This window comes from Rhinoraja longicauda, chromosome 22 (genome assembly GCF_053455715.1).
Source record: "Rhinoraja longicauda isolate Sanriku21f chromosome 22, sRhiLon1.1, whole genome shotgun sequence".
Taxonomy (NCBI): domain Eukaryota; kingdom Metazoa; phylum Chordata; class Chondrichthyes; order Rajiformes; family Arhynchobatidae; genus Rhinoraja; species Rhinoraja longicauda.
The window spans coordinates 22314390-22597723 of NC_135974.1; the positions used below are offsets into that span (position 1 = coordinate 22314390).

The 283334-nt window shown below is 42.0% G+C and overlaps 2 protein-coding genes across 3 annotated transcripts; both read left to right on the forward strand.

Moving 5' to 3' along the window:
• Positions 1-32236: 32236 nt before the first annotated feature.
• ctnnbl1 (catenin, beta like 1) lies at positions 32237-149039 on the forward strand. Its single transcript, XM_078418966.1, has 16 exons — positions 32237-32493; positions 41282-41458; positions 51231-51337; positions 53029-53168; positions 54581-54678; positions 80357-80450; positions 88240-88331; positions 89279-89351; positions 93013-93071; positions 110826-110974; positions 116068-116249; positions 126928-127025; positions 130605-130685; positions 131674-131811; positions 133560-133632; positions 147842-149039. Exons 1-16 carry the CDS (start codon positions 32464-32466, stop codon positions 147928-147930), a joined length of 1680 nt encoding a protein of 559 aa, XP_078275092.1. The 5' UTR covers positions 32237-32463; the 3' UTR covers positions 147931-149039.
• Positions 149040-178850: 29811 nt separating this feature from the next.
• vstm2la (V-set and transmembrane domain containing 2 like a) lies at positions 178851-259038 on the forward strand. Of its 2 annotated transcripts, XM_078418967.1 has the most exons (5): positions 178851-179423; positions 194006-194089; positions 236783-236952; positions 241050-241100; positions 255962-259038. In XM_078418967.1, exons 1-5 carry the CDS (start codon positions 179348-179350, stop codon positions 256316-256318), a joined length of 738 nt encoding a protein of 245 aa, XP_078275093.1. In that variant the 5' UTR covers positions 178851-179347; the 3' UTR covers positions 256319-259038. The 2 variants fall into 2 exon arrangements, with proteins under 2 accessions (XP_078275093.1, XP_078275094.1); XM_078418968.1 differs by lacking the exon at positions 194006-194089 and having other exon boundaries at positions 179041-179423.
• Positions 259039-283334: the final 24296 nt, after the last annotated feature.

Sequence of the window (283334 nt, forward strand, 5' to 3'; positions counted from 1 at the left end):
TAACCTCACATTTATTCACATAATACTGCATCTGCCAAGCATCTGCCCACTCACTCAACCTGTTCAAGTCACCCTGCAACCTCCTAGCATCCTCCTCCCAGTTCACACTGACACCCAGCTTTGTGTCATCCGCAAATTTGCTAGTTACTTTTAATTCCATCATCTAAATCATTAATATATATTGTAAATAGTTGCGGCCCCAGCACCGAGACTTGTGGCACTCCACTCACCACTGCCTGCCATTCTGACAGGGACCCGTTTATTCTTATTCTTTGTTTCCTGTCTGCCAACCAATTCTCTATCCATGTCAATACCCTACCCCCAATACCATGTGCTCTAATTTTGCCCACTAATCTGTATGGGACCTTATCATATGGAACAAGGTGCCAGATGAGATAGTTGAAGCAGGTACGATCACACCATTTAAAAGACATTTGGACAGGTACATGGATAGGAAATGTGTAGAGGGATATCAGCCAAACGCGGGCAATAACAGGCAGATGGGACATTTGGCTGAAAGGCCTGTTTTCGTGCTGTATGACTCCATCATTCTACAGAGGGATCTTGGGGTCTTGCCTTCCTTGTCTTCATTGTTTGGGGCATTGAGTATAAGGGGTGGGAAATCAGGATGCAGCTTTATGGAACTTTGGTTAGACTGCCTTTGAATTATAGTGTGAAGTTCTGGTTGTCCTATTACAGGAAGGATGTGGAAGCTTTGGAATAGGTGCAGAGAAGGTTTACCAGATCAATCCCTGGATTGGGGGTAATAGCTACTTAGGGAGAAGTTGGATAGACTTCTCTGGAATGCCAGAGGTTAAGAAGTATATAAAATTGTGAGAGGCATTGACATAGTACACAGTCGTACCTTTTTTCCCCAGAATGGAAATATCAGAGCGCATGGTGTTAAGGTGAGAGGGGCAAAGTTTAAAGGAGATGTGCGAGGCAAGATATTTACATAGATTTTGGTGAGTGCCTGGAACACGCTGCCAGGTGTGGTGGAGGCAGATACAATAGTGACATTTAAGAGACTCTTGAATAGGCACATACAGTAGATATGAAGGGAATTGCGAGATATGGATTGGGTGTTGGCACAGAAGAGTTGGTCATGGCATCATGTTCGGCACAGACATTGAGAGTCAAAGGACTTGTTCCTCTGCCGTGCTACTCTATGTTCTATGTTCTAAACATCTGCAAAAGCCATCACAAGTTTGAGGAACTAACTTGATAAGGCACAAGTGGGCCGAATTCAGGCCAGGGTGAGATGTGTCCGAGTAAAGGACAGTTCATTGTGAGCAGTTTGAGCCCAAGTATCATTTGGACAGTGAGTTATTATTTTTAGAACTGGGACTTTGCACAATCCCACAGAGCAAGCAATTCAGAGAAATAATTCATAATTTGTTTGGATAGCATGATAGAGCCTCTTGAGTGAAATTTCAGGATGGCAGCTGTGCCACTACAAGAATCCAGAGATACTGTGGAAAGGAAAAGGCTCAGCAGGGGTGATGTAACCAAGTGATTGCAATTGCATCTGGTATAGACACTGCTGTGACAATACAAACTCCCAATCAGCCCCTCCAAATTTCTAAATCCCTGATTTCGATGGGGTTGGTCTTCTGTTCCAAAAGTCGCAAATTTTCACCCACTGTGCTTTCCCAACCTAGCCGTTCATTGTGGTTTAAACTCCCACCAGGCAATGAATGTTAAATACTGCAGAAAAACGTGGAAGTAAAACTCACAGCTAAAACATTAGACAATGCACCACAGATTGTAATTCTTCTTCAAAGGACAAGAAAGGAGATTGTAATTACTTTACTGTATGCTGTAGTATTAATAGTCATTGAATGTTTCCTTATTTTGAGGATTATTAATCACAGTAACAATTGAATGAGATGGATTTAAATGACAAGAAAATGCCTTGAGTTCATTAGAATGGTTGGTTGATCCCACCTACCTTCTCGGAACAGGATTCTATGACTTTATGTGAAACAAATTGAATTAGTTTAATTTAGCATCATGTTCTGCACAGATTTGTGAATGAGAAGGACAGAAAGGTTGCAGATCACAGAAAGGTGGTGAGGATCTTAACTTCCCCAATATTGACATGGGGCTGAGATGTAAGATGTAGGAGAAATATGTAAAATGCATTCGAGAGTGTCTCTGAAGCAGTGCATAGAGATTCCTGTTGGAGAAGGGGCTGTTGTTGGCCTTGGGCAATAAGGATGGCCAGTGTTAGAAGTGTCTGTGCAGGAAACCTTTGGAAATAGTGACCATATTTCAGTAAGTTTCAAGATAGTCCTGCAAAAAGATGAGATTGGTTCTCAAGTTAGGGTGTAGACTTGAGGAACACTGACTTCAATGGTGTATGGCAGGACCTGGCATAAGCAGATTAGCTCGAGAGGAAAGTGACACCGATAAAGGGGGACACAAGAAACCAGACACTGGAATCTGGACCTCAACGTAACTTTTTCACTCAGAGACTAGATTGTGTTTGGAATGATTTACCAGAGGAGAGTATAGAAGCGAAGACAATTGCTGTACAACTTTTAAGAGACATTTTGACAGATATATAGGTTGATCAGTTAAGAGGTCAATTGCACAAATGCAGGCAAATAGGACGAGCCCAGTATGCCAACTCGGTCAAAGAACAAAGTAGGTCAAAGAACCTGTTTCCTTGCTGAGTAGCTCTATGCCTCCAACACTTAAAATAATATCGTGCTGAGGGAAGGTGGATTGCGAAGAACCTAATCACTCTTGTAAATTGAGCTGATATACCAATCTCTCCCTACTGGGCAGCAGTGTCCAGTTGGAGCCAAGAATAAACAAGATAATACATGGCTGATAGTGATACTGCAGCTCATGGTCACAGACTGATAACTGCCATCGAAATATATCGAAAAATGTATCAAGATTAATGAAACATTGGAGTTTGGCCTCAGGGTGAGAATCTCCAGAACCCTGAAACAATCTGATAAGATCAGTAAAATGACAACAATTTTGAGTCTCAATTCAAGTTTGAAATGTTGGTGCACTGTGAGAAATGGACCTGGGGAAAAACATGCACATTGATTTGAATCAATGCAGTGGTGCATTGCCTTGATAAATTTTGTCCAGTGGTGCAGGAAAAAAGGAATTGTTCAGCCAGGATTGTAAAATAGCAATTGGGGAGAAAGCTGAGAGAAGCTGGAGAAAGGTATGGTCCATTTTCAATAGAGAATTGATTGTACATGCCAAGCTTAAAAAAGAATTCAGTTAAACCCGACCAGAAACTTTATAATGCTGGTAATCCCTAGAAATTGTGTCATTTGGTAAACAACCAAGAATAACATTCCAGCTACAAGAATGGATAGGAGGAATTTCGATTCAGCCAATTGTAGAAATTGTTGCCAATGGCAGGAAACTAGACAATTGTATTTACGATAATTGCCAAAAGAACCAGGGGATTACAATAGGATTTATTTTTTGCGCAAACAAATAGTTATACCCAAGAAGACACATTCGTAAACAATACCAGGAGCAGTTTTAATAGTATTTGACCATTTTTACTGGGTTATGTGGATTAATCAATGGAATGACATTAATTGGCGAGTTCTTTCAGAGAAGCACCCACTAGTATGCTGAGGCTGATGACCTCATTCTGTTAGTCTATATTTGGAATGCACCAACTGATCTTGTTGTCACAAACCATCAAACCATACACCCAGTGCTGCACAATATCAGGCAGCTGGATAATCACCATGGCCAGTGGAACGGTTACACCATGAAGAAGCTGTGACAATGGAGCAGAACGACCCAAGGCAACAATGACCTCTGTCAGTCTCATGCTAGGTGGAAGAGGACAATTATAACATTTACTTTTCTCAGCCTCTACCCGGGAGTGTCTAGTCAAGGCAAGCCATCATTTATTGTCATATGGACAAGTACAGTGCGGTATGCCTATGCATAGCAAATTGCAGGGATATAATGAGGCCTTAATTCAGGACTTTGATGTAACTCTATTTTTTGTGAACATGTTGGAAATAAAATCAGGAAATGGAGAAAACCGTGCAATTTGGCAGTTAACACAGACATCTACACAGACATTTTCAACCAGTCCCTGCAAACCTGTACTGTCCCTGCCTGCTTCAAGGTCTCCACTATTGTCCCTGTACCCAAAAAGACAAGGATCACTGGTCTTAATGACCACAGGCCTGTCGCACTTACCTCTGTAGTCATGAAGACCTTTGAAAGATGCTGGCCCAGCTGAAAAACATCACAAACCCCCTGCTGGACCCCCTGCAGTTTGCATACAGGGCCAATAGATCGGTGGACGATGCAGTCAATCTAGGCCTGCACTTCATCCTCCAGCACCTAGACCGCAAGGCAACCTATGCCAGGATTCTGTTTGTGGACTTCAGCTCTGCTTTTAACACCATTGTGCCAGAGCTGCTACACTACAAACTCTCCCAGCTGACTGTGCCTGAACCCCTCTGTCAGTGGATCATCAACGTCCTGACGGACAAGAAGCAACATGTGAGGCTGGGAAAGCACATCTCGGACCCGCAGACCCTCAGCATAGGAGCACATCCGGAGCACGACATCCGGAGGCTGCAACGGATCGTTTGCACAGCTGAGAAGGTTGTTGGCTGCCACCTTCGCTCCAATGGCAAACTGTACACTGCAAGGGCCAGGAAGCGAGCGGGCAAGATCATCTCTGACCCCTCTCACCCTGGCCACAAACTCTTCGAACCACTTCCCTCTGGAAGGCGACTCCGGACTGTCAAAGCAGCCACAGCCAGACATAAAAACAGCTTTTTTTCCACGAGTGATAGTTCTACTCAATAACCTCTTTTTTGCTCTGGTTTATTTTCACCCACATGTTTAGACCGTAATGTTGTATCCTTATTGTTTTGATGGGCGGCACGGTAGCGCAGCGGTAGAGTTGCTGCTTTACAGCGAATGCAGCGCCGGAGACTCAGGTTCGATCCTGACTACGGGTGCTGCACTGTAAGGAGTTTGTATGTTCTCCCCGTGACCTGCGTGGGTTTTCTCCGAGATCTTCGGTTTCCTCCCACACTCCAAAGACGTACAGGTATGTAGGTTAATTGGCTGGGTAAATGTAAAAATTGTCCCTAGTGGGTGTAGGATAGTGTTAATGTACGGGGATCGCTGGGCGGCACGGACTTGGTGGGCCGAAAAGGCCTGTTTCCGGCTGTATATATATGATATGATATGATATGATATGATGTGGTTATGCTTTATTCTTAATTGGTAACTGTATGTTTGTGTTGTCATTTGTGAGTAGAGCACCAAGGCACATTCCTTGTATATGCATACTTGGCCAATAAACTTATTCATTCATTCATTCATTCATTCAACACTGAAAGGACTTAAATATTTAAACATTTATGATGATGCTTCGCAAAATCATTATCCTCAGCATTTTATTGCCAATTCCTTAAACACTGCTCCTTTCATTCTCCTGTTCAATTTTTTTGTTAAAAGAATTCCTGTTGGCATTTTCAAATGTTACGTTGTTTACTTGTCCATCACTGTCTGAAATGGGCAAGAGAAAATATAGTGACACATTTCAGCCTTGTGAATGCACTGCCTCAACCTTCAAAATAAAATAGAACTGTCACCTTGAGTAAATCATCTTGGCTGCCTTTATTGTGCACTAGAAATAGTAGAGCCAGACAGGGAGCTTCAACAAGAACCCAGAGCAACAAGATCAATATTGCATACATCATGCAATTTTTACATTTCTCATCAAATAAATCGAGATGATAGCAATATATTCATGAACTGTCAACATACTGTGAAATTGAATGGAGCAATGCCCCACTTTAGTGGATGGTAGCATGCATTTTTAAGCCTTTTATTGCATCTAAGATGAATGTTCTATGATAATATATATTTGCCGGTGAATTTAATTCACAGTTCAAACGAGTGCAATACAGAAAATTCATTCTTTTTGTTCTGGGATTCACGACAGAAAGAACAAACCCAGCACCCTTCCTAACTTCACATGAAGACAAACAGAAACTAACACCAATTAATACTTTTCATAGACTTAGAGTCATATAACAAAGAAATAGACCCTTTGATTCATAGAAACATAGAAACATAGAAAATAGGTGCAGGAGTAGGCCATTCGGCCCTTCGAGCCTGCACCGCAATTCAATATGATCATGGCTGATCATCCAACTCAGTATCCCGTACCTGCCTTCTCTCCATACCCCCTGATCCCTTTAGCCACAAGGGCCACATCTAACTCCCTCTTAAATATAGCCAATGAACTGGCCTCAACTACCTTCTGTGGCAGAGAATTCCACAGATTCACCACTCTCTGTGTGAAAAAAAACGTTCTCATCTCGGTCCTAAAAGACTTCTCCCTTATCCTTAAACTGTGACCCCTTGTTCTGGACTTCCCCAACATTGGGAACAATCTTCCTGCATCTAGCCTGTCCAACCCCTTAAGAATTTTGTAAGTTTCTATAAGATCCCCCCTCAATCTTCTAAATTCCAGCGAGTTAGTTCACTGCATCTGCACCAACTATCATGCACCCCTACACTACACCAACACCACACTTATCCCATTTTATTTTCCCGCACATTCCCATCAATTCTCCCCATATTCTACATTTACCCACATACTAGGGCCATTTTACGGTGGTCAATTAAGTTACCAACCTGTACGTCTTTGGGGTAAACAGGAGCACTCAGAAGAAATCCACACAGTCACTGGGAGAACGTGCTAACTCCACACAGCCAGCACCCGAGCTCTGGGTGCACTGAAGCCCAGAACCTTATCGAACTCAGTCACTGGCGTGACAAGACAGTGCTTCCACTAGCTGGTCATAGTGTCATCCAAGAAGGAAAAACATTCTTTCCTTTATAATTTCACTATTTAACATATATATTTTATGATGCATCAAAATAGGTTTCTGAGAGCTGGTAAAAGATTCTGCCAAGCTCGTTTGCTACTCATCTCCTGTTGTTACTTGGAACATGTCCCATGTAAAAACTTACATAAGTAAGTTTGCCCCTAACTGTTTAGTTAGACCAGGTGCAGCACGGGGCCTTTCTGATGATTTGAAGCAATCCCTAATCACATGAACCTGCCTGTCATTCATAAACATTAAGGGACTATTAAAAATTAAACACACCCATTAAATCCTCTTAAAATTATTAATGCATTTATAAACTAAATTAAATTACTTAAGAGACTAGATTACAAATAATAATACATTTAAATTAGTTCAATTAATTCAAAAACATATCAAATACAATTAAGATTTAGCTCTCCCCCTTGCAGCTGTACTTCACCATTCAAGTAGTCAACCTCTAGACTTGTGGCATGAATAATACAGAGCAGGGTTAATGGGCAGACTTTGCAGCATAAGTGATGGGAATTCTGAGGATGCTCTACACCAGGGAGTCTCCTATGAGGGAGTGCCACCAATAAATAAACAGTACCGAACTTCCAAGTTTGTGCATGAGTCCTGAACTAACTTATTGTTTTGGGAAATACTGTAAGTGCCATCTAATATGCTGGCACTTCTTTGGCCCAATGGCTTGAACAGTAAAGCATACTAAGCAACATTTCAGTGGCAGCCCATTTCATACGGCACCTTTTTCCCTTCCATTAAAAACAACCAAAATATAAGATGAACAATCAGTTCAGAATTGCTTAAGGTGCACTGCAGTCCACTGAAGTTAAATTTCATAACATTCACTTTCATTTCTAAAATCACCTCCATTATCCAAACAACTTGTTGCATAAAACGGTATGTAATTCAGTAATTCAGTAATTCAGTGTTGATTAGTACTGTATTTCCAGTTGTATGAGAAGAAACATTGGAAACAAAGTTAGATTTGATGCCGTGGGGACATCATTTGCATATGTAACGACATCATCAATGTGTACAACAACCTTCCTGACAGAAACCAGAGCAACAAGATGCAACGCACTATCTTTCTTTTCAACTTGCAGTAAAACAAGGAGTAATTCTGCTGCAAGTTGGCATGGAGATATGAATTAGAGATGTGCAGCCATCTGCAGCTGCCTGCTTCATATATTCACACATATTTTCTAGCTCTCACAACAATACACAACGGAGATTCACACCATAATCTTCATAGTGATAGACCCATGCTTCCCAGGTTTGCAGGTGACACCACTGTGGTGGGCCTGATCATGAACAATGATGAGACAGAGTAGTGGAAGGATGTAGAGAACCTTGTAAAATAGTGTCAGGACAACAACCTCTCCCTCAATGTCAGCCAGGTGAAGGGGCTAGTTATTGACTTCAGGAAGTAAGGTGAGGTACATGCCCCAACAGCCACAATGATGCTAAAATGGAAATAGATGAGAGCTTATGTTCCTTGACGTAAATATTACCAGCGATCTGTCATAAACTAACCACAAAGCCAAGAAGGCACATCAACATCTCTACTTCCTCAGGAGACTAAGGAAATTTGGCATGTCTCCAACGACTCTTACAAACTTCCACTGATGCACCACAGAAAGCATCACAACTTGGTTTGAGAACAGCTCTGCCCAAAACCACAAGAAATTTCAGAGATTTGTGGATATACCCCAATTCATCACACGAACCAGACTCCCCACCATTGACTCCATCTGCACTCCATGCTACCTCGGGAGAGCAGTGAACATAATCAAAGACCTTTTCCACCCCAGTCATTCCTTCTTCTCCCCCTCACTTTGGGCAGATGACACAGAAGCTTGAAACACCAATATGCCAGACTCAGGAGCTGGTTCTTCTGCTCTACTATTAGGCTTCTGAACAGTCCTTCCCCAAGCTAGGGTACCGTCTGATTCTCCTTTGCCTCATTACAGACATTGGACTTTTTCTCTGTTATGTTGCAATATTGAGAACTATATACTGCACTCTGTATCTTTCCCTTTGCTCTACCTATGGTGCTTAAGTTTCTCCTGATTGTATTGATGTATAGTGATATCGGATTTGATTGGATAGCATGCAATCCAAAGCTTTTCACTGTACCTCGGCACATGTGATGATAAGCTTAAACCTTTGAGCCACTCACAGTATGGAACTTAATCTGTGGTAGTGATTATGGAGGTAATAATATGGCGGGGATTGAGACCGCACACATAGACACACATTTCTTCCCTGTAGTTTATCCTAATTTCTGTGGGAGACATATGCAGCTGTACTGTGGTTGCTATTGAAAACATTTTTTTAAGACTGTCTCCATTAGTACCCTACAGAACACCCATTCAGTACACTCAGCGAGGGTGAACTCCAATTTCCAGGCACTTGCGTTTACACGACTGAACTGTGAGAGGAGGTAGGTCAGATTCACTGGAATTTTAACACTGTTGAGCTAATTTATAAATGTATGAGAAAAGTTTAACATAACTCACTTTTACTTGACAAAAATACATCACCTCTTTAGGATCCACTGATTTGGCTTTTCACCACCTAATAACAAATAGGAAAGCATGTTAACTGTTAAGCCAGGAATCATAACCAGAATCCTATAACTGGATTGGAATTCTCAATTTACGCACATAAACATTCTCTTCAACTGTATCAATGGACAGGTTTCTCACCCATGAAAGGTTGAGCCTTTGCCACTATTGGAGCAACAGGGCTCCCTCACAGATTTTGATTTATCGACTGTCTATTTTTAAGTTGAGAAACAGGAAGCTGATATCTCTTCAGTAGGATAAATACTGAAACTTTGATTCTGAAATTAAAATAGGCAAAGTTATGGGGTCAAACACGATCGCCACATTTGGCAAAGCATCGTACAGTGAACTTTACTGTGAGAATGCTGACCATCTATTTTTCTCTGTAGGAAAATAACTGCAGATGCTGGTACAAATCGAAGGTGTTTATTCACAAAATGCTGGAGTAACTCAGCAGGTCAGGCAACATCTCAGGAGAGAAGGAATGGGTGATGTTTCGGGCTGAGACCCTTCTTCAGACTGATGTCAGGGGGGCGGGACAAAGGAAGGATATAGGTGGAGACAGGAAGATAGAGGGAGAACTGGGAAGGGGGAGGGAAAGAGAGGGACAGAGGAACTATCTAAAGTTGGAAAAGTCAATGTTCATACCGCTGGGCTGCAAGCTGCCCAAGCGAAATATGAGGTGCTGTTCCTCCAATTTCCGGTGGGCCTCACTATGGCACTGGAGGAGGCCCATGACAGAAAGGTCAGACTGGGAGTGGGAGGGGGAGTTGAAGTGCTCAGCCACCGGGAAATCAGGTTGGTTAAGGCGGACTGAGCGAAGGTGTTGAGCGAAATGATCGCCGAGCCTGCGTTTGGTTTCGCCGATATAAAGAAGTTGACATCTAGAGCAGCGGATACAATAGATGAGGTTGGAGGAGGTGCAGGTGAATCTCTTTCTCACCTGGAAAGACTGTTTGGGTCCTTGGATGGAGTTGAGGGGGGAGGTAAAGGTACAGGTGTTGCGTCTCCTGCGGTTGCAGGGAAAAGTGCCCGAGGATGGGGTCAAGTCAAGTCAAGTCAATTTTATTTGTATAGCACATTTAAAAACAACCCACGTTGACCAAAGTGCTGCACATCTGATTAGGAAAAAAAAAAGAAACATACAGTGGCAGGCAGCCAAACACAACGGCGCGGCCATCTTGAACAAAATGTTTAACTAAAGCAGAATGGTTTGGGTAGGAAGGGACGAGTGGACAAGTGGACAAGTGGAGGGAACGGTCTCTGTGGAACGCAGAAAGGGGAGGGGATGGGAAGATGTGGCCAGTAGTGGGGTCCCATTGGAGGTGACGGAAATGTTGGAGGATGATTTGTTGGATACGCTGGCTGACGGAGGTCTACGCCGCATCTGTGCCCGGGATGAGGTGTTTCACACTAGGGCATCAGAGATGTCCTCACTCTTCAGGAAACGGGGCTTCCCATCTTCCAATATAGATGAGGCTCTCACTAGGGCCTCTTCTATATCCCACAGCTCCACTCTTGCTCCCCCTCCCACCATTCGTAACAACGACAGAATCCCCCTCGTTCTCACCTTCCACCCCACCAGCCAGCGCATCCTCCAACATTTCCGTCACCTACAACGGGACCCCACTACTGGCCACATCTTCCCATCCCCTCCCCTTTCTGCGTTCTGCAGAGACCGTTCCCTCTGTAACTCCCTGGTCCACACGTCCCTGGTAACTCCCTGGTCCACTCAAACCACCCCATTCCCGGGCACTTTCCCCTACAACCGCAGGAGATGCAACACCTGTCCCTTTACCTCCCCCCTCAACTCCATCCAAGGACCCAAACAGTCTTTCCACGTGTGACAGTGGTTCACCTGCACCTCCTCCAACCTCATCTATTGTATCCGCTGCTCTTGATGTCAACTTATTTAAATCGGTGAAACCAAACGCAGGCTCGGCGATCGTTTCGCTCAACACCTTCGCTCAGTCTGCCTTAACCAACCTGATCTCCCCGGTGGCTGAGCACTTCAACTCCCCCTCCCACTCCCAGTCTGACCTTTCTGTCATGGGCCTCCTCCAGTGCCATAGTGAGACCCACTGGAAATTGGAGGAAAAGCACCTCATATTTCACTTGGGCAGCTTGCAGCCCAGCAGTATGAACATTGACTTCTCCAATTTTAAATAGTTCCTCTGTCCCTCTCTTCCCCTCCCCCTTCCCAGTTCTCCCTCTATCTTCCTGTCTCCACCTATATCCTTCCTTTGTCCCGCCCCCCTGACATCAGCCTGAAGAAGGGTCTCGACCCGAAACGTCACCCATTCCTTCTCTCCTGAGATGCTGCCTGACCTGCTGAGTTACTCCAGCATTTTGTGAATAAATACCATCTATTTTTCTCTTGTTTTCATACGAGGTATTTAAGATCCATTTGGAAATGTTATACATACCTTGGGAATGTTTGTCATTAAATTTGATGCAAGAGCTGTTTACTGACATTCTTTTTTCTATTATTGCCATTTCATTAACTTGGATTGAAAACATTACATTGCATCGATTTTCAGTGTTTCGGGAAATAGTTTGCTTTTATATAAGACCCACATTTCTAACAATGTCTGCTGCAAATATACATTTCTTGAAAGAATATTCCAATAGTTCATTTTGTTTAGAATAATTTCTATACTAACACACCATATCAAAGTGTGGTGAATGGATTCTATTTACTTAGAAACTAAATGTATTCCTTCAAAGGGAGATTTAATTACCCTAGTGATTAAATGCATGTCACTCTACTGTCTATTAAAACCCACAGGATAAGCATTGCATAAGAGAATTTATATATCAGATTTCTTGTGAATTTTAAATTCATTTAGATCAGCAATTAAAAGACTAATAATTCTCACTTTTTAATAAGGAGAAAATGCAAACATACTAAATTCTTCATATTTCATGTATTTTCAGCTCCAGGAAGCTGTGAGTTATTATGAGCCACTAACAAAAGCTTCTAATGACCTCTCTCCACAGCAATCAATGGCTGCTCTCAGCAACCAATTTGAAACTTGTTTTTCCTGTGTAGATGGAACGATAAAAATTAATCAATGATGCTTCGAGATACTAGCAAAGGCTTTTATACCCAAAATAAATATTTTGCAGTATTTTGAATTTTTTTCACATTTTAACTTCCAGTATGATTTACAACCTGGTATGCCATTCATAACATCACTGAATTACATGCCAAGAATCAGAAATGCATGCTTTCCCTTAAAACAGAGTTGAGGCCAAGCACTTGCAGTTCTCCAGTGATACAATTGAATTGTTTTAAGCAGAGGCACGGTGGCGCAGCGGTAGAGTTGCTGCCTTACAGCGAATGCAGCGCCGGAGACTCAGGTTCGATCCTGACTACGGGCGGCGTCTGTACAGAGTTTGTACGTTCCCCCGTGACCTGCGTGGGTTTTCTCCGAGATCTTTGGTTTCCTCCCACACTCCAAAGACGTACAGGTATGTAGGTTAATTGGCTGGGCAAATGTAAAAATTGTCCCTAGGGTGTAGGATAGCGTTAATGTGCGGGGAACGCTGGGCGGCGCGGACCTAGTGGGCCGAAGGGCCTGTTTCCGCGTTGTATCTCTAATCAGAGGTTGCAGCAGAGGAGGGAATAGCTTAAAAAAATCATACGAGTGATTATATAAATAGTTGGTGCAATCTTCCTATCTCCATGTCATTTTTTCTCATGTCTCTTTTTTAACATCCTACTTATACTTTTGTTTCTTTTATTTCCTCTTTCCCTCATTCTCCCTTTGCATATTGGTGATTTATATGGGTGTGTGTGTTATAAATATATGAAAAAAGCGTTGATTTATGACTTTATACTGTAACAAGGCATTTTAGTCAGTGAAGCGACTGTTGGAAGTGTAAGACTCCATACCAGTTCATTTGTGAATTATAACATCCCTCAAAAATGTTTGAAATGTTTATCCATGAGTATAATGGTAATATCAATTGATAAATGAAGGCATAACAGTGGGACAAAACTCTTGCTGTTCGTAGCATCATTGAATCAAGAAATCTGACAGCACAGAAGATCTATTGCCCATCATGCTTGCATTTTACATTGCTAATTTTTACAATTTCACCTGCTCGGTCATTTCCCTGGTTATCTTTAAAATATACCATTGAAAAAAACTGCATTGCCCTTCCAGCCAATTCATTCCAGACCACAAAGTATCACAGAAAAACAGAAAGAAGTAATTTGGCCCATTGACATCTTACAATTGTATTCTACAGCATTCCAGTCAAAACCATTGGCTACATTTTCCCCTGTAACCCAGTAAATTCTTTATAGTCTAGTTTCTATTAAGTGCATTTTGAAAGTATTTACTAACTCTGCTTCTACCTCTCTCTTAAGCAGTGTGTGCTCCATAGGATATGAACCAGACTGTAACAGGTTTGCTTGTAGGGATGACCATGGAGGATTCATGCCCTCAAGAAATGTTGGGTAGCATAAACAGCTCAATAATACTGCATTAAACATCTTCCCCATTTCCTGTCTGCTCCTTTTGCCATCAAATCAGCGTTTTCCCTTATTTGCCCTTTCAAAGTCTTTGAGATTTTTAAAACTTCCTTTTACCTTTTCCTGTCCAAGAAAAACAATCCCATACCTAGAAGCAGAATGTTACCTGTTTCATTGTTTCATATAGTTGGTGCTCAGTACACCAGATGAGACCGCGTAAAGGGAATCTAACTAGGGTGGCTTTACAGCACCAGACTTTTCACGTAAATCCCCTTTAAGTATTTCGAAGAAAGCCTCACAGTCTGAAATCCTGTTTCTACATGAGACATGTGCGCGTTGATGAAAATCCCACACCCAAGCCAGCTTGCACGATGTTGGAGGTCATTACACAAGTCTGATTTCTTCCATCTGTTGAGCCCAGAAGGAAAATCACGGAATTTCTGAAACTTGCATAAGTTACTGACATTTCCTCACATTATATTTCTCATTTAAATTAAATTGTAGGGCTGTGAGATTGAATTGCTAAGCACCAGTCTTCTTAGTGCCTTGAAGAAACTGAAACCCCTCTACTTGGAACCACGCCAGCAATCTCGCACTTAAAAATCTTCCCAAACATGGTGCTGAAAATTGAAGTGGTATTCCAGCGAACAACTGATTTGAAATCATAATTGCCTCATTTTAAACTTCCTTATTTTTAAACCTTGTGCTGTTATTTATTAAGCTAAAGTTCATATTGGCTTTTTGAACAGCTTTTATCATTTGTTCTACGACCATCAAAATTTACTTTACACAAACCACTGGGACTCCTTTTTCTGCATGCCAGAATTGTCTTATTCAGTTTACCTTCCTTCTTCCAAGCTCCATCACTTTGGACTCCTCTTCGTTGAATTTTATTTGCCATATGTCCCCTCATTTCACCAGTTTGGTAGTTTTTATATATCATCTGCAAACTTTCAGCTTAAGGATCTGCAAATTCATGTTCAATCATTATTTATTTTTAAAGCATAGATGTCCTAAACATAATACGTGGGAGACATCACAATATACTTTTCTCCAGCCTGAAGAACATGATGTCTGAAGAAGGGTCTTGACCCAAAGCATCACCGATTCATTTCCTCCAGAGATGCTGCCTGATCCATTGAGTTACTCCAGCTATTTAAACCAGCATCTGCAGTTCTTCCCTGCACTACTTATATTACTCTTAGTTGTCTCGCTCTTAACCAATTTTATGTGCAAATAATTACTGCCCCTTTAATCCCAAGATTTTATTCTTACAAATCTATTATACGATACTTTACCAAATCTCTTGAAAATTTATTACATCTGCTGTTCACCAATATCCACTGTCAAAAACTATAAGTTACTACAATTCAACTTTAAAATGAATGCGAGGTGTTATTCCTTAACTCGCGCTTTTCCAATTGATAATTCCTTTATCCTTGATAATTATTCTTAAACATTTCTGCATCACCAATAGGTGTAGGTTTATTATTGTCACATATAACGAGGTACAGTGAAAAGCTTTGTTTTGCATGCTATCCAACCAGATCATATATACCATACAAAGATACAATCAGTTCAAACTTAAGTATAATAATAGAGCAAAAGGGAAAATGCAGATTGCAGAGTAAAGTTCTCATCATAATAGTGCATCATTTTCATTGACAACGTCCAATGTCCTCAATAGAGTATGGGTGAATTGAACAGTACGCTAGCTTATAGAAGAACTGCTCAAAGCCTGATAACGGTGGGCAAGAAGCTGTTCCTGGGTCTGTTGTTGCGCACTTTCAAGCATCTGTACCTTCTGCTGGGCGGGAGAAGGGAGAGGAAGGAATGACTAGGGGGAACAAGATTTTGATTATGTTGGCTGCTTTTTCAAGGCAACGCAAATGTTAGATGGAGATGGAGTCAATGGTGGGAAATTTGGTTTCTGTGATGGACTGGGTGTTCAAGCGGGAGGTCTGGGTTGTGTGATGGACTCAGTACTTAATCGATTCTTCTTTTTTTAAACAGAATTGTAACATCTTCAATCTTCCTATTTCATGGCATCATTCTTATTTCTAAGTAAGACGATTATCACTATAGCCCTGCTATTTTCATCACCATCTCTTCCTGTAACTCAAGATGTGTCTCATTCAAACAAGATGCCTTCTACTTTGCAAATTGCCAATCTTTTTCATACCACATCTCCCCTTTTAGATTCTCTATTATCTTCTTCTTTACTATAATAAGAATGGCATCTTATTTAACTCCTCTTTCATGAAGACAGATGAAAAATAATGGTTCAATAGTGTGACAATTGTCTTTTTTTGTCTTTTTTCATTTATTTGGTCCATTCCAAATAAATATTATTTATTTGTCATCAAAACAGTCGCATTCTCTTCCATGCAAACTGATTTGTTTTGTATGACTTCCTTCTGACATTTATTTCCTTTCTTCAGTGTCCCTCAGTGTTTTTGTATTAAGTTTTGTGCTCGATACAGCATAGTTCTCTGCTGTGCTCAGCTTCATTACTGCATTCAGCTTGGTTCTCTTTTTCGAAAACACCATGAATTTTTTATGTCCAACTGAGTGGGCAGCTGGAGTTTTACATTTCCACCTCATCTGAAATGTGCCACCTCTTAAAATGTACCCGAATGTTACCCTGGAATATGTCCCCGAGTTTCTGGGGTTCGGCTTTCTCATTAAAAGGAACGTCTACTGCCCAGCCCAATTTTATCCTTGACTGGTATTTCAAGACTGTACGATAAGGATGACAGCATTATTTAATAATAATAATAATAATAATAATAATGCATTACATTTATATAGCGCTTTTCTAAACACTCAAAGACGCTTTACAGGGTTTACTAAAACATAGAGAAGAAAATAAATAGATAAATAAGTAAACGAACAGAAAAGGAAAAAGAAGGTGAGGTGACGGTCAGTGGTTGAAGGCAGTGCTGAACAGGTGAGACTTCAGTGATGTTTTGAATGTGGTGAGTGAGGAGGAGTCTCTGACGGTTTGGGGTAGTGAGTTCCAGAGGGTGGGAGCAGCGATGTAGAAAGCCCTGTCCCCCCAGGATCTGAGTTTGGTCCGGATGGGGGGGGACAGGAGGTTAGCAGCAGCAGAGCGGAGGGTGCGGGTGGGAGTGTGTCTGTGGAGGAGGTCAGTCAGGTAGGATGGGGCCAGGTTATGGAGGGCTTTGTAGGTCATGAGGAGGATTTTGTACTGGATTCTCTGGGGGATGGGGAGCCAGTGGAGCTTGTAAAGGACGGGGGTGATACGGTCATGGATTGGGGAGTGGGTGAGTAGACGGGCAGCGGAGTTTTGGATGTGTTGGAGTTTATTGATGATTTTTGAGGAGAGAACCATATAGGAGGCTGTTGCAGTATTTGGCAGGCTCAGGCAAACTAAGCTTTCCTTTAGCCAGGAGAATAGGATTTTTGTTTAGATCATAAATGTGCAGTATAACATCTACCAAGTAGGAAAGAAGGTGTTGTATAAAATAAAGCCACTCTTTTAGTACATGCTGTGCCAAATCTAGTGAATTAGGAAAATGACAACCTCATGTGATTACCACAATATGTGAACCTACTGATGCTGCTAGGACTGTTTAGTCCATCAATTATTTCCAATGTACCAAATGCTCTTCAGCATTCTCCGAATGCCTCCCATATAATCTGCTGGGATGCAATCTGAGGCGCCAATTGACTGTGCATTTCAATAGATTTAGTATACTTCAAATTTCGCATTTGATCTAGTCCCCAACACTGACACACCAAAATATATGCTTGCTCAGCAACCTATCTTGGGATCTTCAGCTGGTTATCAAACAACATAATATTACATTCGTCCAAGCAAATCCATGCATTACACTGGATCTTAAAATGCAGTACCTATGCTTCCATTTCTTTCAATTAGTTTTCCAACAGAGCCCAGACAAACTTGCCCTGATAAAATCCTGTTTAATTTGAGACCTACATGGGGATCTTGTGACTTAAGAAATCTTAACTTGAGTGTAAGGAGCAAAGAACCTCTTCACCTACATGTCTGGAATTCTATATCATATATTGCTGTTGATGTTTATTCATTGAGTGTACTCAAGCTTGGCACTGGCAGATTTTACGATATTAAAGAGAAGCAAAAAACTAAACTGATTGGCAAGAAAGTGGGTGTGGGACAGGATCAACCAGAAGAATGCTGGAGCAACAAAGAGGGACTATTCCTGCTTTTATTTACTTTGCCTCTAAACTACATTCTTACATGTGTCTCAGTGTAACAGCATGCTGCGAGACTTCTGTATTATTTTGAAACTTCCATCATTTGACTGGAAAAGGATCTTGTTTTATTGCGTGTCATAATATTACTATAAATGTTAGACACGATTTAAGGTGGGTTAATTTCTTGAACTATGAAAAGCAGGATGTTGATTATGCGGCTCCTATCTGGTAGCACCAGAGTTGCTAAGCTATCGTGAATAGTTTAAATTGGCATATTGCATTTGCTTGGAAATAATGAGGTTAATTTTGGTCGTCTCTTTGATATTGCTTGCCATGAGGCTAATTTAGGTCTTCTCTGATATTGCTTTCCATTGTGAGCGTTTGTCAGTTAGCTTGGCTGAATTAACTGAACAAAGTATGGTGGATCTAACTATATTGTCAAGTAAGGAAGATAGGTGAGCAGCATTTTATCTATTAATTTTGGTCAGCAAATGCAGCTGAGACTTTCTTTATTTCCTTTTATGAGTGTGAGAGCAGGTTAGAGAAAAAGATTGAGGTAAGAACATTATTGACCTCTTACAAAGTTATGATCAGAAAGCCTTTGAAAAGCTTGTATTAAAGAGTGGTTTGTGTAGAGTAGAATATTGTGCACTTTGCTAGTTTCACAACATAAGGAATAGTAGGAAAAGATGCATTTCACTAGAAAACACTGTTCTGTTTGTTCATGGTGTCATGGTGTCTGGTTAACAGCGAATTCAATTATTATGTTTTATAGCAAGTATGAATTGTGAGGATGAAAATTAACAAAACCAATATGACAAATTTCTTGAACTTCAGGTCAGTCAACACAACAAACTAACAAACCTTAATAATTTTTGATTTTAGATCTTCTTGCATGAGTAATTGCTTTTCTCCAACGGATGTGAAAAGTGTTGAAGGCATCTGGCTGTCTTATACGTAGGCCAATTCATCTTACTGAGGCTTCTGATTGAGATCTCACCTTTTTGCAACGTTTGGGTCAGGAACTTGCTTCATAGCTTAGTATCTTACTATTATAACAGTGTGATGATAAAAAAAAGCATGTGTTATGGTAGTTGTGATATTTATGTTCAATATGGATAAGAGTGCTTCCAGATGTATTTAAAGAAATGATTTAATCTAACCACCCTCCATCCTAGCATTTTTCATAGCAAGTTGGAAGGAAAGGTGTTTTATCTGTGATTTGTGGCAAACTAAACATAAGATTGCCTCTGCCCCCCATCCCAACTCCCCATCCTCCCCCTTCTCACAACTGTAAGGGGTTTCTGCGCCGAGCTTTCGCCTGACCTAAGGTCCCCGTGCCTTGCTCTGATCCCTTGACCAGGCCGCGCACACTGGTTCCCCATGAGTGGTTCGACCCACTCACCCCCTATGGTTCTAGACACTGGACTTAGATGCAGGAGCGTTGATAGTGCAGAAAAAAACTCAACCAGACCAGATTTGAAGACCAGGGTTTAAATGGAAAAGGCTTTTATTGAGCGCTTGGGACTATTGTCCATGAATACTTATACACAGTTCTATTAGACATATGCACAACTACACGAATACTTAGACACAGTTCTAAACGACATATGCATCACTACACGAATACTTAGACACAGTTCTACTAGACATTTCTTGGCTGTAAGATGGGGAACGTACGACACATCGCAAACTTGACCAACACATATTCATTTACACACCCACGTTTATTCAAAACACCCTCCCCTCTACACTAAAACTATGTCCAGGATGTGCAGGATCGGGGTACATGCTCACCATGGGGCTATTACTGGGGTTACTGGCTGTTCGTGCTGCTTCTCCGCTGCTTTCCGTGGGGGTCGTGCTTGTCCCCTGAGTTTCTTCCTTCCGTTTCTTGCGTTCCTGGCCAGTCGTTGCGAGCGTTGCTGTCCCTGCTGCGAGCGTGTCTTTCTTGCCTGTCTTTTCGTCTTCCTCCTGGCTTGCGTTCCTTGCAGGTTTTCTTGCAGTATTTCTTCTTGAGTTTAAAACCCAAAAGTCGTGGCCAGTTATACTATTCTGACCCGTCCTATCTCCCGCCAGATCTCGGGATCTCTTTGTTTAAAAGATATGTATTGAGTTTTCCCTTTGTCCTGCGTTATGTCCGGGGGTACCGGGGATGGCCAGACGGTGTTAATTGGTATTTCGTTGCGAGGTGATGGGTTTAACTGGTTTCCCATCACCTACCAGGTAGTTTTCTATGGGCTATTGTGCCCCCTTAACGAGATTAACTGTGTAGGTCGGCTTGGGGCATTGTGAGTATGCTGATGTCAGCGCCCCAGTGTCTGGACTTCGACCTGGTTTCGCAGGTTTCTGCATGGCCAATATCCATCCATTGTTCTGGCCGTGGCTTTGCAGAAACTTAGAGACTGGGCTGTAAGGTTTTTGCTTTTGTGGCTGGTCATGAGATCCTGCGGCCATCTTAGGACCCACGGATTGTGACATCCCTTGGTAAACTGACCGCAGCCTTTCTCCGCTATCAGCCCCAGTCTCCCGTTTAAAATGTCCAAACTGCAGCTCTTTGGTTTGGTGTTGCTTGCAGAATGAGGGAAAATTTCTCAAATCTTACAGTCCCTCCTGTTGATTTGCATAACCCCAGCTTATCGAATCAATTAAATAATGTGGTTGAGCAATGTTTTCCCGATTCTCCACATCCAGACCCCTGAGGTTTTAACTAACTAGTGTTCCATTGCGAAAGTACAGTCCCCATCTTTTAGGCTGACCTTTACTGCCCGTGTCCCGGGCAAAACTATATTACAAGTATGTACATTTTCATGTCAGACATATACACCTACACCTTGTCCCAGGCCGATGCCTCCGCCATCCTCCTACTGGTGTCAGCTTTAATGTAGGACATGAAAACAACTCAACAGCAAAACGATACTTTTTTTTTACATTCCTTCAACACAATCATTCTTTATACAATTTTGAAAAAGGACAATGCAAAACACAGTTCACTCTGTGTGGAGGGGGCCCGTCCTTCTAGCAGCTTGCGGCTGGGTCTTGCTCGCCCACCCGCACGTAACGGTCTCTCCATTCTCCTTGATATACTCGGTTATTTAGGTGCTGCCCTCTTTTACATTTTACACATAATAAATATAATACTATCCCTGCTTGTACCACAACTAATGCGTGTGACGCTATCCTAACCCAAGACGGGACCTCGATATTGGTGAACAGGTCCCACCATGGTGGAATCACAATGTCCAATATTTCGGACCCTATCTCTACTGTCTTTTGCTCCAGGGTGTAAAAGTGCCTTTGTGATACGGCGACTGCCTTTAACAGGGTTGTGAGATGTTCGGGGAGAGGGGGAATGGCATAACCGAAATGTGCTACAAATCGCTGCAGGTCGGTGAAGTTTTCCTGTACAGTGAGGTGAACCGTGGAGGGTTCAGGAATGGGGACAATTCGCTGCTGTGCCACTTGAACCTCTGCCCTGGGTTTAAAACAGAAGCTGCTGTCTCTTACCGGACACGAACCGTGCTGTCCGTGTCGATAGTACTGCGCTGCAGTGGTAACACAATAGGTACCACCCCCTATGTATGCCACCTGTGGGGACACATGGCTCTGTGCCATTGCCTCCATGGTACACTTCATAGGCTTCGCGCCAGCAGTCCTGAACCCGCACTGCTGTTCCGTAAAGGCATTCAAGTGCTGAGGACACAATATGATATGTGCTCCCCGGCTCCGACACCCCGAGAGGTCAGTACCCGTCATCGACTGCTCCCAGCGGATGACGTGCGATGGGACCGCTGCGTAGCGAATATGGGCTCCCCCCTGAATGACTCCAATGTTCTCCACCCTGTACACTGGTGTGGGCCTTGTCGTCTTGCCCAACACTGGCATCCGCACCACTATTCCCATGACTGTGTGGTTTGACTGGCCACAATCTACGGGAACAGGGTATGCCTCCGACGCTAACCTGAGCTGGCACGGGGTGAGCGTGTTCTGAAAGGGTAGCAGCGCCTGTAGGTGTTTGTTACTGATCCAGGACGGGACCAATCCTCCCTTTAGGTCCTCGAGGTTGCTGCGGCCTCGCCCAGCAACCATGCCCCGTACAGTATGCATACCTCATTTTGCGCTGCCTGATCGGACGCGTTCCGATCTTCCCTAATCAGTGCGTTCACCGTGCCGGCATGCCTTTCCAGCTCAGCGATTATCTCGCGCAGGTGTAGTGTCATCGCCTGGTCCTCATGCAGCTCGGACCCGACGAACTTGTTCTCATCCGTGAGGATGCCTTTTAACTGCGACTTTAACCTGTTAATCTGGGTCTGCAGCTCCATGGTATCTAGAGCGTTGACCACAGATGTCCCGGTGTTAAAGCCCGTAAATACATCATTCACTACACCCCTCCTATGCCTCCCCATCTGACCCCAGTCCTCCGGCTCTTGGCTATACAAGCTCTCCTTGTCCACACTGGCAAGGTCGAACTCGTAAAATTGCCGGAACATGTTGGTCAGTAGCACCTGGTACAGTCTTTCAGTTTCCCTGGGGCACCACCCCGGCAACCGCACCTCGGTGAGGTTTAAGATCACCGAGGTTACCGCGTAGTGCACCCCCTGGTACAATACCTGGTCAGTCGGTATCAGTACCAGGCCATTCCCGGGCCCCTTAGTGGTTTTTGGGCACTCACCCTCCTGTGCTACTGCCAGCGGAACTGTGGGAGGTGTTATGCGTGGTCGTGTGATGAGTTCAGTGGCGTTTACCGGGATCGGGGAAAGGGGGACCCCACAAGCCCGCGAGCTAACATCCCACCTCATCCCCTTACCGTCATCCTGCCACTGTCTCTGGAAAAATATGCTGTTGCCCGTGGGGCAGCGATACCTCGAACCCCACGTACACATATAAATCCCCTCATCCGGTTCCCACCATTTGTCCCAACACACACTCAACTGTTCTTTAGTCCCAGAAATAGTTCTGTGAGTGTTGTTGTTAAGTCTCTCCCACTTAACAGTGGAGTTGGCCATTGTCCGGCTTGTTTTCCTTAGCCACCAACGCCTGCTCGCGGGGACCTTCCCCGTGCATACCAGGCAGATCCTTTTGCCAACGGTGGAGCTTACCCTTTGGGCGATGATCTTGACTCTCGGGCACAATAACGAAGTGTCCCGATAAGCAAAGCCTGAGGCGCTGGAATACTCTGAAGAGTTCGATCCCAGCCACCCCGGCCACCGGCCTTCATGGAAGTGAACTGCGGTCTCCTCCGCTTCTCTCCTTCCAGTCCCATCGGTCGCGATGGGAGCCGTGTCCCCGGAGCAGCCGTAAATGATGATGTCCTTGGTGCGGCCCCGATAGGCCCACCCACATCCGATCGCCGTGGCAACGATCCACCATACGAGTGCCTCCTTCCACTCCAGAAAAACAGATAAAGAAATATGGTATAGCCAGCCTCTTGGGGAGCGCTTGGCTTTGTTAACGCCTCTGCGGGCGGGTCTCTTGACCCCCAGCCTGCACCCCACACCCACACATCCTGGACGCATCAACTTTATTTACAACTATCCCCACAAAACTTATCTAAATTACTTATCCTTATCTAATTACCTAATCCTTATCTATATTACCTGATCCTTATCTATCTAAAATATAATACAGCGTCGCCTTCCCAGGGCGGCTCAGCTAATCCCTGTCAGGGCTGCAGCGGGTCGTCTCCTGCGGCTGCACCACACTGTCTCCCACCTTTGATCCTCCGCAGCCTGTCGCTGCCTGGCGGGGGCTAAACCTCCTCTGAAACGTTAGCTCCCTCCTCCTCACTTGGCTCCCGTACCTCGGGGCGTGATTGACCTCTGGCCAAAACTTTCTAGGTTGGGGTTCCCTGCTAGACCTACGGAGAGTCACCTTAGGCACTGCCCCATGGACAGCCTGGCTGAGGACCGGTTCCTGCCGTGCCGCAGCTCGGGTACCCCCCGCAGCTGCCGACCCTGGCCCCTCCTCATCCAGCTCTGTCCCCTCGGTGCTGGGTATACCCGAGGCATCCGGCCTCACCCTGCCTGTACCTACAGGTGGTGAGCCTCCGCCCGCTACCCCCGCCTTCCTGGTGCTTGAGTTGAGGAAGTTACTATCGTCCCCCTCCGACTCCTCCTCCTCCGTAATGGGATCCAGCCCCTGGTCGAGCTGATCAGGCTCTTCCTCATCTGAATCCCACCCAAAACGCGAGACTCTCCATTCCTGGAGAATGTCCTCCCCCCTCACGCAGGCAACCTTGCCTGTCTGCGTGACCTGCCTCATCTTTGGCTGTGAGTCCCCACTCACAGGGCTGGCCCCTGTGGTTGACCCCTGTGCTCCAGGCTTATAACTACCTACCCTACCACAATCGTGTTTGTCGGTCACAAACGCGTTCAGGTTGTTCCCCACACACTCTTGCAGTTCGGCCGGGACCTCCGCCACCATGCGCTCGAGGTCGTAACCCTCGGGCGGCTTCATGGTGCACAGAGTCCCTTTCCCCTCCTTTCCCTAATTACTATTATCTCACCCTTACCGCCCTTGTCCACCCAAAGGCAGTGGTTCCATAAGTCCATGAGGATCCCATGGCTTACCAAAAAATCGGATCCAATGATCCCCTTCCCACCCCCTGCTATCCACTTCATCAGGATACACTCCCATGTGGTGCGGAGCGCTCCCAAATGAATGGACAGCGAGATGGAACGCGCGCCAGCCTGTTCCTTCCCTGTGAACCCCGCCAGTGCGAAAGGGACCCCTGTGGACAGGGGAGAGTCAAAGGGTTCCTCTGTGTGGACCACGGTGCATGAAGCCCCCGTGTCCAACAGGTAACTGCCCCTTTGCCTCTCCACTACCATCTCCACAAGCGGCCTCCTCCACGCATCGTAGCGGAGAGGACACAGATAGACGGGCTGCGCGGGCTGATGTCATTGGGGAATGTCCAGTGCCCCCTCCGCACCCGGGGAGCCGGTAGCGACTGCCACCTTCCCCTGTGCGGCCATGAGGGACCGCATCACCTCGATCATCGTTTCGATAATCTCGGGCTTAACTGGGACATCGGCGCGCAGGGTGGTGCCAACCCTATCTTCCTTGGTGTGGGCCCTGCAATCCTTCCGCCAGTGCCCCACCTTACCGCACCTGAAACACTTGGACTGTGCGGCAGGGTTACCCTCCTGTCGCCACTCCTTTTGGGCCGGTGCAGTAGCCTCCGCCACGTGCACCTTCCCTTTTACGAGTCGGGTTGACGTGCTCCGGGTGTTTCTATACCCTACCGTGAGACGGTCCAAAACCGCCTCCTCTGTACTATTTGTGGGATCAAACCAGGCTTTCGCCTGCTCCCTGACGGCCGCCAGGCTGTTTGATACCAGACATCGGAGCCACTGGGCTCTCCCATTCCCGACCAGGGCATCCCGCACGGGGACGTGCGGGCAGCTGCTCTGGTATACTGACCACAGTCGCGCCGCGAAAACCTTTGGGGGTTCTCCCTCCATCTGGAGGGTCTTCCCCAATCAGGCAAATGGACCCTCATCGCCCATCCCCAAGACTTCCAGGACCTCGTCCCGTAGGAGATCGTAGGTCCTGGTCCCTCTTTTGCTTTCATCTGAGAAGCATTGGAGGATCGAGCTGTCCAGGGAGAACAGCAACAATTTTGCCCGTTCTCCCTCGTCGCAACCGTTGATTGCGGCGGTTTGCTCTATCTCCCTGAAATGCAGCGAAGGGTCCCCTGATTCGGACAATTTTGCTACATGCCCGATCATAGCTCTTAACTGCTGGGAGCTGTGGGGCACCACGATCTCGCTCTGAATGGGTCCGGCGTCCCCATTCAGCGCGGTGGGTCCCCGTCTGGTTTCCAGGACCGGGCACATGGGCGCCGGTGCCGAGCCCTCGACCGGGAGCTCCTCTCTCTCTCTCTCTCCCCTACACTACCCCTTTTCCAGGATGCCTCGTAGCTAGGGGAATTGTGGAGTCTGGGGGCTGAAGCCACCACGATCTTTCTGGGGACCGGAACCGGGACCTTCGCAACCGCCAGCGACTGGCTCGCTGGGGGGGTTCATTAGATAATCCAGCCCGCTTGGTTTATTTAAAGCACTCCGCAGACCCTCTATCTCCTGCAGGCAGACCCCGTGGTCGGCCCCTTCCGACCTGTCCTCCAAAACCATTTTGTAGGCTGCCCTAACCCCCTTGAGGTTCTCTTCCTGGGTCTCCAGCTGGCAGCTCAGGGAAGCGCACTGCTCCCTGAGCTTGCCCTTACTGCTCAGTGATCTGGCACTCCATGAGTTCTACCCTGGCCTCGTGGCGGTTGGTCACGACCCGGCGCTCCTTGTTTAAAGAGTCCAGAGCCTCAATCAATTGGTTCCCACCCGCAGCCTTCCCCTCTACCTCCTCCTGAAGGTCCCTGATCTGGGCTGCCTGTGCCACAACCACGCGGTCCAAAAGCTGGACCTGCTTTTTATAGCAGGTCAGCCAGACCGCCTTTTCTACAGATTTCTTGTGGGCTTTACTGGCCGTCCACCGGATCGCTGCATCCAGTGGCCGCTTGTCCTCTAACAAACCACACATCCATTGTTTGGTGATATTCACCTTGCTAAAAACATAGTCCGCAATGCGCTCGTCCATTACATCCCTAGTTTTAAAATCCTTTTCTGGTACACTATCGTCCTGCTGCCAGTGTACCTTCGTGGTCGCCATTATCTGTAAGGGGTTTCTGCGCCGAGCTTTCGCCCGACCTAAGGTCCCCGTGCCTTGCTCTGATCCCTTGACCAGGCCGCGCACACTGGTTCCCCGTGAGTGGTTCGACCCACTCACCCCCTACGGTTCTAGACACTGGACTTAGATGCAGGAGCGTTGATAGTGCAGAAAAAAACTCAACCAGACCAGATTTGAAGACCAGGGTTTAAATGGAAAAGGCTTTTATTGAGCACTTGGGACTATTGTCCATGAATACTTATACACAGTTCTATTAGACATATGCACAACTACACAAATACTTAGACACAGTTCTAAACGACATATGCATCACTACACGAATACTTAGACACAGTTCTACTAGACATTTCTTGGCTGTAAGATGGGGAACGTACGACACATCGCAAACTTGACCAACACATATTCATTTACACACCCACGTTTATTCAAAACACCCTCCCCTTTACACTAAAACTATGTCCAGGATGTGCAGGATCGGGGTACATGCTCACCATGGGATATTACTGGGGTTACTGGCTGTTCGTGCTGCTTCTCCGCTGCTTTCCGTGGGGGTCGTGCTTGTCCCCTGAGTTTTTTCCTTCCGTTTCTTGCGTTCCTGGCCAGTCGTTGTGAGCGTTGCTGTCCCTGCTGCGAGCGTTCCTGGCCAGTCGTTGCGAGCGTTGCTGTCCCTGCTGCGAGCGTGTCTTTCTTGCCTGTCTTTTCGTCTTCCTCCTGGCTTGCGTTCCTTGCAGGTTTTCTTGCAGTATTTCTTCTTGAGTTTAAAACCCAAAAGTTGTGGCCAGTTATACTAATTCTGGCCCGTCCTATCTCCCGCCAGATCTCGGGATCTCTTTGTTTAAAAGATATGTATTGAGTTTTCCCTTTGTCCTGCATTATGTCCGGGGGTACCGGGGATGGCCAGACGGTGTTAATTGGTATTTCGTTGCGAGGTGATGGGTTTAACTGGTTTCCCATCACCTACCAGGTAGTTTTCTATGGGCTATTGTGCCCCCTTAACGAGATTAACTGTGTAGGTCGGCTTGGGGCATTGTGAGTATGCTGATGTCAGCGCCCCAGTGTCTGGACTTCGACCTGGTTTCGCAGGTTTCTGCATGGCCAATATCCATCCATTGTTCTGGCCGTGGCTTTGCAGAAACTCAGAGACTGGGCTGTAAGGTTTTTGCTTTTGTGGCTGGTCATGAGATCCTGCGGCCATCTTAGGACCCACGGATTGTGACATCCCTTGGTAAACTGACCGGAGCCTTTCTCCGCTATCAGCCCCAGTCTCCCGTTTAAAATGTCCAAACTGCAGCTCTTTGGTTTGGTGTTGCTTGCAGAATGAGGGAAAACTTCTCAAATCTTACACAACATCCTATCAAATTTATTGCACGAGACAAAGTCTATTGTCTTGTGTGACATCCTCTTAATTTTACTCATCTAAAATGTTCTTAGTTTTCTGTGTTATACATCAAAATCTACGCCAATGGTGATTTATAGGGATTACAGGGCATTTGACAACAGTATAAGGGTTGCTATCATTTTGTGTTGTGCACAACACAGAATTGGATTGCTAGCTGGTGTTGGTTTGGTACGATGGAAGGATGGGAAGGACGAGGATTGTCAGTGGTTTGAATGATATTCATGCTGAGTAGTACTATCCAGGTGAATTTGAGGGCAGTGTGTAAGTTAGTGGGGAAGTTAATGAAATCACCGAGTTCTACGCGGGTGAAGGAGGCAGTCATTGACGTAGCGGAGAAAGAGTTGGTGGATGTTGTCAGTGCCTGGACCAAGGACTGTTCGACGTAACCAACAAATAGTCAGACATGGTTAGGTCCATGTGAGTGCCCATGGCTACACCTTTAACATGGAAAAAGTGAGAGGAGTTGAAATACATTGTTCAGGGTGAGGACATGTTCCAGCAGCAGGGGAGAGTGTTAGTAAACAGAAATTGATTGGGTCTCCGTTCAAGGAAAAAACATAGGGACCCTTGAGACCTTCCTGGTGGGGGATGGAGGTGTAGAGGAACTGGATATCCATAGTAAAGATGAGTGATTGGGGGCCTAGAAATTGAAAATTATTAGAGTTGAAGCGGTGAAAGTTGAAGTGTCTTGGGTGTAGATTGGTAAGGACTAGACAAGGGGAATTAGGAAAGTACCTGGGGAGGGGGTGGTTTGGGTGGGAAGGGACAAGTTAACCAGGGAATTGTGGAGGGAATGGTCTCTGTGGAAAGCGGAAAAGGGTGGAGATGGGAAGATGTGGTTAGTGGTGGGATCCCGTTGGAGGTGGTGAAATTGTTGGAGGATTATGTGCTGTATGTGCCGGCTGATGGGGTGAAAGGTGAGGATTAGAGGGACTCTGTCCCTGTTGCGACTGAGGGTAGGGAGAGCAAGAGCGGAGCTGCGGGATATCGAGGAGGCCCTAGTGAGGGCCTCCTCTATGATGGAAGAGGGGAATCCCCGTTCCTTAAAGAATTCGGACATCTTAGATGTCCTAGTAGGGAATACCTCATCTCGGGCAAAGATGCGGCGTAGACGGAGGAATTGGGAGGAGGGGATAGAGTCTTTGGAGGAGGCAGGGTGGGAAGAAGTGCCGTCTAGATAGCTGTGGGAGTTAGTTGGTTTATAATAGGTCAGTCGATAGCCTATTTCCTATGATGGAGGCGGTGAGATCAAGAAAAGGAAGAGAAATGTCAGAGATGGTCCAAGTGAATTTGAGTGCAGGATAGAAATTAGTAGTGAAGTTAATGAAGCCAGTGAGTTCTGCATGGGTGCAGGAGATTACTATTTTGAAAAAGAATATTGCAGCAGCTGTACTTCTGAAATCAAAACAGAATTTCAAGAAATATATTTATGTCACACAGCAGTGGTGTAAAAAGATGATATATTTCATTAGAATTGAAAGAAAGTGGTGATTTTACAGTTCTTAATGAAATACGGAGGCTGGAAATGATTTGTGCGGTCATAGAAAGAACAGCAAAGAAGAATTATGAAGTCAGTCATTCATGGTAATTAAGTGTCGCTTGCAAGGCTGGAATTTAATGTCTATACTATTGGGTGCAAGGCTAGAAGTATAAATGCGAAAAGACAATGTGGTGGTTAACAGCTTTCCTACAATTATGGACTCAACGAAAGGACTCAATCTCATGGACATTTAAATAATATGGGGTGCCCATTCATGCTGTCTCCTCACCACTGAAAAGAAGAATTTTTCATGGTTTGAAGAAGGACTAGACTTGAAAGGTCACCTATTCCTTTTCTCCCGAGATACTGCCTGACCCGCTGAGTTACTCCAGCATTTTGTGTCTGTACCCAGTTCATGCATCCACGCAGCTCTTATTCATTGCCTTATTTTCTGAAATATGGTGAGAGACGTTGCTTGTATCACCCTCTGAGGATTGTGTACACATCTTTTGTGAAAGAAGGTTTCCAGTCTTTTTTACATTACAGACCAAGGAAACTGGCCATTTGGCCCATTGTATGCATGCTGACCAGAGACCACGCAATTGTATTAACCCCAATGTATGAATAATGTATGAATCATGTCCTCATTTAAACACTTCCGAAATGACGAGGGTATCTGATTCCACTTTCTCAGGCAGTGTACTCCAAGTATTAACGACTTGCTGCTTGAAAAAGATTCCCTCGATATGTTTTACATCTAACTTTCAACCTATATCTACATCTGATATGGGAAGTTGTCTGCAGTCTACCTTATCTCTACCACTCATAACTTTATTCAAAGGGACCTGATCTTTTGGACTAGATGCTCCTGTGGGAACTTGTCAAAGACCTTACTGAAGTCCATGTATATCTACTCCATTGTCCTTATCGATGTAGTCCATCAACGCTGCAAAAAATCCAGCCAGGATACATGGATACATAGACAATAGGTGCAGGAGTAGGCTATTCGGCCCTTCGAGCCAGCACCACCATTCAATGAGATCATGGCTGATCATCCACTATCAGTACCCCGTTCCTGCCTTCTCCCTATATCCCTTGATTCCGCTAGCCCTAAGAGCTCTATCTAACTCTCTTTTGAATGTATCCAGTGATTCGGCCTCCACTGCCTTCTGTGGCAGAGAATTCCACAAAGTCACAACTCTCTGTAAAAAGTTTTTCCTCATCTCAGTTCTAAATGACCTACCCCTTATTCTTAAATTGTGGTCCCTGGTTCTAGACACCCCCAACATCGGGATCATGTTTCCTGCATCTAGCGTGTCCAATCCCTTAATAATTTTATATGTTTCTATAAGATCCCCTCTCATCCTTCTAAATTCCAGTGAATACAAGCCCAGTTGCTCCATTCTTTCGTCATATGACAGTCCCGCCATCCCGGGAATTAATCTCGTGAACCTATGCTGCACTCCCTCAATAGCAAGAATGTCCTTCCTCAAATTAGGAGATCAAAACTGCACACAATACTCCAGGTATGGTCTCACCAGGGTCCTGTACAACTGCAGGACCTCTTTGCTCCTATACTCAACTCCTCTCGTTATACTCAACTCCTCTCGTTATGAAGGCAGTGAAGAAAGCAAATGGCATGTTGGCCTTCATAGCGAGAGGGTTTGAGTATAGGAACAAAGAGATCCTAGTGCAGTTGTACAGGCCCCTGGTGAGACCACATCTGGAGTATTGTGTGGACCAAAACTGCACACAATACTCCAGGTGTGGTCTCGCCAGGGCCCTGCAGTCGGACCTCCTTGCTCCTATACTCAAATCTTCTCGCTGTGAAGGCCAACATGCCATTTGCTTTCTTCACTGCCTGCTGTACCTGCATGCTTAGTTTCAGTGACGTACAAGGACACCCAAGTCCTGTTGCACCTCCCCTTTTCCTAATCTGACACCATTCAGATAATAATCTGGCGTCTTGTTCTTGCCACCAAAGTGGATAACCTCACATTTATCCACATTATACTGCATCTGCCCACTCACCCAACCAATCCAAGTCACCCTGCAGCCTCATAACAGCCTCCTCGCAGCTCACGCTGCCACCCAGCTTTGTGTCATTTGCAAACTTGGAGATGTTACATTTAATTCCTTTGTTTTATGCTGAGACAATCCTGGTTAATATAAGGAAATTGAACTCCCTTAGTTCCTATCGCTATCTTGATTATATCCCACTGCGGGTTGCTTACAAATCTGTCCCTCTATCCTCTGCTGACTGTTGCAAGGTCTGTAATATACTTTCACCAAAGTAGATTTAAAATCAGATGAAAGCCCTCCTGTCACTAGCCACTAGCCTCTGCCTCCTTTCACCAAGCCAATTTTGAATCCAATTTGCCAGCTCCCCTTAGATTCCATTTGCCTTAACCTTATGAATAATCATTTCTTGCTTGAAGAGCTCAATCTTAAATTTGCCTTTTTAGGGAGGTATTGACATCTTGCATTAACAAAGCCAAGAAATATAAATGCCAACAGACAATGTGGCGGTGAGCAGCTTTTCTACCACTACGAACTCAACAAAAGGGATTCAATCTCATGGACATTTAAATAATTCCTTGCCTCAGTTCTTCCCCCTTCCTGCATCTTTTCAGACTGAATGCATCAGGCAATCGCGACAGCTGAATTGCGACAGTTGCGGCCGTACGGCAGTGTCCCGTAGCCGATCCTGACTTGCGGCAGTGTGGCAGTGTCACCCCAGCCATTGGCACCGTGGTTCTGCTGCTGTTGCTAACGGCACCGAGATGGATGTCGGCGAGTTGCTCAGTTATCAGGTGAGGTTTCGCCACTTTTCACGGCGGTCGTGTAAAACTCGGCCTTGGACCCGTCACCTTACCCAGGCCAGGGCTGTTTGGTGCGGACGAAACACAAGAGGCCGCAAAGCCTGGCGCTCGATTTGCGGCCGGTGCCGGCGGGGGGTGGTGTTTGTTGGAGATGTTTGTCACCCCTGGGCTCAGAGACAGTCAGACCGATCTTTCCTCAGAAGTCTGAATGACCCGGTCCTGCAGGAATAATATTAAAAGCAGCAGGCACAGGCGGCCAGAACTTTAACGAAACCTCTGCCTAAATGCTCACAACCTTTTTGGAACAGCACACCAGTCGTTAATAAAGTTTAAAAAAAGTTGTGGAAGCGGCTAAAGAGGCTTTGAAGACCCCCTCATAACAGGAACAAGTTGTGGATTAAGATAATTTCATAACATAACGTGGACAATAGTTTAAAAGTCTGGTTTTAATTGGGTGAGGCAGTGCTCTGAGGTCCTGATGCGGAAGATGCAGGGAAACTATAATATTATATCTGTAAATATGGATTTTGTCATTTGGGATTGGTGAGATGCAGTCCAGGCCATTATTGTGGCTTTTAGTGGTGGGGGGAGGTTTGGTGGGTAAATAAGGCATGGGGAAATGCCCCATTTTCATTCAGCAGAAGTTCCTGCAACCACCAACCAGTTCCTGCCAGTCTCCAAAAAGCCCAGCGAAGTACCATGTCTGAATCTGATAAAGACGTTCTGCAATCATTCAGAAGCTGACAAATCCATCCCCTACTGATCTTTGAACAGACAAAAATATTGCCACCACCTCGGTAGCATATACCTCTGAGTCAATTAACAAACTTCAAATTACTTGCTTTACTTCACAGACTTGCCTATGAAATTTTGATATATAGTTGGGGAAACTTAACTTGTTTTAAAAATTGTTTACAAGTTCATTAGGGCTATTGTAATCTGGGGCCACCTTGATACCTCCATCCATGGTGAAAGTAGAATTAAACAAGATAGCTGGAAAAATGGAAGTTGCACCCTTTGGTACTATGAAGATTGTCGTTTATGTATTTTCATTTTGTTTCTTCAAATGGTTTTGGATGTATCTATTTTTTCTGTGCTATTCACAACATATTAAAACTGGAGTAATGTTGCCACTGAATCGGGAAAAACCAACTTCTGTCCTAACTTTTATCAGCTCTGGATTCGGAAAACTGAACCCTATGTCTCCATTTTTATACTCTGCTTATTACAATGGGTTAATGGTCTTCTTGAGCAAGTCTTTGTATCCTTTTTAATCTTGGTTCTCTCTGAATCCCCTGCTTTATGCACATTGTATTTGCTTTGATCTTTTATAGCATTACCAGTTTCCCTCGGATTCTCTTTGCCCTGAAGCCTTTATGCATCTGCCCATTATTAACTTTGTCGCTCACCTGATTTACTGTTGCATGTGTTGCCATGTGAATGTTACAGCACCAAACCTGATTGTCCATTTCCCACCACAGACGCTCCCTGACTTGTTGAGTTACTCCAGCAGTTTGTTTTTTTTGTTCCGGACTCTGGGGTCTGCGATCTCTTGTGTCTCTGAAGTTATTACTAATTTGATGTACAATAAAGTTGGACATGTCTTGTATTATAATTCTATCATATTTTCCAGTAAAATCATTGTATATTGGCTTCCAGGTTTGAATCAGTATTGGTGGAGAAATGAGGCGGATATCAAAGGTTTCCAGTTGTGAGCCTGTGTGGGCAAAATTAAGGAAAAGTTGTAAGTTGATGATTGGAATTTAACTGAAACAAACTTAAAGTGAGGAATTTGAAGACTTTCCTCTTGGGATGTTTTCAAAATGAAATGCGTAAGAGGAATCATTTGTGTCATTTAATGTGAAGATGTAGTGGTAAATGTTTTTGCAACTCATTTGTTTGCTATGTGAGGACATCCGTGTCATTCATTTTAATTATTTATAACCCAAGTGAGTTCAGGGGAGTAGCCGGAAGAGCCTCGCATCTCTGGTGAACCAGATTCATTCCTGATCTTTGTTGCTGTCTGTGTGGGCTTTGCCCCTTCTTCCTGTGACTGGGTCACATCCTACATCCCAAAGACTTGAATGTTGATAGGTTAATTAGCCATTACACATTGCATCTTATGTCTAGATGAGTATCGTATCTGGTGGAAATTGATGGAAATGTGGGAACAAAGAAATAAGCTTAACGTAGTGTAGGAAAATAACTGCAGATGCTGGTACAAATCGAAGGTATCACAAAATGCTGGAGTAACTCAGCAGGTCAGGCAGCATCTAGGAGAGAGGGAATGGGTGATGTTTCAGGTCGAGACCCTTCAGTCTGAAGAAGGGTCTCGACCCGAAACATCACCCATTCCCTCTCTCCTAGATGCTGCCTGACCTGCTGAGTTACTCCAGCATTTTGTAATACCTACATAAATTATACATATTATTTCCGAAATAAGACTTGTGCAAAAACATAATTATAAGAAAACAGCAAGTCCAAGGTATTGCAAGACTGAGACGATAGTGTTCTGTTGTCAAGGTAGGATTAGGATAGGATTAGATTGCAGGTTGGTTCAAGAAACTGATAGCTGTGGGAAAGTAGCTGTTCCTAAACTTGGCAGCATGGCACTTCATGCTTCTGTAAATCCTGCCCAATGTAGAAGTGAGAGGACATGGGCCAACAGTTGTGGGTACTTAATAACAGATGCCGCTGCCTTGAGACAGCGATGGAGGGGAGTGCTATGCCCATGATGAACTGCACTGTGTCCACCACTCTCTGCAGCCTCTTGAGTTCCCGTGCATTGGAATTGCCACCGCAGGCAATCATGCAGTTAGGCAGCATCTGTGGTGTGGGAAACAATTAACATTTCAGAACTGTATTCTTTTATCTAAAATTTGTACAGTATTGTTTTGTACTGTTTAGACGTTGCAGAGAAAATATCATTTTGAGTCAGCATGTTCTATGTAAATACAGGCTGGATTCACTTTCCGACATTGCATCAAATTTCTTTGATTACTGCCACCAATCTGTTATTTCTCTAGATAGCTATAAAAAAAAAGTCTATAATTGTACTTGAGGTGTTTTGGGGTATGATTGTGAAAGAAATCAAAGTCAATTTTGAAATGATTATGTGCATGGATCACAATATATTTGTAAACATTTTTGTTTCCCCATGGCCAGAGACTTTACAGCATTATGAGTACGTCTTGATATTCCTTCAGACATTCCCAATCTTTATGTAGCAATGCATACTATTTCCAGGTTCTCTAAAGTAAGACTAATTGGCAAGCAGCTTAAGTTCACTTTGGCTGAAACTATTTCCATGATTGTGGTGAAAACTTGGGGAGTGGGAGGTATTTGTTTTGACAGTGAATTCAGCAATTGTTGTCATTGTTATTGAGACAAATAGCATAGAAACTGACACTTCATAGAAACTACTAGGTTAATTCCCGGAATGGCGGGACTGTCATATGTTGAAAGACTGGAGCGACTAGGCTTGTATACACTGGAATTTAGAAGGATGAGAGGGGATCTTATCGAAACGTATAAGATTATTAAGGGGTTGGACTCGTTAGAGGCTGGAAACATGTTCCCAATGTTGGGGGAGTCCAGAACCAGGGGCCACAGTTTAAGAATAAGGGGTAGGCCATTTAGAACGGAGATGAGGAAAAAAGTTTTCAGTCAGAGAGTTGTGAATCTGGAATTCTCTGCCTCAGTAGGCAGTGGAGGCCAATTCTCTGAATGCATTCAAGAGAGAGCTAGATAGAGCTCTTAAGGATAGCGGAGTCAGGGGGTATGGGGAGAAGGCAGGAACGGAGTACTGATTGAGAATGATCAGCCATGATCACATTGAATGGCGGTGCTGGTTCGAAGGGCCGAATGGCCTACTCCTGCACCTATTGCCTATTGTCTATTGTCAAGTTTATTCTCAAGTGCATGTACAGTGAGATACAAGTACAAAGAAAAATCCTGCTTGCAGTACCATCACAGGCACATAAACTCAGGCAAACACATAAAAACGAATTTTAGAGGCTTTGGGACTTCAGACTTCTGTACCTCCTACCCAATGGTAGCAGTGTGAAGAGGGCATGGCCCAGATGATGTGGATCCTTGATTATGGATGCTGCATTCTTCAAGCAGTGCATCATGTCCTGCTGAGTCCACAACTCTGTTCCGCCCCTTGCGTTCCTGCGTGTTGGAATTCCGACCAGATGATTATGCATCCAGTCAGGAGACTTTGTACAGTACACCTGTAAAAGTTTGTTCATAGTATTCGAGGACATGCGGATTGTCTTTAAACTTCTAGAAAGTAGAATCGCATACATCCCAACTTCATCATTGCATCTATATTCTGAGCCCAGCGCATGACAATACGCAGGAATTTAAAGCTGCTAACTCCACCATCAACCCACCAATAAAAACTGCCATATTGCCTCTCATATTCCCTTGTCTAAGATCAGTTCTTTAATCTTGTTGATGTTCTGCCCATGTAGTCTGTGCCAATCATCAAACATCCATTTACTCTCATCCTACCCTAATTCCACTTTATTCTCCCCACATTCCCATCAACTCCCCCAGAGTCGAACCACCCACCTACACACCAGGGGGCAGCTTGTAGTGGCCAATTACCCTACCAACTAACATGATTGTGGGATGTGGGAGGAAGCCCATGAAGAACATGCAGACTCCATACACACAGCATTATAGTTCAAAATTGAACCTCGCACACTTAAGCTGTTGTCAGGAGCTCAAGCAGATGTTCCAGTGTGGGCTCCGTGAATGCTGAAATTCTGAACTTGTTCATGCATGGAATCATGGCAATATTATGACATTTTACTTGCATTGATACTGCAATCCATGCTATTTTCACGTGTACTTGGCTTAAGAATTCTAATGATAGTTGTTTAAAACTATTCACATGGACATCTACAAAGCATTTTACTGACATGCCCATCGCAGTATTGAAGCCTTTGGTTTTATTTTTGATTTGTGCTACAATATTTGGATAGAACTGCCAGTTATGCTACTGATAAGAAAAAAAAAGATGCAAGGATTGGTGTAAATTGGTGGATGTTTGACTTTTATTTGGGTAATTCTGTGTCTTGGATATGTGGTGTTTTGATGCCACTGCTTAAATCAAAGGTGTTGACGGAGACAAGAAAGCTCCAAGCCTTAAGAACTGGAAATATGTTTTACTGGTTACTACTTAAACTGTAATTTGATATATACATTCTAATTCTTCCACAATGAGAAGGCATCTATCTATATTTTGTGAATGCGATTATCAATTTGAGAGTAATGTAGATTTGCATCCTTCATTGAACATCGTAGGCTATTGTTTGACTGTGGATGTTGTTAACAGTCACTGGTATCGATTTTAGCCGACTGAACTCCATGTTGTATCTCGGTGGCTTTGCTGAGCACTACATTAGTCGAATCAAAATCGCACTTTCAACTCTGTATTATTGTTTCCTATAACTGTTTAAAAGAGGTCCTTTGAGAATACTGCAATTTTTTTTTCTCTGTAATACTGAAAGTACAATCAGATCACATGGAGATGGCCTCTTTTATCAGTGCAAGAAAACATTACAGTTCTCATATGACTTGAACTGTGAAGTTTTAAGCACAAGAATGGAACAAAAACTTAAAATCTAAATTTATTATGCAGCGCATATTTGATTTATCCGGTTAGTTACGTTACATTTATTTGAGATTGTGGCATATTTGATTTTCAGATATTGGATGTTGAACATTGTACGAACCATTACTACTTGTTATTGAAATTAGCAAAACACATTTTTGATCGTATTCACTAAAACCGAAATTTTTAAGACTTCAAATTTAAAGTAGTTATAAGGATATAAGGATATTGTACATGTATGATTATGGTTAAGGATGAGTCGAATAAAATAAATTAATCCATTTTTTGTTATTATAATGGACTGGGAAAGCTGTTGAATAAAAATCTAGATTGTTTTTAAATAAATTTTAATGATTACCTAAAAAAACTCTGGGACACCTAGCTGAGCTAACTAGTGTTATTAGCATGAAGCACATTTTGAAGGTGCAATTAGAGAAACTGAAATGATATTCTTGAAGCTTTATTATTTTCTACTGCCAATTTTCTATTTCTGCTCAGTGTAATGGGCCAAGCTAATGAAGGGTGTGATACAAATTAATTTCAAATAATATTAAGCTAGAACGTGTAATGCAGGAAAAAATCTACATAGGATAAGTTCACAATCTATATTATCACTATAAATGGTTGATCTGTGGTCGATTTTTTTTACATCTGATATTTTAAGTGTAATTGATTTTTTTTAAATGCTCTTAGTTCTAATATTTTACAGTATAATCTGAGCTTCAATGTATTCAATGGTATAGCTACAGCTTACATTGGCAGGCAAATACAAGTGAATAGGTGACTAGATATCCTAGAACTAGTGTACAATACTCTGATAATAACCACTATAAATCAAGTCTTAAGTTTAAGCTTTAGTGAGTATAATCAAAAATATTCCTTGCTAATTTCAGTCTTTTGCTCACTGCACAGGATCTAAATCATTGCTAAATAATAATCAAAAGATCTAGGTTATTATGCAGAAGGCATAGGTTTAAATCACAACACACCATCTGAACTCAGTTCAAACATTTGGTAGCTATAAAATGAAGCTGCATCCTTGTAAAATCTAACTGGTTTGTCAATGTCCTTTTTGGAAATGAAACAAGTCACCCTTTATCCAAATGTATTTTTATCTATCTAATAAATTATCTAATAATTTATCTATCTAATGTGACCGATCAAGCCACTTATTTGATTTAAACTGTTATGGAAAAATGAGAGTAAAACAAATGCCTGTTACAAAGGTTGCAAAAAGTATTCACTGCCAGTGATGCTTTCAACCAGAAGGAATTGCGTAAAAAAAGCTATATCATAATGAGAAAGGATACGGAGGCTTGCAAATAGTGGAATTGTACCTAATGAATCCAAGACCATGGTATTTGGCATTAAAAGTTCAGAGATAGCTTAAGCCTCAGTAAACTGCAATTTTAATTTATTATGCTCCTCAATCATTCTTCACACTGCAATGATTTTCCAAATTATTATGTTGGCCAATTGTCAATGAACAATGACCTGATCTTTTGAGTGATATATTCTTTATTTAGGGATGTCTGTGGTGTTGTCAAGATAACGTCAGTTAAACGCAAATGAAGTTTTAGTACTCTGAAGCTCTGAAGTCATTTGTGTTGTCTGCCTGTCTTTTTTTGATTTCATAGCTACAATATCAGTTTAAACAAATAAGTAACCTACTTTATTTTCAGGAAATAGTGACAGTCACCTATGTAGCTGTCATTTGCCTACTTAACACAATAACTTCTCAAATTTGGTTTGGGCATGTAATCCCAAAGACGTACTTGTTTCAGTTTTGTATTTCTCTGTTAGTCAAGTAACTGAATGGTAAATTCCAGTAGTTGCAGCATGTGAAGTACAGATATGCATTTAATTTACTCCAATTTTATGAACAAATGAGTAACTTACAACCACAATTCCATATATTTGAAATAGATTTTGTTTTGGTTGTGGTGTGTTTTAAAAATATATTAAGTAATTACATCAGGTAAAGATGGTGCACGCATAAGACAAAGTGATCACAAATTTGCATTAACGTGAGAGGATATTCTTCCCTGTGGTGGAGATGTTAAAGATTGGGTTTTGCCAAGTGCTTCAGTTTTCTCCCACATGCATAGGTTCAAGAGAAACTGTAATTGTTCCGTATTAGAACTGCTAAACACTGAATTTTTCTGGTCTTATATCTTTTTCAAGATGGGATCTTCATTTTCATGATAAAAGTAACAGCAGTATTTGTTATTATTATTTACAATATCCTACAGAATAGTCCATCAAAGTTAATGAGATGATAAATATTTGCTGGCTCTGGCTTTTCTGATACCTTGGTCAGGTGGCCACATTTAGGAGTTTATTGACTATCTTACTCCCCGGCCTGATCCTTCTGTCTTGTGTATTTTTTTAGTAACTAAGACACTGGATGACCTTCTTCCCCTTAATAAGTCCACTTACAGTACTCCTGTTGTTAGCCCGGCTGGGATAATTAACCTCTGGACAGATCATGTGTTAAACTTCGAACCTTGCTGATCTCTGCTTTCAAGGCAAGCAGCTTTAGATGATGTAAATGAAATATCTGGAAGGGCACACAAATGTACCTCATTTTTTTGAAAACAATACATCTTTTTCACTAAGCAAAATTGGAATGTAATGTGTCTTGTGTCAAATAGGCAATAATGTTGCATCCTAACTGCAGTATACTTGGTATATTTTTTTTTAACCATTTTACTTTGAAATTACCAAATGACTCCGTTTTAATCTTGCACATTAACTAAACCCTTTACGTAACTAATTTACTCTCAATAAGAGTATAACCAGCAAATATTCATTAAGGTTTAACATTCTGCATCGAGTAAACAGCTTAGAGAGTATGTGTACTTGCCATTACTTTGCTCTATGGCTATAATGTCTCAACATGTGTACATTGGACAGTTGTAAGCTATTGTTTAATTGAATGGATGGGAATTTAATGTATGGGCTATTGTTTGTGTTTTTCCATGTAATTGCAGTATTGTTTGTTGTCAGCCAATAATTCTTTGGTAGACTATAACTATTCTGTGTGACATTTTAAAAGGTCATGCCTTCAAAAGCATTAATAATAGCAAAGGTGTAGCCTATCTAGGCCATGGTGTTAAAAGGTCTGTTGATAATTAGGTACATGTTTTATAGCCTGACAGGGGTGCAAAACGTCCCCGTGGTGTTGATGAAGATGATGAAGATTTAAAAGCATCGCACAAGTATGGCTCGGTTAAAAGAAGTTACCATGAAGAGACTGGAGTTATGGTTAATGATGAAGAGGAAGATGCAGGCAAGAAGAAAATCCTTGATTTAATGGAAACTGATGAGGTAATAATATTTCTGATCAGTCTTTTCTCTTTTTCTTGGCGTGATTTCCAAAATGCTATCTTGGCTTTTTGTTTTAAAAAAACCTCAGTAAGCTTAGGATGGTGAACATTTTGACAAATTTACATTTATTATTATTATTACTACAGAGAATGGTTTAATTGGCTAGCTTTTAGTTTTTGTCATATGACTTGCAAATATGGGAATGCAACTAATATTTTGGTGTTTTTGTTAAACTGGAATTATGATGGCCAGATATTATTGTCGGTTTGTCCTATATTTGTATGGGCATTTTGTATTTTAAAGTGAAGGTCTTACTTATCTATTTAGCCCATTTAACCTGCTTCCTTTGTGGTTATTTCATCATATTTTATAGAATGTGAGGGAATATACATTTTCTGGTAATGCTCGATTACAAACATTCTTAGATTTTCCAGATCTGGTGTAGGTTTCTCAGTTGGAGTGTTTTCTTGATCTTTCCAGTTGCAACTCGTCCATTTTAAGCTGTCGTTTTTTCTGGCTGGTTTGTCTTTAATTTTCTTACCATTGCTTCAGTGTAGAAAGATCACAAAAACTTACATTTATCTTTATAACCGAGGGATGTTACACAGCTTTTTGGCCAGTGAAGAGCTATTTAGAAGACTTGGTAGTCACTTTCTGTGCAACAATCTCCACAAATTGGAACATGGTAATCCGAAAATGATTAATGGTGTTGATGGAGGAATAAATATTGTATTGGCCAAGATAACTGGCGAAAACTCACTTCCTGTTTTTGGATGTAATGCTGTTCATTTTTTTAAAGTTGGTGTGAGACGACCTATAAGACACCAACAACTCAGATGGTGCAGCAATTCCTCTGTTTTGCCCCAGATTGTCAGCCTGGTTTTTTTGTAATTGGGTCTTTTGGATTGATGCTTAAATCCAGACATTGGAATCACATAGAAATTGCATGCATATGCACACATATTCTGAAAGCTTACTATCAATCAGATAACTGGAACATCTTAAGTATTTCCATAGACATCTTTTTTTTGGATGAAAGTTTGTTAGTATATAAACCAGTCAAATCAACTAAATTAAAAACAAATGTAACAAATATTTTTCCTTGTACACCTTGAATCTGATATTACTAATAACATTTATGGTAGTTTTAATTAGCACTGTACTTCTGTGACATTTATTAAATTGTAGTTCCTGAAAAAAATATATGCCATATCTGCTTTGTTGTTCAATTTTTAATTTTGATCACAGAAAAGAACCCTTGACATCATACAAAAATATTCTCCAGGAACACATTGTGATATCTGCAACTTTATTATATGCATTTCCAACCAAGTGATTTTCTTCCCCATTCTGAACAGCAAATGGTTTCTGAATGCAGCCCTATGATTTAGTACATCAAAGTCATGCTTTATGTTTTACATTGTCTTTATAAAATGCAATATATGATTAGGCAAATTGCACTGTGGGAAATTTAATTTTTTTTAAACACATGCAAGCATTAATTAGTATTTTTAAAGGACCAAGTCTTCCTCTTATGGATGATTAATTACATTAAAATGTGCCAATCATGTTTTTATGATGTGGACTATAAAGTTAATTGCTTACTGCATTAATTGAGAAGAGAATGCCTTTGAATGCTCCAATTGGGATCTCGCTCCCCGTCATGATATTGCGAAGAGCATTTTCTTTTCACAAGCAAAATGAAATTATTTTTTTATTGAAACAGTAAATCTAGAAGGATACATTTGATACAGTGTGTATATGGTTTCTGAGAAATTGCGATTTGAAAAGATGTTTTCATCGTGGAACGTGAAATATTTTGATGCCTGGAATATGCAATCCCAACAGAGCATGCTTCCCATCCAGTATTGATTGGTGTAGCAGCTTTTGAGACTTGGGAGCAATTTAAAAAAATGTTCTGAAACTCGATGAAAACTACATTTTATTGAAGAAGCTGGTTAGAGCATAGTGTAAAATATAATCTTCAACAAAAACACAATGAAACTGAAGCAATAGTCTTGGCACACAGAATCTAATTTTTTGTTCAGGGTGCAAAAAAGAACAATAATACCCCTTGTTCTTCTAATTTAAAAAGGCAGAGCTTTGTGTACAGAGTAAATCTATCTGGACTCTATTGTAAAATTAATGGGGGGAAAGTGCCACTTGGATAGGTCTAGCAGTAGCTTTATAAAGGTAATTAAGTAGTGACTTCACGGATTATCTCAATTCATTGTAATATTCAGATTTGAAATTCTAAAAACGTGTGAAATGTCTTTGTAATTCCCTACATTATCAGAACACCTTTTACAGGCAATCGACGTCAAACTCATGCCATTATATCACTTTATGTGAGCTTGCTTGATCCATTTTGTTTTAAACCATATAACCATATAACAATTACAGCACGGAAACAGGCCCGTTCGGCCCTACCAGTCCACGCCGACCACTTTCTCTAGTCCACGCCGACCACTACCAGTCCACGCCGACCACTTTCTCTTAAAGGATCCAGCTTGCCATTAGTCAATATCTATATCACTTTAATGTAGACATTTCTTGCAAATTGCATCCTAATTTTAAACATTCACTTACTTGTATCTCAGTTTTACTGTTATTAACCTGGCAAACTTGGGACTTTGTTTGACTAGCAGATTTTCAGGATCACACGTAGTTCTGCTATAATGCGATAGATATGTTCCTAAAAAATCCTATAGAAAAATTGCATTATAAAAACAATTGTGTCAATCTGGAAAAGTGTTATTCCCCACAGGATTTTCTTCTTAATAACTGCGTGTTTGTTTTGTTACTGCAGGCTAAAATTACTAAAAACTGTGCGTTACATTATCTAATAGACTATCATTGGGCAAGTATGAGCAGCAGTAATTGCTCATTCATTTCAATGGCCTCCTGAGATGAACTAACAGACTGTTTTTAAGGGGTATTGGTGTCTGATTACAATTGGTGCATGGAGGTTATGTGGAAACATTTTTTTTCCCCAAGACTTCTTTTTCCAAGGCAGCATTTTTTATGCTTCTCAATTTCCAAATTAACTTTCAAGTGATTCTCTAGTTCTGGATCGTAATGGCATCATAACCAATTCACCAAAGTATTACAGTTAGCTTTTTCTTAATTTATCAATCACATTATGTCCAAGTCACAGTATGGAAATGTGTGCCATAGTATAACCTGTTCTTGAAAAACTACATGTATTTGATGTTGCTCCTACTTTGTTTCCCAGCACGCCTTTAGTTATATATTGCATAATATAATATAATGTTTGGAAACAGAACCGCACTAAGTTTACATGGAGGAGGATGTAGAACCTGGATGTGTCAATCCAGTCCACACAGTCCAGACACCTGGCTCTGGTTATACATCTGCCCACACTCCAAACTTCCCAATAGATACTCTTGGACAAATAAGTGAGCCAGATGCTGAACCATAAGGATTTCTTAAATATTAAGTTTCAGATTATCAACGTTTTACTGTATCCAGTCTTGTTCTTAATCTTTACCGCAAAATATTAAGGGGTTGAATATTTCAATAAGGTGCCTCTAATTATCTTAATCCAGACCGTCTTTGATTTTTTTGTAGCAAATATTTTGTTCAAGCTTTTTTTTCCTAATTGGCCATGTTCTTTTCGATCTATTGTGTACAGGTACAGTCCTGAACATTTTTAGTTTTATGTAATCTAGTAAATTATCATATCATTTTGTTCATTGTGTAGTCAAATAATTATCCTGCAGGAACTCTATTGTATAATTTTGGTTATATTACTTAGTATTATCTTACATTCTTAATAGCCTCAGTCAACATTTAAAAGCAAGATGAAACACTGGATATCTCTAATAAAAACAGGCAATGGAGGTAATCAGCAGGTTTAGGTCCTTTTTTGATGAAAGATTACCAGCCTGAAATGTCAAACTTGAATCTGATGCTGTCTGACCAGTTGGATATCTCCAGCATTTTGTTATTTGTGTTTTTCATGGTATGTTGTCCTCTGAGTCTGCTGTCCTTTCCCTCTAATAATATGTTCTATTAATTTAATTGTGAAATCATGTTGCAGGTTATCCCCAAGCAGATTTTAATTTTATTCATACAGCATTTTATTGGTCATCCAAGAGATTGTTTTAAAGATTCTTCAGGTGTAGAAGACATCGTCCTATGGTTCTTTGAACTATTGCAATTCTTGTGCTTTCTTGATGGTATTAATTGGGAATTTCAAGGTACTGTATTGATACAATGACAATAAAGACGTGATGAATTAACCCAAGGTCGGGATGGTATTGATTTGAAGAGCAACTTGAAGGAGATTATATTTCATTGGGTTGCTGGTCATGTTTCTTGTTGAAAAGAGCCCATACAGTCACAGTGCAGAAGATTACAAACTTTAACGCCAGAAGTGCTGGGATGGCTTGATTGTTGTGGAAGGAAAATAACTGCAGATGCTGGCACTAATCGAAGGTATCACAAAATGCTGAAGTAACTCAGCAAGTCAGGCAGCATCTAGGAGAGAGGGAATGGGTGACGTTCGGGGTCGAGACCCTTCCCTCTCTCCTAAATGCTGCCTGACCTGCTGAGTTACTCCAGCATTTTGTGATTGTTGTGGAAGATAGACACAAAAAGCTGGAGTAACTCAGAGGGACAGGCAGTTGAACTAATCTCCTTTGCTATATGTGATACATATCCCTCTGTTCCCTTCATATCATTGTGCCTATCTAAAAGCCTCTTAAATGCCACTATCGTATCTGCTTCCACTGCCACCCTGGCAGCACGGTCAAGACAACCATGGTTCTCTCCTTTAAATGTTGCTCATCTCACCATAAACCTATGTCCTCCAGTCTTTGATATTTCCACCCTGTGGAAAAACATTTTGACTGTCTACCCTATCTATTTTATATGCTTCTACCAGGTCTGCCATCAGCCTCTGGCGCTGCTGAGAAAACAATCCAAGTATGAAAGCAAGCATACCACATGCCTTCTTTACCTCTCTATCTACGTAACCATTTTGAAGATCCTTCTGTACATCAGTGCTGTTAAGGGCATTTTCATCAGCTGTCTACTTTCCCCTTACGTTCTTCCACCATAACCCCCTGACCAAGTCACTATGGACCCCATGCATCTTAATCTCCTGGATCAGCCTACTATTAGGAACTTTATCAATAAGCATAGATGAAAGAGCCATAGTTAACTATTTGTTTATATTCTTTCATCATCAATAATCTTTTTCTACAAGCAAGGAATGGTTCCAACTATAGAAAGATTTTCTGCTCAATGTTTCGGTATCAGAAGGACTCCTTGGTACCATTTTAAGTCAAATTGTATTTTGATATTGAGGCATAAATTTCCAAATTTCCAAATTTAATCCAGGTTCCATTCTCATTTTCCTTCACTGTCAATTTTTGGGTCAGTTTGGAGCTTTATTTTAAATTAATTGACTGCTAGAGCTTTAAAATATTATTAATGGCATGCCTCTGCCAAAATTAGTTCTCTGTGAGCATTCTACAGATCAAGCATGATTTTGGCACAAAATACTTTCACATATTGAGCAGGACAGTCCTAATAACTTGTAGCAGTGTAACAATCAGACCAGGACTTTGGATCTTAAAGGCACACTTCAAAGCAGCAAGACAACAAGAGTGAACATTATGGCTGCCATGGAAGAGAGTGAGGATGTAGCGACATTGGAGAGAATAATGTAGTACTTAGAGAGAGATTTGGAGAGTCTGGTATATGAGGTAAATACCATAGGGATCAGAATACAGCAAGCAGTGTCATTTGGGAAGGCAGGAGATGGTTGAATTCCTAACCTCCTGGGCTAGGACCATAGGTAAAAAATCATGACCTTACAAGGTTAATTCTTCAGTATTTGGGTGCCGCTTCTCATTTCTAGATGGTATCTTGGTCGGCATGGATCAGTTGGGCCGAAGAGACTATTTCTATGCTGTAGAGTTTATGATGCTTATTTATTGACATAAACAAAATTTAAACTTTCCATAACCTGAGATAATGCTCGCATTAAAGGCCATCAGGAGAGTGCCTGGGATATCGTATGATTGCCCTCTTAAGATTGGGAAAAGGCCTTTGGGATGTACTCGTAGCTGAAAGGAACATTATCTCCCTAATTATATTACCTCTCTCACTATTTTTCAGTCCCTGCAGTCTTCGCTCTCATTCACAGATGGTAAAACTATTTATATATTGGATAAATATTAGGACCAAGGTTCCTCCCTGGATCTCCACACTTGCCTCATTTGTGGTTTCATCCTACATCCTCTTGACGGATTGATTCTGCAATGTTTAATCCAAGGAGGTGACTGTTTTTTGAAGCATTGTATCATGGCAACTTTCCTCCTCCAAATAGGACTTCAGTTTATCCATTTTAAGCCAAAGTTCCTCAAACTGCAAATGTGATCACTGTTGTCTCAGTGATTTCCTTCTACTCCCACTAGCTAGAACTACAACATATCACAAGTCCTGCCAAGCCTTTTAATGATTATTTAATTTGTAATTAAGATCATCAACCAGTTATTTGTAAATTAATTATAACTTTGCCTTATCAATATTATAGTTTCAAGATGCCAGTTTTAGTTAAATGTATGGAGTAAATTATAATTAAGAGCAAACACCTTCAAAATGATGGAAAGAAAACTGCATTCTTAGCATTCAGATTTTTTCATACCTTTCATCACCAGATTAAAAATAAATCATACTGCACTTTCTTTAAATATGTAGCTGCACGTTATCCTTGCCTCAACAACATTCGTGCTCTGTGGGTACACGCTGTGATTTAGCAGAGCCCACAGATTTTTATTCCCAGGTTTCATAAATTCTTATGAGCAAATATTTTGTTCTTATTGAACTGTGAGATTCTGCCAGTGGGCAACTTGCTTCGCCGTGACATATGCATTGCTTCTGACCTACTCACCAGGCAGAGAGAGAGAGACTGTGATCCCATGGGCACAGACACTTTAGTATTGACAGCAGAAGCTTGTCCCGAATAATCTGAGAGTTGATTACTGGGTGAAAACATGGGAAGCTGTGTGCAGACAGTAATGAGGCATAATGTATATAGAGGTTGAAGTTGTGTAGTCTGGTTCGTAGCAGTTCAGAACGATCTCCTGGAGAGTTCAACTGTTAACTGGAGCAAGATTTCACCTACCTCTGCATGTTGGTTCGTGCAGTCTGGTAGCATTTGCCCTACAGCTAGACTGTGTCATCACTTGCCAAAAACTGACTGCAGCCAATCCATCATAGGCAAGGACATGGTCATTTCTGGTCCTTCCAAACAAAAGAATGGTCATAACAGGCTTTGGATGATAGTGCCAAGTCTTCAAAGCCTCCTTGGATGTCACTCTTTCAGAGATTCTACTCTTTAAGGGATGTCACAGTGCAAAGCAGAGTTAGGCAGATTATTATGGGTGAAAAGTTGATTTGGTGTGTAGGATACAGAGCTGTGGTAATAATCAGATTGCTTGTGATCTCACTAAATTGGGAAGCAAGCTCAGGGGGCCGAGTGGTGTACTTTATCTCCCAATCCTTATGTGCATGTGGCTGTCAAATGGGAATGGCTTCCCAAATGTCAGGAATCAGCTCTGAATAAAGGCTAAGAAACAGTAACATTCACTGTTGACTTCTGTTGCCGCATAGTTCCACTTTTCTGCTTTTTTCCCCATCTTTTTCCTGTTTTCTTGTTAATTCTTATGATTCTTATGATTCTTCTACAAGTTCCTTTGTCTCAGGCAAGGACTGAGCTCTCGTACAGCGAAGTTGTTCAGCATATAGAAAATTACAAAGTTTCCATGTGTTTGGTGATGTGTGTCAGAATCAATTATAGGGAGAAGTTGAAAAAGTTAGCTTTTTTCTTGGTAACAGGTGCATTGAGTTAAACAGAATAAAAATTGGCCGTTATTCCCAACTTGCCCATGCCGACCAAGATGCCCCACCTGCTGTGTTTTGCCCAAATCCTTCTAAATCTTTCCTATCCTTGCACCTGTAAAATGTATTTTAAATGTTATTGTAGTACGTGCCTCAACTACCTCCTCTGTCAGCTCGTCCATGTACCCACCTTCTTCTGTGTGGAAAAAGTTGTTCCTTGGGTTCCTATTAAATCTTTCTCCTCTCACCTTAAACCTATATCCTCTGATTCTTGATTCCCCTACTTTGGGTAAAAGACTGTTTCCCGCATGACCACATTATTTACCTGTAACACTACCTCCAAGGAGCAATACCAGCTATCTTAGATCTATCTGCTCCACAACACTTCCCAGAGCCCTGCCATTCACAGGTAGAGAAAAAATATTCTCTTTTGCAATTGGATCATAGGCTTTAATGTGTTAGTTTTCATGGGAGGATACTTGGATTGTGAGAAATAATTGCCAATCTATTTAAATATTTGTGTTATACTGCTCTGATATTTACTCCAATATGGCTGTCCTGTCTCTTCCTCCTGGTGTTTTATTCTCAATTATATTAATTGCCATTTCTAACTACGTTGCTGCCACATTTCTATTACTGCTACTACTTCATAATTATTGGTTAATTTAGTTTCCCAACATTCTATGGTACTTTGCATTTGAAACTTAACATGAAAAATTCAGAAACTAGTTTGTAGCTAAGATTTAGTTTTTGCAGAAATTCAAAGCCAGTCTAACCCTAAGACATCTGCTCTTTTATTAGGTAAAATTAGATCAGGATCAACCTCGTATTGATCATTCCGCTTGATATCATTATCTAAAGGAAAACCTATCAATCTCAGTCTTGACAATTTCAATTGATTGCAAGAAAAATCCATATGTTCACTTTCCATCATCCTCTGAATAGCAAAAGTAAGCCTTCCTTTCACTCTTATTTATTTGGAAGTTATGTGCTTTGCTGGCAAGAATATATTGCCTCGTTTAATCACCCTTGCAGAGATGGATTGGAGCTGCTTTTTGTTCTGAACCTGCAATTTATTGCTCTTGGATTGGAGGCTTTAGAATGTGATCCAACTTTGAAGGGGCAGTGATTGTACTCAGGATTGGGTCACTTGGTAGAGTTATTTGCATCACAAAGGAATGACGCAGAGATTGTCTCCAACGTGAAAAGATCTAATTCTTTATCCTTGACATTCAATGGTAGTCATGTATGCCACCATCAGCTCCTGGTGATCGCCATTGACTAGAAACAATCAACTGGAACAGCCACACGGAAATGTTTTCTCAAACTGTTACGTTACAATGCTGAGAATTGTATTCTGCATTCTGGTACCTTTCTCTTCACTGTACCTTTCATATTTGTGTTTAGCTTAATTGCTCCCATGTATAATATCTGATTTGATTTAGTAGCACACAAACAGAAAGCTTTTCACTGTACCTCAGTACACATGGCAATAATAACCCTAAACCAAACCTACTATGACTACAAGTACAGTTTAGATGCTTCAATAGGTATCACATGGCAAGTGACTTGCCTGACACCCCAAACCCTTTGCACATCTACAAGGCACAACGTGGGAACGAGTGCAGCAAATTGCTACTTTTATCGTGGATAAAATGCAACATGCAGTAGCTTTTGTGTTTACCATCTGTAAAATGCATTACATTTACTCGCCTGCGCTACTCTTGCAATTTACTGGTATCGGGTGGAAATATGTGAGTGTGTATTCCTTAATGGTCAGGTGTAAAAGAGACCCAGAAGACTAAGTTTGACTGACTAACTCGACTTTGATTGTATAGATATTTTAAAATCCAAAGAAATGTTTCTTTAGTGATGAAAATTGTTTCTTTTGCCTCAGGCTGAACCTTTGGATGAAAGCTCAGTGAAGAAGATGATCTTAACGTTTGAGAAAAGAGCGTATAAAAATCAGGAACTACGCATCAAATTCCCAGAGAACCCAGAGAAGTGCGTGTTATGTACTGATATTTAACAAACCATAATAATTTCTCCCTTTTCAAACATAATGTAAATAAAGTGGGGTTTGTATATGTCCTTTTTATATAATCTTTTGATCTTTTATTTTCACATTAACTCGGTCATCAGTTATTGTGCAGTCAGTTTATGTGAGTTACTCCTTGATTACAATAGTGATTATTCAGAGTTTGAATTGCACATCACCTGGGCAGTACAATAGCTATAATTGCTTTATCAGGCATTGATGGAACATCAGCAAAGAAAAAAATATTTTGTAATTTTTGCTATTGGTATTATGGGGAACAGAATTTCCCACAGCAGCTAATTACATCTTTCACTCCTTGTACAAGCACAATTGGATTGCTACCAGGTTGCTTCCATCATTATTTTTTTGAGTGCCAATGGTTGATGTTTGCCTAAGTTTGAGGTAGTACATGTCCATACAGACAACCCCCTCTGCGTTCTATCAGTAAGCCAGTTGTGAATTCATATGACCAAGTAACTGTTAATCCCGTGCATCTTAACTTTATCAAATGCCTTACTAAAATTCATGTAGTCCACCGATCACCTTCTCAAAAAAATTTGATCAAGTTAGTGAAACACGATTTGCCGTGTACAAAGCCATGCTGACTGTTCCCAATTACCCCATTCTCTTCTAAATGGAAGTACATTGTGTGCAGAATAATCCACTCCATTAGCTTCCCTACCACTGACATGAGGCTCACTGGTGTATAATTCCCTGGGTACCTGTACTTCCTTTCCTAAATAGAGGATTAACATTAGCTACAGGCGGGTAGTCTCTGGGACCACGCCTGTGGTTACAGAAGACACAAAGACCTTTGTCAAAGCTTCTGCAATCTCCTCTCTTGCCTCTCTCAATAGCCTGGAATGAATCTCCAGGTTTTAGGAAGTTATCCAAAATAACTCCCAGTACCATCACCTCTATAATCTCAAACTGAGCTTGCATATTAGTATTCTCCACACTCATCTCATTGTCCTTCATGTCCTTCTCCTTGATGAAAATAGATACAAGTACTCATCTAATACTTTGCCAACATCCCCAGACTCCAAGCACACATTTCCTTTGTTGTCCTTTAGTGGTCCTACCTTCTCCCTGGTTATCCTCTTGTTTTTAATATGTATAAAAATGTTGGGTCATTTTGTGTCATCCTTTGGCCCTTCTAATTACCCACGAGTTCTTTCCATTTATTATTTTCCTCAAAGGCCTTGTCTGATTCCATTCTCTTAAGCCTTGCAGACACTTCCTTTATCTTTTTGACCAATTTTACAACCTCTTTGGTCATCCAAGTTTCCCGTACTATGACATCCTTGTCGCTCCTCCTTACTGGAACATGCTGGTCCTGAAATTCGATCAACTGGTCTTTAAACAATTCCCACATGTCAGATGTGGACTTGCCCAATAACAATTGTTCCTCGTGTACCTTTCTGAGAACCTACATAATGATGTTGTACTAATGTGCTGTATGAATAGTGCTACTGTATAACAAAGTCCAAGATCAAAAAGTGATCAGTAAATTAACAGTGGGAATTGGGCCGTTTATCGAATTATCTGGATACTGAGAGCCTTTGATTTCTTGAAGGTTGTTTACAACATCCAATCAGTTATTCATTTTGTAATGCCCCCAAATTGTTTTAAATTTTATTTTCTGCTTGTCTTACAGGTTTATGGAGTCCGAGTTGGATTTGAATGATATTATACAGGAGATGCATGTGATTGCCACCATGCCAGATCTATACCACTTGCTTGTGGAGCTCAATGCTGTTCAGTCCCTGATTGGTCTTCTTGGCCATGAAAACACTGATATCTTTTAAATAATAGTTTAAAACAAAGCTATTTGGAACTTAGTGATGTGCATTTGCCATTCAGATTTTTTATATCTTAATGAATGGAAGTAATTCACAACATAACCTCAGAACTTCAGGGGCAGCACAGTGGCGCAGCAGTGGCATGGCTGCATTACTGCAGCAGAGACCCGGGTTTGATCCTGATTGTAGCGCAGCGGTAGAGTTGCTGCTTTACAGCGAATGCAGCGCCGGAGACTCAGGTTCGATCCTGACTACGGGTGCTGCACTGTAAGGAGTTTGTACGTTCTCCCCGTGACCTGCGTGGGTTTTCTCCGAGATCTTCGGTTTCCTCCCACACTCCAAAGACGTACAGGTATGTAGGTTAATTGGCTGGGTAAATGTAAAAATTGTCCCTAGTGGGTGTAGGATAGTGTTAATGTGCGGGGATCACTGGGCGGCACGGACTTGGAGGGCCGAAAAGGCCTGTTTCCGGCTGTATATATATGATATGATATGATACAGTTACCATCTGAGCGGAGTTTGTATGTTCTCCCTGTGGCCACATGGGTTTTCTCTGGGTGCTCCGGTTTCCTCCCACATTCCAAAGACGTGCAGGTTTGTAAGTTAATTGGCTTCTGTAAATTGCCCCTAGTGCATAGGATAGAACTAGGGTGCAGGTGGTTGCTGCTCGGTGGGCCACAGGGCCTGTTTCTATGCTGCATTTCTAAACTAACCTGGACTAACTAAAATAATATGTAGGTTATAAGATGTCGTCCAAGATGAGCAATAGTATACATCCTATGACTCATTTATTTTCAATAACTCGGACGATATCCCTGAGTGGAAAGGGATGCTTTATGTTGTAACCTGGGTAATGCAATAGCGCAGCTGGCAGAGCTGTTACCTGACAGGGTCAAGGATCTGGTTTCAATCTTAACCTCTGAAACTGTCTATGTTTGCAGGTTCTTCCCATGATCGCGTGTTTCCCCTTGTTGCACTGGTTTTCTGCCTCATCCCAAAGACAGCGTGCTGCTCGGGCAATTGGCTGCTGTAGGTTGCCCCCAGTGTGTGAGTGAATGGTAGGATCTCAGGGCGATAAAATCACAAACTAATTCTGCTTTTATTTTTTCTTGCTGGAAACACTAAGCAGGTCATTCAGCCTCTGTGGAAAGAGAAACGGTGTTAATGTTTCAGTTTAATGAAGAGCCTTTTATCTGAAATGTTACCTGCTTCTCGTTTTCGAGATGCTGCCTGTACAATTTTTCCAGTTGCTTTTCAGACTTCCACCAGAGACAGTTTTTGGATCTGCTCATCATCAGCCTGGTCTGTCCAAAAATATTAACAAAAATGAATGTTATTATTATTTAATAATGTTGCTTGTGTGCAGATTTTTAAATATACACAGAATGATCTTTAACAAATTTCTACATGTTTCCATTGCGGTGGTGGACCTCCTGCAGGAGCTTACAGATATAGATACCCTGCATGAGAGTGAAGAAGGAGCAGAAGTTATCATAGATGCTTTGGTGAGTGCAGTGATTTTCCTTTCCCTTTATAGATGCTTTGACAGTAGTCAGTTGATTGCTCAAAAAAATGTCTATTCCTTACCAAATATTTTTACTTGGGAGTTTTTTTTTGCCCTGTGCATTCGGGATTTTCCATACATTTCCCAATAGTATTCCGATTTTCTCTGCACTTGAAATGCCATTCCAAGTTTTATTGGAATCTTTAAATGAACATAGCTTTTGAGGCAGATACAAACAAATGTGAGAACACTTCAGTTTATATTAGGATGAGTTGAATTAAATGTGATTTCCCGGGGTTGATATTTATGATGGTTTTAAATTTGTATTCTGCTCTGGTTAGAATTAACTGCTCCAGATACCTTCCTGCCTTCCTATCCCCTGCAGAAAATTGCAAGAAATTTATACTTGGGTTTTATGATGAACACGGTTTATAAAGTGGCCTAATTTATAACTGAATGAAATTCTAGTAATGACATGAAAATCACAATTTAAAGACAACTTAATCAAAATACTCAGTTGTATTTTGATAGGCTTTACCTTAAAAGTTCTAAAAAAAAAATGCCCTTCTGACATCCATATTCAGTTTTACTTTGGCAGACCTATGTTTGAAGTACACTTCAATTCTTGAAATGAATAAAATAATGATGGTTTCCCTAAATTTATAGGCTGTATGTGAATTTTGTTTATTCATTATGAATTTGCCGATTTGTTGAGCGCAGTCGAAAGAAAAGATCTAGATTTTTATTATGGGTCTCTCCAATATTCCTCATTGGGTGGGGGAGAGTGAACTTGAATATTAAAATATTTTTGGATATAAAAGAACACGCCTTGCTGGAGCCACTCAATGGGTGAGGCAGCATCCCTGGAGAACATGGATTGGTTATGTTTTGGATTGGCACCTTTCTTCAGACTGTTATTACAGTTTTCGATATATTTTAGCTTATCTTGGGGCTGCAAATATGGAAGGAATCAGATTGTCAGGAAGAAGGGTGTATCCTTAACTTGATACTGAGTGCTGCGAGGTCCTTCCCATTCAAGTGTTTGACATTAAGTCACAGTGACACGTTAGAGAATAGGATAGATATTTTGTGCATAATAAGACCACAAAACAATGAAAAATATAATTTCACTGCTTTTTTAATTAAAATGATTGATGAATATTGATTATTCCATCTCAAAATATTCTTGTTCTTCAAATTATGTTCTGAGTTCGATAACATTTGCTTGAATAGAGAGATAGATCTTCTATATAATATTTCATTTCAATGAACTGCATTGCCAGTACTGCTGCATTTTATGCTTAAGACTCGTAGCTGACACCTGTTTGGACAATGGGAAGAGTTAGCATACAGCTCTATGAAAGATGAAGTGGCAAGGAGGTTAGATAGTGGAGGAGAATGGGGAAAGAAGCATCCTTGTGGAAACGAGGAGCTGCAGATGCTGGTTTACCAAGGAAAGACACAAACTGCTGGAGGAACTCTCGGTCAGCTAGCACACCTGGAGAAAATGGACAGGTGACTTTTCAGGTCGCGACCCTTCTGATGACTGAATCAGTCTGAAGAAGGGTTCCATCCCGAAAGATCACCTGTCCATTTTCTCTAGAAATGCTGCCTGACCCAATGGTTTACTCCAGCATATTGTGTCTTTCCTCCATAAGAAACATCTTGTTCTGTTCAGGGTTTGCTGGATTTTTTAACGTGGTTGCAATGTAAATGGACTGATGAATGCAAATTCTTGGAGGAAGTAAGATAATAGTAGTGTTTGAATAGGACAGAGCTTTGGAATCTAACATAATTTAAAGCCAAAAAGGTTGAGAGAACTTGGGCTGAGAGATAAAGGTAGGACCCGGATAAACGTGGAGAGGCAAGTTATGTGGGATTGTAAGTGAAATGGTATTTATGTAAGAATGATGTGTCTTTGTAAGCTTTGCATTGAATGACATTTAGTTATTCGTAATGATTTGAAGGATGCTGCTATTAAAGCTGTTTTTACTCAAAATGGACGACGTAGCCAATAAATCACCAATATTCTAAGCATTTCTGCTCTAATTTGCACCTGGGTCTGTCATTTGCATGTCTGTCACACTATTCCAAGCTTTGTTATGGGAAGAGATTACCATTCGGGGAAGAGTAATGTTCAAGCAATTCTCCGGCATCCAGCACCCACTATTCCCCTGGATGCTGGATGGCTGAGAGTTTACTGTACTTTAAGTTGTTAAAATGTTGATTTTTTTTTCTGGTGTAATTTCAATCATGAAAATAGTTCGAATTACATAAAATTAAATTGATGTGACATTGTTTTGACTGAATGTTAGAAACGTTTGTCTCTTGAATGGAGTAGGTTGCAAACTACTGGGCATTCCATTACATAGTTATAGATCGTTAATGTGCCACCCCTCAGGACCTTCATTGCAATGTTAGGTCTTGCTTAAGATGCACTTTCTAGTCTATTGCACATCCTCTTTTATTAAAGACATTTTATATGGCACCAATTCCAGTTTGATTTGCAGTCATGATAAGTAATTTCATTGGCTTGAGCTGATTGCATAACATTGTAGGAGTCTTGTGGGTTTGTAAAACCCACTTGGTATGTGCAATGTTATAAATATTTTGAGTTGTTTGAGCTAGTATTTCATCAATATAATGGTAAATGTGACATTTTTACAAATGATGTCTCAGAAAAAGATCATAGTTTTAAAAGAAATAATTTGATAACTATTTGAATATTCTAACCTAATATATTGAAATAGTTTTAATTCTGCATAATTGGCCCTCCAAAATCAAGGATCAAGTTAATTTAGAATGTTAGAGATGCAAATTCAGAGTAAGCTCCTTTATTGATTTGTGAAAAAAACATTATAATCAGATAATGTCTTTGTTCTAAACTGTTTACTTGTCAGCATATTCTGTGGTGTGTGCTGGCTCAGTGTATCAGCACAAAATCATTTGTGAAGGCAAACTAAAATTCATTCAGGGTTGGCTGTTTATTACCTAGATGTAAAACGGAAGAGAAAATGAAGAATGAATTGTGCATTTAAAAACTGATTCAATTAAGTCATCTAGTAGTAAAAACATACATTTATTAAAACAGTGATTTTCTTCTCAATGTGATTTGTGTAATAAATTTACAATAATATTAAAGTTTGACAATTTAAACTTGGAAAAAGTTTAAATTCAGCAAATTGAGCAGGGGACTCTAGGCATATTGTAATCAAAAATTTGTAGCAGAAGCAGTGACTAAACAATAAGAACCCATGAGAAAGAGTGTTCTGGCATTCCCATGAAAGGAAAGAAAGTGTATTGAATACTTGGGTCTTCAAGGATAACAAAAAATTGAGAGGTGAAAGTGAGTCAGGAAAAAATGCAGCAACTACGAAATTCATATTGCAAAATGGTGATCATTTTCCAATGTTCAATAGATTCAGGATTAGTTCCTGGATTGGAGGATAGCTAATGTTATCCCACTTTTCAAGAAAGGAGCGAGAGAGAAAAAAACGGGGAATTACAGACCAGTTAGCCTGACATCGGTGGTGGGGAAGATGCTGGAGTCAATTATTAAAGAGGTAATAACAGTGCATTTGGATATCAGTAAAAGGATAAGTCCAAGTCAGCATGGATTTATGAAAGGGAAATCATGCTTGACTAATCTTCTGGAATTTTTTGAGGATGTGACAAGTAAATGGATAAAGGGGAGCCAGTGGATGTAGTGTATCTAGACTTTCAGAAAGCCTTTAATAAGATGTCACACGGGAGATTGGTGAGCAAAATGAGAGCACATGGTATTGGGGGTAGGGTGTTGACATGGATAGAGAATTGGTTGGCAGACAGGAAGCAAAGAGTAGGAGTAAACGGGTCCTTTTCAGAATGACAGGCAGTGGCGAGTGGAGTGCCGCAAGGCTCGATGTTGGGGCCGCAAATGTTTACCATATATATTAATGATTTGGATGAAGTAATTAGAAGTAACACTAGCAAGTTTGCAGATGACACAAAGCTGGGTGGCAGTGTGAACTGCGAAGAGGATGTTAGGAGGTTGCAGGGTGACCTGGACAAGTTGAGTGAGTGGGCAGATGCAGTATAATGTAGATAAATGTGAGGTTACCCACTTTAGCGGCAAAAACAAGGAGGCAGAGTATTATCTCAATGGTGTCAGATTAGGTAAGGGGGAAGTGCAGCGAGTCCTGGGTGTCCTTGTACACCAGTCACTGAACGTTGGCGTGCAGGTACAGCAGGCAGTGAAGAAAGCTAATGGCATGTTGTCCTTCATAACGAGAGGACTTCAGTATAGGAGTAAAGAGGTTCTTCTGCAGTTGTAGAGGGCCCTGGTAAGACCACATCTGGAGTATTGTGTACAGTTTGGTCTCCTAATTTAAGGAAGGACATCCTTGTAATTGAGGCAGTGCAGCGTAGGTTCACGAGATTGATCCCTGGGATAGCAGGGCGGTCACATGAGGAAAGATTGAAAAGACTAGGCTTGTATTCAGCGGAGTTTAGAAGGATGAGAGGGGATCTTATAGAGACATATAAAATTATAAAAGGACTGGACAAGCTAGATGCAGGAAAAATGTTCCCAATGTTGGGCGAGCCCAGGACCAGGGGGGGCAGTCTTAGAATAAAGGGGAGGCCTTTAAAACTGAGGTGAGAAGGAACTTTTTCACCCAGAGAGTTGTGAATTTCTGGAATTCTCTGCCACAGAGGGCAGTGGAGGCCAAATCACTGGATGAATTTAAGAGAGAGTTAGAGCTCTGGGGGCTAGTGGAATCAAGGGATATGGGGAGATGTTGGGCATAGGTTACTGATTGTAGATGATCAGCCATGATCACAATGAATGGCAGAGCTGGCTCGAAGGGCTGAATGGCCTCCTCCTGCACGTATTTTCTATGTTTCTAAAAGAAAAATGAGTTAAATATGGAACAAGGAGAGACTAAATAAATAAACAAGATTGGAAATGGGAGTAATGATGGCATGTTCTTGGACTAAATGAAAGAGAATCCAGAAGTTGTTTCAGACATAAAGTGTTTAAGGAATAATCAAAGTTGACAAAGGACTAGATATTAGATATTGACCGTGATTCTTCATAGATACTGGAAAGTTCGGAGCCCCAAGCGTGTAGTGTGATGCAGAAAGAAAGAAAGAAAGAAAGAAAGTCAACGTATCGAAATCGTAAAAGATTTGACCACGATTACTCTTTTTTTTTGGATGCCAGTTGTTGCCAAAGAAGTAGAGAATTTCAGTTGCTTATTTCATAAAAGTGAAAGGGATAAATCTGACAACTACATATCAGTGTGTTTAATGTCTTTGCAATGGGGAAATCTTTAGAGCCAAATTAGACAATTATTTGGCATTTAGGGAAGTATAAATTAATTCTAACCATTTCCTTGAAGACAAATCTATTTGACCAACTACATTCCGGACTTGTCCATACATATGCTGGCACCACCCCAACTCTTCTCCCCCACATTGACGACTGCATTGGGGCTGTCTCCTGCAGAATCGTTGATTTCATTAACTTCACCACTAACTTCCACCATGACCTCAAATTCACCTGGACTATCTCCCAACACCTCTCTCCCCTTTCTTGATATCTGCCTCCAACATAGGGGACAGACTATTGACTGGTGTCCACTACAAACCTATGAACTCCCACAGTTATCATATCATATCATATCATATCATATATATACAGCCGGAAACAGGCCTTTTCGGCCCTCCAAGTCCGTGCCGCCCAGCGATCCCCGCACATTAACACTATCCTACACCCACTAGGGACAATTTTTACATTTACCCAGCCAATTAACCTACATACCTGTACGTCTTTGGAGTGTGGGAGGAAACCGAAGATCTCGGAGAAAACCCACGCAGGTCACGGGGAGAACGTACAAACTCCTTACAGTGCAGCACCCGTAGTCAGGATCGAACCTGAGTCTCCGGCGCTGCATTCGCTGTAAAGCAGCAACTCTATCTGGACTACAATTCCTTCCACCCTGCCTCTTGCAAAGACAGTTAATTCCTTCATCTCTGTCACATCTGCTTCGAAGATGAGGCTTTCCATTCGAGGATATCATGATATCCTCTTTGTTTCCCCCGCCTGTCATAGATGGATTCTCATCCTCATCTCTTTGTCCTGTAGTTCTGCTCTTGCTCCCCCTCCCTCTGGACACAACAAGGATATAATTCTCCTGGTTCTCACCTTTCACCTCACCAGCTTCCGCATCATCCTCCAACATTTCCAGCACCTCTAATGTGATCTCACCACTAACTGTATCTTCGGCCTCCCTCCGCAACTCCTTCATTCACACATCCTTTCCCACCCAAACTACTACAGAGACAGAGGTTCACGAGTATCTCTAACCTCATCTATTGCATCCGGTGTTGCCGATGTGGTGGCACGGTAGCGCAGCGGTAGAGTTGCTGCTTTACAGCGAATGCAGCGCCGGAGACACAGGTTCGATCCTGACTACGGGTGCTGCACTGTAAGGAGTTTGTACGTTCTCCCCGTGACCTGCGTGGGTTTTCTCCGAGATCTTCGGTTTCCTCCCACACTCCAAATGTAAAAATTGTCCCTAGTGGGTGTAGGATAGTGTTAATGTACGGGGATCACTGGGCGGCACGGACTTGGAGGGCCGAAAAGGCCTGTTTCCGGCTGTAGATATATGATATGATATGATATGTGGCCTTCTGTACATCTGTGAGACCAAGGGTAGACCCGGTGATTGGTCTACCAAGGCCTGTGGGATCTCCTGGTTGCTCACCATTTTAGCTCCTCTTCCCATTCCCATGCTGCCCTTTCTGCCCTGGGCCTCCTCCATTGTCATAGTGAGGCCACACACAAACTGGAGGATAAGCACCTTGTATTTTGCATGGGTGGTTTACAACCCAACGGTATGAGCATTGAATTCTCCAATTTTTGGGGACACCCAATTCTCCTCCCCTTTCTCTCCTAAGGCTCTCCCCCCTCAACCCTGATTGACCAGATTCTCCCCTCTCCCTCCACCGACATTCCTTCCAAAAGCTTCCTCCACAATTCACAACTTTTCTAATCTCGAGCTTCACAATTTTTAGCTCTTTATCCTTTTGGCTCACACCAGGTTTTTTCATCTCTGGCCTTTGTCAACAATCTGCCTATCAAGGAACACCCCCCCCCCCCCCCCCCCTTTGTTCACCTATTATCAACAATGCCCCTCCTCATTTCCAGCTTTATTTTCTACCCCTTTCCCCTGCAATCGATCTGAAGGAAGGTCCCAACCCGAAACGTCACCCAACCATGTTCTCCAGAGATGCTGCATGACCCGCTTAGTTACTCCAGCATTTTGTGTCTTTCTATGAATTATCAATATTCACATTAATATGTCAGCTCAGGTTAATTGCCAGCTCTAGTTACTATGTTCTGGATAACAGTATAAATTAGCAGGATTTATTTTATGCCATTCAACTGTGCAAAAATGAGGAAGGGTGAAAGATCATGAATACAATGCAAATTACTATATCTACATTTGGTACTTTTTTTTCTGAGTGTGTATGTATGTGAGCTGTAGATATCTCAGACTAAAGGTTGGTTGTATTAAAATTTGGTTGTGTCAGACCTGTTGGTCATGCATACGAAAAGTAAAACTTTCCTCTGGATGGATTGGTTTATTGCTGGTCACAGTGACATTTCAGTGGACGGTTAAAAAAAAAAGTGCTGAGAGTATTTGAGTGCCCACAAAGTGTCCGTGGAGAGCGAAGAACTGAGTTTATGTTGCAAATGGCTGTTTCTGACACAAAAAAGGAAAGGCTGATAATTGGTGTAATTGAATCTGAAATTGTTAAATTCAGTAGTAAGTCCCAAATGTTGCAGTGTGCTTAAATGGAAGTTAAGTGCTTTGAGTCTTTGAGCTTTTGTTTGGCTTTGTAATAGTGCAGGAGACAAAAGAAGAAGTCAGACTGGTATGGCACAGAGAACAAAAGTGAGGCAAATGGAAGCTCTGAATAAAGGTGTTCTGAAAACTGGTCAAACAATCTGCATTTTATTTATTTGTGCCGACGTATAACACCATATGTACAAAATCCATTGCATAAAATTGAAAAAAATGCAAGTAAATTGTTGCTTACCTGGGTATACTATTTGGGTCACTGGATGGTGGAAACAGCAGGTCTAGCATCTCCTGTGGTTGCGTGGCCTGAAAACGAATGTTTGGTGGAAGTGGAAGAGCAAACCAAGAAGCTGTGATGAAAATATATATATTTTGAAATGCTGAACAATGTGCATTGATAGACCAGGTTCTTGTATTCATCAGTTCAAAAAAATAATTTTGTATTTTCAAGTCATTGCTTCAAGTTATTTTCTGCAGGGTCCAGTGTTCTGGTTTTATATGCACACCGTGGCTATTCATACCAGCTATTCAAAGCAAATAGGAAATTGATCTTATTTTTCTTTTTTTCTCAATACCCAATAAAGTTTCGGTAATAGTGGATTCATTCTACTGAAATTTATTGCCTTGAATCTATTCCTAATGATGGATGTCAAAAAAAAATTGAACACACTGGCACATAGTTTAATAACCTCAATTTAACTGGCATGCTAATAAACTGAGGGTCATTGTTTAATATTATTGTTGCAATATTATTAGCATCCTCAGCAGAATATGATGTCCCCAGTTTAACATATTCAACATTGTGTATGAAAAGTTGCTTGATGGTTAACTTTTTTCCCCAATATGAGCATGGAGCTGAAAGTACATTGTCTTTGAGAGATGGAAAAGACTTGGCAAAATTGTGGGATGTTGGAAAAGGTCAATGTGTTTCCATGGTGTCGTTTACGCATGAATGAACTAATTACATTGCAGGAGTATTAGTGAGCAAGCATTGCATACAGAATTGGTTATTGTGCATTGAACGTGATCAGCAGAACCTTAAAATAGGTTTCAGGGCGGTTCTTTTCCAAGTTAGGTTAAAGCTATGGCAATGAGCCCTGTGTTTTGATTTCTTTCTGATGTAAAGCCTGGCAAAAATTGCAAGCTTTGCTGATGGAAAATTGCACATTGGGATTTTTTATTTAGTTGGGTTGTCAGAACAAAAAAGCGATAGCTGGTAATTGTGTTCTTTTTTTATTGAGTATCAACAAACCAGCCTTTGATGAATAGCTCTGAAATATGCATGTTTGAGTTTTAAATATTTTCATGGCTTTTTGTTAATACCGATTGAAGCAAATCACAGTGTATGCCAATTTTTAATAAGAAAAAGATTGAATTTTTATAGCAACTGAGGTGTCTCACAGCCCCCTTGTGCTAATGAATCACTTTTGAAGTCTAATCATTAAATAACTTTTTAAAGTCAAACACAACGATCAATTTGCACATAGTAGAGTTCTATGAATAACAGTGTTCTAGTTACCCAATTAATGTTAAGGGAAATATATTGACCAGAACACCTGGTCAATGTTGTTCCTTTTGGATTTATCCTCCTAGATTTTTTGTCTTCCGACACGGCTCCAATTTAATGTCTCATCTAAGGCTTGACATTACTTTAGTGCAGCATACCTGACAATGGCGCGTTGTGTAAATAACCATTCTCCATCATACAGCCTGTCCCAGAGACTCGTAGACAGACTAACAGAGGTGGTTTGAAAATGATATACAGAGGTGATGTTTTGTGATTTGGGGGGTGGGGGGGGGGGCAAATCGGGATAACAGAGTTGATCAGGTACCCAGATAAACCATGGCTGAATAATAAGTTCATTGTATTCAGGGTTTATAAATTATTATCACCTACTTTTCTTGTTTACTCTCTCATATCACTACCTAAAGTAATTGTGCTTTCTTTAGATTTAGATTTAGATTTTAAATTTAGAGATACAGCGAGGAAACAGGCCCTTCGGCTCACCGGGTCCGCGCCGCCCAGCGATCCCCGCACATTAACACTATCCTACACACACTTGGGACAATTTTGTTTTTTACATTTGCCCAGCCAATTAACCTACATACCTGTACGTCTTTGGAGTGTGGGAGGAAACTGAAGATCTCGGAGAAAACCCATGCAGGTCACGGGGAGAACATACAAACTCCGTACAGACGGCGCCCGTAGTCAGGATCGAACCTGAGTTCGCTGCATTCGCTGTAAGGCAGCAACCCTACCGCTGTGCCACTGTGCCGCCCTTTCTGATCCAATGAGACAAATTATCATTATTGGTGCCCATGCAACATCTATCATTATCAAGGATCCAATCCTGCCCATCCCCTCTCCATCACAACCTTTCAAATGTTTGTTCATTGTAATGACAAGTACCAGGGAATATTTAATTCTTAGCTTTAGTCATCACTCTCCCAATTCTTTATGGTTATTAGATTAGATCCACATGTCTATTGTATTATTAATTTGTGTAGCTGGTTATGAATGGGTTGCCAATCTGATAAATCTAATTTAATTTAAACTTTTTTACCACTGTTCATCTTGGCCACTGGAAATTGAATATTCATCTCACTCCCTATTCTTGTTACGTTTTGTTTATAATTTGCCAAATCATTACACAGCCTGAAGGCTTTAGTTTTCCCTTAACATTAATGAATTTCTTCTCTGACTAAGTAACTCTCTCAGTCATTTGATTTTCCAGAAATCTTAGCTCAGCTTGGTCCAAACAAGGCAATGGAGTGGCTAATTTTCACCTTTTTGTAGAATTTAACCCTTCCCTGCCCCAGGTACCTGATTAATTGATCTTTAAACCAAAGGTTATAAGTTCAGGTTTTTATTTCTCATGTGCTCAATTCTCTGCTGTGGGATTTGAGCTCACAAGATTTTGAAATGGAGACGAGGTGGCAACTAAATGATGCAGAGCTACTGTTGTGAATAGATGGGTGTTGAGCCATTAGCTTTAGTGGAGGAAGAGTGAATGGTGAAAGTCCAGAATAAATTGGGAAGGATCTTAAGCTATCAGGAAGCACCCAAAGGTCCTGATATTCTTACTGCAGAAATAGCTACAATATAAGCCTTGTTTTTGGTCTGGGTGAGGCAGGTTATGCCCACTGACCCTCACAAGCAGTCAGTGTTTCCAGGGCCGTCTTAACGCATGGGCCTGATGGGCACTTGCCCGGGGGCCCACGAGCATAGGGGCCCCATGCTGATCTGTGTATGTTAATAATAATAATAATAATAATGCATTACATTTATATAGCGCTTTTCATATACTCAAAGACGCTTTACAGAGATTTAGAGAACACTAGACCGAGTGGGCCCGTTGGGCCCGTCCTCGTAGGGTTTCCATTGTAACCGGGAGGATGGGAGGGAGGGAAGTGGGAGGGAGGGGGGGAGGGGAGGGTGGAGTGGAGGGGGGAGGGGAGGGGGAAGGAGGGGAGGGGGATGGGGAGGGAGAGGGGAGGGAGGGGGGTGGGGGGAGGGTCTATTTTACTTTAAAATAAACAGCGTTCTTTGTTGAAAAGGAAATAAACTTATCTATAGAGCATCAGCTTTTTTAAAATAAATAAAATCAAACTTAATGAAAATCACATTCCTCATTTTAAATAAATGTCTTTGTTATAAATGAAATCAAACAGCGGGAGAGGCGACGGCGACTACACCTCCCGGCGGTCAGCGCTGCTGGGACGGGAGGGAGGGAGGGATGAGGGAGGGAGGAGAGTGGGGAGGGAGGGGTACCTCCCCTTTTCCCAGTACTCTTCTTTCCCAAACCACCAAGCCCCTGTTGTCCCCCTCCCCAGTCCCCATTCTCAGACCCCCCCATTCTCTCTCCCCCAGATACACTCTTACTCTCCCCCCCCCCTTTCCCCAGCACACCCCTTTCCCCGTTGGGCCCGTCCTCGTAGGGTTTCCATTGTAACCGTGAGGCAGGGAGGGAGGGGGGAGGGAGGGAAGAGGGAGGTGTGGAGGGAGGAGGGGAAGGGGGGAGGGAGGGGGAGGGGGGAAGGGGGGGAGGTGGAGGGAGGGGGGGAGGGAGAGGGGGAGAGGTGGGGGGAAGGGGTGAGGGTGGAAGGGGGAGGGAGGGGGACCTTCCCCTTTTCCCAGTACCCCTCTTTCCCCGTTGTGCCCGTCCTCGTAAGGTTTCCATTGTAACCGGGAGGGGAGTGGGGGGGGAGGGAAGGGGAGGAGGGAGGTGTGGAGGGGGGAGGGGAGGGGGAGGGGGGAAGGGGCAAGGGGGAGGGAGAGGGGAGGGAGGGGGGTAGGGAGGGGGGAAGGGGGGAGGGAGGGGGGACCACCCGTTTTCCCAGTACCCCTCTTTCCCCGTTGGGCCGTCGTCGTAGGGTTTCCATTGTAACCGGGAGGAGGGGAGGTAGGGAAGGGGGAGGGAGGGAGGAGGGAGGTGTGGAGGGAGGAGGGGAGGGGGAGGGAGGAGGGGAGGGGGAGGGAGGGGGAAGGGGGAGGAGGGAGAGGGGAGGGAGGGGGGTAGGGGGGAGGGAGGAGGGAGGTGTGGAGGGAGGAGGGGAGGGGGAGGGAGGGGGAGGGGAGGGGGGAGGGAGAGGGGGAGGGGGAGGGAGGGAGCATGTAAGAGGAGGGAGGGGGACCTCCCCTTTTCCCAGTACCCCTCTTTCCCCGTTGGGCCCGTCCTCGTAGGGTTTCATTGTAACCGGGAGGAGGGGGAGGGAGGGAAGGGGAGGGAGGGAGGAGGGAGGTGTGGAGGGAGGAGGGGAGGGGAGGGAGGGGTAGGGGGGAGGGGGAGGGAGGGGGGAGGGGAGGGGGAAGGGGGAAGGGAGGGGGGACCTCCCCTTTTTCCAGTACCCCTCTTTCCCCGATGGGCCCGTCCTCGTAGGGTTTCAATTGTAACCGGGACGGGGGAGGGAGGGTGGAAGGAGGGGGGAGAGGGATGGAAGGGTGGAGGGAGGGGGGAGGATTGGGGAGGGAGGGATGGAGGAAGGAGGGAGGGGGGGGAGTTAGGGGGAGGGGGAGGGGGGAGGGAGTTGGGGAGGGAGGGGGGAGGAGGGGGGGAGGGAGTGCGGATGGAGGTGGGAAGGAAGGGGTTGAGGGGGGAAGGGGGACCTCCCCTTTTCCCAGTACCCCTCTTTCCCCGTTGGGCCCGTCCCCGTAGGGTTTCCATTGTAACCGGGAGGGGGGGAGGGAGGGTGGAAGGAGGGGGGAGGGGGAGAGGGATGGAAGGGTGGAGGGGAGTTGGGAGGGAGTGGGGGAGGGTGGGATGGAGGGAAGGAGGGAGGGGGGGAGTTAGGGGCTGAGTGGTGATGGAGGTTGGGATTGAGGGGGAGGGAGGGGGGGAGGGAGTGGGGATGGAGGTGGGAAGGAGGGGGGAGGAAGGGGTTGAGAGGTGAAGTGGGACCTCCCCTTTTCCCAGTACCCCTCTTTCCCCGTTGGGCCCGTCCTCGTAGGGTTTCCATTGTAACCGGGAGGAGGGGAGGGAGGGAGGAGGGAGGTGTGGAGGGAGGAGGGGAGGGGGGAAGGGGGAGGGAGAGGGTTAGGGGGGAGGGGGAGGGGGGAGGGGAGGGGAGGGAGGGGGACCTCCCCTTTTCCCAGTACCCCTCTTTCCCCGTTGGGCCCATCCCCGTAGGGTTTCCTTTGTAACCAGAAGGGGGGAGGGAGGGTGGAAGGAGGGGGGAGGGGGAGAGGGATGAAGGGTGGAGGGAGGGGGGGAGGGATGGAGGGAAGGAGGGAGGGGGGGGAGTTAGGGGAGGAGGGGTGAGGGAGGTGGGGAGGGAGTTGGGGAGGAGGGGGGGAGGGAGTGGGGATGGAGGTGGGAAGGAGTGGGGAGGAAGGGGTTGAGGGGGGAAGGGGGGGAGAGAGGGAATAGGGGCCCCATGCTGATCTGTGTATGTTAAGTGACTTGCACAACTTTAAAAAACTGGCAGTTGCCTTTCGCAACAATGTTGCAACAATCTCACACAAGCATTGTGACGTCACAAGCTGAAGATGTAAATTTAAAACGAGCTGATCTCTCATTGGTGCACGGGTGCCATTGTGACATCACGCGCTGAAGCCCTTCAAGAAAAGGGTTAGAAATGAAAATTTAAACTTTAATATCTCTCTAGCTTTAAAAAGGTAGCTTCAATTTGAACGAAAGTACTTACAATAGTTGCCCATGTTAATGGTGAATATGGCGGTACAAAAATCGTAGCGCTTTGGTGTACCGTCAGGGAGGAGTAGGGTTTGTAAGTTATATGGACAGAAACTCTTCGGAATCTTCCGTACATACACATATACATACATACATACGGAATGTTGGACCGCAGAGTTTTTAGTAGTATACTAGACCGAGTGGGCCCGTTGGGCCCGTCCTCGTAGGGTTTCCATTGTAACCGGGAGGGGAGGAAAGGGGGAGGGTTAGGGGAGGGAAGGGGGGAGGGAGGAGGGGAGGGAGGGGAGGGGGGAGGGGGGAAGGGGGGAGGGAGAGGGGAGGGAGGGGGGTAGGGGGGAGGGAGGGGGGAGAGGGGGGGATGGAGGGGGGGAGGGGGGAAGGGAGGAGGGAAGGGGGAGGGAGAGGGGAGGGAGGTGGGTAGGGGGGAGGAGGGAGGGGGACCTCCCCTTTTCCCAGTACCCCTCTTTCCCCGTTGGGCCCGTCCTCGTAGGGTTTCCATTGTAACCGGGAGGAGGGGAGGGCGGGAAGGGGGAGGGAGGGAGGAGGGAGGTGTGGAGGGAGGAGGGGAGGGGGAGGGAGGGGGGAGGGGAGGGAGGGGGGTAGGGGGGAGGGGGAGGGAGAGGGGAGGGGGGAGGGGAGCGGGAAGGGGGGAGGGAGGGGGACCTCCCCTTTTCCCAGTACTCCTCTTTCCCCGTTGGGCCCGTCCTCGTAGGGTTTCCATTGTAACCGGGAGGGGGGAGGGAGGGAGGAGGGAGGTGTGGAGGGAGGAGGGGAGGGTGAGGGAGGGGAGGGGGGAGGGGGGAAGAGGGGTAGGGGGGAGGGGAGGGAGGAGGGGAGGGAGGGGGAACTCCCCTTTTCCCAGTACCCCTCTTTCACCGTTGGGCCCATCCCCGTAGGGTTTCCATTGTAACCGGGAGGGGGGGAGGGAGGGTGGAAGGAGGGGGAGAGGGGTGGAAGGGTGGAGGGAGGGGGGGGGAGGGAGTGGGTGAGGGTCGGATGGAGGGAAGGAGGGAGGGGTGAGTTAGGGGCTGAGTGGTGATGGAGGTTGGGATTGAGGGGGGGAGAGAGTCGGGATGGAGGTGGGAAGGAGGGGGGGAGGAAGAGGTTGAGGGGGAAGTGGGACCTCCCCTTTTCCCAGTACCCCTCTTTCCCCCACCACCAAGCCCCCACCGCAACGACCCCTGTTGTCCCCCTACCCAGTCCCCCATTCTCAGACCCCCCCCCATTCTCTTGGAATAAAAAAAAATACTTTTTTTAAAAAAAGTGCTTTTTAATTGCTTGTTTTGAAACATTCGCGGTTAAGTGCTTTTTAAAAAAACATTCGCGGTTAAGTGCTGGTTTTGAAACATTCGCGGCTACTTAGTGCTTCTGTCAGTTGCTTTTCGAGGGAGGGAGTAGGGAGGTGTGGAGGGGGGAGGGGAGGGGGAGGGGAGGGGGAGGGGAGGGGGGAAGGGAGGAGGGAGAGGGGAGGGAAGGGGGTAGGGGGGAGGGGTAGGGAGGGGGGAGGGGGGAAGGGGAGGGAGGGGGGGAAGGGGAGGGGGGAGGGAGGGGGGGGAGGGAGAAGGGAGGGAGGGGGGAGGGAGGGGAACCTCCCATTTTCCCAGTACCCCTCTTTCACCATTGGGCCCGTCCTCGTAGGGTTTCCATTGTAACCGGGAGGAGGGGAGGGAGGGAAGGGGGAGGGAGGGAGGGAGGAGGGAGGTGTGGAGGGAGGAGGGGAGGGGGAGGGGAGGGGGGGAGGGGGGAAGGGGGGAGGAGGGAGGGAGAGGGGAGGGAGGGGGGGAGGTAAGGGGGAGAGGGGGGAAGGGGGAGGGAGGGGGATCTCCCCTTTTCCAGTACCCCTCTTTCCCGTTGGGCCCGTCCTCGTAGGGTTTCCATTGTAACCGTGAGGAGGGGAGGGAGGGAAGGGGGAGGGAGGGAGGAGGGAGGGGTGGAGGGAGGAGGGGAGGGGAGGGAGGGGGAGGGGAGGGAGGGGGGAGGGGGAGGGAGGGGAAGGGGGGAGGGGAGGGGGAAGGGGGTAGTGAGGGGGACCTCCCCTTTTCCCCAGTACCCCTCTTTCCCCGTTGGGCCCGTCCTCGTAGGGTTTCAATTGTAACCGGGAGGGGGGAGAGAGGGTGGAAGGAGGGGGGAGGGGGAGAGGGATGGAAGGGTGGAGGGAGGGGGAGGGATTGGGGGAGGGAGGGATGGAGGGAAGGAGGGAGGGGGGAGTTAGGGGGGAGGGAGTTGGGGAGGAGGGGGGGAGGGAGTGGGGATGGAGGTGGGAAGGAGGGGGGATGAAGGGGTTGAGGGGGGAAGGGGGACCTCCCCTTTTCCCAGTACCCCTCTTTCCCCGTTGGGCCCGTCCCCGTAGGGTTTCCATTGTAACCGGGAGGGGGGAGGGAGGGTGGAAGGAGGGGGGAGGGGGAGAGGGATGGAATGGTGGAGGGAGGGGGGAGGGAGTGGGGGAGGGTGGGATGGAGGGAAGGAGGGAGCGGGGGAGTTAGGGGCTGAGTGGTGATGGAGGTTGGGATTGAGGGGGGAGGGAGGGGGGAGGGAGTGGGGATTGAGGTGGGAAGGAGGGGGGAGGAAGGGGTTGAGGGGGGAAGTGGGACCTCCCCTTTTCCCAGTACCCCTCTTTCCCCGTTGGGCCCGTCCCCGTATAGTTTCCATTGTAACCGGGAGGGGGGGAGGGAGGGTGGAAGGAGGGGGGAGGGGGAGAGGGATGGAATGGTGGAGGGAGGGGGGAGGGAGTGGGGGAGGGTGGGATGGAGGGAAGGAGGGAGGGGGGGAGTTAGGGGCTGAGTGGTGATGGAGGTTGGGATTGAGGGGGGAGGGAGGGGGGGAGGGAGTGGGGATGGAGGTGGGAAGGAGTGGGGAGGAAGGGGTTGAGGGGAGAAGGGGGGGGGAGGGAGGGAATAGGGGCCCCATGCTGATCTGTGTATGTTAAGTGACTTGCACAACTTTAAAAAACTGGCAGTTGCCTTTCGCAACAATGTTGCAACAATCTCACACAAGCATTGTGACGTCACAAGCTGAAGATGTAAATTTAAAACCGAGCTGATCTCTGATTGGTGCACGGGTGCCATTGTGACATCACGCGCTGAAGCCCCTTCAAGAAAAGGGTTAGAAATGAAAATTTAAACTTTAATATCTCTCTAGCTTTAAAAAGGTAACTTCAATTTGAACGAAAGTACTTACAATAGTTGCCCACGTTAATGGTGAATATGGCGGTACAAAAATCGTAGCGCTTTGGTGTACCTTCAGGGAGGAGTAGGGTTTGTAAGTTATGGACAGAAATTCTTCGGAATCTTCCGTACATACACATATACATACATACATACGGAATGTTGGACCGCAGAGTTTTAGTAGTATACTAGAAAAGAGGGCCCGTTGGGCCCGTCCCCACACCCCCCATTCTCACTCCCCCAGCCCCACTCTTACTCTCCAAGTGTGCCCGTTGGGCCCGGAAAAGAGGGCCCGTTGGGCCCGTCCCCACACCCCCCATTCTCTCCTCCCCCAGCCCCACTCTTACTCTCCAAGTGTGCCCGTTGGGCCCGTCCTCCTGATCTGTGTATGTCAAGTGACCACTATAGCCTTCATTCTTTTTTTTTTTCCCTAATCAGATGTTTGTTTGTTTTTTCCTAATCAGATGTGCAGTACTTTGGTCAACGTGGGTTGTTTTTAAATGTGCTATACAAATAAAACTGACTTGACTTGACTTGACTTGCAATAACAAAAAAGACTTCTTGGAAGCTTTTCGAAACAATGTAGCCGTCACAAGCTGAAAACTAAATCCTTGCTGAAAACTAAATCCTTTTCTGGAAACTTTTGGAAACAAATGTAGCCCCTTGAAGAAAAGGGTTAGAAATGAAAAATTTAAACTTTAATATCTCTCTAGCTTTAAAAAGGTAGCTTCAATTTGAACGAAAGTACTTACAATAGTTGCCCAGGTTAATGGTGAATACGGCGGTACAAAAATCGTAGCGCTTTGGTGTACCGTCTAGGAGGAGTAGGGTTTGTAAGTAATCTTCCGTACATACACATATACATACATACATACGGAATGTTGGACCGCAGAGTTTTAGTATTATATACTAGAAAAGAGGGCCCGTTGGGCCCGTCCCCACACCCCCCATTCTCACTCCCCCAGCCCCACTCTTACTCTCCAAGTGTGCCCGTTGGGCCCGGAAAAGAGGGCCCGTTGGGCCCGTCCCCACACCCCCCATTCTCTCCTCCCCCAGCCCCACTCTTACTCTCCAAGTGTGCCCGTTGGGCCCGTCCTCCTGATCTGTGTATGTCAAGTGACCACTATAGCCTTCATTCTTTTTTTTTTTCCCTAATCAGATGTTTGTCTGTTTTTTCCTAATCAGATGTGCAGTACTTTGGTCAACGTGGGTTGTTTTTAAATGTGCTATACAAATAAAACTGACTTGACTTGACTTGACTTGCAATAACAAAAAAGACTTCTTGGAAGCTTTTCGAAACAATGTAGCCGTCACAAGCTGAAAACTAAATCCTTGCTGAAAACTAAATCCTTTTCTGGAAACTTTTGGAAACAAATGTAGCCCCTTGAAGAAAAGGGTTAGAAATGAAAAATTTAAACTTTAATATCTCTCTAGCTTTAAAAAGGTAGCTTCAATTTGAACGAAAGTACTTACAATAGTTGCCCAGGTTAATGGTGAATACGGCGGTACAAAAATCGTAGCGCTTTGGTGTACCGTCTAGGAGGAGTAGGGTTTGTAAGTAATCTTCCGTACATACACATATACATACATACATACGGAATGTTGGACCGCAGAGTTTTAGTATTATATAGATAGATAGATATAGATAGACTAGAAAAGAGGGCCCGTTGGGCCCGTCCCCACACCCCCCATTCTCACTCCCCCAGCCCCACTCTTACTCTCCAAGTGTGCCCGTTGGGCCCGGAAAAGAGGGCCCGTTGGGCCCGTCCCCACACCCCCCATTCTCTCCTCCCCCAGCCCCACTCTTACTCTCCAAGTGTGCCCGTTGGGCCCGTCCTCCTGATCTGTGTATGTCAAGTGACCACTATAGCCTTCATTCTTTTTTTTTTTCCCTAATCAGATGTTTGTTTGTTTTTTCCTATTCAGATGTGCAGTACTTTGGTCAACGTGGGTTGTTTTTAAATGTGCTATACAAATAAAACTGACTTGACTTGACTTGACTTGACTTGACTTGCAATAACAAAAAAGACTTCTTGAAACAAATGTAGCCCCTTGAAGAAAAGGGTTAGAAATGAAAAATTTAAACTTTAATATCTCTCTAGCTTTAAAAAGGTAGCTTCAATTTGAACGAAAGTACTTACAATAGTTGCCCAGGTTAATGGTGAATACGGCGGTACAAAAATCGTAGCGCTTTGGTGTACCGTCTAGGAGGAGTAGGGTTTGTAAGTAATCTTCCGTACATACACATATACATACATACATACGGAATGTTGGACCGCAGAGTTTTAGTATTATACTAGAAAAGAGGGCCCGTTGGGCCCGTCCCCACACCCCCCATTCTCTCCTCCCCCAGCCCCACCCTTACTCTCCAAGTGTGCCCGTTGGGGAGGGCCCGTTGGGCCCGTCCCCACACCCCCCATTCTCTCCTCCCCCAGCCCCACTCTTACTCTCCAAGATGTTTTGGTTTTTTTTCCTAATCAGATGTGCAGTACTTTGGTCAACGTGGGTTGTTTTTAAATGTGCTATACAAATAAAAGTGACTTGACTTGACTTGACTTGACTTGCAATAACAAAAAAGACTTCTTGGAAGCTTTTCGAAACAATGTAGCCGTCACAAGCTGAAAACTAAATCCTTGCTGAAAACTAAATGCTTTTCTGTAAACTTTTTGAAACAAATGTAGCCCCTTGAAGAAAATGAAAATTTAAACTTTAATATCTCTCTAGCTTTAAAAAGGTAGCTTCAATTTGAACGAAAGTACTTACAATAGTTGCCCAGGTTAATGGTGAATACGGCGGTACAAAAATCGTAGCGCTTTGGTGTACCGTCTAGGAGGAGTAGGGTTTGTAAGTAATCTTCCGTACATACACATATACATACATACATACGGAATGTTGGACCGCAGAGTTTTAGTATTATACTAGAAAAGAGGGCCCGTTGGGCCCGTCCCCACACCCCCCATTCTCTCCACCCCCAGCCCCACTCTTACTCTCCAAGTGTGCCCGTTGGGCCCGTCCTCCTGATCTGTGTATGTCAAGTGACCACTATAGCCTTCTTTTTTTTTTTTTTTTCCTAATCAGATGGTTTTTTTTTTTTTTCCTAATCAGATGTGCAGCACTTTGGTCAACGTGGGTTGTTTTTAAATGTACTATACAAATAAAACTGACTTGACTTGACTTGACTTGACTTGCAATAACAAAAAAGACTTCTTGGAAGCTTTTCGAAACAATGTAGCCGTCACAAGCTGAAAACTAAATCCTTTTCTGGAAACTTTTGGAAACAAATGTAGCCCCTTCAAGAAAAGGGTTAGAAATGAAAATTTAAACTTTAATATCTCTCTAGCTTTAAAAAGGTAGCTTCAATTTGAACGAAAGTACTTACAATAGTTGCCTAGGTTAATGGTGCAAAAATCGTAGCGCTTTGGTGTACCGTCTTGGAGGAGTAGGGTTTGTAAGTTAACTTCCGTACATACACACATACATACATACATACGAACGCAGAGTTTTAGTATTATATAGATAGATAGATATAGACTAGACCGAGTGGGCCCGTTGGGCCCGTCCTCGTAGGGTTTCCATTGTAACCGGGAGGGGAGGAAAGGGGGAGGGTTAGGGGAGGGAAGGGGGAGGGAGGAGGGGAGGGAGGGGAGGGGGGAGGGGGGAAGGGGGGAGGGAGAGGGGAGGGAGGGGGGTAGGGGGGAGGGAGGGGGGAGAGGGGGGGATGGGAGGGGGGAGGGGGGAAGGGAGGAGGGAAGGGGGGAGGGAGAGGGGAGGGAGGTGGGTAGGGGGGAGGGAGGGAGGGGGACCTCCCCTTTTCCCAGTACCCCTCTTTCCCCGTTGGGCCCGTCCTCGTAGGGTTTCCATTGTAACCGGGAGGACGGGAGGGCGGGAAGGGGGAGGGAGGGAGGAGGGAGGTGTGGAGGGAGGAGGGGAGGGGAGGGAGGGGGGAGGGGAGGGAGGGGGGTAGGGGGGAGGGGGAGGGAGAGGGGAGGGGGGAGGGGAGCGGGAAGGGGGGAGGGAGGGGGACCTCCCCTTTTCCCAGTACTCCTCTTTCCCCGTTGGGCCCGTCCTCGTAGGGTTTCCATTGTAACCGGGAGGGGGGAGGGAGGGAGGAGGGAGGTGTGGAGGGAGGAGGGGAGGGTGAGGGAGGGGAGGGGGAGGGGGGAAGAGGGGTAGGGGGGAGGGGAGGGAGGAGGGGAGGGAGGGGGAACTCCCCTTTTCCCAGTACCCCTCTTTCACCGTTGGGCCCGTCCCCGTAGGGTTTCCATTGTAACCGGGAGGGGGGGAGGGAGGGTGGAAGGAGGGGGAGAGGGGTGGAAGGGTGGAGGGAGGGGGGGAGGGAGTGGGGGAGGGTCGGATGGAGGGAAGGAGGGAGGGGTGAGTTAGGGGCTGAGTGGTGATGGAGGTTGGGATTGAGGGGGGAGAGAGTCGGGATGGAGGTGGGAAGGAGGGGGGAGGAAGAGGTTGAGGGGGAAGTGGGACCTCCCCTTTTCCCAGTACCCCTCTTTCCCCCACCACCAAGCCCCCACCGCAACGACCCCTGTTGTCCCCCTACCCAGTCCCCATTCTCAGACCCCCCCCCCATTCTCTTGGAATAAAAAAAAATACTTTTTTAAAAAAAGTGCTTTTTAATTGCTTGTTTTGAAACATTCGCGGTTAAGTGCTTTTTAAAAAAACATTCGCGGTTAAGTGCTGGTTTTGAAACATTCGCGGCTACTTAGTGCTTCTGTCAGTTGCTTTTCGAGGGAGGGAGTAGGGAGGTGTGGAGGGGGGAGGGGAGGGGGAGGGGAGGGGGAGGGGAGGGGGGAAGGGAGGAGGGAGAGGGGAGGGAAGGGGGTAGGGGGGAGGGGTAGGGAGGGGGGAGGGGGGAAGGGGAGGGAGGGGGGAAGGGGAGGGGGAGGGAGGGGGGGAGGGAGAAGGGAGGGAGGGGGGAGGGAGGGGAACCTCCCATTTTCCCAGTACCCCTCTTTCACCATTGGGCCCGTCCTCGTAGGGTTTCCATTGTAACCGGGAGGAGGGGAGGGAGGGAAGGGGGAGGGAGGGAGGGAGGAGGGAGGTGTGGAGGGAGGAGGGGAGGGGGAGGGGAGGGGGGGAGGGGGGAAGGGGGGAGGAGGGAGGGAGAGGGGAGGGAGGGGGGGAGGTAAGGGGGAGAGGGGGGAAGGGGGAGGGAGGGGGATCTCCCCTTTTCCCAGTACCCCTCTTTCCCCGTTGGGCCCGTCCTCGTAGGGTTTCCATTGTAACCGTGAGGAGGGGAGGGAGGGAAGGGGGAGGGAGGGAGGAGGGAGGGGTGGAGGGAGGAGGGGAGGGGAGGGAGGGGGAGGGGAGGGAGGGGGGAGGGGGAGGGAGGGGAAGGGGGGAGGGGAGGGGGAAGGGGGTAGTGAGGGGGACCTCCCCTTTTCCCAGTACCCCTCTTTCCCCGTTGGGCCCGTCCTCGTAGGGTTTCAATTGTAACCGGGAGGGGGGAGAGAGGGTGGAAGGAGGGGGGAGGGGGAGAGGGATGGAAGGGTGGAGGGAGGGGGAGGGATTGGGGGAGGGAGGGATGGAGGGAAGGAGGGAGGGGGGAGTTAGGGGGGAGGGAGTTGGGGAGGAGGGGGGGAGGGAGTGGGGATGGAGGTGGGAAGGAGGGGGGATGAAGGGGTTGAGGGGGGAAGGGGGACCTCCCCTTTTCCCAGTACCCCTCTTTCCCCGTTGGGCCCGTCCCCGTAGGGTTTCCATTGTAACCGGGAGGGGGGAGGGAGGGTGGAAGGAGGGGGGAGGGGGAGAGGGATGGAATGGTGGAGGGAGGGGGGAGGGAGTGGGGGAGGGTGGGATGGAGGGAAGGAGGGAGCGGGGGAGTTAGGGGCTGAGTGGTGATGGAGGTTGGGATTGAGGGGGGAGGGAGGGGGGAGGGAGTGGGGATTGAGGTGGGAAGGAGGGGGGAGGAAGGGGTTGAGGGGGGAAGTGGGACCTCCCCTTTTCCCAGTACCCCTCTTTCCCCGTTGGGCCCGTCCCCGTATAGTTTCCATTGTAACCGGGAGGGGGGGAGGGAGGGTGGAAGGAGGGGGGAGGGGGAGAGGGATGGAATGGTGGAGGGAGGGGGGAGGGAGTGGGGGAGGGTGGGATGGAGGGAAGGAGGGAGGGGGGGAGTTAGGGGCTGAGTGGTGATGGAGGTTGGGATTGAGGGGGGAGGGAGGGGGGGAGGGAGTGGGGATGGAGGTGGGAAGGAGTGGGGAGGAAGGGGTTGAGGGGAGAAGGGGGGGGGAGGGAGGGAATAGGGGCCCCATGCTGATCTGTGTATGTTAAGTGACTTGCACAACTTTAAAAAACTGGCAGTTGCCTTTCGCAACAATGTTGCAACAATCTCACACAAGCATTGTGACGTCACAAGCTGAAGATGTAAATTTAAAACCGAGCTGATCTCTGATTGGTGCACGGGTGCCATTGTGACATCACGCGCTGAAGCCCCTTCAAGAAAAGGGTTAGAAATGAAAATTTAAACTTTAATATCTCTCTAGCTTTAAAAAGGTAACTTCAATTTGAACGAAAGTACTTACAATAGTTGCCCACGTTAATGGTGAATATGGCGGTACAAAAATCGTAGCGCTTTGGTGTACCTTCAGGGAGGAGTAGGGTTTGTAAGTTATGGACAGAAATTCTTCGGAATCTTCCGTACATACACATATACATACATACATACGGAATGTTGGACCGCAGAGTTTTAGTAGTATATAGATAGATAGATAGATAGATAGATAGATAGGGAAATGAATAAATAGATAAATAAGTAAATAAGTAAACGAACAGAGAAAGGAGACAGAAGGTGAGGTGACCTTCAGTGGTTGAAGGCAGTACTGAACAGGTGAGACTTCAGCGATGTTTTGAATGTGGTGAGTGTGGAGGAGTCTCTAACGGTTTGGGGTAGTGAGTTCCATAGGGTGGGAGCAGCGATGGAGAAAGCCCTGTCCCCCCAGGATCTGAGTTTGGTCCGGATGTGGGGGGATAGGAGATTGGCAGCAGCAGAGCGGAGGGTGCAGGTGGGAGTGTGCCTGTGGAGGAGGTCGGTCAGGTAGGATGGGGCCAGGTTATGGAGGGCTTTGTAGGTTATGAGGAGGATTTTGTACTGGATTCTCTGGGGGATGGGGAGCCAGTGGAGTTTGTAAAGGACGGGGGGTAATATGGTCACGGATCGGGGTGTGGGTGAGTAGACGGGCAGCGGAGTTTTGAATGTATTGAAGTTTACTGATGATTTTTGAGGGTGCGCCATAGAGGAGGCTGTTGCAGTAGTCCAGACGGGAGGTGATGAAGGCGTGGATGAGGGTTTCTGCAGCTGTGGAGGAGAGGGATGGACGGAGACGGGCAATGTTTTTGAGGTGGAAGAAGGCTGTCTTTGTGATGTGTTTGATGTGTTTGTCGAAGGAGAGGGTTTGATCAAAGATGATTCCAAGATTCCGGATGTGAGGGGAGGTGGATACTGGGAGACCATCAATGTTGAGGATGAAGTTTTGGGTGGATTTGGTGAGCGGTTTTGGACCAATGATGATGATAAGTGACTTGCAATAAATAAATACTACTTTAAAAATGTAGGTTCAATAAGTGCTTTTTTCGCAACATTTTCGGTCACCAAGTGCTTCTCACAGCGATCTGTAAGTGCTTTTCGCAATAATGTAGCACCCTAAGTCCATCGCTAAGTGCTTTTCGGTAAGTGCTTTTTGCCGGCACTACGGGGGGGGGGGGGGCTGGTAGGGAAAGGGGGGTGGGGGAGAGTAACGGTAGGGGCCCCAGTACACTGCTTTGCCCGGGGGCCCATAATGCTGTAAAAACGGCCCTGAGTGTTTCAAGGAAAGACACAACATGCTGGAGCAAGTAGTTCAGGCAGCCTCTCTGGAGAACATGAATATGTGATGTTTCAGGTCAAGGCCATTCTTCAGGCTAAACCTATAATTCCTCATGCCTCCGTGTTTTGGGGAAACTGTGTCTCTTGGTGCTCAACATGGGAGGTTGTGAATAAAATAAACTACCTCCTAAAAAGGGACTTGATCACTTTTGGTATAGATTGATTGGAAGAGGGAATCAGATTTTACTTTGTGTATGTTGTCTCTTCAGCTATCGTTTAAGCATCACATTCAAATAAATTTGGACATTATTTTATACTTTAAAGTAGTAATATAGTCATTTGAAATATCGAGGGAATGTGAAAGTGTTACCTCTGCTGCAAGGAGACCGACAAATGAAAATAGAATATCAGTGGCTGAAGTTGGATTTTGCACTAAATCAGACAGAAATGTCTGTCCATTTCCATTGGCCACTCTGTAACCAGCACGCAAGTTGTTCCATCTCAGACAGCCACAAATCCCATCTGTGTGTCATCTGGCAAATTTACTCATTCGCTGGGCAAGCAGAAAATATTTTCATTTTGCTTTCCGATTTCTTTTGTTAGTGAATTACGTCTATCAGCAAAAAATGTACATGGTTTAGAATATATTATTATTCTTGAGTATGCAAAGGATTCACAGTAATTTGATCCTTTGTTAATTTAGTTGGAAGGACAAGTGGTAGCGCTGCTGGTTCAGAACCTGGAACGATTGGATGAGACAGTGAAGGAAGAAGCAGATGGAGTTCACAATACATTAGGTAGGTTATTTTGCATGATTTTTTTTTCTTTCTGTAAAGACTCCTGTAATGAGATTCGTGACTAAGTAGCAATATATCCAGCCTTATTCGTGATTTTTCTGAAGTTGTAATTGTGTGGTTTACCTTCCTTAAAGTAAGAGGGAAGCTCATCTAACAAGTGCATGGATGGTAAGGCCAGCGGAAAATGCATTCTAGTTCTGAAGATGAAGTATTCAATAAATGTGAAGAAATAATTGATGCATATAAGAAATGGGAACATCCTTCATGTTTTTGGTCTTAAAGCGGAAGTAATGTTTTCAAGATTATATTAAAATAATTTGTCAATTCTAGGATTTCATTGCAAATTTTTTTGTAATACATTATTAACAGCCACAAACATAGGATACCATAGTGAAAACATGACACAGTAGCAAAAAGCATCTTGTTTTGCCTAAGATGTTATTATTTTCTACAACCTTGGTGGCAAACAAAGGTATGTAGGTTAATTGACTGGGGATCGCTGGGCGGCGCGGGGATCGCTGGGCGGCGCGGACTTGGTGGGCCGAAAAGGCCTGTTTCCGCGCTGTATCTGAAATATGAAAAATAATAATATGAATCAGCACATGCAAAAGAGCACTGTATTAAATAACAAAAAATATATTTGTGTAAAATGTTAGTAGATTTATTTAGAATGTAAAATGTTACAGTTCTATACTAGTTGTCACACCTATATTCTTGGCTTCTACCATTGTCAATACATCCCATGCCCACTTTCCTCATTCTCCAAAACACTTGCCTCCTGAGGCAAGTGATCGCCTCTACCTGCCCTATCATCCTATTCTCCCGGCTGACTGCTTGCAGCTCTCCAAACCCCACTCCATCTTTTTGACCTTCAGTACCTTGTAAATCTAATTTCATTATGCTTTCTTCACAGCTGCTGTTCTTTGTTTTTCTGTTTAGTCCAAGAATTCCTTTGCTACAGTGTAACATTGCAGTAAATAGGCAAGTTTCATCATGCAGTAATCATGGCACCAGCTGGGGAGTGACCATCGTAGAAGGTGGTACACGATTACTACAACTGAGAGGAGCGATGGCAGTCATTGGGGCTCCTTGTCAGTTTTATATCAATTGTGGGCCATTAATACAATAGTACATGAGTGATGAGTAGAAGGTTTGAGTTGTGATAAGGGAAGAGAGATGTTTGAAGTTCTTTTTTTTTTTTAACTTGCAAACAGGACTGATTGGAATGCCATGGCCTTGATGTGTATGTACCTAATGGTGAAACTGGGATAATGTGCTGAATGATCTATCATCATCATTTTAATATCAAGAAACTGGGGTTACAACAGTGAAGAATCTTTATTGTTGTTGTCATTGAGAGACAGGTAGTAAGGTGCTGAGAGAGGAGATGAAGGCTAACCCTGTGCAAAACAAGGATAAGTGATGAGAGTATGGGCTGGAGTCCTAATTTATAAGGTACATTCACAACTGCTGTGAGAAGGTGAACTTTAGACATATAATTTGGAAGGAGATGATGATAAGCAAAGTTATAATACAGGGCCCGTATTTGTAATACAGGTCAAAGATTCTCCACTGACCTTTGTTGTAACCCCAGTTTCTTGATATTAAAATGATGATGATAGACCATTCAGCACATTATAGCACATATCATAGCACATATTCAGCACATGGACGAATCTCAGAAAGGCATGAATGTGCTTTATCATTGAGATATTTTGAACAGTCTTTGATTGCATTTTCAGCATTATATATTTTATTATGATTTTTTTTGTGTGTGTTTTGTGAAAACTGTCTCAGTGTAGAACAAGTATTTGCATTTTTTTCATGGTCTTGACCATGAGGTACTGTAATTGATTTCTTAATTCTGGTAACGCTGCACTTTTAAGGTACATTATGTTAATGATTTTTAAGTTTTCAAACTAATAATTCGCAAACTCAGCACTGGCAAAGCAATGATTGGAAATTGTGGAACCCATACAGCTGATAATTCTGTATGATTTTTGACTGCCATTGCTCCATCGAGTTGATGCGTCAGGAAGACTGAGCAAAACCACTACCAGTGAATGCGAAAACAAATCTGGAAGAACTGGTCAATCTGTGGATTTAATTGCTTTTTCTAAATCCCATTACTTTCAGTGGGATATGTGCCACAGTATATGTTTACTTGTTTTATGTTGCCTTGGCTTATATTTGGAAAGAAGCAAAGCAATGTGGTTGTCAAGCCTTGTTAATCTATTGGGATGGAAGGCCCAGTTGTATTATAAAATGAACCCACCACTGGGAATGCTAATGGGGATACAACCTGGGAACGCTAATAGCCTGTGACACCGTGAAGCTGTTCGCACACGCCTATTACTTTTTCTAATTTATTTTACTCAGCACACTATATCAGAATGTTTCACCTGCTTTGGCCTCATTTTAGTGAAGTACTGAGAAACCTACCCTGACTTGCAGCATTTCAATTGAAAGCATTTCAGACTGGAAGCTACCAACTTAAATTAGAATGATATGCAATTGACAAAAAAAGGGAAAACTTCTTGCATTCTTGAATATGTGTTACATATTTCATGTACATACATGTTATAGACAACCTTCTTCAATCCTTTGGATATGATAGCTGGGAGAAAATACATTGTCATATACGTTTCTCATTCTCATTTTATTGCTCTTTTTATCCTTTTTAAAAATAAATCTTTTTTTTCTTCAACTGAACATTTTGTTTCTTTCACGTGGTAGGTGTATAACAATGAAGATAACTGCTCTCGGCTGCATCTGTAGTCATTGCAGGAAAGACTTTGCCTCTGAGCACCATCTCTTTATTCCTGTATCTGGCTCAACCTTCTTCCTCTTTGAGCAAATCTTGCTCCAAATTTTATTGCCTCATGAATTCTCTACTTACTATCCTTGTTGACCCTTAAAATGAGCATCAACAATTATAGACTTCAAATCTATTCAGCAGTGTGTTTCTTATTTTTACAAAATAAATCAAGGGTTTAAAAAGATGTGACTGGTTGATTGATTCTGACGCATCCTGGAAATTAGGTGCATTGGACATGCTTCGACTGCATGCCTGCTTAGAAACATATTTCATTCAAGTCCAATGGAGAGATTACAATCTTCACGATTTTAGTTTGTCATTTTTCAGGATCTGGGTGCAGCTGGCATGGTTAGTGTTGATTGCCCACCTGCAACCTTCTTGACAAGATGATGCTATGTTACTTTCTTGAACTGCTGCAATTCTTGAGGTTACAATCCTACCCAACAGTACTCAGAGAGTGAGTTCTGGGATTTATCCTTGTATTGGTGAAAGAACGGCAATTTCCAGAGTCTGGTACAATTTCTTGACTTGGCCATCATGGAAGGGATCCTGCATATGGTAGTGTTCGCAAAGGACAGAATCCATTGCCTTTATTGGTGGTAGAGGGAGGTGGATAGCTTGAGCAAGTACTTATAGTTCATTTTGTATAAGGTACACTCTGTAGCCATTGTGCACCAGTTGTGGAATGAATGTTTAGGTTGCTGAATGGGATATCAATTAGTGGTTGCTTTGCTTCGGAGGGCATTGAGCTTCTTAATTGTTGAAGCTGAATTCATTCAGGCAAGTGAAGAAATTGTATCGTACTCCGGATTAGAGAGTTAGGAGATGAACCACTTGCTATACGATACACAGCCTCTGAGCTCTTAGCTATAATATTTGTCTGGTCAAATTGAGTTTCTGGTCAGTGCCATTGATGATATGATACTTTGATGATAGACACAAAATGCTGGAGTAACTCAGCAGGTCAGGCAGCATCTCAGGGGAGAAGGAATGGGTGACGTTTCGGGTTGAGATCCTTCTTCAGACTGATGTCAGGGGAGGGGGCGGGACAAAGATAGGATGTAGTAGGAGACAGGAAGACAATGGGAGAGCTGGGAAGAGGGAGGGGAAGGAGAGGGACAGAGGAACTATCTGAAGTTGGAGAAGTCATTGTTCATACTGCTCCGGTGTAAACTGCCCAAGCGAAATATGAGATGCTGTTCCGCCAATTTGTGCTGGGCCTCACTATGATAATGGAGGAGGCCCATGACAGAAAGGTCAGACTGGGAGGGGGAGTTGAAGTGCTGAGCCACCGGGAGATCAGGTTGGTTAAGGCGGACTGAGCGATGGTGTTGAGCGGAACGATCGCCGAGCCTGCGTTTGGTCTCGCCGATGTAGAGAAGTTGACATCTGGAACAGCGGATACAATAGATGAGGTTGGAGGAGGTGCAGGTGAACTTCTGCCTCACCTGGAAAGACTGTTTGGGTCCTTGGATCGAGTACTTTGATGGTATTTGCACTGAATGTCCAGGGTAAATGTTTAGACTGTTATTGGACTTGGTCACTGTATAGCACATTAATAACATGAATATTACTTGTTACTTACCAGCCCATGCCTTAATGCGGTGCAGCATGTGTGGTTCATTTGGTGTGGAATTGAAAATGGATTTGAACATTGCACTACCGTCAGCAAACATCCCGACTTCTGGCATTATGATGAAGGGAGTGTCTTTGAAGAAGCTACTGAAGGTAGCTGAGACAAGGACACAGCCCTGAAAAACCCTGCAGTGATGTTGTGGAACTGAGTGATTTACCTCCAATAACCACAACCATCTTCGTCCATTCTATTTCTAGAACAATTTTTCCCTTGATGCCCATTAACTTCAGCCACATTAAATGATACCTTGAATCCAAAGGTAGTTATTCTTATCACATTCAGTCAAATTATGCCGTGGCAGTTATTCCTATGATGCCAAGGGCAGTTATTCCTACTTTGCAGCTGTATTTCGGCTCTTTGGTCCAGTGCTGTAATGAGGCCAGACCCAAGTGGATCTGACAAAATCCAAGTTGGACATTAATGTGCAGGTTATTGGTGAGCAAGTGCTGCTTGACTATGCCATCATAGTCAATGACACCTTCCATCAAATTGCTGATGAGTGATAGTAACCTCTTCAATGGTAATCTAATGTGTTGAATTTGTCCTTTTGAATGGGGTCCTGCTTGGTCAATTTTCCACATTGTCAGGTAGGTACCATTGCTGTGACTGCAATGAGCACCTTGACTAGATGTTCCGCTTATTCTGGAGTGCAAATATTTGGTACCTCCGCCAGCGATCCAAAGGATTGAATTACTGCTATGTTGAGAAGTTGTTTATTTGTAATGAATAGATCTTTTATTCTTGCATTCCATTTTAATGATTAAATCAGCGAGCTGTTCTTTGCAATTTAAATTTTGCTGCCTTACTGATTTTGTACCATTTAGGAATTGTTGGGTTATTTTTCATATGAGTCTGCCATACGGTCATTAGATAATTGTTTTTATTGCTTTTTAATCATGGCAGTTTAGTCTTGAGAAAATTAAACATTGATAAATATTGTACAATTTCCTGGAGAAATGTGTGTTAACAGTCTTGTGGAACAACATGTTTACAGTAGATTTAAGGAGCTTTTTCTTGTTCATTATTCACCAAGTACATATGTCAGCGCCTAGCAAATTAATAGTAGGCCAGAATCTCTCATCTCTTGTTTTGGGCAAAACAAATTGCTGGGTTTCTACAGAAAAGGCTGAGTTGATACAAATTTGCAATCTTGTATCATTTGGCTTATTGTGCATTAAGTTGTCAAGTCTATTAGCTGTCTCAATTAAAAATTTGTAATGGATTAATGTTTTAATAGCCATAGTCCACTTTAGATAATAGGATTGATCAAAAATTGCAAAATTGTATGATTTTTTTGCTAGTTGATTTTTCTTTTTGCGGGGATGTGCAGAGAATGGATAAAATGAATATAATGTGATTGAGATTGCTGAAAATTGTGTAACTGCTGGGGACATAAAATTAAACATTAAATTGCATTCTGTTAGTCACTAGTGTTTAAATTTGATCTCTGTAATGGTTCAGTGCTAAAATTAATTTCTGTCCCTTACACAGCTGGCAGGACAGTATCATTCTTTACATTTTGCCAGATTTCTGTCATGAGTGTATATCACATTAATGAAAAATCAATAGCATAAAAATTACCTAATTAAAACCATTTCTTGTGCACTAGTCTGTCTCAGTCAGTTGGCACAGATACAAACCCATCTGTGTACACATTTAGCACAAGGAATGAAGAACGGATTCTATAGTGTGCACAGTTTTATAAGGCATCAGACTGATCTAAATTGCTTGGCTTGGATATTGGTTATGTTAAATCTTGTTTTTTTTTAATCAAAGCTTGTTGAGGTGGGGGTTTTTTTCTTCCTAGCTATCAAACTGGCAAATAATCAATGATGATTAAAGGAAAGGCTAGGTGTAACATAAAAATAAATGGTGAGGGATTTCATAAGTAAGCTCGAAGTAAAGGTATAAAAGAAGATCCCATTTGTGCGAGAAATTGGTAATAAATATTATATCACCCTCAACAAATGGTAGAAGTGAGATAGGATGGAGAAGATGTGAAAGGATTAGAGAGATTTCGGAAAAGATTTGAAAGAATGGTTTCTAGTTTGAGGAGCAAGAATAGATTAAGGGGGCTTAGGCTGTTAGTAAAATGCTGAAAGGAGACATGATAGAAGTATATAAAATGATGGGCATGGATAAAGTGGATAGTGGGAGTTTTATTCTCTTTGCTTGGGGGCTCGGGGACAGAGGTCACAGATGTAAAATAAAGGGGAAGATTTTTTAAGAGTGACACACGTAAACAACAAATCTGCACATAGGTGAGATCTGGAATGCACTGCACATATTGTGGAGGCAGGTCCCGTTGTGGCCTTTAAAAGGGAATCTGATAAATACAAGGTGAAGAAATGTTTGCAAGGCTGTGGATAAAGGACAGGGGTGTGGACCTAGAAAGTTACTTAGGGATGTGGTCGGTCAAATGATCAACACCTATCTATAGTCATTCAATGATTCTAAGAGGAGGAGGATGTGCATGGTTTTATTGAAGAGAATAGGTAAAATAAATTTAGTCCATGTGTAAGGATTTTATTTTATTTGCTTATATTCTTGTAAAGCTTTTCTGCACCCACTGTAATGTTTTCCTATAATTTTATGCCAAAATGAAACACACAACATCATAGGTTGGACCATATGTTTCCCCCCCAAGGTTCAGCATGACTTTCTGCTTTTTATATTCTTGTTAATAAAGCCCAGAATTATTAAAACCTCGTTTGCCACTTTCTGAACCTGCCTGCTGCATTCAATTATTTATGCACACATACCCTCAGGTCCCTCTGCAATCCCTTCAGTCGATATATTCTATATTGATTCCTCTCATGGTGCTCACCAACATGCATCATCTTATATCTGACTGCTTTTGAACTTAATTGGTCATGTGTCTGCACATTCCACCAAACTGTTTATATCTTGCTACTTTTATTATTATTCACTACACAATTAATAATATACTCAAGTTTTGGGCCAAATATATGGAGTTCCAGCATTTTAACCCAAGATGAAGGGGTAGTAAAATCTTTCCAAGTAAAGATGGTGCATGTAACTTGCTAGTGGTAGTGTTCCCATGTTCCAGTTGTCTTGTCCTTTATGGTGGTAGAGGTAACAGATTGAAAACATATAGCTTTGTAGAATGTGTAGGAAGGAACTGTAGATACTGGTTTAAACCAAAGAGAGACACAAAAAGCTGGAGTAACTCAGCTGTCTGACCTGGTGAGTTACTCCAGCTTTTTGTGTCTATCGAGCTTTGAAGAATGTCTGCAATGCTTCGGCATAAGCTTTATTGTCTCTTTTAATGAACTCCTGAATTGTGTATTCACTGTTGTTTCTTTCTAAAACAGCTATTATAGAAAACTTAGCTGAGTTTCGTCCTGAAATGTGCACTGAAGCAGCTCAACAAGGTCTTCTGCTGTGGATGTTGAAGCGAATAAAGGTAGTGGTTGGTTGGAATAAATCCATGAAATTTCTTTTATGTACATTCAAAATGCCTTTTCAACTATATTATTCAAATGAATACAATGTCAATGGCAAAGTTGATATTTGTTGCCTATCCCATATTGCCCACAAGACCAATTGAGGAAGGCTCATGGCTTGTCCAAAGGTAATTGGTTTGTGGGAATGGGGAGCAAGGTATATTAACCCATGGTCCAATTCTATCCATTTGTAATATTTTCTTTTAAACTTTGGGAGGATAAACAGTTGGTGTGGAAGATTTTAACCAGCCCTCAATTATTTTCATGCATATCAGAAATCTTCAGTTTGCAATATCTGTAAACATGCTGTACAAATATTTAAAATGAACAAAGTCTTTGAAGTATCCATTCACACTAAAATTACAAAAATAATACTTTAAGTTTACAAGTTTAACAGATTTTATCTGAATAAATATTATTTCTTGCATGTGGATTGTCTGTTAAGGGTTAAAAAGAACATGGGATCTGTTGAACATGTTACAGACCACTATTATGGAGTCAATCTTGATGGAATGAGATTTGTCTCATTGAACTGAAATATGCCAATTGATTGGTAATCTATTGGGCCGTGACTATTATCAGGTTCCTGTTATGTTACAAAAATCAAAGGTTTCCAATTGTCCCCCATTTCCTTTTCAACTGAAGCTGAGATGTTCTCAATCACATGGAGTTTAATTTTGATATGACCATGACACTGATTTTTCAATAGCAATCTGTACCACAACTGTTGTGCGTTTGATGCGCTTCAGAAAACCCATCATTCTAATTCTCTGGGGGTTAAAATCAGCATCTGGTGAGCTCTAAAGGGTCATTCCATATGTATGTTGAGAACATCTTTCCACTGTATCTTTAGTTGCCTATTGCAGAGTACCAACAAATTATAATCGGTTTGTTATTTTTAAAACAGGCCAAGATACCTTTTGATGCCAACAAGCTCTACTGCAGTGAAATTCTTGCTATTGTGCTTCAGAATAATGATGGTAGGTTGTCCTGAATTTTTCAGAGGATGAATTATATGAAGATAGTGAAATGAACAAATGGTAAATGTTTCCTGTCTCTAAATTCCACTGTTGTTTAGTCCATCCTGCGTTTCTATTCCGCACTCATAACCTTGATCTCTGTACCCGCCAACACAAATTTGCTCTCCAATAATGTTTGGGAAAAATATAATAGCATCCAACATCAGGTTATTTTTTTGAAAAACTGCATGGTGGGATACAACAAGGCTTTGTACCATGAAGAACTATCAGTAAAGATTGACATTTTGGATCTGAGCTTGAATAGGTATTCTGCAGAACTATTAAAGGGCATGTTTGCCTAATGTCATGACAGTTTTCCTCTTTTTTCTAATTTGCTTCAATGGTAGATACTGAGAAATTTTAGAACTGCAACAAACTTAAGATCATGAGAAAAATGAGAAGAGCATTGAATGCAGTGATTAGTTCATAGTTATTGTCTGCACAATTTGTTGTTTCCAAGGTGATTGCAAAATTTCATACTAAGATTTGGTGCAAAACAAAGCTTAGTTTATTATATAACATTGATTTGTTTAAATATTCCATGCTATGTGCTTTGCATTTAATGTACTGCTCAGTTGCATTCTTCTCTGTGGATGAATGGTCAAGGTGCTAAAAACGTAATTATTAGTTATATCTTTGTTGAGATACTGTAACTCACCTTTTTACAATAGGTAATGTCTTTGGTTACAGTTCTTGGCCTATAGAGGAATTGCTGATTTGTCACTTTCATTAAGTAATACATTTAGTTGTTTTCTAACCAGCATTTATGTTCAATAGGAATTTCATAATACAAGTCCATTCAGTCCATATCAGTGTTAGCTACATAAAGAGCTTACCCAATCTAATGTTGTCTTCCACCAGTAGGCCATTCGATCCAGTGCTTTTCAGGTCATGGCTCTTCAAGTGCACATCCAAGTGCTGGTTTAACTGTGATGAAGGTTTCTATTTCACCCTTCCAGCCAGCGAGTCTCAGATCCCTGTTGCTCCCTGAAAGAATTTTCTTCATCTCCCTTCTTATACTTCTTGAATTCTCTTATATTTCAGCCTAAGAGCTTTTGACTTTACAATACAATATATCTTTATTGTCATTGTATAGGGGTACAACGAGATTGGGAATGCGACTTCCATTCGATGCAATAAATTAATTAGCTAATCAACAGAAATTTAGACAGCCCCTTTTTGCTAAGGGGTATTGAAGCTTCCTATTTATTTCATCTTGGCCCCTCATTCTACATATACCTAAAATAAGTCTCCCTCTGACATTTTAATTCCAAAAGAATTAACCCTAGCTTGCCTAATCTTCCCTCATATTCACAATTTTCCTTTCGGAGCAATAACTACTTGTATCTTCTCTAGACCTCTTCAATTCAATCGCATCTTTCCTGCAATGTAGAGGCAAGCAGTAATCAAATGTGGTCTAGAGTTTGTGGACTGGTGCCAGCGGAACTGCCTCCGGATCAACGCAGGAAAACCAGGGAGATGGTGGTAGATTTCTGCAGGCGCAGCCAGGTCCCCCCGACACCAGTGAACATCCATGGAATGGACATCGAGAGGGTGGATTCTTATAGGTACCTGGGTGTCTACCTCAACAATAAACTGGACTGGACTGAAAACACCGATGCGCTATACAGAAACGGCCAGATAAGATTTTATCTGCTAAGGAGACACAGGTCCTTTGGAGTGCAGGGGGCACTCCTAAGGACCTTCTACAACACGATGGTTGCATCGGCCATTTTCTATGGAGTGGTCTGCTGGAGCAGCAGCATCTCAGCGGCGGAAGGGAAGAGACTCGACAAGCTGGTCAGGAAGGCCAGCTCTGTCTGGGGTTGCCCCCTCGACTCAGTGCAGGTGGTGGGAGAGAGGAGGATGATGGCAAAACTAACATCGCTGCTGGACAACGACTCCCACCCCATGCAGGACACTGTCACTGCACTGAGTAGCTCCTTCAGTGACAGACTCCTTCACCCCAAGTGCGTGAAGGAGAGACATAGGAGGTCCTTCCTTCCCGCTGCTGTGAGACTGCACAACCAGCACTGCTCCCAGCAGACGAGTCAACAATAACAGCTAAGAACACACAGAATACTGATGACAATTTGTGTATCTTTTATTTATAATGAATGATCTCTTGCTATCCACTTTGCTGCTGTAACACTGTAAATTTCCCCGGTGTGGGACGAATAAAGGAATATATTATTATATATGAATTTGTGTTGTATACGGTTGTAGCATAATCTGCTTGCCCTTGCATTCAGCTAATAAAAGAGAGCACCCATATGTTTTTCAAAAATCCTTATTGGCCTGCCTTGTTGCTCCTCACCACATGCATTACCTTATGCTTCTCTGCCGATTTTCCAGTTCATTTTCTGACTTTTTATCTTCTTGCATCCTAAAACCTCTTGTTTACAACTGCATGTCCAGTTTTTATATTTTTAGCAAACACCTCATTGTGTCTCTTATATTCAAATCTATATCATGATCATTTATTACAAAAAATAATGGATTGAGCACAGACTTGCAGACCACATAACAACACCCATCGACCATTTGCTCCTGCCATTGAACCAACAAGATCTGCTTTACCTATGATTAGTAGATGTCATAATTATCTTGAAGTTTGGAGCTTCCAGTGTCTAAATCAGGGATCTCCAAACTATGACCCGCGGGCCACATCTGGCCCATCACGAGATTTTATCCGGCCCGCAGCAAGCTCTTAGACAGCGGGGACTGGAGGCAGAAGCTGCCGGCGAAGGTTCGCCGGAGAGCGGATTGTCACTGACCCAGAGCCGGGACAAGGCGAGAGATCGCAGCGCCCCCTTGAAACTACTCTCCTCGCCGCCGCTCAACCTGGGGAGAGAGAGGGGGGGTGGGGGAGAGAGTCAGGGTAGAGGGAGCAGCGGGTGAGAGCGGGAGCACGGGGAGGGGGAGGGTGTCAGCGGGTTCTGCTCCCTCTCCCTCCCTCCCTCCCTGTCTCTCACTCAGACCCAGCGAGATCTGCGCCGCTCCTCCACTCTCCAGACCCGTCTCCCTCGAACGCAGCGAAATACGAACAAACACAAGTGAAACTTCCCTCCTCGCTTATGCCGGGGATTCGGGGCTTCTGAACAACAAGCCCTCTCTAACCCTCTCTCTCCCCCAGTGGTGGTGACTGTATTTTTTCTGTTTTATAGATAATTGTATACCTACGGTATATATATATATATTCCAATATTTCAAGCTCTTTTAAAAAATTGAATATTATGTATTTGTTGCCATATAAACCTAATGTAAATTAACCTAATCTAACCTAACCTAGTTTAACCTTTCCTAATCTAATCCAATGTAACCTAGTCTAAACTTTTTTGAGTTCATTAAATTTATAAAACTCGCACTTCTTTATTTTTTCCTACGGCCCGCAAAAATGTGCCAAATATATAATGTGGCCCTCATGCTGAAAGGTTTGGAGGCCCCTGGTCTAAATCACCATTTTTTAATCTGAATCTTTATTATTTCTTATCTTTAATTTGCTCCCTTTTGCTAAATTCGTCCCTCCTTTTGCATTTGTTTATGTAATTCAGTATTGATTATGCATAGGAGATCCATTTTTAATTCTGTAATATTTGACAAGTGTTTTCACTATTTTCAGTCAACAGAGAACTACTTGGTGACCAGGAAGGGATTGATGTGTTGTTGCAGCAACTATCAGTAAGTATCTGCTTAGCCTTGAGCTCAAACTTGCCAGGTTTTGATTCATTAAATGAGTTCTTAACTCATTGCAGTGTTATCTTCTGTTCTTTATTATTCAGAAGAAAATTGTACCCATTAATGATTCAAACTACATTTTGATCCAAAAGTAAGATCAGAATACATTTTAATAAATATATACTGCTGAATGTATAACAAATCAATTTTTTTTAACTGCTTAGTAATACTAATAACCATACCTGATCTTTATCACATAGGGTATGCACATCTAAGAATAATTTTAAATTGATGATTCAGTTGTTACTTGAGTAGTTTGGGGACCTGTTTTATGTACAACCCAATTACACGAAACAGCATTGTGATACTCTAAACCCTCGTTATAATGGACCCTATGGCGGGGAATGGTGTCCGTTATTGCCAATTATCCACGATAGCCGAGTGTGGTATTGTCATTGTATAAGTAGTAGAACCAAACAACTACAGTTGCTGGTTAATACTCAAAAGGACACAAAGTGCTGGAGTAACTCAGCAGTCTCTGGGGAACATGGATAGGTGATGTTTAATAGAAATGAGGAGAAAGACTTAAAAAGTACCTAGTCGAGCAACTTTTTCACACAGTGGTGGGTATATAGAATGAGCTGCCCTGCGTAGCTGGTGAGGCAGATGCAATTACAATATTTAAAAGACATTTAATCAGGTATGTGGAATTGAAAAGGTTTTAAAGTGATATGGGCCAAATACAGACAAATGCGACTAACTCGATCAGTATGGATGTGTTGAGCTGAAGGACCTGTTTTCATGCTGTACAACCATGACTATGATTCATTCCATACCATGCTATATAGCAAGCTAGCCCGTTTAGCCTCAACCCCATCCCAGTCCAACAAGAAGTAAAAAAAGCTCTAACATATTTAATTTGTCGAGGACACAAAGCTTTGTGGTAAAGCAGGGACACAAGGAAGGTGCACAGAGGTTTCAAGAGCTAATTGACAATCTTAGTGAATGAGTATGGATATGGCAGAGGGGATATTTTAAGTCATCTGTTTTGAGAGAGAGAACAAAAAAGGCAGGGGGGTTTCTAAATGGAATTTGTTGCCGTTCAAAGAGACCTGTGTGTCCTTGTACATAAATTACTTAAAGTTAATATGTAGGTTCAGCTAGCAATTGGGTAAGTAATATGTACAATGGCCGTTATCACAATTGGGTCATGAAGCACTAGTAAGATGGCATGTGGAATATTGTGTTCAGGTCTGGACTCCCTATTCAAGGAAGGATGCACTTGTGATAGGAGTTACGGAGTAAGTGTTCACGTGATTGATCTTCATTGTTCAGATTTGTTGTATTCAGAGATATTAAATAGACTGACTTCAACAGAATGAGTTATTTTCAATGGAACATGCAAAGTATGTACACACTTTATAATATACACCGATCAGCCAAAACATTATGACCACCTGCCTAATGTGCTGTTGGTCCTCCGTGTGCCGTCAAAACAGCGCCAACCCGCCGAGGCATGGACTCTACAAGACCACTGAAGGTGTCCTGTGGAATCTGGCACCAAAACATTTAGCAGCAGATCCTTCAAGTCCTGTAAGTTGTGAGGTGGAGCTGCCGTGGATCGGACTTGTCGATCGGACTTGGCACATCGGATTGAGATCTGGAGAATGTGGAGGCCAGGGCAACACCATGAACACTTCATCATGTTCCTCAAACCATTCCTGAACAAAATGTGTGCAGTGTGGCAGGGCGCATTATCCTGCTGAAAGAGGCCACTGGCATCAGGGAATACAATTGCCATGTAGGGGTGCACCTGGTCTGCAACAATGTTAAGGTAGGTGACACATGTCAAATTGACATCCACATGAATGGCCGGACCAGGGTTTCCCAGCAGAACATTGCCCAGAGCATCACACTCCCTCCACTGGCTTGACGTCTTCCCACAGTCGGTTCGGACCAGATGGGATACCCTTCGTTGCCCTCGTGCATCGATGAGCCTTGGGCGCCTGATACCCTGTCGCTGGTTTGTGGTTTGTCCCCCCTTGGACCACTGTCGGTAGATACCACTGCTGACTGGGAGCACCCCACAAGCCTTGCCGTTTCAGAGATGCTCTGACCCAGTCATCTGACCATAACAATTTGGCCCTTGTCAAAGTCGCTCAGGTCTTTATTCCTGCCCATTTCTCCTGCACATCAACTTCAAGAATTGACTGTTCACTTGCTGCTTAATATATCCCACCCCTTGACAGGTGCCATTGTTACAAGATAACCAATGTTAATCACTTCACCTGTCAGTGGTCACCTATTGTTTGGCTGATCGGTGTAGATTCTCCTGTCTGGGCATCGACAAGAAAGGCTGCAGTCTTAAAAATTTGTGCAGTTGCAGACAACGAAGAGTGGGGTTGGGAGGAAGGGGAGTGGGTGGGGGGCGAAGGGGGGGGTGGGAGGGGAGGGGGGGTAGGAGGGAAGGGGGGGTGGGAGGGGAGGGGGGGTGGGAGGGGAGGGGGGGTGGGAGGGGAGGGGGGGTGGGAGGGGGGGTGGGAGGGGAGGGGAGGGGGGGTGGGAGGGGCGGTGGGAGGGGAGGGGGGGTGGGAGGGCGGTGGGAGGGGAGGGGGGGTGGGAGGGCGGTGGGAGGGGAGGGGGAGTGGAGGTGGAGGGAAAGGGGGGGAGGGGAGTAGGGGGGGAGGGGATGGGGGGGGGACATGGACCATTGTGATTTGCTGTTGAAGACCACTGGAGCAAGTATGTCTTTAATGAAATTAGGTATGTGCAGCTTTAAATGAAACTTTCTTCATAATTTAGTCATACATTTTATGACCATTGTTCTTTTATTCAATACCAAGAGAAATGGGATGTGTAAGGAAAAAGCAAAATAGAAAAAAACAAAGCAAAACAATTTTTTCTTTGTGTTGTAAAAAGTATTTCTGTTCAATAACCTTTCTATAAATATTAGAATATACTCATGATAGGCCTGACATTGTACAAGTAGTCCAAGAACTGCAGACTGTTGGAAAGAATAGTCGTTTTTCACACATGCGCATTTGGCATGCATACTTTTTTTTTGCTGAAAAGTTGCATTACGTGCCATATTATGGATTTTGATGTAAAATTCTGAATTTTGGACATCAAAATTATGAATTTGTAAAATCAAATGTTGGGAGGTCTGCTGGATTTAAGGGTATTATCTAAATAGTACGATTGGACAGACTTGGAATGTTTTCTCTGGTGTGCCGGAGACTGAGTTTATAAAATAATGAAAGGCACAGATAGGGTAGACAGCCAAGGTAGAAATGTCAAGTACTACACTGCATAGCTTTACGGTAAGACGGGGAAACTTTTTTAAAAAATGGACGGGGCAAGTTTCTTTTGAGTATGATAGCCCAGAATGTGCTGCCAGGGGTGGTGGTAGCATTAGCTATGACTGTTGCATTTAAGAGGCTTTTAGATGGACTCATGAATATGCAGGGAATGGAGTAATGCGGATCCTGTGCAGGCAGAAGGGATTAGTTTAATTTGGCATAATGTTCAGTGCCCCATAGGGCCTATTCCTGTGCTGTACTGTTCTATGCTCTATGTTATAAAATAAAGGGTTAGACATTCAGGACTGGGAAAATGTTTCTTCACTCAGTTTTTATAATTTAGTACCTAAGAGGACTGTGTAGACAACACTAATTGCTGAATATATTCAATGCAAAAGTCAAAAGGTCGGTAAGTACTAAATAAATCGAGGAATATGGGCTTAATGTGGGAATGTGGCACTGAGGTGATAGATCAATCATGACCTTATTGAATTGCAGAACAGAAGCAAACGACAGAATAACCTATTCCTTCAATCTCTTCTGTTCTTATGAAGGATAACAAGACCTTGGAGACAGAGTCTCTGTAGAAATCTTGATAAAATTGTGGCTGAAAGTTCAGTCACAAATTCACACCATGCCCCACATCTGGGAAGAGGAGGGGTGCTGGGGAATTGTAGAGATGATGTAATTGTGAACAAGACAAGAGGACAATATGTATTTGCTTACTAAAGAAAGGGTTTTCCTGCTGTCTGCCGCAGATAAAATCATGGCCAGGGTCATCTTCAACTACCTTCTCCCGGTGGCTAAAGAACTGTTGCCCGAATCGCATTGTAGATGCTATCCACCCAGAGACACAATAGAGATGATCTTTAATTTTCAACATGGACATCTGCAGGGAACAGCATCAACTGTCTTATTTTTTGATCTCATTAAAACCTTCAATTTTGGCCATCAAAAGATATAATAGAGAATACTTCAATTTGACTCAAATTTGCCTCTATTACATGTCCAATGAGCTAACCCTGATTCAAACCAACTGTTCAACTGGAGACGCTGTAATAGTTGTAATAGTTTTTTCAATCTTTTCCGCTGCAATGCGGCACCTGTTCAAGTTATATCACCTGCATTCCAAAATCAAGTTCATCCAATTTCAGTCCTTTAGTTACACATATTTCGATGCTCAGAGTCTGAACTTCAACTCATTTATTGGAGAATTTACGTTGGACTTAACATCCACAAAACATGAATTTTCTACCAATCTGTCCCTGCCATGCAACACCATCCACATGACAGCAAAACCCCAAAATGAATAGCATTATATGATATTATTAACATGGAACTTTGAAAAATTCAAGAAAATCAGGCAAAATTAACAAGTCTGTGAAAAGGAAACGATGTTTGACCATTTTAACATAGTTCTTTGCTTAACAAGTCTGTTGGAATTCTTTGAGGAAGTAAATAGCAGAATAGACAAAGAACAATCAGTGGATGTGATTCGGGCAACAGTTCTGGATTTTTAGAAGGCTTTTGTTAGGGTGCCATATGTAAGACTACTAAACTAAATGGGAGGCCATGGTATTAGAGGGAACATACTAGCATGGTACGAGCATGGATGGAAGATTAGATGAATGGTAGAAGACAAAGAGAGAGTATAAAGGAGGCTTTATCTGGTTGGCTGTCGATGAATAGTGGTGTTCTGCAAGGGTCGGTGTTGAGTTTGCTAGTTTTCAAGTTATAAATGATTTGGATAATGGAATTGATGGCCGTGTGGCCAAGTTTACGATTGATACGAAGATGGGTGGAGGGGCAGATAGTGTTGAGGAAGCAGGGATTCTGCTGAAGGATTTGCACAGGTTGGGAGAGTTGGCAAAGAAGTGGCCGAGGAAATACAGTGTAGCAAAGTGTGCGGTCATGCACTTTGGTAGTAGGAATAAAGGCGTAGACTAGTTTCACAATGGGGAGAGGATTCGGACATCGAAGGTGCAGAGTGATTTGAGAGCGCTGGTGCAGAATTCCCAAAAGGCTAAATGGCCTGTCCCACTTTAGGCGATTTTAAGGCGACTGCCGGCGACTAAGCTGTCGCCGACAGTTCACCGGGTGTCGCGGGCATGATCGTGAGGAATCTTCCAAGAATCGTAGTGGAGCTCAGCGCATCGCTTAGAAATCATCCGGAGTGAAATTTCTCGGCGATAGCTGGCTTGTCGCCAGGTATCGTTGCTTATTGCGGGCGCTGTCACCTGCTGTCCCCAGGTTAGCTAGGTGCTCTTAGATGCATTTAGAAGCACATTATATTAAAATAAGTAAATCATTTCAAAATACCATAAAATGCTTGTGTTTAACCAATTTATTTACCGTCAGGACATTTGACAGGTAGATTGGAGGCGACAGTTTGGCGGTCAGGTAAGCGTGGGAATTTTGCGATGTTTATGGCCATCAGCCATTACATTTAAAGTGGGCTCCCAACCCAGACATGCAACCCAGAAACCAGATATGCATTTCCTGTACATTTTCAAAGAATGCCCACACACTTTTCACAAAATGCCACTAAACCACTTTAAAAAAAAATTTTTTTAATACAGCTATGAGCAAACTGGAAGTAAATCCAGTTTATGCCTTATTACAGTGATGCTTGGTTTTTAAGTAACCCATACAAGATGTTATAGTTCAAAACTCTCAAGTACTTACCGACTTGTCAGTGATTTCAGCGAACATTAGGACGCCGGAGACGCATTGACAGCGTGGGAATTTTGCGATGTTTCCGAAGACGCTGTAATCTCGACCTGACTCGGCATTGTCGTGGTCATTGTCGTCGGGTAAAAGAAAAGTTCGGCGATCTGCTACGACTTTGACAGTCACCGGCAGTCGCCTTAAAATCGCCTAAAGTGGGACAGGCCCTTAATTTGCAGGTTGCATTGGTAGTGTGGAAGGCAAATGTAATGTTAGCATTAATTTCAAGAGGACTAGAATATAAAAACAGGAATGTAATGCTGAGGATTTTTAGAGCACTGGTCAGACTACATTTGGTGTATTGTGAGCAGTTTGGGCCTCGTATCTGAGGATGGATGTGCTTGCATTGGAGAGGGTCCATAGGAGGTTTACAAGAATGATCCTGGGGATGAATGGTTTAATATATGATGACCATTTGACGGCTCTGGGTCTGTACTCAATGGAGTTTAGAGGGATTCTCATTTAAATCTACTGAATAATGAAAGACCTAGATGGTGGAGAGGGTGTTCCACTAGTGGGGGAGTCTGGGACCAGAGGGATGGGCCTCAGATTAATAAGACATAAGGTATAGTTATAAGAAAGGAGATGAGGAGGACTTTTTTTGGTGAATCGGTGGAATTCTTTGCCAGGAGGCTCTCTTTGGGTATTTTTAAACGGGAGATCGATAGGTTTTTGATTAGTAAGGGTGCCAAAGATTACGAGGGGATGGCAGGAGAACGGGGGTGAGAGGGAAAGGTAGATCAGCCATGATTAAACATAAATAACGTGATGTGAATAAGGAGAATTGGTAAATGTATGGTACATGAATTTCTTGTCGGCAGTTGAAAAGGTCGCCCATTAATGGTTAATGGGACCATTAATGGTTAATGGGACTATTAATGGTTAATGGTCATAAAAAGTAACAGCTTATGGTGTTGTTGGAGCAGATTGGCTGGCATAAAGGAAGCATTAGGTATAGATAGAATTTTCTCTAGTTGTTAAGATGTATTAAGTAATATCCCTCAGGGAGATCAATGCTGGGGCCTCAACATTTTACAAATTATGCAGATAATTTGAATGAAGGTGCACAGTTGGCAAGGTTGCTAAATCTGCTGATGACACAAAAGGAAAACACTCATTTGTGAAGAAGTCGCTTTGAAACCTGCTTTTGTCATTGGTAGGATAACTAAGTATTCAAGGATTTGGCAATTGGAGTATAATGTAGGAAATTTTTCATTTTTGCTGTAAACAAGATGCAAGATTACAAAGCTCTTAAATGCAGCTGATATATTTGTGTATTATTGCATGATTCATAAAAGGTAAACGGGAAAGCTATTAAATATGTTGGCGTTTGTTCCTTGTTGAAATGAAAGCAGTATTAAGAAGATTATGATTCAGTTATATAGGGCATTGTTGTGACTACATTTAGTTAATAAGTGCTCATCTTATTTAAGGAAGAGTGTTATTGTATTGTGAGTACTTAAGTGTATGTTTAGGCTTATTATTGTCAGGTGTACTGAGGTACAGTAAAAAAGCTTTGTTTTGCATGCTATCTGAACAGATACCAGACATAAATACAATCAAGTCAAACTGGACTACAATTGATGGAGAAAAGAGGAAGATAGAGGGTGCAGAATATAGATCGTAACATTGTAGCACATCAGTTCTGCAGACAATGTGCAATGTCCACATTGGGTTCAAGGTGAATCGGATAGTACCCTAGCTTATGGAAAGACTGCTCGGAAACGTGTTAACGGAGGGGATGAAGCTTCTTCTGAGTCTGATGGTATGCGCTTTCAAACATCTGTACCTTCTGCCGAATGAGAGCAGGGAGGAGGAGGAATGCCCGGGTGGGCCTAATCTTTGATTATGTTGACTGCTTTTCCAAGGCAGCTTGAAGTGTAAATTGAGTCAACAGTGTGAGGTCTGGTCTGCGTGATGGATTGGACTACATCTACAGTGTTCTGCAATTTCTTATGGTCTTAGATAGAGCTGTTCCCAAATGATGTTCCTTTCCTCTCAAATAACCTGCTCCAGTCAACTTGAGTGAGACCTTCTCTCATACCCTCAAAGTTGGCCTCACTCCAGTTGAGCATTTTAATACATGGGCCCTCTCTGTCCCTATCGACAAATATCTTAAACCTAATCGAACTGTGGTCACTGGTTCCAAAAGGTTCCTCCACAAACACTTCATTAACTTGCCCTTCCTAACTTTCCAATACTAGAGCCAGTTGCCCTCTCACGTGTGGGGGCCTCTACATACTGCTTGAGAAAACTCTCCTGAACACTTTTGAGGAATTGCACCCCATTTAAACCCCTCACACTATGATTTTCTCAGTCAATACTGGGAAAGTTAAAATCCCCTACTACAACACTCTTATTTGACCTGCAGCTGTCTGCAATCTCCTGACATATTTGTTCTTGTAATTCCCATTGACTATTCGGGAGTCTGTAGTATACCCCCAACAAGGTGATCATCCCTTTCTTGTTTATTCACAAAATGCTGGAGTAACTCAGCAGGGTCAGGCAACATCTCAGGAGAGAAGGAATGGGTGACGTTTCAGGTCAAGACCCTTCTTCTGTCTGAAGACGGGTCTTGACCCGAAACGTCACCCAGTCCTTCTCTCCTGTGATGCTGCCTGACCTGCTGAGTTGCTCCAGCATTTTGTGAATAAATACCTTCGATTTGTACCAGCATCTGCAGTTATTTTCCTACATCCCTTTCTTGTTCCTCAGCTCCACCCATATAGCCTCACTAGACAAACTGTCGTGACATTCTCCTTAACCAGCAGTGCAACCCCCCTCCTCTTTTTCCCTCCTGAAGCTCCTGCCGGAATTCTGGAACATTGAATTGCCAGTCCTACCCCTTCCTTAACCAGGTTTCAATAATGGCTACAACTTCTCAGTTGCTCGTACCTATCCATGCACTAAGCTCATCTGCCTTGCCCATCAGGCCCCTTGCATTAAAATATGTGCAGTTTAAACCAACCCTCCTTCCTCGCTCTCCGCCCTATTCCGTCCACTAACCTTTCCCTCTCCACCCTCCATACCAACTGCTAACCTCTCACCTGCTTCTGTTCTGTATGAGATCCCACCGCACTCCCCTGCCAATATAGTTTAAACCCACTCGTGTAGCATTCGCAAACCTGCCCACCAGGATATTGGTACCCAGATGGTGAGGATTGAAAGATTTAATAGAAACCTGCGGGGCAACCTTTTTTACACAAAGGGTGGTGGGTATATGGAGTGAGCTGCCAGAGGTGGCAATTGAGGCGAGTACCATCTCAACATTTAAAAAATATTTGGACAGGTACATGGATAGGATAGGTTCATAGAAACATAGAAACATAGAAAATAGGTGCAGGAGTAGGCCATTCGGCCCTTCGAGCCTGCACCGCCATTCAATATGATCATGGCTGGTCATCCAGCTCAGTAACCTGTACCTGCCTTCTCTCCATACCCCCTGATCCCTTTAGCCACAAGGCCCACATCTAACTCCCTCTTAAATATAGCCAATGAACTGGCCTCAACTACCTTCTGGGGCAGAGAATTCCACAGACTCACCACTCTCTGTGTGAAGAAATGTTTTCTCATCTGGGTCCTAAAAGACTTCCCCCTTATCCTTAAGCTGTGACCCCTGGTTCTGGACTTCCCCAACATCGGGAACAATCTTCCCGCATCTAGCCTCTCCAACCCCTTAAGAATTTTATATGTTTCTATAAGATCCCCCCTCAGTCTTCTAAATTCCAGCGAGTACAAGCCTAGTCTATCCAGTCTTTCTTCATATGAAAGTCCCGCCATCCCAGGGATCAATCTGGTGAACCTTCTCTGTACTCCCTCTAAGACAAGAACGTCTTTCCTCAGATTAGGAGACCAAAACTGCACACAATACTCCAGGTGCGGTCTCACCAATGCCCTGTACAACTGCAGTAGAACCTCCCTGCTCCTAAACTCAAATCCTCTTGCTATGAATGCCAACATACCATTCGCTTTCTTCACTGCCTGCTGCACCTACACGCTTGCTTTCAATGACTGGTGCACCATGACACCCAGGTCACGTTGCATCTCCCCTTCTCCTAATCGGTCACCATTCAGGTAATACTCTGCTTTCCTGTTCTTGCCGCCAAAGTGGATAACCTCACATTTATCCACATTATATCGCATCTGCCATGCATTTGCCCACTCGCCTAATCTATCCAAGTCACTCTGCAGCCTCCTAGCATCCTCCTCTCAGTTCAGTAGGATATGGGCCAAACACAAGTGGGACAAGTGTAGAAGAGGCATGTTGGTCAACATGAGCAAGTTGGGCTGAAGGGCCTGATTCCACACTATTTGACTATGACTCTAAACACAAAGAATTGCAAGGTTTGTTTTGAAAGAAAGGCGAGTGGTGCTGATTGCCTTGCTCTTTTGGAAAAAGAGCAACACAAAGTCTAAGCCAATTAGTTTCCTGCAATCATCATGTATTGGCTGATGTAAGATTGCAGTTTTTATGTCAGTTTTTCATGGTCTGCCAAAGCTCAACAAAACTTTTATAATTGCTGTCATTATACACCCACCATTTTATTCAGGACTCTGACTAATCATTTGGTGATTCTAATTTCTTCAATTGTTTATTTCCCTATTTCCTTGAATTAAATAATGAAACAATTCATTTTTCGGTCAAATGTGCATCCTCTGAGATCACGTTTTAATCATTGATGCATATATCAAGATGTGCTTTGGAATGCAGAACTTTGGGTTGGTGGCTGCTAACCCAACCATTGCTTTCAATGACACAGAAATTCATGTTGCCATTGTGGAAAAGAACTGTAAAACACTATTTCCACTATATTGTTATGAAAATGTGATGGTCATTGCTAAGATTTTTACTACGTGGTTTCAGCCTCAGGAATTTAATAGAAAGGTCATTTTCTGTTTGCAATGTTAAGCTAGGACATGAAAATGGTGGTATGTGCAGCAGGAGTAGTTCATTCCAGGTCACCACATACTGCCTTCACAGGTTTCAAGAAATGTGGCCGTCTGCCAAGAGAGTTAAATGAAAACATAGAACAAACATGGGTATCATGTGCTTAAACCAGAGCCTTTAACTCAGCCATTCAGATATTGCTGTGAACCAAGACCCACACCATGGAAGATACTAGCAGCCCCGTGGAAGCTGGCAAATCTATACTGCCCATCTTCCAAACACTCGTTCATATATACATGCTATATGCAAGTTGGCATTCGTAACCTGGGGAGGACTGTCATGGAGATAATTTTATTGATCTGCTGCTCTATCTGATCATTGAGTGTCTTCCACCTGTGCCCTAGAAGATATTGGAACTCAAATCTGTTATCTTACACATCCCATTCCCTCTCCAGATGCTGCCTAACCTACTGAGTTCCTCCAGCACCTTGTGTTTTGCTCAGGACTCCAGCATCTAATTTTTCTGTGTCTCCAGCTCAGGCACCCCCCTCAGTTTCATTGATGTTGATCATTGGTATTTTTCCTTCAACCACTAGATTTTTGTGCATTTATAGGAGGAAGACATGGAGGCCTTGTCATCATGAGGGGGCTGTCTACAAGTTCTTGCCCTCCACAGGCAGTAAGAACTGGGGTATTTTCACAACTAAAGAAAGACAGTGAAGGCTGATGTCTTGAATTTGTCCTTTTGCTCCTCCTCCTCGGAATCTACAGTCAGTGGTGTCGAGTGTTGATACGCTCTAGCTAATATCCCTTAAAGGAAAATACAGTATATGCACTCTGAGAATGATGGAATTGCTCCAATCTAACAAGAGTGGGTGAACCAGGCTCAAAGGCCCAGTCCTGGAAACAATAGAAAAAATACAGTAAAATGGCATTGGAAATTAAGGCAAGTCTCTGTATTTAATAAATCCTGTGGCGATTAATTTATAACTTAAGCATTATTATTACTGTCTTCTCCATTTCAATTTTTAATACCATAGCATTTTATTTGCCAATTATGTTTTGGTTAAAAAGGCATCTATGTGACTTTGTTGTCATGTTTATTGAATATGAAAATTCAATCAGCATTCTGTGATTAATTGTAAACACATGTTTTTCATTTCTTTCAAAAGTTTGCTTATAATGCATTAGTATTTTCAGCAGATCTCTTTTAGGATAAGGTTTCTCTTTCCATTTAGGAAAGCCTATGAGTATTACTTATTAATTGGCAGGGTGTACCTGATCAGACTAAAATAATACATTGCTGATGCTGCTACCCAGGAACATTGCGTTTGAGTTTAATTTGCTTCCAATTCACTCTCCAGATGTGAATGTGATTAAGCACTCAACAAGATCAGCCAAAAATCATTCCTCTGAGGAGAATTAAACATGAATTGCAGAATGAGGGATTTAGATTCCGGAAATGGTCCAAAAATACTGTAAAGTGTTGGACATCAATTGTATGGCCTACACGTGCTTTTCAATCCACTAAAATAATGTTTTAAAGAATTTACTAAAGTGGCAACAGTAATATTTGATATTCTGGGGTTTATGGAATCTGCGCAGAACCTCTGCTTTATCGTTACTGTTAAACTGCGAGTATTTTTAGGTTGTGATAAGTAATTAAAAAACATTGTCAATGCATGGATACAGCATATTTTAAGTAAAGCTGTGAAAGTTCCTGTAATAATCCACTTTTGTTTGTTTCTTGCCCTCGGGTGATCCAGCAACTCCTGATAAGACTTGCATGCTGATTATTATTTACCTGGCTAAATTAGCATCTGTATTTGTTTGCTTAAGTTACAAATAAATGAGTGGATTATTACAGGAACTTTCACAGAGCTTCACTTGGTTCTGAGAACTGTATCATTACTAATTATTTAGTGGCAATATTAAACTCTCAAAGAATTAGCTGCAGGGATAAATCCTAAATAAATATTGATAACATTTTGAACTCGCAATATTTGCAACACTTCAGAACTTGATATAAGATTGGTTTCCAGGAAGGACTTTAATTAAAAGTGAAGTTTGAACTCTCCCTTCATTGTTTTGAGGAAATAAGTATTCTGCCAGAGTTCTTAATTTTTGAACGATTCGTAAGTTAAATATAAAGATATGTTCTCAGTAACAGCAAGGAGTACCCCATGGTACTACTGGATCGCATTTATTTAAGGTAGGAAGGTTTTTTTTAAAAGAGGATATGAAGGGAAATATCTTGGAGAGTTGGTATCTAGAAGATGATGTTGACAAAGGCAGGAACAGTAACAGCATTCAAAGTGGCAATGGACAAATATAACAGGGCATGTTGGTGTATGGAATCAATACAGGCAAATCGGATTCATATAGATAGACATGATGCTCGGCATAGATGCGATGCGCCTCAAGGACTGTTTCTCTGCTGTATGACACTATGATTAATTCAGTCTATAAACTAATTCAATCTGTAAACAGTTCAAACACCTTTTATGGAGGCCAAAGGGCAATGTTTATCTGTACACATATCTGTAATTATATCAATATTGTTCAACCATATGTGTTTCTTAGCTGTAGTCCAATGTCCTTGAAGATGAACATGACAAAACACCTTGAGACATTAATATTGATTGCAAAGCTGCTTTATTTTGCATTAAAATGAGCATACATGACTGCAATAATGATTAGATTCATTAGATTGAATCTGTGCAATATATTTCCATATAATGCAAAATAAAGAGCAAACCATGCTCATGAAAATGTGGCATTGTGTTTCATTTTTCATTGCCAATCAACACTTATAATAAACCCCACAAAATACGTATGTTTCTGTTTAAAATCCGACCTTGTTCAGAGGGGAATTGAAATCCTTCCGAAAAATGGGTTGACATAGAAACAACTGGAGGACAATTGCTGAACTGTTTATTACACAGTCTTTTCAGAAAACAGCTTTAATAAATGGTGTAATTTTTGTTTAAAACGCACAAATACATTTTGATTTTAAAATAGGGTGACTGAAGTAACTGTTTTATTTGACAGTCTATGGCAGCCAAAAAAGCTCAAGAATCTTTGTGCACTATGTAAAGGACAGTCAATGCGAGATGGTAATAAAATGTTCACTCTACCCTCCCTTCCTGTTATCTTTTTGATAAGATCTGGGCTTTCACTGCTTGCCAGTAATGATGCAAGATATGTAGAAATAGGTCAAAAACATGAGGTTATTGCATAAAATATAATTACATTGATTATACAATACAAAACTCCCTTGAACCTGATGACATGTTGTTGCCTAGCAAAGGTGACATTTTGTATGAATGTTCATACATATCTAGAATAAATAATGTAACCTTCTCTACCTTTTGGGCACCTATTGATGTTTTCTTTACAGTTGATTCATCTTCACCATGCCTGAAAAAGGAGAGAATATAGAGTTGCTAATTTTCCCATTTATATTTGAGTCTGATAGGTTTCTGTGATTGACTGTGAAGATACATCAATTTCTGCTATAGAGCCGTAAAAAATAAAAATGCTGAAAACATTCAGCAGATCAGACTGCATCTGTGACAAGATAAACAGAATTAACATTTCCTGTACAAAGTTCATCATTAGAACTGTGAAAATGACAAATTTTGATTTTGTAAGGCCATGGGTAATTACAGCAATTACCCAATTCTTTTACTGATCATCTTTGTTGCCTTCATGGCCAAAATTTGTACACTGTTTTTGTTGGCTGGTCAAACATAAGATGCAAAGATTAATTAAGATATAAGTACTGCTGTATAGCTTTAATGCTCCAATTAGTTGATAAGAAATAATAGAAACTATTGATGCTGCCTTGTTTCATTTTTTTTCTAAGCTCTGAAATACTAGATTAAAAAGATTCTTACACCATCATAATTTTCTCAATAGGCTTAGAACTACACAGTGGCACAACTAGATAAGCCACTATCTCAGTTTCAGAGACCCATGTTCAAACCTGACCTTGGTTGCTGTTTGCATAGGATTTGCATGTTCTCTGTATGGGTTTTCTCTGAGTGCTCAGGTTTCCTCCCATGTACCAAATACTGCAGGTCTGTATGCTAATTGGACATTGTAAGTTGCTCCTAGTGTGTAGATGAGTGACAGATTATGTGGCAAGTGAGAGAATGTGTGGAGAATAACAAACTTGATAACAAATTTATGATTATTGAAAATGGGTAGTTTTTGGTCAGAATGAACTCTGGCCTGAAGAGTCTGGTTCTGTGGTGAATCTGGCAGATGTTTTTTGGGTTGCAAATACTTCTAATTAAAGCATAGATACTACCAAGCCTTCACTTTTCTTTTCGGAAAGTGAATGGTCAGTTCTTGAGGTGCTAAGAGTTATCCAAGAAAAAAATCATTATATATTGTCTCATGTACATGTGTGTATATGTATATGTGTGTGCATATGCACATATAACAGTATATATATATATATATACATGCATACACACACACATACATACATATATGTTTGTGTATGTGTGCTCGTGTGTGTAATATCCTGTCAACATTTGCACATCCAAATGTACTCAACATATGATGATTAAGAATTGATGTCCATTAGCGGAAGAAGGCTAATGGTGGATCAGGAGGTGGGACCATCAAATGTCATACAAGAACCTGAATGTCAATAATTGTCAAAATGTAAATTATATCACATTGAATACTTTTACAAGAAGTGGCTGGCAAAGGAAGTATCATTGAGATAATTTTTAACAGCTGGAGACAACCACTTGGTAAAAATAGTGATCATGCTGATATAAAAAAATAGAAAGCTTACTTGAAAAGATAAGATAGAAGAAATGACTTCAGAAATCAAAGGTGGGTAAAGATTGATGCTGCTGAAAGCAAAGCATATCCTTTGTTAAAATAGGTATAAATAGTTTGGGATAGAAGGGAAAGGGAACAATCAAGATGAAAGGCATTATCTAAAACAGGTGGGAGGTTAGCCCATGTGTCATAAGGGAATCATTGGATCATGATTAACAGGTGTTGAAGTGCATGCTCTCTGATGCTTTGCAGCCAATTTTATCTGTATGGTGTTTCAGACACTATACAGTTACATCCATCTTTGCTTTAAAAAATAAAACATCGATTGTGCCAATAAAGTGCATTTGCCTAAAATTCTTCATGCTTCCTTAGGCACCTCCATTAAATAGGTGACAGATATGTAAGAAATGAGGTACAGCATGTTTTTTATGTTGCTATTTATTTTTTAAATAGCAAAATTACTATGGAGAGAGTATTTGTGTCACTGATTAATGTTTACGTGAATGGAAGATAAATCACCATGATTATGATGTTGAAGCTAAAATTTGAAATGGTGACCCAGTCAAACAGAAGTTAAAATGGGTAAAGGTAGAATATAATTTAACTGTTTTGTATACAGCTAATTCCCAGACAAGGTATTGCTGAAGTCTGGAACACACTATCTTAAAATGGTGTGGAATAATTTTCTATATGACTTAAATGACAAATGGGAATATACTTCCAAGATTATAGGGACAAATTTAGGGTTTAGAATACTCTGAAAATCCAGCATGCTTGGAACTTTGGTGGTGCCAGGTTGGCAGGTTTTTTTTAGATTTAGAGATACAGCGTGGAAACAGGCCCTTCGGCCCACCAAGTCCGCGCCGCCCAGCGATCCCCGCACATTAACACTATCCTACACACACTAGGGACAATTTTTACATTTTACCCAGTCAATTAACCTACAAACCTGTACATCTTTGGAGTGTGGGAGGAAACCGAAGATCTCGGAGAAAACGCATGCAGGTCACGGGGAGAACGTACAAACTCCGTACAGACGGTGCCCGTAGTCAGGATCGAACCTGAGTCTCCGGCGCTGCATTCGCTGTAAGACAGCAACTCTACCGCTGCGCCACCTATTTGACGTTATTCCAATTAATACTCCAGTATATTATAAATATTTTTTAAGATTGAGAGTGAATTATCAGAATATTTCTGTGAAGGCTCATTCAAAGGATGGCACTCTCATAACTGGTCAAATTGTCTTGTATTTTATAAAATCCCTTGATTTTTAACCTTTTTTTGGAATATGAAGATGCCTAATCACTTGAATGCATGAGTTTCAATGAATTATGCATACAACAATATGAGGCATCCTCCTAATTTGGAATGAGATTGGGATTCCTCTTTCAACAGGAATGTGCTCTCCTCCCCTTTTGACAAAATAAATGTTCTTGTAATCCTCAGTAAATAGATCAGGTCAACTTTCACCTGAAAATATGATGAACCTTTGGCACCAATTAGATTTTTAATTGATACTGTTTTTGCGATATGTTGCATAATTGGTATTAACTTAGAACACTAGTTTGTGTCACTATTTGGTCATAATATTGTCAGCAGTGTCTAGGCTGATACTGTTCTACCAAAATTGCTCTGTTGTTGCAAATGCCACCTTCAGTTAGTACTCCATCTGTAAGAAACAGTCTAATCGTAAAAAGTAAAGAAAAAAAGAGGCATTCCTCAAATACATACAATCCTGTTCTTACAACCAGCATTAGCATATTCATTTTGTTCATTAGTGTATGGTGGATATTTGTTTTGCATATTTGTCAATATGTTTGCTCAGACAACTGACTATTTAAAAAGTATTTTTTTCTGAAGAACTTCAGAACTTCCTGAAGATAAGAAAAACATAACTATGCATGTATTCTCATCTTTATATTCCGAACATCTAGCTTTTCAATATTTTCCCAATAAGAAACATCTTTGACTTGATTTGAAATCTTGACTGGTGTTGCTTAATGTCACACTAATTCCATTACGGCTATCCTTTTCTTTTAGTTGTTCAAACGTCATAATCCCAGTACAAATGAAGAGCTGGAAATGATGGAGAACCTGTTCGATAGTCTTTGTTCTTGTCTGATGTTGAGCTCCAATCGGGATCGTTTTCTGAAAGGGGAAGGACTCCAGCTAATGAACTTAATGCTCAGGTAAAGGAAGTTTTCACACTACCATCCAAACTAAAGTTTAATATCCAGGCTTATTCAGAAATGATTCTTGCTGAGGTTTGAGCAGGATGTGGCTGGAATGGTAAAATTAATCAATTTTGGAATTGCTTTATTGCGTAATGCCAGAACCTATGCTTGAAACTAATATGGAGTTGACTAATTCAGCCTGAGGGCAATACTCATCATATCAGGCAGCATTGTTGGATAAAGAAACAGAGCTAACATTGCAGTCCAGAGGCACATTGTCAGACAGGTTCTGGCAATGTGTCTCCAATTTGAAACATTAATTCTCTTTCAATAAAATCTGCCTGACCTGTTGTGTTTCCAGTATTTTCTGTTTTTATTTCAAATTTCCAGCATTTCCAGATTTTTAAAAATTCATTCTTAACTTGCTATTTATTTGGTTGTGTTAGTTGTTGTTTAAGGTGAGTTCCATTAATTTAAAACTGCAATTTTTGATCATTTGAGAAATTGAATTCCTTTCCTCGTGTGAGCATTGTGAAAATAAGACATAATAGCTCTGTATTTGGAGTATGTCAAACGTTTTCCATTTCCCTTCAAGTGTAAAGGCAGACAGTTTAATCAGACTATTGAAACAGGGCACTCATTTGAGGTTGAGAGAATAAATATTTCCAAAATCAATTGGGGGCTGCGTAATAACTGCATTGATTTTTATAAGCTAGATGTTAACTACAATCATTCAGGCATGCTTTACCCCATAGAACTCAAATTGACTGGTTAGTAGATTGGAAACAATAATACAAATATTACTAAAAATGTCATTGGTAAAGTAAGGAATTTGATGTCTTTCATTGATTTCTAAACCTAATCTTTATTCAATAAATACTGGTTGTAAGATTCATAACAAGTGTATATTTTATTCAACTGTATTTTATAATGAAGTGCTCACCCAATTATTTATATACTAATGAATTTCTCATGGTGCAGAGAAAATGGCGTATCTTTCAGTTGTGCTTGATGTAATACATTAAGACTAGCAACGGTGCCTCTGACAAACAGAATACCAGGCATTAGTCATGACTGTTACTGTGTGATCCATTGATTTCTGTACACTTGGGATATTTGTGTTATTAACGCCAGAACTTTGATGTGACTTACAGAATATTATGAATCAGCCAGCACTCCTTAATGGTCCAACAGTGCTTTTAATTAGATTTTGTGTAAACATGGATTACTTGTGTGGTTTTATTTATAAAGATTATGAAGCCATCTATATTTTTATGACTCATAATTTAGCAAACTATAATTCCTGTTGCTGCTGGTTTAGTGTAATGAGAAAGGCTGAAGAAATCCTTGCATATAATGCTTGCAAGGCCAGTGATTAGAAAAAGGATAGACACAAAATGCTGGAGTAACTAAGTAAGTGGGACAGACAGCATCTCTGGAGAGAAGGAATGGGTGACATTTCGGGTTGAGACCCTTCTTCAGACTGATTAAATTGATACTGATCAGTTATCATTCAGACTAGAAATTGAGGCCTGATCAATTATCATTCAGACTAGAAAAGGGAGCCAGATTTTCATAGTAGCCTACTTTTACTTTTGATGTGACTTACAGAATATATTTTCCTTTTTTTTTGGATTGAACCTCAGATCCCGCAGACCAATAAATTTATTTTTCCTTGAAAAGTAATGTAGGGGAATAAAGACGAAGTAGGTATCTAGGCAAGAACAGCACAGATAATTAGTGTGAGGTTCCATGACATTTTACAACTGCATCCTTCAGCATGTTGCTCTTGCTGTCCTGGTACGGTGATTATATATTTGTCACTCGTTTGAGTTTTATATTTAAAGAACAGATCCTATGTCATAATTTACCTGTACTTCTACTACGTACAACCATTCCAAAACTTTGCAGTGCATGGATTGTTTTGGACTTGTCTATCTTTTGGTTGAGGGCCAGAGTATGTATCTGTTTTATATTTATTTCCTCACCTCAAAATGGCCCAACATTTCCTTCTATGATTCCTTAGTCTCTGTGCGATTCTGTTGTTCTTTTCTAATTTGATGGAAAAGCTGAAAAAGCTTTCTTTGATGATCAGTTTGTATTTTATTTTTGCCGGCAACTTCCCCAACAAAGTATTTTATTTTGGATTTGTTTGTGCATATGGCTTGATGGTTACAGCACAAAGGCTAAATGTACATCCTTGATAATATGGCCCACATCTGTGTTTGTGATGAAGTGTCCATTTCAGTTATCACAGCAAGATACTCCTGAGCATTGGATCGCTGGCTTTCGATCTCTGCCTTACACAGTTGAACCGGGTATTACAGTGTCAATGTAAAAGCAGGAGATTGAGATGCAAGAATCACACAACCTAAGGGAATCTCTTAATTTTATGCTGTTATCTCATTTTTGATCTCTGGACACTGAAAGAAACCCCACTAATGTAAATGACAAATATTAACAGTTCCTGACTTGTAAAACAAATGTAGTATTTACATAATTTTGCAAAAGCTGAAGGAGCCCCAATGTACTACTTTCTCATTGTAGAATTTTGTAAGTGATCTTGAAGTGTACTTTGCAAATTGCCATGAGTTGTAGTCACTATATATATATAGAGAGAGAGAGAGAGAGAGAGAGAGAGAGAGAGAGAGAGAGAGAGAGAGAGAGAGAGAGAGAGAGAGAGAGAGAGAGAGAGAGAGAGAGAGAGAGAGAGAGAGAGAGAGAGAGAGAGAGAGAGAGAGAGAGAGAGAGAGAGAGAGAGAGAGAGAGAGAGAGAGAACATCAAGGCAGTCAGAATGATATCACATACAGCATTAAAATAATGCGCATGTAATATTTTAGTTATGTCATTTGAGGGATTAATATAGACTACTTTGTTTTTAAGATGATACTTAAGTTTGTTTTAATTTGCAAATGATGTATCTGAGAAAGGATAATGTACTGGCATTCCATACCATTAAAGATGCAAGTAGGTCCTCAATATGGATAGGACATGAATTGAACTTTACCCCTTACTACTGAAAAGGGAATATTAGAGGAATAACGTAAAGATGTGCATTAACATCAGAAGCTTGAAGCAGGCTTTTTGATATCAAGATGTATTTTCAAACAAAAATTGGTATTGGATGATCTTGTTTAAAAAAAACATACTATTTGCAACAGGTTTTCTTATCATCCAAATATCCTTAATTTGTTTTTATTGCTTCCTTCTCAAATTATTGTCCTGTTACTGGTTGTGCTACACAGGGAAATTGTCTCCTCAGCAAAAGTCATGCACACCGAATTACCAGTTTATCCAGAGGTCTTTTGGAATATTACATGGTTAACCTATGTTTCTTTCCAGTTAATTTGTTTTTTTAGCTTCAGAGACAAGAAGAACCACACCAAGTTCAAAGTCTAAAAAGATTCTACCGATCCTCCCCAAGTTATGACACGTTTCTGTTTCTGAGAACTGTTTGTAAACTGTGTAGTTAAAGCAGAGCGTTTAACTCAACCTTATTGTCACAGAGTTCCCAAAAGGCAGAGGTGCATGCAGCTTTGTAGCAGCTGGCAAATCCATCCTATTGGTCTCCCAAACACTCCCATGTACGTGTAGGTTGTACATGTCAGGCATTCGTAACCTGAGGAGGACCTTTACTTTAGACTTTAGAGAGACAGCGTGGAAACAGGCCCTTTGGTCCATCGAGTTTGTGCCGACCAGTGATCACCCCGTACACTAGCGCTATCCTACGCATTGGGTAAAAGTTTACAGTTGTTTACAGAAGCCAATTAACTTACAAACCTCCATGTCTTTGGAGTATGGGTGGGAACCGGAGCACCCGGAGAACACCCATGATGTCACAGGGAGAACATACAAATACAAACTCTGAACAGACATCACCCGTAGCCAGGTTCGAACCCAGGTCTCTGGCGCTGTAAGGTAGCAACTCTACTGCTGCGCCACTATGCCGCCTCGTGACACATACTAACATTTTGTACTTACCATTATCTATTAATCTCACAGGCAATTTTAAAAAACAAAGACAATTTGAAGTTTTAAGAGCTAAAAAAAACTTTTTTTTTTAAGCAGATGAGCTCCAATAGTTTTCTATAGAAAATAGCCATGATTGATACTTCCTTGCCCATGTTGAAATGCCACCACTGATTTAGATTTACATCCAAAAACATGGCTACATGTTTCCTATGGAACTATAGGAGCAATGTTACTTCATTATGGTAGTTGAAGTCTGAATCATAGAATTATTTTTAAAGAATAGCTGTGGCTTGGAAAGAAATGATTCTCATATTACAGTGTAACTGTGATAATCCAGCAACTGATTGTTCAGGAATCCCAATGCATCAGTGTCTGCTGCACTCATTAGTCTGGGATGTGATCTGGGGGTCAATGCACGAGCAGTGCATGGTTCCAAAGTCAGCACTCTGGGAGTGGGCCTGAACCAGGATTGAGGTCCGGAAATCAAAGGTCTGCAGCAGAAACTGGAGTTCAGTATGCTTGTATATTTCGTGCTCCCTTTAACTGGGTTCACTTGAAATTTTGTTTTTCAACTGGGTAAGATTTTGCGACAGGGCGGCACGGTTGCGCAGTGGTAGAGTTGCTGCCATACAGCACCAGAGAACCGGGTTCAATCCTGACTGTAGGTGCTGTCTGTATGGAGTTTGTATGTTCTCCCTGTGACCTACGTGGGTTTTCTCTGGGAGCTCGGGTTTCCTCCCACACTCCAAAGACGAACAGGTTTGTAGGCTAATTGGCTTGGTAAAATTGTAAATTGTCCCTAGTGTATGTAGGATAGTGTTAGTGTGCAGGGATCATTGGTCTGCGCGGATTCGGTGGGCCGAAGGGCCTGTTTCCACACTTTTTATAGACCATCAATTTATTTTTTTAATTAAAAAAATAAAAGTGTGTTGTGGTATGAATAATAATAACATCCATGAGTTCAGAAAAACTGCTTGTCTGGAACTAGCAACATCGCACGGGTGACGGATTATAGTCGTTTTACGGTAAATATGATTTGAGGAAAGTTTTAAAGGTTTTACAGAAATCTTTATAATCGTTGCATCAAGACAAGGGTTTGAGTATTTTAATACAACTTGCATGATTTGTTTTATAGGGAAAAGAAAATGTCCCGAGCCAGTGCTTTAAAGGTGTTGGATCATGCTGTGATCGGTCCCGAAGGCTCTGATAACTGTCATAAGTTTGTGGACATTCTTGGACTACGAACAATATTTCCCCTTTTTATGAAAACACCGAAGAAAATGAAAAAAGCTGGAATGACAGAAAAAGAACATGAAGGTAAAGCTGAGTGGTCGGATCTCTCAATCTTACCAACATTTTATAGATTTTTACATCTATAAAATCTAAAGGAAATCAAAAGGAATCTAAAGGAATTAAAGGAAAGTTTAGAGGATTACCAGAGGAGTTACCCACTGACAACCACTAAGCACAGTTTTAGTTTATTTTTATAAAAGCACTGTTCAAATATTTCCAAACTAAATGCATTTAAAAAAATCCCTCCCACGAAACTGAATCTTTTACTTTACCAAAGAGGAAAAATTAACTTTGGACCACATGTTGAGATATATATGAAGTATATTTTGAAGTTGAAACTTGGGTGATAAATTTAACATTTAGACTTTGTTTCAGGTTTATTGTTTTAAGTTCAATTGATGCACTCTGTCCTGACATGCCTTTATTAGTTTAAATGTAAATGTAAGAATGTACATTTTTATATGTAAAATGTAAATATTCATGTTGTCATATTCTTCACAATATGACACCAGTATCATGGTGTGATATTTTAGTTTAATTTTGTCTATGCCAAATTGTTATAATGCTGGTATCATAAAGTCATGTGATAGGAGCAGAACTAGGCCATTTTGCCCATCAAGTCTACTCTGCCATTCAATCATGGCTGATCTAGCTCTCCCTCCATTCTCCTGCCTTCTCCCCACAACCCCTGACACCCATACTAATCAAAACTATAAGATGAATCCTGGCATTGGCTTGAAAATTTGTGACAAATCTTAGAGTCATACAGCACATAATCAGGCCGTTTGACCCAATCTGCCCATGCCGACCAAGCTACCTCATCTACACTCATCCCACCTGCCCATGTTTAGCCCATATCCCTCTAAACCTTTTCTATCCATGTACCTGTCCAAATGTCTTTTAAATTTTAAAGTATTTTCAGCCATTTCCTGTGCTGTAGTTCTATGTTCTTGTTCGATGAAAGGACAAGAATATACTTTTTAAATAACGCTCAAATTTTAAAGTACATGCACAGTTTTGATCAGAAAATCAAAATGTAAGCATTCCATCATGGGTTATCTTTAAACACATTAATACCATTAAAATATTTGACAAATTAAAACCAGCGGATTAGAGTACTAGCAATGCATACTTGACCATTCTATGCATCAGTTATGTGGCGGTGTTATGAGTATGTAACGTGATAAAACATTCAGTTTATTTAAGTGTGTTTCATTGTTACATTGTTGGATTATATACAATGAAATTCTTATTCACAACAGAATAACAAGGCTGTGAGCACAGTTTGCACCATATATAATGAACAAAGATTTAACTAATTAATGAATGAAAGGATTGTACAATACATCCAACTTTACTGCGGATGACCAACTAGGTGGCTCTGAGATTAGGAGGATGCAGAGAGGCTATATGGAGACATAGATAGATGAAGTGAATGGGATCTGACAAAGCAGATAGAATATAATCTGGAGAAATCTAATGTTATCCAATTTAGGGACAAAGTAGAAAAGCAAAACATTCTTGTGAATGTGTCAAGATCTGAATAAATAAGTAATATCAAATGAGAAAGCAGTTGAAAATGGTTAAATCGCCATTGCTAGGCATAGATTTGAATGCTACATGTGTTTGAAAAAACAGGCTTCCGGGATTTCTTTCAAATCTATTTAGCATGTAATCAAGAGGCTTTTGAAATTAGAAATAAGCAATGTGTATAAATCATTTGTTATGTTAAGCAATAAGCAAGAAATAAAACAGAAACACTAATAGTCAAGTAATACTATTGCAGCTTTAATAGGAAAGTGCAAAAATATGATAGAAGGGAACTGCAGTAATTGAGTGATATTACTAAGCATTTTGACTGGACTAATCAAACTAGCACGGGTGCTGTGGAAGAGCAATGTGTGGGGTGCATTAGAACAATGATGAGAAGTTCTATCACCTCCAAGGAAGTTGTATTGGTATTCTTTAGGGAAGAATGAGGGGTGATCTTACTGAAGCAGAAGATCTAAGAGGGCATGACAGGGTAGGTGTTTCCATTAGCGGCGGGCAAGTCTCTAAGGAGGGGACATAGTTACAAGATACGTATGTAGTCATTTAAAACTGATTTGCAAGGGAATTTGTTCTCGCAGATGGTGCTGAATCTCTAGCATCCTGTACCCTGGAGGGTTGTGGAAGTTAGGTCACTGGAGATCTAGAAATAGATAACAATTTGAAAGATCGGGGAGTTGAGTGCTATGCGAACTGGCACATAAATGTAGTTCAGGACTGGAGCAGAGAAACCATAATCATAAGGCATGGCGGAATAGGTTTGAAGGTCTATCACACAAATAAGAAAGATACTTCTGAATTTTGGTACAGGACATTACTTAAACTTGCTTTCACAAAATGATTTAACATGGGACTCGAGATTAGAACTAGAATTGTGGCTTGAAACTAGACCAAAAAATAGTTAATCTCCAAATCTCAGATTCTTTTCATTCAATGTATTCTAACATCAGAATGTTTCTAATATATATTTTGTGCAATCTGGAAAGGAAGCTAGTATTTTTCCTAGTGAAAAAAAATCATTTTTACTTCTTCTGTTAGTACTGCACAAAAAAGTCTAAAAATTTGCTATATTTAAAAAAAGTATCCTGACAAAAAATTCAGGTCCTTACTTGGTTCTTTCATCGATGTTGTTACATATCACCAAGTCTTAGCTGAAATAATTCAAGTGCAATGCACCAATAGTTGAAAATATAAATCGAGAATTTCAATTTTGCCACAACAAACACGATAAAACCCCTATAAACAGTATTGGCAAGAAACCAACAACAAAGCATATTGACAGGTTGCCACGGCAACATTGATTTCTTTCCCTCCTGTACAAAGCTGTTTTTTTATTTTATTTGATCATGTACAGCAATCAATTCTCAATGCAATTACCTACTCAGAACCACAAACACATCTAGTTACTTAGTTGTTCTGCTCATGGTAAATATAATTATTCTTAGATGTTCAGATAATAATATATTCCTCCTTTTACAGTTGTTTTTGAGTGCGTGGATCATTTCCCCCAATCAAAAGTCTGGTTTTTTCAACCACATTAATTTTTTTCCTATCCATAATTTTCACTAAATGGAATAGTTTGCTGAGTAATTCTGGAAAACATTTAAACGTTTGTGTCTGGAGTCGCATATCGACCAGATGGGGTTCGATTGGCACAAAATCTCTGTAAAATATTAGTGCATCAAATGGTCACTATTTCTGATATTTGTTTTGTGTTGGAGATGTATATAACCTTAAAACTCAGCATCAGACATTGATGATTTTGCTTCATGGCTTTGTTCATTAAAGGTAATGCCACACTGAGGTTTATAGCAAGTGAGAGAGAATTTAAAAATAAAAGTGCAGTGGTGAATTTGTATAGAAACATATGGCCATAATTATTGTACAGTTTGCAGTGCATATATTGAAACATTGTAGATGCTACTATTCAGAAGTGGTAGAAAATTAAAGTACAAGTAAGAGGGCAGTAAAAATAAATGTGGGTTTCGAAGAACGAAAGACAGGAAGAAATGGGTGGCACTATTTATTTTCGTTATGGAAGTCAAAATAAAGAGGAGCTAAGAGTGAAATTAAAGTGAGGAATGTATTACCTTCGAAGATATGAAGGAAGCCAGGAGTTAACAAATCCAGTTTGAAGAAGAGTCTCGACCCGAAACGTCACCCATTCCTTCTCTTCAGAGATGCTGCCTGTCCCGCTAAGTTACTCAAGCTTTTTGCATCTACGGTTTAAACCAGCATCTGTAGTTCCTTCTTACATAGTTAACAAATCCCTCAGCCTGATAATCCCAAAATCCTTGAATGGTGTTGAATGTGTTGGTGATAATTTTCCAAAACTTTGTGTTCTAGAATAGTGCCAACGTTGTAAAAGATTGGAATTTAGCATTGCAATTAATGTAAGGATGAGGAAACTGTAGCTCAGTTCAGCGAGCAGGAAAATAATATGATTCACTACCAAGGACATGGTGACAGAGCACTTAAATCATAACGTGATTTATTATAAATAACATGCTTTTATAAAAGGAATGTTGTGTTTGACAAATCTAAATTCCTTTTCTGACAATGTGCAGCAAGGTAGATGGAGAGAATCAGTGGCCGTAAGATATATGGGTTTTCAGAAGGCAAAAAATAGTAATAAAATAAAGAACCTGCAATGTTGGAGCATGACATTAGCATATTTAGAGAATTGATTAAAAGACAGAAAGTGATAAGAAATTTTTCACACTGTTGGTAAGGGTGTCATTGGGCATCCAACTATTTATATGATTTATATTTGGATGACTAATTGAGAGACACATATCCAAGTTTAGTGATCATAGAAAGATTGATGGAATAGTGAGCTGTGATAAAGCAAGTCTATATATTGATGCAGACAGGTTAAATGAGTGGAACGAAAAGGGTAGATGGACAATAATGTGAAAAATATTAAGCTAGTCAATTTTGTAGAAGGGATAGAAAACTATGTTTATGAATATTTATTTTCTCCGGGTGTTCAGTTTCTTCCCTCATTCCAAAGTTGTGTTGTTTTGTGGGTTAATGGGCTTATGTAAATTGTTCCTGGTGTGTAGGATGGAATTGGAGTAGGGGTGACCATTGGTCGGCACGGACTCGGTTGGCCAAAGGGCCTGTTTCCGTGCCGTATCCCTAAACTAAAACTAAACAATCACTCTTACTGCATTTGTGCAGAGCATTGTTGAGATTATACCTACAGTTGCTGTTTTAGGTGCATACCCAAAGTTGATTGAAGAAAACTTATTTGAGTTAGTGCGACATACACAAGGTTGTTTCCATGGATGACCTGGACCCATATTAATGTATACAATGGAACCCATATTAACCGGATTAATAGAAACAGGATAAATTACTGTTGAAGTATTTAAGATTTTGAGGAAAATTGACAAATTAGATATTGAGAAGATGATTTTTTTTTTCAATCTGACCAATCTCAAAAGTTATTGGATGTAGTACAGTAACACTCTATTAATACAGTGAACTTGGGATTCTGCTGCCAAACTGGCAGCCTTTCCAGACTATTGGATGTTATTCAATATTAATAACACATTTTCAATTCAATTTTTCTTTCAACCATATGTAGTATTATCAGAAAATTTCGAGTGAAACTGATTTGTTTAAAGGAAGAATTGAATACAGAACCCAGGAGAAGGAAATGTGGGAAAAATCACCCAATGAGCTTGATGCTGAAGCATCGAGATTATTAAACAAACAATAGTGAATTGTCACCAAGACATGGAGTCAGCTGTTTGCACCAGGATTGAGGAGAAATGTATTTACTGAATTGTGAATCTTTGGCTTTTTTTCCCCTCAGAAATGTAAATATTAGTTATTGTGCGCACATGTGAATAAGATCAAAAACATTTGTTATTCGAGGATTCCAAGCCAAACATGTCAGGTTCAGCCACAAATTAATGTTTGACTCACTAAAAGATGGAATAAATTCATGTTACATACTCAATTGACATGGCTTTGGGGAGAGTGAGAATGGAGAATGACAAGGAGGATGGAATGGTTGCCTGTGAGTGGAGAGAAAATAAGCAAGAAGATGATTGATTAGGAATTGTCAACTTTGACGGTGTGAACTCTATACTTAACTTGTGAACCATTTTACTCAAGACGGTGCAGAAAGAAAGCAATGTGCAAAATTGCTTAGAGAATAATGGCATTTAATTTACTGGATAATATTTGAGATCGTAGCGAGGCTAAAGAAACAGTTTTTAAAAATAATTTGTGATGGACAATAAAAAGGGTAAGGACAGCACCACAGAAATGGAAGAGGTTGCTACTGTTGATGAACAATCTAAGGGCCATTTCAGACGTGCAGATAAAGAAGAAAAGAAAGAGAATCAAATGTAATCGTTTCAGAGTAACTGAGCATGGTTAAATTTGGAGATGGGAAAATAATTATAGAGAGAAAGATTTGGAATTTAATTGGAAGAAGAAACGGGTATACAGAGCAATGGAATAGAGTTCAGTGCAGAAGCTGATATATTTTTGAAAGTAACTAATGTCCCAAAATATATTTGCTCATTACCTGTGATTTCATAGAGAGTTGCTGGAGATGTCCTCTTCATGGGTTATCTTCATTCTTGCTTCTGTCTTTGTATATTGCAAAGCTGAAGTCAGAAATTAACCAGTATTCCTGGCTTGTTCAACCACTAGATGTGAGACTGAGAAATATCCGAAGAGCTAGTGCTCGATGCACGTTCTCATCGGCCTCAGTTTTGATCTACCTAGTACGACTCCGTTCATTTGAATGAAATTGAGACCGGTGATTGAAAAGTTAAATGCATTGTGGAACAATGTGGATTGTTTTATTCTTTATTTCCCTTGGGCTTTGCTTTTACTTAAAAATACCTTGTGCTATAAATGATGTTACCAGGCAATCAGGAACTAGTCCTCAGAATCTGCCACATGAGGCCTGTATTGTAGGATAGCAGGGACAATTAAGCTGTATGCATGATCAGACCGAAAATCATAACCTGGAGAGCAAGCCTAATCTGCCTTCAGATCAATTGGGATCCAGTCCATTTCTTCTGAGCTTCTGCACAGGTTTTGGGGCATGTGTGTGTACATCAGAGCATCAGGCATAACGTTTATACATAGAAATTTATGTGAAGTTGCTTATATTTGTGATGTATTGATGGCATTATGCTGGTAAGTCAGAGACGTCAAAGGTTATAATCAGTGTCTGATTTAATTTATACACAGTGCTTTTTCAATTATTTTTACTGTGCTGGGACATTTAGTTGGAGGAGAAAATGTAATTTAAATTTATTGGCCATTTGAACTCCAGGACACATAGTCTGCCCTCTGGAATGATTTATAAGATATTTGCATTCTAGTGGTCTAAGTTAGCTTCTATTTAAAGCAGTAACCTTGATGCCCCATCTACTATTAAGCATTCAAATTCAATCTAGTCTTTTTTTGGCATTTCCATGGGATTTTAATTTTTGAAGATTTTACTTTAAATCTTTCAAGGCCTATGTCTAAAGCTTTGCTTTGGATATCAGTAACATCACACTTCATCCAAACAAGACCTTTACACCTCTGTCTTTATACTCGGCTACCCAAATACCTCCGTGCAATTTTCACCATTTATTATCTGTTGTATTTTTTCTAGAGATACGGTATGGAAACAGGCCCCTCAGCCCACCAAGTCCGCACCGATCTGTACATTAGTTTTATCCTACACATTAGGGACAATTTCAAAAAGTCAATTAACTTACAAACCCACATGCCTTTGGAATGTGAGAGGAAACCGGAGAAACCCACGCGGCCGTGGGGAGAACGTGCAAACTCCGTACAGCCAGCACCTGTGGTCAGGATCGAACCTGGATCTCTGGCGCTTTAAGGCCACAACTCTTACCGTTGCACAACTGTGCTGCCCTGCTGTACCACTAAGCCGCCCCAAGCTGTTTGCATAAATGTAATAACCCAATTCTGGGTTCTAAGAAATCAGCAAAAAGCTTAGTTCTCTTTGAAACTGTAGATTTTAGACTTTAGAGATACAGCGTGGAAATATGCCTCTTGGCCCACCGAGTCTGCGCCAACCAGCGGTCAGCCGTACACTGGCACTATCCTCCTACACATTAGGGACATTTGCAATTTTACAGAAGTCAATTAACCTACAAACATGCACATGTTTGGAGTGTTGGAGGAAACCGGAGCATGATCACAGGGAGAATCCACAAACTCTATACGGACGGCACCCATAGTCAGGTTCGAACCCGGGTCTATACTACTGTGCCGCCACTACTTTTTACAACTTTTTTTTGCTTGTTTGTGAGGTATTCCAAGGATAAGACATTCAACATGTTCTTACTAGAGCTGAAAACCTATCCATAAATTGTGTTATGAAATCTGTACATTGATTTCATTTAGTATTTTAATAGGATTGAGCAGTCAGTTTGGATTTATGAAAGGAAAATCATGTTTGCCAAATTGGAATCAAAGGATGAGGGATATTTGAATTTTATTTTCTAAAATCGCTCATCTCATTGGTCAACAATCTGGAGGTATGTGTTTTCAAACTTCTGTACCTCTTGCCTGATGGGAGAGGGAGAAGAAGGAGTGATTAGGGTGAGACTGGGTCTTGATTTTGCTCGTGGCTTTTTTTTTAGAGATACAGCGCAGAAACAGGCCCTTCGGCCCACCGGGTCTGTGCCGCCCAGCAATCCCCGCACATTAACACTATCCTATACCCACTAAGGACAATTTTTACATTTACCAAGCCAATTAACCTACGTACCTGTACGTCTTTGGAGTGTGGGAGGAAACCGACGATCTCAGAGAAAACCCATGCAGGTCACGGGGAGAACGTACAAACTCCGTACAGACGGCGCCCGTAGTCAGGATCGAACCTGAGTCTCCGGCGCTACATTCGCTGTAAGGCAGCAACTCTACCTCTGCACCACCATGTCGCTCTGCTTTGCTGAAGCAGTGTGAAGTGTAGATGGAAGGGAGGTTGGTTTGCCTGATGGTCAACGTCCACAACATAACAAATAATGAGGGATGTCACCAAATCTTTAAGAAAATCATAGGGGGCTTATTATGAATTTGACTGTTATTTCATTTAAAGTTGACTAAATCTGAGGTTAGGATTAAAATGTGGTTTGTATTTCATTTTCAGGGAGTATTCTAATAATAGGATGGCAGTGCATTTGGGATTATCCATTCAAATAATATGGGAACATCATATATTTTTGATTAAATTATTGTTAATTTAAAGTCTTAATGCCAGCAAACTGATTATTCATCTGAAAAGTTTTGTGAGCCGTGAATTGTGCACATTTTTGAAGTAGTTCATGAGTAACTCAGTGTAGTAATGAATAAATGATATTGGTAATTTAACCCATTCCACAAAGAGTGCAGAGCAGATTTGCGAGGATATTGCCAGGATTTTTGAGGGCCTGAGTTATAGAGCGAGGTTGGGCAGGTTTGGATTTTATTCCTTGGAGGGCAGGAGTATGAGGTGTATATGATCACACGGGGACTCGTTAGGGCAGATGCACAGTGTCTTTTACCCAGAGTAGGGAAATCAAGAACCGGAGGACATAGGTTAAGGTGAGAGGGGAAAGATTTAATAAGAACCTGAGGGGCAACCTTTTCACACAGAGGATGGTGGGTATGTGGAACGAGTTGCCAGAGCAGGCAGTTGAGGCGGACACTATAACAATATTCAAAATATATTTGGGCAGGTTGGACAAGATAGGAAAGGTTTAGAGGGATATGGGCCAATCGTGGGCAGGTTGGACTAGTGTAGATGAGGCATCTTGGTCAGCATGGCCAAGTTGGGCAGAAGGGCCTGTTCCCATGCTGTATGAATCTATGGCAATGAGTATTTTTACGTGGTCCATTTTTATATTGTATACCCTCAGTGGAACTTTAAAATGCCAGGGGACTTTTCAAACAAAGGAAAGGCTTTTTCTAACATTCAGTTCAATAGTTATCCCTTAACAATGGTCATTACTACTTTCCAATAGTGTAAACATTGCCTGCCATATTTTTGACATTAAAATTAAGATTAAAAGCATATTTTGGCAATTCTTGTTGTGATGGTATGTCTAGAATTCTTTTTATTGCAGTGTCGTCCTGGGTTTTAACTCAACAATTTAAAAAAACTATTATATTTAAGTCAGGATTGAAAGCTAATTAGAGAAAACCTTGCAAGTAATTCGCCTCTGCCCAGTCCTTTTGTCCAATTTGATGGATTGACAATAGCATCGGGCAGTGCTGTCAAAGAAGGCTTGACCTATGCATTGTATCATGGAACATAGTCCTGTCGGAATGTGCTGATGATAGAAGAAATAAACAGTAGACAGATATAGAAGTAGGGTGCCTTGTTTTGGAGAATGCAGGCATTCTGAAAATGTAGAATATTTAATTGAATTCCTGACTTGTTCCTATTAAATGTTGGAAAGGCTTTAGGGAGATGGGAGGAATGATGCCAGCAGAGAATATTGGCATCTATCATGTTCATGCAATCACAATATCATTGGAGCTGATCGTGTAAGGTCAAGTCAAGTTCTTGTTATGTGGTAATGATGTTAAAAATGGACTCAGCAATACTATTGCAGCTAAATGATAAGGAGAGGTTACACAACTCCCTTGATGGAGACTGCCTGAAGGTCTTGGCATTATAGCACAGATGTTACTTTGCCCCTTATCAATTTGAGCCTGAAGGTTATTCACTGCATGCAGTCATGGTAGGTTTGTTATCTGAGAGGCTGTAAAGTAAATTAATTCCATGCAGTCATCAATAGGCATCATTACTTCTGATATGGAGGAAGATCATTGTTGCATATAACATTTGTGATCCCTATTGATGTGCCAATGGCAAGGCTGGGATTGTAAATGGCTGGACAGGATTTTTTTTGTCCTTTTAATAGCTTGGACATGTGTTCCTGCATTCGGCCGTACACTTTTAAGTATGCATGGCATTGATCCAGCATGCTCTTCCATAATTGTCATTGAATCAGAGTTACCTTGTATACCTTTTAGGCAACTTTTTGATACATTTTTGAATATTAAAGAAAGTGAAATTGAAGTAATAATTTAGCCTTATAGAATTGGGCAGAAGCAATGATGAACTGAATGACCTGCTCCTGCTATTTATTATGTTCTTTGTTTTATTTCACAGAACACGTTTGTTCAATTCTTTCTTCCATGCTTCGGAATTTGAAAGGTCAACAGCGAACTCGACTACTTAACAAATTCACAGAAAATGACTGTGAAAAGGTAATCTTATCTTTTTTTGCACTCTGGGTTGTTAATGGGGAAAACACTTGGTTTACTCAACCTGCTTTCATCTAGCAATAGAAAATGAAGTGCTGGAGCTAATTTTGAATCAGTGAACTCTTGAAAATGAACAGCTCGTAAAATATTGCAAAAAAAAGGAACTGGAGAAGCTGGTTTATACCAAAGATAAACACAACTTGCAGGAGTAACAGTGTGATCCCAAGAGGAATACATCGCAGAAAGGTCAGTATGGGAAGGGGAGTTAAAATGGTTAGCAACCAGGAAATCCAGTAGACTTGGGTGGATCGAGTGTAAGTGCTTAACGAAATGGCCATCGAGTCTCCGTTGGGTCGCGTCGATGTACAGGAAGCCACATTGAGAGCACCGGATGCAGTAAATGAGGTTGGACAAGGTGCAAGTGAACCTCAGTCTCACCTGGAAGGTCTGTCAAGGTCCCTGACTGGAGTTGTGGGAGCAGGTACAAGGACAGGTGTTGCATCCCCTGCAGTTGCAAGGAAAAGTGCCTGGGGGGGGAGTGGCTTGGGTGGGAAGGGATGAGTGAACCAACGATTTGTGGAGGGTGCGGTCTCTGCGGAAGGTGTAGATGGGAAATTGTGATTAGTGATGGGATCGCATTGGGGGTGACGGTAAAGTCGGAGGATGATTTTTAAAATCTCTTCATCAAACTTTGTCAAAATTCTGCAAATCTGTACTGAGATTTTCAATACAAGGTTCATTTACATTGCTCACCATGACTTATTCCATGGCAGTTTAGGAAGAGCTTTGTCAACAATGCTCATTATCGAATAATTAAGGAGCAATTTGAGAAACATGACAAAGTAAAATTTGGTGCAACATTACAGAGCTGGGTTCATTGTTGGCTGCAACCTTCCCCTCATTGATGAACTGTACACTGCAAGGGCCAGGAAGCGAGCAGGCAAGATCGTCTCTGACCCCTCTCACCCTGGCCACAAAATCTTTGAAGCACTTCCCTCTGGAAGGCGACTCCGGACTGTCAAAGCAGCCACAGCCAGACATAAAAAGAGCTTTTTTCCCACGAGTATTAGTTCTATTCAATAACCAAAGTCTGTAGTCTCTTTTTTGCTCTGGTTTATTTTCACCCACATGTTTAGACCGTAATGTTGTATCCTTATTGTTTTGATGTGTTTATGCTTTATTCTTAATTGTTAACTGTATGTTTGTGTTGTCATTTGTGAGCGGAGCACTAAGGCACATTCCTTGTATATGCACATACTTGGCCAATAAACTTATTCATTCATTCATTTGAGTAATAATTGACTTTCGTTGCTTTCTAAAAGTCATTTAAGGACAGATTTGTGGAATATACGTCTACTACGCATTTTAATACAAAAATTCAACACAGAATTTTCTCCCCCATCAGCTCTTGTATGTATTAAATATATATCTCATCAACTGAAGATTTGATTTTGATAAATTGCAAAAAAGTTGAAAATATTTTATCTGAATTTGTTTGCATTTAATACTTCATTTTAATTTCAATTGCTTTTAACTTTTTCTTTAATGGTGAAATTGATGTATTTTAAAAAGAATGTACTAACAAGGAACTGACGGTGCTAGTTTATACCAAAGATAAACACGAAATGCTGAAGTAACCCTGTGGGTCAGGCAACATCTCTGGAGAAAGTGTATAGGTGTATTTCGGGCTGGGACATTTCGGCTGAAGAAGGGTCCCAACCTGAAACATCACCTATTCATTTTCTCCAATGATGCTGCCTGACCCACTGAGTTACACCAGCATTTTGTGTCTTATCTTATTTAGAAAATAAATTAGCTTTTAATATTATTCAGTATTTAGTGAAAACAAGGAAGGCATTAACATGAGATACCATTCAGGGACATCTTTCAGCATCAGTGCTTCTTGATGTCTTTATTTATATTCTTGTACATATCAATATTGCTTATTGAAGTGCACGTGAGATCTAAATGGTCATCTCTTTTGCATCATCTTGCTCGTCATCTTTAAAAGAGTAGATTCTTTTAAAAGTTCAGTGCACATTATCACAGAAAATTTGTTAAATTGAGCAAGCTGTGAAATAAGTGGATTTCAAAAGGAAAAGTCCTTTAATGGCCATAGTTATTTTCACATGCAAGGCATGTATTTTCAAATATATTGTAACTTAATTTACGTGTACATAAATGTTAACTGTACATTGTTTTGACAGTATATTTGAAATGTAGTTACACAATTGCAGTAAAATTTACATTTCTAAATGATTTGCTATAGCATCCTCATAATTGATCTGGTGCCTAGTCCCAGTATTAATGTAACATCATTGCCCATAGTTATTGAGAAAAACATTTAATCACAGGCTATCAATTTTGCCTTTCTAATCTTTTTATGCAAATAGCTTTTGCAAGTCGATGTCAGGAAGTCTCTAGTTTATTTTTCATCACTGAAGCACAGTGCTGTTCAGAGAGTCTCAGAAATAATGATGATTTATAACATCAATGCAGATTCTTATTCATCTAATGAACAAGCAAATGAACATTCATGTATTTTTCCTAAACATGCTGCACAGTTTTGCATTAGTGCCAAAAATGAAACAGTTTTGGGGCAGGAGGTTCATGAGCCTGCCATTACAGAGCACAATCAGGAAACCATTGTCTGTACGGAGTTTGTATGTTCTCGTGATCAGCATGAGGTTTCTCCAAGATCTTCGGTTTCCTCCCACACTCCAAAGACGTACAGGTTTGTCGGTTAATTGGTCTGGTATAAATGTAAATTGTCCCTAGTGTGTGTAGGATAGTGTAGGTTTGCGGGATCGCTGGTCGGTGCGAACTTGGTGGACCGAAGGGCCTGTTTCCACGCTGTATCTCTAAACTAAACTAAACTTCCATCGGGCAGACGATACAAGGCCTTCTTCGCCCGCACCTCCAGACTCAGGAACAGCTTCATCCCCAGGGCCATAGCCGCTATGAACCAGTCCTGCTGAGCCGGATGGTCACAACGCACAGTGATCCGGCACAGATTTACTTGCACTTTATTCTGTTTTAAAACTGTTACAATTTGTTTTGTTGGGTTGTTTAAATTAATACTGACTAGCTAATTAAATTATTGCATCGTATGGGAGGCATATTCCCAATCTCGTTGTACCCCTGTACAATGACAATAAAGGTATATTGTATTGTATTGTAATTGGCAAAGCCATCGTGATTCCCATCGTTCAAAGGCCCTGGTAAATGATGCCAATACTGCAGCAATGATAATAGTTTTCATGGTTACATAAGCCTCAGACAGGTTGCTGAAGCTTGATTGCCACCACTTCCTGTCATCACATGTGGCTCAGCCAAGAGAGAAAGATAGAAAAGCTGAAATTGGCCTGCAATTTGCACATTACTAAATGGTATTCATCACTGGTCAAAATACTAACACGCTGCACTACTGCAATACATTCTTGCCTGTAAATTGTGATTGTTTCCTTCATCCAAGACTGTGACAAGTCTTGAATTGTCTTCAATAGATGCTGGTGAAATTGGGTTCTTGCATTTTGTAGGCTAAAGTGGTCTTTGATTGATGGCTATTTATGTTTCCTATAGGTCGATCGACTAATGGAGCTGCATTTTAAGTATCTGGAGGCTGTGCAGATAGCTGACAAGAAGATTGAAGGAGAAAAACACGTATGCATTAGCAAAACCTTTATGCATCTCTTGCAAACCTTTATGTTAATCTCTGCCTTAACAACGAGTCAGATGAATCTGATTCTGGTAACTATAGAATCACAGCATTGCACCAGAGCTCCACAGGGTTACATTTGGCATTTTGTGAATACATTTTACAGGTGGCAATGAAAAGGAATTATGGATAAAAACTTTCAGTTTTTTAAGTTTAAGTTATTTATTGTAATTGTCTAAAACCATAGAAAGAAATCATATGTAACTAGGTTGCTTGCAAACAAATTTGGGAGTTTATTTCGGATAAATGTGAGGTGTTTCATTTTGGGAAGTCATACCTTCACAGTGAACAATGGGGTGCTTGGACTTTCACACTGAACGATAGGGCCCTTGGAAGTGTTGGAAGAGCAAAGGGATCAAGGAGTGCAAGTACATAGTTTCATGGAAATGGTATCAAAGGTAGGTACGATGTTGAAGAAGGCTTTTGCCAAATTGGCCTTCATCGGTTAGGGAATAGAGTTAGGATGTTATGTTCCAGTTGTACAAGAGACTCGTGAGGCTGCATTTGGAGTATTGTTTAGTTTTGTTCACGCTGCCAGACAAAATATTGCCATTAAGCTGGAAAGAGTAGAAAAAAATTATGAGGATATTGCTAGGACTCGAGGGTCTGAACTGTAGGGAGATGTTGATGAGGGGAATAGATGTTGAGCAGGCTAGGACTTTATCACTTAGACCACAGAAGACTGAGGGCCCTTATGGAGGTGGGTAAAATTATGAGGGGAATAGATGGGGTGAATACAGAGTACCTAGAGTCGTGGAATCTAATTTTTTGGTTTTGATCTACTCTTTTTTTAAATCATTTTTGGATCACTTCCTCCTTTTATTTACTTTTTAAAGCTGCTGACTTGGGTCTGTTCCTTTTGGGTTTAAAGCCAGTGCTCGTTAATGTCAGTGAAAATGTTGAACTCTTATCCTGTTATCCATGTTTATCCAGGATATGGTCCGCCAAGGGGAAATAATCGATGATGATATGGAGGATGAATTTTATCTGAGACGTTTGGACGCTGGCCTCTTTGTCCTTCAGCTAGTTTGCTATATAATGGTGGAGAGTTGCAATGCTGGAATCTCTCAGGTGATTTAAAAATCCATTTACCAATGAGTCTTCTTATCAAAGTGTATATGTGATGAGGTCATTTTTATTACATAGTGTGTAAGAAAATTTAGGCTGACTTTCAAAAATTATCAATTGCTTCATATAAACACGCTCATTTCTCCCTTTCCTTTACCCTCTATCCCTTTATATATTCTATCCTCTGTTCCTTGTATCCACATGGCACTTGCCAGACTTTATCTTAACCCCCACCTCAAGGGAGAGCCTTTCAGAAAGCCTTTGATAAGGTCCCACATAGGAGATCAGTGGGCAAAATTAGAATACATGGTATTGGGGGCAGGGTACTGACATGGATAGAAAATTGGCTGGCAGACAGGAAACAAAGAGTAGGGATTAACGGGTCAGTGACTAGTGGAGTCAAGGCTTGGTGCTGGGACCGCAGCTATTTACAATATACATTAATGATTTAGATGAAGGGATTAAAAGCAGCATTAGCAAATTTGCAGATGACACAAAACTGGGTAGCAGTGTGAACTGTGAGGAGGATGCAGGGTGACTTGGACAGGTTGGGTGAGTGGGCAGATGCATGGCAGATGCAATATAATGTGGATAAATGTGAGGTTATCCACTTTGGTGGCAAGAACAGGAAGGCAGATTATTATCTGAATTGTGTCAATTTTGGAAAAGGGAAAGTACAACGAAATCTAGGTGTCCTTGTACATCAGTCACTGAAAGTAAGCATGCAGGTACAGCAGACAGTGAAGAAAGCTAGTGGCATGTTGGCCTTCATAACAAGAGGAGTTGAGCATAGGAGCAAAGAGGCCCTGGTGAGACCACACCTGCAGTATTGTGTGCTGTTTTGGTCTCCAAATTTGAAGAAGGACATTCTTGCTATTGAGGAAGTGCAGCGTAGGTTCACAAGGTTAATTCCCGGGAGGCTGGACTGTCATATGTTGAAAGATTGGAGCGACTGGGCTTGCATATACTGGAATTTAGAAGGGTGAGAGGGGATCGTATTGAACCATAAGATTATTAAGGGATTGGACTCACTAGAGGCAGGAAACATGTTTCCGATGTTGGGGGAGTCCAGAACCAGGGGCCACAGTTTAAGAATAAGGGGTAGACCATTTAGAATGGAGATGAGAAAAAACTTTTTCAACCAGAGTTGTGAATCTGTGGAATTCTCTGCCTCAGAAGGCAGTGGAGGCCGATGCTCTGGATGCTTTCAAGAGAGAGTTAGATAGAGCTCTTAAAGATACGGAGTCAAGAGATATGGGGAGAAGGCAGGAACGGGGTACTGATTGTGGATGATCAGCCATGATCACAGTGAATGGTGGTGCCAGCTTGACGGGTGAATGGCCTACGCCTGCACCTATTGTCTATTGTCTCTTCCAGCTTCCCCCCCCCCCCCCCCCAACCAATTGGTTAAGAACTGAATCACATAAAGGATAAATGTGACCATAAGTCTACCCCTTGGTTAAGATTCCAGTATGGCAACTTCTTAGGTACTTGATTCACCTGGAATACATTTATCTCCCCAGTTCCATTTTCTTCCTGTCAATATCACAGCTATTACATGCCAAAAAAAAAAATCTATGTTATAACAATATTTAGCTAGCTTTGACATTGGATAAATGTTCATGTTAACAAATTTAAGAATTATTTGTTATGTTCACTGTAAAGAAACACTATTGGAACAACTAGAGACTTGATAGGCAGTTGTGACTGGAGAGGGAGTTCACTGAGATTATATTTGTGTTTGTTTTCAGATAAGGCAGCGTGTGCACCAGATCCTGAATATGCGAGGTGGTTCAACCAAAGTGGTCAGGCATATCATGAGAGGTATGATCTAAAATGTTCAGCAGCAAAGGCAGTAATTTGAAATGTTTCTATATTTTCATCAGCTGGATCTGCAAAGACCTTATTTTCATGTTAAGTAATTTAGTGTCTTCCAGAAAAATAATCACTTATCCCTTGAATTCACAAGTCTTATCATACCAATTGCATTTTATATGACCCAATTATTCTATGCCACCATACTTTGCTGGCCAATGTGCCAGTGTGTACTGTTGCTGCTATATACCACTTTATCTGGATGTTCTTACTTTGTATGTGTTCTTTGCAATGATAAGCTAATCAAACAACTTTCTAAGGTAGGTGTGTGACATTTTTCTCTTCAGATTGTTGCCTGTATTAGTATTGCAATATAACTGTTAACTTTATAACAGGAGTGGGAAGATTTTTCCCTCAGGGGGACCATATTTTTTTCATTTATTTTTATTTGTTCATATTGTATTAGATCAGATTTAGTGTGTTCTAATCAATGAATTTCAAGAACAAGTTAAATGTAATTATGTGGATGAGAACCATACACTTTTATGAAAGAGCTCACTTTATCCTGTCAATCCAATACTCGAGGCAGTTGATCTGGGATGATTCATGTGCTTTCATCAGCCTGACATCCACAGTTTTCCACACTTTACTATAGAAATGTACAGATAAGCACTCAATGCCATAAACAGACTGCCCTGACAGACCAACTGTTTCTGCCTGCTCCTGCCCCATTGAATCACATGCACCTCCTCTAATCTCATCTGCTGTGAGACCAAATGTAGACTCTGCGACCGTTTTGCTGAACTCCCCATCCTTCCAGCACTGGGCCACCAGAACTCCACCTTTGTCAAATTTGCTTATGGAGAATTAACAGAAATCTTTAAGTGGCAGCAGAATGTTCAAATTATTGATCTCTACCTAGAGGGCTACATACAGTCGTGAAAATACTCCTGACCTTTGCCATTGATGTCTAATTGTACATTTCCTTGAACTATTATAAACTCTTTGTAACCTAATCAAATTATCTGGATATGGTTGATGTAGATCACTTAATAATTCTTGACTCACTAATAATGTGTAATTTTATGATGTCACATAGGCACAAAAGCATGAATGCATTTCATGATATCAGCTAATATAGTGTTTGCAAAGGAAATAAAAATCATGCTTTGAAAAATCTGGAATTGAGTAATTTAAGGAGATTTGAATATTTAATTTAATGTTTCATTTTAAATTAATTTATTAAGCTCCTGATCTTAAATTGTGAACGATCCACATACAGGAACTTGGCAAATTTTGTGCTGCCCAATCATGGTACAATGTAGCTGAGCTAATACCGAAGGGTATTTCAGGAAAAGTATAATGTTATTCTTAAAATAAGTTTAGATTGCACCTTTCAAAAATGTACACAAACCTTTGGCTGTTGTGATATAATAACTGGACAGAGGTTAATTTGTCAGTAAATGCCTCAACTATAGTATTTACCTGACCTTTAAGTGATTCTAAGGAGTACTTAATCTTTTGAATATTGCATCAGAAATGGCTTCCTTCCCTTGCATGATATTGTGTTTTGAAATAGATGCTTTTAGTTTGTTAAACACAGCAAAATATCAGGCATTAATAACCCACATTGGGACAGTATACCACTCTACAAGCTTATTTACTGGAATATTCATACTATTATTGTGTACAAATTATACTTCTTGTTTTATATTACATACATTTGGGCTCATTTACCCATGACTGTGACAGTCTTTGGGCCCAGAGGGAGTGCATAATGTTTGAAATGGAGCTGAAGAATCATAGATTGTGGGTTCATTAACTGCACATTCGCAGCCTAATAACTTTGTGTTTGTTTTATTGCGTCCCCTAGCTATGTACGAAAGCACACTCCCATGACAAATGTGTTGAAATTAGCTGTAAAGAAGTACTAGCTCTGTTCTTAGAGTACAGAATTGGTTCCCTTTAGTAGAAACTCTATTCTCTAAGGAACAAACATGCCCTTGCACCGCAAACCATATCCATAGAATGCCAAAGATTTCTAACTTTAAACTAACGCTTAATAACAGTAGATTTTGAAGGACACCCACAGTGACTGGTAAAATTATTACAAGATTTATATTTTCTACACCTTGACTTTTAAGGATTTATCAAACTATTCACAGATGAATAATTAAAATAAGAATTTCATACAGCATCCAAAATTTGAATCCTAGAACATAGAACAGTACAGCACAAGAACAGGTTCTTTGGCTCACAATGTCTGTGCCAAACATGATGCCAAGACGATCACTTATATACCTACACATCACCCTCCATTCCCTACATATCCATAAGTCTATCCAAAAGTCCTTTAAATGCTACCAACATATCTGCTAGATCCATCATCCCCGGCAGCATGTTCCAGGCACTCACCGCCCAATGTTTAGCTTTGAAAAACTCCTTTGTTGCTTTAGCAGTATGTTTGGGATCATTGTCTTGCTGTAGAATGAACCGCCGGCCAATGAGTTTTGAGGCATCTGTTTGAACTTGAGCAGATAAGATGTGTCTATACACATTAGAATTCATTATGCTACTACCATTAGCAGTTGTATCATCAATGAAGATAAGTGAGCCAGTACCTTCAGCAGTCATACATGTCCAGGCCATAACACCCCCACCACCGTGTTGGTACCGAGGTGGTATGCTTTGGATCTTGGGCAGTTCCTTCTCTCCTCCATACTTTGCTCTTGCATTACTCTGATTTAAGTTAATTTTCATCTTATTTGTCCACCAGACCTTTTATCCAGAACTATGGTTGCTCTTTTAAGTACTTCTTGACAAACTGTAACCTGGCCATCCTATTTTTGCAGCTAACCAGTGGTTTGCATCTTGCAGTGTAGCCTCTGTATTTCTGTTCATGAAGTCTTCTGCAGACAGTGGTCATTGACAAATCCACACCTGACTCCTGAAGAGTGTTTCTGATCTGTCGGACAGGTGTTTGGGGATTTTTCTTTAGTATAGAGAGAATTCTTCTGTCGTCATCTGTGGAGGTCTTCCTTGGCCTGTCAGTTCCTTTGCGATTAGTAAGCTCAACAGTGCTCTCTTTCTTCTTATTGATGTTCCAAACAGTTGATTTTGGTAAGCCTAAGGTTTGGCTGATGTCTCTAACAGTTTTATTCTTATTTCTCAGTCTCATAATGGCTTCTTTGACTTTCATTGGTAGAACATTGTTCCTCATGTTGATAAACAGCAATAAAATTTTCCAAAGGTGATGGAAAGACTGGAGGAAAGACTAGGTGCTGAAAGCTCTCTTATACCTACATTAAGGAGGCAATTAAACACACCTGAGCTATTACAAATACCTGTAAGGTATCACAAAATGCTGGAGTAACTCAGCAGGTCGGGCAGCATCTCTGGAGAGAAGGAGTCTGTGACATTTCGGGTCAAGACCCTTCTTCAGACTGATTTCTCCTACACAAATACCTGTAAAGCCATCTGTCCCAAACATTATGGTGCCCTGAAATGGGGGGACTATGTATAACACAGCTGTAATTTCATCGTGTATTCAAAATGTATAAAAATGGCCTTTATTAAAATCTGACGATGTGCACTTTAACCACATGTGATTTTTTTCTATTACAAATCTCAAATTGTGGTGTACAGAAGCAAATAAATAAATAATGGGTCTTTGTCCCAAACATTATGGAGGGCACTGTATGAATTAAGAACAGCTTGAGCACTCTGTGCTCCTTGTCAAATTGTGCAATTACTGCTTCTGGAGAGACCTTGTATTTAAAAAAATTAATCGATGAAATGGCATTTCTGACATTGCAGCATTTGTTCGGTACTGGACTGATACGTCAGCCTAGATTATATGCCTAAACCTTGTTTCTTGTTCTCCCCAGGGGAGAACATGAATTGGAGGTTGTCTGCAGAGGATAGCAAATATGATAAAGCAAGAGAGTAGATTGTCAATGACAGTCCTTGAGTGATTTAGTTCTGTTGCAGCCTAAATTTGGTTGTCATTGATCTTGGCTGCTTTCATTAGCACTGTTTTACTATTTCTTGGTTGAATTGCTAACTAAAGTATTTCTCAGTAATTGAGTTCTTTGCAGCGAGGAGGAAAATTGCTAACTGGTCCATTTCCACACCACACAGATCTTGCTGTCTTACAGTGCAACTGGCTGCAACTACAAAAGTTGCGCAATATGTTTTCCTACAACTGATAGAGATGTGGAGAAAAGCATCTATATTATTGATAAAACAACATGCCGGATGTGTGAACAAATCAGAAAAGCCTGTACTTTTACCTGTAAAGTGCATCTTAAAATAGGCATAAAATTGGATCCTTTTTTATCCAATTAGGATAATTCCTTTTCATTGTTGGAATATTGGGGTTGCCTGCATTCTTAGAGGCCAATTCCAATTTATATCACAAAAAAATAGGTTTTCACAGACCAATCCATATGAAATATCATTTTGCAATAGTAATTTAAAAATAAACACCCTTTTATTTCAATAAAAACAAAGGTCGTCATGTTTGTTTGAATCCTTCATTTGGGAATTATATTTGAATGGAAATACAGGCTTGTTCGTCTTGGAGATGTGTGGCAATATAATGTTAAAATAGAATACTGATATCTCTAGTCTTCTTGACTCTCAGTCTGAAGAAGGGTCTCGACCGGAAACGTCACCCATTCCTTCTCTCCAGAGATGCTGCCAGCACTGCCATTCAATATGATCATGGTTGATCATACAGAATCAGTACCCCGTTCCTGCTTTTTCCCCGTATCCCTTGATTCTGTTAGACCTAAGAACTATATCCAACTCTCTCTTGAATCCATCCAGTGAATTGGCCTCCACAGCGTTCTGTGACAGATAATTTCACAGATTCACAACTCTGGGTGAAAAGGATTTTCCTCATCTCAGTCCTAAATGGCCTACTCCTTATTCTTGAACTGTGACCCCCTTGTTCTGGACTCCCACCACAGGCCATTGCTCTTGTTGAAAAGCTAAAAATGGCAAATACTGAAAATCTGAAATGTAAAGAGAAAGATTTTGGAGATGTTCAGTAGCCAGGTAGCATCTGTGCAGTGAAATGGAGAAGGCTCATTGACGTGAAATATTCAGGGCATCTCCCCATACATGCTGCTTGACGGTGGTGCATCTATTCACTAGACGGCCTTGTGATGTTGGATGGTACAGATTTCAGGTTTCTGAAATCCTTGGCATGCTGCTACAGTGTACCTGCTGCAGCCACGGTACAAAGGTGGTCAAGGCTATGTGTGATACCACTGAGGCTAGAGTGCAAATCAAGTTGACTGTTTTAAATAAAAACATACTTCTGGAAACAATAGACAATAGGTGCAGGAGTAGGCCATTCAGCCCTTCGAACCAGCACCGCCATTCAATGCGATCATGGCTGATCACTCTCAATCAGTACCCCGTTCCTGCCTTCTCCCCATACCCCCTCACTCCGCTATCCTTAAGAGCTCTATCCAGCTCTCTCTTGAAAGCATCCAACGAACTGGCCTCCACTGCCTTCTGAGGCAGAGAATTCCACACCTTCACCACTCTCTGACTGAAAAAGTTCTTCCTCAGGTCAGGCAGCATCTGTGGAAAGAGAAACAACTGCCATTTCAGGTCGCATTCCCTTCATGAGAACAGTCATCATATCATATATATACAGCCGGAAACAGGCCTTTTCGGCCCTCCAAGTCCGTGCCGCCCAGTGATCCCCGTACATTAACACTATCCTACACCCACTAGGGACAATTTTTACATTTACCCAGCCAATTAACCTACAAACCAGTTAATTGTAAGTTTGAAGAATGGATAGGACAAAGGAATATTTTTTTAGCCAGGATTGCCATGGAAATGATCAGCAAATAGGTTAATAGTTAGAGAGAGTAGAGACCAAGAGGGAATTGTGTTGCTTTCTGAAGAAGAGCACTCAATCAGTTTTAACTGTAGTGCATGGAAGTGAAAATACCAAAACAAAATGTAGTAGAGGTGGTGCAAAACAGCTCCTGCACTGGGTTCAGTCCTTACCTTTGGTGCTATGTATGCGAGTCTTAACATTCTCTCTGTGACACCATGGGTTTCTCAGAACGTACAACAACCGTGCAGCGCAAGAACAGACCCTTCAGCCATGGTCAATATGATGCCATGTACACTAATCTCCTCTGCCTGCATGTGATCCATGTGCCTATGTAAAAGCCTCTTAAAATGCCAATATTGTATCTCTCCACCACCACCCGTTACAGCGCATTTCAGGTACCCACCACTCTGTGTGGGGAAAAAAAGATTGTGCCCCATCTGTCTCCTTTAAATTTTGCCCCTCTTACCTTAAAGCCATGTCCTCTAGTCTTTGAGATTCCCACCATGGAAAAAGATTCATGATTGTTTCCTCCCACATCCCAAATGTGCAGGTTGACTGGTTAAATCACCACTATTCCAATTGTATAGATGAGTGGTGGAATCTGGAGGAGAATAAAGTGGTTAGAATAGCATTAGTAGTTATTTAAAACAATATGTTTGTTTGTTGGCACAGACTCTCTATGATCCTACATCACTCTTATGTCTCACATGAATAGTATTACTCTCTGCCTTGAGAAAGGTCTCTATAAACCTTTCCATTCATGCTTCTATGGAAAGAGGTGAGGAGGAAAAAATACAATTGTAAAGTGAAAATAAAGAAAATGGGATGACTGATAGTGGCTATCTATCCCTTGTGAAGATGTGAAACAAGCAAAGGTAATAAATTACAATTAAAACACATTGTGCTCAACCAAGAAAACCAAGCCGAAAGCCAAAGTACTATCTAAACTGACACATATGCTTAGGGCAATAACTGACTTCAAATGCAATAAACAGCTAAATACATGTTGACAAGCACATTAAAACAAACTGATCGTGTCGATGCAAGGGGTTATCAAGTGGGCACCTCCCTTCACTGGTGTTTCGTTGAGTTAGGCCCACTACACCTCAGGAAGGCTCAACAGTTAGTTCTGGCGTCCCAGAATAACCCTCCTCAATACCTGCTCTCACCACATATGTGACCAGTATCTACTAAATAAAGGAAACTACAGACGATTAATTCACTCTAACAAATGCTAAACACTCGCCTCCTATCTTCCACTTATCTTAGCCCATCATTAAACTCGTAACGCCACAAATATATTAACTCTGTCTCTTGAGGAACTTCAGTTTCTAAACTGCTTGTTTCTAACTTTGGTACTTTTAACACAGAATTCTACTAATGTGGAAATATTTTTGTGCATGTTCTTGATAACAAAAGAACGTAACAGATACCAGAATGTTTTTGTTTTGTAAACTAGTAGCACCTTGTCACCTGACTCATTGATGCTCTCAGACGTGGATAATAGCAAAATCACAAGTAGTTTTCTTGATTGAAATTTATTTTCCTGAATATAGAATTTTGCAATTTCAAGACAAGTCTCCCTCTCACATATCAAAAACTTTAAAATATAAACTTAATGAAGTTGGATTTCTACTTGTTATTGCACATTGCCATATTAGCACCTGCCAGCACTATAATAAGGGACAAAGATTGTGTTTCCAACGTTATGCGATATTTCCCATCCAAGAGGAAAGTCACTGAATGGAACAGAGGACAAGCTTTTCAGAGGGGAGTAGGGATATAATTATCTCTACATTTTTGATACTGCCAGATACAACCAGTTCATATTAAAAAAAAGTTCACATACATAGCTATAAAAGGTACTAAATCTCCAAAGTTTAAAATGTTTTTATCAATCCTAAACGTAAAGTAATTTTTGACAATATATTTTGGAGCAATTGTGTAAGATGCACTGTTTCCATGTATGTATTCATGCTGTTAACAATTAAACACTAGAGTAGTGGGCTCCATTATCCCTGAACTCAAATAAAGGTGCATTCAATGGTAACATTTGGGTCTTGTAGCTGTAGCTCATGCTATTCAAACAGCAAAACTGACTGCACAGCTTTCAGCTGTGTGCCCTGTTGATAGTTGATGAATGTGGAATCTCTACCTCCTCTTGGGTGCTAAACAGCAGGATCTGCAATTAAGGATGGTCAGTGTGCAGCAAAACAGAGGTTTAGCATCTCATTTCAGATATAGCTGCACTGATAATGAAAGCTGAACATCATATTCTGAACATTATAAGGTTCTGTAAATGCCTGGCTGGTTTGATTCTGAGAAATTTGAATTAAACCTACTGTGATAGGTGAAATAAATAGTGATTTAGGCATTTAGAATTATAATGTTTATTATGAAGTTATTTCAAATGAGGGTCATGAATTTTAAAATATGATTTTGAATTAAAAAGTTGATACTTTGGAATATAATTTATATATGCAAGCCGATTAGCTCTGGTTTTGCACAATATAATTCACAGGTACTGTATCCTGCTTCATTGAATCAATCAAATGGCATTTTTATTGGTCACTTGTACAGTCGTTTCAGCAGTTTTTTATGTTTGAATCATGATATTTCTTGTAATTGCGTTCTGCAGTGTAGTTCATTTTATATGTCCTTTAACGCATTGAATTTGGAAAGATATTCAGGTTTCAAATAAAACTAAGTAAAAGATAATCCACCTGATGAACCATATGGCTTCCTGTGTAATAGTGTTTCCAAGTATCTTTAGCAGTTGTTGTTTGGTAGTATTGGGGAGATGCTCCACCTCTGAGAGCGCTTGGGATTGGGTTGCAGGGTGCAAATGGCAAGAAGTTGGAAGAGTGCGAGTAAGAAGGCCAGGGTATTGGATGTCCTTGGATTTGCTAATAGTATGTTAAACATCTGAAACCTATCAAGCATTCATACTCGCCTATAACCCACCTATTTCTGTTCTTATGGTGGAGGAAAATAAGCAAATTCAGTTTACAGATGCTGTAATCTGAAACTGAATCTGGAATCTGGACTCCCTTCATTTACACAAGTTTCTTCATTATCCTCGGCCACGCTTGAGTTCTGGCAGCTGCCACCACCTTCACCCTCCCCAACTCTCACCTGGCTCCATTTGCATTTTGTTTTTCCTGTGCCTCTAAGCATCAAATACCTGCCTCTGCCTCCCAACACAATCCCCTCCCCTCCCTGACCTGGCTCCACATGCCCCACATTTTTCACCCCTCCTCAGTCCCACCAATCTCATTCTGTCTCACTATGCCCTCTTTCTTCTTTGTACATATCTTCCCTCTCCACGGTCAGTCCTGATGCAGGGTTTCTACCTGAAACATTGACCATTATTTTCCATCCACAGATGCTGAGTCAACATGCTGAGTTCCTCCTGCAGATCGTTGTTTTCACAGTTGTGTTGTGCTTTGGGAATGGCATAATACCTAAGGCAGGAAGGAACTAAGGTTGGATGCATGCCAACCAAGGCAATTCACTTGTATTTCTGTGAACTTCAGCTATTTGTGAGCTAACTACTGTAAAGCATCCTTTAAATCTTGCATGTTCCAAGTGGCGTTCTAATTTCCTAACCTTTAATTAGTGCTTAACAAACCAACTACATAAGGGCATTTGCTTTTAATTTCCCCTCAGCTCCAAATGATGAATTTTAACGTAACTTTGTTTTTGAGTTTTTGTTTTTAGTAATCTTTGGGATATATTCACTTTTTGAAATTTAAGGCTCAGTGTTGTTTTAAAAAGTCAGTAATTGTGCTGCTTCCTGATTATGTTATTGATGAGTGTTGTTTGCTGAGATTAGCTGTTCAGGCAGCTCTGACATCTCAACTGCAACTGTTGGACCCAAGGATCATGTTGAACTGATTCCGATGCAGCAAGTGATGGTAAACTGTAGCCAAGTCACAGAGCTCCCTTGATCTTTGTAGAGTAACTTTCAATGTCACTGGCAACTATTACTGCCTCACTGCTGACCACAAATTATGGCCCATTATGACTACATGTTCCCATGGGTTGTTTGAACTTATCCTCCAATTCAAATATTGTTAGGTTATGGTTCTTCTTTATAAAATAGCATCTCATACTTTAAAAATCAGACAAAGGTTTATGTAAACTGGTTTCATGCAATCATAAATGGAGGCCTAGGGATGATTCAAAATGTCTTCTAAGTCATTCCAGATGGTGATGTGTGTAACTGTTTGTACATATGGGAGCTGACCTTTGTTTTTGTTGTATTCTTTTTTGTAGGGAACACTTTTTCCTTGCCTTTGCAGGGGCTAAGGTTATTCATTGAATCACATGACTTGAACTGAGGTCTCACTCTTCCACTAATGTTAGTTGCGCCGATGAAATTTTATTGCAGGAATTGTTATAAATTAACACCATTACAAATATGTCTATTTTTAAATTGCCACAGATGGCAAGGTTTCAGATTTGTGTGGCATTGTAGATTTAATGGTTGTATTGTAGTAACTCTCAGTATTTTAAACCTACTTCATTCCTGCAAACGGTAATATTCTTATAGCACTATAACTTTGTGCCCACCTCCATTTTAAATCTATGCTCTGTGGCCCAGTAAATTTAGTATCACTCTTTATTTGATGTTGTAAGGCCTAGGGCTTAAGTTCTTGAATGTTGTCCTTTTTCAGTAACAATTAAATCATGCCACAGTATATAATAAATAGCTGATTTACATTAAAAAAGCATTATGGAATTTATAGTTTAATTATCTACATCATTAAAGTAGTCTGAATCGTCTGCCTTTAAAAGATGAATTTAAGCTGTAGATGAAGAAGAGAGAATCATTATGGTGTGACAGAAAGCTTTGGAAATTTATAGTTCCATCCATTAAATGTACATCTGCTAACATACAGTGTCTCGATTTCTGAAATTTAATTCCCAATTTCAGACATGGAGAACAGCTATATACTCTAGAATAGCGAGAGTGACTGGAGACTGATTTTGATCCAGAGTATCTAAATCACTGCAGGACATCACTATTTTGGGAGAAGCAGGCATGTACCTGTACTTGCCCTTCGATCAGTATTTCATTCACAGATCGCATTCACAATGTGGTTTGAGTGTACTATTTCATCAAACCCCATTAGCGTGTCCTTCAATTGCTCTCGCTCACGTTTATCTAGCTTTCTCTTGAATGTTTCTATTTTACTGTTTTAACTATTCTGGTATTGTAGAAAATTCCCCTAATGTTTTGATTAATGCCTTGGTCCTCTTTGCTCCTCTACTCAACAAAGGAGGAGGAGCCAGCGCTGCCCTCGCAGCTGCGGCTTGCCTGCAGTCCGTTTGTCTTTTTTGTCTGAATTGTAGTTTAATATGGTGTAGTGTTTGTATGTTATGTGGGGGGGGGGGGTGGTGGGAACTGTAACATTGTCTCTCCCTTACGGAGACGTGACCTTTGTTTCTGTGTCGTGTCTCCGTTCCCGCTGCGGCCTACCACCGGCCATGCACCTGGGACCACCTGGGCTCCGGTTCGCAGAGCCCGCGGCCCGGACTCACCACCTGCGGCGCTGGCTGCCTTCGGAGGCTGCGGGAGCGGCTGCAACGAGGCTCCGGCGCGGGCCGCCTGGACTTCGGAAGCCTGCAGGCCCCTGCCCAGGATGGGGGCTGACATCGGGACCTCCGGCAGCAGCAGCGTCTTCACCCGCCCCGAATCGTGGGGCTTGGGTCGGCCCGCCGCGGACCTTTCACCGTCCGGCGCGGCCTGCAATAGGCCGCGGGATTTTCTCCGCCCGGCGGGGGCTTCAATGTCGGGAGCCACGAACGCCCCGACGTGGCAACTCCAACAGCCTGACCGCGGGAGAAGATGGCAGGGGAAGAGAAAAATACATTCTGGCCTTCCATCACAGTGAGGAGGTGACTGGAGGAGACTCACTGTGATGGATGTTTCTTTTGTTTGGTGTTAGGTTATGATTGTATGTGTTATTGCATTTTTATTGATTATTCTTATTGGTCTTATTGTTGAACTGCGGGTAATGTTTCATTTCACTACACATTTATGTGTATGTGACAAATAAGCGACTATTGATTGATTGACTATTGGTGGTATAATTCCAGACTTATTGCATCGTGTGAAAGCATCGTTCCAATGTCTATTAGTTCCTATCATAATCTTGAAGACCTTTCAGCTTCACTTGCAATATTGTCTAGCATTCCAATCTATTCAGCTTTTCTTCATATATATGCTCTTGTGGTATTATTTTTTTAAATCTTTTCCAAGGCCGCCTTTTGATTCCATGTTTTTTTCTTATTGCATTTCTCTAGCTTCTCTTTACTTTACTTTTCTTTCTCTCTCCATCCCTTCTATACCAGGATCATTTTTAATTGTAGCTGCCTGTGCAGCACCAGTTTCTATGCGCTGCTGTCAACAGCCTGGAGCTCCGTCCGCACTCCCCTCCTTGATTTTTTATTTTTTTTTGCTCTTCTCATAGAAACATAGAAAATAGGTGCAGGAGGAGGCCATTCGGCCCTTTGACCGGCACCGCCATTCATTGTGATCATGGCTGATCATCCACAATCAATAACCCGTGCCTGCCTTCTCCCCATATTCCTTGATTCCACTAGCCCCTAGAGCTCAATCCAACTCTCTCTTAAATCCATCCAGTGATTTGGCCTCCACTGCCCTCTGAGGCAGAGAATTCCACAAATTCACAACTCTCTGGATGAAAAAGTTCCTTCTCACCTCAGTTTTAAATGGCCTCCCCTTTATTCTAAGACTGGCCCCTGGTTCTGGACGCGCCCAACATTGGGAACATTTTTCCTGCATCCAGCTTGTCCAGTCCTTTTATAATTTTATACGTCTCTATAAGATCCCCTCTCATCCTTCTAAACTCCAGTGAATACAAGCCTAATCTTTTCAATCTTTCCTCATTCTCCTTTCAGACATTCCTTCTTTTGGTCACCAGTTCAAGCTTTTCTGTTAGGTCCTTTGTCAAATTAAAAATTTATAAGTGCTGTGCCAATAGGAATTTGTTTTATTTGAAGAGGAACCCAGGCCTCTTGCTATTTAGTAATAATAGTTGTTTGTGGCAGCGATGCCTCTGTGTTGATGAACTACTGTTAAGATACAAGACTATTTTGAGGAATCCTGACCGACAGTACTGCGCTCTTCACGTTTCGTCTCTGCCAATTGCACGATCATATTCTTCCTTTCTCTTTACGTGATGCAAAGCCAAGTGCTAACCGATCAAAACTCTACTAGGACTGCGCACAAATTGTGCTTCTTGTGCTTCTGCCCCATCCAACTTCATTGCTAACAACATGGAGTGAATAGCTTTTCTTCACAATTAAGCTAGAATTCCAACATTTGGCCATTACTCAATATTATCCTTGCCTCTTTTCATCAAATTGTTATCTATAAGCTATAAATTAATAGTTGAGCAAAGCATTTCATTTCATTTTCCAGTCATTAACTACATTGCAGTTTGTCACACTAAACGGTGAAATATCACTTGTCATAGGGAGGATGTGAAAACGTCTCGGAATGAATTACTTAAGTCGTTAGTTTATTGTCACATGTACCGAGGTACAGTGAAAAGTTTTTGTTGCATGCTAACCAGTCAGCGGAAAGACGATACATGATTACAGTCGATACATGTTTTTAAATACACAGGATGTGATGTTAAAATCCAAAGTGCCACCTCTTAACTTGCTCCCGGTGGTGATGGAAGGCTGAAGCACTCACCTACGCTCCTCTGACGTTGAGAAAGGCTGGGCAGACACGTCATTGGGGTTATCAAGTGGGCTCCTACTTTCATCAACGTTCCACTGACTGGGCCCACGACGTCTCCAGTAGGCTCCATGGTGCGTTCTGGCGTCCCAGAACCACCCCCCTCTGCATCTGCCTAGCCGGCTTATTTGGGAGACCAGATGGGGTCTTTCTTCTTCAGCCAGAGCCACTGGCTACTCTGCTCTGCCACCCCTGATGTTTCCTTGATGGCCTGGCGTACGGTTTGTCTGCTGATCCCCAGGTCCTTCATCAGTTTTACAGTTGATGTTGCCACGAAGCCCCGACATCCAACTTCTACCGGGCAGATCTTTGCTCTCCAGCACCGCTGTTCTGCCAATTACAAGTGAAAAGCTTTTTGTGGTGTGCTATCCAGTCAACAAAAATATTGTACATTATTTTCTAGCCACCTTACAAACATTCACATTGTTATCTGATTTAAAGATTTGATTTTGTATATCAAACTGAATAGTTTCAAAAGATTTTCAGAGATAGAACTTCCTATCTCCCATTTTAAGACTTAAAATCTAGGGATTTTATTTTAAATCAATTCATTCACTCTTTTGAAATTTGTTTTACAGAATACGCAGAAAACATTGGTGATGGGAAGAATGACGAGTTTAAAGAGAGTGAACAGAAAAGAATCCTGGCACTTGTTGAAAATTTCTAAGATGACTGTCATTCAGATCTGCAACTGCTGGAGATGTTTCTAGAAATGCATAGCAAGCCTTTTCTCTGAAGTAATCCAGCGCGCACACTCTAATCTTCACTATACTTTGAACATTGGCAGTGAAATTGATTTTTAACAAACTTGCAAAATGTGCCTCTTTCCCAACAAGATCGATGCTGATGGGGCAGCATGTTATTTCATTGACTAAAGATCACCACTCTGGAGATCATTTCAATTAAATTACACTCGGCTTTTGTCGAAAGTGCAACCAATGATCTGTTTCAATAATTTATCTTTATCAAAACCATATTCATTTTCTCCAAACATTGTCGAATATTGTCAAGCAGGTAATGAGACATGGGATTTGTAGAAAGCAATTGGCATTTTATTCACAAACAAATTCCCGGTGTGCTAATTGAAAACATAGCACTGTATTTGCATTGTATTAAATGTTTTTGTTCGGATGTAAATCTACGTTATACTTTTCACCCTTTATACATACATATAAACTCTGAAAGTTGCAATTCCATCTTGCATTTTAGTGGTACACATTGATGCTGAAATATGAAGATTGTTTTGTATTAATGTATGAAATCATTCCGTTTTTATTTGTTCACCCAGTAAGACATTTTGTGTGTGTACATTCAAAATTCCAGGTTTGACTGTTTTCTTTATAGCTTGCTTGTCATTGCATTAGAAATAAAAAAACTAAATAGAGATCTGTCAGCATACGAAAGGAGAAGCCTCTGAGAACTTTACCCAAGTTGGTATTCTTTTTTCCCTTTTCCAAACGCTGAAGTCCCAAATGATAGTCCTCACTTTTTCTGCATTTTAAAAATTAATTTTCAACATTTCCCCATTACTACAAATGTTGTTGGCAAGTTTTTAAATCACTGACATCCTAACATTTTGAGCTGTTATTTGTCTTAATGAACTGGGGAGTTGTGGATAAAATGTTATTATTTTGGTAGCTGTGAAATACATTTAAGAGCAGTTATGCTAGTGGAATACAAAATGGATGATTATTAATTCCCAAAAATGTTTGCTGGTATTCATTTGTACAAATAAAGGTGTTTAAAATGACATTATGTTTATTTCTAAAATGTACTGAGACAGTTAATAAAATAAGACTAATTGTATGGTATTTTGGAAAGCACATAGAATATCTATGAGTACCAATGCTGCCAGGATTTACTCGGTCAGTGGATAAAGATTCTAGGTCTGATCAATCAGTTAAGAAATAAGTAATTGAAAATGATCAAGATGTACCAAAAACAGAATAATAAAAAGAGGAAAAAGACCCTATTGGTCATTTGAGGTTGCAACCTCAATATTCTGAACACAAGATGGGATATACAACTAGGAAATAAGTGCAGCACCAAGCTGCCTAATTAACATCTCGTCAATTTCTGCTCTCCACCATCTAATTGAATAGCATTTTATAAAGAATCCCTATGGCAAATATCTTGATTTTGCATTAAAAATTAGGTTATTGCTGGGCATCTGGATATGAATAGATCGTTCCAGTAATATCTGAACTTTTGAATTTTCCAAGAGCCCAGTTCTCTGAAAGTGGCAACATTTGTTGATGGGATGGTGAAGATAGCATTTGGCAATGCTTGCGTTCATTGGTCAGGGTATAGAATATATGAGTCAGGCATTATGTTGCAACTTTACAAGTGGGATATTATGTGCAGTACTGGCTGCTGCCTTTCTGCAGTTGAAAGGATATGATAGCGCAGAGGTGATTCTCCAGGATGCTTCCTGGAGAGAGATTGAATAAACTGGGCTTGTTTTCGCTAGAGTAGGGAAGGCTGAATAAGCTGCCATAAGTTTAACATTCAGAGGAATAGATATGGGTAGATAGAATCTGTCCCACAAAAAGGATATTGTTTTTAAAAGAGGGCACGAGTCTAAGATGAGAGAAGGGGGCTTGAGGGCATACGTGGAATAGTTGATATATGTAATGAGCTGCCCAAGGAGGTGGTGGAATCTGATTAAATTTGTGTGTTTAGGAGACATTTAGACTGGCACATAAATAAGCATGGCATAGAAGGACACAGTCCTAATGGTGGCAAATAGGACCAGTGTAGATGTGCAAAAACATTGACGTGGACGTACAATATAGAAACAGGCTCTATTACTGAGCTCTGCAAAAGAGCAGAGAATGATTGATTAAGAGTAAGGACTATTTATAACGAGAGATAAAATATGTGCAAGATAATTTACAAAAAGACAAGCACTATGAGAGGATAATGAAGAAGACATATCTTGGACACTTCTGTGCGCTTGGAGAGATATCTCAAAAGCGTCAACCCAATGCAAGGAAATGGTTGTGTAGATGCTGTATATTTTACATTCTTATTTCAGTGTAGGAGGCCTCAAACCGAAACGTCACCCATTCCTTCCCTCCAGAGAAGCTGCCTGTCCCACTGAGTTACTCCAGCTTTTTGTGTCTATCTTAGGAAAATACTGAAAGCTCATATTGCATTTAATAAGCATACATTCAACCTTGTCACACTATTTTGTTATGCTTGGACATAATTATTATCTGAAGACAAGGAACTGCAGGTTGTGTTTAACAATAAAGATACAAAGTGTTGGGGTAATTTGCTGAGACAGGCAGCATATCTGGAGAACATGGATAGGTGCTGTTTCGGGTCGGGAACCTTCAGATTGATTGTAGTTGAAGGAGGAAAACTGGGAGTAAAGTGGACCGGGACAAATCCGCGCGAGTGATAGGTGGATACAGGTGAGTGGGGTTTGATTGGCAGATGTTAGGACAAAGGCCAGAGATGAAAGGACGAAAGGTTGTGAGAGGAGAGAAGAGGTGTGAAATGTGAACCTAGGGAAGTGATAATGCTGTAGGATTGTGGGAGAAATGGGTACGGATTTAGGTGAGGCACAAGGAACAGGAGGTGTTTGCTGGTTAGTTACCTAAAATTGGAGAATTCAATATTTCATACTTTTGGGTTGTAAGCTACCCAAGCAGAATATGAGGTGCTCTTCTGAATATGAGTTTGCGTGTGGCTCCTGTCTGGCAGTGGAGGAGGCCCAGGGCATAAAGATCAGCATAGGAAGGAGAGGTGAAATGGTTAACAACCAAGAGATCCAGCAGCCCGAGCGCAAGTGTTCGGTGAAATAGTCACCTAATATTCGCTTGGTGTGGGTGGGAAGGGATGAGTGAACAAAGGAATTACAGAGGAAGTGATCTCTGCAGAAAGGTGGGGATGGATCATGTTGAAGGTGGCAGAAATGTTGGAAAATGAAGTATTGAAAGTGGAAGCTGGTGGGGTGAAATGCAAGGACCAGGGGAATTCTATTGTTCTGTCTAGGGGAAGGGGGAGCATGAGCAGAACTACAGGATGCAAATGAGTTGTGAGTAAGATCCCTTTATGACAGATGGGGAGATACCACTTTTACTAAAGAAAGAAGAACATCTCGAATGTCCTTAGAGTGGAAAGTCTCTTCTTGGTAGCAGATGCAACGGAGACAGAGAAATTGGGAGTAGGGGATGTGGTCAGCAATATCTTCTATTGGTAAAACAGATACTGACATCTCTCCATGCTCATATTTTCTAACAATATTAGAACTTTCTAAAATGGAGAAAGGAGAGACTTCAGATACTGGCACCTTGAGCAAAAACCGTAAACCCCTCTTTAGCTGGATCTATCCATCTCTTGCCAGCTTTTGTCCCATCCCTTGTCTAATAGCTTTTTCCTCCCTATTCCCATCAGTCTGAAGAGGAGTCCCAATTCAAAAATGTGTGCTGTTCATTTCCCTCCACAGATGCCACTTGATTCGAATTCCTCCACCTGTTTGTTTTTGCCTTTTTTAAAGTGTTATTTAACTCAGTTCTGGAATCATTTAGGATACTCGACAAGTACAATTACTTTAATACATTTCATTCGTGAGTGGTTTGAGCATGGATAACTAATAACAATTTAGATTAAATCATAAAAGACAATAATGTATTATGTTAGAAACTTTGGACATCAATGGTAAATCTCTATTCCAGCTTCTCCACAAAAGTAGGAAAGGGAATTAAATATCAAACAAAAACAATTGATTCTAAATCAGATAATAAATGAATATTATGGAAATAATGAGATATCTTATCTATATACTCTTGTTTGTTCCTGAACTACAGCCAAAACGGTACAGGATAGCGCGACTATTCTGGGCCCACCCTACTCATCGTCGTCCCTTTGGTACTAATGGAAGAATTTTCATTGAAATCGGTGTTATATTTTTTAAGTTATTAACATTTTAAAGTTTAAAAATCTATCTCCTTGGGAGGGAGGGAGGTGGAGGGTGGGGGGGAGGAGGGAGGATGAGGGGGGTTGATGGGGATGGAGTGGGGGATGGGGAGGGGGTGCTGCACCAATGCAGGAGAGGTTTGGGCCTAACGGGTCCACTTGGTCCAGGAGAACATTAAAGCTCATTCTCAATTAGTCATTTGGCTCTCAACACATTATTTGAGAGTGTTTTATGGAAATTTGCTTTATATAATAAACTCTATTCCAAATTTGTTTAAGCACATGTATGTACATTAAGCAATGTGCATAGAAAAAAATCCTTGTAAACACTTGCATGTATTTCCAGGTCTCACTTTTCCTGTCACACTATTTAAAAATCCTCTATAGCAATATATTCTCATTCATTTTTTATAACCGCTGCTTGTTTGTTGATGTTATTTTTAATATTTTGTTGCAATTTTTAATAGTAATAATACACAATACTATTAACGTTCAATCTCTTTTTCTGCCTTGGAGGCAATGGCTGCCGGAAATCTTCATGCTAATAGCCATCTCAACGGCTATTTTGGGTATTTTTTGAAGCAGCTAAGGTCGTTTTCAAGAATACCCAAAGTGACTTCATTTTCAGCTGACCGCGCGGGATGTGTGGAAACGCTCACACATTCACTGCTCAGTGAAGTTGCAATTGTGTCAGTCTCTTTCAAGTAAGCAAACAAATTATGATGCCGTGGCCAGGGTGTTGGAGGAGCAGGAGAGACCGCACTACATACAGAGGGATACTTTTATTGAAGGAGTATATGGTTTCTGTTTTATCACAGGGGCTTCTCACAGTTTTGGCATCTCAGAGTGATGATGACTTCACTCTGCCTCCTCCATTGCCAAAAATGGAAGCACCTCATGTGCCGCTTGAGTAGCACTACAACCCAATGGTATGAATGTTGAGAAACAAGGAACTGCGGATGGTCGTTTACAAAAAAAGACACAAAGTGCTGGAATAACTCAGCAGGTCAGGCTACCTCCAACACTTTGTGCCCTGGTATGAACATTGAATACTCCAATTTGAAATAACACCACCCATCCCCCTCCAGCGCACACACTTCACCTACCACCCCTGTTACCCCGCTCCTTTATCCCCTCCTCCATATGCTGATCTCCCCATGCCCTTTTATCCCTCCTCTTTCCCATCCACCAGCTCCTTCCACCAATATCCCTCCTTTTAACATTTCTCCTCTTCTTTCCTTATTGGACACCTTTTTGTCACCTTTTTGCCTCCTTTTCACCTCAAGCTTTCAACACTATCTCCACCTATCTGGCAACACTCCTCTCAACTGTATCCACCTATCGCTTGCCAGGCCTTGGCCATCCCCACTTCTCTTTTCCAGCTTCTCTCCCCTCTATTCTATCAGTCTATAGAAGAGCCCTGATGTGAAATATTGTCAATCTGTTCCCTGCACGGAAAGAGCCTGACCCACTGAGTTCTTCCATCAGTTTGTTTTTTTACACCACAGGCAGCACTTGCTGAAGCAGAACCTTTCATACAGCGAGAAAACAGGCCCTTCGGTCCAATTTGCCCACCCGACCAACATGCCCCATCTACACTCATCCTACCTGCCTGTATTTGTTCCATATCCCTCTAAACCTATCATTCCTGTCTAAATGTTTCTTACACATTGCGGTAGTACCTGCTTCAACTACCTCATCCGGCAGCTCGTTCCATATACCCACCGCCTTTTGTGTAAAAACGTTGCCCCTCAGGTTTCTATTAAATCGTTCCCCCCCCCCCCCCCCCTCAACTATGTCCTCTGGTTCTTGATTCCTCAACTCTAGGTAAAAGACTGTGCATTTACCTTAAAGATCACCCCTTTTCCTTCTGTGCTCCAAGGAATAAAGTCTTAGCCTGCTCAACCTCTCCTTATAGATCAGGCCCTCGAGTCCTTTCAACCTAAGCCAGGTCTTCACAATTTCCACATCTATTTCCTGAGCTTTCCAATGTACATTTCTTTTATTTCACATTTTCTTGGAAACTCAGAATCTACTCCAGGTCCAATTGTTGGAATCTGAATAATTTTACATAGAGCACATGAACTTTTTAAATGTTTTATTTTTCCACTTGCCTAATCAGGCAGGGAATAATCTTTTTTTTTTCTCCCACAAACGGCTGCAGCCGTAAGACATTTCCTTTTATTTGCTCAAATCGTCATTGATTTGCTCATTAGAAGCACATTATTGGCAATTTAATGCATATTCACAAAGGACAAAATGTAAGTAGCTAGGAAATGTCCCTGAACAAAGAGAAGTGGTTTACATTTTAAATTCAAGCTACTTGGCTTTGAGTTATATTTATTTCATAGCTGGAGACAGGTCTCATTGCAGGCTACAGCCTGATCTTCATGTGGTGATTGGTTATAGTCTGTGCTGTAATAGAAACTCAGTGAGCCGCAGAAGCCCATGGCAGGTACTACTATCTGAAACATCAGAACACTGTCATGGTAGATTTGCACTAAACTTCGAGCCATCCGACAGTGTATAGTGCATTACAACAAAGGTTCAACAATGCTGCCTCCTTGCTTGGAAAATCACCTGCATGTCAAGTCCTATGAGCATTGCCTGAATTATGCAGGGTATTTTGATGAAACTCACTTCATTTAGTGGACATTAAAAATGAACAACATTTGTAAGGTACATAGTAATATTTTAATACATGGAATTGGTTAATTGGTTGAAAATGTATGGTTAAAAAGTCTAAGCTTGTTTTGAATACACATTGGATTTTATACAAGCCAGGCAACGCAAAAATATAGAACTTGGAGCAGAACAGTAGAGGACAAGCCCTTCAGCCTACAATGTCTGCGCTGATCATGATGTCCAACTAAACTAATCTTCTCTGCCTGAACTTGATTCATATCCTTCCATTCCCTGCATAGCCATGTGCCTCTCAAAAAGCTTCACAAATACCACTGTTGTATTTGCCTCCTCCACCACCACCTCTGGCATGTGTTCCAGGCACCCACCGTGTGAAAATGGACAGACAATGTTTCGGGTTGAGATGCTTCTTCATGTTTTGAAAGGGTCCCAAGCCGAAATGTGTAGGAATGAACTGCAGATGCTGGTTTACACTGAAGATAGACACAAAATGCTGGAGTAACTCAACAGGACAGACAGCATCTCTGGAGAGGAGGAATGGGTAATGTTTCAGGTTGAAACCCTTCTTGCAGAGTTCTGCCACACCCTCTCTTGATGCTCCCCCTCTGTGATTCCTCCTGCTCTCCAGCTCAATGAGCATGTTTTAATCCAGGAGTCTGAAGTTGAGTCTTAATCTCAACCCGAAACATCACCCATTCCTTTTCTCCAGAGATGCGGCCTGTCCCGCTGAGTTACTCCAGCATTTTGTGTCTACCCCAACCCAAAATGTTGTCTGGCAACTTTCATCCACAGATGCTGCCCAATTCGTGGAGTTTCTCCAGCAGTTTATTTCTTTTTTAATTAAAATGTTGGCACACAGTCCATTAGAAAACAGGATTTAGAGAAAGGAAGTAACAATTTCCAAACTCACCATCAAAGGAAGATAATCAATGCTGTTGTAACATGAAAATTACATTTTCAAGAAGCCATTGATGAAGATTAATACTGAGAGATTGTCACAAAAATGCTGAAACCTTGGCGGATACTTTTGACTGCTCATGATTAATTATAAGGAGAGAAATCAATGGCCCAAATGGCTGTGATTCAAACATATAATCTTTATGTGAAAACATAAGGAACTCAGATACTGGAACCTTGAGTAAAACACAAAGTGCTGGAGTAACTCAGCATCTTTGGAGAACATGGATAGGTGAGGATTCAGGTCAGGACCGTTCTTCAGACTCGTGGTCCGGAACTAGGCTTGGAATCCTGGTGAGTTTACAGCCCCGGCCTGTTGGCGGGATGGGAGTGAGGCAAGGATCGGCTGAGTAATTGGTCGTGCCCTGCAGACAGCCGGAGTGCAGGTGAGGGTTGGTGGTGGCGACAGGCGCGGCCTAGAAACAGCCAGGGAGGTGGTGTGGGGTGTTGGGGTGGGTGGGGGGGGGGGGGGGGAGAGTTGACTGCCCAGCTTGGGGGCAGCCAGGGAGAGTGGGCGGGGGTGGCGTTAGCAACCTGGCCTGGCAACGATGGTCAGTAGGTCTGTCCAGCTATAACTGAAATCCCTTATATAGAGGTCTATAAAAATGGGGGCTTACATTTGTTTATTGACCAGTTGCCCAGAGCTCAGAGAACTGGCAAGTTCCAGTAAGGAGGAGTGATAAGGATGCCAAGAAGAAGGAAGCACATGTAAGGTTTAGGAAAATGAAATCAGGCAGAGTCTTTGAGGAACATATAGCAAGCAGACTTTCCATCTGCATTTACCAAGGAGAAAAGGATAGAGGACTGTGAGGACAGAGTGGGGTATACTAATATGTTTGGGCAGTTTGAGATCTAGAGGGAGTGGGCCTCTTCAAAAACATTAAGATGGATAATACTCCAAGGCCTGATGGGATCTATTCCAGCTTATTGATTGAGGCAAGAGAGGAGATTGCAGGGGCTTTGATGAATATCTCCAACCATGGATGTCTTAGTGGACTGGAGAGCAGCAAATGTTGTCCCTTTGTTTAAGAAAGAAAGTGGAGATAATCCAGGTAATTATCTGGATTACCAGATGGGCTCATGGAAATGCAGAGAATGGAGCAATATTGATCAAGTGTAGGCAGAGGAGATCAGTTCAACTTGGCTTCACTTTTGGCACAGACTTTGTAGGCCAAAGGCCTTTTCCAGTGCGGTACCGTTCCATGTTCTATATTCTATTTCTGTTTCTGAATTATTCACTCGGCACATTATAGATTAAATGAAGTTATTTCAGGATATGTGGAGGTACCATAAAGGGGTATCTGCCAGTATCCTGGTAGATGCCAAAACATTATCAGCTATGTTCTGTCTGGGATGAAATCCAAGTTGCAATCGAGTATTACATTTTTTTAAAGTATCTTTTATCCACAGGAAAAAAAATTGTGATGTTGAAAAGAGTCTATAAAATATATTTTTTTAATTTAAGAATGATTAGTAGTGGGTACCACAAAACAAATGAAGAGATTATTTTCCAGAAAAATGTGGCTTTAAAATCTTTTCTTTGCTGAGTTGCTGTCAAATCAATGCATGTTAAGATTTTTGAGGTTTGGAATAAAAATTGCTTCAACCAAATAAACGACCTTCACTTAAAGACTGAACGCTGCCACGTCATTGAGGCTGATTTACACAAGCATTAGACTCAGCAAATGGGTAATTATGAGGATTCTGCTTTACATAACATTGGTGAGATGACACACCGTGCAATGCATCAAATTATTATGAATGTATGAAAATTAGCAGTAGGGGTTTAATTAAGGGGATCACACAAGGCACCAATGTTATCACTGAAACACAGTACTGTAAAGAAAAGTTCATGTCAACATTTTAAGTTTAACATGCCCATCACCTCAGAATTATCTTATGCTGATCTGACCTGCCTCCTTAACATAATCACCTAATCTGTCTCCTACAATACCCTTAAGAATTCATGAATATTGTTCACAATGAATGGGAATAAAAGGACTTACACTAAAACTGATTCATTTCAACATATCTACATTAAGGAACAAAGTCTAAGGTTTCAAATTGCTGAGGGCATCATTGGAGTCAATTTGGAGAAACACTTTTGGGTAAGAAATCCAGGAAGCATAAAAGTGATTGTAACTGCATTACTCCTCAAGTTAAATGAGGGCAGACTTGGACCTAGTGTTGCAAGTGCAGACTGCCACCTAGTGTAATGACGTTTAGAAAACAATTGGCCACAATCATGATTCTTCTGGGAGTTGTGAGTCGCAGTTCGGGAATCGAGGCGAGAGAAGGAATAGACGTTTTCCCTATGCATGCTCTTCACTTTGTGGAAGCTAACAGTTTGAATTAAATAGGCTGCACAATGTTTTTTAATTCTGCTTTCTCAACCTTGTCGAGGGTGCCATTTCCCAAAATTGGTCTACTGGAACCAAGACTCAATAAATTAGCTTTGGGAACAGAGGTTGTTTTATTGTTCATCCTTTCTAGGCACTTTATTGAAAGCTTCTCATGATCCAGCTCTCACCCTCCAGGATTACATTTGTGTTCATCAAAAGGTGCTGCCTGAGGGGGTGGGGGTGGGGGGAGGGAGAAGGGGACAAAGGAATTGTAGAGCAAATATTATGAGCTGTTCCCCAGAAACACTGAGTGCCCCTTTAAATATTGCGTTTTTTCAGTCTGAAGGTATTTTAAAATGTGCTTTCAGCCACATTTCTTGGAAGCTGGCCAAATGCAGGTTATAAAGGAGCATAACCAAGAACAGTTTTATGTGAGTTAAGATCGCAGCCATGCCCTCTGTAGGTCTATAATGTTCCTCCATTTTCATGAGTAATTTAAATTGTATCTTCCAGCATCTCTGTGTTAAAAGCATTTGCTGCAAACCTCATTTTAATGATCCTCTACCAAAGATAAAACATTCCCTTTCATATCCAAGTAATAAATTACTTACTTGGTCCTGTTAATACAACATCATCTCAACAGCACTGACTGCCGAATGAATAGTTAACCTCTCATAATTTTTAATATTCTCATAATCTTCCCCCTCACATCCAGTCTAGTACTTTTGTTTCCATACAATATTTCTGAATCCTACACTTTACAATGTTGAGAATGAGTGTTGTTCCTTTAAATAATAAATCACCCGATGTCTCTTTTATTTATTGTTTTTAGAGAATAGCTTGTACATAAAATTTTTACTTTGATAGGTTTTCTTTGATGTATTCAACACTTTCAGGATATCAGCCTGCATACAAATTTTGGAAGTTACCATGGCAATGCGGGAAAGTGAAATATCATTGTAGTTTTGGTTTTAAGGTGTTACAACTGTGAATTTGACAAACCTCGTTGAAAAAGTCCGCAGGAGGTTAAGGGCTTCACATTTTTTTTCTGCCTTCCTCAAAATGACCTATTGAAATCTCATTCTTAGAAAATAAGAACCTGACCCATAAATGAACGTACCAGTTGTCTCAATTACAGTTGATGTCTCATTCTGTTTAGGGCACTTAAATGACATGGCTTTCATTCCAGAATATAGATGCTTTTCGCCTAGAAGACGGAAAACTCACAGTAGCCCCAGGCTTCGACTACACCAGTTGTGCTATGAACCATGCAAATGTTTGGACCCCAACTTAGAGGGCAAAATATTGTGCAGTCAAAATAATTTTTTAAGAATTATTTTGTAAAGTTGGGCTAAATACTTACCATATATACTGTACAGAATTCAACATAATAAAAAGATGCAAAGTAATCAGTGTATTGTTGCAATAATCTTCATCAAAACTGATGGTAATACAATGTTGATACAATACAGATACTGGATTTGTTAGTATTCTATTTTTATGCAATAATCCTGCCCAAGATGCTTTTAAGTTATGTATTTCCTATCTCATGTTATTTTGCAAGTATTCTATATCATTAGAAGCATTCATAATTAAACTCTGGAATTAATTCTAGATGTAGGGGTTTCAGAGCCATGCTCCAAGCTGGAGACTGCAGACTGCAATCTGCGATTTCACTGACTATGGTTGAACAGAAAGATGCCATTATTTGTGATCATCCAAAATGAACACTTCATCATCTTCCCTCATTTCAATTCCTTTCACTCTCAAACTGCCCTTGGCCAATTCCCTTTCCCCACAACCTGTAATTCTATGTCTGTGTCACACACATTAATAGCATTCCCAAGTCCTGGGTTTCATGAGGTTTAGTTTTACTCTGGTTTGCACAAACACTGCATGCTTAAAGACCAGCTGCTTGCAAATTACTCTGCAGTGTTATGGCATCACTAATCTCTTTCTCCATGAATTTATGTATGCTTTCTTTCAGCTTGTACCTTCTTATGGATTTGAACTTATTAAAATGCATTGAGATTTTAAGCATTGTTGGTGTAAAGAGAACCGGCTTCTCACCATTTCTAACATGGCAATGAACAACTGGAATCACTTTCAACCACAGGGAGAATCCACTTATGTGTCTTTAGGCTTGGGTCAATGTCTCTTTTGAGAACAGAGAGGGAGAGGAACCAGGAAATATTAATGCCGTCGTGCTGACAGCTTTTCTGTAATATTAGTTTTGTAAATTTAGTATACTACAGATAGTGAAATTTGTGAATTTGCTTTAAAACACAAATTTTCAAGCTCTTGAGTAACTGCCAATAATTGGATACAATTTCATTTCCCATCCAAATTAATTCCCAAATTGGCTTGATTTCCATCTTTTACATTGCGTCTCTAAGCCCATATTTCAAAATTCGCTTTCCTTGATTATCAAACCAAGAGTCTGGTTTGCCCTTAAGTTGTGAAACATTTAGATGTTGCATGAATATACTTTTCAACTACTGATAAAAAACAGGTTCTCATGGGAAATTCCATTAAAAAAAAAATCTGATGGGTATTTTCCATAATATGCCATTTTACATTGTGGACACCCAATGCTTTAGATTATGTTGCAGGATGTAATGCATTGTACCAGAGCAACAAGCCCAGACAACTGCATGCACACACTTTTATCACCTACAACAGAGCAAAATATTACAATACATCTTGTGCAATGTTGAAGGTTCTCATCATGGTATTTCCCAACTTCTGTGAGCTGATGGTATATTTGGTCTGTTTCAAGAAAATATATAGCTTGCTTTGGCTTTTGCCATTATTTCAATGTGCCTCAATGGAAACTAGTATCATCCATTAATACAGCCAGAGTTCAGAAAATCTGATCTCCACTCATAAAAGATGCCTGATATTCAAACTTTGGTTGATACGCAGCTTAAAATAAAGAGCTCTGCTTTAATATTTCACCTGAAGAGCAATAACTTCCAAACGGGGCATTCAGTTTACAAGTCATGTAGTGGAATTTGAACCCGCAACCTTCTGACAGAGATGACTGTTACCAGGTTAGCCAAACTAACACTGGACATGGTCACGGAAAACATTTGCATGTTCTCATTTATATAGTGTGTGTAACTGCAGATGCTGGTTTACACCGAAGATAGACACAAAATACTGGAGTATCTCAGTGGAGCAGGCAGCATCTCTGGATAGAAGGAATGGGTGATGTTTCGGGACAAGACTGAAGGAGGGTCTCGACCCGAAACGTCACCCATTCCTTCTCTCCGGAGATGCTGCCTGCTCCACTGAGATACTCCAGTATTTTGTGTTTACCCCAACCCAAAATGTTGTCTGGCAACTTCCATCCACAGATGCTGCCCAATTCGTGTAGTTTCTCCAGCGGTTTATTTATTTTTAAATTAAAATTTTGGCAAACAGTCCATTAGAAAACAAGAATTTAGAGAAAGGAAGTAATTATGAGAATAATTTCCAAACTCAGCATCAAAGGATTATTCAAAATGCTCTGTGGAAGATAATCAATGCTGTTGTAAAATGAAACTGCCATTTTCAAGAAGCCATTGATGAAGATTAATACTGAGAGATTGTCACAAAAATGCTGAAACTTTGGTGGATACTTTTGACTGCTCATGATTAATTATAAGGAGAGATATCAATGGCCCAAATGGCTGTGATTCAATCATATAATTTTTATGTGAAAACACAAGGAACTGCAGATACTGGAACCTTGAATAAAACACAAAGTGCTGGAGTAACGCAGCATCTCTGGAGAACATGGATAGGTGAGGATTCGGGTCAGGACCGTTCTTCAGACTCTTGGTCCGGAATTGGGCTTGGAATCCTGGTGAGTTTACAGCCCCGGCCTGCTGGCGGGATGGGAGTGAGGCAAGGATCGGCTGAGTCATTGGCCATGCCCTGCAGGCAGCCGGAGTGCAGGTGAGGGTTGGTGGTGGTGACAGGCGCGGCCTAGAAGCAGCCAGAGAGGTGGTGTGGGCTGGTGGGGTGGGGTGGGGTGGGTGGGGGGGGGGGGAGAGTTGACTGCCCAGCTTGGGGGCAGCCAGGGAGAGCGGGGCGGGGGTGGCATTAGCAGCCTGGCCTGGCAACGATGGTCAGTAGGTCTGTCCAGCTATAACTGAAATCTGTTATATAGAGGTCAATAAAAGCGAGGGCTTACATTTGTTTATTGACCAGTTGCCTAGAGCTCAGAGAACTGGCAAGTTCCAGTAAGGAGGAGTGATAAGGATGCCAAGAAGAAGGAAGCACAGGTTTAGGAAAATGAAATCAGGCAGAGTCTTTGAAGAACATATAGCAAGCAGGAAAGAACTCAAGCAGGCAACTAGAAGAGCCAAAAGAGCCATGATGTGTCATTGGCAAATCAACAAGTACTTTCAACAAGTTACACAAGTACTTTCCATCTGTATTCACCAAGGAGAAAAAGATGAAGGACAGTGAGAACAGTGTGGGGTATACTAATATGCTTGGGCAGTTTAAGATCAAGAAGGAGTGGGCCTCTTCAAAAACATTGAGGCGGATAAAACTCCAAGGCCTGATAAGGACAAGGGCCATCATCTTGCTGCAGAAAGTACCAGGTGCTCTAAATCAAGCTGAAGCTTGTTTTCCATGGGTAAAATAAGAAAAATAAACTGGTGCTGGGCTTCAGATATTGGAATAGTGGTTTGGATATAACGCACGTCACCAGGGACCTGGAATGTTTCTTTACTTGATTGCAGAGCTGATACATATGTTACACGTATGTTCTTTCAGAAATACACACATTTATATTTAGAATCCTCAACAGAGAAACGTCATCAACACATATCAAAACATGGTTTATATTTTATTCTAATATAATTCTATTGGAGAAAGTATTCTGATCATCATCTCTGAATCAATGACTGAAACAGGTCTAATTTGCAAATCACAGAATATTTTCAGCATGAAAACACCAAATGATCCATCAGGTCCACACAGGCTCCTTGCAAAAACAGGCTCTTCTCTCAAAAAACTGATCAATAACATAGGTCAAAATTTGATATTCACAAAGCAGAGAGGGTCATCAGCAGAATTATATCCTTCTCAACCAGAAACTTCATGGTTTTCTATATCATTAACTGTGCCTCTATTATCAGGCCGGGAGATTGAACTTGATTCAACAGGGAGCACAGATGATTGTGTCAGGATTGCCATCATGCATGCTGAAAAGTGAAATGATAATGCAATGAAGTTACAATATAGAACAGGATACATTCCAAATACTCGATGAGCATTACACAACTAACTAAAAGACAAAGCTAAAGTATTTGAACCATATGCAGCCAGAATTGGCAAGGTGAATAAACCATCGAGCCTCCTGAACTCACCTCCATCCCACAAGCAGGTCTTCAGCAAAAATGTATTCACTCCTAAATGATTGTGGTTTTCTGAAAATTATACAGGAGAGACAGAAGTTGTAGCTCCCCCTGCTCTGTAATCCACCAAGCCCCAGACAAAGTGGTGAATAAACAAGTTTAACTGTTTAATTGATTAACTAAGGTGATAGACAATAGACAATAGGTGCAGGAGTAGGCCATTCAGCCCTTCGAGCCAGCACCGCCATTCAATGCGATCATGGCTGATCATTCTCAATCAGTACCCCGTTCCTGCCTTCTCCCCATACCCCCTCACTCCGCTATCCTTAAGAGCTCTATCCAGCTCTCTCTTGAAAGCATCCAACGAACTGGCCTCCACTGCCTTCTGAGGCAGAGAATTCCACACCTTCACCACTCTCTGACTGAAAAAGTTCTTCCTCATCTCCGTTCTAAATGGCCTACCCCTTATTCTTAAACTGTGGCCCCTTGTTCTGGACTCCCCCAACATTGGGAACATGTTTCCTGCCTCTAATGTGTCCAATCCCCTAATTATCTTATATGTTTCAATAAGATCCCCCCTCATCCTTCTAAATTCCAGTGTATACAAGCCCAATCGCTCCAGCCTTTCAACATACGACAGTCCCGCCATTCCGGGAATTAACCTAGTGAGCCTACGCTGCACGCCCTCCATAGCAAGAATATCCTTCCTCAAATTTGGAGACCAAAACTGCACACAGTACTCCAGGTGCGGTCTCACCAGGGCCCGGTACAACTGTAGAAGGACCTCTTTGCTCCTATACTCAACTCCTCTTGTTACGAAGGCCAACATTCCATTGGCTTTCTTCACTGCCTGCTGAACCTGCATGCTTCCTTTCATTAACTGATGCACTAGGACACCCAGATCTCGTTGAACTCCCCCTCCTCCTAACTTGACACCATTCAGATAATAATCTGCCTTTCTATTCTTACTTCCAAAGTGAATAACCTCACACTTATCTACATTAAACTGCATCTGCCATGTATCCGCCCACTCACACAAACTGTCCAAGTCACCCTGCAGCCTTATTGCATCTTCCTCACAATTCACACTACCCCCCAGCTTAGTATCATCTGCAAATTTGCTAATGGTACTTTTAATCCCTTCGTCTAAGTCATTAATGTATATCGTAAATAGCTGGCATTCCAATTTGCTGCATTAACAACATGCCATATCATTTAAAGCAGTTGCTTCAATAAGTTTCATATTTCATTGATTATTTTCAGTAAAATGCAAGTGTCCGCTATTTTACAATCAGATATCATACCATCTATTCACTTACTGAAGGCAATGGGAGACTACAAGATCAGTTCCCTTGGATAATTTGTCTATCTCTAGTCATAGTTGAACCGGAGATATGCATCAACTGATATGGACCAGTGCTGTGTCGGTAGCTGAAGCATTCAGTACAACTGGGAGCGGAGGTGGGGTCAGGGCCGTTTTTACAGCATTATGGGCCCCCGGGCAAAGCAGTGTACTGGGGCCCCTACCGTTACTCTCCCCCACCCCCCTTTCCCTACCAGCCCCCCCCTGTCGTGCCGGCGAAAAGCACTTACCGAAAAGCACTTAGCGATGGACTTAGGGTGCTACATTGTTGCGAAAAGCACTTACAGATCGCTGTGAGAAGCACTTAGTGACCGAAAATGTTGCGAAAAAAGCACTTATTGAACCTACATTTTTAAAGTAGTATTTATTTATTGCAAGTCACTTAACATACACAGATCAGCATGGGGCCCCTATGCTCGTGGGCCCCCGGGCAAGTGCCCATCAGGCCCATGCGTTAAGACGGCCCTGGGTGGGGTGGCAATGCAACTGCACAAGTGAGAAATTTAAATTATTTTCACCTGAGTGATCACAACAAGGTCATGTTTGCTGCCATTCCTTTGTTATCTAGAATCAACAAACAATATATTTTAGGGTTCTATCAAAGACCAAAACCCAGCAAGTTTGTTGAGGATAAACACAAAATGCTGGAGTAACTCAGCGGGACAGGCTGCAATTCAGGAGAGAAGGAATGGGTGATGTTTCAGGTCAAGGCCCTTCTTCAGACTGATGTCAGGGGAGAGGGAGATACATAGATAAGGAAGAGTAAGGTGTGTAACCAGGACAAAGGGAATGGAGATCAAGGAACATGTAGAATAGATCATTGTTAGCTGGGAGAAGGTATGTTGAGGAATTTGTTAGTGTAGTGTCGTACAGAGAACTCAGGTAGTGGTGTCCTTGTCATTCCTCTTCCTCACCATCATAACCAATCAACCTCTCTGCAGAAAGCAACAAATTAATATCGCATTGATTGCTAAACGCTTTATTGCAGCATTTGCTCCATACCCTAATTAGATTATGTACGTCAATCCACAAATTTAGCAATGCAAGGACTGGTATGGGGAAAGGAGGTGACAGCCCTGGATTCTTCCTTTGGTCAGTTCTACACATGAAAACAGATTTTAGGGTCTGAAGTAAGTTCATAAGTTCATCAGTTGTAGGAGCAGAATTAGGCCATTCGGCCCATCAAGTCTACTCTGCTATTCTGTCGTGGCTGATCTATCTTTCCCTTGCCACCCCATTATCCTGCCTTCTTCCCATAAGCCCTGACACCTTTACTGAGCAATGACACCCTTAACTAATCAAGTATTCTTCAAGTAATTCTTCATTAATCAAGTATGCCAAGTATTCTTGGCATCCTTTCTCCGGGCTTTTGCTTTTGAAAAACAATATGAGAAAGAGAAATGATAGATTCTTGTTTATATAGTTGGAGGATAAAATTGAAAATATATGTAAATAATATGTTTCAGATGTCAACCGCACAAGCTATTAGACTACGGCATCTCTATCCTGCTGTGTCCTATTCCTGAGCTGTTGTTTAATTTATTTCTCTCTTATCTACAGCAAGAATTGTTTGTCGAACCATTTCTCTGTCAGCTCAGATGTACTGAAATTCAATCATGAATTTGTAGCCTGACGTATGATAAGCTGAATAAAGTAGCTGTCTTTCTCTTTTTTAAAAAAAGCAACTCTTCCCAAGTCTTCTTTCTTAACATGCAGCTGGGAGGCTTTTGTTTCATTAAAGGAAGTCACTGAGGCAAACGCAATTTACTTGTGCCCATCAAACCTCAACTTTGGGAATGTACCATGGTTGAAACCATGGTTTCACGTATTTAAAATAAAATTAGAGTGGAAATTCAAAACGACAACTAAAACAAAAGTCAATAGAGATTGTGGACACAAAATGCTGGAGTAACAGCGGGTCAGGTAGCATCTCTGGAGAAAAGGAATAGGTGACATTTCGGGACGAGACACTTCTTCAGATTGAAGATAGACACAAAATGGTGGACTAACTCAGCAGGTCAAGCAGCATCTCTGGAGAAAAGGAATAAAAGGAATAGGTGACATTTCAGATCAAGAACCTTCTTCAGACTGGAGAAGGGGATCCAAAATGTCACCTATTTCTTTTCTCCAGAGATGCTGTCTGACCCAGCAATTACTCCAACAATTAGTGTCTATCTCGGTGTAGTCCAGCATCTGCAGTTCCTTCCTACTCAATGTAGATTTTTATCAGATTTATTTTTCAAAGTAAACTAACGTTTATTGAACTTCTGCCATTTAAATGGTGCCCCACATAATCTTTTTGCTTAAATTTGCCATTGTATCTCTGGCCCATGTGCTACTTAAAAAATATTTCATTGAAGCACACCATATATAATTAATTTTGCTTTATTAAACCAAAATTAAATACTTCATCATATCGTGTTAGTTGATTGAGCTTTTCAAATATTCCACACAGTGCTTCCCAAAACACCACTGCACATCAATGTCACTGATAAATGAGAGTGACTGATTTCTAGTGTCAGTTTAAACTACCTGAAAACACACCCATCAAGCTAATCCAAATCAATGACAAATATTTGGACCAAAGATTGTTTTGCAATTCAGCTAGTCAAACACAAATAAATCATTGTGGATTATCAAGTACAGACACAATGGGCCAAATGGCATGCTTTTAAGATGCTGAATTGTTTGCTGGGGATAGGATGAAATATTGGACTAAATTGTGTTCCTTAAGGGCAAGCTTCTGCTAAAACAAAAATGTAGAAATGCAAAAACTCCAGGAATGAAACCAATTGCAAAAATCTTAAATAATATATATAGGAGTAGTAATCTGAAGAAAACATCAAGTTTTTTAAAAAGCATTTTAATGGCTCTAATTCAACGCCTTTGGGTAACCTGGTCTTAAATAATGAAATTGACTTACAGGTGTTTCTCAATAAATTATAAATGCCGTGATATGCAACAAAAAAAAGCTGTCAACTAGCTTTTTGGTGGTTTTGAGTGGCCGCAAACAGGCACAAGTAGCAGGGTCGCGCTGGGCTGAATGGAACTCGTTGTCCTGGTACTGTTCGGCTGCCTGCACTCAGATCCCGCCCGCACTTGTGGAGGGGCAGCAAGCTGCAGGCGTCCAACTGGGAGTCATCCTCAAGTGGCGTATCTGCGGCAAAACCCCGGGACAACCTGACCTCGACGGTCGTCAAAGACTTGTTAGAAATTTTTCAATGTCCCGAGCGGTCAAATACATTTATATAAATTTATATTTTTTTAACTGCAAAATATGTCAACAAACATGAGCAATTTATTAAAACACTGAGATAAAGTAGAATAAAGAAAGCATTATTCTCTTATCTTTTTCCACTGGATCAATCACCTTGTGCAGATGTATAGGTTGCCACTCTTACACACTCTCGCTGGAGCTTCAGATGCAACCCCGAGCTCTCCTGCAGCTGGACTCCACAATGGGTCCGCCAACGGAGTGACCACCCAGCCGGGCCAGGATCCGAGTAGCCGGGTGCTTCACACATTGGCGTCTCCTTGTTCTTGTGGGAAAATCTGAGACTTCTGGGACACAAAAGACGGTCAGGGGGATTTGGCCTATACATTCGAACAGAAAGCGGGGTCAATTTTATGAGGAACTGGGAGGAATTACTTTTAAGATAACGTTAACGATTGCACAAAGTTGTGTTATGTTTCTGCAACTGACTTCTAAAAGTCTCCAATTTTTTACAAATTCGACTACTTTCACTGATTATGCGGATTCAGTCAAGAATATGCTTAATTGATCATTATAACAATTTGTGTAGAGTATCAACATTTTTTAAAAACTTGTTATTGTAATACTGTGTTCAAATATTAATAATCGTGTGAAATATTCGGGCTGCAGGATATCATGAATGGTGTGTACTTTAATGAACTGGAGCAACATCCAGGGAAGCTTCTGTGCAACAGAACTGGAGATAATGAGGTACAACATATTTCAGGAAATTGGTGATGGGTTAGTGATACTATAAGTAGTTATTTATTTGTTTCAAATCTCTTTTGCCTGATGATAGATCTCTCACTGAAAGCCATTTCTTATCACATATTATATTGAAACTATTCTTACCCCTTCTTTGAGTACCATGGTTGTCTTGATTACCAACAAGGAATCCATTTGATTGTGATGGAAAGTAGTCAGTTTAAATTTGTGGGCAAGAGATCTATATCATTATTGAAAATGGTTTACAACACTTCAGTATAACCGACCATTAAAGCAAAGACAACCATGTTTGCCAGGGTATTGCTTCAAATATAATAAATTTCCCTTTAAATTTTAATTATTTTTCCTTGTACAGTACTAGAATAATATCAGAACTCGATGCCAGGATGCCGGATACAGATCAGACATCATAACACTTACTTTCATTTCCCCTTGATTTTATTAATTGTGCATAATCAAGACTAATTAGCACTGAGTAACACCATTTCTTTTTAGCAAAAGCTGCTTTCTCGTGGATTGCTTTAATCAATACCATGCCTCAGTGATATTTCAAATTACCATCAAGTTAATCTCTTCTCTGCTTAGGTAGCCCCTTGGAATTAAGATTGAATTGCTTCCACTCTGTTTTTGCGGATTATGAGATGGCTGATGAAGCCATTGTTGCAGTAGCAGGCTCCTCCACACCTGGGATAGGTGGTGGCAGATTGAATGAGTGAGTGGGTGGTTCGTGAGAGAGTGCACTCCTTCTACTCCATTCACAGGGCATCTGTGTGATCCTGATGTGCAGCTTGATATTTCTCAATACCACCCCAAATGTTCTCTCTCCAATATGAATGGCAATAGGCCAGAGGTTCTCAGGAGATATTTGGAAGATTGTATTTCTTCAAGGAAGCTTTGAGGTCATCCTTAAATCACCTGGTAATCTTAAGGAATGGAGTGGATATAGAAGGAACTGCAGATACTATAATCTTGAGTAAAGCAAAATGCTGGAGGAATTCAACAGGTCAGACAGCATCTGTGGAGGGAACGGACAAGTGACATTTTGGGTCAGGACCCTTCTTCAGTCTGGACTGAAGACTTCTTCAGACTGAAGAAGGGTCCTCCCCAAAACATCACACGTCCACTCCCTCCACAAATGCTGCTTAATCCATTGAGTTAATTCAGAACTTTGTGTTTTGTTTAAGGAATACACTTTAGGGTGGCACAGTGGTGCAGCAATAGAGTTGCTGCCTTACAACACCAGAGATCCTGACTATGGGGGCTGTCTGTACAAAGTTGTACATTCTACCTGCGACTGTGTGGGTTTTCTACAGGTGTTCTGGTTTCCTCCCACATTCCAAAGACTTGCAAGTTTGCAGGTTAATTGGGTTCTGTAAATTGCCACTCATGTGAGGGATAGAACTAGTGTACAGGCGATCGTTGGTTGGCATGGAGGCGATGGGCAGAAGCGCCTATTTCCATGTTGTGTCTCTAAACTAAACTAAATAGAGTGCCTGTTTATGCAGTCTAGTGTAAAGTATGTGAACAATGTGGTCAGCCCAACATTGCTAACTAAGTATAACTAGAATTTAAATTGTGTGAAGTTGGCCTGGGAGAAGATGGTGACATTGGTTCACTTATCCTTGCCATGAATTTGGAGCATTTTGGGAAGATCATGTAGCTGGTATTTTCCCAGTGCCTTGAGTGTCTGCTATTGGTATTCCAAATCTCAGAAGCATATTGGTGGTCATGGTCCTGCTGCTCAGTAGATCAATAGTTTTGTGACAATTTTCAGATACTCTTTTCCTCAGTTCACTAAAGGCTTTGATTGTTCTTCAAAGGCAATGGTGATATTTTATCATTGTTGTTTGAAAAGTTGCTCCTGAGGTATGTAATCCACATTTTCCAGGGTCTTGTTAACTTTTATTTTTGGTGGGTCATGTGGTGCATGTTGGTAAATGTCCTTGTTCATGTGGTTATTAAGTATATGACCATCTTCTCATGCTTCTGTGAACATGTGGACCATATTCTGGAGCACATTTGTGTAAACACAACGATCCTCCACATTACTGAAGTTTGACTACTGGGGTAACCTAAGTTTGGAGTGTAGTCACAATATGTTGAATAGTTTGCCATTAGTTCTGAAGATTAACCACGTTCCCACATGGGAACGTGAGGTGCCACATTGTGCTGAGAAAATCTGAGAAAAAGATTAGGACAATAACTCAGCCTTGATTGGCACTGGCCTTTGCTGAGAGGTTCTGCTGTTGACCCATTTGTAAGTTTCATGGCATGTCTTCTGTGGTGGAGAAAACCCAAGATGGAGATGAGTTTCTGCAGAGTAGACAAAAGTGCAGAAGCGTTGCACAGTTTATCTGGATTGGTGGAATCACAAGTTCCATGATGTGCACAATGAGGGTACTCTTCCCTGTATTTTACCCCAGGTGTCAAATATAAGTACTATTTTTATTCGCAAGAACGATTGCAGGTAACCATAATAGAGGATTTTTTTTGTTGAAACTGCTGCAACAAGAATCAAGTATATTTTCAGAATGCCAAAATTTTGTTCTGAAAATACAAAAGAACTGATTTTTATTCACACAAAATTTAGCATTCTCTTAGTTTCTTCACAACCTTCATTTGCACATGTCACCCAATTATGTCTAATTAAACGAATCTTTTGGATTTATATATAGAAAATCAGAGGTGCAAGTAAGTTTCATAAACACAAGTACAAAAAGGCTCCACCTGGTGTGGTGTTAAATGATGCAACTTAGAATGACCGAATAGATCATCAAACTGAGTCAGTTGATGTCAACTGCAATGCATCTAGTTAACTCATCAATGCAATGCATCAACGTGTTTAAGAGGGGTAAATATGGCCAATTGTCCTGTTCCAGATTCCTGCTGACAGGGCCTTTGCTGTAAAAGACACAAGATGCACTATGAATAAAGAAAATACCAGTTCTTCGATACTTTTTAAAATTGACAATTCTTCATGTGTGAGCTTGGATGGTACATGTTGAACAGTTATTTCTTAAAGAGGATCTCCAAGTTTGAATGTCCTCCTTAAGAAATAACTGTACCATCCAAACTCACACATGAAGAATTGCCAATTTTTAGAAAGTACCAAAGAACTAGTACAATTTGAAAAACTTCACCTGAAGGATTGTCTCAAAGAACACCCGAGAAATTAGTTGTGCAGGATCTAAATTAATTCCATTCACCGTTGTACTAATTGCACTGCACTAATAAACTGTAGGCATGTGAATACATTAGACACGGGTACTACTACACTGGGATCTGCTCCTTTGAGATGTACCATTGCTGATTCTTTCTGCCGCACAAACATGAAATGGTTCAAAATATTGTTCTATAAAATAATTCTGAAAAACACTATTTTCCTCTATTACTGATGTAATTGGTCAGTTTGTGTTGAGAATACATACCTAATCTCCCCAGCACATGGAACAACACGACCACCTTGTATCTTAATTGCCACCAACACATTTATTAAATATAATTTTTCTGACATTAGGCAGTTACACTTCCATTGTTTAGGGTGAAAAAAAAATTCAATTTGTTTCCAAACTGTAAATGATACCGCATCATTTTTGCAGTCATTGTTTAAATATACCTTCACATTCTTTAGTCTATATTCTATAAATAACATACTATACGTTCGTGCCTTGATAGTTTTAGTGCAGTAATACATATTGCAGGCTCACGTGGCGGCACGCTGTTCCAATTCTTTTAGTGGTTAGTTGTATCAGCACAATGCAGATAACGTAAAAGATCCATCACGCCAACGCATCATGTAAGGCCTCCAGAATACAGTGGGAAGCTGAGGCCTATTCTAGGGGATAGATCACCACCATTTGAAGTAGGTTAAATAACCGCGGGAGGAAATCAGCCTCGCAACGTATTTTAAATGGAAGACCGACATTACCAATTGAAAACCCTCAAGTAATGTGGATGGAAACTGATCATGAATGGTCATCCAATCGCACAATATTGAACGAAATTGTGTCCCGCCTGATATTTAGTTCTGTTGAGACGGCGTTATATTGAAAATGATCAGGCTATCATTGCCGCCCCAAAGAAGTCCCGTCCCCCCCACCCCCCATGCATTTCGTGTGACCTGCACGGTTGGAAACATGCACCATTGCCATGGGAGTTGGCGTGGTGAGTTCGCTCTGGCTCACCTCCCGGTAACGAACCCCAACTTGGAAATGGCCAGACGGCGTCGAATTGTGTGGACTAATTCACCCCTCCTGTGCTGTAAAATCCATCGACTACTTTGCGTTGGGCCCCAAATGGTGACATTAATGATTACACAGAAAATATTGTTGAAATCAACTGAACCGCATGGCATCGGAAATATCAGACTAGGAAAACGATGCATCATATGCACCGTCGGAGTTTGATCTTTTTAAAGGGCATTTCGTGGCGGATTAGGATTTATCATTGTCATGGTGCACTAAACAAGCTTTGAAGAATTCAACAAATAATAGAATCCCTGCCATCGTCAGTAAGAAATTGAAAAGCAGGTCCGACAATCTAGGATACAGTGCTGTTATCTGCCTTTTAACATATCTATCGTTATCGACATAGATATGACTTCAGTGCAGAATGTAGTTTGACGAATAGCTCGGACAACGCTCTCTGGCGAGAAGGAACCCGGGTGGTGAGAGGAGAAGGGGAATGTAACAATAAACACTTCGTTTTTTTTGATACAGTGGTGAGGAGGGGAAGCAGACGGCGGAAAGAAGAAGTGAAAGCCAATTCCTGAGTATCTCGCAGCCTAATACATTTATGTCTGTTGACAGAAGATTCTGATTCGTGTATGTGCGGGACCCCGGCAGTTCAGATTCCCACAGAGTCCCCTCCGCTCTCACAGAAGCAGCGCCGGCTCCCAGAAATACTTTAACAGAAACTGCCTCACAAGGCAGGGCGTTCGCTTTGTTGATGAGTTAACAGCGTGTCGAACAGACAAGAGGTCTCCCATAACTCACTTTCACTGCTCTGACTTCCTTCCCATCAAACCAGGAAGATAATAACAAAATCAATCCCCAGCTTTATCCCAGCTATAAAGCTGGCTCCAGTATTTTAATTTCAAGGACTTTTAACAGAAGCCATTCGATAAAAATAGAATTGATTGTGAACTGAGATGTGCATTTAAACAGCACCTGGTGGGATGCTAGCCTATTAGGCATTTTTAGTGCATATTTATAAACATAATATTTATAGATCTGTCTTCACTTTGAGGAATTAGTAAATTATTTTATTCCTTTTAGATTACTCTCCTTGCATTATTCTACGTTATATCAGTGATCATAACTTTAAAGCGCCCTTCACTATGGGACGATCGTTCATTGTTTAGACAGGTAATGTTAAAGAGAATTTGAATTGAAATATTCGCAACTATGGAGTGTTAATAAAGCAAGCAAGCAGAAGCCGCCTCCACTTGTAGGAGGCTCCGTGATCACAAGTCATAAATTTAAAAAAGAGTAATTGGCAGAAGAACCATATTATCCCGCTTTGGCGCGCACTAAATGCCTGCTGGAAACAGATGCGTGCCAATTGGAGCAGGGACATCTTTTGGGCCACGAGGAAAGAATGAAGCGCGTTCTTAACTATTTCAAAGAGCCAGTACAGGCGCAAAGGGTTGAGCGGTCTCCTCCTACCCTGTGTAATGTTACGATTTTCTGCCGCCGAGAACTAGCACATCTCTGGCTGCAAGTTTTAGACTGTGTTTTATTCTAACGGTCAGGTGTCGATGGTGGAGGGTTATTGCGATTCTGTTCCGTTAGCAAACCTGCCGCCTTTATCGCCGTCTTCTTTCACTTCCCGGTGAATAAGCTGGAGCGGGTTTTACATGGGCGCCGTTGCTCGCTTCCGCATCGTGTTTCTGTATCTGCGCTTAACTGAATATTGGCTTTGAGGAATGCTATGGAGAATCCTCTAAAAAACAAAACATGAACATCTTTAAACAGCCATTTCAGAACGGTTAGGTAATGGTGCAGGGTTCCAACTTTATTTCAAGTAGGGGTTTTGAAATTAATAAACGTTAGAATATCCGACCAAAGCATCGGACAGATTTAGAAATGGCCATGAAATGGCAGCTGCAATCAGCGAGCTACAATTTGTTTATAAATGCGTTGATGACAAAGTGGAGTGAAAATACATGACTGGGATTACGCCAGAAATCCTTCGGCCCAGGGCTGCTCCGAGAGAAGGCGCCGGAGTACACGCTTTGATTGCTGCATTAAAGAAAGCTCAGGCATTTGGTATATATCACGCGGAAAGGGGCAGCCTTGTTCGTGAGAATACAGCGGTAAAGAATGAGGTGAAATCTTGAATGAGGTGAAACACCGCAGCGTAAATCTCTCTCCCCCCCCCCCCCCCCCCCCCCCCCCCCCCCCCCCCCCCCACCCCCCATCATCCAAGATCGCGGCAATATCGTGAAAAAAAATGCCCCTGACAAATAAAAATCAGAAATTGTGTTTTTTAAGTGAGCAAATTATCTTCGTATCTGTGTGTGCGTGTGTGTGTGTGAGAGAGAGAGAGACCGCGCTTTTGCGGTTGCAGCTCCTAGACTGTGGAACAGCATCCCTCTCCCCATCAGAACTGCCCCCTCCATCGACTCCTTTAAGTCCAGACTCAAAACCTATTTCTACTCCCTAGCGTTTGAGGCTGATTGAGGAGGCGCTGTGAACTGTTTGCGTGCTACTGTATGTTTCATTTTTTTCCCCTTAGTACCTAATCAGATGTACAGCACTTTGGTCAACGTGGGTTGTTTTTAAATGTGCTATACAAATAAAATTGACTTAACTTGACTTTACTTCATTAGCGGCCCTGGGGTTTAAGGACTGGCGTTTGCAATATCCAGTGGAGCTGTCCACCGCGGCCGTGCTGAACTGGACACCGGGTGTCAGATGTACCGCGATGCGAGCACACAACTGCGAATAGATCGGATGCAGCACCGGAGCCTCCCCGGCCACAGGCGGCTCAGCACTGTATCTGCAGGTCTAAAACCGAGCTGTTGTTGGAGGTGTTAGTGTTGACCCGTGTTCCGCGTGTGGAGTAACAAGGTCTCAATGTGGTTTCCTGCTCTAGCGAGCACCAGGCCAACCAACGGTAGTGCTTATTAACATGTAATCTTCCTAATTGGTATATATTACGAAGAAAGTCATTATAATTGTTATCATTAAGTCTGATAATCATCCTCATTAGGAGGAATTGCATTGTTGATGCCTGCGAAGCGAATGCAGATAATATTCCATTGACCCGTGCCTGCCCCCCTGGCCTTCCAAACACAATCTCAATTTCAAAGAAGTTTTAAGCGATTGGTCCAGGTAACTTCCACGCACATGCTGTATCATGTGAAGAACACCCGCCCTTCTCCCCTAAACACGCTGCCATCAAGGAATCACTGCCTTATTGTCTGAAAGACAACCCAACTAAACTCCAAATGTTAGAAAGACATATTCTAAAGAAGAACCTGGGCCCGAGTTGACTTTTAATCTGAGATAGACACAAAATGCTGGAGTAACTGAGCGGGCAGGCAGCATCTCTGGAGAGAAGGTGTCTGGAGGTGACGTGTCGGGTCGAGACCCTTCTTCGGAGTTTTTAAAACAAAACTTAATGTGATAAAACGGTCCATTCTTCTCTTACTTTCTCGGACACAATGACAGGCACCCACGCGGTAAGGGTTTACTCCTTGCTGAAACTTGCAGTTAACACAAAAATAAACAAAATGAAAGATGCTATGTCAACAATAGCGACTGTTTTGATGAGTTGGTGGGCATTTTCATGTGTGGCTCGACGCTACATACTTCCCAGTTCAACGAGGCGTGGGCAAATTTAAGAAGGCGTGTAGATCATTAGTTCTTTGTATTTTGCTCCCAAAATATGCGAGAAATCCAGCGAAATAATAAAATTGCCAGAAATGCTTAAAGAGGGGGAACAGGTCGCCAAGATGGTTCAAACAAACATACGGATGCTTTCCATTTTTCATGCTACCACAGAATACAGGAGAAGGGGGCTAACTAGAGGGTTGCATTTGACGCTTGTAGGCCGTAGCCTTGGCATTAGAGTGATGGTCGCTGTATCAGAGGTTGCATTGCGCTAGGGCAAGATGCCTTCCAAGGCTAGCGAATGGATAGGCACTTTGGAATAGATGCGGCTGGAGAGACTCAATTGAATTGTGCAAATTATTAAGCGTCTAGATAGCGCAAATAGGAAGGGTCGGGTTACCCTGGCCAAAGACTCAACAGCTGTCATGTAGAATTAAGGTAATTGGTAGAAGATTAAGGAGGGAAATACTGAAAATATAATTCGTTCAAGTGATATTATGGGTTACATGTGATGATGGTTTCTGCGACCTGTTTGATGAATTGAAAGACTACAATGAGGATGTGTGCCTGAAAAAATATTTGAAATATTATTCACCTCGTGATGTAAAGTGAAGTAAAACTGGGTAGCTCCTTATCGACGAGGCTGAACACAGAGGGCCGAACGGTCTTTTCTGTGTGCGAAATTACCAACAATTTCCAGCAATAACTGGGGCCAGGGAAACTTTTAAAGTTGGAAAATCTTCAGTCAGAATCGGTTGAGTTCCCTTCCCGCTGATAACGTATCTCGGTCACTTGAGCAAAATATGCAGGTGTGGTGTTGGGGGAACTCAGCGGGTCAGGCAGAACTCTAGAAGGGAATGGACTGACGATGTTCCCGTCCGGGAAGTATTGAAGAAGGGTCCCGATCCGAAACATTGACTGTCCATTCCCTCACAGATGCTGCCTGTCGTTGAATTTGCCCAGCAGATTGTTTTATTTTTTGCTCAAGATTCCAGCATCTGTAGTCTCTCGTGTCTCTATCTCGATTGCCTCCTGTTTCAACAGCCCGTCAGCTAGCTGGACTTAACCATAAACACGTTTGATGTGGTGACAATCAATTGAGGACAATTTTTTCATCTTGTTTATTATATGTTAAACAGTTAGCAGATATATGATCATTTTACGTTTTATTTTACGTATTGGATAATATTCAGATTCTATGAAAACCTGTGTTTAGAGTTCCAACACCGGGGACTGAGCCCATACCTAACAATTCAACGGTGCATTGAGCGATGCACGGTCAACCGACGCTTGCATCAGAAGCTACGTTCCCTCTCATCTTTTGGAGGACCGGAAATACATATATGTTTAAAGTTACATTTACTTATTGAGCCAGACAGTCTCCCTCCACCACAGCTCAATCCTCTGCCATTCACACTTGCAGGAGATTAAAAAAATGTTTAAAAGAATATTTTAATAAACTGGAAACGTTGTGGTCATTCAGCGACCGTGGAGGGGGAAAGAGGATTAAGGTTTGATGTTAGGGTGCTGCCCCAGATCGTTAATTTTCGTTCCTGAAACAGATGATCTTATCATCATTTGATGGCTCTATGTGGGGTCTCCGATTAAAGCAGAACATGGAAACGCTCAGCAGGTCGGGCAGCACCAGTGGAGGAAACAGAGTTAACGTTTCAGATCGATTGGGACTTTTGAAGGACCTTGCTCTGCACAATTAGATTGATATCCCCCTCAACACAGTAGCTCCCACTCAAATGGACTTCACTGGGCACTGAGCGCTCCAGGGGTGTGGAGAGACAGAGGGACGTTTTAAACGCAAGATCTAAAAAATGCAGCCGGGTCCGTAATATCACTGGAACTCACCGGCAAAGTTTTACAAACAAACCAACCCTTGAGTAGGGATCCTGTTTCCCCACTAAGGCGGAAACCGAATCACTCTCTCAGCCGAGAGAGTGACAAAATGCAGGACATTCTGTCGGTCTTTCTGCTCAATAATAATCTCACAGAGGACCACTTGGTTTTGCTGCATTGGGTTGGAGGTTCATCTGTCTGAGAAGAAGGAACGCAAACCTCCAAACCGAGCTCCCACCATGTACATGGGCACGGTCATACAAAGCAGAGCTCCAGAGCTCCCTTAATCACTGCACTGAACCAAGCCCTCCAACCACGAATAAGCCAGGAATTGGACATAACTGTGGTAATGCAAAGCTGCCAGAATCGCTGGTCAGACCCCATCATGATCTCCACAACCTGAGGTGAGGGCACTGGGCTCTCACTGGGTCATCAGAGAGGCCAATAGACATCGTGGGATTTACTGCATTCACTGTTGACAACGAGGGTCTCTGAAAGCTGCAATACTCTGTGTGCAAAAGTTAGACTTTGCAAACGCTGTTCCTGAACACCAGGAATTAGATAGAGGGGGAAAAGTGAATCACTCCGCGCGGCGACCAGGCGCCCACGTGCTCAGCACGGCTGAGCTAGGAGCGCCTCCTCCGCCATATCAGCAAGTAACTGCAGAGGCAGCAGCTCCCGGACAGCGGCTCGCAGCAGAGGCAGAGGCAGCTTCAGCTTCAGCAGCAGAGAGGCAGCTTCAGCTTCAGCTTCAGCTTCAGCTTCGTGCACAGCTTATCCCAGACCCGGCTCCGGATTTCCGACCGATGTGAGACACAGAGCGTCGCAGACAAGATGGGGATGTTTGGAGTGATTATAGGAGCTTTGCATTACCTGGGGCTCTATGTACAACTCTCCGTGTCTTCACAAGGTGAGAACAAGGCAGCAGCAGGGCAGGCGGTCGCCGAGAATAATACCTTAGCACTTAGAATCACCATTGTTCCTTATCTCACTGTGTCCAACTCCCCTTCCTGGCCACAGAATGCAACTTAAACTTCCTGCTATTACAATTAATATGCTCCTTGCTAATAGAGAGGGTGCATAATAATATTTAAAGAATATCCTTAAACAGAGGCGATTCATTCAGTTTATTCATTTGTAATGAAACACAGCCTCCAGATTGTAAGGCAAGTTAAAGTCTGGATCAGGAGAACACCCTACTATTGAGATTGATGCATTTTACTGCATTTATAAGTGTTGACTTCTAACAAAATATTCCCAATCAGAAATATTGCATTTAATTCAGGATTAAAACTTCCTGCTCGCATTAGGATGATAACGCGATCTGTGGTAGACAAGAATAGAAACTGAACCTCACGCTATTCGTGTGTATCCGTGTGCGATCCCTGTACACCAAGACAAAATTCTACCATACATTGAGAGTAAAGATTAACTCTTTGAAAACCAGACAGGTATTTTGCACAACGTTTCGCTGAATATTTTTTTTTCTTGTAATCCACACTGAATTACCAATGAGTCCATAATTCTATTTGTTTTACATTTTGCTGTTGTACCAATTAAGCGTCAAAAGAATAATAATTCAGTACAATATGGCATAATGCTTGAATAGAAGAACAATGTGCATATAATCTTTATGCTTATAATTTGGTTGTCTTGCATCTTGCTGTGATTTATTACGGTCAGAGAGTAGAATTTTGCCTCGGATTTCTGCAAATTGAGCATGGATTTAGTTGTTGGCTATTTTTAAAAAAAGTTTCTCTGATAAGTTGTTGGAGTATTAACATGGATTCCGAGTGCTATTTCCTTTCTATTTTTACTACGAGACCCGAACAGGTGAAACAAAACTATGGCTCTATACTTCATCTCCCAGTTCGAATGTTGAATTCTGGGCGTACAACTGTTAGAACTTTACCTCCGGCTGATATAGTGCTGGTAATATTCCGTTTCAGTAGCTAGAATCATTAAATATTGAACATCGGAGTGAACAGAGAGCAACCCGATAAACATTAATTTTTCTTAGATAAATGTAATTCATCTCAATCAACACAATGGTGAAACCAATATAATGGAGATGACAATCTACATGCAGCACATAACAGTTGGACTGGCCCCACCTTTTGGTGGTGTGGGGACACTGAAGGGCAGGGGGTGGGGTGGTGGTTGGATTGATAGGTATCATTGCAGCATTATGATCGTTAAACATTGTTATTTATTCACAAAATGCTGGAGTAACTCAGCAGGTCAGGCAGCATCTCAGGAGAGAAGGAATGGGTGACATTTCGGGTCGAGACCCTTCAGACCAGCATCTGCAGTTATTTTCTTATGTTAAACATTATAAAATGCGATGATTCAAGGGAATCGCGTCATATCACTATGTGCTTTGTACTCTTTCTTAAAGATAAAAGATAAATGTTGGAGTGGTGTACAGCAAACTCATTTTGTTGGAATCCACCTTCCAGAGGTCCAATGTATCTTTCATGAAAGTTAGTGTATATAACTATTTTTAACCAGTTTGCATGTTCTGTTTACAATATAACCTATACAGCTATATTGTATGTCACATATCTGTGCAGGGTTGAACAAATAAACTTTTGCTGAGCATCCAAATATACAGACATGATGGACTAGACTCAGTATTCCAGGCAGCCACCCCTTGTAGCTGTGACTCTCTCTGCATCTAGATAGTGACACATGTTGGCTTCTAGAGCTGTAGAATCTTCTGGGAGAGCCACAAAGCATCTTTGATGGGTTTTAAAATCTTGTTGTTTTTTTTTCAATTTCAGATATAATGAAAAATATATATTTTATCGTCAGATATTAAAAGTGATACAATATACAGAATAACCCTTTTGCAACTTGAAGAGTAGTTTTGAAAGTTCAAAGTTTTGAAATTTATTATCTTTGCCCAACGAAGGCTTATGAATAACACGAATCGGGAAAGGTTCACAGAAATGGGTTGTGTCATTGCAAAATGATGATTTAGATATTAATCCAGAAAGCTGCATGCATCGATCATGATATTTGCACAGTGAGTGCTTGCTGTTTCCTCGTTGATTACACTGGATTAATTTTTCCTCCTGTTAATGGAAAGCATTATTTCAATATATCTGTAAAACATAGATAAAAAAGGAAATCATATTGGTTGTAGAAGTATATTTGAATTGACAGACATTGATCGTTTTCATTTTGGCAGGTATTGGCAGCAATTTTAATTTATGACTCGTTTATTCATTTTGAAAGATATGATTTGGGATATTTTACGACAATGAAAGACATAATGAAAATCCGCTTTAAAAATCTGCCCCTTTTTGATTCCTTTTGGTTATTACTGGATATGGATGGAGACAAGCAGTCGTGTTCACCGGAAAAGTAAGGATGCCCCCTGCTGATAAGAAAAGAACAGAAGCCCAGAACATTGATAACAAACCAAAGCCCAGAGAAGTTCAAATTTTAATTTATCAATTTACTATTTGGTTTGCATTTCATCAAAAATATCTCAGTATTTGTGAAGACAATGCTCATTAGTATACATCGTGTCCTTTTCTCAATGCATAAGACTTAATGTCAGGAAACTGTGCGTTTAAACATTTATTTTCCCTTTCTCTCCAAGATGCATGAAATATCTTTCCAGTGTTTATAATGCTTTTGTTGGACGTGGGTATTGCTGGAATCGGCTTTTGTTGCCTACCCCAAATTAGCCCGAGAATTTCACTGTGACCCACTTTCTTGAACTACTGTGGTTTGTGAGTTGAGGGCATGCCCATCGTTATGCTGAGAGGGACTTTCAGGATTTTTGAAGGAGCCATCATGAAGGAAAAGCGATATATTTGTATGTTGCATGTCCTGGAGGCTTGGTAGTATCCCCATGCACCTGTTGCCCTTATCCTTTAAGACTGTAAATGTTGGAACTTTGGAATATACTCAAAGAAGGTTTGGCAAATTGCTACATTCACTTGAAATGGCAGCACAGTGGCATTGCGGTAGAGTTGCTGCCTTGCAGCGCCAGATACCCGGGTTCGATTCTGACTATGGTGCTGTGTATACAGAGTTTGTACACACTCCCTGTGACTGCATGGGTTTTCTCTGGGTGCTTCAGTTTCCTCCCACACTCCAAAGATGTATAGATTTGTGGTTTCTGTTAATTATAAATTGTCCCTAGTGTGTAGGATTGTGCTAGTGTATGGGGGTTATCGCTGGTTGGCGTGGACTCGGTGGGCCGAAGGGCCTGTTTCCACACTTTATCTATAAAGTCTAAAATACAACATATAGTGGCCATGATGCACGGGTAATGGAGGGAATGAATGCCAGTGAATGTGATGCTGGTCAAGTGAGCTGCTTTGTTATGATTGATGTTAAATTCCTGAATATTATTGGAATTACACATAATGAGACAATGAAGAGTGTTTTATCAAACTGGTGACGTGGCTTGTGGATGCTCAAAATGCGGAAACGGTTGAGGATGGGAAGATGTGACTAGTGATGGAATCACATTTTAGGTGGTGGAATTGTCGAAGTGTGATGTGTTGGATGCGGAGGCTGGTGGTAAGGACCAAGGAACTCTATCCTTGCAGGGGGGATACTACACTAAAGAAAGAAGACATCTCTGATATCCTTGTGTGGAAAGACTCATTCAGGGAGCAGATGCCGTATAACTAGAGAAATTGAGAGTTGGGAATGGTGTCCTTGCAAGAAGCAGGGTGGGAACATGTGTAACCAAGATAACTGTTGGAGTTAGTGGGTTTGTAGTAGATACCAGTCGATAGTCTGGCCTTGTGATGGAAACAGAGAGATTGAGAAAGGGGAGTAATTAAGTATTTTATGCACAAACCCATGAAATATTACTGGAACTGCAATATTTAGTTTCACAATCTCAAATATATTATTAATCGCTTATACAGTAAACTATTGATTGCCCGATACTATGCGATGCACAACATATCAGTAACACAAATTACTCAATTTTTTTTTTTATTTTTTTTGAAAAGCATATGTACAAATCGAAATAAGAAAAAACACATTTGTTACAAAGTTCTTACATAGCTTCAATTTTTAAATTTTTGAAGAGAGAAAGTAAAAATAAAAATATAAAACTATAAACTTGGGGAGAGAGAGAGTAAGAGGGTTAAAAAAAAAGAAAAAAGGATCTAACAATAAAAATTAACGGGAGTAGATCCGGGAGACAAAAACCACAGCTGTACATCCAACCCCCAACTCAAGTTTCAACTTTTTATTTAAATTTTTTTTTTATTTTAGTCCTGTGCCAAGCCCATTTACTTTTCTAAAAATTCAATAAATGGAGACCATATTTTAAAAAATAACTCAGGTTTGTCGATTAAGGCAAACCTTATTTTTTCCAAATGCAGGGTCTCTGTCATTTCCATAGTCCACATTTTAATTGTGGGGGTTATTGGTTTTTTCCAAAATTTAAGTATTAGTTTTTTCGCAGTTATTAGACTGTAATCAAGAAAATGTACCTGACTTACTGTAAAATTTGTAGTATGTTCTGATAATCCTAATATAATTAATTTTGGGTCCATATCTAATTTTTTATTAATAACTTTAGAAACTATTTTAAAAATCTCCAACCAGAAGTTTTGCATTTTTATACAAGTTACGAAAATATGAGTTAAATTAGCTTCTTGAAATTGACATTTATCACACATAGGAGAGATACTAGGAAAAATCCTATTTAATTTCGTCTTCGAATAATGTAATCTATGTATTATTTTAAATTGTATTAGGGAATGTCTAGTATTCAATGAACATTGATGTATATGTTGTAAACTTTCATCCCATATATCTTGCATTATAACTTGATTCAATTCGTCCTCCCATGCTCGTCTATAAGATTCTGATGACGGAATGTCAATGTCAAGGAGAATATTGTAAATAAAAGATATTAATTTATTTGAGTTATAATGTCGATTCAGGCATACATCAAGTATTTCTGGACCTCTAAACTTATATTCTTGCATGTGTGATTTTACATAATCTCTAAGTTGTAAATATCTAAAATAATTATTAACATGTAATCCGTACTTCTGCTGTAACTCCTGAAACGAAAGAAAAGTTCCCTTATGATAAAGATCTCCCACCCTTTTGATTCCATAACTTTTCCATTGAGCAAAGCCTCTATCTAAGACAGACGGTTTAAAAGAAGGATTATTCGCAATAGGAAGGAAAACAGATAATTTACTCAATTTTAACGTAAGCTTTAATTGTTTCCAGGTACGGATAACACTATGTATAATGGAATTACCTCCATATGTTTTTTTATTTAAATTTATTGGAGCTAAGAGGATCGCACCAATATCGAATGGTAAACAATCCTCTTTCTCCATCTTTAACCAATCCGGTTGTTGATCAGAATCATCCAACCAGCAGGTTATATTTTTAATATTAACCGCCCAATAATAAAATAAAAAGTTAGGTAAAGCAATTCCTCCATTAATTTTAGACTTACATAAGTGTCTTTTATTTATTCTATGAGTCTTGTAGTCCCAAATAAAATTAGTAACAATTGAATCAATTTTTTTAAAAAACTTTTTTGGAAGGTAGATCGGAATTGCTTGAAATAAGTATAGTAGCTGTGGCAGAAAGATCATCTTTATAGCATTACTACGACCAACTAATGATATAGGAAGTGTTTTCCAAAATTGGATATTTCTGTGTAATTTAACAAGTAAAGGAGGAAAATTTGATTTAAATAAAGAAGTATATTTCCTAGTCACGTAAATTCCAAGATATTTAAACTTTTCATAGGCAATTTTGAAAGGAAATTGTTGAAGTATGGCCGGATTATGCTCCATTATTGGCATAATTTCACTTTTATACCAGTTAATTCTATAACCTGAAAATGAACCAAATTGAGTTATGAGATTTAATAAATTCGGAATGCTAATTTCAGGTCTGAAATATTCAGTCAAGCTTTAGAGTAGATTTCAGGTAATAATGACATTAAATCAACTGAGAAACCCAACCCTAATTTTAACGATGCCATGAATTTGTGCTGTAATCTTATGAGAATGACATTGTCAGGAAATTTATGACAGTAAAGTGAGCCTTCAACTCTAGGCTGCTCAGTTTCTCATCCTTTTACTCAGGAAATAGGTATCCACTGTTTCTACAGTAGATCCATAATAATGTTGTAAACATTGGTTAAATCTGCCGCCAGTTTCCACAGCTCTTTGGAAAATAACCCAGATTTTGCCATATTCCTCATCACTGTGCTCATCAACACCACTGTAAACATCTTTCCTTTGTCCAAAAGTGCTGCTGGTTATTTTTCCTACTTGCCTGTTGACTCAACTTTGCGTTTAAATTGGCACCTTCCCTTAAATCCCGTGGGCTTTTGCTTTCCTGGCTAATTTATCTTCTGAGACATTCTGAAAAGCTTTGCTAAAATCCACACACTCCACTGCAAGTGTGCTTTCTTGTTACTTCCGCAAAAAATAATTTGTTAGTCAGGCACACATTCCCTTAACAAGAACATGCTGACTGACTTTGATTAATCAATGCCTTTCAAAAAGATGATTTATTTTGTCCCTTGAATTTTTTTTTCCAATAAGTTACCCACCACTGATGTTAGGCTGCCTGGCCTATAATTACTCAGTCTGTCTCTTTCTCTCTTTTAAAATAAAAAGTATTACATTAATGTCTGTAAGTTCTCTGGTACCAAGGCATAATCAGAGAGGATGTGTACAAATAAAAGTATTTATTATACACTTTGGATTTTTAAAAGATTTTTTCATCTACTTTTAAACAAAAAAGTTGCCAGTTAAAAATGAACGCCTCGTTAATATTCATGTGGAATTCAGTTTCCGATTGAATAAAGTTGCGCACTTTTAAAATGTAATTCAAATTTTGTTTATTGCATACATTTTACTAACTCATTATTAAAAAGCAGAGCAAATAACGAAGTGCTGGAGGAATTCAACGGGTCAAGCAGCATCCGTGGAGCGAATTGACAAGCGACATTTTGTGTCTGGACCCGAAACATGGTCCATTTCCTCCAGAGATGCTGCCTGACTTGCTGAGTTCCTCCAGCACTTTGGTGTTTACTCAAGATTCCAGCGTCTGCAGTTTCTTGTGTCTTTATAAAAACAACTGTTGTGTGATAAGTGCCTGTTATTAATGTTCACTAGCCAGTCTTTTTTATTTACACTTTAAAAAAAACATTTGAAGAAAAACCTATTTATTTAGCTTTCAAAGATTAACCATTGGAAAATAAACGGGAAAATTATTCTACATGTGATTTTTATTGACTTCATACGGATTGACCCTACTTACTTTATATATTTTTGATCACTAACAATTAATTGAAAATGATTTCTAATTGATATATCAAATGTAATGGATAACACCTATCAGACATGGCTCAGTTTTACCCTATTGAATGGGGGAAGAGATTTCAGCTTCAGCACCAAATGATAATGCATTTAAAATTTAATTATACAGAGCACAGGAAATCTGCTTCTTGTGTCCTTATTTCATTGGGATTTGGAATCCTGTGCAAGAACAAACTATTTTTGAAGGACATGGGGTAATATCATTCTAAGATTAAAAATAAATCCCTATCAAAATGTTTTAATATAATGATGCTTTTCTATTCAGTTTGGCAATCCTTTGAATCAAAATCTGTTTTGTGGCAATGAAGGAACAATGGGCTAAATTATTGTGAGATCTAATTCCTGTGTATATACAGTGCCCTCCATAATGTTTGGGACAAAGACCCATCATGCATTTATTTGCCGCTGTACTCCACAATTTGAGATTTGTAATAGAAAAAGTTACATGTGGTTAAAGTGCACATTGTCAGATTTTATTCAAGGGTATTTTTATACATTTTTGTTTCACCAAGGGGAAAAATCATCACAGATTTAAATAATAGAACAAGAATATTTTCTCCTAATTGTTTAGCACCTCGCAACGAGATTGAGAGCTAAAACCTCGATGAGGAAAGCCGAAAAAAAAAGAGCTGAATCAGGATTAAAGAAACATCCAAGCTTTAAACACTTAGTAAAAATGAATGCAGTGCAGTTCCAATTAATTAGTTTATAAACTAATTATAAATGAATGTTTGTGTATGTTAATAGGAAAATGTGGAATGCTGAAAATGCTCCATTAAGGCCAAAAGTTAACAACTCATTTGTACATTCATGACTTTTCAAGTCTTTCTCCCACAAGTGGGGTTCCTACAGTGTCTCCTCATCTCAAAAGAAATGGGGATTGCATTAAGTAACAATGGGCTGCTCACTCATGCTAGGTCATTATAAAGTCATTCAGTGTGGAAATAGGCCCTTCGGCCCAACTTGCACACACTGCCCAACATGTCCCACCAACACTAGTCCCACTTCCCTGCATTTGGCCCATATCCCTCTAAATCTATCCTATCCATATACCTGTAGATGCACAATTATGTGGAGAGTTAAAAAAAGCACAAAGAATGCAAAATAAATCCAAATGATCTACTGTGCCTTGGCATTTATCCACAAGCATCTCATAGATCACAACATTACATTTCCAGATTCTTTAATTGTTTCATTCTCGGGATTGGAGAGTTATAATATCGTTGAATACTTCATGCCAAGAATCTATGAGGAACAATTAGAAAAAGTAATACAACACAAAGAACAGTTTTTTAGTCAATTATATTTAATTGCTTTAAGAAAAAAATCTAGATATTCCTGAGCTGCAAGAAAAACACCATTGCTTTGGACAAGAGTTATCTTTTAATTTCCTAAAAGACCAATTTAGAACAATTACAAGCTGGTGGAACACAAATGAAATTTGATATTCAATTTAGTATAATGAGATTGGTGTAGTTAAGAAGTGTTACAGAATGTAAATAAAAGGAACACATTTATTTACTGCCATTCATAATATCATTGTTCTTCAACATACTTTTGTTTTCGCTGATAGTGTGCGAGTACTGCTGATAAAAAGACAGCAATTGTTGTCCATTAGTAATTGTCCTTGGGTAAGGCCAGTGGTGAGCCAGCTTTTTGAACTGATGTATTATTGTAGTCCAGGATTTAGACCCAATACATTTGCAAGGATGTTGACAGGCCAAGAAGGTCTGAGCTATAGGGAAAGGTTGAGTAGACTGGGACTCTATTCCTTGGAGCGCAGGAGGATGAGGGGTGATCTTATAGAGGTGTATAAAATCATGAATGGATCGGGTAGATACGCAGAGTTTCTTGCCCAGAGTAGGCGAATCGAGGACCAGAGGGCATAGGTTTAAGGCAGGGGTGTCAAACTACCGGCCTGCATCCAGCCCGTGAAGGGGTCCAATCCCACCCGTAGGATGATTTGGGGAAAAAAAAGTATATTCGCCACCATTTATTATGTATCTGTATGGCAGCCGCTCCCTCTCTCTCTCTCTCTCTCTCGCTCTCGCTGCGCTCTCTCTCTCCCTCGCCGCTCCCTCTCTCTCTCTCTCTCTCTCTCTCCGCTCCCTCTCTCTCTCTCGCCACTCTCTCTCTCCCTCGCCGCGCTCTCTCCCCGGACAGGCCATGCGGTGATGCGGGCAGGAAGGGGCCGGCGCTGTGGAACGTGGGGTGTCTCAGCGTTCTTGTGGACACTGGGAAGTGCCTGGGCTGCATCCACAGAGACCGCCACCATGTGCCTGAGACCCAGGTGAGTGCGTGGATAGAGGCTGGTGGGAAGTCGCCGCGCTGTGAATGGGGCCGCAGTTAGCGATCTAGAATCTGAGCTGCTCTCCAGGGTGGGGGCTCTGGGTTTGGGTTAAGGTTAGGTGGGATGTGAAGACGTGCTGGTAGTTATGCGGGAATAGGGAAGAGAAGGGAGAAGGTGGCGGTAAAGGAAGGGAAGGGGGAGCAGATGAGGGAAGGGAGGGTTTTTAGGGATGAGCAAGGGAAGAGAGGGTGTTGAGGGAGGGGAGTGGGGGAGTAGGTGGTAAAGAAAGGAAGTAGGGAGGGAGGGGTGAACAAGGGAGCAGATGAGAGAAGGAATGGTGTTTAGGGATGAGGGAAGGGAGAGGGCAGGTGAGGGAGAAGGTGAGGGTAGAGAAGGACATGAGAGGTGAGGGGAGAAGATGTGGGGGGAAGGAAGAAAGACATAAAGAGAAGGATGGGGAGTGGGGCCTTCAGGTGAGATGATGGACAGACCATCTTTTACCATGCCAGGTAGCTGCTGTTTGGCTGTTCACCACCCAGCCAGCCCATTGTGGGCAAAACATAAACACTGTAGGAAGACTATAATTCAGGGGAACAGAATTAGGCCATTTATGCCATCAATACTTTGCCATTCAACCATGACTGATCTAATTTCTCTCTCAACCACATTCTATTGTCTTCTTTCTCCCTGTGACCTAATCAAGACCTATCAATCTGCCTGAAAAATACCCAATGTCTTGGCCTCCACCACTGTCTGCAGCAATGAATTCCACAGATTCACCACCCATTCCTCCTCATCTCCATTTTGAATGTATGACCTTTTATTCTGATGCTGTGACCTAAGGTCCTAGACTCTCCTATTACTGGAAACATTATTTCCACATCCTAAGTGGGGCTTAGATACCAATCATAAAAGTAATACTTGCTAGACAATCTTCTTCATAAGAAACGAAATTTGTAAAGTGAAGCACTTTGTAGTTATCGCAGAGACTGAGACACATGAGAGCAGGTTGAAAAAATGAACGCAACGAAAGCTGTGGGAACACGCATGTGTGCGTTTGCGCGTGCACAACTGATCCGGCCTTCATGAAGTTGCATTTTGCCCATTCCGGCCATGACTTAAAATGAGTTTGACACCCCTGGTTTAAGGTGAAGGGGAAAAGATTTAATAGGAATCTGAGGTGCAACTTTTTCACTCAAAGGGTGGTGGGTGTATGGAACGAGCTGCCAGGGGAAGTAGTTGAGGCAGGGATTATCCCACGTTTAAGAAGCAGTTAGACAGGTACATGGATAGGACTGGTTTGGAGGGATATGGGCCAAATGCGCAGGTGGGATTTGTGTAGATGGGACACGTTGGCCGGTGTGGACAAGGTGGGTCGAAGGGCCTGTTTCCCCGCTATGACTCTATGACTCTATAATAATAAATGAATGGCAATACATTTCCAAGGTAAGATACCGTGTGACAGGGAAGGAAGTGTGCAGATTGTTTCCAGGCACCTCCTTATGTAGTGGTTATAAGGGAAGCCTTGTGTTTCAATCAATTAGCTTTTTGATCTGCAAGCACAAAATATCAACTCATGCGCAGAAACATACAAGAGGTTTCAATTTGCACTCAACATTCACAAAATGAAACTATCTTTTCATTAGTGCAGTACACACCAACTTTTGAGAATGCTGCCCATGCCATGTAATGTAGAGAGGGAACACTGAGTATTTGGAGCTCCTGAAACCCAACAACCGGTCAAATTTAATCAGCCTCATGCACTGCCTTGAGGACATAAAATGGTGGATGGCACAGAACTTCCTTCAACAAAATGAGAGCAAGTCTGAGGTCATCCTATTCGCCCCCCCCCCCCCCTGGACTCCATCAAAACGATAACAGGCAGCCTTGGAAGCCTATCCTCCCTAGTCAAACCGCATGTCAAAAACCTTGGCGTGATATTTGACTCTGCATTAAAGTTTGACAAGCAAGTCAATGCTGTGGTAAAAGCCAGCTTCTTCTAGCTTCGCACCATAGCTAAAATCAAACCATTCCTCCAATTTGACGACCTTGAAAAAAATCATCCACGCATTCATTTCCTCCCGCCTAGACTACTGCAACTCCCTATACACTGGGATCAGCCAATCATCCCTGTCCTGCCTGCAATTGGTCCAAAATGCCGCAGCGAGACTCCTGACGGGTGCCCGTAAAAGGGACCACATCACCCCGATTCTGGCCTCTCTCCACTGGCTCCCAGTACAGTACAGAATCAACGTCAAGCTCCTCCTATTCACATACAAAGCCATAAACGGGCTTGCCCCCCACTATATCAAAAATCTTCTAACCCACCACCCTATCTCCAGGTCCCTCAGGTCGGCTGACTTGGGGCTACTCACTATCCCGCGGTCTAGGCTTAAGCTCAGCGGTGACCGCGCTTTTGCAGTTGCAGCACCTAGACTGTGGAACAGCATCCCACTCTCCATCAGAACTGACCCCTCCATCGACTCCTTTAAGTCCAGGCTCAAAACCTATTTCTACTCCCGAGCGTTTGAGGCCCTCTGAGGGTGCGCTGTGAACTGTTTATGTATGTGTTGTTATGTTGTGTGCCATTGTCTGTTCTTTTTTAGTACCTGCACTGATGTACAGCACTTTGGTCAACGTGGGTTGTTTTTAAATGTGCTATACAAATAAAATTGACTTGACTTGACTAGGTTTCAGGAGCACAAAGAAGCCTTGCTGAAGCAGCACACTAGTTCCCAGACTACCCACTTGCCCATCCATTAGCCACCTACTGGCCCACCTTTGGCCAAATTGTCCATGTCCCAAATTTGCTTTGTCAATCACCTCTGACTGGACCAGAAGCAAACCATCCTCCATCCCAAGGAGCTGCCTGAGAAGAAAGAGAAGAAGAGGTTATGCTTGGGGAGTTCTGCTGAGAAAACTTGGCCTGTTTATCGGTGGCAGTTACCAAACAATAGTGTGCCAATGGGGAGGGGACTCAGCACTGTGAATAAGATTCTAATGAAGTTGCTTTATCCTGGATGTTGCACTGCAGGCAGGTGCAGAGTTCTCCATTACACTCTTTCTTCAACGTCTAACATTACTGCACCTCCTTGCGTCCCAATCTCAACTTTTATGCTCCAATTTCTAGAGTGTTTATTGAATTATCCCTGAATCTTCCAAGTTTCCGCTATGGAATGCTTTGTCCTATTTTTCATGGACTAGATGCTCTGTATACTTTTCCCTGATGGAATTAGGACATGAAACATGTAGCCATTCCATCAGAAGAAAGTATACATTACTTACCTAACCACAGAACATATGTGGTACAGCTTCAAAATCAACATCAATTGGAGCATCAGCCTTAGCTGTATAAGAGATGCATATGGTTTGAAAAAATATAAACATAGCACAAAAAGTAAGGAAATTTGTGTTTGGTAGATTATTTCTTTGTTGTAACAATGCTTCTTGGCAATAAATCTTATACCGTTGGAAAGCCTGTTTATTTCCCTTTTAAATGGTGCCACATTTGTAAGGAACATGCATTTGTGGGATGAGCAGCAGAGCTGAGTATATGGGTTGCGCCCATGAAAAATTTGCCAAATCTTCTCTGCCAATGCCAAACAGCTTATTCTGCCATTGACTCTTGTTCGGTATTGTTTGGTGGATTGGATGATTGAAGTCTGAAGAAACAAGACATATTGGCAATTTAACAATTTATTCATTTAATAAACAGGAGCCACAGTAGCGTGTGGAAGAACCATACACAGCCATAACAGCCTGGCACCTCCTCCTCATGCTGGTCACCAGCCTGGTCACACACTGTTGTAGGATGGCATCCCATTCTTGTCAGCACCTGGGGGTACCAGAAGCTCAAAACAAGCGTCAATAGCAACAGCAGAATAAGCTGTTTGGCATTGGCAGAGAAGATTTGGCAAATTTTTCATGGGCGCAACCCATATACTCAGCTCTGCTGCTCATCCCACAAATGCATGTTCCTTACAAATGTGGCACCATTTAAAAGGGAAATAAACAGGCTTTCCAACGGTATAAGATTTATTGCCAAGAAGCATTGTTACAACAAAGAAATAATCTACCAAACACAAATTTCCTTACTTTTTGTGCTATTTTTATATTCCAGGGGTGAAGATGGTGCATTTTACCATTGGTTTAAGTGAGTATTGAGCAACTGGATCTACCGTACTGCTCTAATGCAATGCCCACGGTGCCACAAATAAGCGGAGCTGAGGAAACTGACTTTCATTCCTAAGAGTCCTCTCTCAAAATGGAACTAGCTGGGAGCAGTGGCATAATCTGAGCTCTCCCAAGAGTGCTCAGATGGTCTTTTGACAGGTTGCCATTGCTAAAGGCCTTTGAGGGTTTTTTTTTTCAGATGCTGTACATATTTTCAAGGCAGAGATAGATAGATTCTTGATTAATACCGGTGTCGGGGGTTATCTTAATTCCCAGCACATTGTAACAGACCTTTTTGCCTGTAACAGTTTATCTGAAAGTGGCAGCATTGTGGAGGGAGTGATAGATTCAGGAAAGGATTGGGAATGTAGCACTGCCGACATGTTCTATCAATTGTAAGCGTGGAGATTGAGTGGAGAAAATGGGAGTTGATATTTGAGAAATGTATTCACACTACTTGTGTATGCAACATACTGTACATCTATATTACAAAAAAGGTTTAAATATTCAACACATTTTAATTTTACTTATAACACATGTAGCTTATACCGTGTGTTAATGTTGTTCCCGGAATTCAGTATGTGATGAGACTAAGTGACAATTCTAGCAATTTTGTGGCCAGTCAAATGCTCCAGCACCTGACCTCCATTCCATTTCTTACCTGGGTGTTTGACTACACAGATACAGAACTCGGGGATTCACTGAACAGCGAGCAGGACAGAGAGTTGGTGCCAAGAGGTGAAGGCACATCGGCCTATCCTTATTGTAAGTTGAAGATTCAACAGTTCATAGAATAATAACATTGTACAGGATGGAAAGGTCCCCGTCAGCTCACTTCATCCATGGTGACCATGATGCCTATCAATGCTCATACCATTTGCCTACATTAAGCTCAAGTCCCTCTACTCTCCTATCCAAGGAACCGCCCAAATGCCTTATAAATGCTGTAATTATATCTACCTCTGCCATCTCCTCTGGCAGCTCGTACCAGTCATTCACCATCCGCCCTATTAAAACGTGGCCGTCAGATGTCCATTAAATTCTCCCTCTTACATTAAATCTGTACTCTCTGATTCTAGACCCCCACCCCCTCCCTTCTCTGGGAAAGGGACACTGACTGACTGACTATCCTGTCCATGCCACTTGTAATTTTATAAACCTTTATCAGGTTCCTAAAACGATAACGTTTATGTATGTTTGTATTTTGCATGTCATAATATCTCAGACACCAGGAAAATGGTTAATCTATTGTAAATTTCATAACCAACAAACCTGTACATCTTTGAAATGTGAGAGGAAACCAGTGTACCCTGAAAAAACCCACGCAGTCACAGGAAGAACATACAAACTTCGTACAGACAGCATCCGTAGGCGGGATTGAACCCGGGTCTCTGGCATCATAAGGCATCAACTCTACCGCTGCGTCACTGCCAATCCAATTACAGTTTGAATTTGTAAATCACATTGACATAATACATATATAAAAAATATGAAACTACCACAAAAAGGTAAGAGAATTAAAACATGCTTAAAACGGTCATCACCTTTAGCAGACTGGGCATGTGATGCACAATTGCAGTAGGAATGGCTTCCCACATCTGATCCGCGCTAGCAATCCCATCGTATCTAATCCCTACTCTTATTTATATCCTCAATATGTGTTTCCTTTGCATTCTTGAATACAATTTTAGCAAGATTAATTTTTTTTTACAATAAAATGTTCACTGCCTCTACGTGCAATGACAGTGGTCACTGCTCCTGATTTCTTGTAATAAAAACTTTGAGTTACTGAATCATTCATCAGTGTGGGTAAATTTGTATTGTTATTGTTTTCTAACTATTTCATGAATTTGTTCATGTCTATCAGGTCCCTCAGTTTTTCTGCTCCATTGTCTACCAGGCAGCTTCGTTATGAGTCGGACAGCTTAACTATAGTGGGGTGGACAAAACGGCAACGTATAATCCAACAGTCTTATTCAGGTCCATTAACTTAGTTACTTCTCTTCCCCACCTGACTCAACAGTTCTTTCTTACCTGGATCCACCTATCATTTCTCGACTCTTGCCCCACCCCTTCCTCTTACCTCTTTTTACCAGCAATCTCCTCTCCATTAGTCTGACGAAGACTCCCTACCCGAAATGCTGTCCGTCTATTTCCCTCCGCAGATGCTGTCTGACCTACTGAGTTCCTCCAGCAGTTTGATACCCACTGCTTTGATTTTGTTTGCTCAGCGTTATGTGTGTGCATGAGTGTGTTTTATATATGTTTCCAATATATTATATGCTGCGATATATTACCACGACTGTGTGTTGTTTGAGCAGGATCATTCTCTTGCAAGGGAAATAAGATGGGTTCTTGATCTTCCACGGCAGTACAGTTCAAATCAAGGACAGATACATTAATATGGCAACCTTGTACTGTATATATACTTGCATGGCGCAGAAAGGCTGTTTTCCAGAAAGAGGCAACACATCATTTTCCTTATCAGATTGCTCAAGTGGCAAAGCCATTAATTAACATGATTCTAACTGTATCACCCGTGGTAAGAAGAGGAAACAAACTGTGGAAGTATTTCAAATCGTTTGGGGGGGGGGGGGGGGGGGGTCCAAAACCAATAAATGCTGAGATGTGAAAGTATTTTTGTCATTTTAACATATTTATTTGGCATGTTCTAGTGTGCGGCAGTTTGAGGTGGAATTAATTAAATCCGTTCATTTAATTTGCTGATATGTAAAATAAGGCTTCCAGATGTCTCTTATGGACCATCTTATTTGTGGTTCATTCAAGCTACCAGTCTGCATTTGCATCAGTCTGAATAAGGGACTCGACCCAAAACGTCACCCATTACTTCTCTACAGAGATGCTGCCTGTCCCGTTGAGTTACTCCAGCATTTTGTGTCTACAGTTTAAACCAGCATCTGTGGTTCCTTCCTATTCACTTATTGACTTCCAGTTCCTCAGTGCTGGAGGAGCTGCCATTCAGATGCATAAAATACAACTATTTACAGATAAAGGAAACACAATTACAAAAGCCCAGGGGCATTTACTTACTTTGCTTATCTTGCAATCAGAGAGTGACAGGCTGCAAATGCTCTTCCCGCTTTCAGTCAGTTGATCACTGTGATGATAGAGCTGTTTTTCTAAATTGATGTGATTTTAAAATTTGCATTGTAAATCTGTAATAATAGATGAGAGCACTCACCTTGAAATGTAACACCAACAGCTGACAAACATCTTATCGTCAACAGTGATAAATGTAATGTAGTAAACAAAGAGGAAGTTGGAAGATGGAGTTAGTTTGGAACTGAGAGGAAGAAATTTAAGAGACAATGTTATAATTTGACTTTAGAGATTTTAGAGAGAGAGCCTGGAAAAAGGTCTACCTGCTCACTGAGTCCGTGCCGACCAGCGATCACCCCGTAGACTGGCATCAGGACCAATATACAGAAGACAATTAACCTATGAACCTCTACGTCTTTGAAACGTGGGAGGAAACCGGAGCACGAGGAGAAAGCCCACATGGTCACAGTGAGAACGTACAAACTCCATTCTGACTGGATTAGACCTGGGTCTCTGGCGCTCTAAATGGCCTGTCCCACTTAGGCGATATTAAGCCGACTGCCGGCGATTAGGCTGTCGCCAACAGTTCGCCGGGGTGTCGCGGGCATGATCGTGAGGAGTCTTCAAAGAATCGTAGTGGATCTCGGCGCATCGCTGAGAAATCTACCGGTATGAAATTTCTCGGCGACAGCTGGCTTGTCGCCAGGTACCGTTGCTTATTGTGGGCGCTGTCGCGTGGTGTCCCCAGGTTTGCTAGGTTCTCTTAGATGCATTTAAGGGCCTGTCCCACTTAGGTGATTTTTTAGGCGACTGTCAAAGTAGTAGCAGATCGCCGAAAAAATTAACCCTACGGCAATGTCCATGACAATGCCCACGACAATGACCGTGACAATGCCCGTGACAAGCTAAGACAACCTACCACATAGGCGACGGCAAGCTGACGACAACCGGCGACTCAGTCTTCGCTACCTAGGACGTCCACTACGACAGGGACCACGGCAAGCAAGACAACCAACGAAAACCTGCACTTATGTGGAGGTGTCACAAGCACAACTCACACGTGAACAAACCGACAGCAAGTTCCATCCAGTGAAATTTCTAGGTATATTTTGCATTCGTGTGAAGTGTCCGTTTAAAAAATATGTATTTTGGCATGCATTTACCCATCTTTCATAGGAATATATTGTTTTTGAATAAAGTTGATTTTGGTGATTATTAAAAAAATAGGTGTCGGAATTTATTGAATTTGTAAGTACTTTATCATGACATCTCATTCAAAGATTCTAGTCGCATTCATTGTGACCATTAAAATCAAACGCTGACACACGCGCTGCGCTATGAGAACACTTTTCATTCATTTATTTAGATCAATGAGGCAAGCACATCCACAGGCATTTCACTACATTTATTAAAGGCCAAAGCTCACACATAGACAGACACTACTAACACAAAGATAAACAAAGTTTTACTGCTATGCTGTTTGCAGGGGGTATGCACACCTGACCATAAAGGACAGTGATGTGTGAAATGGTCTGGCCGGACCTTGCTGTCCTTATGGTCAGGTGTGTATACCCCCTACAAACAGCATAGCAGTAAAACTTTGTTTATCTTTGTGTTAGTAGTGTCTGTTTATGTGTGAGCTTTGGCCTTTAATAAACGTAGTGAAATGCCTGTGGATGTGCTTGCCTCATTGATCTAAATAAATGAATGAAAAGTGTTCTCAGAGCGCAGCGCATGTGTCAGCGTTTGATTTTAATGGTCAAAATGAATGCGACTAGAATCTTTGAATGAGATGTCATGATAAAGTACTTACAAATTTAATAAATTCTGACACCTATTTTTTTTTAAATCACCAAAATCAACTTTATTCAAAAACTCTTTGAATGAGATGTCATGATAAAGTTCAGGCTTTGCAAACCTTGCAAACCTGGGGACAGCATGCGACAGCGCCCACAATATGCAACGATACCTGCTGACAAGCCAGCTGTCGCCGAGAAATTTCAAACCGGATGATTTCTCAGCGACGCACCGAGATCCACTACGATTCTTGGAAGACTCATCACAATCTTGCCCGCCTCATCCCGGTGAACTGTCGGCGACAGCCTAGTCGCCGGCAGTCGCCTTAAAATCGCCTAAGTGGGACAGGCCCTTTCAGGGCCTGTCCCACTTAGGCGATTTTTCAGGCGACTGCCGGCAACTGTCAAAGTCGTAGCAGATCGCCAAAATTTTCTTTTACCCTACGCCAATGACCACGACAATGCCGAGTCAGGTCGAGATTACACCGTCTTCGGAAACATCGCGAAATTCCCACGTTTATCAATGCTTCTCCGGCTTCCTAATTTTCGCTGAAATCACTGACAAGTCGGTAATTACTTGAGAGTTTTGAAATATAACATCTTGCCTTGGTTACTTGAAAGCCAAGCTTCACGGTAACAAGGCATGAACTGGATTTACTTCCAGTTTACTAATAGCAGTATTAAGAAATTTAAATTTAATAGTGGTTGAATGGATTTTTGTGCGGTGTGTGGGCATTCTTTGAAAACGTACGGGAGATGCATATCTGGTTTTGGGTTGCATATATGGGTTGGGAGCCTACTTGAAATGTAATCGCTGATGGCCATAAACATCGTGAAAATTCCCACGCTTACCTGACCGTCAAACTGTCGCCTCCAATCTACCTGTCAAATGTCCTGACGGTGAATATATTGGTTAAACACAAGTATTTTATGGTATCTTCAAATGACTTTACTTAATTTAATATTACGTGCTTCTAAGGCAGCAGCTCTACCGCTGTGCCACGGTGCCACCCATTTTGGGCCCGATATGTTGTCAGTTGGTACTTTTGAAATTTGTCTGGTTGAAATAATTGTTTTATCTATAACAATAAACTTGCTGGGAATGTACTACACATATTTTTTAACATTTTTTGAGGAAATAAGAAATGTCCTGTTGCATGAATTTCCCGAATGCAATACATTTATTTTAAATGCCAGTTTTCTCCATGCATAATCCATTTTTACTGCAGTAATATTTTGAAGAATTAATATTAATTTCAAGGGGATAATGGAAGATCTTAAGTAAATTGACTAAGGAATAATGTGCAATAAATTCATAGATGAGGATGTCGTTAAAGATATTTGATTGAACATGAAGGGTGAAATATATTCCAGGGCTTAGAAAGCACAGATGAAACAAAGACGATCCAGACAAGTCGAATTTAAAGAAATAAAAATGGAAAAAACATCTCTAAATGATGTGGAAAGATATGTGAAGAACACAAGAAGAACAATTGTGTGAACTGCAATGGAACCGAGGTTACTAGAATGAAGTGACTAAGATTGTACAGTCAAAAACTAAGATGTTGATGGGATGATGGAACGATAGATAGGACAGTATAAAATAGTTTTAGTTTAGAGATACAGATACAGTGCAGAAACACTCCCTTTGGCCCGCCGAGTCCATGCTGACCAGCGATTCCTGCACGCACGTTAGTCCTACACACATTAGGGACAATTTACATTTATACCAAGCCAATTAGCCTACAAACCTGCACTTCTTTGGAGTGTGGGAGGAAACCGGAGATTCCGGAGAAACCCCATGCAGGTCATGGGTTGAACGTACAAACTCTGTACAATAGATAATAGACAATAGATGCAGGAGTAGGCCATTCGGCCCTTCGAGCAAGCACCACCATTCAATGTGATCATGGCTGATCATTCTCAATCAGTACCCCGTTCCTGCCTTCTCCCCATACACCCTGACTCCGCTATCCTTAAGAGCTCTATCTAGCTCTTTCCCAGTCAAGTACCCGTAGTAAGGATGGAACCCAGGTCTCTGGCGCTGTAAGGCAGCAACTCTACTGCTGTGCCACCATCATATAACTTCAAATATGAGATAATCTCGACATCACTCCCAAATCTGTGTGCTCAAGGAAATGAAAATGGGTTCATGTGGCTGGTGAATGGTAATGGAGTTAGGGCTTCAAACTCCGAGGACATACAAACCCATTATTTTGTTAACAAGATAATATACATAGAACATAGAGCACACCCTTCAGCCCACGATGTCTATGCTGACCATGATGCCTTGGACTGTCCTGAACATTAGCTGTTGCCATTCTCCTCATGCAACCAGCCATCGCGTCTTGCAATATTTAGGTAATTAAATACTAATGGGGAAATTACTTAAGAGTACAGGACTATAAAAAGAATGAGACCCTTTATTACATTGTTGAAGGCGACAGGTTCTGATTTAAGCGAAGGGTAGTGACAGGGGAAGTGGGGTCGGTGGAGGGGGATGAGTATATTTTGCTCAGTGGAAGGCTTTGACTAGTATCTTCACTGGGCAATCAGGATGGATGCATCGCTGGGATTAAGCCTGGGGAACTGTGGCTCGGGTGAAGAACGTCATGAAGTGAAGGGTGGAAAGCCGTCAGGGACAATGCTGAAAGAATCATAAGTATTAGAAATAAATCAAAATACTGGATGTTTGACTGAAATATTACCTCTGTTTCACTTTCTATAGATTGCGCCTGAGGGTTTCTAGCATTTTCTGTTTTTAAGTCATAAGTATTATATTAATTCTATAAAAGGACAAAAAACATACTGGAATAATACAATACTTACATGAAGTGGGGGAGAACATCATTGAATTGGATTGGAGTCAAACCTTCAGACAGAGATGTGGTGGACCAATTGCCGATTTGTGAGAGAGAAGCTAGTTTGGATACAGTCCGAGTGCATTTCCACAAGAAGAGAAGGGGGAAAGCAAAGTCAAAATGGCAAAGCATTAGAGAATGAGATCAGGTTTAAAAAAAAGATGCCTCATGACATATGTCGGCTTGATTAATAAGTACAGAAGAGATAAAAAAAGAAACGAAAATCAAAGAGACAGAACAAGAATAGGTTGGCAACTAACATCAAAATGAATCTATCCGGAATGACCTCCTTTGGCATGATAGCAGGGTAGTCCAAAGTGAAGTGGAGTACATTACGTTCCAAAATAAAGGTTTGTTTTACAGAGCCCATGAAAAAGCATGGCATTTCCTGCAGTGAGAAAAACACATGTTCACAATTTACCTCTTACAGTGACAGTTTGGCCCTTAAAACTAGTTGCCAATCAGCCAGATCTTCCCACAATGCAGGGACTTCCTTCTGATAGTAGCAAGCCCCATGCCTAGAAATTTCCCAGCAGCACACAGCTCCATCCCCCTCACCATCAAAACCATTAATCAACATCAGCAGAAGGGCTTGAATGCCCGTGAATGTCTCTGAGCATCCAAAACTAATGAAAACCTATAAACATCAGTCATATTATTGAATAAGTAAAAATGACTGAACGTTTAAAAAATAAAAATACTTAAGGATATTAGATGTATAAGTATATTTAAGGGTATGATTACAGTTATTATTGAAGGTAGACACAAATGCTGGAGTAACTCAACGGGTCAGGCAGCATCTCAAGGAATGGGTGACGTTTCGAGTCGAGACCCTTCAGACTGATGTCAGGGGAGGGGGCGGGACAAAGATAGGATGTAGTAGGAGACAGGAAGACAGTGGGAGAACAGGGGAGGGGAAAGAGAGGGACAGAGGAACTATCTGAAGTTGGAGAAGTCAATGTTCATACCGCTGGGGTGTAAACTTCCCAAGTGAAATATGAGATGCTGTTCCTCCAATTTGCGCTGGGCCTCACTATGACAATGGAGGAGGCCCATGACAGAAAGGTCAGACTGGGAGTGGGAGGGGGAGTTGAAGTGCTGAGCCACCAGGAGATCAGATATATTATGTTGATTAATTTTAAACAATGTAAATTAACCCAGCACAGACCCGATGCTCTGATTTTTGCAGCACATCTGCTGGGAAATTGCAGATAGCAGGGTAGTCCAAAGTGAAGTTCTGCATGAAGTTCCAAGAATATATATATTTTTTTCCCCTAAGTCAACCCCTGCTACCGCTGGAACTGGTGTTGCATGGAGATGTCTTTACAGTGCGGGGAAGTTTAAGGGCAGGTCTGGTATTTAAGTCATTGTGGGATTCGGTAGAGAACACGATGAGAAACTGTTTGCTTTGGCTGAAGGGTTGATGATGTGGCAAAGATTTAAGGAGGTCGGCAAAAGGCAGGAAGAAACTTGATGCAAGCCCTTTTTCTACACAGTAAGAGTTCAGAATTTGGAACAACTTCCCGATGGAATGAAACAACAGCTTTAACAGCGGCAAGGGAAATCAATAAAATCCAGGGATATTAGGAAAGAAAGTCAGGCACAGATGCTGCAAAATGGCCTCTTTCTGCACCGTGCTCCAATGATTGCTCTTCTCTGGGAAAGTTTTCAGTCTCATGTTTCTGCTTGCCATCTGCCTTCATCATTATTTCTGTAGTACACAACTTGTTGGGTTAAAACAATGGTTAAGACGTGTAGCAAGGAACTGCAGATGCTGGTTTACACTGATGATAAGACACAAAATGCTGGAGTAACTCAGCGGGACAGACAGCATCTCTGGAGAGAAGGAATGGGTGACGTTTCGGTTTTCAGGACCCTTCTTCAGACAGATCATAGCTTTATTATGGGGGAGGCAGCATTGGCAATCTGAAACTCCTCCGAGAGCCACTCATGTGAAAGTAAATGTCCCAGACCCATTAGGAAAGCTCATTGTTGCCATTCCATCTGCAGACAGAGGCTGCATTCATTATGGTACCCAGGGGCCCAATACTAACTGTTGCGATTTCCAAGCAATGCTGCTAAAAGTGAGCACTTGAGCCCTGCCAGGTTAACTTATATATTTTGAATTGCTTAAGTTAACAAGCATAGTCACTATTATAAACGTATTTATATGTATTTGCTAGTTTTAGGTGTTTTAAACATTTTTATTTTCAAAACATTCATTTTACATTGTTCGTACGTTAGATTGATTTTTCAATAGGTTTTGATTAGTTTTGTTTGTGAACATACGGGAGGGATATGTGTAGGAAGGAACTGCAGATACCGGTTTACCCCGGAGGTAGACACTAAATGCTGGAGTAACTCAGCAGGGCAGGCAGCATCTCTGGAGAGAGTCTGAAGAAGGGTCCTGACCCGAAAAGTCACCCACTCCTTCTCTCCAGAGATGCTGCCTGCCCAGCTGAATTACCCCAGCATTGTGTGTCTATTTACAGAGGGGATAGCTTTGCACACAGATAGGACACTTGTAGACATGGCCTTGCCATTTTCAGCAGGAGATCCCTGTGTTGTGCAAGGCCAGGCTGATTACCAGCTGGTTTCAGGGACCAACATGTTCCTGGAGGGAAGTGACAGAAGGGCTTGTGTGTGACCCGCCACTCAGTGAGGTAGATGGGATCAAACCATCTGCAGGCTGCATGTGTAGAAAGAAACTGCAGATGCTGGTTTAATCCGAAGATAGGCACAAAATGCTGGAGTAACGCAGCGGGACACACAGCATCTTTGGAGAGAAGGAATGGGTGAAGTTTCAGGTCGAGACCCTTCTGCAGGTTGCATGTTGTGTACTACAGAAATAATGTAGGTATTACTGGTGCGCTCGATAATTGGTGCTGAATGATGCTGTGTAAAAGCAAGGTCAATGAGCAGTCAAAGATAAGGTTTACTCTTGATAATTGTCTGGTATCTGATATCATTAAAAGCAGAGCACCGATGATTACCTACACTTTATAGGGTTTCTTTCCTTTGCCATTTTATCTACGCGGTATGCTGAGTAAACTCTTGAACAAATGAGTTTCCCTTCTTCCAGAGATGCTGCCTGTCCCGCTGAGTTACTCCAGCATTTTGGGCCCTATGATGTGTACTGAGGCAATAACCAGCATGGTTAGTTCTGAATGAACACTAAAATTATAATGAGGTCAGAACACTGGAATTTTTTGAGGATGTAACTAGGAAAATTGACAGGGGAGAGTCAGTGGATGTGGTGTACCTCGACTTTCAGAAAGCCTTCGACAAGGTCCCACATAGGAGATTAGTGGGCAAAATTAGGGCACATGGTATTGGGGGTAGGATACTGACATGGATAGAAAATTGGTTGACAGACAGAAAGCAAAGAGTGGGGATAAATGGGTCCCTTTCGGAATGGCAGGCAGTGACCAGTGGGGTACCGCAAGGTTCGGTGCTGGGACCCCAGCTATTTACAATATACATTAATGACTTAGACGAAGGGATTAAAAGTACCATTAGCAAATTTGCAGATGATACTAAGCTGGGGGGTAGTGTGAATTGTGAGGAAGATGCAATAAGGCTGCAGGGTGACTTGGACAGGTTGTGTGAGTGGGCGGATACATGGCAGATGCAGTTTAATGTAGATAAGTGTGAGGTTATTCACTTTGGAAGTAAGAATAGAAAGGCAGATTATTATCTGAATGGTGTCAAGTTAGGAGGAGGGGGAGTTCAACGAGATCTGGGTGTCCTAGTGCATCAGTCAATGAAAGGAAGCATGCAGGTACAGCAGGCAGTGAAGAAAGCCAATGGAATGTTGGCCTTCGTAACAAGAGGAGTTGAGTATAGGAGCAAAGAGGTCCTTCTACAGTTGTACCGGGCCCTGGTGAGACCGCACCTGGAGTACTGTGTGCAGTTTTGGTCTCCAAATTTGAGGAAGGATATTCTTGCTATGGAGGGCGTGCAGCGTAGGTTCACTAGGTTAATTCCCGGAATGGCGGGACTGTCGTATGTTGAAAGGCTGGAGCGATTGGGCTTGTATACACTGGAATTTAGAAGGATGAGGGGGGATCTTATTGAAACATATAAGATAATTAGGGGATTGGACACATTAGAGGCAGGAAACATGTTCCCAATGTTGGGGGAGTCCAGAACAAGGGGCCACAGTTTAAGAATAAGGGGTAGGCCATTTAGAACGGAGATGAGGAAGAACTTTTTCAGTCAGAGAGTGGTGAAGGTGTGGAATTCTCTGCCTCCGAAGGCAGTGGAGGCCAGTTCGTTGGATGCTTTCAAGAGAGAGCTGGATAGAGCTCTTAAGGATAGCGGAGTGAGGGGGTATGGGGAGAAGGCAGGAACGGGGTACTGATTGAGAGTGATCAGCCATGATCGCATTGAATGGCGGTGCTGGCTCGAAGGGCTGAATGGCCTACTCCTGCATCTATTGTCTATTGTCTATTGTCTAACACTGGGGCAAATACGGCTGGTTAATTGCACATGGGTGAAAGTAACTTAAATGTATTCCTTTTTGTGGTGGGAACACTTATTTAGCCTGTTTGTACTGATTTTAACACCATTTATTCTGCAATGCAGTGAGGCAGTCCATACCAGCATACCTATAGCTCTACGCATTGCAGTTACGGTGCATAATTTACAGAGCTGTCCAATCCCTTTCTCTTAGGATAGAATATATTGTTGTATTTCTCCATTTGCACAATGTTTTGCTGTGTTTTTCTGAACGAATTGTGAGGACAATTCTTGGCAAGATGTTACAATGTTTAACTGAGCTGATGCTGAATGTTCACAGTGATGCCTGTCACTGTTGTAAATAGCAAAGGCTCCAGGCCACATTGGTGCCTCACTTCTGTCATTCAGCGGAGCAGCGTTACGATCTCTTACTCCTTGTATCGGGCTTTCAGCAGAGAGTCAACACTGGAAACTGACTTTCCGAAAATTAAAGATGACCCATCCTATCTTTATTAGCATTCAATCAAAGGGTTGTGGAGGCTCAATCATTGGGGATATTTGACGAGATAGATCAGAGTATTGAGGGCTCTGGGGAATTGGCACTGGAGCAAATGAGACCAGGGTGGATCAGCCAGGATAGCATTGAATGGCAGGGCAGGCTTGAAGGGATGTTGCCCTTCATAACTGGATGGGTGTGGGAGCACAAGGGAAGTTGGGTGCAGTAGCATTGAAGATGTTGTGAATAGCTAGTGCTAACCCATTGACTTCCATAACTGGGGAAAAGGCAGGATCTGGATTTCAATGTTAATCTTTTTAGTGCCTGAAATGATTCTTCATTGATCCAGATTGATGACAGCGAGCATGCATTATTTGTGCCAGTCAATACACTCCATTATTTGTGCAGTATTGTATTTTGTTTCTGATTAGATTACTCACTTACACGTATCCACAGTCTTTGGCACTTGCTTCTGGCTACCCGTCTGGATGTGCCGTGAATTCTGACTGCAATCCTCTACACTCCCATGTGAGCATGATCCCCCTGCAATAGGAAACCACAAAAAAAACCTGCAGACGCTGGAAATCTGAGTTTAAAACAGAAAATGTTAGAAATACGCAGCAGGTCAGACCGCATCAGTAGAGAGAAAATAAAAGTTGACATTTCAGGTTGATGGTCTTTTGTCAAAACAAGGAATAGTTAGAGAACAACCATGTTTTAGGTTGCAAAGGACAGGGCGGAGGGAACAATTACAATGGCAGCGATGTTTTGGGGATCAAGAGAGTGCAAATGACACAACTGATGGTGGTACTACCATAGAGAGGGTGGTAGTTCCAGCTGAGATATGGATAGTGAGATGGAGAACAGAGGAGAGCAAAATAAAAACAGTGTTGTAACTGTGACATGTAAAATACTGCAGTCACTGAAAATCAAGAAAAGTTCTTCCTCTTAAGTAAAGAATTATTACTGGTCTTCAAGGGAGGCCACCCAATCATTGCATTTATAATGAATGCCAGGGGCATGCATATTTTTATGTGCCAAAAAGACGATGGTGGATTTAATGATTTGACAATAGAACACAGTTGTAGATTAATTATTTTTTTACTGTACAAGGTAAATCATACCTTGTATTTAATTGAAATCCAAACATTAAATCTACCAGTGTTGTGCAAACATCCATTAATTCTCCAATTATAATTTTAAGCAAAATAACTACACATACAACGTGACTATTTCTTGACTCAAGGCATTTGCAGAGATTTCTGAAATGAACAGCAGATTGATCTGTTTCTGCGAGAGAATGCCATGTTAGTGTTTACAACCCTTCAGGGCAGCTCTATACTCCTGTCCTATTAATCTAGAACATCCCTTTTTGTTTTTGATAACCGGTTGTGTGCACAGTAATTTAGTTTTTAATTTCATTTTCAAGCAATCACCATTCCAATTTGTCAACTTCCATAGATAAGGAAAAGCTTTAATTAGAAATTCTCTAATTTCACACCAGTGAAACATATGGCAATTAAAGTATAAGGAATAAGTGCACTTCTTTCAGGATTACTCTAAAGTGCTTTCTCTATTAATCCACTTAACATTCTGTATTTTTCAGAAAACCAAAATATTGTGTTTGTCTACTTGCCAGGGCCTACTATCATTAGTATGTCCTAGTACAGCTGCAATAGCAACACAGTGCTGCAGCTTTCTGCTGTGAACAAGAAAATACAGTCCCTAACCATGGTACCGCTGGAGCTGAATTTTACAATGTCACCAAATGTTTGACTTCTTTAACCAGTAGTTTATGAAACTAAGGGCATATAACAGAGACACAAGAAACCGCAAGATGTTGGAAACTTGAGCAGAAGATAGGGCAGGAAAACATCAGGTTTTCCCCCACCATCTACCGCATCCAACAAATCATTCTCCGACATTTCCATTGCCTTCAATGTGATCCCATCTCCACCCTATCCCATTTTCTGTAGAGGGCACTCTCCCTGCAACTCCTTGGTTCGGTTATCCCATCCCACTCAACCAACTCCCTCCCCAGCACTTTCCCCTGCAACTGCAGGAGATGTAACATCTTTCCCCTGCAATTGCAGGAGATGTAACATCTGTCCCTCTACTTCCTCTCTCACTTAAATCCAGGGTTTCCAACAGCCATTGCAGGTTCACATGCACTTTGTGCAACTTCATCTATTGCATTGGGCACTCCCGATGTTACCTCCTTTACGCCAGTGAGACTAAGCATAGATAAGGTGTCCATTTCATCGAACACTTGCTCTTGTTCCACCAAGGCCTGCTGGATCTCCCAGTTGCTGACCATTTTAACTCCCTTTCCCATTCCCACATTGAGCTTTCTGTCCTTGGCCTTCTCCAATGCCAGTGGAGGCCGCACGCAAACTGGAGGAGCAGCACCTCATATTCCACTTGGGGAACTTGCAACCCAATGGTGTGAACATTGCATTCTTAAATGTCATGACATAATCCCACCCACCTCCCCACCCCAATACATATATATTTATCCCAGCATCTCCCACCACCCTAGTCACATTGCTCCTTTCCCCTGCTCCATACACTTAATTCCCATTCTAGAGTCCCACATTTCTCTTTTATTCCACCTTTTTTCCCTTTGACTGTCATCCTTCCCACCAGCTTTACATTTACAGCCTCTTCTTTTCATATATGACACCCACTTGTCTCCCTTTCACTTCTAGCCTTTGTCACTTATTGCACTCGTCTGCTGATCAACCTCCCCCCCCATACCTGTATCCACCTATCTATCGTTAGGCTTTGCCCCACCCCATCTCTCTTTTCCAGCTTTCTTCCCCCCTATTTCTGAGTTTCAACATAAGAAACTGACCTTCTGAAAATAAAAGTTACATTACATATTTTTTTTCATACAAGCATTAAACCAAAGGGTGTGGAATCTCCATCATTGGGTGTATCTAAAAAGAATGCTGATCAGGGAATTGAGGGCCCTGGGGAATTGGCACAGAGGGAGATGAGGCATGAATTGATCAGCTGTGAATGTATTGAATGGCACGGAAGGCATTAAGGGACATTGATCTTTATGAGTGGATGTTTGTGGAGGCACTTGGGAACTTGGATGCAGTGACATTAAAAGCATTGTGAAAAAACAGTGCTAACCCATTGACTTCCACATTTGTGGAAAAGTCCCTTGAGAGGGGCTCCCTCTGTGTTATTACTTGAAGTTGGAGAATTCAATGTTCTTGTACTACCCAAGCAGAATATGAGGTGTAGTTCTTCCAGTTTGCTGCTGGTCTCAATCTGGCAATGGAGGAGGACAAGCACAGATAGGCTGGGATGTAAAGGAAAGGAAAGTTAAAATGGGATAGCAACCGGGAGCTCCAGCAGGCCTTAGGATGTAATGGTCGCCAATGGGCTCGCCAATATAAAGGAGGTCACATCCAAGGCACTGAATGCAAGAAACAAGGTTGGAAGAAACGCATGTGAACCTGTATCCATCTTTCACTTGCGAAGCTTTGCTCCACACCCATCTCCCTTTTCTAGCTTTATCCCCACCCCCTTCCTAACTCCATCCATCTGAAAAAGGATCCTGACCCAAACCGTCGCCTGGTCATTCCCTCCTCCGATGAAGCCTGGCCCACTGACTTCCTCCAGCCCTTTGATTTTAACACATAGCTGACACATAGCAGTACCTGCAAATAGGCAGGTAGGCGTTTATGGACAATGAGAGGATTGTACATTCTTTTAAATGTGTTATCAGGTTAGTGATTTGGGAATTATTTCTCGCTGTCCGGATGTTGTTTGAGGTGTAATTACTTTAAGCTTTTTCTGAAGGATGTTTCCATTGTCTTGCATTGCTGCCAGCCGTTGTAACTGTCATGTTTATCACCTTTGTTTAATTGCATTTCACCCATAATCAATTAACTTGCTGACATGAGTATTTGCTTTGCTTTATCTGCAGTGGCTTTGTCTGATTCTTGAATGCCCTGGGTGAGCCATGCAGCTATTATGTAAATCTTTGCCAAGCAACCGTGACTTAGGTATGGGCAGTAAGAAATATCAGAAATTCCCCAGTGATTTCAAAGTCAATTGCTATGCTTAAGGCATATAAAAGTTTAAAAATTTCATTCGAAATCCTCTATCTATTTTAACGTTAGTAACTTGATGATGTTAATTTAAAATTTAAAAATTCCAGAAGGAGCAATATATGTGTCTTTATAATTGTCAAAAAGGACATGGATGGTTAAATGTATCTGGAGATTACAAGCTCTCCTCTGGAGCTAAAGAACCCCCATACTAGGCTAGATTGAAAGGAATACTAGATTGGTTCTGAATTGACTGAAAATGGTTTTGTGCCTGGATTCACAGCTGTGTTAGTCATGGACTAGCCTGATTTATAAAGCTGAATTTGCTGAAAGACAAGAATGGATCCAACAAGGTAAACATCTTGTGTACCTCACCGCTGGTATGAGCCAGAATAAGACCCACCCAAAATGAAAACTTCATTAGCTGCCAAAGCTAGGCAGCCATGTAATGCAAATTTGTAATGTTTGTGGGAATAACCAGTGACATTGGCCCATTGGGACAATAGACAACTGCCGTGCGATTTTGAATTTGTTAGTTGTCCCTACCTCATTCATTATTGTTAAGTCATCCCTGCACAAGTATTTCAAGGTAAAGTGGACAGTGTCCCTTGAGAGCCAATGATCGATTGCGTAAATATTATGAAGCATTTTTTTCATACTATTCAATTAATTGCTGTTAGGGTTAATTAATGTTAGGGTAAGCATATAAATGAAACAACTTTATTAAAAGTACAAATTGAACCAAAAAAACATAATGAAACATTGGTAAGAATATCTCTTTTATTGGATGTATTAATTTATAGCAGTAAATATAGAGTCATACAACACAGGAACAGGCCCTTTGACCCGACTCGTCTATGCTGACTAATATACCCCACCTAAGCTAGTCCTATTTGCCTGTGTTTGGCCCATATCTTTCTAACTATTCCTACCCACGTACTTGTTCAAGTCTTTTAACAAGCAAATATATTAATATTTCTTTAATGGTATTAAGGGCAGAAATAGTTTTCTTCAAAACAGAAGCATGTTTTTCTATCTTATGTTTGTTAACGTGATAATATTTGATCAGTAGCTTAAATAAAGAAGTGATCGGTCATTTTGAATAGGTTCATAGTGAGTGAGTGAGTATTTAATTACTCTGAATTAATTCTAGTTGTATACTTCAGGCAGGTGAGAATGAGTCTGTAGCCTTACTTCCCAGAAATAGCCCTACAAATATCCTGCTGTTTCGAGATATGGACTAGCAGCATTTGTGAAGTGATGGGTCACACTAATGGAGAGATGTGTAGTAAGGATGCATTTTAATACTAATGGCTCATCTTATATCACTGCGGAGTTGATAGGTGATTACAGAAGCAGGTAACCTATTGGCTATACTATTGGCAGTCAGTTATAGCTCCCTCGTGAGACTTGGTTATGTCCAGCACTGAAGTTAATGGAATTGAACTTTGGGAGGTGATTACAATAAACAACCAATTCTTTGTTGCCAATATATTGTTAGTGACTGCAGATGATTTCCTGCCAGCTTATATTCTTAATAATTGTGTAGGGCAACAGCTTATTAACCTCATTCCCCAAACCCCCCAAATTGTTGTAGACGTTTCTCGTGTTGTGGAATGAATCATTCTTGGAGCTTGTATCCTAATGCAACTTAATGACATGGCATTGCCCTCATCAACTCTGGTTCAATGAGGAGCATGGACAAGCGTGTCAAACGCAGCAGAACTAAAAATGAGATGTCAGCCCAATGAAGTTGCAGCAAAAGGTTACACCCATGCTCTGGGTTAGGTTAAGGAGTTACACAACCAACCAACAGATCAGATCAGAGCCCTGAATTTCTGAAGATAGATAGAAAAAGCTGGAGTTACTCAACGGAATAGGCAGCATCTCTGGAGAGAAGGAATGGGTGACGTTTTGGGTCAAGACCCTTCTTCAGACTTCTTTAAACCAGCATCTGCAGTTCCTTTCTACACAATTTTGTCTGCATTTCTGATACAGCCAATTGTGAATGGTGTTGGACTGTTATATTGTTTACAAAAGGAGAAGACCATGAGTATCTCCATCCATAGTACTTTACACTATTGCAGAGAAGGCTGAAGTTTTTGAATCCATCTTTAGCCATCTTCTGCCTCTTTGAGGTCCACACCACCACATCAGTGAGATTTAAAATATTTTGGTTCACTCCAGATAACATCAAAGAATGGCTTTGAACATGCAAGGTTAATGACCGTAGTTTTGAACACTGGTACTTCAGAAATATCAGCACCATATTCCATCAAGTTGTTCCAACTCAGATGGAATGTTGGTATCCAGTCAAGAATATGGACATTTTGTTCTGGCTTCATTCCTTCACATTTTGTCCTGTTTACTATCCTACCGACGACAGCAAAGTGATGAAAACTGTTTGTGCAATCAAGCAGCAACTGTTCTCCAAGGATATCTGCTCAATCTGGTTAGGTGGAGTTTCACTTGGTCTCTTAGTTCCAGATCCCATCCTAGCCTTGATCCAAACATGGAAAAAAAAATGTATTTCCCATAAGCGTAGTGAGATTGGCCAGCCTTGGCATCAAGCAAGTGAACATTAAAAAGAAACGCAGATACTTGAAATCTAAAACAGGATCGAAAATGCTGGAAATTCTCGGCAACTCAGAATGCATCTGCGGGACGAGAAGCCGAGCCAACCATTCAGGTTGGGCACCCCTCATCAGAAGTAAAAAGTCAAAAGAAGCTGAGGATGTCTCTGAAAGGGTAAAACCAGGGTGTCCATGGGATTAAACTGCAAACAAGGTTATCTTGTCAATGAGAGAGTGGGAGGAGCTAGAGAGTGGGAATATTGACAAATATGGGAGTTCTGAAAGGCACAGCATGAAGATCTGCCCAGATTGGACACATCCTCCACTCCCAGAGAGAAAAAACAAAAACAAGCTGAGCTAATGTTGCAGAACAGGAAATCGAGTTGCCTGTTGTTGTAGAATTCGATATTGAGTCCAGAAGACTCAACGTGCCGAGACGGACAATTAGATACTGTTGCTCAAGTTTGCATTGTCACAGTGACAGTGCAGACTGATTGGTCAGAGTGGGAGTGGGATGGGGAATTAAAATGACAGACGATGGGAAGCTGAGCCCCTGTAGACTGAATACTGAATAACCCTGGGTCAAGAGAAGCAAACATGAACCAAGGGGGGAATACACCACTAGCTGGATTTTTGTGAAGTTTCTTTAAATACAGTTTCCTAGAGAGGAACGCAAATAGTTGCTGAGAAATTGGACCTCTTCCACCTTTGGCCTAATACAGCACAGGTGCATCCAATGTAACACTGATTTGGAACCTCACAGATTGTAAAGTTGGTCAAAATCCACTTTGAAACTGTATTATGGCTGTTTAAACCTTAAAATAGGGTTTAAGAAATTCCTAATGGCAGCTTGCCCAACTCGACACGTCAAATATGGCATTGTGATGGGCATTAACCCTTCATGGCACACTCTGCAATGGCAAGCAAACAAAAGCAATACACATTTCAGCGGCAAAGGAGAGAGACCGTGAGAGAGAGCAAGACTAGGAGAGAGGAAGATCTCCCATACACTCCGTAGCACCTTCTCAGCTCGCTGTGGATGTTGTGCAAAGACAACCCTGTTAGCCTTCTTGCTCCTGACTGATGCTCCTGTTGCTCTTCAATAGACTCCATGTCACCTTGCTGTTGGTCCTCCAACACTGGCTTTACTCGACTGTGCAACCTGCAGCACAGGGTGACAGTCTCTGACACTGCCTACTGTGCACTGCTGGAATCAGAATCCCATCTTCACGTGAGCTATCGTTTTTTCCCCATGAAATCCTGGTAAATGTCTTGTTTTCATTGTGTCTATGCTTTGCGGCTGAGGATGGTAGCAGGATGTTTAGAGAATATTCATGTGGTTGGGCTGAGTTGACGTGATTTGATGAAAGGGAAACAATATTTGCCAACCTTATTTTTTGAAATTGCATCTGGCAGAATAGATGGAAACAAGTCGATGCTGTAACTCTATCCATAGTTGCAACCTGACCTGTCATGTTTTTCTGTTTTTAATTTTGATATGGTATATATGGACTTTCAGAAGATTTTTGATAAGGTGTCACAGACGAGATTACTAAAAACAATTTAAAACAGGGTGTAATTTAGTGGCATGGCTACTGTTTCGAAGTTGAATCTTTTATCCTTGCAGTTCTGAAGATGGCTTCAAACAAAACCGAAGTGCAGGATTTTCTGCAGAATGTCATAGTGATGGCAGCTTGAAAACCACAATCTGTAAGTGCACGGTGCATGAGAGAAGTTCAGATAGAAAATGGCGTGCCAGATGACCATAGGAACAGGCTGTTGGTCATATCTTGGTCTTCTTTCCCAAAGTCCTTGACCCCTAGAGTGGCCAACTGTTCCAATACTAATGCCTCCAGCATTGGAGTGCTGCCAACAATGTTGCCACAGAGGCATCATTGAATGAATACGAGAACAGCCAACTGATAGAAAAATCACGTCTTCTTAGTTGTGACACATTCTGTGGAATTTGGAATGTGGTTGAACGGTCACTTCTGAAGGTACTGAGCTAGATTTCCTGTTGTCAGCAGAGTGTCCCTAAACAGAGTAAAAATAGCAATTACCGAGTAAAGGCGGCACAGTGGTGTTTCTAGTAGAGCCACTGCCTCACAGCTCCAGAGAATTGGGTTCAATCCTGACCTCCGGAAGAGTCTATTTGGAGTTTGCGCTTTCTCCCTGTGTTTGCGTGTGTTTCCTCTGGGTGCTTTGGTTTCTTTCCATATTCCAAAGATGTCCAGGTTGGTAGGATTATTGGTCACTGTAAATTGGCCTTTTTGCGTAGATCAACAATAGAAAGAGTTGATGGGAATGTGGAGAGAATAAAATGGGGTTAGGGTAGCATTAGTGTAAAAATGGACAATTGAAGGTCAGTACAGATTCGAAGGGATGAAGGGCCTGTTTCTGTGCTGTATCTCTCTGTGACTGTATGAGACGATGTGCTCGTTTTTGCTTGCTGAGCCTGTGCTACAACAGACAGTGTGGAGCTTTTTGCTCCAAGGCATGATAGTACACGCAGAAGTGGGCTTTATGTGCAGAATGACGGCATTTGCTCCAGGTTTAAGGTGGAGAAAATTCCAAGCACCCTTGTAAATTATTGCATCGTATGGGAGGCGCATTCCCAATCTCGTTGTACCCCTGTACAATGACAATAAAGATATATTGTATTGTATTGTATTGTATTGTATGAAACGCACATAGAAGTGCTTGTATCTGGCATGATTTCAGCCAGAAATAATTCCCAATGTGACCTACTGCGATGAAGCAAAAACTGCAACACAGTTTTGGATTTGATTCAGTTTCTTGGCCAGCATTCTCAAAAAGGGAATGGGAAGGTAGGGAGAAGGAAATGGAATTAATGTTGGATTAGTCAAAATGGCACTTGATGGTTAGTGACTGAACCTTATGTGCTCTATGTCATATATGATTCAAGCAGCAATAACATAATCTAACAATAACATTATTACTTAGCAAACTGCATTCTCTCTGCAATCTGATTTTCACTTTTATGATTATTAATTAATATGATTGATAGATTTGTATTTCTACTTTGTTACTTTTGATGTTTTTACCATAATCCAAATTCTTTACTTGGGATGAGTGTTGGGATCTATGGAATCTCTTTGTTTTCAGTTCTACATTTTACCAATGTGATAGTTATTAATTAATGTTATTTAGATTAACCTGTTAATGAAATTCATATTTGTGATTTTGTTTCTGCATGTATATACAGAGGAAGCAATTATTGATTAGTTCACAAAATGCTGGAGTAACTCAGCAGGTCAGGCAGCATCTCGGGAGAGAAGGAATGGGTGACGTTTCGGGTCGAGACCCTTCTTCAGACTAATTATTGATTAGGTTGTGTTATTCACATTTTCACTGAGAATACTTTTCTGGTTCTTGCTACTGTGCATAGATTTCTTTTCTGACAACCCCTTGTGTAAATGCTGATTTGTTAATCTTGGTGATTAATGGTGATCATGGTGGTTTGTTAATCTCCCTGCCTTCCCATTCCTGCTTTTAGAGAATGCGAGCCAAGAAACTGAATCTTGCTCAAAACTGTGTTGCCTTTTTAACTTTGCTACAGTAGGTCACAATGGGAGTTATTCCCTGGTGAAATCATGCCAGGCACAATGCTGATTTGTTAATCCTTTGGCGTCTCCTTGCAGGATTTATAATGTTCACTTCCCTTCCTAATCTTTGTCCAAATTCCCAAGAAATCTCAGTCTGGAAACTTACTTATCATCTGCCATTCCTGTAAGCCAGCTGTCGTTGTTATGACAGAGGTCAAATTGAGGGCTCACAGTTTAGCCTTATGACCACCGGGGTGACTGGGTGTGAGATTATGTTTGCACATTCAACTCCATGTACCATTTCCCAAACTTCCAGAAATTGGACTGAATATCACTATAATGAATTAACAATCCATTTTAAACCAAAATGCCAGTTGATTTTTCATGACGTAAAATCCAGTCGTTTTCAATAAAATTCAGTCTAAACTTTACTGCACCTGGTTGTTGTTTGGTTGCTCAATTATGCAAACTATCTTGCTACACAGTTCATGGGAGGTGGTCTTAGAAGGGAGGATGCTCCTCAAACTGGGGAGCATCTTGGACCATGCAGCTCACCCCCTCCGTGACACATTGGTCAACCTGAGGAGCACCTTCAGCAACAGACTGGTTCCACAGAGATGCAGTACAGAACACCACAGGAGATCCTTCTCCTCTGTGGCTATCAAACCGTACAACTCCTCCGTCTTCTGTCGTGGGGTAGACTGACTCCTCTCCCCACCCCCGTTCTCCCCCCCCCCCCCCCCGCCCGCCAATCTTTGCACATCCCCAATCCTTTCCACTCATCACTTTAATTTCATGTTTCATGTATCTTGTGTTTTATGACTGTTGGCAGATCAATTTCCTTCCCTGGGATAAATAAAGTTTTATCGTATCGTAGTTAGCTTTTGTAGGCCAACATTTATGCAGGTGACTGGTTCTGAATGTAAGATGAAGTAATTATATGTGGCTGTTCTCATCTCATCCTTGAGTGTGTGGACACACCAGAGACTGCAGATACTGGGATCTAGAGCTAAAGTAAGGTTGCTGGAGGAACTCAGTGGGTCAGGCAGCATATCGGGATGCAAGAGGATAGATGGTATTTCAGGTCGAGACCCTGCATCGGGACTGAGGGAGTAGAGGGGAGCTGGTATAAGGTGGTGAGTGGGAGGGGTAAGGCATGTACTGACAGAGCAATAGGTGAATCCAGGAGAGGAGGTGTTGATGGGCAGATGGAGCCAGAAGTGGGAGAGTGGCGTGGGAGGTGACAGTGGAGACAACAAAGGGCTGCACATTAAGGAATCTGATAAAAACAGAAGATGATTAGTGGACCTGGGTAAGGGGCAGATCCTGGCCAAATGGAAAAAAGTGGAGGGGAGGGGACTGTGTTGAGTGTGTGGGGGATAGGTAAATGAAACTTGGTGTGGCAGAGGAAAGAAACAAGGAAACGGGGAAACAGGGTGGGTGGGAGCAGGGATTTAGAAAGAAGGGAGTGTGTGAGAGGATGGCACAGTGGCACTGGAGTAGAGCTGCTACCTCACAATGCCAGAGACCTGGGTTTGATCCTGACTACGAGTGCTGTCTGTTTGGACATTCTCCCTGTGATCGCATGGATTTTCTCCAGGTGCTCTGGTTTCTTCCCACATTCCAAAAACGTGCATATTTGTAGGTTAAATGTGAAGAAAGGAACTGCAAATGGTGGTTTATACCAAAGATAGATGCAAAGTGGTGGAATACTTCAGTGGGTCAGGTAGCATCTCTGGAGAAAAAGGGATGGGTGATTTTTCAGGTTGGGACCTACTTCAGACTCAGAGTCTGAAGAAGGGTCCTGAACCTAAACGTCACCCATTATTTTTCTCCAGAGATACTGCCTGACCCGCTGAGTTATGCCAGCACTTTGTGTCTACCTTCAGGTTTGTAGGTTAATTGGCCTCTGTAAATTGCCCCTAGTGTGTAGGATGTGAAAGTGGAATAACATGGAATTAATGTGTGGGTGGTCAATGGTCAGCGTGGACTTGGTGGGATGGACGGCCAGTCTCCAGTATCTCTAAACAAAACAAAACTAAACATGGGTGGGTCAGGTGAAGAGTGAAAAACAAACCGAAGGGGAGCAGGTGAACTGAAATTGGAAATTCAATATTCATGCTGTTGGTTTTTAGACTGCCCACTTGGAATGTGATCTCCATTCAGTTTGTGGAGGAGGCCATGGACAGTCAGGTATGTGTATGAATACGAAGGGAGTTGAAATAGCTGGCAACTGGGAACTCAAGTGGACATTGTGGATAGGTGCTCGCAAAGTAGTTGGCTTGTCTGTGCTTGGTCTTGCCAGCTGCAACATGATCCCACTAGTCACATCTACCCCTCCCAAACCCTTTCTGCTTTATGCTGGAACCATTCTCTGCGTTCATCCCTCCCCACCCATCCCTCCCTGTCCCCAGACATTCTCCCCTGCAACTGTCCCTTTACCACTTTGTCAGCAGTGGATGCCCTGGGAGGTGAGTGGCTGCGTTTGATTACGGCATTGGGTACTTCTGAGAGTCGGGCCCCTGGCCTGGCTGGCTCCCGATGACCGGTGTCAGTGTTGGTTGGTTTGGCCTGGTCGGGCCCCGCTGCTGGATTCTGCTATCGGAAGGTCATGCACCTTGCCCCTGTTCTCAGTCATGCCCAGAGGTCCAGTCGTGAGGTCGGCAGTTTTGTGGGAACATCGGTTGAGTCGGCCGGAGTCTCTTGGAGGTCGGTAGGCCACAGGTCTCGAAGGTTGAGGTAGATATGAGGGGAGATTAAAGGGAGCATTATTTGTATAGCAAATGCTGCCTAGGCTGGGGCCTGTTCACAATCAGGCCCAGAGGTGCAGTCATGGGGCGGGCAGCTCCGGGTGTGGGGCGTGTTTGTAGAGTTGATTGGAGGCTCTGGGAGGACAGTAGGCCGCAGGCCTACCTACTCGATGTCCATGGTAAGCCTCACTGATTGGATCCTTGCAGGTAGAGGAGTCATTTCGGGAAGTCGTTTGGCCCTGGGACTCAGAGAACCCACAGCTCTGAAAGGAGATTAAAGGGAGCAGAGTTAGTGTAAGAAGTGCTGCTGTTGAAATAAAGATTTAAAAGAGGAGCAATCGTCATGTATGATAGCAAATCCTCTTCAGGGACCAGCACGCAAAGAGGCACCTGGCTTCGGCATCATCTTAACAGAGTTTTTTTTTAGAAATCAAACCATTTAAGCACTTCTTATATGTAACTTAAAGTTGGTCTCCCTCTATACTCATCCTTGTAACCCGCCCCAGAGGCAGCAATTTTAACATTCCTCTTCTCAATAGTGTGCCAGTTAGCATGGAGCTGGAGATTTACCCACTCCTGTCTTCCTGACTTGTTGCAACTGGATTTTCTTAACTGGAAATGACAGTGACAATCCCAAGCCATCGGTGTTATATTCGCAGCTTTTGACTCCAATGTCACCTTCACATCTTCTGATTCCAATGTCATTCAATGCCAATGTCATCAATGTCTTGTTTTTTAAGCCGAGGCCTGGGCAAGGAAGCAATGCTGGATTCCCCATGTGGTCAAACCTATTGAAAACCAGGACCAGAATATACCAACCAAGGTTATAGTTTGAATTTCTGTACTGGGCTGGGATGAGTGTAGAAGCTTTCTAATGTGCCTGGTCTGAGTGTAACCCCTCCTCCATTTCTGAATCGCCTCCTGAAGTAGTTATTTTGGGTCAGGAGTTATCATCCTTGTTTGCCAGTGGCAAATCTTGCCCCAATACTAACAATGAGCAGTGGGCTTCCTGCTAACATCTGAGCCACATGTCTTGGAGACATCAATGACCAGGACAATAAGACTGCTCCAAGTGGCAAGCTGATAAAACCATCAGGCCTCACACCTACAAAACACCTGATCTTTTGGGCATGTTGTGGCCAACAGTTTAATTTAAGCCCAATTATTCCCTCGTTGTATTCAAAATTCCAATAATTTAAAATCTTTTCCCACTGAATGTTGTCAACTTCTTTAACGGTGCTCTATTGATCCCTTTCGTAGCCATGCTACTTTTCCCAAACTGTTCTTCTGTGGTGTATTTACTTCTGTCTTCTGTGATTAGACCTCTTTCTGATATTCATACAATGTACTTTGCAACCAATATAGCCTCAAGCTTTGGACACTTATTCTTAATGCCTCTGACTGATGTTAGCTGTTAACAAGATGAGGCGCAGCCACAGTGAATCTTGTGGTTGAATTCCCACTGATACTCATTATCTCAGCTGATAGAAGAAGGCAGTAGTCAATACCCTAGAACTGCAATACCGTGAGATTTATCACTTTCAAGAGAGAAGCAATGTCTCATTATATCTTCGCCATCCAGTGAGATAGTTTAGTGACTAAAAATGTGTGTGGTGTAAAAAATGTCTATCAAAAATTACACTGCCTCGGATTTTAATTATAAATATTTCTGCAAATGTACAGAATCTGTACTTCCCGCAATCATTGTAGTTATTGATGTATCTTGAAACAAATAAATGAAAGATATACAAAAGTGCCATTGGGAGAAGTTACGAATCCTGCAAAAAAAATCATCTTGCAGGATTTTCTTATCAACTATAAACAGTGACTTAAGTGTTCCTTTGTTGGGATTAATTTTCTTTAAACTTAGAGCCCGCTGTTTATGAGATATGGGATACAATAATTCCCCGTCTGCTGATATCAGAAAACAAAGGATTAGCTCAAAATTGGAGATTTGCCCAATGTCAATTTGGAGAAGGCCATTTAAAAGTCATTTGTTGTTGTTATGAACGGTAACTATGGGCTGGTCAAAGACAAACAGCTAAAAAATCATTAAAACTGAGGTTCCTCTGATAGGTCAATAACAAGTTTTATTTAGGTGGAGTAGCAGCAGTGTATATTTTAGCTGGTTTCTTCAGATATTTAGATCTGTTACTACATGTCCAGGAACATCACGTCCATCTGTTTATCTCAAGGATTCTTTTATTACATGCATCTTACCAGCAGACACCCAGTTTACAAAAGCCTGAAACACACACACACACACACACACACACACACACACACACACACACACACAGGCGCACAGACACACACACACACACACACACACACACACACACACACACACACACACACACACACAGGCACATGCGCACACACACACACACACACACACACACAAACACTCAAAATATATATTTTAAACAATTATAATGATTGATCTATATATATATAATATACACATACTTATATACACGTGTACACATATTTTAAATATGTATATATTTATATACACATATATACACAGAACACACATATAATAGACAATAGGTGCAGGAGAAGGCCATTCGGCCCTTCGAGCCAGCACCACTATTCAATGTGATCATGGCTGATCATTCTCAATCAGTACCCCGTTCCGGCCTTCTCCCCATACCCCCTGACTCCGCTATCCTTAAGAGCTCTATCTAGCTATCTCTTGAATGCATTCAGAGAACTGGCCTCCACTGCCTTCTGAGGCAGTGAATTCCACAGATTTACAACTCTCTGACTGAAAAAGTTTTTCCTCATTTCCGTTCTAAATGGCCTACCCCTTATTCTTAAACTGTGGCCCCTGATTCTGGACTCCCCCAACATTGGGAACATGTTTCCTGCAATTGATGTTTCCTGATATATGTCAATATCTATCAATCATTATAATTTTATATATATAATATACACATTTATATACACCATACACACACACATACACAAATGTGTATATTATATATATATATATCCACACACACACACACACACACACACATATATATATATATATATATATATATATATATATATATATATATATATATACTGTGTATACACACCAATCATTATAATTTTATATATATATTTATATACACACAATATGCATATTATATATATCTATGGTATAATTAACACCACTGCTACTTTCCTTCATCGGATATGGAGATTTGAGTTGCTACGTGTGTGGACCCCTTTCAGATACAGTTAAATTCAACTTCACTGTTGTGGATCTGAAGTCTCACAGAGACCAAACCATCACATTTCTTCCATAAATGACATCAGTGAGCCACAAATGTTTTTATAAAAACCCAAGAGTTTCAAGGTCATGATTGCAGATGCTATCTTTTTTCCTCTCCAGATTATTCAATTATCTGAATTTAACTTCCCCAGCTGCCATGCTGAGGATTGACCTCGTGTCTCTGGATCATGTCCAGCGTTTTTGCATTATGAATCAATTGGAAAAAACTACGACACTAGAAAAGCAGTAAATAAAAATAACCATCTTTAGAACAACTGAAGTGCAGTGGAGCTTACATGCAAGAATATACAAATGAACACATTGTAATGGATATCTCTGTGGTTTGGAATCATTGAGCTAAAGGCGAGGGTGGAGAAAGTCTTGACATTTATGGAAGAAAAAGAATGAATGAATTTGCACCAGAACTTTGTCACATCTCATGGAGAGGCAGGGGGATAGAATGGGGTTGATAAAATCCATGGTCTACAGATGATGAGTATCCCAATTAGATAAAGAATAATGATCCAGAGGAACTGATCCTGTCCAAGAGGCATATGTACATGTGTAGGACGGAACTGTAAATGCTGGTTTAAATCGAAGATGGACACAAAAAGCTGGAGTAACTCAGCAGGTCAGGCAACATCTCTGGAGAAAAGAAATAGGTGACATTTCGGGCTGAGACGGGTCACAGGTCTGAAGGTCTCGATTAAAACATCCTTTTTCCTTTTCTCCTGAGATGCTGCCTGGCCCACTGAGTTACTCCAGCTTTTTGTGTCTATTTTAGGCATAATGTACATGTTGCCTGGGAAGGTCTAGATTAAAAGTTGTCAGGAAGAGGCTCAGAACACGAGCTGTTATATATTGAAGCCTAGAACTGGAATATTGTGTGCAGTTTTGGTCTCCTAATTTGAGGAAGGACATCCTTGCTATTGAGGCAGTGCAGCGTAGGTTCATGAGATTAATTGGGACTGGCGGGACCGGCGAATGGCGGGACTGTCATATGAGGAAAGATTGGAAAGGCTGGGCTTGTTTTCACTGGAATTTAGAAGGATGGGAGGGGATCTTATAGAATCTTATAGGAACGTATAAAATTATAAAAGGACTGGACAAGCTAGATGCAGGAAAAATGTTCCCAATGTTGGGGGAGTCCAGAATAGTCCAAGGGGCCACAGTCTAAGAATAAAGGGGAGGCCATTTAAAACTGAGCTGAGAAAAAACTTTTTCACCCAGAGAATTGTGAATTTGTGGAATTCTCTGCCACAGAAGACAGTAGAGGCCAATTCACTGGATGAATTTAAACGAGAGTTAGATAGAGCTTTGGGCTAGCGGAATCAAGGGATATGGGGACGGCAGGCACGGGTTACTGATTGTGGATGGTCAGCCATGATCACAATGAATGGTAGTGCTGGCTCGAAGGGCCAAATAGTCTCCTCCTGCACCTATTTTCTATGTTTCTATGTTTCTAAGAGATACAAATCTAGTAAAAATCTTTAAAACTGTGAAGGATTTGATGCGTCTAAAATTCCTTGCAATTTAGTAAAAATCCCAAACCAGTGAAAAGCAAAAAAATAACCTGTTAAGATTTCAGGAGAAACATACTTGTCGAAGGAATGGTTAAAATATATATGAACGAAGGCAAAAAAACACAAATGCCTTGAAGGAGAATGTCTTGACAAGTACATGGAGAATGCAAATTAAATTAGATTACAGGAGGTAGCAAATGACACAGATTAATTATAAAACTCAGTTTATATTAGTCTAACTGGCCTCTTTCTGTGCCATAAATTCTACATTGTTTAATTCAAGTACTGAGTCCTTACAGCAGCTTGGCCTTGAGGGAATTCAGGTGATTGAGTGTGTAACGTACACAGATGCTTCATGATTGCTACCAGGACAGCTCAGATTTTAGAAGTGCAACAAAGGAAAATAATTGTCCTCTGCAGAGTTTTGCATGCTGTGAACAAGATACCTTATAGTTGCAATTCAGATCTGCATCTTGATATATACCTGAGATAGAAATCTTGCGGCCAGCAAGTTCCTAGAGCTGTTTCTTTAGCAGCAGTGACCTTTGATTCACCTTTCCTCATCTATTATTAGGCCACTTTCTACAGCAAAGCTTCGTGCAGCAGAAGGTGTTAAACTCAGATACCCTGGAGGAACTCCAGTGAATCCTGACCTGTCAAGTATGCTTCAGAACAACAATGCGATTGAGAATGATTTTGGTACTTGTTTGTGCCTCGTTTTCACCGTACTGCTTCCTTGCTGCCGCTGATTGGGATTTCTGCAGACTACCTTCTCACTCGAAAAGGCAATTGTTATAACTTTAATGCAGAAAGAGCTGGGGAGTTCACCATTCGATGTTATGATTCTGATCTGATAGTTTTGGATCATGTGGATATTCATTTGTTGAAGCCACAATATTACAGATAGAAGCTTGAATTGTTTAATGGGTCCAGTCCATGCTGAACATGATCGAGCTGCTGGCTCACAAGAATAAAAAATAATAATTATCCACTTTATGCATCAGTAAAACTGATCCCTGCTGCACAATTAGTGAAAGAAGCTGGAAACTTTAACAGGAGAAACATTTATAATGTTATAGAGTAATGTTAGTGTTGTTCACATTGGATTTTGGCTGGAATTCTTGTTGAAGAAAGAAAGTCACATATTTGGTCTCTAACCGAATTATGAAGGTGGGAAGAATGTATTGCTATGCAATAATCTGGTCTGCCAATGCATTTCACTCTCCTATTCATTTATTCACACTGCACTTTGGAACGCAAATTCGATCTGATCTCACCAGCAGTTTGGAGTTCAGTGGACAGTGATTATTATCCGGGTATTGAGCCATACTGACCATAACTATGATTCTTTAGACCAGTGGTAATATCAATGCTTAGCTAAATGTAGAAGGGTTGGCAGAATTTAATGGTGGTGTCATTATGGAATGAATGGAAGTGTTGATAAAGGTTAATGGGTGGGATGAGACTAAATCAAATGGCTTTCGGAATTCCAGTAACCAAAGCAAGGCATTAAATGTGTGGAATCTCATTAATGCTGGAACTGAAGGCTGTGTATGGATGGATCTTAAGAGCTGTCAAAGAAGTATTCCACACAAAGAATAAATATGTTGTGAGATGTCACCGATGTCTTGCAAACCGATCAAATTGAATAACAAATCGGACATATGTTCCCGATATGGCCTCCTATACATCGAAGAGACCAGCAATAGGCCCACCGATCTTTTCGCCGAACACTTGCGTTTGGTCCGCCAAGGCCTACTGGATCTCTTGGTTGCTAACCATCTTAACTCTTCTTCCCATTCCCCCGTTGACCTGTCTGTCCTGGGCCTCTTCCATTGCCAGAGGGAGGCCACTTGCAAACTGAATGAACAGTGTTCCGCTTGGGTAGCTTACAATCCAATGGTATGAACATTGAATTCTCCAATTTTAGGTAACCTCGAATAATCTCCAACTTCTACCCCCCGCCCCTTTCTTCCCAATACACCATCCTTTCTTCCCCTTCCTGCCCCACCTATACTCGCACTGATTTCTTACCTCACCCTCCATTTCCTCCTCCACCGACATTCCTACCTCTGGCCTCACAATTCACAACTCTTCGATCCTTTTGTCTTCCACCTTTTTTTTAATCTCTGGCCCACATTCAACGATGTGCCTATCAAAAATCTATCTCGCCTGGGTTCACCTATTACCTGGCACATTTTGCCCGCACCTCCTCTCTTACAGCTTTCTTCCACTGCCCCCCCTGTTCCCCTCCCCCGACTACAGTCAGTGTGAAGAAGGGTTCCATCCCAAAACATTATCTACCCATGTTCTCCAGGGATGCTGCCTTATATATATTCCTTTATTCGTCCCACACCAGGGAAATTTACAGTGTTACAGCAGCAAAGTGGATAGCAAGAGATCATTCAATATAAATAAAAGTAAAGACAAGGATAAATTGTCATCAGTTTACTGTGTATTCCTTAACTGTTACTGTTGACTCTTCTGCTGGAAGCAGTGCTGGTTGTGCAGTCTCACAGCAGCGGGAAGGAAGGACCTCCTATATCTCTCCTTCACGCACTTGGGGTGAAGGAGTCTGTCATTGAAGAAGCTACAGCACTTTGTCTCTTTTTCTTTCAGTTAAAGCCATTATTTAGTCATCTTACCTAGCATAGTCTGATCTCCTGTATTCCAAAGATGTCATATAACATAATTATTAAAATATAAAGTTTTGTTCTTCACTAATTTGAACGGAATGCCATTTTAAATCGTGAAAGAAATAGGTTAATTACTTTCTAAAAATGCAGAACAGGTAATTCTGGATACATTCATGTTGCTTCGGAATCTTTTTTCTTTCAATCATAATTAATTGAAAATTATCTGTATTCTGCATTTTTAGAAAGTAATTAATTAAAAAATAATCATGATTTGGAATTCTTTATAAATCATATAAATCTAAAAATTTAAATTTATAATTCTAAAAAAAAGCCATTAATCTGCCAGAATAAACCAAATGTTGTCATTCTTCTTCACCTGGTGGCCTGTTTTATACAAGCCCTCGATAAATATAACGCATCATCCCAGGCTCATTAGACAGGAATGGTTCGGCTCTGTCGGTTTAAGGTGGAACTTGTTTTTTTGGATGACAAATAAAGATATCTTGAATCTTGAATCTTGAATCTTGAAGGAGAGAACTGAATGTTATTGCATCAATGCAATTAGTCAATACACATTCCATCTAATAGATTTTGACAGAGAGGGCAGGAACATGATGTTAAAACATTGTCGACACATGCAACTGCAGATGCTGGAATCTTGACCTCACATTGTGTATTCTTCGTGTGGAGTGCTTCTTTGTCAGCTGATAAGATCCATCCACACAAAAGCCTTCAGCAAAAAAAACAGAGCACGGATCCTCAGCAGCATCTCTCAAGAACATTGATAGGAGACATTTTGAGTCGAAACCTTTCTTCAGATTGATTGTAGTAGGGAGGAGAAAACTGGAAGAGAGGTTGGGGGGGGGCGGGGCAAAGCCCGGCAAGTGATAGGTGGATACCGGTCAGTAAGGGAAGTGGGTAGTGGGAGAAATTCTTACGCACCCAGGTGGGGCACAGGGAAGAGAGGAGGGGGAGAAAATAAAAGAAGGGAGGTTGTTGGGCAGCTGCCTAAAATTGGGTAAATTCAATGTTCATACCATTGGGTTCTAAGCGCCTCAAGTAGAATATGAGGTGCTGTTCCTCCAGTTTGTTTGTGGCTTCACTCTGGTTATGGAGGAGGCCCAGGACTGAAAGGTCAGTATGGGAATGGGAAAGCGAGCTCAAATGGTTAGCAACTTGGAAATCCGGCAGTCCGTGACAGATCGAGCACAAGTGTTTGGTGCAACCGTGGCCTAACTAAACAACTACACTGTGCTCCACCTGGACGTGCACCCATTTATCCCACTATCCCACCCCTCCCTTTCCCCTTACCCCTGTCCCCTTTCATCCTCTTCAATTCTTCTGGCCTTACAATTCACGCCACTTCTGGCCTTTGTCTACCCATCTGCCAATTAACGCCCCTAACCTGTATACACCTATCACTTGCCTGGCTTTGTCCCACCCCCTATTCCTCTTTCAGTTTTCACTCCCTCACCTCCCACTACTATCAGTCTGAAGAAGGGTCCCGATCTGAAACATCGCCTTTGGGACTGGAATTTCCTCCTTCATCCTCTCTGCTTTTCAACCTTTCTTCTTTCCCTTAAACCTAACCTGTTGGACCTCTTCAGGGGGGTAAGGGTCACAGTTTGTTTAGCATTGCTTCTTTGAAGCTCACTGGACTATTTCATTTTATTAAAAGCGCTATATGACCGAGAGTTGTTATTGTAGTATCTCAAGAAATTGCAGAGCTATCTCATGCTTACACAAAGGATGGAGAAATCTAAACAGTGAATAATCAATTTCATGTCCATCATGAAGCTGTTTTGAGTAAGCAACTCAATGAACACATTCTACATGACATTAGTTCTGTTGTACGTTGTGTTATTTGTTCAGGTTTTGGGGCATTTTTCTTGCAGTATTGACGTCTCTTCCCAGTTAGAATTCCTGTCAATCTTGGACGATCACGGATAGGATGGTGTCACTCACACCCGAACCTTTGCAACTCTTTACAACTGATTAGCAATTACTAATCACAATGGAGGAGAAAATGTTATCGTGCAGTGACAATCACAATCTCAGGATCTCCTAAAAAACCTTAGAAAGGCATTTAAAAAAAAAAAGTTATTACATTGTAAGATAGGGAATGTAGTAACTAATTTACCTCAAGATCCCTGAAACAGCAATGTCACATTGAGTAAATAATCCATGTTGGTTGGGGGATACATATTAGACAACTCCCCTGCTTCTTGAATTAATGGCCCGAGATCTTTCATGCCTTCCCAAAAAGACTAAAGCTCAGCTCAGATCTTGGAATTTCACTATCTCTCACGGTGTAGTGTTCCCTCATTTTGCTACTGAGTATTAATCTAGCTGTTGTGCTCATCTCTGGAATGGGGCTTAAAGCATTCAGAGGTGAACAAAGTTCTGATGAAGGGTCTCCAAATTGAAATATTTATCCTTTGTCTCTTTCTCCAGGTCCTGCCTGTTCTAATGAGTGTTTTCAGCATTTTTAGTTTCTGTTGTAACGAACCTCTATGGACAGTGAACCTATGGTTCAGGTCTCTGGATGGAAAACCATGAAAGAGTCACAGTGTCATACAGTTTAGAAATAGGCCCTTCAGTCCATCATGCCCATTTGGCCCCTGAACTTATCCCTACAATTCCTATGTACCCACATGTTTCTGCTTCACACTACTATGGCCACACCCTCTTCACTTCCAATCACTTTGCTCACTGGGGCCGGAAGCTGTTGCATTCCTTAGTTAGTGGCCTCTTCGCTCTGTCTATCCCTGCTCCTGGTTCACCCCACATGGTTTGCTGGACTATTCCCCTTTCAGCTCGGTTTGAGCTTCACCCTGGTGTATCCCTCTCAGCACCACTTCTGCTCAATCCTACCCGGTCCACATCCAGTTTGCCAGCTCCACTCAGGGTCCTCCCACTGCCTCAGCATTTCTCCCTGCCGCTCCCTATTTCCATGTCCCTCGTGCTTGACTCTCAGTTCACTCTGCCTTGTCAGGCCTCGCCCAGCTTGGTGCATGGTTCGTCATCCCCTTCACATTGACCAGCCCACTCCCAATCTCCCTCCTTCTCCTGCGGCTGATCACTGCTGTGCGCTCCTTGGCTAGTGACCCTTTCACTTTGCCCTTTCCTATTGCCTACCCTATATAGTCTGCAGGACCATCTTCCTTTCAGGTCTGCATGAGCTTCACCCTGCCATTTCCCCTTTAGGTCCAAGTATTTCTTGAATACATTGCATTAGATATTCTATGAGGTACAGAGATGCTGCTTACATTGATTCATTGATACATATAGACAGGAACAGAATTAGGCCATTCGGCCCATTAATTCTACTCCATTCAATCATGACTGATCTATCTCTCCCTCCAAATCCCATTCTCCTCCCTTCTCCCCATAACCCTTGACACCCGTACTAATCAAGTAGATTGCCTTACAGTCATAGAGAGATATAGTACAGAAACACACCCTTATGACCACCAAGTCTGCACTAACCATCATCCATCCTACATCCATCCAGAGAATCCAGTACAAAATCCTCCTCATAACCTACAAAGCCCTCCATAACCTGGCCCCATCCTACCTGACCGACCTCCTCCACAGGCACACTCCCACCTGCACCCTCCGCTCTGCTGCTGCCAATCTCCTATCCCCCCACATCCGGACCAAACTCAGATCCTGGGGGGACAGGGCTTTCTCCATCGCTGCTCCCACCCTATGGAACTCACTACCCCAAACCGTTAGAGACTCCTCCACACTCACCACATTCAAAACATCGCTGAAGTCTCACCTGTTCAGTACTGCCTTCAACCACTGAAGGTCACCTCACCTTCTGTCTCCTTTCTCTGTTCGTTTACTTATTTACTTATTTATCTATTTATTCATTTCCCTATGTTCTCTAAATCTCTGTAAAGCGTCTTTGAGTATATGAAAAGCGCTATATAAATAAAATGCATTATTATTATTATTATTATTAATCCCATTAAAAAAAAATATCATCATGTCTTCCCAGATTCTACCACTCACCTATAGACCGTGGGTAATTTAGAGCGGCCAATTAGCCTATTAACCCACGTGTCTTTGTGACAAGGGAGGAAACTGGAGCATCCACATGGTCACAGGGGGAGTGTGCAAGCTCCATACAGACCGTAACCAAGGTCAGGATTGAGGCCAGATCTCTGAGGCTGTGTCACCTGTCAGGAGTTCAGGAGTATGTCCACACTCCCCAAAGGTGTTTACAATGTTGTTGGAAGCAACTGCAGATGCTGGTTTAAATCGAAGATAGACACAAAAAGCTGAAGTAACTCAGCGGGACAGGCAATATCTCCGGATGAAAGTAATAGGTGACGTTTTGGGTTGAGACCCTTCTTCAGACTGAAGAAGTCTCTACAGTGTGATGTTTCATTGTATCCTTACAGATCCCTTGTCTTCTGACTTGAATATTGTGATATCAATTTCTTTCCGAAGTGCACTGTTCTAGAATTGAATATTGGTTTGCGTTGTAAGGGAGAATTAACAGAATTGCCTTCTAAGTACATCGACTGGAGCCTGTTATAAATGCGATGTGATGGTACTGGTCCAAAGTTATCGGCATTTCATTTTTTATTAAGTGCATATTCTACCCTGATTCATTCAGCACTCACAGAAAATCAGCTGCATTTGGAGGATAATTATTGATGTTACTAAAAGCATTCTGACATAACGAGGAAGTTTCCTCCCATAATGGTAGCTAAATGCAATTGCTAAATTCTCTGGAGGTCAAATAATCAACACTGGGATTTCAAAGGACCATCTGGCCTAATGGGCTTGGAGGACCGCAGTTACATGTTTTCAAATGAAGAAAATGCATTTAAAAGAAATGTTGTACAGATATCTTTTTACGCTAATGGATTTTAAAAAGATTATATGCACATCCTTATGTCATTCAGTCATGACACTTCATTGATCAACCCCTTGTTCTGGAGAGTGGGAGAGAGGAGCAGGTGATAACCTTTTACTTACTGATAGTGCAACAATCTTGCTGTAGTAGCTTGCTGCAGCTGGAAGAGGATACTGGTATTGATGTAGACCTTTTCTGAAGATGTCAATGGCTACCCGTTTGGTTTCAGGGCAGTCAGAGAGCTCTCGACTATAAACAGGATGCAAAAAATGTATTTTTTGCTCAAGCAAGAATTATTGATTTCCCATGTCTGTTCTTCGGATTGTGGAGCCATTAATTAGGGTTTTTAACACTCTTAAAATCAAACAAAATCTTTGAATCAGAAGACGTATGTCCAGCAATGAAGGTGGGAAACATTAGCAGGTCACTGTTGGTGCTGTCCAAGGTGTCAAACGCCCATTTAACTCCAATACCACTGTGTTTCCCCAGCCTCAATAGTAAAACGATTTGATGCGAGTATCCATCAAATGTGCAATTATTTTAACTGAATTATAGTAATAAATCCCAAACCTAATCAATGAATATTAATGAATCTGGTGCTCAGAATAATTCAAACTGTTTATTTTGCACTTAATCCATCCCGTAATAAGGGAGTGCTATACTGTCAGAGTTATGTTCGACAATGAAATGTTATATTGACGTTCACTATTACCTCTAAGGTGGACTCAAAGTTACGTCTGCGCCCGGGTGGTGTTGGAGAGGAACTCTGGGGGATTTCCGGGACCGTTGGGCACCGCGGGGGATTGGATGCATCCTGGATAGGGATTGTAATATAGTTGTATAACAGTTTCATTTGGTATATTTGTTTGTATTATATTCTGGTGGTGGGTTCTGTTTTGTTTTATTGCATTGTAAATATTGTTTTTAAATAATTGAATACATTTTTTGAAAAAAAAAGGTGGACTCAAAATATTCCTTGGCCTGTTGAAGAAGACAGGTGTATTCACACCTGCAGCCTGGCGAAATATTTAAAATGTGAAGAGAATAAAAAAGGGGATTGATGTAGGATTACTGGAGATGGATGGTTGATAGTGACATGTGTCCGAGTCTGTTTCTGTGCTGTAACTCTCTGACTCCACAACTCAGGTAGCTTGATCAATAAAGAATTGTCTGGACATTATTAAACTGCTGGTTTATGGGATCTCAGTGTATACAAATTGGCTGCATCATTTCTCACATTGCAATGATGAGTACACTTGAAATATTCTTCCATGGCTGTAAATCCTGATACTGGACATCCTGAAGTCCTGAAAGGCCACAGAAAAATACATCTCAGTTCTTTCTTTGCTTCTGTTACATAAGTCTGTTATATTTCATCTGCACCGCTCCTTTCTCATGACACTTTCACTTGCAACCACAGATCAACAAGTGCACTTTCACCTCTTCCCTCCTATCTAGGGAAGCAAGCAATGTTTCGAGGTGAAGCAGTGATTCACTTATATTCCCTGCGGCCTGTGTGTGGGATTTTGTGTCCGTACAGAGGCCTTCGCTGCCCAGGAGAATCCAGACAGATATCCAAACAGCTTACAAGGGTGACCCACAGTTTCTCATCCACTGACCCACTTTAAATCTTCATCCTACACCACTCTGGCCTGCTTCCCTGGAGTCTCAAACTGTTATAAAGCCAACATAACCTTGATTAAACAGCATTTCATCTTCTGCCTTGTGCTGTCCCTCTGAGGTTGCTTGTGAGATGCAAAAGGAGTTGCAGATCACAGTGAGTGGAGCAGCAAGGAGGTAAGGAATGGGGATGACGAGGAGATGATGGAGAGTCAATCAATGGAGCGTTGGTGGAGAGCAAGAGGGTAGTGGGAACTGTGGCATTTGAGACTTTAAACATGGCTCAGATATCTGGTTATAATACCTGGTTAAATATAGAACCTGAATCACATAAGTGGTCCTCAGGAGTGGTTTGGGTTGTAAACCTTTCGCTTGTCATTAAAAGATTGCGCACAGTGTTCTTGCACTTGCATTCTTTTGAAAGCTCGAACATTTGATTTTGGTATATCTTTAATTACAAGCAACCGTGTGAAAGAATAAATCTCATATTCTGCGCAGGCTGCTGTTAACTGAATACCAAAATATTTAGTGAGTGTAAATGAGAACATGAAACATGATCAAGTGCTTTGCCAAAGGCCAGGGTGGATTTCTTAATGAACATTGATAAATATAAATGGAGCAATCTGGCCACTGAAGCAGCAAAATACTAAATTCACAAATAATCAAAAATATGGAGGAATAGAATGGTGGCTTTACACAAGATGATAATTGTGATTTTTAAACTTTTTTTTTGTAGAGCTGCTGCTAAATTTTATAAATCAACTGCATTGTGTCCATTTGCAATGAAGGGAAATGTGAAATTGTCAGTGAAGAATGGCAAATCATCCTGGAAGTGTACTGTGCATAGGTGGTGTGTAATTACAGTCTCAAAGAATATTTGATGCTGATACTTCTGATTGTGTTTTCTGAAGTGCATGAATTGTTTTTAATTGTAAATTGTAAGTTAAGTTTTAAAACAGCATTTCCTTCATTTTGAATTGATTATTCCCATGCAGTATGTTGACTTTCAAAGAATATACAGCAGAAAAACTGGCCATTCAGCCCATCTGGCCTATGCTGTTATTCTTTACTCCCACCAGGAAAGTCTGCTGAGTGCCCTGTCCTCCTTGGTTAATTCCATGTGTCCTCTGACCTCTAAATGTAAATTATATTAATTATGACCATAACTAGATAAAATACTGTGCTTTTTTTCTTTGTGATGATACATGCCACAATAATGTTTCCATTATCTCTACAAAGCCATGAGGCCATGAACCTACAAATCTGTATGTCTTTGGAGTGTGGGAGGAAACTGGATCACCCAGAGAAAACGAACGTGGTCACAGGGAGAATGTACAAACTCCGTACAGACTGTACCTGTATTCAAGTCTCTGGTGCTGTAAGGCAGCAACTAGACACATAGAAAATAGGTGCAGGAGGAAGCCATTCGGCCCTTCGAGCCAGCGCCGCCATTCATTGTTATCATGGCTGATCATCCACAATCAATAACCCGTGCCTGCCTTCTCCCCATATCCCTTACTTCCACTAGCCCCTAGAGCTCTATCTAACTCTCTCTTAAATCCATCCAGTGATTTGGCCTCCACTGCCCTCTGAGGCAGAGAATTCCACAAATTCACAACTCTCTGGGTGAAAAAGTTCCTTCTCACCTCAGTTTTAAATGGCCTCCCCTTTATTCTAAGACTGTGGCCCCTGGTTCTGGACTCGCCCAACATTGGGAACATTTTTCCTGCATCTGGCTTGTCCAGTCCTTTTATAATCTTATATGTCTCTATAAGATTCCCTCTCATCTTTCTCAACTCCAGTGAACTCTACCGCTGCGCCACTGTGCCGCGCTCCCACTGAGCTGGTCAGCCTGCTGTTTTGTTTGGGCTTTCTTAGAGCGGAGGATGTCATTCCCACCCCATTGATCTGGTATTTCCATTGTGAATTACGTTCACGCTTGTAGCACCAGTGAGTTAGGTAGCCAGACTAGGGAGCATTATTGTGCAGTGATGTGTACACATCCCAGACTACACTGACATCGGGCAGGCTGATGTCACAGATGGCCCTGCGGCCAATGACGTTGGCAGGATTTCTTTATTGAAGGTGTCTGCGTGTGGATGTTCTAGATCAGTGCTTCTTAAACTCATTCACCCTTGAGTATCACAAAATTTCATTCACCCTCGACTACATTTTCTTATGTTTTTTGGTAATTTTCGTCTTATTCTCCCTTGTGTACAATTTTATATATATTAAGTCATTCATCCTTAATGCACCCCTCTAGTTTCATTCACCCTTGGGTGAACCATTCACCAGTTTAAGAAGCACTGTTCTAGATGTATAGAGCTACTCTAAAAGGACCAGCTTCAAATGGTAACTTTAAAATGAGGTTTAAATAGATTTGAAGGAAATAGTGCTTTTCATAACTCATGGTTAGTTTTTACCAACCAACTTATTATGGTATAGGAGGTTGGCCATTCAGTCCATCTTGTTCATGCCTGCTCTCAAACACTAATTCCATTAATCCCATTGTCCATTCCTTATTTTCATTGTTGCCCTGCAACTTATTCTCCATCACAACCCCAACAGTTCTCCTTTTGTACTTTTGTCACTTACATACACTAAAGGATAAGTCACAGTGGCCAATTAATCCTCTAAGAACGTCTTTGAGAAATGGGAGGACACCAGTGCAATTGGGGGACCCGTGTGGGCATGGGGAGAATGTACAAACTGCAAGCAGACAGCACACAAGGCCAGGAACAAACTCTGCTTCTGGGAGCTGTGGTGTAGAAGCACTAACTGTGTCACCGTGTCACCCTGCTAATAGTGAATGAGTGGTAATGGACTGACCAATTTCCAAGAAATCCACCCTGCAGAGTGAATTGCCTGTCCATGATCAGCCCATGTCAAGCTGGTTGCATAATTCATATCACCTATTATTAATTCATTATTGCTAATAAGTCATATAATTCTGCAGCTCCATCTAAAGCAGAAAGTGTACTGTGGCTGCTTTATCACTAGCTGTGTTACTGTTCGCTACAAACCAGTTTAGCCCAGTGAATATTTGAAAGCCTATTCCCAACAAATTGATTTTCGCTGGTCAAAGCACAAAACTGGCGAGCTCTCAAGAAGCAAGTATTATTTCTGCTATCTGAGCTAAAGGACAACACAATGGGTGAAAGGAAACAATTTAAAGGTAAAGCTTAGAAAATTCAGTGAGTTTAAACCTTGCCCGACCTTGCCTCTGCCAGTGTTTTGTAACCTAGAGAGAAGGAGGTCACCAGCCTAGGTTCCATACACGTTGGTAGGGTATGTTCTAATATAACTGTAATGTTAGTTTAATTACAGCAAGGTTGTGTAGAATCTGAAAACCTTTAATATGTTCTTCATTTTATCATCCTACTAAGAAAAACAAAACAGTGGCACATACCCGCTGTGGGTATTAAGCTTGCTTAAGCATGTGTAAGAAGATAACTGCAGACGCTGGTACAAATCGAAGGTATTTATTCACAAAATGCTGGAGTAACTCAGCAGGTCAGGCAGCATCTCGGGAGAGAAGGAATGGGTGATGTTTCGGGTCGAGACCCTTCTTCAGACTGAAGAAGGGTCTCGACCCGAAACGTCACCCATTCCTTCTCTCCCGAGATGCTGCCTGACCTGCTGAGTCACTCCAACATTTTGTGAATAAATTGCTTAAGCATGTGTATTGAGGAAAGATGCAAAGCCAAAAATTATGATAGTGACAAAACACTGTGTGATACTTAATACACAAAGTTAAACCATTTACCTCACCTCAATTAAAATTGAGTATCACATGATTGCATTAAACATCCCTTCTTATTTGCAAAGGTGATTTCTGGTTTCTTAGCATGCAAAGAATGAAGAGAGAATTTAATAGTCTGCTCACTACGTGCTGACTTGCTCCACAGCTCTGTTCACTGAGGTCCCCCGTGATGCCACAGCCAAGGCCGGTCACGATGTGGAGATGGCCTGTGCTTTTCGAGGGAGTGGCTCACCCTCCTACTCATTGGAGATTCAGTGGTGGTACATTCGTAACTCCAAGGACTGGGCTGACAAACAGGCATGGAATTCCCACCAGGTACACACATACTTGTATCTCAGTTATTTTATTTTAAGTCTGAGTAAAATCAATGGCATTTTTAAAAATTGATTTGGTGTCTTAAGTAATATATAATATCCCGAGGTGTATTGTGAGTTATCATTAACTCTGCATTGTACATGCCATTTAAGGAGATGTTTGAATATATAATGTTTGCTCAAAAGTTTCAATAATAAGCTGGGTTTTATAGAAGCAGAATGAGATAGATGTCGATTTAGAGAATGATTTCTGGGGTCTGGACAAAGGAAAATCTGCCAGTTATGTGAAGGAATTAAACTTTGCAGATATTAATTTACTTCTTCCTTATGGCAATGCTTCTGCCCTGAACAAACCCCTCACCAAAGCATCAACCATGTACAGCATCCACTGATGCCATCTTACACAAGGATCCAGTTCCTCACAAATATCTGTTTTGAAGTGACAAATATAATGGAACTCATATAGACAATTGAACAGGCCCTTCAGTCTAATTCTGCACGCTTATTAAGCTGCCAAATCTAAGCTTGTCCTAATTGCCTGCATTTGTCCCATATCCCTCTGAACCTTTCCTATTCATGTACCTGTCCAAATGTCTGCTAAATGGTGTATGGTACCTGTGTCACCAACCTCCTCCGGCAGTTCATTCCATATACCCACCACCCTCTATATGGAAAAAGCTGCCCCTAAGATTCCCCTTCTCACCATAAACCTATACCATCTAGTTCTTGATTCCTCTATTCTGGAAGAAAAAAAAAGACTGTGCATTCACCCAATATATACCTGATTTGTGAGGTTTCTATGTGTTAAAGTAGCCTGGCCATCTGTCTCACAATAACATTTGACAGTAAAATCAAGATTATAAGTTCTATGCTTTGAGGCAAAAGACACAATTCAATGAGGAAGCATTTAAATCCTCATAAGATAGTAGGAATAGTTGGGGATGGAGAGGGAGGTAGTGAATCTTGGATCAATTAGACACAGTGGATCGCAGGAAGTGATCGCAGACAGGCAAAGAAGAGATTGAGGCTCAAGGGATATTAATAATTACATTTGATTCAAATGCCACTCAGGAAGTCAGTGTTGAGTTAGTGGGTGGAGGAGCTTGTGAATGAGATACATGAACTGTGAAAGGAGCAGGATTGATGGGCCATTTCAGGCTGGAACTTGCTGCTATCCCATTTATTTATGTACTGTTTACATTTTAACTACATGGCCCATTTTATAAACAAATCACGGCATCATTTTTTAAAAGTCATGACAAAACAAGATTAGCAACAGAGAGGTTTTAAATTGTTAGGTTCACTTTTTAACATTTTAATAGTAATTGAAAGAAGATCAGATCAGATTAATCAGATCAAAGTCAATATGCATTTGGATCCCAGGGAGAAATCAGTACATACATTTTTCTCAGCTCTCTATATTTTCACATAGGTCTAATAAAAAAAAAACTGGCTGTAAATCTTGGATATGCTTGCTCATTCTCAGCAGAATCCCAAAACTGGGCATGATTCATATTTAATTTCAAGCACCAATGAATTTCACCAATGAACGTTACCACATAAAGTAGGATTCACAAATGATGGTCAGAATTGAAGCCATTGTTATTTGCCTTGGTTGGAGCTGAGTCTGAAGTCTCTTTGGCAAGATCTACACAAGGAACTGCAAGGAAGATGGGTCCTGATACAAGATACAACCAGCATGGAAACAGGCCCTTCAGTCTAACTCTGCACGCTGATTAAGCTGCCAAATCTAGGCTCGTCCTAATTGCCTGCATTTGTCCCATATCCCTCTGAACCTTTCCTATTCACGTACCTGTCCAAATGTCTGCTAAATGGTGTATGGTACTTGTGTCACCAACCTCCTCCGCAGTTCATTCCATATACCCACCACCCTCTATATGGAAAAAGCTGCCCCTAAGATTCCCCTATCTTCCCCTCCTCACCATAAATCTATACCTTCTAGTTCTTGATTCCCCAATCCTGGGAAAATAGAAAAAAGACTGTGCATTCATCCAATATATGCCTGATTTGTGAGGTTTCTATGTGTTTAAATACTCTGGGGGAAAATAGAAGTTGGAGATGGGTGGAGAAAGCTCAAGAGTAGCACTTTTAAGGAGAGGGATAGGTCAGTAAACAAATGTAACAGAGTTTGTTCTTCTGATCCTCATTTTTTTAATAACAATTAAAAAGTATTTGGACAGCTACATGGATAGAATAGGTTTAGTGGTATCTGCCCAATACAGGTAGGTGGGACTAGTGTAGAGTTGGTTGGTGGAGGAGGTCGGTGTGGCGGGTGTTGAGGGAGCTGGCAGTCGAGGATGGGCCACGTGGGAGTCGGAGGATGCACTGCCGGGAACAAAGGGGGACACAGCATGGGGACAAAGGGGGACACAGCATGGGGACAAAGGGGGACACAGCATGGGGACAAAGGGGGACACAGCATGGGGACAAAGGGGGACACAGCATGGGGACAAAGGGGGACACAGCATGGGGACAAAGGGGGACACAGCATGGGGACAAAGGGGGACACAGCATGGGGACAAAGGGGGACACAGCATGGGGACAAAGGGGGACACAGCATGGGGACAAAGGGGGACACAGCATGGGGACAAAGGGGGACACAGCATGGGAACAAAGGGGGACACAGCATGGGAACAAAGGGGGACACAGCATGGGGACAAAGGGGGACACAGCATGGGGACAAAGGGGGACACAGCATGGGGACAAAGGGGGCCACAGCATGGGGACAAAGGGGGACACAGCATGGGGACAAAGGGGGACACAGCATGGGGACAAAGGGGGCCACAGCATGGGGACAAAGGGGGACACAGCATGGGGACAAAGGGGGACACAGCATGGGGACAAAGGGGGACACAGCATGGGGACAAAGGGGGACACAGCATGGGAACAAAGGGGGACACAGCATGGGGACAAAGGGGGACACAATATGCAAGCAAAGAATTTCACTGTGACTTGTCACATGTGACAATAAATGATTCATTCATTCACGGAACATAAATTCATAAGTTGTAGGAGCAGAATTAGGCCATTCAGCCCATTGAGTCTCCTCTGCCATTCAATCATGGCTGATCTATCTTTCCCTCTCAACCACATTCTCCTGCCTTCTCCCCATAACCCCTGAAACCCGTACTAATCAAGAATCTGTCAATCTCTGCCTTAAAAATACCCAATGACTTGGCCACAGCTGTCTGTGGCAATTAATTCCACATATTCACCACACCCTGGCCAAAGAAATTCCTCCTCATTTCCATTCTAAAGTTGCGCCCTTTTATTCTGAGGCTGTACGCTCAGGTTCTAGATTCTCCACTAGTGGAAACATTCTCTCCACATCCACTCTATCCTAGTATCAATGAGGTCCCCCCTCATCCTTTTAAATTCTAGTGAGTACAGGCCTTTAAGTTTAAAGTTATTAATATTAATATTATTATGATTAGCTTTAATTAGTTCACTGTTTACATGGAAAGACCTCTACCATGCAGCCTTTTGAGAGTCAGTGATAAACAGTTTTAATTATTTCTGCAGGACGCTTTTGACATCTAAATTTCTGGATGTATCACTACTTGTGCAAAGCAACAAACTTTTTTTAATTTAGCATGTGAATTGTGGAAAAACAAGATGAAAGTATTCTTGCATGAGGTAAATAAACAGCATCAGTCAACCTAATCAATGCTTTTATTGTAGACAAAAAGGTCACCCCTCCCTTCTGTTTAGGTTTTGTGATCAATCACCCTCTAATCTAATAAACTAATAACGAAAACATCAAATTACAACTCTAAAATTTGAAATTCCGGCATGTACTGTCACAAAAAAAGGCAGCCAGCCTAACTTCAGAGAACTATTATACAGACCAATGAGAGTGCCTAAGATTGTTTCTCTTTGATTAATATTAGTAGCTTTTGGTGAGAATTTTATGCAGTTTTATGTTCTTTATGTCGGAATATCTGTCTGTCTCTTTTTTTTTTCTCTCTCTCACACACTCTATCTCCCCTTTCTCTCTCTCTCCCCTCCCTCACTCTCACTCCCTCCGAACTGTAACCTTCAGTGTACATATCATCTCTATTTATTTTATATTAACAGATGAAAGTTCCTGCTCATGAGGAATCCACAAAGGAGGCAACAAAAATAAGCGTAAGTTTCAGTAACCAACCACAATTAACTATATCTGTTATTGTATCCATTTACATCTCCAGTTTACACCAATCTACAAAGATTAATCTGCTCATTAAGAAGAAAGCAGAACAGTCCAATAAAGGAGTCTTAGAATCGATTTCATTTGCACCTATCTGTATTCTGTCAAATGTTCATCTGAGAAACCAGTCTGAAACATTGCGCGATACTGATCCATATCTGGTTTCCTTTGAGCCCAGGCGATGCAGGTGAGCTATGAACAAGTGATTGTGGCTCTCGAATCCCCTTTTTAAGGTGAGGTGTTAAACATCGAAAGAGGAAGCACATTGCAGCACGATTCCTTTAAAAGGGTTTGCGTTGTTCACCTCATGAGGTGGATGGAGAAATCACATCCCTTGAAAGGAAATACAGGATGTGACTTCAGTCCACTTCTGAGTTGGTACCAAGAAGAACTGCATAAAATTAATAACTCGATTCAACTGAAAATATCACCTCATAAATGTCAGGTTCACTGATGGCTACATTATGGTTCTAAAAACAATTCCCCGTGAAAAGGGAAGCACAAATTCTGATCAGTTCTCTTTTTATCTCACACATGTTTTCCCCTTCATTTTCTTCTTTCTCTCTTTTTCACTCATTCTCCTTTACTCGCTCATTGTCATTAGCTCACCCTCTCACTCACCTTTGCAGTTTCCTCTCTCTCTCTCTACACCTAACTCACAGATCAGTTGTAGATTTTTATTTCTTGGACAGCCGGTCGTGGCAGATACCGATTGTGGTCTTAAAAGTACCCTGTGTCTGTGCTTACAGGAAGCTGCTAATTCCTCTCCACCCCATGCCCAGAGTGAAACCTCTTCCCAATGAGTAACATCCCTGTACAAAGAAATATGGATGTCTGACACTCATTATCTGCAATCACCGGCAACTTTCCTTTTTTGCTTGGTGGAAAATAACAGTAGAAATGTCAAACGCTGTCAGTTTGGCATTTTGTTTGTTATTGGTGGCACCCTGATTGAAAATTCAAATCTGATCAATTTTGATTCCAACAGGAGATTCGAGGGGAAATTTAAAACAACTGCAAACTCTTAAGACATAATTTATTTTTATCTGCTGAGTTCCCAGCTTGTGCTACCTTTAATCTGCCCTGGTCCACATGTTGTATTCTGGGTCCTGCTTAGGAAGGAGATGGAGCCTCCTTCGAAGAAGATAGTCACAAAATGCTGGAGTAACTCAGTGGGTCAGGCAGAAAGGGAATAGGTGCTGTTGTCTCTCCGATTAAAGACGAGGCGTGTGGCGTGTCAGTGCCCCAGAGTGAGTTGCTGTTCTCTCCCGGTGAACGGAGAAATATCCTGCATTCCTCAGACCTCAGTCTCATGACGTCAGCATAAGCCAGTGAGGGGGGGGAAAGTTAGCCTCATGCAGAACCCGCTGTGCCTGGAGCAATGTGCAGGAAGGAATTTAAAGGAATAGGTAGTGTTTCAGGTCGAGACCCTTCTTCAGACTGAGAGTCAGGGAAAAGGAAATGAGATATGGATGGTGATTATGGAGAGATATAGAACAAATGAATGAAAGATATGCAAAAAAAAGTAGCGATGATAAAGGAAATAGTCCATTGTTAGCTGTGGGCAAGGTTAAAACGAGTTAGTCTCCAGAGATGCTGTCTGACCCGCTGAGTTACTCCAACGTTTTGTGCCTGGAGTAACGGCAGCAGGTGGTGGGCCTGTGATGAGATGGTTACTGCAGACTTTAGCATCTGAGAGACCATTAGTGCAATGGTACATATAAATGTAAATGCAAGAACTAGACTTCATGCAGTCAGGCAAAATCAGTTTTAATCAGAGTGTGGCCATTTATTACCTTTTTGAAGAGGCTTTGATGCCAATAGGTTTTTACGTGTTCACAGTTAGTGAATATTAATCAAGCTGCCATTCTCAGTAGTGGGGGTTGTCAGGAGCTCGTGATTCTCTGCAGGTAAATGCAGACACTGTCTGCCAAGCCGGCCTTAAAGCACCAGCTCCCCTCTACCTGCTGAGACTCAGCAAAGCCTGCCTGAAATATTCCAGCTGATCGCCTCAGGTACTTACATTGCCGCAAGCGTAATCACACTGCCACAGTGTGAAGCAATAACTCAGCTCTCCATTGATGTAAAATAATAATATAGTCAGCAGGCCACATATTCCCTTGCCCCACAGAGATCCGTTTCAGCATGCATTTATGCTTCACGCTGACTTTTATCCTGAACTCCCGCCCTGATCTCTATTGCTTGTTCTCTTTTCACAGTGTGTTCAGGGATAAAGCAGTGACACTGACTTACAGAGAGCAGAAGTCTTGCTAGGGCAGGAGTTTAGACAGATGAGGGGGGACCTCATTGAAACTTACCAAACAGTGAAAGGCCTGGATATAGTGGGTGTGGAGAGGATGTTTCCACCAGTGGCCAGAGGCCATAGCCTCAGAATAAAAGGATGGTCCTTTAGGAAGGAGATGAGGAGGAATTTCTTGAGTCAGAGGGTGGTGTCAAAAATTATTTAGTCTTTCTGCTCATCTATACTTTTCATGATGGTTCCCTTTATATTATAATGGACTAGAAATTCTACAGACCATATGGTACAATTCTTTGCGCTATATGGCTCAATTTCTTCAGAACGCCAATTGCAAAGAAAAAGGAATGTAGTATGTGGCCTCAAACATTTGCAGTTTTCCTTCCACTTCCTCTGTGCATCTGATATGAAAACACATGGAGGTGCATTGATGTGAACACTGATGCCCATCTGTGTATAAGTTGCATGTCGACCTTATGCTGTGATTTTCAGCCGTGCTCACCCAGCCCCTAATACCACTGGCCTCTCAGGCCACCCAGCCCTCCACCTCTGAGTACCACCTTCCTCGCCCTCCAGCCCGACCTGGTTTTTCTCTGTTCAGTTGAAAAGGCAGAGCGATTGAAGGCATCAGGTGTGTTAAACGTACCAGTCTTGGATGTCCTGTGCAACAATCATCCGTCAAAATAAAAACCAAATGGTCTCAGCTGCGGGCGGTCCTGTGGGCGCGGCTGAGAGAGGGGGGTGATAAGGGAGGGTTGAGGAGGTGGGTTGAGGAGGGATGGAGTGGGTGAAGGGGGGAAGGGGAGGAGGGGGGTTGATGGGGGATGGAGTGGATGAGTGGGGGGGGCAGGGGAGGGATAAGGGGGGTTCAGGGGGGATTGAGTGGATGAGTGGGGGGGCAGGGGAGGGATAAGGGGGGTTCAGGGGGGATTGAGTGGATGAGTGGGGGGGGCAGGGGAGGGATAAGGGGGGTTCAGGGGGGATTGAGTGGATGAGTGGGGGGGCAGGGGAGGGATAAGGGGGGTTCAGGGGGGATTGAGTGGGTGAGTGGGGGGAGGAGAGGGGAATAAGGGGGGTTGAGGGGGGATGGAGTGGGTGAGTGAGGGGAGAGGGGGAGGGAGGGGGAGGGGGAGGAGAGGGTGTTGGACCAATACAGGAGAGGTTTGGGACCGGAACCGTTGGGTGGAAAGCTCTCCTTCGGTCCCAGCAACCCTACCGATTTGTGCACCCATTGGCAGGCGGGGAGTGTCCCCCCGGGGCCGTGGGCGGGATGCAGTGGTGGGTGGCAAGTGTTCCCGGGGCCGTGCCAGGCCCAGCCACCCTACCGATCCGTGGACCCGTTGACGGCGAGAGGCACTTTACCTGTGCTCTGTGCGTGCTGCGCTCGGGGAATGGTTGCGATGGCCATCTTGTTAGACCCTCTGGCGCCACAATGCACCACAGGAGGAAGGTCAGGCGCGAGGCATGCCGGGTCGGGCGCCGGTCCTCCCACTGGTCCTCCCGGGGAGGGGGGGGGGCGGGGAATAACTGCAGATGCTGGTACAAATCAAAGGTATCACAAAATGCTGGAGTAACTCAGCAGGTCAGGCAGCATCTCAGGAGAGAAGGAATGGGTGACATTTCGGAGAAAAACACTGTGAACACTCTGCAGGTCAGGCTGCAAATGTTTCACATCCAGGACCAATCGTCAGTAATGAGCTCTTTCTCTTTCCACAGATGCTGCCTGACTTACTGAGTGCTTCCAGCATTTTCTGGTTTTATTTCAGATTTTCAGCATCAGCATTCTTTTTTAATTTTCTGCTTCTTAGAAACATAGAAACATAGAAAATAGGTGCAGGAGTAGGCCATTCGGCCCTTCGAGCCTGCACCGCCATTCAATATGATCATGGCTGATCATCCAGCTCAGTAGCCTGTACCTGCCTTCTCTCCATACCCCCTGATCCCTTTAGCAAAAAGGGCCACATCTAACTCCCTCTTAAATATAGCCAATGAACTGGCCTCAACTACCTTCTGTGGCAGAGAATTCCACAGACTCACCACATTCTGTGTGAAGAAATGTTTTCTCTTCTCGGTCCTAAAAGACATCCCCCTTATCCTTAAGCTGTGACCCCTGGTTCTGGACTCCCCCAACATCGGGAACAATCTTCCCGCATCTAGCCTCTCCAACCCCTTAAGAATTTTATATGTTTCTATAAGATCCCCCCTCAGTCTTCTAAATTCCAGCGAGTACAAGCCCAGTCTATCCAGTCTTTCCTCATATGCAAGTCCAGCCATCCCAGGGATTAATCTGGTGAACCTTCTCTGTACTCCCTCTAAGGCAAGAACGTCTTTCCTCAGGTTAGGAGACCAAAACTGCACACAATACTCCAGGTGCGGTCTCACCAAAGCCCTGTACAACTGCAGCAGAACCTCCCTGCTCCTAAACTCAAATCCTCTTGCTATGAATGCCAACATACCATTCGCTTTCTTCACTGCCTGCTGCACCTGCATGCTTGCTTTCAATGACTGGTGCACCATGACACCCAGGTCACGTTGCATCTCCCCTTCTCCCAATCGGTCACCATTCAGGTAATACTCTGCTTTCCTGTTCTTGCCGCCAAAGTGGATAACCTCACATTTATCCACATTATATTGCATCTGCCATGCATTTGCCCACTCGCCTAATCTATCCTAATCTATCTATTCTTATTAGTCTTCCCACAGTGCACCAAATCACTCTTACCCGTATATAACCTGATGGTGCCCTGTCAATGGCCAACAATGTAAGCATTGTGCTGCTTGACCCTGCATACTTGGTACCAAAGAACATTGCCTGTGAACAAATTTCCCAGGATTTGAGTTACATTTGTCTTTGCTTACATCATAGACAAGGAGTTTGAGGGTAATTATAATCCCCAAATATAGAAACGCAATGGTAGGATTTGTAGAACAAATGATCTACAATTCCTTTAATGTAAAATAAAAATGAAATAAATCGCAATGTGATCTGCAATACCTTACTACCCTCTAGTGGGTATTGTTTGTATTGCTTCCACAGTGGAGGAACACTAAACATCCATTTTCTATGTACTAAAACACTTGTTTGTTTGTTCTTGAACTACTGCCAAAACGGTACACGATAGCATGACAATTTTAGGCCCACCTTACTCACCGTCATCCCCTTGGTGCTAATGGAAGATGTTTAATTGAAATCGGTGTTATATTTTTTAAGTTATTCACATTTTAAAGTTTAAAAAACCGCGCATGCGCAGTTGGGGCCCTGTTGATCTGGTACTTACATAAGATGACCGTCGCATCCACGTGTGTACAGAACAAACACATCCGCGCAGTTGGGGCCCGTTGATCTCGGGATGAGCAGGGCACGACTGCCTGTCTCTTGGGGGCAGGTTTGCCAGCTCCATAGTGGCGGGAGAGCCAGGCCTGGTGCCAGGGGAGCCGGCCTGGGCCTGGACGTGACCGGCTAACCGCGAGCCTAAGGTGGGCCAAGGGGAAAGGCAGTAGCAGTGGCGGTGAGGCCAACCTTTAGTGCAGGTGGAGGCCAAGGCCTGGGCCTAGCGCTGGGTCTGCCCTTGGCTCTCCCGTCCCCCCTCCTCTCCCGGCCGGCTCAGAGCCTTCCCCACGCCACCCAGAGTCCAGCGGCATCGGCGACCGTCCGAGCTGGGAGGTAGGGGGGAGGGAGGGGGCGGAGGCGGAGGAAGAGTCCAGCGGCTTCGACCCGAGAGCCATCAGTGGGAGAGGCGCCGCCGTCTACCCACCGCACTGAAACCCCAACACCGGGACGGGACCGGACAGGACTTTTCCTCCCACCCCGCTCCGCTCCACTAACGATGGCCGCCCGGAGGCGGATTGCTACGCAACCTTCGTTAAGCGGCGTCTGGGGGGAGGGAGAGGGAGGGGGGGAATAAGCAGGGTTGAGGTGGATGACGTGGGTGGGAGGGGAAGGGGGAAGGGGAGGAGAGGAGGGGGAGGGGGGTAGGTGGAGGGAGGGAATAAGAGGGGGGGAATAAGAGGGGGGGAGGGAGGGAGGGAGGGAGGGAGGGTGGGGAGAGTGGGTGGGTGGGGAGAGTGGGTGGGTGGGGAGAGTGGGTGGGTGGGGAGAGTGGGGGAGGAGAGGGTGCTGCACCAATGCAGGAGAGGTTTGGGCCCAACGGGTCCACTTGGTCTAGTGAAAAATAAAGGCTGACAATTCAACCCCTTGACTCATCTATAAACCCATAAGATATTTTGCCTCGCTCTTTAGGCTTTACCGACACATCGCGGAAACCTGAACTATACATGGGCACAATCATGCTTAAGTACAAGTGTATAAAATAATAGATTACACTGAGACAGTTCACAAGAGTTGCTACGTTTCTGGCACCAAGTTGAACCCTTCAAGTTTAGATTTGTTAAAAACATTTTGAATTTTAACTTGGCCATAAAGGTCCATTGTCTTGGCAGGAGCACTGGGTTGAATTTGCAGGGTCGGCCTCACCAGGTGATGTTGTTGATACCCTCATCTGCCACTCCGTGCTGCTGCAAGCTACATCCAATCCACATGCTCGGACACTTGGAGGGGCACCCGATCTAATTAATCCCTTGGCTGCAGCAGAGTGTGCAAGATGGTGTCCAAGTCAGGCGACTCTCTGCGTGTTAGTCCCAGAAGTAGATCAGCAATCACTCATTACAATCGATCCACTCTTTCAAACCTCTTCTCAGCAGCGGCATTTATCTTTAATCGGACTTTACTGGACTTCATCTTGCACTAAATGTTATTCCCTTCATCATGTACCTGTACACTGTGGATGGCTTGATTGTAATCAGGTACCGTTTTTCCTCTGACAACTCAATCTGGACACTTCGACCCGTGGACGTGACAGCCCTCGTCTCGCACAGCCACCGTTCTGCCGCCATGCCCCGTGGCGCCTCCCGCAGTCGACTTTGAAACATCCAGAGCACCCCCTTGTGTGCGGGATGTAGAACCCAGCCAGCTCACGCACACTGCTCCATCCCTCTGCAGCTCCACCATCGCACCTTGCTCCCGTAGACAGCTTAACCATCAAGAGAAACATATATTCTCTTTGGGGACTCTCTCGGTAGAATAATGCAAACGGCAAAATTAAATCCTTGATATCGTGTTTATGGGAAAAAGCCTCAAATTAAGTTTTCACAGGGCATACCTGTCTATTAACAAAATGGTCAAGTACACCATAATATAATTTCTGTGATTTCAATTTGAGAAATATATTGCCCATATATTCAGTGATTGCAAATATTCTATTTAATCAATTGAAATGTCAATGCAAATTATGAAGCTTGTGAACTGAATAATTTATTCATTTGATTCAACGATGAATTTATCTATATTATGCAACTTGTTTTCATATCGTAATGATATCAAACATATGCTTTTCAGCAATAACATTACTCTGAAATTCATAAATGCACTGTTCAGGATTTGGCACATTCTAACAGAAAATTGGTGACAGTCAGCATCTGCAGGCATGTCTACAATAACAATATTGACAACATTCATTTACATAGCATTTTGAATGGAGTAAAATGTTCCAAGCTGCTTGTTATCCCAAGCCAAGACTGCAGAAGAATGATCAGAAGCTTGGCCAAAGAGATAAGTATTAAAGAGAAAGTAAGGAGATGAGATGGAGAGGTTTAAAGTTTGGTTCCAGATTTTTGGGGGGGGTGTGTGGGGGAAAAACGACATCCTGCAATTCAACGTTGAGTATGTTTTTAGCTCGGTCCCTTCTCTAAGATTTGAATTTTGAGCAGGCACGAGGCTGAAACCCGCAGCTTTCTGGCACACCTGAACGCATAGCCCAACCATGAGAGTTGACGTATCCAAAGGGCATGCACCGCCCAAAGTTACCCCTGCTGCTTGTGCCCACCAGTGCTGGCACAGGAGATGGCAGTATGAACCGCCAGGGCCCTTTGCAGGAGTTTTCACTTTGAAGTGCCCTCGGATCAATTCAATTGCCTGGCTCTACAAAACGTAAATTAGAATCGGAATTACCTTTATTTGTCATCCAAAAAACAAGTCTTTTGGACGAGATTTCGTCACCCACAGTCCAACACTAAGAGCAATAAAACAAGCAAATTACACAACCCCAACCAACACAAAACACACACACAGTGAATCCATCACAGTGAGTCTCCTCCAGTCCCCTCCTCACTGTGATGGAAGGCCAGAATGTCTTTTCTCTTCCCCTGCCGTCTTCTCCCGCGGTCAGGATGTTGCAGTTGCCACGTTAGGTATAAGGGTAAGCAATGGCCTTCATCAATGGCCATTTTTACCAATTATCTAGTTCCAGTACCACCACTTTGCCCATTTACTGAGGCAGCCTTCCCACTGGGGGTTCAAAACCCTGCCGAGAATATAACGTGAAATAAAAGCAGGGAATAGTGGAAATGGGTCAGGCTACATCTGCAAAAAGGGAAACAGAGTTAACACTTCAAGTCAGAGATCCTTCATCAGAACTAGGAGAAATAGAAGATAACTCTGATTTCAGTATTGGAGAGGTTGGGGGAGTGATGGGTGAAACAAAGGTAATATCTGTGAAAGGGGAACCATATGGCATTTAAAATCAGATTTGCTTCAATGTGTGGGTAATAAGTTGCTTATCACTACGTTGGGGACAGGCCAGCTGACCAGGCTATATGACTAGAAAGAGCTAAAATCATAGGTGAATCTCAGACTGGAGTGAACAGTTCTGAAACTGATATAAAGGAGGGGTGAACTATCTAAAGGTAGAGAATTTGGTGTTGAGTTCAGAAGGCTGGGATCTGCGTGGGATCTGCGTGTACGTCTGAAAACCAATGGCGAACTGAAGTTCAAGCTAATACAAAGATGCAAATAATTGAATGTCTTCAAGAAACAATATTAATTTTAACCACAGCAAACGGAATTATATAACAGCAGAAAACCTACTGTAACTCCATGTGAATGTCTGAACTTTACCCAAACTCAATAGTAATGAAAGGAAACATTTATTTCATTTCAATGGACCGTCTTGCAATAGTAGAAACACTACAAAGACTCATTCTTGCTTTTCAGCACCTTTTAGTTCTCCAACGCATTATGTGCTGAACATCGTGTGTTGCCAGATAATTAAAAAAGCACCGTGAAATTAGCTATCTTACTATCAACAGCCAGGGCTCTCAAAATCCCCCATCACTTCACAGCTTCAACAAACTTAAGAGCTTGGATTTAATATCTTTCCAGGCAGAAGCTGAATGCAGTGAATTAATTTTATTGGTGGCAGACAATGCATTTAAATTGATTTAGCTGAGAAGCTAATGAGTTTGGGGAAAGTTCACATTGATCTGTTTACTTGGCTCATTATATATTTTATTACCTCTGAACTGTGGTTTGCCCGCTTGAGGTCAGAGATTTATCAAAATTATGAGGACGCAGGGAACATTTTAAAGACCCGCACATAAACGTCTAGCACAAATCTTATAAAGCAAGGCACCTTGAAGTGACCTTGATGGAAGTTAATTTAGAGGCATATAAGATTAATGCAGATAAACCTAGGTCCCAGACCTATTTGTAGTAGATTTTTAAACTTTGCAATGTTTTCTGCAAAGCTACATGTGCCCAACTAATTTGACAAGGTAGGTACATGTGGTCGGTTTTGGAAGGCTACATGAAAATGTAGGGGTGGCACACTGGTGCAGCGGTAGAGTTGCTGCCTTACAGCGCTTACAGTGCCAGAGAACCGGGTTCAATCCTGGCTACGGGTGCTTGTCTGTACGGAATTTGTACGTTCTCCCCGTCACCTGCATGGGTTTTCTCCGAGAACTTCGGTTTCCTCCCACACTCCAAAAATGTACAGGTTTGTAGGTTAATTGGCTTGGTATATATGTAAACAAAATTGTCCCTAGTGTATGATAGTGTTAATGTGCGGGGATCATTGATCGGTGCGGACTCGATGGGCCGAAGGGTCTGTTTCCACACTGTAAAACTAAAACTAAATGCGAAAATTATACGAGATGAGACCGCTTGTCAATGGTTCACAGGACACATATTAGGTCCATATCTCTGGAGCTCTGGTGAATGAAATGTTGGCTTAGAAATGCTGGAAAAACGAAGCATTGCTCAGAGGAAAGTTGCATTAACTCAACATTAACCAATGCTGTCTGCCTTTCTATGAGAGGTGACATTGTAATCGCATTGGAGAGGGTGCAAAGGAGATTCAGCAGGATTAAGCCTGTGATGGAAAGTTTTAGATAGCAGGAGAGACTGGTTTGATTTGTTTTCTTGGAGTGGAGGAGGCTGGGAGAGGAATTGATAAATGTGTACAAAATAATGAGAAGTTGTGCTCCATGGCAAGCATGTTAAGGACCGGAGGGCATAGGTTTAAGGTGAAAAGTAAGAAGTTTAGAATGGATCTAAGGAAGAACTATTTTACCTAGAGGGTAATTGCAATCAATGCTTGAGAAGATGGTGGGGGTCGGTACTCACACAGGTAAATGTCTGGATGAGTGCTTGAATCACCAAGGCTTGAATAATAGGCTAAAGCCCAGGTGCTTGTAAATGGCATTAGTACAGGTAGATATTTCCCAGTCAGCATGGAGATGGTGGCCAGAGAGTCTGTTCCTGTGCTGAATGACTCTATGACGTGTTTGGTGCAAATTTTTCCTCTCCCTGGGCACAGCTATTCTGGTATCCAGCTCGTTCAAATGGCATAAATGTCCTGCAATGATCAAAGTTAATCTTTTGGGCAATTTTCAACCATTTTGGCCCAAATAATTTCTGGTCTTACTCATTTACAGAATAACCAGTTTTTCCTAAAGCTGAAGGCTCCATTGCATAGAAACATAGAAACACAGAAAATAGGTGCAGGAGTAGGCCATTCGGCCCTTCGAGCCTGCACCGCCATTCAATAGATCATGGCTGATCATCCAGCTCAGTAACCTGTACCTGCCTTCTCTCCATACCCCCTGATCCCTTTAGCAAAAAGGGCCACATCTAACTCCCTCTTAAATATAGCCAATGAACTGGCCTCAACTACCTTCTGTGGCAGAGAATTCCACAGACTCACCACTCTCTGTGTGAAGAAATGTTTTCTCATCTCGGTCCTAAAAGACTTCCCCCTTATCCTTAAGCTGTGACCCCTGGTTCTGGACTCCCCCAACATCGGGAACAATCTTCCCGCATCTAGCCTCTCCAACCCCTTAAGAATTTTAAATGTTTCTATAAGATCCCCCCTCAGTCTTCTAAATTCCAGCGAGTACAAGCCTAGTCTATCCACTGTGATTTAAATGGTTAATTCTTCTGCAGTCATCGTCAATGTGTTGTTCACCTCTCTTCAATACAAGCCTCGAAGACTGGTCCACAAAGGGATCACAGGCACTTCACCACGTGGCGGTTTAAAATCTAAGTGTGTGGATATGTCCGAAGTCCTGTTAAGTGGGGAGTAGTTCTTATTCATCAGATAGAAAAAGTTTCAAATAGATGAATGATATGTGAAAAAGTTGGCTCCCCACATTTTATCCACCCCTGTTTCTCCTACTGGCAGGAGAATGGCCAGGTGTGCTCAGCTTCTGCAAAGTAGTCATCGCACTTGTCATTGATTTCAGGAAACGTCATCTACAAGATTGCCATTGTTGGCTTTGGCAAGATGGTCTCTATTGATGGGTTGCAAGATCTTACAGTTTGCAGCACGCAGAGGGTAAAGGCAATCTTCACAGCCACCTCAAAGGCACACAGTATGGTTCAAACAATAGTCTTCCTGTCACATTGGAGTATAGCTACTGAATGCATGAATGTAGCAGTAATTAATGGAGATGGGGTGGGGTAAGGTGGTGTTGGGGTGGGAGAGTGCTGCCAAACAATGAGAAGGATTTGGTCACATTGTTGAAGAATGGTGCTTACAAGAGGCTTGTTCTTTGTTTATGGGGCAGGAAGGCACCAGGATGATCACAGAGGATTTGAGTAGTGTGCCCTGTGGAAATGCTTCCTCTACTTGCTCCTGTGAGTCAATAGACAATAGGTGCAGGAGGAGGCCATTCGGCCCTTCGAGCCAGCACCACCATTCAATGTGATCATGGTTGATCATTCTCAATCAGTACCCCGTTCCTGCCTTCTCCCCATACCCCCTGACTCCGCTACCCTTAAGATCTCTATCTAGCTCTCTCTTGAATGCATTCAGAGAACTGGCCTCCACTGCCTTCTGTGGAAAAAGGAATGGTTGACGGGTTTCCTTTAGTGTGAAGTCAGGCTTACCCCACTGCTCCCCGATGCATCAGTGATTAGTGAGCCACAAATGATAAGATGTAGCTGAGATCAGGAGCCATGGCCTGCTCATGATGCTGGGAAGCTGAGAGTGATCCTATTTTATACCATTTAGGGCAAAGCAGACTTGGCACTGGAAAGAGATTGTATTTCAGATTGGAGTATGTCAGAGCAACTCTGGGGATACAATTGGAGTTTGCGTGTTGCACTTTTAATGAGCAGGGTTTTGAGGAAACGAATTAGTGAAAGCTGATTGTGATTACATATGAACTGTAATTCTCATTGGAAAGTGAACATTGTGAGTGGAACTGATGTCGATGAAAGTTGATACAAACACGTCAGAAAATAAATGGTAGTTAGAACAAAAATCGCAGCAAAAATTTAGGAACTGAATTTCCCAATGAATACTAAGCACATCAAAGTCAAGTCAGTGAATTTAATCTACTTTTGGGACACTAAAATGTTCCTGCACTTTGCACTGGTGCCAAACTGGCTCTCCTTCAAGTTTGAAGTAGTGTTAGAGCAGTTTACACCCAGAAAAAAGTGCTAAAGTGTAAACCGTGTGGTTCTCAGTTATATGAAGTTGCTGACATTGTGCTGCGCACAACTCAGAAAGCGGAGAGGCCACATGGAAGCAAAGGTGGAGAGGACACAAGCAAAGCGATCTAATGGGCAAAGACTATGTGGCTTTGATTAGGTGGCCTCATTGATAATAACAACGTTCCATTCATATTGATCAGACATCCTCTTTGTCGCATGTGTGACTGCACCACCAACAAGGTTTTTGGTGCAGCTTCTATTTTATCTATCAAGGGTTTAATGAGAGACCCCTTGCTTCCCCCATCCAAACTCCAGGAAGAGTAGGAGGGTACACGCCCTCACCAAAGCACATCCCAAAACCACCCTTCTCCTCACTTGGATCAAAAAGAACTGACCACCATTGACGAGCCACACAACTGGAGCAGCCACACAAATATTGTGGTTAGAAGAGCAGAGCAGTGGCTGGGCATCTCGAGGTGAATGGATAGAGAATGATGTATTGTCTTCAAGCTTTTCCGTGCTTTTATCTGGCAGCTTTTATAAGAAAGCTGTAAAATTACATGGTATGAACTTCAACCCATAAATCTTCAATCTATGTTTAGAGCTTGCTTTCAATTTTAATGGGGGTATCTCCCCATTTAACGTTGCTGAGGTAGTGAGGTTCATGTTCTCATGACTCTAGGGTAGAAAATCCTTCAAAATTTGATTTCTTGGTACCCTCTAACATAGTCTGTCTCATTCTATCGATTGTGGAAATATTATTTAGCTGCATCTGTAGCCACATAACAATTCAGAACTTTTTAGAACCTTAGTTAGGCCACCATCAGCTTTTTATGATAAATTAATTCCATTCAGACACTGCACAATTAATTCTCATGCCAATATGTTGTGTGAATATTAATCACAACACCATTTCACCATCCAAGCTATAAAGAGTTCAACCTGCTGAATACTACCCATGCAACAGCTCTGGTTCACTTTTACATGTTTCTCAGAACAGTGATCAGGAATTACAAAAAGAAAGTTCTTCTTACAAGGGTGCATTTATTCACAAAATGCTGGAGTAACTCAGCAGGTCAGGCAGCATCTCAGGAGAGAAGGAATGGGTGACGTTTCCGGGTCGAGACCCTTCTTCAGACACCCGAAACGCCACCCATTCCTTCTCTCCTGAGATGCTGCCTGACCTGCTGAGTTACTCCAGCATTTTGTGAATAAATACCTTCGATTTGTACCAGCATTTGCAGTTATTTTCTTACATTACAAGAGTGCATTGTCATTCCAGGAACCAACCTGTCTATATTTGGAGACTTTTAGAAAATACTTTGTCTTAAATAGTTTATTTTAATTCTTTGTTAAGCAAATATCATTATGTAACTGAACAATGTTGCACAAACATATAAGAATATAGTAGAAACAAGGAACTGTAGATGCTGGTTTATAACAAAAACAGACACAAAGTGCTAGAGTCAGTCAGTGAGTCAGGATGGGTGACGTTTCGGGTCAGGACCCTTCTTCAGACTCAAATATAAGGAAGTCACTTGGAATGCTGGTTCTTGGAAACAGTCTTACAGGAAATCAATTAATATGCAATTCCATTTGGAATCAAATCTAAAGTAATTAATGAATCAAATTTCAATATTTAATTGTATGCTACATAACCTAAGAAAGTTAGTAGGATCAAATCTTAAATGGATGATACTTTATTACCCATTAGATTATTCTTTGTTAACCTATTTTTAAAGCATTGTTTGTTTTTTTCCCATTCCCTTTAGGCTGTGAAGGTGGTTGGAAGCAATATCTCTCATAAGCTGCGGTTATCCAATATAAAGGTTACAGATGAAGGCACTTATGAATGCCGAGTGACTGATTACAGTGAGGGCAAACCCAGGCATCACAAAGCCAAAGCCTACCTGAGAGTCAAACCAGAGATGCCATCACATGGAGCCTCCGCACACATGCAGGATACCAAGGTTCGAGGAATCGACGGGACTCACACAAATCATATTGCTAAATCCTCGTCCTATTCCACCAGCCCTCAAACAGTCCGGGCTATAAAGGAAGGAGAGTTGGAGAGTGACTGTGAACAGAACGATCAGTCTCTTGATAGTGATCGTATCCACTGTGCTTAGCTGAATAAGCATTTGTGGGAAGTCAAGTGTTTGTAAATTGTATAGAAGGAGTGCATGACCAACTTCTTTGTGGGAATATTCTGGCAAAAGAAAATCTCCAAAACTGTAGTTAAGGTGGAAACCACACATTGAAATATTTTCCTTATTTGATATGTCTAAGGTTATTGGAAGTAAATTATTGATTTCATTACATCCAAGTGGATGTTAATATGTGCTAAATATCCTACATAGAAACATTTATCTACCTAATAGTTCAATAGAGTCAAACTCAGATCAAGTTTTACTGTGGGCTTATCCAAGCGGAGTTTAGAATAATGCTAAGAAAACTTTTATTTTTAAATTGCCATAGAACAGTTATTCCACATTAGGAGCCTTTACTCCAGAATCTCTCATCATTTAGCAATTGAAACCCTATTTTACTCAACAAACCAAGCACTATTCCATCATCTAACAAGACAAAAACATTCTCACAACTCATGACTGCAACCTAATTACCCATAAATCATCAATCGGTGTCTAACAATTCTAGTCCCTGCATTAAGAACGTCCAACTCATTCTTTTTGCAAGAACATACTATCAATAAAGACTATCCCAAGTATGTGTTGATTTTAAATGTATAAACATCAGTATAGAGTGTCCCAAGAAATCTTATTTTCATTACTTCTAAATTCTCCAGCTTAACTGACAGTCTTAAATTCCCCAAGAAATTCTCTTGCTCTTCCTTATGTCAATCCACTTTATTTAAGTCTGAAGCTTTTTCCATTAACAGTCTTTATTAATTACATAAAAAATCCCAGCTCCAATCTATTGGATAACTGTCTCATTTTAACTTCAGCCTACAATCCCCCAACTATTCCATTTCAATCTTGTCCCATATTTCTACTGAATTCTAAACAATAAATAAAATATCTGTGATCCCATATAATCACACAGGATGACTTCAGCTCAAATCATGAGCAAAACACAAAGTGCTGGAGAAACTTAGTGGGTCAGGCAGCATCTGTGGAGGGGGTGGGCTGGCGGCTTTTCCAGGTTGAGACCTTCTTCAGTTTCTTGTGTGTCAAATCTTGTGCTGGTTTTATGGTAATGTATAATCTTTAATAACTATTGTAACCACATTCCATGAAATGCTCAAATTTATTTTATCCATTATATCGACCTTTGATATAATCCAACAACTTTAACACATTTTCACTTTTAAACACAACATTAAAAAAATTCCTATCCCAATGCACATGAAAATTAACGCTTGACGTTCACTGTTTAATGATAATTCAATCTCATTTAATATCTTTTACTTCATGAAAAATACATACCTTATTTCAACTTCATTTATTAAAATGTTCCAACTTTATCTAGGAAAGGTAATAATAAATAGTCTTTCAATAAGCCACAATAATCAGGTATCCCAAATTGTAGACTCCTATTTGTAATGAAAGTTTCACAAAAAGGTTAAGACATAATTTAGCATAGCTTGTAGGAATGAAAAGCAACAAACGTTTTTGAATAGGACTCCATGAAAATAGTTGACTATATCAATCATTCTCTGTTTGGCTAAAAAACAAACTATTTTGATAAATTTTATGGGAAAACATAGGTAAAAAATCTCCTCTCTATTCACACTCTTAAGAGCAATTAGCAATTGAAATGTGTATGTGTTGTGAATTGTCAATGTGCCCTTGGGTCTATGTAAACTCCTAATGGAGTTAATTGGAATGACAAGCAATTTGCTTCTGCTCTCTCTGAGTAATTATTGATTTTGATAACAATATAAATGTCTGATAATAGTTTATAGGCCACATCTATATATCTTTGAGGAAATCTAAATCATTTGGTTAGATGTTGTCCTTCAATACTGCATGGACTTGCAGATTTAGTTGCTTTGACGTGTTACTTGATCAGACAGAAGCACATTTGGTGCTGTACAATAGAACACCTCATTGTAAATAGCACTTCATTCTTTAATTTTCTCTAGCATTGTCTTCTTTAATTACAAAACCTGATGTAACCATTCTCAAGTAACTGTTGCTGTATATGCAAGATCTTTTTCAAAATCACTTGTGTCCAACTTTACTTAAATCAATAAGAAAAAAGCACTTGGGCGCTGAGAGTGGCAATGGTACATGTTTGGCCGCCCAATTAACTGGATCCCATTTTCCCCATACAAGATCTACAAGAGCTAGTTTTGTGGTTTAGTGACAAATCAGCAGGCCAATTATTGCCGCAGAAAAGCAGTCCTCATCTTATGTATTGCAAATTCTGCATCAATGCCTGGTGTTCTATCAGGAGTATGGACTGGGTAGGATGGCAAATGGCTCCTAGCGTTGTGCCTTCATGCCAGTTAATTGCCCTTTAAACTACTGACATATATTGCTCACTGAAAAATGATGCCACTTCACATTTTGGAACCCATTTAATGAGCCATGAAGTGGGATGATGCTCGGGCTATGGTGCCCATTTCATCAATCACACAAATGGCCTGTCCAAACTCTGAACAGCTGGCAGTCTGCACAGCGGAAATTTCTTTATGGGGAAAAAAGAATGATCCAGATGGGTATGGGTCATTACATACATATATTTTTAGTAATATTTCTTCATATAACATAATTATCGCTGCTAAGTCTTTTAATTACTGGATTTTATTTGATCATCTGTTGCAGAACCTCTCTGTAAAATGATTTGCTGAATGTGATTAATAAACACAAGAACATGAATCTGATATGACCAGGTTTTGTTATTTGGATATAGAAACTTACACAGACCAAACGAATGCAGCAATGTGTGCTGAGAATCAGCAATACTGTTGTAAAGTACATACCTCATCAAATTTCATATTACTATTTGAGGCATAAAGATAATCCTGAGTTTGGCCCTTGCAGGTGTTCCATTGTAGAACACCACCAATGGATGAGTGGTATGCTCTAAATAAAGGAACTGAGGGTAAGCTTCCCAATTCAATTGACATATCGTTCCTGGTCTAGATAAGTCACCATGTCCTGCTCTGTCCAGCAGTTAACATTTACCATGTGGAGTAGTGTGCCATCCATACTCTTTTGAGTGCTCCTTAAGATTAACAGCAGTTCCTCCCAATTTGCCCTACAGTATTTCATTCTGTGGCATGCATTGTTGATAACTCACTGGTTCATCTAATTTTATAGAACACTAGACCAAGTGGACCCGTTGGGCCCAAACCTCTCCTGCATTGGTGCAGCACCCTTTCCCCCCCTCCTCCCCCCTACCCTTCCCCCCTTCCCCCTCACACTCCACCCCCCTCATCCCCCTCCTTCCCCCTCCCCCCCACTCCATCCCCCTCAACCCCCCCCCCTTATCCCCCTCCCTCCCTAGGAGATAGATTTAAACTTTAAAATGTGAATAACATAAAAAATATAACACTGATTTCAATGAAACTTCTTCCATTAGCACCATTGACGGTGATTAAGGTGGGCCTAAAATTGTCACGCTATCGTGTTCCGTTTTGGTTGTAGTTCAGGAACAAACAAACAAACAAACGAGAGTTTTAGTATATAGATAGAATAGTTCAGCATAATAACAGATCCTTTGGCCCTCGATAATGGTACAGGCCTTGACACCAATTTAAATTGTCTAATCTGCCTACATATGGTTTATATCCCTCCATTCCATGACTGTTCATGTAGCTGTCTAAATGCCTCTAAAGTGTTGTCTTTGTATCTGTTTCCACCACTTCTCCTGGCAGCATGTTGCAAGCACATCAAGACAGTCCAGAGTCAAGAGTGTTGAACAGATCAATGAAATTCTTTCTTGCTGCAGCTTTACACACCCATCAATGCAATAACACAACAATTAAATATATAATCAATAATACAAAAAAAATCAGTAATATTAAGTAACCAGATCATAATAGTACACCTACCACTCTCTATGTAAATAAAAATGTGCTTTGTAAATCTTTAAGTTTTCTCCTTCTCAGCTTAAAGGTATGCCTTCTGGCATTTGTCATTTCCACTCGGAGACAACTATCTACCCTATCTATGCCTCTCGTAATTTTATACACTTTACCTAAGTAGCCGTCAGCCTCTAACACTTTGAAGAAAATAATTCAAGTTTGCACAACCTCTCCCTATAACTACTACTGTGGAATCCAGGCAACATCCTGGTTCTGCACCCTGGACCTCTTCTGCACCCTCTCCAATCAAGCCTCCAAGGCCTACACATCCTATCTGTAATGCAACGACCAGAAATGCACACAACAATGTGCCACCCTAATCTTTAATGCCTCTGTTAAAGGGAAACGTTTTTCGCTATCTATGCCTCTCAAAACTTTGTACACCTAGGTTCGGTCATCCCTTAGCATTCTCCGCTGCAAGAAAAAGAAACCCATCATTTCCAGCCTCCTACTTTGCCTGAAACACTCCATCTCAGGCAGCATCCTGGTGAACCCCATCCTTTTCGAGTCAATTACATCTTCCTACAGCACGGTGACCAGAACTGCATTAAAAATACTCCAGCTGTGACTTAACTAACGCTGGTAAAAAGTAATAGTTGAATTCTTAATAATAATAATAATATTCATTTATTGTCATTGCAACGAGTACAACGAAATTAAAAAATAGCCAATCCTGACGGTGCGTACAAACATATATGCAATAAATGCAAAAACAAATAAATACATAAATACAATTAAATACAATTATATTAAGTACAAGATTTTTTAACGGTGTTGCCTAGTGCAAAGGTAGTGTTCAGTTCTCGTATGGCCCTGGGGTAAAAACTGTTCTTAAGTCTGTTTGTTCGGGATTTGATCGACCTGAAACGTCGACCAGAGGGCAGATGAACAAACAGACGGTGGCCGGGGTGGGATGGATCTTTTATTATTTTGCCTGCTCTACTGAGGCAGCGTAGTCTGAACAGGTGCTCCAGGGAGGGCAGTGAGCAGCCGATGATCTTCTGGGCCGTCGTGATGACCCTCTGAAGGGCCTTCCTGTCCTTTTCTGAGCAGCTGGCATACCATGTGGTTATGCAGTATGCCAGCACACTCTCGATGGAGCAGCGATAGAAGGACAACATGAGCTTCTCCTGCAGGTTGGTTTTCCTGAGGATCCTCAGGAAGTGGAGTCTCTGCTGTGCCTTCTTTACTGTGGTGATGGTGTTGGTAGACCAGGTAAGATCCTCTGCGATGTGCGTACCCAGGAACCTGAAAGCTGGTACCCTTTCCACACAGACCCCATTGATGTAGAGTGGGTCGTAATCTCCACTGGTTTTTCTAAAGTCAATTATAAGTTCCTTTGTTTTGGAGGAGTTCAGGACCAGATTGTTCACTGAACACCATGCTGCCAGCCTTTGGATTTCATCCCTATAGGCTGTCTCATCTCCTTCTGAGATGAGTCCAACCACAGTCGTGTCATCCGCGAACTTGATGATGGTGTTGGTGGGATGGGTGGGGGCGCAGTCGTGAGTGTAGAGGGAGTAAAGGATGGGGCTCAACACACAGCCCTGTGGTGAGCCGGTGCTCAGTGTAATGGTGGAGGAGAGGTGAGGGCCTATTTTGACGGTCTGGGGGCGGTTGGTCAGGAAGTCCTTGATCCATTGGCAGATGGTTTGGGAAAATCCAAGGTCGGAAAGTTTGGTGACCAGTCTGCTCGGGATGACCGTGTTAAAGGCAGAGCTGAAGTCGAGGAAGAGCATCCTCACATAGCTCCCCTGGTGTTCAAGGTGGGTCAGTGCAGTGTGAAGAGCAGTGTCGATGGCATCCCCTGTAGACCTATTTGCTCTGTAGGCAAACTGGTGTGGGTCGAAGGTGGGTGGGAGGCTGGCTTTGATGTGCTGCAGGACCAGTCTCTCGAAGCACTTTGTGATGACCGGTGTGAGTGCTACCGGACGGTAGTCGTTAAGACCGCTGATGACAGACTTTTTCGGCAGTGGGATGATTGTGGCGGACTTCAGGCAGGGAGGGATGGTGGATTTTAAAAGGGACAGGTTGAAGATTTTTGTGAAGACCTCAGATAATTGGTCTGCACATTCCCTCAGCACTCTGCCCGTCACACCATCGGGGCCTGCAGCTTTCCTGGGATTCACTGCTCTGAGCACGCGCTTAACATCATACTCCTGCACAGTGAAGGTGTTGCTGTCAGGTGCTGGAGAGGGTGTTATGTCTGCCACTGTAGCTTTCACCTCGAAACGAGCAAAGAAACAGTTAAGTTCCTCTGCCAGCGAGGCGTCGCCGTCGGCAGTCGTGCGGTTGATGGTATGAACACTCTGAAAGTTGCTTGATTAAATTACAGCCCTAAATCTCTTTTAATGTAACGGAGAGGACATCAATCAAGGGGTTTCCTACTCTGGTGCCATCTTCACAGGAAGCGCTGCTTTTGCCGAGAGCTAAAGGACTGTAGGTTTATTTCTGTGACCTATGCCCTTAAAGGAGAATTGGGGGTCAAGAATCTGGGAATTTATCCCATGGAAATGTGAAGCATGTACTTTATATTTATTTTCATGGAAGAAGACACAAGGAATTTGCCGATCCAATGAAAATGAGGAAATGAAAGCATTAGGTGTCATTTGAAAACTAATACCACTGAAGTTGGTGAACCTGAAAGCTGATAAGTACCTAGTTTATATTTGAATAATCTGCTGGTGGTCTTGGAGGATGTGACTAGTAGAATTGATGTGGGTTAACTAATGGATGTAGTGTACCTGGGCTTTCATAAGGCATTCAGAAGATACAGGAGGTTGATTAACAAGATGAGAGCACATGGTAGTAACATATTGATATGAATTCAAAATTGGTTATTAGACCGCAAGCAGTGAGTGAAAAGCTTTTTTGTTGTGTACCATCCAGTCAGAGGAAAGACTATACATGATTACAATCAAGCCATCCACGGTATACACATACAGGATAAAGGGAATAACAGGATAAAGTGCAAGATATTGTCCAGTAAAGTCCGATTAAAGATAGTTCAAGGGTCTCAAATGAGGTAGATGGTAGCTCAGGATTGCTCTCTAGTTGGTGATAGGATGGTTCAGTTGCCTGATAACAGCTGGGAAGAAACTACCCCTGAATCTGGAAGTCTTCCAGAGGAGGACTAGTGCTCTTTGGATGCTGGGAGTTCAGTTCTCCAGCCCTTTGCCCTAACTACAGCCCTCTTTGCCGTCCCCTTTGTCGGTTCCCCTTTGATCTATCTATTGTACGAGTTTGACATGGTTGTATCTATGTAGGTATATCTAATCTGTTTGGAGCGCATGCAAAAACAAACTTTTCACTATACCTTGGTACTTGTGACAATCAAAAACCTAAAGCTTATATCAGGTGTCTTCTTTCGTGAAATGCACATCTAGCTTGAATGATCTTAGTGATCCAATATCTGAGCTGGCACATGACAGTGTCCATTAATGGTGTTGTGTCCGCCTGGTTGCTGCTTATATCGTCTTGTAAGAGTCTTGAGGTAGAGTGGGGCAGTGGTGGCACCTGTGTGAGAAGTATCCCCAGTCACCACAATGATAAGGAATAATAAAACATTATGCTCCATGTGTAATGCAGAAAAATGTCCAGTAGAGATGTGTAAACAAAAAAGGCAGACCATTCTGTGCTATGAAAGAAGGCTGCTTAACAAGATTTTCTGTCTCTTTCTCAGGTCCGACAAAGGATCTTTGACCTGAAACCTTCACTCTGATTCTCTTCCCAGAGATGCAGCCTGCCCTGCTGTAGTACGACTCTACAACCTTCAAGCTCCAGCTGTTGTTGGTCAAGATATCATGCCGACAGGTATTGCCACAAGAAGTGTGCCAGATGTCTGGAAAATGTCAGGCACACTGAAGTGAATAGTAGGTTTAGCTAAGGCTTAGGTTTATTGCTGTCACACGGTGAAATGTTTTGGGTGCATACTATCCAATCAGATCAGCTAATACTGTAGCGACCATAGAGAATGGTCCAGGTCGTCGAACCCTCGGATTGGCCAGCGAGGTCACGTGGGAACGCGACCATGGGGATTGGTCCAGGGAGCGACATCGCTGATTGGCCAGCGATGTCATGTGCGCGTTTGGCGCCCGATTTAGTCAGTTCGGCGAAGTCTTCAAGGAAGACAGTAAGTTTGTAATGGTTGTCCTTTACCTTGTTGTTTAACTCTGTATTCGAAGATTGCGGCTGCAATAGACTTCTTCTTCAACCAACAAGTTTCGGACTCGCCATATTGGTGACCCCGACGTGATCTGGACGATCACCGACTGAGCAGGAACCCGACGCCTCGTTGACGATGACCGAGCCGGGCACACCGGAGTCAAGCGCCGGAAGCGTTCATCTTCCGTTGTTTTGGACGTACGCACCGCAAGCTTGGTTTATCCACACCGAGGCTTAATTTCATATAAAGAAGGTGTCGGACGAATCCACGAAGTACTACTACCTCGTCAGCGCTCTATCGCCGGACACAACCAAGCGCGTGATGTGGTTCATCGTGGATCCACCTGCGGAAAACAAGTACGAGGCCATGAAGAAAGTATTACTGCGAACCTTCGGGTTTAATAAGCATGGTGGTGCGGCAAAACTTCTGCACCTACCAGATCTTGGAGACCAACTGCCTTCCGTCCTCATGGCCGAAATGATGATGCTAGCCGGTGAGCATACGGATTGTCCTATGTTCGAACAGGCATTCCGCGAGAAACTCCCCGAGGATGTCCGACTGCTGCTCACGGATTGTTCTTTTAAGGACCCCGAAGCATATGCAGCGAAAGCGGACGCGCTCATAGCGGCAAAAAACAAGGCAAGTGGTTCGATCAACAAAGTCTCGACATCAGTGACCACGCCACAGCGACGGCAAGATGGCGCCACGTCTCCCGCCAATTCTCCGAAAGCCCGCCAAAAAGATCCGCACAAGCGCGGCTGGTGCTATTATCACCTACGATGGGGTAACGAATCCCGCAACTGCCGTTTGCCTTGTACCTTCGCGGGAAATGCCTCGGCCGATCGTACATAGGGGCAGTTACGATTGGCCAGAACCGGCGCCTCTATGTCCATGATCGATTCACGGACACAGAATTTTTGGTAGACACGGGAGCCATCGTCAGCATAGTGCCGCCGACCGACCTCGAAACCAGATCGGGTAAGACAGGTCCCACCCTCATCGCGGTTAATGGTAGCCCAATTCGCACTTTCGGTACACGGAAGATGTCCCTTGTGTTAGGCCTCCGCACGTACGAATGGCCATTCATCATAGCCGACGTCAAACAAGCGATCCTGGGCGCAGATTTTCTCTGGGCTTTTTCACTGGTTCCTGATGTCCGCGGTAACGACCTCCGACCCTCCGCCGAAGATGAGCACGTCGCTCCGACAATCGCCTCCTCGCCCAGCCCTACTGTCCAGGCCGTCGTCGTTCAGGAAAGGGCGGAGTTCAGGAAAATGGAGGAAATGGGAATTGTCCGTCAGTCTGACAGCCCGTGGGCCTCGCCGTTACACATGGTCTCCAAAGCATCTGGGGGGTGGAGACCATGTGGCGATTATCGGCGTCTCAATGCTGTCACCACGGCTGATCGCTACCCCATACCGCACCTACAGGATTTTTCATCTGGGCTGGAAGGAGCGGTGGTGTTTTCCAAAATCGATTTGGTGCGAGGATACCATCAGATTCCGGTGCGACCGGAGGACATACAGAAAACTGCAACAATTACTCCGTTCGGGTTGTTTGAATGGTTGCGTATGCCTTTCGGTTTAAAGAACGCGGCACAGGCTTTCCAGCGACTGATGGACCGCGTGGGACGGGGTTTACCGTTTTTGTTTATTTATTTAGACGACATCCTGGTAGCCAGCCCCTCCGTGCAGGAACACCAGGCCCATTTGCGGACCGTGTTCCAGCGGCTCCAAGACCACGGGCTCATAATCCAACCCTCCAAATGTCAATTCGGCCTTCCTGCTCTTGATTTTCTAGGGCACAGAATTACCCCTGCCGGCGCTTCCCCTTTGCCCGAAAAGGTGGAGGCTATCCGGGCATTTCCTAGGCCCACCACAGTAAAAGGGCTACAGGAGTTCGTAGGCATGGTTAATTTCTACCACAGGTTCGTTCCGGCAGCTGCGCGAGTCATGCGCCCACTCTTCCAATGCCTTGCAGGGAATCCGGTAGAGTTGTTGTGGTCCCCGACCGCTGAGTCGGCTTTTACAGCAGCTAAGGCAGCCTTGGCAGACGCCACCATGTTGGTCCATCCGAGCCCCTCCGCCCCCACGGCCCTGACGGTTGACGCCTCTGACGTGGCGGTGGGCGGGGTTCTGGAGCAGCAGGTCGGTGGCCGTTGGCAGCCTTTAGCGTTTTTCAGCCGGCAACTAAATTCGGCCGAGCTGAAGTATAGCGCATTTGACCGAGAGCTTCTGGCTCTCTATTTAGCTGTTCGTCATTTCAGGTACTTCCTCGAGGGCCGCCCATTTGTGGCCTTTACGGACCACAAACCATTAACATTTGCTTTTTTGAAATTGTCTGACCCATGGTCGGCCCGCCAGCAGCGGCACCTGACTGCTATCTCCGAATTTACCACCGATGTCCGTCATGTCGCGGGTAAGCTTAATGCCGTTGCTGACGCCCTGTCTAGAGCTGCTTGTTCCCCTATTTCGGCGGTGGACTGCGAAGTGGATCCCCAGGAGCTTGCGGAGGCACAGCTTCTGGCGGATACCGTTTCGGCTTACCGGTCCACCACTTCGGGATTGAAGTTGGCCCAGGTAGCTTGTGGGTCGGCGGGCACAAAAGTCTGGTGCGATGTTTCTCTTCCCCGTCCCAGGCCGGTAGTACCGCCCTCCCTTCAGCGCCGGGTTTTCGATGCCATTCATGGGCTGGCGCACCCGTCCATCCGCTCCACCTCTGCCTTGGTAGCAGCGAGGTTTGTCTGGCATGGCCTACGGAAACAGGTGGCGGGGTGGGCACGTTCCTGCGTGCCCTGTCAGACCGCTAAAGTCCAGCGCCACGTCCAGCCCCCCGTACAGGATTTCGAGGTCCCGGCTGTTCGTTTTTTCCACATCCACGTGGATTTGGTCGGGCCCTTGCCTTCCTCCCGGGGCTACACCCACCTCCTCACGGTGGTGGATCGGTTCACCCGGTGGCCAGAGGCTTTCCCATTGTTTGATATTTCGTCAGCGTCTTGTGCTAGGACTTTGGCCCTTCATTGGGTAGCTCGTTTCGGGGTCCCGGCAGTTATTACCACTGACAGAGGGCCACAGTTCACTTCGTCCCTCTGGGCCGCGCTTGCAGAACTGTACGGGTCCAAGTTACAACCCACGACTGCATATCACCCCCAGGCAAATGGACTCGTAGAAAGGTTCCACCGCCAACTTAAGGCGTCCCTCAGTGCAAGGCTTGAAGGCCCGGACTGGGTAGACCAGCTCCCTTGGGTTCTGTTGGGCATCCGGACTGCTCCCAAGCTAGATCTCGGTGCGTCGTCCGCAGAGCTAGTATATGGCTCGACACTTCGAGTACCCGGAGATCTGTTTCCGGACTCTTCAGACGAGCTGCCTACAGTCCCATCAGTGTTAGCGTCTCTCCGGGAACGGGTGGGCTCCCTGGCTCCAGTTCCGACTTCACGTCATGGGTGTCCCATGGTACATGAACCGCCTTCCCTGAAGGACTGTGAGTTCGTTTTTCTGCGAAAAGATTCCCATCGCGCCCCGTTGCAGAGGGTCGTTCCGGGTTTTGCGTAAGGGAACGGCTACCTTCACCTTAGACATGGGCGGCAAGAGTGAGCTCGTCTCGGTGTCCCGGCTAAAACCTGCCCATTTGGATCCGGATCAACCAGTCCTGGTCGGTCAAACCCCTAGGAGAGGCCGACCTCCGTTAGTTCCGCCCAGTTCAGGAACCCCCGTTCTGGCAGTTCCTCCAGGACCCCCCGTTCCGGCAGCTCCTCCAGGACCCCCCGTTCCGGCAGCTCCTCCAGGACCCCCCGTTCCGGTAGTTCCTCCAGGACCTCCCGTTCCGGCTGTTCCGCCAAGTCCGGAACCCCCGGCTCCTGTGGTTCAGGCTGTCCCTCTCCGTACTCGTTATGGTCGCGAAATCCGGCTCCCTGCAAGGTTCCGCACCTCGGGTTCTGGGGGGGGTCATGTAGCGACCATAGAGAATGGTCCAGGTCGTCGAACCCTCGGATTGGCCAGCGAGGTCACGTGGGAACGCGACCATGGGGATTGGTCCAGGGAGCGACATCGCTGATTGGCCAGCGATGTCATGTGCGCGTTTGGCGCCCGATTTAGTCAGTTCGGCGAAGTCTTCAAGGAAGACAGTAAGTTTGTAATGGTTGTCCTTTACCTTGTTGTTTAACTCTGTATTCGAAGATTGCGGCTGCAATAAACTTCTTCTTCAACCAACAAGTTTCGGACTCGCCATAATACCATACATAAATGCAAATATTTCAAACTCAAGTACAATGTGTAGAGCAAAGGCGAAGATGCACAGTGCAGAATATACTGTAGTTCTCAGCATTGTCACACACCAGTTCCATAGACACAGGAATGAGTGGGTTAACATATGATGAGCGTTTGACAACACTGGTCCTGAACTCACTAAAGTTTAGAAGAATGAGGGGAGACCTCATTGAAATGTACCGAATAGAGAAAGGCTTGGATAGAGTGTATGTGGGGAGGATGTTTCCACTAGTGGGAGAGTTTATCATATCATATCATATATATACAGCCGGAAACAGGCCTTTTCGGCCCTCCAAGTCCGTACCGCCCAGTAATCCCTGTACATTAACACTATCCTACACCCACTAGGGACAATTTTTAAATTTTTACATTTTGCCCAGCCAATTAACCTACATACCTGTACGTCTTTGGAGTGTGGGAGGAAACCGAAGATCTCGGAGAAAACCCACGCAGGTCACGAGGAGAACGTACAAACTCCTTACAGTGCAGCACCCGTAGTCAGGATCGAAACTGAGTCTCCGGCGCTGCATTCGCTGTAAAGCAGCAACTCTACCGCTGCGCTACCGTGCCGCCCTAGTTTAGGACTAGAGGTTATAGAATTAAAGGACATTCCTTTAGGAAGGAGATGAGGAGGAATTTATTTAGTCAGTGGATGGTAAATCTGTGGATTTTTTTGCCACAGAAGGCTGTGGAGGCCAAGTCTATGGATATTTTGAAGGCAGAGATAGATTCTCGATTTGTACAGGTGGCAGGGGTTTATGGGGAGAAGGCAGGAGAATGGGGTTGAGAGGGAGAGATAGATTAGCCATGATTGAATGGCAGAGTAGACTTGATGGGCCGAATGGTGTAGTTCTGCTCCTATCACGTACGACCTTATGACATAGTCCAATGTCCATAATGGGGTAGTAGTGAATCAGACTAGCTTATGGATAGACTGTTCAATGGGCTGATAACAGAAAGGAAGACACTCTTCCTGTGTCTGCTGGTGCATGCTTTCAAGGTTCTGTACCTGTTGCCCTGCGGGAGTAGAGAGAAGAAGGAATGACAGGGATAGGACCTCAGAAGTGCTCAATTCCAATCTACCATGAGCTCAATTGTGGATGATCAGCCACGTTCACATTGAATGGTGGTGCTGGCTCGAAGGGCCGAATGGCCTACTCCTGCACCTATTGTCTATTGTCTATAATTTCACCAAAAATGACCTCTGGTACCTTCTACACCATTTTTGATCAGCTTGCACTTTTTAAAACCATTTTGCGAATCATTTCCATTTCCAGGTTCCTGTGCGTACTGAGAGGAATATGATGGATGAACCACACATACCAGTTGTGTGTTTTGATCAAGCTAACGTGGAAATAAGAAACTATTTTCATGTTGACAAAAAAAAAGCATTACATTTTGGTTCTCAGACAACAATGAAGGTTGCAATTCCTTCAGGGTTCTTGGTCTGTGAGAGTTAGAATAGATTATTACTGCAGGCTAAATCATTTTTATTCTCCCCTTCTCCCACAGGATGAACTATGGCTACAGAGCCTCCGAATGTTATTCTGCAGACAGCTACAATTTTAGCAGCCTGCAAGCTTCTAAAAATCCATTTGTTTAATAAATTACCTCTAGGTAATTTTAAAATGATTTTAACCTTCATGAATCTTCCAAGACTAAGACTCAATGCAGTTAATGAGGAGATACCATTAATTAGTTACTGAAGAACCAAGAGTAAATGCTTGAACCTTTGAGCGAAAGCTATCTGCAAGTAAATTAATGTTTTGTGTAATGGATCTTAATCTGAAATTCATTCAAAAGATGTTTTCTCAATGCATTTTATTCTCTGTTGTTTTCTCTATGGAAATACATGTTTAACTTGGGCTATAATGAGAACAATATATATGGTCCACGAGTCTTTGTTCATACATTCTCTGAAGGAAATTAAAAATGGAAGTCCCCAGTGATTTGAAGACTCTGGCCTATGAAAATCAGTTTGAACTTTCAAAGTAACTGCCTTAATGTCATGCAATATCTTCAAAAGTAGTTTCCTGCAATCAGCACAGAAGGATAGAACATCTCACAAGGGATATTGGTAAGAACTCATGAGGTCTAGGGTTGCAAATGGGGGAATTAGATTTGGAATTGGCTTGGTGAGGAAGGTTCAGGCAGATGGTCAAGGGTTGATTTGTGTAAGGAGGAACTGCAGATGCTGGTTTACACCGAAGATAGACACAAAATACTGGATTAACCCAGCGGGTCAGGAAGCATCTCTGAAGAAAAGGAATAGGTGATGTTTTCGGTCGAGACACTTCATCAGACAGGTTGTGTAGGAAAATAACTGCAGATGCTGGTACAAATGGAAGGTATCACAAAATGCTGGAGTAACTCAGCGGGTCAGGCAGCATCTCAGGAGAGAAGGAATGGGTGACGTTTCGGGTTGAGACCCTTCTTCAGTCGAAGAAGGGTCTCGACCCAAAACGTCATCCCTCAGATGCTGCCTGACCCGCTGAGTTACTCCAGCATTTTGTGATACCTTGTTTTGTGTAATGGATCTTAATCTGAAATTCCAGGTTGATTTGTGATGGAAAACACATGGATATGTGCTGGGAATATTACTGTTCGTTTACTTTAGTTTAATTTAGCAATACAGCATGAAAACAGGCTCTTTGGCCCCTGAGTCAACAAGGACCAATGATCCCCACAGACTAACCCTATCCTACATACTAGGGACAATTTACAGTTTTTTACCGAAGCCAATTAACCTATAAACCTGTACGTCTTTGGAGTGTGGGAGGAAACCAGAGCACATGGAGAAAACTAACATGGTCACAGGGAGAACGTACAAACTCTGTACAGACAGCACCCGTAGACGGGATCAAACCTGGGATACTGGCGCTGTGAGGCTGCAACTCTACCGCTGCTCCACCGCGCCACCCCAATGTTAATGTTATGTACATTAATGAACTAAATTTGAATGTCGGAGGTATTGGTCATTTCACAATTACTGGTGTTGTTGATGGTGAAAAGGATATTTTTTTAACTGCAGAATGAAATTGGTGAATTGGTAAGAATGGCAGAGCAATGATTAGGTGTAATTTAATCCTGAAAAAAAAGAGACGATGTGTCTGGGGATGACTACTAAAGGAAAGACATAAACACTGAATAGTAGAATCTTAGGAAGCACAGAGGAGCCTGGTGTCCAAGTCCAAGGATCACAATGCAGTATTACAGGAAAACAAATAGTTAAGAAGGCAGACGGAATATTTGCCTTCATAGTCAGGGCATATAATTTAAGAGAGGTGAGGTTATGTTACAACAATATAAAACATTAGTTATGCCACAGCATTTTGTGTCCATCTATGACATACTGTACAATGTGATAGGATTGAGTACTAAAAAATGGGATTTATCTTAATTAAATATTGGCATGGACATTGTGGGCTAAAGAGCGTTTTTTCCCCATGTTGCCTTGTTCTATGACTATGATTTCCACTGTCTGCAGTTTTTTTGCTTTCATAGATGAATACAACCTATGCTTACAAATGCAGGAAACTGCAGACACTATAATTGAATTGAATTGAATTGAATAAATGTTATTAGCCAAGTATGAATACATACAAGGAATTTACCTTTGTGCTTTGCTCACAAGTAACAACACGACATGCAGTAAACCATTAAGAATAAAACATTATAATTTAAACATGTGAAGAATGAAATAAAATACCAGAGCAAAAGAAGGCTACTGACTTTTGGTTATTGAGTAGAGCTTCTGCTCGTGGAAAAAAAAGCTGTTTTTATGTCTGGCTGTGGTGGCTTTGACAGTCCAGAGTCGCCTTCCAGAGGGAAGTGCTTCAAAGAGTTTGTGGCCAGGGTGAGAGGGACCAGAGATGATCTTGCACGCTCGCTTCCTGGCCTTTGCAGTGTACAGTTCGTCAATGGGGGGGAAGGTTGCAGCCAACAACCTTTTCAGCTGATCAAGCGATGCGCTGCAGCCTCTGGATGTCATGCAAAACAAACATAAATGGCTGGAACTATTCAGGTCAAGCTAATGTTTGCTAATTGCTCCGAAAATGAGATACAAAATTGATTCTTTAAATGGTCTTGATTTCTTTTCACACTTTGCTTAGGAGTTCAGATAACCATCCACCTCGGATTTAATAATACAAAATTTACAAATAGAAATAGCAGAAAATTTGGATAATCTCAACCATCTCTTTTCCTTTGAGAGTAAGTGGAAACTTCATTAGTGATTTGTCCAGAAATTAATTATGTTTTAAGCATGATCCCAACTCCAGTTTCACATAGGTCTTTTAGGCTTCTAAACTGATTCGAGAAGTTTATGCATTCAGACAAGGACTAAAAAATAACATTTTTATCTTAGTCAACCAGGGAGAACTAGTGATGCGTGTGTTAATTTCCAGATTAAGTGCTATCCATCTCTAGTTGTCCATGAAGAGGTGGAGGTGTGCTTTCATGAACTAGAGCTGTGGGAAGAAATAGCAGGGTTCTGCCTCCCACTTGTTTTCAGTGATCCATATAAAATCTTTGCATTTAATGTACCTCTCCAAAGTAAAACAATGTGCTTCTGCATATGTCCTTGATTACTGGTCATATAGAATCATATAGAGTCATTATGCATGGTTCATAACAGACCCTTTAGCCCAACTTGCCTATTGTGAACCAAGATGCCCCATCCATGCTGGTACCACCTGCCCTGTGTTTAGCTCATATCTCTCTCTAAACCTCGTCTATCTATGTACCTGTCCAAATTTATTTTAAATGTTATAGTACCTGCCTCAACAAACTCCTCTGGCAGTTAGTTCCATATACCCACCACTGCTTGTTTGAAAATGTTGCCCCTCAAGATCCAACTAAATCTTTCCCCTCTCACCTTAAATTTATGTCCTCTGGTTCTTGATTCCCCTACTCTGGGTAAAAGACTCCATGCATTCACCCTATCTATCTCCTTCAAGGTTTTATACACGTGTACAAGATCACCCTTCATCCTCCTGTGATCCAAGGAATAAAGTACTAGCCTCTCCAACCTCTCCTAACTTAGCCCTCAAGTCCTGGCACCATTCTTGCAAGTCTTCTCTTTCCAGCTTAACAATATCCTTCCTATAGGAGGGTGACCCAAAATGAACACAATACCCCAAATGTGGCATCACCAACATCGTGCACAACTGTAACGCAACATCTCAACTTAGAATAAATGCCTGCAATACTGGAAGACAGGAAGTACATTTACCCCATTTAGCTTAATATTTAATCTAATTCTTCACTTGACAAAGATTTTGCTTGCTATAGTGAAGGGTAGTGAATGCATTTCATTTCTTGTGAAATAACTGGACCCAAATCACTGTGATATGTGACTGCCATCTTATTGAGTTCAAACGGGAAAGGGATAACAAGATCAGGCAATGAACCATCTACTTGGGAATCAACACATGTGCAGTGTCTTCATCCAACAGAGAACAATGCTGGTCAGAAGGGCAGCAAATCTCTACTTTGGCAAACTGGTGGGGCAGAACCAAATGGTACTTGTGGTCAGTGGATGAGATCCACAACTAACCTACCAGTGTGTGTGGTCAGTGTATTTCCTTCTTTCTCCACCACCACCTTCCTGGCCCTTAGTAACAAGCTATTTTTTTTCTCTATGAAATAAAGGAAAACTGCCTCTGTAACAATACCAAGAGACATGTAGACCCAAGCACAGAGAAGACACAGGTGCCACGAGTAAGATAAAGTCAAAAAGGCTTTCATTGCATCCTGAACAACAAAGAACACGGAACTCGGCATAAGACAATCCAAGACTGAACAAAAAGAGAGAAACATCAGCACTTAAATAGGGCACTCAATAGGTAATGCAAATGATAATGACACACAGGTGAAAATACTTAAACATAATTGAACAAAAGACAACATAGACTCTGCCGGCCTTGGTGCTCAGTAGAGTGACGAGTAGGCACTGTGACAATTGCCTGTTTAATAATTTTTTATGCAATGAAGAGCTCTTTAGGAGTGGGACACTTTTTTTTAATTGGGGAGAAACAGTGGTAGGAGTTGGTCTAGTAACTGGATGGTGTGTAATTTGGAGATAATGATGTGCTTCTGCAGTTTCTGCTTTGTCTTTCCACCTGGTGGAGTTCCACGTTTTTAAATCCAGCAGTTTGATGATGGTGGATGAGGTAACAAATAGTCTGTTAACCATGCAATAATAACTTTTTTTGAATGTATGGCTAGTTTAACACTACAGCTGGTATCTTGTTGCTGACCAATTGCTTCTCTGCTGTCTGGACATCAATAAGAATAAAAATCAGGAATGATTATACACCACTGAACATGTGGAATAAGCATTCTGAGGCTGCAGTGAAAATCCTGAAATGATTGATTGTCTACTGCAATGGGAAAGACTTCAGGATCACGTGAGAAGGTTCAACTAAGCAGGTATTCTCAACTGTAATTATCTGAATCTTACAGCACAATAAGAGGACAATCAGCTTGTGATTACTGTACCAGCACTTTGAAAGAGATACCCAATTAGCCCCATTCTACTCATCTTACCCCCTAGCCCTGTAATATTTTCAATTGAAGGTCTCCAGTTTATTTCAATTATTCTTTTGCACTTTTAAGTTTCAGATTTTGTTGCATGATATTTTCAGGACTATCCATTACTGTTGATCTGTGGTGTAAGTTGTATATAGTTGGATATTTTTCTGCCTGTGTTCTTGAAGCTAGAATGAGGTTGACTGTTTTGTTACAATTGTTTGGACCACTACCTCTGATACATGGAATTTGACCCATACATCACAGGAATAAATCATGAAAAACTGTTCTTGGACAACCCTTATTGTTAACCCAAAGTTAATATCCTTTCAATCAAGTATAGAATAGCTATCTTGGACTGATGTAGTCAATGAAGTGAGAGTGCTTCAAGTTGTTTCAAGATGCAGTTCCAGAAATATTGAATGAACTGTAATAGACATTCCACTGGATAATCTTCACATTATGGTGGGACTTGGTGAAGATGGCATTTCCATACAAATAGTCAATTTGTTCTTCTAGGGTAGCCCAGTGGCGCAGCGGTAGAAGTCATGCCTTGGTAGAAGCCTCATGCACCCCAGACCCAGGTTCAATGCTGACTACAGGTGCTGTCTGTACAGAGCTTGTACATTCTCCCTGTGGCCATGTGGGTATTCTCAGGGTACTTTGGTTTCCTCTGAAAGTTGTAAATTGTCCCTAGTGTGTGGGATACTGCTGGTGTATGGGGTGATCGCTAGTTGGCATAGATACGATGGGCCAAAGGGCCTATTTCCACACTACTTCTAAAGTCTAATGATTAGTCTTTGCATGGAGCAACCAAATCGTGAAATTCAGCTTCTAGATACTGGATTCAAAAGTGCTCAGTAATTTAAAGTGTAATTCATGGTAAGATACAATATATATAGGAGTGGATGAACCATTAAATAGGTGGATTAATCATGTCAAATTTTAATCCTGGTTTTTCTTGCCCCAGTCAGTTCTGAAGAATAGGCATAAGATTAGATCCTGAATATTGAAGGCACAACTTTGAAAGAGTGTGTGAATTTGAAAATGTAAGGCATTCTGGCTGAGGTGAAAATAATTACACAATAAATGCAGTAGGACTAATGAGTCCCTGGGTGACACCTACATGCTTTGAAACTTCATTAAGAGTCATCAGTCACCATTTACAACGTGGCAGCACTACTAACAGCTGAACAAATAAAGTAGAAATTCGATGCTCCATCATCACTCAGGGTCTGGAACCGGTCGGTAATTTAAAATCACTATGATTGCATACTTTTTTGTGTAGAAAGGGTGTGGGAGACATGTTTTAAGGCCATTTATCAAATGCAAGATTAGGTACCATTAAGGACAGAAATTCAACAACATTTCCCTCAAAATTAGGTTTTGCTTTCATACATTTTCTCTCTCTGGTTTATTGTTCATACTTTCATCTTCAGTTAATGATCAACTCTTTATTTTTTGATAGTTGTGATGGTTTGTTAGACCTAATCTTTGCACAGCGGGTAAGTGCAAATATTGATATCATTTTATTAAAGGCTTCCTGTCACATTGTGCATCTCCATTAGAAGAAAAAGGTGTAATCTGTTACAAGGCTAATCATTTGTATATCATGCAAAATGAAGAACCTGCTCAGTTGAACGCATATTCAACATGCGACTTAATACATTTTGTTTACCAAAACAATGAAAACAATTCTATGTTTATCTCAGAAGCCGAAAGATCAGTGATGTTCTGATTTTGCTATAGGCCTACCTCATTTTATATTTGCTCAGGGCTCAGCCATAAAAAGCAAGGGAAATAAAGTTGAAGTGTGACATATAAGCTCCCAAAAATCAGTTGGACATTCTTTCATAATGCATCATGATCAAGAATCAAATTCATTTAAGCAACTTGAGGGGATACATTTATGAATAGAACAAAAGGAGGCTGATACAAATATACAGTATGTATTCTGAATTTTAATATCCAATCTGAAAAAAATGATTGAATATATAAGCTACCTTGGATTCAAGAGGAGGTTTATAAAAACAATGTTATGCTTGGGCTTTTTTTGGATTTAAGATATCATAACATTCTTAATCTCTGTATTCCTACTTTTAATTATTTAACTGCCCGATAGTTATATCGTTTTTTGCCTTATTAATCAATGTTAACTAACCTATCTTCAGGTATGAAGCAAATGGGCAGATAAATGTCAAGATTCCAAGCTCTGAGCCGCCTAAACAGTCAGTTTATAAAAAATTATTTTGAATTAAACTCAGCACAGAAAATGTGTACCTTATCCACTTTTCTTTGTGGACAGCATAACAAAATAAGTGCAACTTATTGCCATAGATCCTCTCGACTGTGGAAAACTTAATGTCGCAAGAATGGAGCTTCGTTCATTTACAAAAATATATTTTTGGGATGTGGGAATAGCTGAAAAGACCAGTATTTATAACCCATCAATAACTGGCCTTGAAAAGGTTGTCATGAACTGCCTTCTTGAATTACTGCAATCTTTTCAGTGAAAGCACTCAGACTATGCTTTTGCGATCGATATATCTGACCTAGTGAAAATGAAGGACCAATGATATAATTCCTAGTCTCAGATGGGAACCTGCAGTTCCTACTATGCCCATGTGCATCGTGTCCAGGTCTCTTGAAGAAAGTCACAAATTTTTGATTTAGTCTAGGTGAAAAAATACTGCACACTAGTGGTGGAGAGAATGAACATTTTGAGTTGTTGATGGGGGCCAGTCAAGTGGACTGCTTTGTCTTGAAAAACTCATCCTGGCTAGTGGAGACAATTCCACCATGCTCCTTACTTATGCCTTGCAGATAGCGGAAAGGCCATAGGAGCCTCAGGAACTGAGTCACTCACCACAGGATATCCATAGCTATGAGACTTATGTGGCTGGTCCAATTTCTGGTCTATGATGACACACAGGGAATTGATGGTAAGGGACTCGATGATGCTAATAAATGTCAAGGTGGCTTTCTTGATGGAAACTTTCTCTCTTTCTCCATTTCTGCTTCTGTATTTGATTCAACCTTTTACTTTCCTCATGTTAGTTTACACTTCCTTTAGTTTCCACTTTTAGCTTCAGAATTCTTCAAACCAATAATTTAGTTTAGTTTTTAGAGAAATTAATTAACCTACAAATCTGCACATCTTTGTAATTTGGGAAGGAACCATCACACCTGGAGAAAGCCCACATGGTCACAGGGAGAATGTACAAACCCCACATGGTCACAGGGAGAATGTACAGACAGAATCAAACCTGGTCCTCTGGTAGGCAGCAGCCCTACTGCTGTGCCACTGTGCTACCCATTTAACCTTTGGGTTCAGGAGAAGCCATTCCTTCCAATTCCTTCCCTGGTCAGGTGCAAAATGCTCATGTACCCTCTCTGAAGCACTATCCACACTTTCAGCAATTAGCCACATAAAATATCACTGATAAAATGGACAGGGGCAAGTTTAACTAACTAAAGCTGTCATTAAATATGCAATAGGCCACAACAGCAAATTTTGGGCAAATGTTTAGCATTGAGATGGACCTGGAGGAGTGTTTTACATAATTTAAAATAAAATGTTGGAAACTACTTTAATCTGAAATGTGTCATCTGAAAAGTAGTTGGAAAGATAATCAATAATATATTTTGAAAGGAAATTGGATACATCTCGGATAGCAATGCTAATATAAACACGGGGATTGTGGGGAATGTACACAGTCTGGCACTCTTTCTTCACTTAATGGCTTTCCATCATGATTCTGACCTGAAATGTGTAGGAAGGAACTGCAGAAGCTGGTTTAAACTGAAGACATCACCCATTCCTTCTCTCCGGGATGCTGCCTGTCCCGCTGAGTTACTCCAGCATTTTGTGTCCATTTCCCATTTTTTAATTTTGGATTATGGGTCAAAGACTGAACTCTTTTTGGGGACACACAGGGAAAAATGATACCCTGCCACTGAGCTGCTGACAGATGAGTTGTGAAATTATAGCAGTGGACATTTCATTGTTCATTTTTTTAAATAACCAAGTGTGGTGCTGCTGATTTTTCTGCCTCCAAGATAAAATCACCCCATGCGTAGTATGCTGCATACTGTATTTCAGAGTGAAAGATTATATACGTAGCTAGTTAAAAATAATAAGGAAAATATACTACTGACATTTATCCAAACAAATTAAGCATGAAGTAGCAAGGGGCATTTTTGTCATAATGAGGGAAGTCATTTACTGTTTGTAAACAGTAATGCTGGATAAGAATCCTATTTAAATGGCTGGCAATATATAGATTGAGAGCTCATTTTAACATTTTAGAGACCATGTTCGATATATTGCAATGTGATGTTTCTTTTAAATTGAGCTCCAGTGTCTAAAATACCTACTAATGTTCTAAGCAAACTATCCACATAATCAATAACAAATGGTGAGTAATTTCCGCAACTACAAAAATGCTAATTTCTTTGTCTTCTCCAATACACTTTACATGGAAGTTGCAGTATGTTGAAAGCCCAATTAAACTTGGCAGGTCAGAAAATAATTATGTGCAAGCACTGTCATGTCCAAGATTTCATATTATTTATAAGCTAATAAGAACCAAATCATATTAAAGCAGCTGCAAACCAGCAGTAATGCTTACTTTTATCATTATAACCTCAGTGGATAGCCCCAGCAAACCTATGTACTGACATTGTACAAGGATGCTGCTATATACTTCAGAGGATAATGCCTGGGTCTGTTCAGTAATGAGTTTATTAAAGTCATTATTCTGAACGACTGCAGCTTTCTAATGTCACACATTTATCTATGTCGGCACCTCACACTGCAACGTTTTTCCATTAATCTGAATAATGTGGATCTAAGCAAATCTATCCCTGCAGAGAACATTAATTTACTGTCAAGGGCTGGGCCACATTTCATTGTTTCTCAATGCAGAGCTGAGGAGGTCAGGTGCACAAAAAGGTCACAACCTCCATGTATAAAATATTAAGGTTTATACCTGGTTCCGAATCTAAAACGTTAGTTGCTCGTGTGGCAATAGAATATGCTAACGTTGCAGTAAGTGGAGCCAACCAACACAATGTTTTACAGATTGCTTTTAAAGTTTCAGCCTTGGCTTCGCTGCGGGCAAACATGGGTCTGAGGTACTGTTGAAATTTGATTGATTTATCACTACAGATTCTTTTGCACATCTGTTCATCTCTCATTATTTCCTTGACATCATTGAAATAAATCATATCTAGCGCTAAGGGTCAAGACAATCTCACGACAGTTTTGAGGTTTGTTTATTATCATGAGGTACAGTGAAAAGTGCTTGTTGCATGCTAACCAGTCAGCGGAAAGACAATACATGATTACAATCGAGCCATCCAGTGTACAGATACATGATAAAGGGAATAACATGAATAATGTTTAGTTCGAGATAAAGCCAGTAAAGTCCGATTGAAGATAGTCTGAGGGTCTCTAATGAGATAGATATTAGTCCAGGATTGATCTCTAGTTGTTGGTCGTTTTTAAATTTGCATGGATTTTTTTTTAGTTTGCACAGATTTGCATGGAGTCTCCAAATTTAGTTCTTAATATATGCTTTTGTTTTGTATAAATTAAACAAATAATCTGCAAGCTCATGATTACTGAAAGCTTCAAGTACCATATACTATCTGACGTTGAGGGTGGAAGGCGGTCATAAAAATGATCATTGGAGTCACATTCTTAATGGGTGGCACAGCGGTAGAGTTGCTGCTTTACAGCGAATGCAGCGCCGGAGACTCAGGTTCGATCCTGACTACGGGTGCTGCACTGTAAGGAGTTTGTACGTTCTCCCCGTGACCTGCGTGGGTTTTCTCCGAGATCTTCGGTTTCCTCCCACACTCCAAAGACGTACAGGTATGTAGGTTAATTGGCTGGGTAAATGTAAAAATTGTCCCTAGTGTGTGTAGGATAGTGTTAATGTGAGGGGATCGCTGGGCGGCACGGACTTGGTGGGCCGAAAAGGCCTGTTTCCGGCTGTATATATATGATGATGATAATGAGATTCTGGCTTTTATTTTTGAACTAAGGACTACCCCCACCTAAATAAAAGAGCCAGGTGCATTAAAAGCTGTTGATACAAGATTTCTATTTGACACTATCCAAAAAATTAGTGTCTGTTTAGAACCGGTTCTGTGATTGCAATAACCCATCAGGAAGTAGAGACAGGCATTCTGTATATTAAGGCAAACAGATTTCCTCCGTTAGAATTTACTACTATCAATATATTATTTGCTTATCATGGGATATGGGCAGCTCAGTGGTGGTTTCAACTTAAGCTCAGCAATGGTTGCTGTTTACAATTACAGACCCAGTCTTGGATTGTCCATGTGGGAGTATTAAATTACATTCTCTTCTTAGCCTTGTTCCATAACTAGGTTTTTGCTTGGATTTTTGAGATTTGATCATGTGATATTGTATTTTGTGACCAATTCACTCACCTTAATCATTGTCTGCTGCAGAACTATGATTCCCATGTGAATGTAGAAGGAACAATGTCATTATTGAAGTTTTACTTTCCCCAAAAGGACATCACATTTTCCACAACTGCAGATGCATCAAATAGGGTAATGAGGTCAACAAGGTATGGAATTCTTCACGACTGCCAATATATCTGAATTTGCAGACAGTAATATTAGGATTCAAAGGGAAAGGGGAAGGAAAAATAGCATTGGTTTTGTTCTACCTCATGAGCCATGCTTGTAAAGCAAATTTGGAAAGTTCCACAAGCTTTTTTAACAAAAGCATTTGCCCTTCTCTTTAATAGACAGGTAGTTACCTACTTCAGCTATTAATGTCACCCACCTAGTTCCATACTGTATGTTGTGTTTTGTATTGATGCCACTACCCACCTTTTTAATCGTGCATAAAAGGCATCTGAACATTTGTAAATCCACCGAGCGTCAACTCTAAAATAAATGTCTGCCTGACAAGGATGATTGATGGGCCTGTGATGTGTTATAGCTTGAAAGAGCAAATCAGGAATTGCAGATCATCGAAGACCCAAAGGGCAGACCTTGCCAATATTAATAGAATTTACTTGGATTTCCATCTATCAACATATTCCTTACTTACCGTGAGATATGGCCGGCTCAGCAGTGGTTTCAACATTAGCTCAGCAATGGCTGGAGTTTACAATTACTAACTCAGTCATGGATTGTCCATGTGGGAGTACTAAATTGCATTCTCTTCATAGCCTTGTTCTATAGCTAGGTCTTTGCATGGATTTCTGACCCAGGATTGAACATGACCTCAGATGCTGTCAGTATGGTTTTGCATGCTCTCCCTGTAATTGCGTGGGTTTCCTCTGGGTGCTCCGGTTTGCTCCCATGTTCTAGATGTGTAGGTTGGAAGTTAATTAGCCTCTTTAAATTGCCTCGTGTGTAGAAAATGGATGAGAAAGTGGGATAACAGAATTAGTGAGAAAAGGTGATCGATGGTCAGCGTAGACTGTTTCCATGCTGTATCTGTAACCTAATCCTACAAGAAAACAAGGCTTTGGCTTACTATCCAACATAATTAGATGAGATTATTTTTGTTAAGCAACATGATTTACAAGATGACATTCAGCTGAGAGGTCATAAGTATCAGGAAGGATGGAACATGCTGGTAATCCTTCCATTGGAAAAATGATTTGAGAAAGAACCTAATGAAGATCTAAAATTATTGGAACAGGTTATGCTTAATACAGCCTGCTCCATGTGGTGAACCCAATGCTCTTCCCATCAGCATAGGATCAAATGCCCTCCAGCTCAAACTGCTAGAGGTCTGTCCCATGGTGCAAGGTCTGGTGAATTGTAACAAGGGTTTAGGCAATAGATCCGATTGCCATTCACTCATACCATCAGCCTGGACCACCATTGCTACTCGTGTTGTCAGAGCCTTATCAATTGCTTGTGTCTCATATTAGTTTACATTTTTAAAAATTAATCTTGCTGTAAAAAAACATTTCAATTATTGAAATTAATTATAAACATAATCTGAAAGTAAATTTAAATTGATCAGGAAAGGGACTAGTTACCATTTTGTTCCAATTCAGATGCCAGATATTATGCTATATAAGCCAGTAAAGGCTGGTGTAAAGTGAAGGTTCACTTGTACAGTATAT

Bases quoted from the DNA above. Each gene is read 5' to 3' on its own strand.
- ctnnbl1 (XM_078418966.1), top strand. From the start codon at position 32,464: ATGGATGTCGGCGAGTTGCTCAGTTATCAG. The intron at 53,169-54,580 runs ATATCTTTTAAA...ACAAATTTCTAC, and splicing joins TCTTGGCCATGAAAACACTG to ATGTTTCCATTGCGGTGGTG. The intron at 88,332-89,278 runs GTAGTGGTTGGT...TTTTTAAAACAG, and splicing joins GGATGTTGAAGCGAATAAAG to GCCAAGATACCTTTTGATGC.
- vstm2la (XM_078418967.1), top strand. From the start codon at position 179,348: ATGGGGATGTTTGGAGTGATTATAGGAGCTTTGCATTACCTGGGGCTC. The intron at 194,090-236,782 runs GTAAGTTGAAGA...CTTGCTCCACAG, and splicing joins CACATCGGCCTATCCTTATT to CTCTGTTCACTGAGGTCCCC. The intron at 241,101-255,961 runs GTAAGTTTCAGT...CATTCCCTTTAG, and splicing joins AGGAGGCAACAAAAATAAGC to GCTGTGAAGGTGGTTGGAAG.